Source organism: Bufo gargarizans, chromosome 6 (genome assembly GCF_014858855.1).
Source record: "Bufo gargarizans isolate SCDJY-AF-19 chromosome 6, ASM1485885v1, whole genome shotgun sequence".
Lineage (NCBI taxonomy): Eukaryota > Metazoa > Chordata > Amphibia > Anura > Bufonidae > Bufo > Bufo gargarizans.
In genome coordinates, this window is record NC_058085.1 from 377,992,678 (window position 1) to 378,267,936 (window position 275,259).

At 48.5% G+C, this 275,259-nt stretch overlaps 1 protein-coding gene across 1 annotated transcript; it reads left to right on the plus strand.

Annotated features, from left to right (window-relative positions):
- Nucleotides 1-56,652: 56,652 nt before the first annotated feature.
- GFRA1 (GDNF family receptor alpha 1) lies at nt 56,653-219,210 on the plus strand. Its single transcript, XM_044300273.1, has 9 exons — nt 56,653-56,875; nt 66,953-67,255; nt 85,153-85,236; nt 172,558-172,894; nt 194,754-194,863; nt 202,677-202,811; nt 205,467-205,654; nt 217,114-217,167; nt 218,781-219,210. The coding sequence occupies exons 1-9, from the start codon at nt 56,836-56,838 to the stop codon at nt 218,925-218,927; spliced, it is 1,398 nt and encodes a 465-aa protein (XP_044156208.1). The 5' UTR covers nt 56,653-56,835; the 3' UTR covers nt 218,928-219,210.
- Nucleotides 219,211-275,259: the final 56,049 nt, after the last annotated feature.

A 275,259-nucleotide genomic window follows, 5' to 3' on the forward strand; every position in this document is an offset into this window, starting at 1 on the left:
AACCCAATTTTTTAGGCACCAGTTCAGGTATGAAGTCACTTTCTGGGGCTTGCATATTAGAAACCCCCATAAATCACCATTTTAGAAACTACACCCCTCAAGCTATTCAAAACGGATCTTACAAACTTTGTTAACCCTTTAGGTGTCCCACGAGAATTAAAGAAAATTGGGAATGAAGTTCGAAAATTTAAAATTTTGATCTATTTTTTCTACAACACATCAAGGGTTAACAGCCAAACAAAACTCAAAATCTATTGCCCTGAATCTGGAGTTTACAGAAACACCCCATGTGTTCTCAAAAACTGATGTCTGGGCGCACAGCAGGCTTCAGAGTGGAAGGAGCGCCATATGGCGTTAGGAGAGCGGATTTAACTGGAATGGTAATTGTGAGCTATGTCGCATATGAAGACACCCTGAGGTGGCCCTATGTTACCCCATTTTGGAAAACACCCCTCAAGGAATCTGTCAAGGTGTGTAGTGAGAACTTGAACCTCAAAGGTGTTTCCTAGAATTAGGAAACACTTGGCAGTGAAAATGAAAAATAGCTTTTTTTTTCACACTTTCCCAAAGGGCGGAAAGAGCACCCCCGTACGGACATTTTAAGGGGTGGAAAAGGCACTTTTGACCTAACGGGTGTCTCACAGAAATGAATATGTAGTGGTTGGTGAGAAGTGGATCTGTAAGCGATGCGGACTAAATCGGAGATATAAGGTGGTAAAACTACGGGCACATCATGGATGAGATTAAGTGAATGCTCCATGGATGAGTGGCAGACTCCGAGACTCTCCTGCATGCACAGGCCAGGTTTTTCAGGGCAGGTTTCACAGTGGTAAATGGTGTCTTTCCTTAGCCCCCTTATGGAACATACCCTGCATCTTTTTTGGGTCCTTTTGGGGGACTTCAGCTGGGAAATGTTGCCCTGGTTCAACACGGGCCCCATGACTTCCTGAAGTACTGGGACCCTCCACGGCCTGGGTTTGAAAAATTAGGGCCTTGATAACCACCTCTTGGAACTGAAGGAAAGTTCCTCTGTGGCCTGCAGACTGAAATAGCACGTACGCATTGTACAGCGCCGTCTGTACGAGGAGCACGGCCAGCTTTTTGTACCACACTTTTGTTTTTTCGTGTGGCACTGTAGGGCTTCAGAAGTTGATAGATCCACCCTTCCAATGTGCCTGTTGTAGTCCAGGATACAAACTGGTTTGGGGTAGTGGTTGTGGTGCCACGTACAGGGGCAGGGGAGCTGGTGTTAGTGTTAATGGTGGTCAGTACAAGGACGTCCCTCTTGTCCATGTTCTCAGAGGATAGCCCTGCTTTCACCCATTCTCAGTGGTTGCCCTACCAGGGATCTAGGGAGGCCTCTCTGATTTTTGCGCACTGTGCTGCACACCACAGTACCTCTGGCAGTTAGGGACGTGAATAGGGGTATGCTGGTATAATAGTTATCCACATAGAGGTGGTAACCCTTATCCAGCAGTGGGTGCAGTAAGTCCCACACGGTCTTCCCACTAACTCCTAGGACGGAGGGGCGCTGCCGCCATTCTGGGGGTTCTATCCGGGAATCTTTCCCTCTATAAACGCGGAACTTGTGGGTGTACCCGGAGCTACTCTCACATAGTTTGTATATTTTTATGCCATACCTTGCCCGTTTGCTAGGCACGTACTGGCGGAATCTAATCCTCCCTATAGGGGCTCATCTGCACAGACATTTTTATCGGGGGTTTACACCTCAGCAAACCTGGTTTTAAAGTGGTCAATGACAGCCTAACTTTGAACAGAGGGTCAAATGTCAGGTCGTTTTGGGTTGGGCGCTGTGCATTGTCGTTGTAGTGTAGGAATTTCTGAATTGTCGCTTCCGGGTTGTGGTCTGACTGTAAATTGGAGTCTGGTAGAAAAAAGGGACAGGGATGGAGGGTGGTTTAGGGACTTGGAACAGATGCAAATAAAAAAAAAAATCAGTGCAGCAATTCCAGATGTTGTTCTTTCAGCAGGAAAATCTCAAATCGCAGTGGTGGTGCACCACAAGTCCCAGCAAGCCAACAAGCAGCACAGAGAAGCACAGAACCTCTCTGCACGCAGTCACCGGCTAGAATGGCTGTCTGCAGGGAGGTTCAGCCCTTTCCTGTGCAGCTATAGCGCTGCCATTGGCTGGAACAATGCTGGGGACCCAAAACACTGGTGCCCCCTGCCTCACCTCGGAGGAGACCGGTGCTGACTAGTTCAGCACTGGTCACCTCTCCGTGACCCCAGCCCCGCAGCTTGGCGGACCTTACATGTACGGTGTGGGTCCTTAAGGGGTTAATGTCTGTAAGTCACAGTAAGCAGTGGTAGATCGCCCTTGAGTTGTACGTTCTGTTCAGTAAAGTGACATGAGGGGCAGAGGGTCGGGCTCCGCTAGCTGTTATGCCGCTGTTTTATGGCCAGACTGGACAGGGCTCCTTTATTCTGAATTAGACGGGTGTCCTCTCCTTTCATACTGATGGCTTATCCTCAGGACAGCCAGCAGTCTGATCCGCTTGATCCCCACACCCCTTCTGATCAGCTCTCTGAGTCTAGGTCCTGTTCATTGAAGTGAATGGGAGCAAGGCTGCAGTTACAAGCTCCAGCCACTGCAGGATGGATGGCGCTGTAGTTCAGCACCAGAGACACTCCTTAATAGCAGAGCTGCAGGGTGTCACCCCCGGATTGGCCATCAGTATGAAAGGAGTCGACTACCCCTTTAATTTAAATTATTCTTCCAAAAAGTAATGTTGAAAGAGTATTGCCCCTCTGTGCCTGATCTCAGGGGGTCCATGATGCCTTTAATCCTCCATGGAAGTGGGAAAATGTAGGAGCAGTTTATGGGGTCATGGTCTCCACAGGAGGATGGACCTTCACTGATCAGACATTGGTCGGACATCTGATTCATATGCCGACACTCGGAAAGAATAGTGACAACCTTTGTCGGGGCTCTAATGCCAGCCATGTTGGTTGTCACAAGGGAAGAGGGGAATACGTTTTTATGGTGAAGGAAAGCCTTAGTTTCTGGTCCTCAATTCTGCTTCGATTTAGGGCTCATGCACATAAATGTATTTTCTTTCTGTGTCCGTTCCATTTTTTTGCGGACTGTATGTGGAACTATTTATTTCAATGGATCCGCAAAAAAACAAACTAAGTTACTCCATGTGCCTTCCGTTTCCGTATTTCCGTTCTGCAAAAAGATAGAACATGTCCTATTATTGTCCGCATCACAAACAAGGATAGTACTGTTCTATTAGGGGCCAGCTGTTCCGTTCTGCAAAATACGGTATGCACATGGACGTCCTCTGTATTTTTTGTGGACCGCAAAATACATACAGTCGTGCGCATGAGCCCTTAGGTGGACGCCATTACACAGTTGTCCTAGGCCCCAGAACAGATGGAAGGGATCAGGTTTTCCTCCTGCCCGGTGTCATGTCCTGATGTGTTTAACAGCAGGTTTTTTCGCCTTTCGTGTTTTGCTGGGGACATCAGCACAGGACTGGCACAGATGTTGCGTCGGACTACGGACGCCCGTTGCTGGCCTTCTTCTCGGGAGCCGGCTGCCAGCGTTGCTCTACGTGCTTCATGGAATCTTTCCTGATTCTGTCTATGAAATCACTGAGCGAAGATAGGAAATGGGAGATGGAGGCGGAAGGAGAACAGATGGGTGTAGTAAAGAGGAGATTAGAAATGTCTGTCTCGTACCGCACGCTGTTACCCTCTGCGCTGTGTCCTTGGCTGCCATCCAACAAGCGTGACGCCATGCGTTACACACCGCTATCGCAGTACTTCTAGCACCGGGCTCCTCTATGTCACCAGCACCATAATGTCTATACATTTCATTATTTACACCCCATATAAATATCCTTTGTGTTATTTGTCTTTTACCGCTCCTAAGTAACTTTGGGGTCATTTACTAAGACTTTGATGCAAGTTTTTGGACCCCGGTTTTGCAGCTTTCATGGATTGGAGCACAAACTGCACATGTCTCGTCATAGGTTAGGCACATGATCCATGAGCACAGGGGCAATTGAAGACCGGCGTAAAACGCTGGTCGTTAATAAATGACCCCCATTGTCTTATGGCGGATTTAGACGAGTAGATAGTCAGTGCATGTCTAACGCTATAGACTCAGGCGATAATCGTGTCGTGTAAATGTATGTAGCGGCTGAATGATTGCACCAGTGATCGCCGGAACAATCGCTTATGCAAACAAATAGTCGTTATTGAATTGTGGTAATGTAAATGTGCGTCGTGATCTGTCCGTGATGTGAACAATGTAAAAACAGACATGTTTTATGTAAATCATTGCCGTCTCCAGGGGTGTTGCTAGGTTAAAACATTTGGGACCTGGGCTTCTGATGCTTTGTCCCAGGCCCTATACTGCCTGCCAGCTAGATATAACTGTAAGTCCTCAGGACAGCGATACAATTGAATCTAATGCCCTGCAAGAGCTGAAGGACCTGTGATCAGTTCCAAATGCAGTAGCTGAAAAGGACCTGTGATGATGTCACCGTCATGTGACCAGTGCAGGAGAGGAGGGCTCAGCAGTGAAGAGAAGTCCTGAGAAGAAGCTGTGGTGAGGTCTGCTACATGAGGAGAGGGAAGTGAAGGGAAAGGCAGAGCAATGCTGGGAGTTGTGGTTATTTAACTGGGACTGTATGTTAGGGCTGATGGGAGGGATTTACATGGGACAGTGAAAGTTGAAGGAGTGATGTTATTTTCATGGGACTGAATGTTGAAGGCGGCTGTGGGAAGGAGTGATATTATTTACATGGGACTGAATGTTGAGGGGTAATGCTATTTACATGGGACTGCATATTGGAGGTGGCTGGGGAGGGGGTGATTTTATTTACATGGGACTGTATGTTGAAGGTGTCTGGGGGAGCGGGTGATGTTATTTACATGGGACTGTATATTGGAGGGGGCTGGAGAGATGGTGTGATGGTATTTACATGGGACTCTATGGCGGAGCAGGGAAATATTGTAATTTACATGGGACTGTATGGTGGAGGGGCTGAGGAATTATATTTCCGAGGACAGTAAACTGAGGAATATTGGTCGACCATATTTATTGGGGCTCGGGCCCCGGATCTTTTGAGACCCTGGCCGTCTCAGTACAGTAAATGAATTTGTACTCGGTGATCTGTGCATGTAACGGCTGCTCTGTCATCAGCAATCGCCTTAACAATTCACCACTCATATAAAGCCCCCGTTAGAGTCTAGTCACATCCAGAGCTGCGCTCACAATCCTGGTTCCAGAGTGCATTGTGGTTATACATAGGTCAAAGATTCCAGGTTATATTTTGGACGTGAAGTGTAGGGGATCTGCAGATGAATTGTGAATGCAGCTCTGAGTGTTACTGGAGTAAAACTAATGATTGACACATTTACATAACATTGCATTGAAACCGAAACCTTTGCCTAAAAACCGCACAGATTATCACTTAGTTCATAGTAATGCTCGTTAGCGATGATCGGGCTGTGTAAATATACCGCCAATTACCCAATGAATGAGCGAAACGCTCATTCATCGGGTAATCCGATCACTTGTGCACGCGGAAAAATGATAGTTTACCGGCAGCAGAAGGTACCATGTAAACACGCTCTCCGGCCGGCGATGGCATTACGATCGCTGCTCCCCATACTCTGGAGGAGATCGCTGCATGTAAATCCATCAGTCTCCTCCTGTCATGGTCTTACCTTCTTACTGTTCTCCTTCGTTTGACATGTGCTGGCGGCCATCTTGGTTTCTGGGTTTCTTGTAGCCTCCCACCCTGCGGCTTCTCCTTCCCACTGGGAGGAGCTGGATGCCTAGCTCATATATATAGGAGGTCTGTGGCTTCAGTTCCTTGCTTGGTCCTCCTGTGTTCACATGCTTCTAAGACTGCTGCTGCTTCTGGTTCCTGATCCTGGCCTCGTCTGACTACCCCGTTGGTTCCTGATCCTGGCTTCGTCTGACTACCCTGCTGGTTCCTGATCCAGGCTTCGTCTGACTACCCTTCTGGTTCCTGACCTCTGTCTACGCAAGACCCTGCTTCGGTTTAGCCATCCGTTTGGACTTTTGCTTACAGCTTGATTTTCAATAAAGCCTTCTTATTTCCACTTATCTCTTGTTGTACGTCTGGTTCATGGTTCCATGACATTAGGACCAAGCCATGAATTCTGACGGTACAGGGCCATCCTCGCTACCTACGCTGGTTGCCAGACTTGATCAGCAGGATCACCTGTTGGGTCGGTTCGCTGTGGCGTTGCAAACCCTGCTTGAACGCACGGCTCATTTCGCTTCCGTTGCCGATGGGTCGGTTGTCGCTCCTGGGCCCGCTCCTACTGCCGCTCCGGTTGTTGCGCCAGAGTCTACCCCGACACCTGTTGCTGCGCCTGCGGTGTCTCGGGGTATGACCGGTTCTGCCCCCCTTCCACAGCGCTTTGGGGGAGAGCCAACTCAGTGCCGAGGTTTCCTTAACCAGGTGGGCATTTATTTCGAGTTGCTGCCACATGCCTTTCCTACTGAGAGATCAAAGGTGGGCTTCTTGATCTCGCTGCTCTCGGACAAGGCCTTGGCCTGGCCAGCCCTTTATGGGAGAACAACAATCCGGTGGTTGCCGAGTTTTCCGGTTTTGTTGCTTCTCTTCGGAAGGTATTCGATGTGCCGGCTCGTGCTGCCTCTGCTGCGAAGCTCCTTATGTCCATCAGACAGGGTTCACGATCCGTAGCTGAATACGCCATTGAGTTTCGTACCCTGGCAGCAGAGGTGGGCTGGAATAATGAGGCTCTGGTCGCTGCTTTCTCTCATGGTCTCTCGGATGCCTTGAAGGATGAGGTTGCAGCTAAGGACCTACCAGTGGAGCTCGAGTCTCTTATTTCTTTCCTGATTTTGATTGACACCAGACTCAGGGAGAGACCTTCCTTTAAGGAGAGCCTGCGGAGGTCTTCTAACAGATTGGCGCCTACGTTTGCTGTCCCACCCGTGCCTCCCTCTCCTCCCACGCCTCCTGGGGATGACTTGTCTGGGGGTGAACCCATGCAGCTGGGGTTTGCTCGCCTGTCCGAGGGGGAGAGGGTACTCCGGAGACGCGAGGGCCGATGCATGTACTGTGGTCTCGGTGGGCATTTTCGGTTGGCATGTCCGAACCGTCCGGGAAACGCTCGCACCTGAGATCCTGTCGGGGGCAGATCTTGGGTGGAGTCTCCTCGTCCCCGGTTTCCCGTGTTGACAAACCACTGATCACTGTTGTCCTCTCCTGGGTCGGGGGCTCGGTGACGACCCAGGCGTTGGTGGACTCTGGTGCTGGTGGTTTGTTCATTGATAGTGTGTTCGCTGCCGCCAATTCCATTCCTCTGCAGCCTCGAGGTTCCCCACTGGCTCTTGAGGCGATAGACGGCAGACCCCTTCTGCCGCCACACGTGACTCATGAGACCCTTCCAGTGGGGATAGCCATTGGTGCCGTTCACAGAGAGTCGGTCTGTCTCCAGGTGATTTCGTCTCCACACTACTCGGTGGTCTTGGGGTACCCCTGGCTCCAGAAGCATAATCCGACTTTCGATTGGAGATCGGCCGAGATCCTCTCGTGGTCACCGCAGTGTGGGGCTAGTTGCATCCATGGGCCTGTCAAGTTGCTGTGTACTTCCTCGGACTCTCTGTTGCCTCCTGAATACGAAGAGTACCGGGATGTATTCGATAAGGTGCGCGCAGTTGCCCTACCTCCGCACCGCCCATACGATTGTGCCATAGAGTTACAATCTGGTGCCGTTCCTCCTCGTGGCAAAGTCTATCCACTGTCGGTAGCGGAGAATGAGGCCATGGAGGAGTACGTGAGGGAGGCGCTTTCACGCGGACACATTCGCAAATCCTCGTCCCCGGCAGGGGCTGGATTTTTCTTTGTGAAAAAGAAGGGCGGTGAGTTGAGGCCTTGCATCGATTACAGGGGTCTCAATCGCATCACGATCAAGAACGCTTACCCGATACCCTTGATTTCCGAGCTGTTCGAATCGCCTCAAAGGGGCCACGGTCTTTACCAAACTCGACCTGAGGGCGGCATATAACCTGGTAAGGATCAAGGCGGGCGATGAGTGGAAGACCGCGTTTAACACCAGGACCGGTCATTATGAATCCTTGGTTATGCCCTTTGGGTTGTGCAATGCGCCCGCAGTCTTCCAGGAATTCATCAACGATGTTTTCCGTGACCTGTTGCAGCAGTGTGTGGTGGTCTATTTGGATGACATCTTGGTATATTCTGAATCCATGGAGGCCCACATTATGGATGTCAGACGAGTGTTGCAACGGTTACGAGAGAACAGGCTGTTCGGTAAGCTTGAGAAATGCGAATTTCACCGATCCCAGGTAACCTTCTTAGGTTACATCATTTCCGCTGAGGGGTTCTCCATGGATCCTGAGAAGGTTTCGGCTGTCTTACAGTGGCCCCAGCCCAGTGGTCTCCGTGCCCTGCAGCGCTTTTTGGGCTTCGCCAATTATTATCGGAAGTTCATCAGGGACTTTTCTATGCTAGCCAAGCCTCTCACGGATCTGACCAGGAAGGGCAGTAATTTCCAGGTCTGGCCGCTCGAGGCCATCCGAGCTTTTGAGGCTCTAAAGTCCGCCTTTGTGTCGGCTCCGATTCTGTCGCATCCCAACCCTGGGTTGCCCTTTGTCCTCGAGGTGGACGCGTCTGAGACGGGAGTAGGCGCCCTTCTGTCTCAGCGTAGAACACCAGAGGGTCCTCTGCTTCCTTGTGGGTTTTACTCCCGGAAACTGTCTTCCGCGGAGTGCAACTATCAGATTGGTGACAGGGAGTTATTGGCCATCGTGCAGGCCCTTAAAGAATGGAGGCACTTGCTCGAGGGTTCGGTGGTTCCGGTTCTCATCCTGACGGACCACAAGAATCTGACCTACCTTTCTGAGGCCAAGAGATTGACACCACGTCAGGCCAGATGGGCTCTGTTCTTGTCACGTTTTAATTACGTGGTCTCCTACCTACCCGGTTCCAAGAACATCAGAGCGGATGCCTTATCACGGCAGTACTCCGAGCTGTCCGGGGAGGAGTCGATTCCGACTTCGGTCATACCTCCGAATCAGATCCTGGCCGCCATTCGCACCAGCCTGACCTCTCCCCTGGGTGAAGCAGATTTTGGCGGCTCAATCTGGTGCTCCCTCTGGGAGACCCAACGGCAGGTGTTTTGTGCCTGAGGAGTTGCGCACTCGGTTGTTGCGAACCTACCATAACTCCAAGGCCGCGGGGCATCCTGGAAAGAATCAGCTGTCCTGGGCTGTTTCACGTCTGTTCTGGTGGCCTTCTCTACGTTCCGACATCGCCGCATATGTAGCGGCATGCTCCGTTTGTGCCCAGAGTAAGTCCCCTCGGCACCTTCCGTTGGGCCTTTTGCAACCCATAGCCACCGGGGAGCGCCCATGGTCACACCTGGGGATGGATTTCATTGTGGACCTCCCTGCATCCCGAGGCCATACGGTCATTCTCATGATTGTGGATCGGTTTTCCAAAATGTGCCACTGTGTTCCTCTCAAGAAGTTACCCTCTGCACAAGAGTTGGCCACGATTTTCGCCAGGGAGGTCTTCCGGTTGCACGGTTTGCCCAAGGAGATTGTGTCGGATCGGGGGAGTCAGTTTGTGTCCAGGTTCTGGCGCGCCTTTTGCTCCCAGTTGGGGATTCATCTCTCTTTCTCCTCGGCCTACCACCCTCAGTCCAATGGGGCCGCAGAACGATCCAATCAGGCCTTGGAGCAATTCCTTCGTTGCTATGTCTCCGATCACCAAGACAATTGGGTTGACCTCCTGCCTTGGGCTGAGTTTGCCAGGAACACGGCGGTGAACTCTTCCTCTGGGACGTCTCCCTTCATGGCCAATTATGGGTTCCAACCTGCCGTGTTACCGGAGGTATTCTCTCCCCAGGATATTCCGGCTGTGGAGGATCACCTTTCCGTCCTACGTGCTTCTTGGGTACAGATCCAGAGGTCCCTTGAGGTCTCTGCGCAGCGCCAGAGACTCCAGGCTGATCGCAGACGAGCGCCCGCTCCTTCCTACCAGGTCGGAGACCGTGTATGGTTGTCCACCCGCAACCTCAACCTTCGAGTGCCCACTCCCAAGCTGGCGCCTCGCTTTGTTGGTCCCTTCCGAGTGCTTCGCAGGGTAAACCCGGTAGCCTATGCCCTTGCGCTTCCTCCTGGCATGCGGATCTCCAACGTGTTTCATGTCTCCCTGTTGAAGCCATTGGTGTGTAATCGTTTCACTTCCTCGGTTCCTCGGCCCCGTCCGGTCCAAGTGGGCAATCGTGAGGAATATGAGGTGAGCAATATCCTGGACTCACGCCTGGTCCGCGGTCGGTTGCAGTTTTTGGTCCATTGGCGTGGTTATGGTCCAGAGGAGCGTTCCTGGGTTCCCTCAGCAGATGTCCATGCTCCTGCTTTGCTCCGAGCCTTCCACGCACGCTTCCCTCAGAAACTGTTCCTTACTGCGCGGAGGAGGGGCCCTTGAGGGGGAGGTACTGTCATGGTCTTACCTTCTTACTGTTCTCCTTCGTTTGACATGTGCTGGCGGCCATCTTGGTTTCTGGGTTTCTTGTAGCCTCCCACCCTGCGGCTTCTCCTTCCCACTGGGAGGAGCTGGATGCCTAGCTCATATATATAGGAGGTCTGTGGCTTCAGTTCCTTGCTTGGTCCTCCTGTGTTCACATGCTTCTAAGACTGCTGCTGCTTCTGGTTCCTGATCCTGGCCTCGTCTGACTACCCCGTTGGTTCCTGATCCTGGCTTCGTCTGACTACCCTGCTGGTTCCTGATCCAGGCTTCGTCTGACTACCCTTCTGGTTCCTGACCTCTGTCTACGCAAGACCCTGCTTCGGTTTAGCCATCCGTTTGGACTTTTGCTTACAGCTTGATTTTCAATAAAGCCTTCTTATTTCCACTTATCTCTTGTTGTACGTCTGGTTCAAGGTTCCATGACACCTCCACTTCCTTCCCTGCTATCTGCTGTAATATCGTCCCATGTAAAAGGACCTTTAGAGGGGTATTCCCACAATAACCGTGAATGACCTATTCATAAAATATTCCTTAAAGGGGTTTTCTGAGATTTTTATACTGATGACTTATCCTGAGGACCAGCCATCAGTATCTGATCATGGGGGTCCAACTTTCCAGTGACTGGGGCTGAGCGCGATATCAAGCACGGTCAGTCTACAAGAGCTTTTAGGTTCATGCCTGCGCACCACAAAAGCTAGGACATGTCCAATCTTTTGCTGTATATTGTGTATCACTGACTCATTCAAGTCAGTGGGACCATGTCGCAATACGGGATTCATGCGGACCGCAGCACGAGCACTGAGCCAGTACTGTAGTGCAGCTGCGGACAAGAATTGGACATGCTCTATTTTTTTCCGGAGCCGCGGAACGGAAGTTCGGGGCCGCAGACCGGAAATGCAAGATGTAGACAGCACACTGTGTGCTGTCCGCATCTTTTCTGGCCCCATTAAAAATGAATGGGTACGCACCCGTTCTGCATAATTGTGCAACGAATCGGGACATAGTCTACGGATTTCTGAATGGACCCTTAGTCTGAGTTCACACTTCAGTTATTTGATCAGTTATTTCCATCAGTTTTTGGGAGCCAAAACCGGGTGCAGGTCAAAAACACAGAACAGGTGGGAAACTCCCATTATCTCTGTGGAGGCTCCCAATAACTGATGGATATAACTGACCAAATACCTGATGTGTGAGCTCAGCCTTATCCTGTACTGATCCTGGGTTACATCCTGTATTATACTCCAGAGCTGCACTCACTATTCTGCTGGTGCAGTCACTGTGTACATACATTACTTATCCTGTACTGATCCTGAGTTACATCCTGTATTATACTCCAGAGCTGCACTCACTATTCTGCTGGTGTAGTCACTGTGTACATACATTACTTATCCTGTACTGATCCTGAGTTACATCCTGTATTATACTCCAGAGCTGCACTCACTATTCTGCTGGTGCAGTCACTGTGTACATACATTACTTATCCTGTACTGATCCTGGGTTACATCCTGTATTATACTCCAGAGCTGCACTCACTATTCTGCTGGTGCAGTCACTGTGTACATACATTACCTATCCTGTACTGATTCTGAGTTACATCCTGTATTATACTCCAGAGCTGCACTCACTATTCTGCTGGTGCAGTCACTGTGTACATACATTACTTATCCTGTACTGATCCTGGGTTACATCCTGTATTATACTCCAGAGCTGCACTCACTATTCTGCTGGTGTAGTCACTGTGTACATACATTACTTATCCTGTACTGATCCTGAGTTACATCCTGTATTATACTCCAGAGCTGCACTCACTATTCTGCTGGTGCAGTCACTGTGTACATACATTACTTATCCTGTACTGATCCTGGGTTACATCCTGTATTATACTCCAGAGCTGCACTCACTATTCTGCTGGTGGAGTAACTGTGTACATACATTACTTATCCTGTACTGATCCTGAGTTACATCCTGTATTATACTCCAGAGCTGCACTCACTATTCTGCTGGTGCAGTCACTGTGTACATACATTACTTATCCTGTACTGATCCTGAGTTACATCTTGCATTATACTCCAGAGCTGCACTCACTATTCTGCTGGTGCAGTCACTGTGTACATACATTACTTATCCTGTACTGATCCTGAGTTACATCCTGTATTATACTCCAGAGCTGCACTCACTATTCTGCTGGTGCAGTCACTGTGTACATACATTACTTATCCTGTACTGATCCTGAGTTACATCCTGCATTATACTCCAGAGCTGCACTCACTATTCTGCTGGTGCAGTCACTGTGTACATACATTACTTATCCTGTACTGATCCTGAGTTACATCCTGTATTATACTCCAGAGCTGCACTCACTCTTCTGCTGGTGGAGTAACTGTGTACATACATTACATTACTTATCCTGTACTGATCCTGAGTTACATCCTGTATTATACTCCAGAGCTGCACTCACTATTCTGCTGGTGCAGTCACTGTGTACATACATTACTTATCCTGTACTGATCCTGGGTTACATCCTGTATTATACTCCAGAGCTGCACTCACTATTCTGCTGGTGTAGTCACTGTGTACATACATTACTTATCCTGTACTGATCCTGAGTTACATCCTGTATTATACTCCAGAGCTGCACTCACTATTCTGCTGGTGCAGTCACTGTGTACATACATTACTGATCCTGGGTTACATCCTGTATTATACGCCAGAGCTGCACTCACTATTCTGCTGGTGTAGTCACTGTGTACATACATTACTTATCCTGTACTGATCCTGAGTTACATCCTGTATTATACTCCAGAGCTGCACTCACTATTCTGCTGGTGCAGTCACTGTGTACATACATTACTTATCCTGTACTGATCCTGGGTTACATCCTGTATTATACTCCAGAGCTGCACTCACTATTCTGCTGGTGCAGTCACTGTGTACATACATTACTTATCCTGTACTGATCCTGGGTTACATCCTGTATTATACTCCAGAGCTGCACTCACTATTCTGCTGGTGCAGTCACTGTGCACATACATTACTTATCCTGTACTGATCCTGAGTTACATCCTGTATTATACTCCAGAGCTGCACTCACTATTCTGCTGGTGCAGTCACTGTGCACATACATTACTTATCCTGTACTGATCCTGAGTTACATCCTGTATCATACTCCAGAGCTGCACTCACTATTCTGCTGGTGCAGTCACTGTGTACATACATTACTTATCCTGTACTGATCCTGAGTAACATCCTGCATTATACTCCAGAGCTGCACTCACTATTCTGCTGGTGCTGTCACTGTGTACATACATTACTTATCCTGTACTGATCCTGAGTTACATCCTGTATTATACTCCAGAGCTGCACTCACTATTCTGCTGGTGCAGTCACTGTGCACATACATTACTTATCCTGTACTGATCCTGAGTTACATCCTGTATTATACTCCAGAGCTGCACTCACTATTCTGCTGGTGCAGTCACTGTGCACATACATTACTTATCCTGTACTGATCCTGAGTTACATCCTGTATTATACTCCAGAGCTGCACTCACTATTCTGCTGGTGCAGTCACTGTGCACATACATAACTTATCCTGTACTGATCCTGAGTTACATCCTGCATTTTACTCCAGAGCTGCGCTCACTATTCTGCTGGTGCAGTCACTGTGTACATACATTACTTATCCTGTACTGATCCTGAGTTACATCCTGTATTATACTCCAGAGCTGCACTCACTATTCTGCTGGTGCAGTCACTGTGTACATACATTACTTATCCTGTACTGATCCTGAGTTACATCCTGTATTATACTCCAGAGCTGCACTCACTATTCTGCTGGTTCAGTCACTGTGTACATACATTACTTATCCTGTACCGATCCTGAGTTACATCCTGCATTATACTCCAGAACTGCACTCACTATTCTGCTGGTGCAGTCACTGTGTACATACATTACTTATCCTGTACTGATCCTGAGTTACATCCTGTATTATACTCCAGAGCTGCACTCACTATTCTGCTGGTGCAGTCACTGTGTACATACATTACTTATCCTGTACTGATCCTGAGTTACATCCTGTATTATACTCCAGAGCTGCACTCACTATTCTGCTGGTGCAGTCACTGTGTACATACATTACAGACACGGAGGCTCATGTTGCTTTCTCCTTCTTTACTTTCCACCAATAGCAGCAAAGAAGAAATTTACATAATCATAACAGTAAAGGCCCCTCCCCTCTCAGATCCTATAATAAGCAGTGTCCTCTTCAGTGTCTTCCTCTTTCTTTGCTGCTCCACCAAGATAAGTAACAGCTATTTGCTTATTACTTGTTGGCTGTAGTTATAGGATTGATTTTTCTGGGCTTTAGTTCGCTCAGAATTCCATATTGTATGCGCTTTGCTTATTGGGATTCTTGTCCCATGGCCCTTATCTTATTTTATTTTATTTGTCTTGGGGCCTTGTATCCTTCTGGGCCCTCTTTGCCTCCTTGGGGGGTCCCCCCCCCTCCTTTTTACCCATCCTTTATTTCTCCCCTATCTTGGGGTGCCGGTTCCTCCGGCTGTGATTTGTGTCTGACGGTTCCCCCGTTTGTTGCTCCGCTTGCCTGTGGCCGGGTCCTGCGTTCGGAAGTGATCCCCAGGCCCTGGTATTTACCCCTCTTACCTTCGCTGCGCTCCACGGCTTCGCGTCGCTCGGCGCAAGTCCCGATTTGTTTTCCCGCGGCCGCGAGATCTCGGCAGCCATTTTGGGTGTGCTCCGTGCGTACTCTCGCGGGATTTCGGCTCTGCATCGGCTCCGGACGGCAGCGCTTCCTTCTCCCTGCGGCTCCTGGGGTGACTAACCCCTCGTCGATTAGTTGCGGTTTGTGAAGCATCCCCTTGCTCCAATTAGGTTCCCCCTAGTTTCGCAGGGTGCCTTATTGTCATTTTACAACTATCATGTCATCCGACCGTTCCCCATCTGGGCCTACCCCACCCCCATCTGGGGACCCTGGCAGGTCTGATACGAACATGCAGGCCCTAGAATTGCAGCGCTCTGTTTCCAGCGCAATCATTGAGGCCATGGGATCCATGTCATCCATGATTTCCCAAACAATTGCCCAGGCCTTATCTGCCCATGCTCCTGGCCCCTCTAGTCTGTCGCCTATGACCCATCCGCAGCCTGCCGCTGGTGAGACTCCTAATGTACGGGAGAAACAGACCGGTGTGATCTCAGCCACCATTGATAGCGCGCATAGATCGCGCAAAAGAGCCTTGCCGCGCCAGGCAGAAAGGGCGCGTACATGGAAAAGTGCTAGAGCACTAATCAGTGATATAGAATCAGAGTTGGATTCTGATGCGGAGGCTAACGCGGAGGCGAGCGGCCACTCTGGGGAGGAGATGGATTATGACATCCCTGGCACTACTGACCCTGTGCCTTCCACCTCTGGGTCTGCGGCTCCTGCCACCACCGCCCCTAGTGCGGCTCCTTCCCTGGTGGATCCCTCTGGCAACCCCTTGTTTGACCCTGATGCCCTTCACCACCCCAGGTCATCAGAATGGCTGCCAACGGCCCACGTGAGCTCCTATCTGGAGCACTGGGTGCGCCGTCCTCTCAGTAAAGAGGCGCGCAGTAAGCTTAGGTCCGAATGTCCCAGGCCCTTAGTGCCAAGCAAGGTCTGTGAGACGCCTTCGGTGGATCCGAAGATGACCCAGTTCCTGGCCAAAACCGGCTGGAATCCCCGTAAAGGGTTAGATTCGGCGCTGAGGAGTTGCCAGGACAAGCTCCTAGACATCTTTGGTCCTCTGGCCAAAATTTTTGAGATGGCCGAATCGGCCAGAATTGATGGCTCTCCAATAGACCCGGAGGAGCTTTCCGGGTGGATACAGAGAGCCATCTGTATCGCGGGCAGCTCTAACTCATCCCTGGCCATTGAACGGCGTAAAGCCATACTTTTTAAGTTCGACCCGAAACTGGCTAATCTGGCTCTTACCGAGGCAGGAAAGGACGCTAATGGTCTACTTTTTGGGGACTCCTTTATCAAGGACCTCGGTAGATATGTGGGGGCATTTACGGCGCTGGACAAGGCCCAATCCTCCATGCGTACGGTGTTCCGGGGTCGGGTCTCCACCAGGGCCAGCAGTGGTAGGGGCCGTCTGTCCGGCCGTTCAGCATTCCAAGCCCGCAGTTCGGGCAGAGTCTCCTATTCGCAAGGACGACCTTTCCAGGAGCAGAGAAGCCCTCCTCCTCCATTTTTCCCGGCCAGAGGCGGCCAATGGCGATCAAGGTCGTTTCGAGGAAACCAGAACCCTCGCAAATCCTTTGGTAAGTCTATCCCCAGTGGGGATTTCTTTGGATCCTTGTGTCGGGGGCAGACTCATTTTTCCCATGTTTGGTCCACGGTTACGTCAGACCCATGGGTGCTGACTACGGTGAGGTGGTTTCACATAGAGCTCACGGACTCCCCAGGGCTCATCCTTCCTCCCCCGCCACTGGGTCTGGCCCAACCACACAGAGAACTCGTAGACATCGAGCTCCGGTCCCTTTTCCAAAAGAGGGCAATAGAGAGGGCTCCCCCTACCTCCGGGGGTGTCCTCAGCAGCATTTTTCTGGTCCAGAAAAAGGGCGGCCAGATGCGTCCTGTGATAAATCTCCGCGCCCTGAACTCTGTGGTGCGATATCGCCATTTCAAAATGGAGGGGATCCACCTCCTGCGGGACTTATTAGTTCCAGGGGACTGGATGGTAAAATTGGACCTCAAGGATGCGTACCTGACGGTCCCGATTGCCGCGGCATCCAGAGATCTCCTGCGCTTCCGTTGGGGGGACGAAGTGTGGCGTTTCACGTGCCTCCCGTTCGGCCTGTCGTCAGCACCTTGGTGCTTTACCAAACTGTTGCGTCCGGTCATGGCCTGGCTGCGGTGTCGGGGTGTGCGTCTAATCGTCTATCTGGACGACATCCTCGTTATGCATCAATGTCAGTCGACGCTGCTGCAACACCTTCAGTGGACCTCACAACTCTTGACAGACCTGGGTTTCCTGCTGAACCCCGAGAAGTCGATCCTCACGCCATCTCGTCAGATGGAGTTCCTGGGCTTTACAGTGGACTCGGTTTCGGAGTCCCTCAGCCTCCCGATGGCGAAATTGCGGGCGATCCGCAAGGAGTTGAGACACGCTCTCGCGGCTACCTCCCTGTCGCTGCGCCATCTGGCCCGCATCATTGGCCTGTTGGCGTCTTCGATCCAAGCGGTGTTCCCGGCGCCTCTCTACTATCGGGCTCTACAACGACTGAAGATCGCCCATCTTCGAGCCGGTGCCACCTTTGCGGATCTGGTGGTCATAGATCAGGAGGCTCCCCTTCTGGGGGACTCAGGCCTGGTACCCGATGCTCCTGGAACTCCTGGTGGATGTACCTCTCCTCCTCCCGGTTCGGACGGATCTTCTCCAGGGCCCTCTGGGCGTGCCCCACCCCCTACTGGTCGACGGATCCCTTCAGCTTCTTGCGTGCCGGATCTCGGGACTCCCGGAGAGGTCGTGGGAGTTTCGGAGGCGACTAGACGCCTCCTGGATAACGCTTGGGCTCCCGGCACCCGAAAATCTTACCGGGCAGCTTGGCGATCTTGGGTTAACTGGTGCGTGGAACGGAACCTTGATCCCGTTTCGGCGCCTGTGACCCATTTATTGCAGTTCCTTACGTCTCTTTTTGAGGCGGGAAAGGCGTATCGGACCATTAATCTGTTCCGTTCGGCGATTTCTTCGACCCACTTGGGTTTTGATGGTGTTCCGGCGGGTCAGCACCCTTTGGTGTCGCGCTTGCTGCGTGGGTCTCGTTTGGCCCGGCCTCCTCGGCCGCGCTTCACTACCACTTGGGACGTTTCGCTGATCCTCTCTTTCCTCACTGCGTGGCCTGAGAACGCGTCTCTTTCCCTCCGTCAGCTTTCGGCCAAGTTGTTGACCCTCTTTTGCCTTATTTCCTGTAAGCGGGTTTCTGACGTCAGGGCTCTGGACCATGATGCTCGGTCCTTTTCTCCTGAGGGCGTCACCTTTAACATTACGCGGCGCACCAAGACCAATATTCGGTCTGTCTCTTATCCCTGTTTCCCGTCTTCCCCGGCGCTATGTCCTGTGGCTTGCTTGCGTGAATATGAGTTGCGCACTCGAGCTCACCGCTCTGTGGCCGTTCCACAGTTGTTCCTCTCTATTCGCCATCCTTTTGGCCCTGTGTCTAGCCCCACTTTGGCGCGCTGGATGAAGTGGGTCATGTCCCTTGCTGGGATTGATAGAACGGTCTTTACCGCTCATTCGGCCAGGGGCGCGGCTGCCACCGCCCTGGCGGTTTCGGGGGCTCGTTTGGAGGACATTTTGCGTTTGGCGGATTGGTCTAGGGCCTCCACATTTCGGGAATTTTATTTCCGACCATCTCCTCATGTGTTCTCCTCCATTATTGGTCAACTTTGAACTTTAAATATGAGCCTCCGTGTCTTGATGTAAAACTAAATGATTTTCCTATTTCATGACGTAAAGTCATAGTTTTATTAAAGACACGGAGTGAATACTTATTTCATTTGAGTGAAATAAGTATTTGAACCCCTACCAACCATTAAGAGTTCTGGCTCCCACAGAGTGGTTAGACACTTCTACTCAATTAGTCACCCTCATTAAGGACACCTGTCTTAACTAGTCACCTGTATAAAAGACACCTGTCCACAGAATCAATCAATCAAGCAGACTCCAAACTCTCCAACATGGGAAAGACCAAAGAGCTGTCCAAGGATGTCAGAGACAAAATTGTAGACCTGCACAAGGCTGGAATGGGCTACAAAACCATTAGCAAGAAGCTGGGAGAGAAGGTGACAACTGTTGGTGCGATTGTTCGAAAATGGAAGGAGCACAAAATGACCATCAATCGACCTCGCTCTGGGGCTCCACGCAAGATCTCACCTCGTGGGGTGTCAATGGTTCTGAGAAAGGTGAAAAAGCATCCTAGAACTACACGGGAGGAGTTAGTTAATGACCTCAAATTAGCAGGGACCACAGTCACCAAGAAAACCATTGGAAACACATTACACCGCAATGGATTAAAATCCTGCAGGGCTCGCAAGGTCCCCCTGCTCAGGAAGGCACATGTGCAGGCCCGTCTGAAGTTTGCCAATGAACACCTGAATGATTCAGAGAGTGACTGGGAGAAGGTGCTGTGGTCTGATGAGACCAAAATAGAGCTCTTTGGCATTAACTCAACTCGCTGTGTTTGGAGGAAGAAAAATGCTGCCTATGACCCCCAAAACACCGTCCCCACCGTCAAGCATGGGGGTGGAAACATTTTGCTTTGGGGGTGTTTTTCTGCTAAGGGCACAGGACAACTTATTCGCATAAACGGGAAAATGGACGGAGCCATGTATCGTGAAATCCTGAGCGACAACCTCCTTCCCTCTGCCAGGAAACTGAAAATGGGTCGTGGATGGGTGTTCCAGCACGACAATGACCCAAAACATACAGCAAAGGCAACAAAGGAGTGGCTCAAGAAGAAGCACATTAAGGTCATGGAGTGGCCTAGTCAGTCTCCGGACCTTAATCCAATCGAAAACCTATGGAGGGAGCTCAAGCTCACAGTTGCACAGAGACAGCCTCGAAACCTTAGGGATTTAGAGATGATCTGCAAAGAGGAGTGGACCAACATTCCTCCTAAAATGTGCGCAAACTTGGTCATCAATTACAAGAAACGTTTGACCTCTGTGCTTGCAAACAAGGGTTTTTCCACCAAGTATTAAGTCTTTTTTTGTTAGAGGGTTCAAATACTTATTTCACTCAATGAAATGCAAATCAGTTGCTATCTTTTATTTAAAGTTATTTTTTCGATTTTCCTTTTGATGTGCTATCTGCCACTGTTACAATAAACCTACCATTGAAATGATACTGTTCTGAGACTTTTCATTTCTTTGTCATTGGACAAACTTACAAAATCATATATATATTTGATGTATATCATGTTTTATTTATTGTCCTATGTTTTTCACCGACCTGGCTGTGTGCTTCTGTTTCCAGGGTCGTTTTTCGTTCATTACCTGACCCGTTTCTTACACTGGCTATATTGTTTGCTCTGTTTCAGGCTGAATTCTCCACGGTGTTTGGTCTGTTCCATGGTTCCAGGTTTCCTGAGGTGTTAGCCAGGTTGGCTTGATTCTGCTGTTCGTGGATCCCGTTGGTTGCAGTTCTCGGGTCCAGTTCCGGTTCCAGTTTCAGTTGCAGTTGGTGTCGCGGTTGTCAAGAAAGAGAAAGTTGATAAAGAGGACACTGCTTATTATAGGATCTATCAGGGGAGGGTCCTTTATTGTTATGATTATGTAAATTTCTTCTTTGCTGCTATTGGTGGAAAGTAAAGAAGGAGATAGCAATACTCGCCTCCGTGTCTTTAATAAAACTATGACTTTACGTCATGAAATAGGAAAATCATTTAGTTACATCCTGTATTATACTCCAGAGCTGCACTCACTATTCTGCTGGTGCAGTCACTGTGTATATACATTACTTATCCTGTACTGATCCTGAGTTACATCCTGTATTATACTCCAGAGCTGCACTCACTATTCTGCTGGTGCAGTCACTGTGTACATACATTACTTATCCTGTACTGACCCTGAGTTACATCCTGTATTATACTCCAGAGCTGCACTCACTCTTCTGCTGGTGCAGTCACTGTGTACATACATTACTTATCCTGTACTGATCCTGAGTTACATCCTGTATTATACTCCAGAGCTGCACTCACTATTCTGCTGGTGCAGTCACTGTGTACATACATTACTGATCCTGAGTTACATCCTGTATTATACTCCAGAGCTTCACTCACTATTCTGCTTTTGCAGTCACTGTGTACATACATTACTTATCCTGTACTGATCCTGAGTTACATCCTGTATTATACTCCAGAGCTGCACTCACTCTTCTGCTGGTGCAGTCACTGTGTACATACATTACTTATCCTGTACTGATCCTGAGTTACATCCTGTATTATACTCCAGAGCTGCACTCACTATTCTGCTGGTGCAGCCACTGTGTACATACATTACTTATCCTGTACTGATCCTGAGTTACATCCTGTATTATACTCCAGAGCTGCACTCACTCTTCTGCTGGTGCAGTCACTGTGTACATACATTACTTATCCTGTACTGATCCTGAGTTACATCCTGTATTATACTCCAGAGCTGCACTCACTATTCTGCTGGTGCAGTCACTGTGTACATACATCACTTATCCTGTACTGATCCTGAGTTACATCCTGTATTATACTCCAGAGCTGCACTCACTATTCTGCTGGTGCAGTCACTGTGTACATACATTACTTATCCTGTGCTGATCCTGAGTTACATCCTGTATTATACTCCAGAGCTGCACTCCCTATTCTGCTGGTGCAGTCACTGTGTACATACATTACTTATCCTGTACTGATCCTGAGTTACATCCTGTATTATACTCCAGAGCTGCACTCACTATTCTGCTGGTGCAGTCACTATGTACATACATTACTGATCCTGAGTTACATCCTGTATTATACTCCAGAGCTGCACTCACTATTCTGCTGGTGCAGTCACTGTGTACATCCATTACTGATCCTGAGTTACATCCTGTATTATACTCCAGAGCTGCACTCACTATTCTGCTGGTGCAGTCACTGTGTACATCCATTACTTATCCTATACTGATCCTGAGTTACATCCTGTATTATACTCCAGAGCTGCACTCACTATTCTGCTGGTGCAGTCACTGTGTACATCCATTACTGATCCTGAGTTACATCCTGTATTATACTCCAGAGCTGCACTCACTATTCTGCTGGTGCAGTCACTGTGTACATCCATTACTTATCCTGTACTGATCCTGAGTTACATCCTGTATTATACTCCAGAGCTGCACTCACTATTCTGCTGTTTCAGATGTTCTGTACACATGGTTTGTCTGATCTTTGGCTGCTCGTGAATGTTAATTACAGGTTCCACCTCTTTCCTGCCCTTCATAACGAGGCCTGTGTGTGGTCTGGGGGAACTACAAGTGTCAGCCGCCCCGGCGTGGTGTTCTGTCCTCCCAGTAGCGACACAGCTTCTCTCCTCTGTAATCTGAGAGTTTGTGGACTGGAGATTTCTCTTCAGCTGAAGTGATGGGATCGATTCCATGTGCATTAGTTTATCAAAAGGGAGCAAATAATTAGATTCCCCCTTCAGGTTCTGGTTTCACTTGTATTAGCAGAGTGCAGCAGAGTTTATCATGTTCTCGGGCTGCAGGAGACGCCGCTGTCCGCGCTGCGAGCACGTGCCGCTTAATAAACTGTTTTCAATCCCGGCTCTGTGTCGATGTCCTCGCGATGTAGATCTTAAAGCGGCAGCTAATTCTCCGAGATAAGGATCGCTTTCTGCTCCTGGAGCTGAAATGTGTTTGTGCGTCCATAACGAAGCGCAGTGATTTCATTACAACTTCGTCCGGCGGCCATTGTGTCCCCTGCAGAGCGCTCTGCGCCTCGACTGTCGCCTCCTACTTGTAAAATTAAGTAGAAATCAGTAGGTTGGTGAAAATCCTGTTTTAGAGCTGAGTGACAGCCAGTATTGGTGGGTGAGGGTCAGCTGACGATCCGTCACATACTGGTCACCCAGCTTTACCAGAAAACGTACAACTCAAAAAGAACGGAACGGAATTGTTTATCCCTCAAGGATTGATATTTCCCAGGGATTGGGTTTTTATTATTGGCAGAAAGTTTACAGAATGTCTGTGTTTGGCCGGGGTGTAATTAGAGTCCTCGTTAATGTTTTTAGATGGTCTCTTAAAAACGGGAAACATTTGGACCCTGTAATTTTCTGCGCTCGTGCGTGCACTTTGTTATATTTTTAGTTGACAGGATCTGTTTGGGGAGACGGGTAATTGGCAGGCTGCAGCCGAGGATAAAGGTTGAGTGCACAGAAGCTTTTGTGTGTTTTTTTGTTGCTCTTTTTGTCTCCTTATTTTCATTTTTCTAGTTATATAAGTATGGAGCGGGGGTGCGGTGAGATTGGTTTCCCTTAGTGGGCAATGTGTGACTACACCACGGGCTAATGCTATTGCAGGGATGCTACGTGTTAGTAAGGAGCCCTTCATTAACTTCCACACATTCGGAAATTCTATGGTGGAGAACCCCTTTAATGCTGTAAATGTAGTCAACCTAATACTTCTAAAAGTATATAGAAAATGATGTATAGGAATGAGGTGAGAACACTACTGCTGAGTACAGTTAGTGGAAGAAGGCCCAAGACTGAGTGCTGTAACTGCAGAGAAGCCATCACTTATTACCAGTACCGAACACAATGCTATGAGAGGTTTGAAAGCGCTGAGGCATGGGCTTACCAATTTACGTGTAACCATGGCTCACTGAAACTAAAATCAGAGCTAAAGAAACAGGAACAGTGCTGTAACTGTAGAGAACCCAGACCTGGTTGCAAGAAGTAAGTACATAGCTATAGTTATGAGATGATGTCTCAGTGCTATAACTATAGATAACCCACAGTACAGAGCTGTAGTAATAAGATGATGTCTCACTGCTGTAACTGTAGATAACCCACAGTACGGAGCTATAGTAATAAGATGCTGGCCCACTGCTGTAACTATAGATAACCCCTAGTGCAGAGCTATAGTAATAAGATGATGGCCCACTGCTGTCACTATAGATAACCCACAGTACAGAGCTGTAGTAATAAGATGATGGCCCACTGCTGTAACTATAGATAACCCACAGTACAGAGCTGTAGTAATAAGATGATGGCCCACTGCTGTCACTATAGATACAGTACGGAGCTATAGTAATAAGATGATGGCCCACTGCTGTAACTATAGATAACCCACAGTACATAGCTATAGTAATAAGATGATGGCCCACTGCTGTAACTATAGATAACCCACAGTACGGAGCTATAGTAATAAGATGATGGCCCACTGCTGTAACTATAGATAACCCACAGTACGGAGCTGTAGTAATAAGATGATGGCCCACTGCTGTAACTATAGATAACCCACAGTACGGAGCTGTAGTAATAAGATGATGGCCCACTGCTGTCACTATAGATAACCCACAGTACAGAGCTGTAGTAATAAGATGATGGCCCACTGCTGTAACTATAGATAACCCACAGTACGGAGCTGTAGTAATAAGATGATGGCCCACTGCTGTAACTATAGATAACCCACAGTACAGAGCTGTAGTAATAAGATGATGGCCCACTGCTGTAACTATAGATAACCCACAGTACAGAGCTGTAGTAATAAGATGATGGCCCACTGCTGTAACTATAGATAACCCACAGTACGGAGCTATAGTAATAAGATGATGGCCCACAGTACAGAGCTGTAGTAATAAGATGATGGCCCACAGTACAGAGCTGTAGTAATAAGATGATGGCCCACTGCTGTCACTATAGATAACCCACAGTACAGAGCTGTAGTAATAAGATGATGGCCCACTGCTGTAACTATAGATAACCCACAGTACGGAGCTATAGTAATAAGATGATGGCCCACTGCTGTAACTATAGATAACCCACAGTACAGAGCTGTAGTAATAAGATGATGGCCCACTGCTGTAACTATAGATAACCCACAGTACAGAGCTGTAGTAATAAGATGATGGCCCACTGCTGTCACTATAGATAACCCACAGTACAGAGCTGTAGTAATAAGATGATGGCCCACTGCTGTAACTATAGATAACCCACAGTACAGAGCTGTAGTAATAAGATGATGGCCCACAGTACAGAGCTGTAGTAATAAGATGATGGCCCACTGCTGTCACTATAGATAACCCACAGTACAGAGCTGTAGTAATAAGATGATGGCCCACTGCTGTAACTATAGATAACCCACAGTACAGAGCTGTAGTAATAAGATGATGGCCCACTGCTGTCACTATAGATAACCCACAGTACGGAGCTATAGTAATAAGATGATGGCCCACTGCTGTAACTATAGATAACCCACAGTACGGAGCTGTAGTAATAAGATGATGGCCCACTGCTGTAACTATAGATAACCCACAGTACAGAGCTGTAGTAATAAGATGATGGCCCACTGCTGTCACTATAGATAACCCACAGTACAGAGCTGTAGTAATAAGATGATGGCCCACTGCTAGAACTATAGATAACCCACAGCACAGAGCTGTAGTAATAAGATGATGGCCCACAGTACAGAGCTGTAGTAATAAGATGATGGCCCACAGTACAGAGCTGTAGTAATAAGATGATGGCCCACAGCACAGAGCTGTAGTAATAAGATGATGGCCCACAGTACAGAGCTGTAGTAATAAGATGATGGCCGTACAGAGCTGTAGTAATAAGATGATGGCCGTACAGAGCTGTAGTAATAAGATGATGGCCGTACAGAGCTGTAGTAATAAGATGATGGCCCACTGCTGTAACTATAGATAACCCATAGTACAGAGCTGTAGTAATAAGATGATGGCCCACAGTACAGAGCTGTAGTAATAAGATGATGGCCCACAGTACAGAGCTGTAGTAATAAGATGATGGCCGTACAGAGCTGTAGTAATAAGATGATGGCCGTACAGAGCTGTAGTAATAAGATGATAGCCGTACAGAGCTGTAGTAATAAGATGATGGCCGTACAGAGCTGTAGTAATAAGATGATGGCCCACAGCACAGAGCTGTAGTAATAAGATGATGGCCCACAGTACAGAGCTGTAGTAATAAGATGATGGCCGTACAGAGCTGTAGTAATAAGATGATAGCCGTACAGAGCTGTAGTAATAAGATGATGGCCGTACAGAGCTGTAGTAATAAGATGATGGCCCACTGCTGTAACTATAGATAACCCATAGTACAGAGCTGTAGTAATAAGATGATGGCCCACAGTACAGAGCTGTAGTAATAAGATGATGGCCCACAGTACAGAGCTGTAGTAATAAGATGATGGCCCACAGTACAGAGCTGTAGTAATAAGATGATGGCCCACAGTACAGAGCTGTAGTAATAAGATGATGGCCCACAGCACAGAGCTGTAGTAATAAGATGATGGCCCACAGTACAGAGCTGTAGTAATAAGATGATGGCCGTACAGAGCTGTAGTAATAAGATGATGGCCGTACAGAGCTGTAGTAATAAGATGATGGCCCACTGCTGTAACTATAGATAACCCACAGTACAGAGCTGTAGTAATAAGATGATGGCCCACAGTACAGAGCTGTAGTAATAAGATGATGGCCCACAGTACAGAGCTGTAGTAATAAGATGATGGCCCACAGTACAGAGCTGTAGTAATAAGATGATGGCCCACAGTACAGAGCTGTAGTAATAAGATGATGGCCGTACAGAGCTGTAGTAATAAGATGATGGCCGTACAGAGCTGTAGTAATAAGATGATGGCCGTACAGAGCTGTAGTAATAAGATGATGGCCGTACAGAGCTGTAGTAATAAGATGATGGCCGTACAGAGCTGTAGTAATAAGATGATGGCCGTACAGAGCTGTAGTAATAAGATGATGGCCCACTGCTGTAACTATAGATAACCCACAGTACAGAGCTGTAGTAATAAGATGATGGCCCACAGTACAGAGCTGTAGTAATAAGATGATGGCCCACAGTACAGAGCTGTAGTAATAAGATGATGGCCCACAGTACAGAGCTGTAGTAATAAGATGATGGCCCACAGTACAGAGCTGTAGTAATAAGATGATGGCCGTACAGAGCTGTAGTAATAAGATGATGGCCGTACAGAGCTGTAGTAATAAGATGATGGCCGTACAGAGCTGTAGTAATAAGATGATGGCCCACTGCTGTAACTATAGATAACCCACAGTACAGAGCTGTAGTAATAAGATGATGGCCCACAGTACAGAGCTGTAGTAATAAGATGATGGCCCACAGTACAGAGCTGTAGTAATAAGATGATGGCCCACTTCATTATCCTGGCGGTCCCTTGGTTTTCCTTCTTTAACCACTACACAAGGATCTGGACTTTGCTGCAGGGGAACCACCAGGGATCAGAGACACGGGTGCAAAGCACCTAGAGAACTGTCAATACTAGTAGTCAGGAAACGGGCTGAGGTAAGGGCAGGCGGCACAGGGTAAGGATCAGGAATCAGGTAGATACACAGGCAGACAGAGTAACCGCTCCAGACCTGGTAAGATCTGCAGAGCACAGTTTCTGAGTGAGGTCCGCGGCCCAGCGTCATAGGAGGCTGAGGAGCTCATTAGTCGAGGAGCTGAGCACAAAATTCATAAGGACATTAACCCTTGCAGTACTGCAGGGAAAAATCTCTCTCATACACAGGAAGAGCAGCCAGACTGCGACCGGCAGCGTGGGGAATGGGAGTGGCTGGACAGAGGCTGGGTGAGTGATGTGGCCCCTGGCTATATCAGTGCCTGCGTTAAACCATCGTACGTAGTCCCCATCTCTACAGACTGACCGGCTACCGTCTTGCAGTTATTACTCCACAGGAGACGCCCCCGTTATACGCAGTGTGTCCGGCCGGGGTGTCCAGCTCACAGGGTCCACATTAGATTACAATGCAGGCCCGATACATGGAGCAGCCACTAGAGGGCGCCCCCAGCCAACCAGTGGGTTATGGAAAATGAGTAAAAGACTCCGACTTCAGGGATTAACCAGATAAGCAGTTTCCTCCTCATAACTGAACGTGATGTCTCCTGATTGGGATGAGGATATATAACTGTAGGTGACTTTAGGGTCGGCGTATAGCGGGCGTATGGGGTCGGCTGCCTCCACTGGATATGTGGTGACCTCAGCTCAGGAATCTGGAGCAGAAATCCACATAAATCTACATCTAAGAGATTAGGCACAGAGCATGTTGGGCCTACAGCTACCTCCCCGATTTCGGGAATCTGTGCCCTCAATCAGGGAGGCCAGACCCCCCTGTCCCCTACGCAGGTACTGCACTAGCTGCAGCCTGTCCACTAAAACCAGAAGTTCTGGATCTCCTGCCCGCGGGCGGTTGGCCCCCGTACACATTAGATCGTCGCCTCATGTGTCTGGCCGTCTTTACCCATTGCATTACATGCAGATCTTGCTGTTAACTTCCCCCTTGGCCTAGCACGTTTGTGGATTCAGAGGCCCTCGGAGCTGCGCTCATTCTCTGCATTCTGGTTTACCGGCATTGCACTGTGTCCTTGTTACGGTCGTACAACACCTATTGTAGCCCGCCACCTCTGTGCCACGCAGAGACACATGGCGGGCGAGATACGTCTATTAGGTGGATTTCTAGCGCAGATTGCGGCACAAAAGTTCTGTGACTTTTCCACGCTCGCGCCAGGTCTAAAAAGGTGGATTTGGTGGGAAAGGGGGCGGCCGGGCCGTCTCATTCATCGTCTTTCACACCTGTTCTAAGTGTAGAAAATGGTCTAAATCTACAGCAGCAAGAGCGAGGATACCCCGAGGTTACGTAGAGGCCGGTGCTTGTACATGACTCCAGCGGATCCACCGCCGGGGCAGGGCCGTACTAAGACCGGCCTCTTAATAAATGACCCCTAATACAGCTGCCCCAGACGTCCAGTGACGGAGCAAGGACCGCTATGGGGCTGAAGACCCGGGGGTTGGGCCAGCGATACTGGGTGACTGCCTAAACTGATTGTGGCCAGCACATGGCCTGTGCCAGCATCAGCTGCCGACACACAGTGACACGGTATGGGGAGGAATGATCGTAGCAGAGTAGGGGGGTGATTGCTGCATGTACATAGGAGCTGTACTGCTGCACAATGGTTCACTCCCGATCACCGCCCTGTGCATACGCCCCGTAAAAGGGCCCTGACGCATGAACAAACAGCTCTGGATGTGACTGGAGTATAAGATAATGTAACAGCACGATTGTGAGTGCAGCTCTGTATGGGACTGGAGTATAAGACAATGTAACTGCTCAATTGTGAGTGCAGCTCTGGATGTGACTGCAGTCAGTGCTGGACTGGGGATCCTTGGGCCCACCAGAAACTATTTTTGGGACCCAACCCCTATATCGTCAATAAAGTCTAAAAGGTGTAGAATCAAAGAACTAGACCCCAGTGGCCAGTGATTATCTGGCAGCGCCAAATGGCATCTTTTCCCTGGACCTTTGGGGTCCACTACGGCTTCAGAGACTGGGCCCACCGGAGGATCCTATGGTGCTCTGATGAGCCAGTCCGACCCTGACTGCAGTAATGTAAGACACGTTCTAGCAGCGGAATTGTGAGTGCAGCTCTGGATGTGACTAGAGTGTAAGACAATGTAACGGCACAGTTGTAAGTGCAGCTCTGGATGTGACTGGCGTATAAGACAATGTAATGGCACAGTTGTGAGTGCAGCTCTGGGTGTGACCAGAGTGTAAGACAATGTAACGGCACAGTTGTAAGTGCAGCTCTGGATGTGACTGGCGTATAAGACAATGTAACGACACAGTAGTGAGTGCAGCTCTGGGTGTGACTGGAGTATAAGACAATGTAACGGCACAGTTGTGAGTGCAGCTCTGGGTGTGACTGGAGACATGATGTAACGCTTTATTTTGACCATGTCTGCGCCCCTCGGTCATTGCGCTCTGTATGAAGTGTATTGGGCGCCGTTCTGTCACATTGTCGGGGGTAAATCTCCGGGATCCAAGGGTAAGGTCAGAGAAGTGAAGCGCTCTGTCATTTGTGATCCGGTGATTAATTGATTATTATGTGAAGAGAACAGTAAAGTGCGGCCGCTCTGCGCTTCACTAACCCACCCTTGTGTCTCACTCACCTGCTCGCCCCATAAATCAGCCACCTGACGGGCGAGATTTATTAAAGAGATGTAGGGGGATGGGCGCGGATATGATCAGAGAGAGCAAGGTCTTAAGAAAAACGAGAAAACGAAAAAATTAGATTATCAGTAATAAAACTGTATAGATGCTGATATATCTGACCGTATAGATGTGTCCTGTATATAACTGACCGTATAGATGTGTCCTGTATATATCTGACCGTATAGATGTGTCCTGTATATATCTGACCGTATAGATGTGTACCGTATATAACTGACCGTATAGATGTGTCCTGTATATAACTGACCGTATAGATGTGTCCTGTATATAACTGACCGTATAGATGTGTCCTGTATATATCTGACCGTATAGATGTGTCCTGTATATAACTGACCGTATAGATGTGTCCTGTATATAACTGACCGTATAGATGTGTCCTGTATATAACTGACCGTATAGATGCTGATATATCTGACCGTATAGATGTGTCCTGTATATAACTGACCGTATAGATGTGTCCTGTATATATCTGACCGTATAGATGTGTCCTGTATATAACTGACCGTATAGATGTGTACTGTATATAACTGTATAGATGTGTCCTGTATATAACTAACCGTACAGATGTGTCCTGTATATATCTGACCGTATAGATGTGTCCTGTATATAACTGACAGTATAGATGCTGATATATCTGACCGTATAGATGTGTGCCTGTACCGTATATAACTGACCGTATAGATGTGTCCTGTATATAACTGACCGTATAGATGTGTCCTGTATATAACTGACCGTATAGATGTGTACCGTATATAACTGACCGTATAGATGTGTCCTGTATATAACTGACCGTATAGATGTGTCCTGTATATAACTGACCGTATAGATGCTGATATATCTGACCGTATAGATGTGTCCTGTATATAACTGACCGTATAGATGTGTCCTGTATATAACTGACCGTATAGATGTGTACTGTATATAACTGACCGTATAGATGTGTACTGTATATAACTGTATAGATGTGTCCTGTATATAACTAACCGTACAGATGTGTCCTGTATATATCTGACCGTATAGATGTGTCCTGTATATAACTGACAGTATAGATACTGATATATCTGACCGTATAGATGTGTGCCTGTACCGTATATAACTGACCGTATAGATGTGTCCTGTATATAACTGACCGTATAGATGTGTCCTGTATATAACTGACCGTATAGATGTGTACCGTATATAACTGACCGTATAGATGTGTCCTGTATATAACTGACCGTATAGATGTGTACCGTATATAACTGACCGTATAGATGTGTCCTGTATATAACTGACCGTATAGATGAGTGCCTGTACCGTATATAACTGACCGTATAGATGTGTCCTGTATATAACTGACCGTATAGATGTGTCCTGTATATATCTGACCGTATAGATGTGTCCTGTATATAACTGACCGTATAGATGAGTGCCTGTACCGTATATAACTGACCGTATAGATGTGTCCTGTATATAACTGACCGTATAGATGTGTCCTGTATATAACTGACCGTATAGATGTGTACTGTATATAACTGACCGTATAGATGTGTACCGTATATAACTGACCGTATAGATGTGTACCGTATATAACTGACCGTACAGATGTGTAGCGTATATAACTGACCGTATAGATGAGTGCCTGTACCGTATATAACTGACCGTATAGATGTGTCCTGTATATAACTGACCGTATAGATGTGTCCTGTATATAACTGACCGTATAGATGTGTACTGTATATAACTGACCGTATAGATGTGTACCGTATATAACTGACCGTATAGATGTGTACCGTATATAACTGACCGTACAGATGTGTAGCGTATATTACTGACTGTATAGATGTGTACCGTATATAACAGACCGTATAGATGTGTACTGTATATAACTGACCGTATAGATGTGTACTGTATATAACTGACAGTATAGATGTGTCCTGTATATAACTGACCGTATAGATGTGTCCTGTATATATCTGACCGTATAGATGTGTCCTGTATATAACTGACCGTATAGATGTGTCCTGTATATAACTGACCGTATAGATGAGTGCCTGTACCGTATATAACTGACCGTATAGATGTGTCCTGTATATAACTGACCATATAGATGTGTCCTGTATATAACTGACCGTATAGATGTGTACTGTATATAACTGACCGTATAGATGTGTACCGTATATAACTGACCGTATAGATGTGTACCGTATATATCTGACCGTACAGATGTGTACCGTATATAACTGACCGTATAGATGTGTACCGTATATAACAGACCGTATAGATGTGTACCGTATATAACTGACAGTATAGATGTGTACCGTATATAACTGACAGTATAGATGTGTACCGTATATAACTGACCGTATAGATGTGTACTGTATATAACTGACCGTATAGATGTGTACTGTATATAACTGACTGTATAGATGTGTACCGTATATAACTGACCGTATAGATGTGTCCTGTATATAACTGACCGTATAGATGTGTACCGTATATAACTGACCGTATAGATGTGTCCTGTATATAACTGACCGTATAGATGTGTACCGTATATAACTGACCGTATAGATGTGTCCTGTATATAACTGACCGTATAGATGTGTACTGTATATAACTGACCGTATAGATGTGTACTGTATATAACTGTATAGATGCTGATATAACTGACCATATAGATGTGTACTGTATATAACTGTATAGATGCTGATATAACTGACCATATAGATGTGTACCTGTACCGTATATAACTGACCGTATAGATGTGTACTGTATATAACTGACCGTATAGATGTGTACCGTATATAACTGACTGTATAGATGTGTACCGTATATAACAGACCGTATAGATGTGTACTGTATATAACTGACCGTATAGATGTGTCCTGTATATAACTGTATAGATGCTGATATAACTGACCGTATAGATGTGTACCGCATATAACTGACCGTATAGACGTGTACCGTATATAACTGTATAGATGTGCACTGTATATAACTGTATAGACGCTGATATACCTGACCGTATAGATGTGTCCTGTATATAACTGTATAGACGCTGATATAGCTGGCCGTATAGATGTGCACTGTATATAACTGTATAGACGCTGATATAGCTGGCCGTATAATGTGTACTGTATATAACTGTATAGACGCTGATATAGCTGGCCGTATAATGTGTACTGTATATAACTGTATAGACGCTGATATACCTGACCGTATAGATGTGCACTGTATATAACTGTATAGACGCTGATATAGCTGGCCGTATAGATGTGCACTGTATATAACTGTATAGACGCTGATATAGCTGGCCGTATAGATGTGCACTGTATATAACTGTATAGACGCTGATATAGCTGGCCGTATAGATGTGCACTGTATATAACTGTATAGACGCTGATATAGCTGGCTGTATAGATGTGTACTGTATATAACTGTATAGACGCTGATATAGCTGGCCGTATAGATGTGTACTGTATATAACTGTATAGACGCTGATATAGCTGGCTGTATAGATGTGTACTGTATATAACTGTATAGACGCTGATATAGCTGGCTGTATAGATGTGTACTGTATATAACTGTATAGACGCTGATATAGCTGGCTGTATAGATGTGCACTGTATATAACTATATAGACGCTGATATAGCTGGCCGTATAGATGTGCACTGTATATAACTGTATAGACGCTGATATAGCTGGCCGTATAGATGTGCACTGTATATAACTGTATAGATGTGCACTGTATATAACTGTATAGACGCTGATATAGCTGGCCGTATAGATGTGTACTGTATATAACTGTATAGACGCTGATATAGCTGGCCGTATAGATGTGCACGGTATATAACTGTATAGACGCTGATATAGCTGGCCGTATAGATGTGTCCTGTATATAACTGTATAGACGCTGATATAGCTGGCCGTATAGATGTGCACTGTATATAACTGTATAGACGCTGATATAGCTGGCCGTATAGATGTGTCCTGTATATAACTGTATAGACGCTGATATAGCTGGCCGTATAGATGTGCACTGTATATAACTGTATAGACGCTGATATAGCTGGCCGTATAGATGAGTACTGTATATAACTGTATAGACGCTGATATATCTGACCGTATAGATGTGTACTGTATATAACTGTATAGACGCTGATATAGCTGGCCGTATAGATGTGCACTGTATATAACTGTATAGACGCTGATATAGCTGGCCGTATAGATGTGCACTGTATATAACTGTATAGACGCTGATATAGCTGGCCGTATAGATGTGCACTGTATATAACTGTATAGACGCTGATATAGCTGGCCGTATAGACGTGCACTGTATATAACTGTATAGACGCTGATATAGCTGGCTGTATAGATGTGCACTGTATATAACTGTATAGACGCTGATATACCTGACCGTATAGATGTGCACTGTATATAACTGTATAGATGCTGATATAGCTGGCCGTATAATGTGTACTGTATATAACTGTATAGACGCTGATATAGCTGGCCGTATAGATGTGCACTGTATATAACTGTATAGACGCTGATATAGCTGGCCGTATAGATGTGCACTGTATATAACTGTATAGACGCTGATATAGCTGGCCGTATAGATGTGCACTGTATATAACTGTATAGACGCTGATATAGCTGGCCGTATAGATGTGTACTGTATATAACTGTATAGACGCTGATATAGCTGGCCGTATAGATGTGCACTGTATATAACTGTATAGACGCTGATATAGCTGGCCGTATAGATGTGCACTGTATATAACTGTATAGACGCTGATATAGCTGGCCGTATAGATGTGCACTGTATATAACTGTATAGACGCTGATATACCTGACCGTATAGATGTGTACTGTATATAACTGTATAGACGCTGATATAGCTGGCCGTATAATGTGTACTGTATATAACTGTATAGACGCTGATATAGCTGGCCGTATAATGTGTACTGTATATAACTGTATAGACGCTGATATAGCTGGCCGTATAGACGTGTACCGTATATAACTGTATAGATGTGCACTGTATATAACTGTATAGACGCTGATATAGCTGGCCGTATAGATGTGCACTGTATATAACTGTATAGACGCTGATATAGCTGGCCGTATAGATGTGCACTGTATATAACTGTATAGACGCTGATATAGCTGGCCGTATAGATGTGCACTGTATATAACTGTATAGACGCTGATATACCTGACCGTATAGATGTGCACTGTATATAACTGTATAGACGCTGATATAGCTGGCCGTATAGATGTGCACTGTATATAACTGTATAGACGCTGATATAGCTGGCCGTATAGATGTGCACTGTATATAACTGTATAGACGCTGATATAGCTGGCCGTATAGATGTGTACTGTATATAACTGTATAGACGCTGATATACCTGACCGTATAGATGTGCACTGTATATAACTGTATAGACGCTGATATAGCTGGCCGTATAGATGTGCACGGTATATAACTGTATAGACGCTGATATAGCTGGCCGTATAATGTGTACTGTATATAACTGTATAGACGCTGATATAGCTGGCCGTATAGACGTGTACCGTATATAACTGTATAGATGTGCACTGTATATAACTGTATAGACGCTGATATAGCTGGCCGTATAGATGTGCACGGTATATAACTGTATAGACGCTGAAATAGCTGACCGTATAGATGTGCACTGTATATAACTGTATAGACGCTGATATAGCTGGCCGTATAATGTGTACTGTATATAACTGTATAGACGCTGATATAGCTGGCCGTATAGATGTGTCCTGTATATAACTGTATAGACGCTGATATACCTGACCGTATAGATGTGCACGGTATATAACTGTATAGACGCTGATATAGCTGGCCGTATAATGTGTACTGTATATAACTGTATAGACGCTGATATAGCTGACCGTATAGATGTGCACTGTATATAACTGTATAGACGCTGATATAGCTGGCCGTATAATGTGTACTGTATATAACTGTATAGACGCTGATATAGCTGGCCGTATAGACGTGTACCGTATATAACTGTATAGATGTGCACGGTATATAACTGTATAGACGCTGATATAGCTGGCCGTATAGATGTGTACTGTATATAACTGTATAGACGCTGATATAGCTGGCCGTATAGATGTGCACTGTATATAACTGTATAGACGCTGATATAGCTGGCCGTATAGATGTGCACTGTATATAACTGTATAGACGCTGATATACCTGGCCGTATAGATGTGCACTGTATATACCTGACTGTATAGATGTGTCCTGTATATAGCTGGCCGTATAGATGTGCACGGTATATAACTGTATAGATGTGTACTGTATATAACTGTATAGACGCTGATATAGCTGGCCGTATAGATGTGCACTGTATATAACTGTATAGATGTGCACTGTATATAACTGTATAGATGTGTACTGTATATAACTGTATAGACGCTGATATAGCTGGCCGTATAATGTGTACTGTATATAACTGTATAGACGCTGATATAGCTGGCCGTATAGATGTGCACTGTATATAACTGTATAGATGTGCACTGTATATAACTGTATAGATGTGCACTGTATATAACTGTATAGACGCTGATATAGCTGGCCGTATAGATGTGCACTGTATATACCTGACTGTATAGATGTGTCCTGTATATAGCTGGCCGTATAGATGTGCACTGTATATAACTGTATAGACGTGTACTGTATATAGCTGTATAGATGTGTACTGTATATAACTGTATAGACGCTGATATACCTGACTGTATAGATGTGCACTGTATATACCTGACTGTATAGATGTGTCCTGTATATAGCTGGCCGTATAGATGTGCACTGTATATAACTGTATAGATGTGCACTGTATATAACTGTATAGATGTGTACTGTATATAACTGTATAGACGCTGATATAGCTGGCCGTATAGACGTGTACCGTATATAACTGTATAGATGTGCACTGTATATAACTGTATAGACGCTGATATAGCTGGCCGTATAGATGTGCACGGTATATAACTGTATAGACGCTGATATACCTGGCCGTATAGATGTGCACTGTATATACCTGACTGTATAGATGTGTCCTGTATATAGCTGGCCGTATAGATGTGCACTGTATATAACTGTATAGACGTGTACTGTATATAGCTGTATAGATGTGTACTGTATATAACTGTATAGACGCTGATATACCTGACTGTATAGATGTGCACTGTATATAACTGTATAGACGTGTCCTGTATATAGCTGTATAGATGTGCACTGTATATACCTGACTGTATAGATGTGTCCTGTATATAGCTGGCCGTATAGATGTGCACGGTATATAACTGTATAGACGTGTCCTGTATATAGCTGGCCGTATACATCAGGTCACAGACCCCTCCGTATCTCCGCCTATATAAATGCTCACATACACTTTTCGATAAGAATCCTACTGCAGTAAATGTCGGTGATGTTCGGCCTCAGGGTTTTCGTCTCCTCCATGTCCTGGTTATTCTGGACTCGGGCTTGTAGTTGGTGCTTTTCTTCTGACTCAGACCCCACAGTCCCGCTATCATGTGCGATACTGTATCTAATCTTTTTGTGTGCAATACTACCCCAGACGCGGTGCTGTAATTGCTCTTTTACCTGCTGGTCTCGCTCCCGGGGGGTTTCCGTCTCTATTGCAGCTTGTTTGTTCTCCTTATTAAGCTGCTTTTACACGGACTCAGCGATTCGCTCCGTTGTTCTGCTGCGTTTTCTCGCCAATTACAGTTTATTTTGGCAGGAGAGGAGCTGTGAGGCGGCGTGTGTGAACCAGAGTATTTCGGGAAGGGTTGTGACAATGCAGATTCCTGCCTCTGTGAGTAATTGGGCCCCGGTGCTACAATATGGAGTCAGATGTCCATATGTGATGGGAATCGGGCCCCGGATCCGGAGTCTGCTCCTCCCTCTATGGCACTCAGATGGGATCTCCCCTCAGGGGGTCTACGCACCTACCGTTGTGTTCAAAATAATAGCAGTGCGTTTAAAAAAAAAAGTGAATAAAGCTCAAAATCCGTCTAAGGCTACTTTCACACTTGCGTTCAGAACGGATCCATCTGCATTATAATGTTAAAAAATTTCTAAGTGTGAAAGTAGCCTCAGACGGATCCGTCCAGACTTTACATTGAAAGTCAATGGGGGACGGATCCGTTTGAAGATTGAGCCATAGTGTGTCATCTTCAAACGGATCCGTCCCTATTGACTTACATTGTAAGTCTGGACGGATCCGCACGCCTCCGCACGGCCAGGCTGCAAGCAGCGTTCGGGTGTCCGCCTGCTGAGCGGAGCGGAGGCTGAACGCTGCCAGACTGATGCAGTCTGAGCGGATCCGCATCCACTCAGAATGCATTAGGGCAGTATGGATGCGTTTGGGTCGCTTGTGAGCCCCTTCAAACGGAGCTCACGAGCGGACAGCCGAACGCTAGTGTGAAAGTAGCCTAATCGCTTCTATCCCCATCCACACCGATGCATCGGGGACACGACACCTTCTATTCCAAATCAAAACATGAAGAAAAATGTATCACATTTGTGTTGTTGAAGAAAAGTGAATGAATATTAGACTGTTCAAAAAAACGGCAGTGTTTGTCTTCTTCTTTACAAACCTTCACTCTATAAACGGAGAAATGTCTGAGGACTTTCTCTCCTCTGAATCCCGTCACTAATACTCAGTTGTGTAACCGCTGTCTCTGAGACCTGCTGGACGTCTGTGCCGCTCGGAGTCACCACCTTCTGCCCCTGTGACCAGGTTCTCCAGCCCCGGAGGATTGGACCACATTCCAAAGTTCTTCTCTATTTCTTGGTTTTGCCCCAGAAACTGCATTTTTTATGTCACCCAGAAGTTTCCTATTGGATTAAGATCCGGGGATTGGGCCGGCGGCTCCATAACGTCAGTCTTGTTGGTCTGGAGCCGAGATGTTGCCCGTTTACTGGTGTGTTTGGGGTCGTTGTCTTGTTGGAACACCCATGTCAAGGGCATTTCCTCTCCAGCATAAGGCAGCAGGACCTCTTCCAGGATTCTGATGGATTCAGACTGATCCATGATCCCTGGTCTGCGATAAATAGGCCGAACACCGTAGTCTGAGACACATCCCCGTATCATGATGCTTGTCCACCATGCTTCACTGTCTTCACAGTGTACGGGGGCTGAATTCAGTGTTTGGGGGTCATCTGACAAACTGTCTCCGGCCACTAGACCCAAAAAGAACCATCTCACTTCCATCAGTCCACAGAATGTCTCTTCAGGCCGGTCAATGGGCTCTTTGGCAGATCGTAAGCTCTTCAGTCCATGTCTTGTGTCCAGCAGTGGGACTTTGCGGGGGCTTCTTGCAGATCGCTCGGCCTCACATCGGCGTCTTCTCATTGTAACAGGACTCACAGGGAACTTCACACCTTCTTTCATCTTCCTGGAGCTGATTGTTGGCCGAGTCCTCGCCCTTTTGGCTATTCTTCTATCCATTCGAATGGTAGTTTTTCGCTTTCTTCCACATCTTTCAGGTTTTGGTTGCCATTGTAAAGCATTTGCGATCATTTTAGCCGAGCAGCCGATCATTTTCTGCACTTTATGTTTTCCCCTCTCCAATCAACGTTTTAATCAAGGTACGCCGTTCTTCTGAACAATGTCTGGAACGACCCATTTTCCTTAGAATTTCTGAGAGAAATGCACTGTAACCAGCAGGTACAGCATGTGCTGCCTTCCTGTTTTTCAAAGAATGAATGACCTCACTCATTGAACGCCACACTTGAGTGTTACACAGAATCCGCAGCAGCAGGTCCTGACTGTTGGGTTTCTATTACTCTACTACACCTGCTAGGAAATTATTTGCCATGTAGAAGTATAATTTCTACCAAAAACAGTGATTGATCAGGTTAGTGATGTCGGACTGCTATTATTTTGAACACAACTGTATATATTTGATGTTGCAGTTCTTCCAAACCTCTGCTTGCTGTCAGTGGATGAAAACTTTATTTATATCTAAGAGCTGTATACCCATCTTGACCTGATATTTTTCACAGATTAGGGTTTGTTACAGTGTAGCAGTGTAGAACACAGCTATCAGCCTGAAGCTCAGGACAGGGCTACTGCTTTGTGTAGCACTCAAGGGAGTTACTGCACTGCTGCAATGTGACAAACCCTCAGCTGCATAATTAGGCCTAGGATGTGATGTGCTCCAAGTACAAGAAGCACTAGGTATGTACACATTTCCAACCTCTGTATATAACCAGTGTTTCCATTTACAGCCAGCAACCAGAGATCTTAGGGTACATTCGCACCTTTTTTACAGCTATCACGCCATCATTTTCAGAATCATTGCAGTCTGTGGGTCTCTTCACACCACCATTTTTTAATAGCCGATGAGATGTCCTATTTTATCCATTGTCACACACAGCCCCCTACGATGCAAGCATCTGGGTAAAAACGGCCTCTACAAATGGACCGTTTTGCTGCTTTTAATGGCCACTTTTCACGGGCGAATTAATGTATCCTTAAAGGGAGTTTCCATGATTTTAATATTGATGACCTAGAGGGTCTGTCAGCCGGGACCCCCGCCATTCAGCTGATTGAAACGAATGCCAGGCTTCGTGCAAGTGCAGCCTTCCCTAGTATACTCCTCTACTATCTGTTATCCTCTAGTATACTCCTCTGGTACCCGTTATCCTCCAGTATACTCCTCTGGTACCCGTTATCCTCCAGTATACTCCTCTGGTACCCGTTATCCTCCAGTATACTCCTCTGGTACCCGTTATCCTCCAGTATACTCCTCTGGTACCCGTTATCCTCCAGTATACTCCTCTGGTACCCGTTATCCTCCAGTATACTCCTCTGGTGCCCGTTATCCTTCAGTATACACCTCTGGTACCCGTTATCCTCCAGTATACTCCTCTGGTACCCGTTATCCTCCAGTATACTCCTCTGGTACCCATTATCCTCCAGTGTACTCCTCTGGTACCCGTTATCCTCCAGTGTACTCCTCTGGTACCCGTTATGCTCTAGTATACTCCTCTGGTACCCATTATCCTCCAGTGTACTCCTCTGGTACCCATTATCCTCCAGTATACTCCTCTGGTACCCATTATCCTCCAGTGTACTCCTCTGGTACCCGTTATCCTCCAGTATACACCTCTGGTACCCGTTATCCTCCAGTATACTCCTCTGGTGCCCGTTATCCTTCAGTATACACCTCTGGTACCCGTTATCCTCCAGTATACTCCTCTGGTACCCGTTATCCTCCAGTATACTCCTCTGGTGCCCGTTATCCTTCAGTATACACCTCTGGTACCCGTTATCCTCCAGTATACTCCTCTGGTACCCGTTATCCTCCAGTATACTCCTCTGGTACCCATTATCCTCCAGTGTACTCCTCTGGTACCCGTTATCCTCCAGTGTACTCCTCTGGTACCCGTTATGCTCTAGTCCTCTATGATATATGGTAGCTTTTTCCGCAGCTGCCTTTTCGCGCTCAGTATCAGGCAGTCCAGCCTTATTAGTCTCCTGGTTCTGCTGTAGAGGGGCCCCTGAGGCTGTAGATCCGGGGCCGGGGTTCTGCAGCTCTTGGCTGACGGCTAGAAGTGGAGTAACGCAGATGAAATTCGCATCGGCCTCTTATTAGACTCATATATCTTCTGCTGGTAACACAAGAGCAATTCCGACGATATCTTGGTTATTTCAGTGGATGGGAAAATGACATTACAAATCAAACATGGCTCCCCCTGGATCCGGCTGCAGAAGTCAGGAAATAAATGGGAGGGATTAGCCCCTCTCCGATTTTCAGGATCTCACGTCTTAACCCTTTATCACCAGCGCTGAACCTCATAAAGCTTAATCCATGTAGAATACAAAGTTCTGCAACTAATAGATGTTGCTTCAACTCCTCACCTTTTTCTGCTTGCTGTCAGTGAATGCTGATATTCCTGTATACATCCTGAGCCCGAAAATCTCTGCAAGCCTAATACTTATTCAATCATGGCTGGTGATGGAAGCTCCTCCTGAGCTAACCCTTCCCTGCTTGCTGTCAGTAAAAGTCTGCTTCCACAGCTGAGGGTTTGTTTAGGTGCATCAGTGCACATGTTCTGAAGCACCGAAGAATGGGACGATCCCTTTAAACTGAGGCCCTGGGCCGGCTGCACCCTGTCCTAATTAATAAGCTTGTTTGCCCATTGATCCTTTCATTGTGACAGGTCCCCCGGTGCCGGATCATTGTCTGGAGTGGACAGAGATGAATGATCGCCATTGATCGGTCGGAGCGATTCACACCGCGTCCTGCACCGGCAGCATCACAGATAAATCAATATCAGTATCCTCTTATTTCTGCTGACCAGTCCAGTGTCTATCCTGCAAACCCATGGGGACAGGAGTGGTGGAGATGCTGTCAGGGATAGAGTCTCGGCAGGGATCACCCCCTTCCTCTATTCTTCAGCACTCCGGTCACAGGATAACTGGGAATCATCGGGAATAGGACTGTTAACCCTTTCATGCATTGGGGTTTGTAGCCACACCTTACTTTTCAGATACATGGGCTTTTGTTACTGTGCCAGGTGGAAACCGATAAAGCGAGGGAGACGTATTAAGAAGGAGGCCAGGCCCATCATGGTGACGCACGCTCCAGGATCATTTGGCTCCTCTTGCCATCTCCTCTGCCTTACACTATTTTGCACCAAAACAAAACTGTTGAGTGAAGGGTTAAAAGCACCTAGAACGTAGAATAAACCTGGCCCCAGAAATCTTGGTCCCATCAGAGTATCCTGTGGTGGACCTGAGGACCAGCAGAAGACCTCCCCATCTGGGGTGGCTGGCCGCTGGGATCAGTGTTCTTGGCTTATTTGGAAATTGACCCTTGGGGTCCGGCCGTACGGTCAGGCTTCCTTGTGCAGTTTTGGAAGCCAGAATCAGGGGAGAATCATAAAGGTAGGGAAAGTATAAAGGACGGACACGGCCATAGAACTTCATTCTTTCCTGGTTTTGGCTTCCAAATGTGCATCAGGAAACCTGACAGTGTGGCCATGCGCGTAGTCCTTTGTGTGATCTGTGTGCGGATAAATGTGGACGTGTTGATTACGGGTGGAATCATCTGGTGAACCCCGGAGCCCCTGTCTCTCCCCCTTCCCGAGCCCCTCATGTCCTCGGTGGTGATGGATATAGGGCTTTGTTTATAGCTCGTCAGTGCTTAACGCTGGGACAATGGGATTCCCCGCTCCCCGTCCAGAGCCTCGCGCTGCTCTCTGGTTCCTTCCCCGCTTTTTTTTTTTTTGTCCTGTGCAGATGACCTTCCATGGACACCACCATCTGCCGCCCCAGACACTCCAGGGATCAGAGCTGCATATGGTTTATGCCAAAAAAAATTGTCCTCACAGTTGTTTTGAAGAAAATAAGTTCTCAGCTCATCCCATAATTGGGTGGAACGCCCTGCATCTGTTTACTCGCGCCCAGCGCTCCTGCCGCCTCCTGCACCATATTGCTGCCATACATCTCACCGTATGAAATAAAAGAATGACCTCGGAGTCGCGGCAGAGCAACAGACATAAGTCAAAGAACCATCTGGAGGTCGTGTGTCCTGGGTGGAAGGAGGACAACTCCATTCCAGGCAGCCGCAGGCTCGAAATGAAGAGCGCGCAGGATAGAATCCGCAAATGTCCCTTGTGCTGGATAACACAGTGCGGATGTAGTGGAAGAGCATACGAGCCGCCATCCTCTTCATCACACCTCATGATTCAGTTAGAAATCAGTCTGTTAGACTAGCATCTATTACCCCCGCCTGGTGCCCCGGCTTGGGTGTGCCCATGGCCCCCGTCTGGTGCCCCGGCTTGGGTGTGCCCATGGCTCCTGCCTGGTGACCCGGCCTTGGCGTGCCCATGGCTCCTGCCTGGTGACCCGGCCTTGGCGTGCCCATGGCTCCTGCCTGCTGACCCGGCCTTGGCGTGCCCATGGCTCCTGCCTGCTGACCCGGCCTTGGCGTGCCCATGGCTCCTGCCTGCTGACTCGGCCTTGGCGTGCCCATGGCTCCTGCCTGCTGACCCGGCCTTGGCGTGCCCATGGCTCCTGCCTGGTGACCCGGCTTGCACGTGCCCATGGCTCCTGCCTGGTGACCCGGCCTTGGCGTGCCCATGGCTCCTGCCTGGTGACCCGGCCTTGGCGTGCCCATGGCTCCTGCCTGGTGACCCGGCTTGGACGTGCCCATGGCTCCTGCCTGCTGACCCGGCCTTGGCGTGCCCATGGCTCCTGCCTGCTGACCCGGCCTTGGCATGCACATGGCTCCTGCCTGCTGACCCGGCCTTGGCGTGCCCATGGCTCCTGCCTGGTGACCCGGCCTTGGCGTGCCCATGGCTCCTGCCTGCTGACCCGGCCTTGGCGTGCCCATGGCTCCTGCCTGCTGACCCGGCCTTGGCGTGCCCATGGCTCCTGCCTGCTGACCCGGCCTTGGCGTGCCCATGGCTCCTGCCTGGTGACCCGGCTTGGACGTGCCCTGGCTCCTGCCTTCCTGCTGCGGATTATGGCTGCACAGTGCAGCAGGGATTCTTCTTCTCCGTCACGTGAGCTTTGTCTCGTTGAAACTTTGTTAGAGAGGGAATATTTTCGTAATTGAGAGCGCAATCTCTGTATAATTTCAGCATAATGAATCCTGCTTGAATTCATTACAAATTACATATCGCATTTTACCAACTTTAAAGACAGATTAGAATAATTCCGGCTTTGTCTTCCTTGCCTCGTGTCCAGACGCCGCGCTTCGCTTTGATTGTGAATAAAGCTGATGATTTGGATGCAGAGACTTTGCTTGTTTTGGCGATGGGCAGCGAGGAGGGGACGGGGGAATAGATGGCGGCGGATGATCACACACTCTGGTAGCGCTGCACACCCTTCTCTTCGTGTGGACCCCAGAGAAGCGGATTGCTCGGTAGCCGCCAGCAGTATCGACTCTGTGGGGGAGGATCAAACTCGGGATCAGTCCCAATCCTTGGACTTTCACGTTTGTTGTATTTCAGCGTCACTTTCAGTCTCAGGAATAGTCGCTTCTGTTTGTGAGACATTTGGTTGTAATTAGGGGGGGCTCTAGCAGCCCTGGCCGCACAATATAGATGGTGGGGAGAATGTTCCTAGGATCACGGCCATGCAGGTTGCACAACTGAAAAGCGTCCAATCAGAAGACAAAGGCGTACGGGAGGGGGTGGACTTTAGGGTGAAGGCCCTGAGATTTAGCATTGAGCCCAGTATCCCGCATACATGCCGCCAATGTCGGGATGAGCGTCAGGATCTCAGTCCCTCCATTCCTACAAGAACTGTGTGCAATGAAAGTACATTCTGGTGATGAGTGAGGGTCCAGCAAGGTGGGCTCCTACTAATCACACATTGAGAGTGTATGCAAATCTCAGAGCGCCCCTTTAACTAAAGGGGATTACTGGGAGTAGGATGTCGATGACCTGTCCTCAGGATAGATCATCAATATCTGACTGGTGGGGTTCCGACTCCCAGCACGGCCACCGATCAGCTGTTTTGAGAGGTGCTTCGCTGACCAGCACAGCGCCATACATGGTATAGTGGCTGTGTTTGGTATAGCAGTCAAGACCATTCACTTGAATAGGACTGAGCTGCATGTAGGCCATGGACTATGAAGAAGACGCAGGGTTAGACCCCCACCAATCCTGAGGACATGCCAGCAATATTCTACTCCCTGGAAACCCCTTTAACAATGCAGTACCACATATGACCACAGAGTGGCAGCATGCCCTCTGTTCTCGGGCTCCTCACTACCGTGCAGGCCACACAATAGCTGTGCACAATGAGCACATTCACACCCGGTCACTGCAGCCCAGAATTCCGGATCCCTCTTTACGCCGCTCTGATTAGCGGGGGAGGCGTGTTTCTTCTAGGAATTGAACTGTGTGTCGGTCACTTTAAGATCGAAGCCCAATATAGAGGAAGGAACAAAGCATAAGTGTGAGAAAGAAGCACAATGGCCATTTCTTCCGCCATCTGTGCCACATATGTTTTGTGTGTTTATTCAGCAGCAATTGTAAATTGATGCAAAAATCAATAAGAGACGGGTCCCAGAGCGGACACCGCTGCTCCCAGCACCCTGCCTGTCATGGGGGCCCCTGTCACATCGAGCGTGTAATGGTGAGGATAAGGCCTGCAGATCCTGGGTCGGACTCCACCACCGTCGCCGATCAGCCGTTGGAAGGGGCCGCAGCATTCGAGCCGCTTGGCCTCACATCCGTCTGTCTGTCTGATGCTCACTCCCATTCAAGTAAATGGGGTCGAGCTGCAATACCAAGCACAGCCACTACACAGTGTATGGCGCTCATCTCAGCAGCTGACCGGCAGTCGGGCCCCAGCGGTCCGATACTGATTACCTCCGCTAAGGCTCGTAATACTCCTATAATAACTTCTACATTTCAGTTCCTCCTCATTTCCAAGTTCTCGCCTTGCTGTGAATGGGAGAGCTCATTGTTTACAGCCTCTGGCTGAAGTCCCAGCCTGACCTTAAATTCCTCACAGCTGAGGGTTTGTCACAATTGTATCCAGACAATACTTCAAACTGAACTGCATTGATACATTGTAACAAAATCTTCTGGACAGGAAGGAGATTTGTGTCTCTCATGTAATCGCTCACCTCAGTGACCCTACTCCTGCATCGAGCCCACCAGACTGACCCTCAGTGACCCTACTCCTGCATCGAGCCCACCAGACTGACCCTCAGTGACCCTACTCCTGCATCGAGACCACCAGACTGACCCTCAGTGACCCTACTCCTGCATCGAGACCACCAGACTGACCGTCAGTGACCCTACTCCTGCATCGAGACCACCAGACTGACCCTCAGTGACCCTACTCCTGCATCGAGACCACCAGACTGACCCTCAGTGACCCTACTCCTGCATCGAGCCCACCAGACTGACCCTCAGTGACCCTACTCCTGCATCGAGCCCACCAGACTGACCCTCAGTGACCCTACTCCTGCGCCGAGACCACCAGACTGACCCTCAGTGACCCTACTCCTGCATCGAGACCACCAGACTGACCCTCAGTGACCCTACTCCTGCATCGAGACCACCAGACTGACCCTCAGTGACCCTACTTCTGCATCGAGACCACCAGACTGACCCTCAGTGACCCTACTGCATCGAGACCACCAGACTGACCCTCAGTGACCCTACTCCTGCATTGAGACCACCAGACTGACCGTCAGTGACCCTACTCCTGCATCGAGACCACCAGACTGACCCTCAGTGACCCTACTCCTGCATCGAGACCACCAGACTGACCCTCAGTGACCCTACTCCTGCATCGAGACCACCAGACTGACCCTCAGTGACCCTACTCCTGCATCGAGACCACCAGACTGACCCTCAGTGACCCTACTCCTGCATCGAGCCCACCAGACTGACCCTCAGTGACCCTACTCCTGCGCCGAGACCACCAGACTGACCCTCAGTGACCCTACTCCTGCGCCGAGACCACCAGACTGACCCTACTCCTGCGCCGAGACCACCAGACTGACCCTCAGTGACCCTACATCGAGACCACCAGACTGACCCGCACCTGCTTTATGCAGTCTACTACCGTCTTTACTACAGAAATTTCCCCGGTTTTGGAGGCATTTGTGACTCTTTTCTTACCTATTTATGTAGGTGCACCTTTTTTTGGACCTGAATTTGTCGCAAAAACAGTCTAATTTCTTCTCCACCCCAGGGCTGGCGGACTTTTCTTCGTCTATTTTTGGTGGTGAAGTGCGACTTCCCGGAGACATGAGACTTTCTCCATGCACAAATTAGATCCAGTCTAAGTGAATGTGAACCTGTCATACTGAAAAGCAACCACCAGAGGTCAGACTAATAACAATGCGCCTCGTCCAATTCATCAATGGCGGTGCGACTTTTAATAAATACTCAGCAAAAGAAAGACAAGAGCTAAATAGGCCTAATTTTACGGCTAGAAACAAGCGAGCTTGATGGATGTGCCCCACTGATTGGACGTGGAGTAAAGCTGGGCCGGGATCGCTGGGATCTCTATGGGGGCAGCTGTGGCCTCGGGCTCCGTTCACTCTTTATTAGGATTCAGTAATTCCTCACAAAAGGGACAAGGAGATCACAACATGGGAGGCATCGGGCAGGCTCGACCTCCGCACAGCAGCACTCACAGCCTTCTATTCATCCTGTTCCATGAGAGGGACATTCTCAGCCGATCCAGGACGGGATGATGATCAGCAAATTAACCATCGTACGAGCGTTCAATCCCGCGTGTGAACATGACCAGCGATCAGCCAACAAAAATGCCAGCGTTCGTTTCTCGTCTGATTGCATCTTTTATGGGAGCATGCAAATTATCGGTTGTCGGCAGCACAACGCCTCTGGCCGACAACCATTGAGTCCCATACAATCCCGGCGACTGCACCTTGTAAATAGAGATAAACCAGCACCAAGAGCTCGCGCTCGGTACAGACAGGAAATCTGCCCGTGTAAAAGGATGTGAGGGCGATAAGAGCAGAAGACCTCTCGGTGTGGCGGCTGGTGGAAATGAGCGCAGACATCCACCCGGTCATCAGTACGCCGCTCTGACGATTTACTGACACATAGAAAACAATGTAACAGCAGCTCACTGATGACTTATTCACAAACCCCCGATTCCCTGATTAAAAACTGTATAAATGATGGACAGGGCACGGATGCTGAGAGCAGTAGTGACTAACTCCCTGTAACTACCTAGATCATCATTCATACAATGTAGATAGAATATAGTGACAGAACAGGGTTTACATCAGGAAGGACAAAAAACTGCAGTGAATAGTATTAATCTCCATAAACAGAAAAGCTACTGTGTACATGTATTATTCTCCAGAGCTGCACTCACTATTCTGCTGGTGCAGTCACTGTGTACATACATTACTTATCCTGTACTGATCCTGAGTTACATCCTGTATTATACTCCAGAGCTGCACTCACTATTCTGCTGGTGCAGTCACTGTGTACATACATGACTTATCCTGTACCGATCCTGAGTAACATCCTGTATTCTACTCCAGAGCTGCACTCACTATTCTGCTGGTGCAGTCACTGTGTACATACATTACTTATCCTGTACTGATCCTGAGTTACATCCTGTATTATACCCCAGAGCTGCACTCACTATTCTGCTGGTGCAGTCACTGTGTACATACATTACTTATCCTGTACTGATCCTGAGTTACATCCTGTATTATACTCCAGAGCTGCACTCACTATTCTGCTGGTGCAGTCACTGTGTACATACATTACTTATCCTGTACTGATCCTGAGTTACATCCTGTATTATACTCCAGAGCTGCACTCACTATTCTGCTGGTGCAGTCACTGTGTACATACATTACTTATCCTGTACCGATCCTGAGTAACATCCTGTATTATACTCCAGAGCTGCACTCACTATTCTGCTGGTGCAGTCACTGTGTACATACATTACTTATCCTGTACTGATCCTGAGTTACATCCTGTATTATACTCCAGAGCTGCACTCACTATTCTGCTGGTGCAGTCACTGTGTACATACATTACGTATCCTGTACTGATCCTGAGTTACATCCTGTATTATACTCCAGAGCTGCACTCACTATTCTGCTGGTGCAGTCACTGTGTGCACACATCACTTATCCTGTACTGATCCTGAGTTACATCCTGTATTATACCCCAGAGCAGCACTCACTATTCTGCTGGTGCAGTCACTGTGTACATACATTACTTATCCTGTACTGATCCTGAGTTACCTCCTGTATTATACTCCAGAGCTGCACTCACTATTCTGCTGGTGCAGTCACTGTGTACATACATTACTTATCCTGTACTGATCCTGAGTTACATCCTGTATTATACTCCAGAGCTGCACTCACTATTCTGCTGGTTCAGTCACTGTGTACATACATTACTTATCCTGTACTGATCCTGAGTTACATCCTGTATTATACTCCAGAGCTGCACTCACTATTCTGCTGGTGAAGTCACTGTGTACATACATTACTTATCCTGTACTGATCCTGAGTTACATCTGTATTATACTCCAGAGCTGCACTCACTATTCTGCTGGTGGAGTCACTGTGTACATACATTACTTATCCTGTACTGATCCTGAGTTACATCCTGTATTATACTCCAGAGCTGCACTCACTATTCTGCTGGTGCAGTCACTGTGTACATACATTACTTATCCTGTACTGATCCTGAGTTACATCTGTATTATACCCCAGAGCAGCACTCACTATTCTGCTAGTGCAGTCACTGTGTACATACATTACTTATCCTGTGCTGATCCTGAGTTACATCCTGTATTATACTCCAGAGCTGCACTCACTATTCTGCTGGTGCAGTCACTGTGTACATACATTACTTATCCTGTACTGATCCTGAGTTAAATCCTGTATTATACTCCAGAGCTGCACTCACTATTCTGCTGGTGCAGTCACTGTGTACATACATTACTTATCCTGTACTGATCCTGAGTTACATCCTGTATTATACTCCAGAGCTGCACTCACTATTCTGCTGGTGCAGTCACTGTGTACATACATTACTTATCCTGTACTGATCCTGAGTTACATCCTGTATTATACTCCAGAGCTGCACTCACTATTCTGCTGGTGCAGTCACTGTGTACATACATTACTTATCCTGTACTGATCCTGAGTTACATCCTGTATTATACTCCAGAGCTGCACTCACTATTCTGCTGGTGCAGTCACTGTGTACATACATTAGTTATCCTGTACTGATCCTGAGTTACATCCTGTATTATACTCCAGAGCTGCACTCACTATTCTGCTGGTGCAGTCACTGTGTACATACATTACTTATCCTGTACTGATCCTGAGTTACATCCTGTATTATCCCCCAGAGCTGCACTCACTATTCTGCTGGTGCAGTCACTGTGTACATACATTACTTATCCTGTACTGATCCCGAGTTGCATCCTGTATTATACTCCAGAGCTGCACTCACTATTCTGCTGGTGCAGTCACTGTGTACATATATTACTTATCCTGTACTGATCCTGAGTTACATCCTGTATTATACTCCAGAGCTGCACTCACTATTCTGCTGGTGCAGTCACTGTGTACATACATTACTTATCCTGTACTGATCCTCAGTTACATCCTGTATTATACTCCAGAGCTGCACTCACTATTCTGCTGGTGCAGTCACTGTGTACATACATTACTTATCCTGTACTGATCCTGAGTTACATCCTGTATTATACTCCAGAGCTGCACTCACTATTCTGCTGGTGCAGTCACTGTGTACATACATTACTTATACTGTACTGATCCTGAGTTACATCCTGTATTATACTGCAGAGCTGCACTCACTATTCTGCTGGTGCAGTCACTGTGTACACACATTACTTATCCTGTACTAATCCTGAGTTACATCCTGTATTATACTCCAGAGCTGCACTCACTATTCTGCTGGTGCAGTCACTGTGTACATACATTACTTATCCTGTACTGATCCTGGGTTACATCCTGTATTATACTCCAGAGCTGCACTCACTATTCTGCTGGTGCAGTCACTGTGTACATACATTACTTATCCTGTACTGATCCTGAGTTACATCCTGTATTATACTCCAGAGCTGCACTCACTATTCTGCTGGTGCAGTCACTGTGTACATACATTACTTATACTGTACTGATCCTGAGTTACATCCTGTATTATACTGCAGCGCTGCACTCACTATTCTGCTGGTGCAGTCACTGTGTACACACATTACTTATCCTGTACTAATCCTGAGTTACATCCTGTATTATACTCCAGAGCTGCACTCACTATTCTGCTGGTGCAGTCACTGTGTACATACATTACTTATCCTGTACTGATCCTGGGTTACATCCTGTATTATACTCCAGAGCTGCACTCACTATTCTGCTGGTGCAGTCACTGTGTACATACATTACTTATCCTGTACTGATCCTGAGTTGCATCCTGTATTATACTCCAGAGCTGAAATCTGAAATCCAGCTTATTGAGGATCTGCACACAGGCTGCCCGTACACTGTTAGAGTGTTGGAGATGACAGGTATGTCTGCGCTCTCAGAGGAGACCGTTGGTGTCACTTCCTGCTGCTCCTTGGATCAGTGAGTCCGCTGCTTTATCTGACAACCAGATCTGAATGATTTACTGAGATCGGGATCTTTCTCATTGAGCCGGGGTCTCCCTGTGGAGCAGCGAGCGATTAGTCAGGACTGTAACCAGCATTGTGCCGGATCAATGGCGTCTTGTAGTGACCCCTTAACCTTTGGACTGGAGGGAATAGAGTGTCCATTGTGTGGGACATCGGCCTCCCCAGTATACAGGGGGTTATTGTCGGGCAGGGGCGGCAATCTCTACCTGATCATTACATCATATAACATGGGCTTTAATGGTTGCAGGCCTCTTACTCATTTGTCCACCTGACACACATCTACGTGACACCTTTAGGCGACTTTATTTAATATTTTCCGGCATTGCGTTCCTTCATAGGGTCTGAATACCGGAAAAAAACGCCTCCGTGTTGTCCTCAGTCATTGTCAATGGGGACAAAACGTAACTGGTGACAGCGGAGCGCTGCAGAATGCATTCCGTCCTCATACCGGAGAGCAGCGTGCCGCGGTTTGCTTTCTGGGATCCGTTCCCAGCCACCGCTTTCCATGTGCTCGGGGGTCTCCATACTTTTATATCCCCTGCGCAGTCCCTCTGAGACGCGGCTGTGGGTCCCTGAGTTCACTGGGCAGAGATCTCTTACTCACCAGTCCTGGTGGTGCACGGCAGAATGAGAGGTCGGAGCACCCCTGTCATTCCTCTCATTAGTGGTCCAGCACCCCTCATTAACCAGTGCAGCACCCAGTATAACCAGTGCTTACTCTGTCCAGCACCCAGTATAACCAGTGCTTACTCTGTCCAGCACCCCTCATTAACCAGTGCAGCACCCAGTATAACCAGTGCTTACTCTGTCCAGCACCCCTCATTAACCAGTGCTTACTCTGTCCAGCACCCCTCATTAACCAGTGCAGCACCCAGTATAACCAGTGCTTACTCTGTCCAATATCCAGTATAATCAGTGCTTACTCTGTCCAGCACCCCTCATTAACCAGTGCAGCACCCAGTATAACAAGTGCTTACTCTGTGCAGCACCCCTCATTAACCAGTGTTTACTCTGTGCAGCTCCCAGTATAACCAGTGCTTGCTCTGTGCATCCTCCAGTATAACCAGTGCTTGCTTTCTGCGGCCCCCAATATAACCAGGATTGTGCAACTCTTCGAAGTGCTGTTTGTGCGCCCCCCTCACCCCAGTATAACCAGTTTGTGGTGAGTAGAGCCCACCCCTCCTCATAGGTTAGCCCCCCTATTGGGGGTGAGGGGCTTTGTGCAGCCCTGCGTTTAACCTCTTCCTGCGGTTATTGCCGGTGGATCAGGAAGCAGAGCACACGGGAAATCGGCAGGATCTCTGCCCTCAGGTCAGGGCAGTTACTGGTGCAGAAGAGGGACTCTGACCACTGACCCGCGTCTGCTGCACAGCTCCAGTCTCTGTACACACAGCAGAGCTCCTCTGCCCCCCACTATCCCGGGTCCAGTCTCTGCACACACAGCAGAGCTCCTCTGCCCCCCACTATCCGGGGTCCAGTCTCTGCACACACAGCAGAGCTCCTCTGCCCCCCACTATCCCGGGTCCAGTCTCTGCACACACAGCAGAGCTCCTCTGCCCCCCACTATCCGGGGTCCAGTCTCTGCACACACACAGCAGAGGTCCTCTGCCCCCCACTATCCGGGGTCCAGTCTCTGCACACACAGCAGAGCTCCTCTGCCCCCCACTATCCGGGGTCCAGTCTCTGCACACACACAGCAGAGCTCCTCTGCCCCCCACTATCCGGGGTCCAGTCTCTGCACACACACAGCAGAGCTCCTCTGCCCCCCACTATCCGGGGTCCAGTCTCTGCACACACAGCAGAGCTCCTCTGCCCCCCACTATCCGGGGTCCAGTCTCTGCACACACAGCAGAGCTCCTCTGCCCCCCACTATCCGGGGTCCAGTCTCTGCACACACACAGCAGAGCTCCTCTGCCCCCCACTATCCGGGGTCCAGTCTCTGCACACACACAGCAGAGCTCCTCTGCCCCCCACTATCCGGGGTCCAGTCTCTGCACACACAGCAGAGCTCCTCTGCCCCCCACTATCCGGGGTCCAGTCTCTGCACACACAGCAGAGCTCCTCTGCCCCCCACTATCCCGGGTCCAGTCTCTGCACACACACAGCAGAGCTCCTCTGCCCCCCACTATCCGGGGTCCAGTCTCTGCACACACACAGCAGAGCTCCTCTGCCCCCCACTATCCGGGGTCCAGTCTCTGCACACACACAGCAGAGCTCCTCTGCCCCCCACTATCCGGGGTCCAGTCTCTGCACACACACAGCAGAGCTCCTCTGCCCCCCACTATCCGGGGTCCAGTCTCTGCACACACAGCAGAGCTCCTCTGCCCCCCACTATCCGGGGTCCAGTCTCTGCACACACACAGCAGAGCTCCTCTGCCCCCCACTATCCGGGGTCCAGTCTCTGCACACACACAGCAGAGCTCCTCTGCCCCCCACTATCCGGGGTCCAGTCTCTGCACACACACAGCAGAGCTCCTCTGCCCCCCACTATCCGGGGTCCAGTCTCTGCACACACACAGCAGAGCTCCTCTGCCCCCCACTATCCGGGGTCCAGTCTCTGCACACACACAGCAGAGCTCCTCTGCCCCCCACTATCCGGGGTCCAGTCTCTGCACACACAGCAGAGCTCCTCTGCCCCCCACTATCCGGGGTCCAGTCTCTGCACACACAGCAGAGCTCCTCTGCCCCCCACTATCCGGGGTCCAGTCTCTGCACACACACAGCAGAGCTCCTCTGCCCCCCACTATCCGGGGTCCAGTCTCTGCACACACACAGCAGAGCTCCTCTGCCCCCCACTATCCGGGGTCCAGTCTCTGCACACACACAGCAGAGCTCCTCTGCCCCCCACTATCCGGGGTCCAGTCTCTGCACACACAGCAGAGCTCCTCTGCCCCCCACTATCCGGGGTCCAGTCTCTGCACACACAGCAGAGCTCCTCTGCCCCCCACTATCCGGGGTCCAGTCTCTGCACACACACAGCAGAGCTCCTCTGCCCCCCACTATCCGGGGTCCAGTCTCTGCACACACACAGCAGAGCTCCTCTGCCCCCCACTATCCGGGGTCCAGTCTCTGCACACACAGCAGAGCTCCTCTGCCCCCCACTATCCGGGGTCCAGTCTCTGCACACACAGCAGAGCTCCTCTGCCCCCCACTATCCCGGGTCCAGTCTCTGCACACACACAGCAGAGCTCCTCTGCCCCCCACTATCCCGGGTCCAGTCTCTGCACACACACAGCAGAGCTCCTCTGCCCCCCACTATCCGGGGTCCAGTCTCTGCACACACACAGCAGAGCTCCTCTGCCCCCCACTATCCGGGGTCCAGTCTCTGCACACACACAGCAGAGCTCCTCTGCCCCCCACTATCCGGGGTCCAGTCTCTGCACACACACAGCAGAGCTCCTCTGCCCCCCACTATCCGGGGTCCAGTCTCTGCACACACAGCAGAGCTCCTCTGCCCCCCACTATCCGGGGTCCAGTCTCTGCACACACACAGCAGAGCTCCTCTGCCCCCCACTATCCCGGGTCCAGTCTCTGCACACACAGCAGAGCTCCTCTGCCCCCCACTATCCCGGGTCCAGTCTCTGCACACACACAGCAGAGCTCCTCTGCCCCCCACTATCCCGGGTCCAGTCTCTGCACACACAGCAGAGCTCCTCTGCCCCCCACTATCCCGGGTCCAGTCTCTGCACACACACAGCAGAGCTCCTCTGCCCCCCACTATCCGGGGTCCAGTCTCTGCACACACACAGCAGAGCTCCTCTGCCCCCCACTATCCGGGGTCCAGTCTCTGCACACACAGCAGAGCTCCTCTGCCCCCCACTATCCGGGGTCCAGTCTCTGCACACACAGCAGAGCTCCTCTGCCCCCCACTATCCGGGGTCCAGTCTCTGCACACACACAGCAGAGCTCCTCTGCCCCCCACTATCCGGGGTCCAGTCTCTGCACACACACAGCAGAGCTCCTCTGCCCCCCACTATCCGGGGTCCAGTCTCTGCACACACAGCAGAGCTCCTCTGCCCCCCACTATCCGGGGTCCAGTCTCTGCACACACAGCAGAGCTCCTTTGCCCCCCACTATCCCGGGCTCTGTCTGTAGACCCGCCCATGACCCCGCCCCTCCCGCGCTGTCCCCGCCCCCGGTCCTGGCCGCTCCGCTCACTCCTCGGCTGCGCTCTCTGTGCTGTTGCAGCTCCGGCTTCTGCTCCTGGATTTGCAGGTTGGATTGTATCGGGGGTCGCACTGTGAGTGCTGCCTGGACCCTCCGGGCTCTTCCTTCTCTTTCTGAGGATAGGAACTTGTGGGATGTGGATGTTGTTACCTGCTGAGCCCGTCTGGGATCTGTGACCGAGCGGGGACCATGCTGGGTGTCACCCTGTACCTGCTGCTGCCTCTGATGGGTGAGTGTCAGTCTCTGTACCATGCATGTGTGTGGGCATCACCAGGGCAGGGACTGGGTGCAGGGGTCCTAGAATAAAGTCATCAGGGACTGGGTGCAGGGGTCCCAGAATGAAGTGATCAGGGCAGGGACTGGGTGCAGGGGGTCCCAGAATAAAGTCATCAGGGACTGGGTGCAGGGGTCCTAGAATGAAGTGATTAGGGCAGGGACTGGGTGCAGGGGGTCCTAGAATGAAGTGATCAGGGCAGGGACTGGGTGCAGGGGGTCCTAGAATAAAGTGATCAGGGCAGGGGTCCCAGAATGAAGTGATCAGGGCAGGGACTGGGTGCAGGGGGTCCCAGAATGAAGTGATCAGGGCAGGGACTGGGTGCAGGGGGTCCCAGAATGAAGTGATCAGGGCAGGGACTGGGTGCAGGGGGTCCCAGAATGAAGTGATCAGGGCAAGGACTGAGTGCAGGGGTCCTAGAATGAAGTGATCAGGGCAGGGACTGGGTGCAAGGGATCCTAGAATAAAGTCATCAGGGCAGGGACTGGGTGCAGGGGTCCCAGAATGAAGTGATCAGGGCAAGGACTGGGTGCAGGGGTCCTAGAATGAAGTGATCAGGGCAGGGACTGGGTGCAAGGGGTCCTAGAATAAAGTCATCAGGGCAGGGACTGGGTGCAGGGGGTCCCTGCAAAGGAGATGGTTTCACAAAGTCATCCCAGGTAGAGACTGGATGCGGAAAACCCAGGGATGAAGCTAAGGACTGGAGATCAGTGATCAGTACAGGGATCCTTATATAAAGTGATCAGGGGGAAGGGTTACAGGAGAACTATATATAAAGTGATCAGGGACTGTTTTAAGGGGATCCCTATATAATTGAATCAGCCCAGGGACTTGGAGCAGGAGATTGGATCGGACGAGGACTGGAGACCTGTGTGTAAAGTAATAGGCGCTGGAGACAGGAGATTCTTATATTGTCATAAGGGCGGCAACTGGGTGCAGGAGATCTGTGTATAAGTGATCGGCTCAAGGACCTGGTGCATGAGGTTCCTGTATAATGTTATTGGGACAAAGACTGGGTGCAGGAGATCCCTCCATGGGTTGATCAGGACTGGGTGCAGGAGATCCCTCCATGGGTTGATCAGGACTGGGTGCAGGAGATCCCTCCATGGGGTGATCAGGACTGGGTGCAGGAGATCCCTCCATGGGGTGATCAGGACTGGGTGCAGGAGATCCCTCCATGGGGTGATCAGGACTGGGTGCAGGAGATCCCTCCATGGGGTGATCAGGACTGGGTGCAGGAGATCCCTCCATGGGGTGATCAGGACTGGGTGCAGGAGATCCCTCCATGGGGTGATCAGGACTGGGTGCAGGAGATCCCTCCATGGGGTGATCAGGACTGGGTGCAGGAGATCCATCCATGGGGTGATCAGGAATGGGTGCAGGAGATCCCTCCATGGGGTGATCAGGACTGGGTGCAGGAGATCCCTCCATGGGGTGATCAGGACTGGGTGCAGGAGATCCCTCCATGGGGTGATCAGGACTGGGTGCAGGAGATCCCTCCATGGGGTGATAAGGACTGGGGGGGAGGGATCCCAGTGTATTGGTGGGGCACTGGGGGGATATGTTATTCTCCTCCTCTGGTCCTCAATATATGATGCAGGTTGTCGGGGGCCCAGGATCTTGGGCCCCTCGTCTCTTTATAACCCTTAATTCCGGCTGTATATTATCAAAGTCTGTTACTGGGGGCCCTTCCTGGGGTTCACTGTGGCCCCTGTGTATAATATGTACCCCGGATTAGTTGGATTCTTCCTGCAGGAGATTTTGCCGGTCAATTAGAAGTGATTCCAGTGCAGAATAAAACAACTGGTGGAAACTAAAGGCACAGATGATTCAGATTATATGCAGACTTGTCTCATCTCCAGATTATACGCAGACTTGTCTCATCTCCAAATTATACGCAGACTTGTCTCATCTCCAGATTATGCGCAGACTTGTCTCATCTCCAAATTATACGCAGACTTGTCTCATCTCCAGATTATACGCAGACTTGTCTCATCTCCAGATTATGCGCAGACTTGTCTCATCTCCAGATTATACGCAGACTTGTCTCCTCTTCAGATTATACGCAGACTTGTCTGGACTCCAGATTATACGCAGACTTGTCTCATCTCCAGATTATACGCAGACTTGTCTCGACTCCAGATTATACGCAGACTTGTCTCGACTCCAGATTATACGCAGACTTGTCTCATCTCCAGATTATACGCAGACTTGTCTCATCTCCAGATTATACGCAGACTTGTCTCCTCTTCAGATTATACGCAGACTTGTCTCGACTCCAGATTATACGCAGACTTGTCTCATCTCCAGATTATACGCAGACTTGTCTCAACTCCAGATTATACGCAGACTTGTCTCGACTCCAGATTATACGCAGACTTGTCTCATCTCCAGATTATACGCAGACTTGTCTCATCTCCAGATTATACGCAGACTTGTCTCGACTCCAGATTATACGCAGACTTGTCTCGACTCCAGATTATACGCAGACTTGTCTCATCTCCAGATTATATGCAGACTTGTCTCCTCTACAGATTATACGCAGACTTGTCTCCTCTACAGTTTATACGCAGACTTGTCTCATCTCCAGATTATACGCAGACTTGTCTCATCTCCAGATTATACGCAGACTTGTCTCCTCTACAGTTTATACGCAGACTTGTCTCATCTCCAGATTATACGCAGACTTGTCTCATCTCCAGATTATACGCAGACTTGTCTCCTCTACAGATTATATGCAGACTTGTCTCCTCTACAGATTATACGCAGACTTGTCTCGATTCCAGATTATACGCAGACTTGTCTCCACTCCAGATTATACACAGATTTGTCTCAACTCCAGATTATACGCAGACTTGTCTCATCTCCAGATTATACGCAGACTTGTCTCGACTCCAGATTATACGCAGACTCGTCTCAACTCCAGATTATACGCAGACTTGTCTCTACTCCAGATTATACGCAGACTTGTCTCATCTCCAGATTATACGCAGACTCGTCTCCTCTCCAGATTATACGCAGACTTGTCTCATCTCCAGATTATACGCAGACTTGTCTCCTCTACAGATTATATGCAGACTTGTCTCCTCTACAGATTATACGCAGACTTGTCTCGATTCCAGATTATACGCAGACTTGTCTCCACTCCAGATTATACACAGATTTGTCTCAACTCCAGATTATACGCAGACTTGTCTCATCTCCAGATTATACGCAGACTTGTCTCGACTCCAGATTATACGCAGACTCGTCTCAACTCCAGATTATACGCAGACTTGTCTCTACTCCAGATTATACGCAGACTTGTCTCATCTCCAGATTATACGCAGACTCGTCTCCTCTCCAGATTATACGCAGACTTGTCTCATCTCCAGATTATACGCAGACTTGTCTCATCTCCAGATTATACGCAGACTTGTCTCAACTCCAGATTATACGCAGACTCGTCTCATCTCCAAATTATACGCAGAATTGTCTCATCTCCAGATTATACGCAGACTCATCTCAACCCCAGATTATACTCAGACTTGTCTCATCTCCAGATTATACGCAGACTCGTCTCAACTCCAGATAATACGCAGACGTGTCTCATCTCCAGATTATACGCAGACTTGTCTCATCTCCAGATTATACGCAGACTTGTCTCGACTCCAGATTATACGCAGACTTGTCTCATCTCCAGATTATACGCAGACTCGTCTCAACTCCAGATAATACGCAGACGTGTCTCATCTCCAGATTATACGCAGACTTGTCTCATCTCCAGATTATACGCAGACTTGTCTCATCTCCAGATTATACGCAGACTCGTCTCAACTCCAGATTATACGCAGACTCGTCTCAACTCCAGATTATACGCAGACTCGTCTCAACTCCAGATAATACGCAGACTCGTCTCAACTCCAGATAATACGCAGACTCGTCTCATCTCCAGATTATACGCAGACTCGTCTCCTCTCCAGATTATACTCAGACTTGTCGCATCTACTGACTGTTCACATTCACACTAATGTGGATTACTCCAGGATAATAGACACGCATAGATTTGTCTCTGTATTGTGGATGCAACGGGACAAATTATGCAATGTTCTGCAGGGAGTCTACAAATTCCTGCAGCTGTGGCCCCTAGATCTGGCTCCAATGTGGGAGGTTTTCTGGATCTGCTGAGGTTAGGGCCCTGTTCAGTCATGCTACATTGTAACCGCGGCGGCTTTATTTTGATGTCCATACAAGATATCCCAGAGGCCCCCCACCCCACCCCCCTCCAGCAGAGGAGGTGGAGGGTGACCCCAGTCCCGCGGCAGAGGAGGTGCAGGGTGACCCCAGCAGAGGAGGTGAAGGTGACGCCAGCCCCCCATATTCATGCTGCAGACAGGGAGACCTTGTGGAGCTTGGTGTATTTACCCAGCGCCATCTGCTCCTTTCTGCTCCGCACTGTGGGGACTGCACACTGATTAATGGGGCTTCTCTGCTGGACTTGGCAGGGTTCGGGCAGTGTCTGGGTTACAAGTATGGCTTCTTGTACTGAGAAAAGTCACTGGCTTCCTTCCTGGCTTCTGTGCAGCTTTCTGTGGGGGTGGGGGGCTTAATTGGCTAATTGTGGGGCAGTGCCCTCCACATGTACAGGGGAGATGACAGCATGCTCTGCAATGTGTATGGTAGGTGCAGTGAGTAGAGGGTCCTGCAAGGGTCCTTCTACTGTCTCTGCCTGCCACTAGTGACTCTGTGGCCCCTGCCCATCGTCTTTTCCTTTATCGAGGGTTATTTATTGGGTTCCCTCTGCACTGTGCCCTGCTCCTCAGCTCCTGTAGCCTCCTGGTTCTTGTGGTGGACATGGTGTCTTGAGTAATATCCTCTTACTTTGGGTCACAGAGGAAACATTTAAGTAAAACATGTTTTCTCTGATCACAACGTCATTTCCATATTGATATCTGCCAATGTCTGAAAAAGGCGAATGTTCTTGTGTTATGAGCCGGTGGTGTCCTGCCATCTGAAAGGAACTGGAGTTACACGTCAAAGTCTAAAATGTGGGGATGGGGCTCTAAAAAGAGGGCATAAAGCCTTGTGAGAGAGGCCCACAACACATCACTGGAGAATTATCCTCTGGAGATGGAGGCGTCCACTGGTAATGAAGTGTCTAGAGACTGGAGACGTCCACTATATCGCTGAAAAATGGAGAAGACTGATGATGGAGGCCAAGGAGCAAATGGTTCTTAGAGTATAGAGGCAGCATCTTAGAAGTGAGTATATAGAAGATTGGAGGCTCTATTATAAAATGTGTCTCTAGGGCAATGGATACCATGCCGCTAATGGAGGAATGGAGGCCACCAGTCTTGGAGGCTCAGGACAGTGAAGCAGATCACTGGGAAATGTCTTTGGGGATGTGGAGGATACCTCAGGACTATGAAGGAGATCACTGAAAAATGTCTCTGAGACCATGGAATACTGTGATCAGGGGCGAATGTGGAGGCCATCATGGGTGACTTATGTCTTTGAAGGACACCACACGTCTCTGGAAACGTGGAGAGCAGTGGGAATATGGTCAGCATCACTGGTGAATGGGGTCCTGGCAAAGGGAGGACTTCACTTTGAAATGAAGCTCTGCAGTATGGAGGACCCGCACAGATATAACAATGTTCGGGAGGATGGACGGGTAGAGAGGTCAGGCCACTAGTTAGTACTGTAGGGATATGGTCTCTGCCAATATGGAAGAATAAATGTCTGGGCAGATGGAGGACACCGCTGGAAATGTCTGATGGAGGACACTTCTGGAAATTTCTCTCGTCACATGGAGGACACCACTGGACATGTCTCTCAGCAAATGGAGGACACCCCTGGACATGCCTCTAACAGATGGAGGGAACCCCTGGACATGCCTTTAGCAGATGGAGGGAACCCCTGGACATGCCTCTAGCAGATGGAGGACACTACTGGACATGTCTCTCAGCAAATGGAGGACACCCCTGGACATGCCTCTAGCAGATCGAGGGCACCCCTGGACATGCCTCTAGCAGATGGAGGGCACCCCTGGACATGCCTTTAGCAGATGGAGGGCACCCTGGACATGCCTCTAGCAGATGGAGGGCACCCCTGGACATGCCTCTAGCAGATGGAGGGCACCCCTGGACATGCCTCTAGCAGATGGAGGGCACCCCTGGACATGCCTCTAGCAGATGGAGGGCACCCCTGGACATGCCTCTAGCAGATGGAGGGCACCCCTGGACATGCCTCTAGCAGATGGAGGACACCACTGGACATGCCTCTAGCAGATGGAGGGCACCCCTGGACATGCCTCTAGCAGATGGAGGGCACCCCTGGACATGCCTCTAACAGATAGAGGGAACCCTTGGACATGCCTTTAGCAGATGGATGGAACCCCTGGACATGCCTCTAGCAGATGGAGGACACCACTGGACATGTCTCTCAGCAAATGGAGGACACCCCTGGACATGCCTCTAGCAGATGGAGGACACCCCTGGACATGCCTCTAGCAGATGGAGGGCACCCCTGGACATGCCTCTAGCAGATGGAGGGCACCCCTGGACATGCCTCTAGCAGATGGAGGGCACCCCTGGACATGCCTCTAGCAGATGGAGGGCACCCCTGGACATGCCTCTAGCAGATGGAGGGCACCCCTGGACATGCCTCTAGCAGATGGAGGGCACCCCTGGACATGCCTCTAGCAGATGGAGGGCACCCCTGGACATGCCTCTAGCAGATGGAGGGCACCCCTGGACATGCCTCTAGCAGATGGAGGGCACCCCTGGACATGCCTCTAGCAGATGGAGGGCACCCCTGGACATGCCTCTAGCAGATGGAGGGCACCCCTGGACATGCCTCTAGCAGATGGAGGGCACCCCTGGACATGCCTCTAGCAGATGGAGGGCACCCCTGGACATGCCTCTAGCAGATGGAGGGCACCCCTGGACATGCCTCTAGCAGATGGAGGGCACCCCTGGAAATGTCTGACCACTGATGGTGAAGGTTCCTGGGAAGAAGTCTTTGAAAGTTAGTGGTTGGCCATTGTCTCCTGGAATCCATCCCTCACCCGACAGATCAGTCTCTGAGCAGATGGGGGATATAACTGATTTGGGGGACTCTTCCAAGATTTTTCTGCCGTCTTTATCTCGGCAGCACGTGTCCATGGGGTTTTAGGTGTTGTAGTTCTATGTCAGGAGACCCCCTTCCTGGGTCAGTCTCCATTTCTGTGAGGTCCCCGATATATGTGATACAGCTGGACTCTGGTTAGATGTTGTCCTCTCATCCTGTCTTAGACGTTCTGCAGCTGCTCCCATCATAGACAGGGGAACATGCGCCCCCCCCCCCCCCCCCCAATCCCAGATGTCGCCTCCATGTACAGGATCTCAGGCTGAATGTCTTCTCCTTTCTGATTATTTAATTTCTTGCAGCCAGAGGGCGCTGTAGACCAGGGGGAGGCCATCAGGTCCGATTAGCAGATGTTATTTGGGGTCTTTTTATTCTTTTTGGAAATGACCTCTATTGTATTATTGGCAGTGGGAGGATTATTTACCGCAAAGTTACAGAGGGGGCAACCCCAGTATACAAACACGTACGTGGCATCCAGGATGATGGGAGTGATAGACTGTGGGATAGGGATATTAAATGTAACCTCTGGGGACACAGATAATGAGAGTGATACATTGTATATGTGCTAGGCAGGGTGGATTGTGAGCTTATGGTGTCTGGGATGATGGGAAAGATACATTGTGTGTGAGGCAGAGGTTTTAGATGATGTGCTCTGTCAGACAGGGAGGATGGGAGTGATACATTGGGTGTGAGGCAGGGGTTTTGGATTATGAGCTCCGTCAGACAGGGATGATGGGAGTGATACATTGGGTGTGAGGCAGAGGTTTTAGATGATGTGCTCTGTCAGACAGGGAGGATGGGAGTGATACATTGGGTGTGAGGCAAGGGTTTTGGATTTTGAGCTCCGTCAGACAGGGATGATGGGAGTGATAGATTGTGATTTGGATTATGAGGATGGGGCTCCTCCTGTGACTGATTTCTGGGGCCTGAATGAGATGAGGTTGTGTTGAGTCTTCTCAGGTTAACGTCCCGAAGGACCCGACTACTTTAGAACAATAGGGACTTGTGTGGGGTCCTCCACAAATCCCAGCGTACATCCCCTCGGATCCCTGACTGCCAGTCTTCTGTCCTCACCTCTGAGGTCATGACCAGTGGAGAATGGTTAATAGTCCTGATGAGGGTTGTAGTCCTTACTGCTCATTCTACATGATAAGGCTGTGACTCAGCAGAGTCCCTGGAATCTATGAGGTTCTTGGCAGGTGGACGCTGGAGATGACGCCATCATACACGGTGAGCTCATCAGATGGCCGTACACAGGGTCCTGTCATCTGATGACTTTGTGCCGTGTACACGGTGGTGACAGTGTTTGATGTGGTCACGTCTTGTGACTCGTGTGCCAAACAGGAAAGCACCGAAATCTGTGACGTGCGACATAACGCCCCTCACATGCATCTCCTGATCGAGAGGATAGAGCCCGGCGTTCCGACAGGTCACCAGTAAAGTGCCGTCCCTGTGTAATGGAAAACATGGAAACCTTCCAGTAGACTTCATTGTTACATTCTTCACTGTTTGAGATCTGTCACGGATGAGGTATAGGGGGAACCACCAAACTGACAACGCTAGGGAAAGGAAAAGGTCACCTCCTAGTAACCCTACTTCTGGCCCTGACTGGTAGAAATGCCCATACCCTGGAACCTGAGACCCTAGAGAGCTCTAAGAATATTGTCAGGGGCTGAGGCAACCTGGTCCTTCCCCGATGAAGGAACGGGTGTTTCCTTGAGGCCTAGTAACAGCAAGCAAGGAAGGGAAAACAAAACACAAATAAACGGGACACTTGACTTCTGTAGTGATGGATGAGGAGGAACACCAGTGACGACCTCGCGCCAGCTCTGCCAAACCCAAATGAAGCTACTTACCGTGCAGTCAGAAGGGTGGGGCAACACTAAGTAGGGTCGAGTAATGAGTACTAGGCTACACCTGAAACAGGGGATGAGGTCACAAACAAACACTGAATAAAGAGTAATCATAGAGGCTGTTAGATTCCTCCACGTTCCGCCAGTCTCCTTGATCTCCTGACATCTGTCACAGAAGGGACCGAGACAAGATCTCTGCTTACTGTCAGTGAATGGGGTCATTCTTGTTTACGAGTTTGTATCCAGTGTAGACAATCCTCTGAAGGGTAAACAAAGCAGTGCAAACCTCTCTCCTGCTGTGATAGTTTGTTACAATGTATCAGTGCAGCCTGGAAGTGATAGTACTTGTATGTCACCGTGAGAGCCATGGCCGCTGCCCCAGTGACATACTGGTCCCCGTTCCCAGGAAGTTTTGAAGTTGAGATGAGGTGGTATCTGAGATGATGGGAGTTGCAGTAAGTGTAATGTTCATCATATTGATAGATTTGGCGTCTATCGATGTAATTAGGGCTGGAGTCGTTACCGGAGTAAGAAACCGGCAATGCTTGGAGGAATAGCGAAATGCTTTTTGGGGTGAAGTGACCCTGGTGTATTAGTATCACTGCTGGTACCCCTGAAGAAGGAGGAATATCCAGCTTTAAGCAAATTTCTGTCTGTGAACACAATTTTTTTTATTTTTATCTTTTCTTAATTATCTTTATAACGGACAGAGCTGCTGTATTCTGATACACAGCTCCAAACTCCCTGCTTAGACACATTCTACCACCATTCTGATAGCATTCTGCCACCACTAGAGGGAGCTCATCAGCGCGCTGCAGACTACCCACGGCACTCAGTATACATTGAGCTCCCTCTAGTGGTGGTTGCACACAGAATTTGATAGTTCCAAAGATTGGCTTTTAACCTGGCAGGCGTTTTCTTCACACGCCGCGGTTCAGCCGCTCCAGTGTCCCCTGCAGTCCTCTTAATGTCCTTCTGTATGTGTGTCCTGCTGTTGCTGCTGAGTCTGCAGATGCTGGGACTCTCCCTACGACGGTAATAACGCTCTTTGTGTCTCTCTTTGCTGCCGTAGATGCCGTTCTGTCTGCTGAGTTGAGGCGACTGCCATCTGGGGACCGACTGGACTGTGTAAAAGCCAACGAGCAGTGCCTGAAAGAGGCTGAATGCAGCGCCAAATACAGGACTCTGCGCCAGTGCGTGGCCGGAAAAGAGACCAACTTCAGCAAAGTCACCGGCCTGGAGGCCAAAGACGAGTGCAAAAACGCCACCGAGGCGCTGAAACAAAAGTCCCTGTACAACTGCCGCTGTAAACGAGGAATGAAGAAGGAAAAGAACTGTCTGCGGATATACTGGAGCATGTACCAGATCCTGCAGGGTAGGTAGCCACCATGTCCTGCCCGCTGTGCCAATATATCATCAGCTAGGCAAGGGTGGGCCATAGCGTGGACTAGAGGGGGGCCTATCCACTAAGAACAAGGTACGAGGCGAGGGGCGCCTCATGCCTCAATGTCGTTAGCAGTTCCTAGTAAATTGCTAGGCCCTCGTGTGGCAGTGCAGTGCCTCATGCTGACCAGTAGGGGCTCTGTTATTGTTCCTATTTGGCTTCATTCTGCTTCAAAATTAACAACTGAAGTGGCCTTCAAAGGGTTAATTGTTCTACAGGAAGCTGCACGAGGGAGAAGAACTAGAAGCGGTTTATTTCAGGCGTTAGTATAGCATACCGCACGGGAGGGGTCAGCTGCTAGAGGATCCTCCCCTGAGGTTCGTGATGTCATGTGAACTGTGTGCAGGGACACACCCCCAATTACATATACTGCTCTGTGAGGGCCCCAGAGGCCAGTCCACCCCCGGCCCTGCGCTGTTACACCCTGAGGCTAGCCTATTCTGTGCCCATGACCTGCCGTTATATACTGCTTATATCATGCACACTGCTTGTAAAGTATGATATATGTTATGTTGGTGTATTAGTCTCCTTATATGTGGTGTTATACTGGTTGTACGCTGTGGTACATATAGTGTGCATTACATACTGGACCAGCGTGACTTTATTATATAATGTGTACTGATCTGACCACGAGCTGGTGATTATATCATATAGCTGATTATAATATACTGCTCACATATAACAACTGGTCGCTGATACCTTATTATATACTGGATCTATGTGGTATTACTGGTCGCTGATACCTTATTATATACTGGATCTATGTGGTATAACTGATCGCTGATACCTTATTATATACTGGATCTATGTGGTATAACTGGTCGCTGATACCTTATTATATACTGGATCTATGTGGTATTACTGGTCGCTGATACCTTATTATATACTGGATCTATGTGGTATTATAACTGATCGCTGATACCTTATTATATGCTGGATCTATGTGGTATAACTGGTCGCTGATACCTTATTATATACTGGATCTATGTGGTATTACTGGTCGCTGATACCTTATTATATACTGGATCTATGTGGTATTATAACTGATCGCTGATACCTTATTATATGCTGGATCTATGTGGTATAACTGGTCGCTGATACCTTATTATATACTGGATCTATGTGGTATTACTGGTCGCTGATACCTTATTATATACTGGATCTATGTGGTATAACTGATCGCTGATACCTTATTATATACTGGATCTATGTGGTATAACTGGTCGCTGATACCTTATTATATACTGGATCTATGTGGTATAACTGGTCGCTGATACCTTATTATATACTGGATCTATGTGGTATAACTGGTCGCTGATACCTTATTATATACTGGATCTATGTGGTATAACTGGTCGCTGATACCTTATTATATACTGGATCTATGTGGTATAACTGGTCGCTGATACCTTATTATATACTGGATCTATGTGGTATAACTGGTCGCTGATACCTTATTATATACTGGATCTATGTGGTATAACTGGTCGCTGATACCTTATTATATACTGGATCTATGTGGTATAACTGGTCGCTGATACCTTATATACTGGATCTATGTGGTATAACTGGTCGCTGATACCTTATATATTGGATCTATGTGGTATAACTGATCGCTGATACCTTATTATATACTGGATCTATGTGGTATAACTGATCGCTGATACCTTATTATATACTGGATCTATGTGGTATAACTGGTCGCTGATACCTTATTATATACTGGATCTATGTGGTATAACTGGTCGCTGATACCTTATTATATACTGGATCTATGTGGTATAACTGGTCGCTGATACCTTATTATATACTGGATCTATGTGGTATAACTGGTCGCTGATACCTTATTATATACTGGATCTATGTGGTATAACTGGTCGCTGATACCTTATTATATACTGGATCTATGTGGTATAACTGGTCGCTGATACCTTATATATTGGATCTATGTGGTATAACTGGTCGCTGATACCTTATATACTGGATCTATGTGGTATAACTGATCGCTGATACCTTATATACTGGATCTATGTGGTATAACTGATCGCTGATACCTTATTATATACTGGATCTATGTGGTATAACTGATCGCTGATACCTTATTTTTTACTGCTTTTATGAAGGATTTGAGGTTTTCAGAGGAAACAGGAGCAGTATAGTGATCAAGTGCTGCCCCCGATCAGTGCGCTCACCGGGTGCTGGGTGTCTGCCTCAGAGGGGTCACCCATCGGGGGCTCAGTAACAGACCGGCTTCATTCATTGTCAATTAAGACGGATTGAAATGTTGAAGTCTGCGACGCTGATCCTGACCTCTGACCCTGCAGGCGGCTGCTGAATGTCAGGAGCATTGGGGCCCCCAGTGAATGCGCCTCACACATCACTGACATCAAGATGCCTATTCACCAAGCAGGGCCGAGGCCTCATGATTCAATTTGCCATGTGCTGCACGTGTAAGGTCTGGCCGTCCTGAGGAACAGATGGCTTTTACCCACCAGCACCCCAAAGACGACCCGTCCACCCCGATGTCACCCCGCAGCCAGGTCTCCCAGGAGTGAGTGCAGCTCTGGAGTATACTGCAGGATGTAACTCAGGATCAGTACAGGATAAGTAATGTATGTACACAGTGACTGCACCAGCAGAATAGTGAGTGCAGCTCTGGAGTATAATACAGGATGTAACCCAGGATCAGTACAGGATAAGTAATGTATGTACACAGTGACTGCACCAGCAGAATAGTGAGTGCAGCTCTGGAGTATAATACAGGATGTAACTCAGAATCAGTACAGGATAAGTAATGTATGTACACAGTGACTGCACCAGCAGAATAATGAGTGCAGCTCTGGAGTATAATACAGGATGTAACTCAGGATCAGTACAGGATAAGTAATGTATGTACACAGTGACTGCACCAGCAGAATAGTGAGTGCAGCTCTGGAGTATAATACACGATGTAACTCAGGATCAGTACAGGATAAGTAATGTATGTACACAGTGACTGCACCGGCAGAATAGTGAGTGCAGCTCTGGATTATAATACAGGATGGAACTCAGGATCAGTACAGGATAAGTAATGTATGTACACAGTGACTGCACCAGCAGAATAGTGAGTGCAGCTCTGGAGTATAATACAAGATGTAACTCAGGATCAGTACAGGATAAGTTATGTATGTACACAGTGACTGCACCAGCAGAATAGTGAGTGCAGCTCTGGAGTATAATACAGGATGTAACTCAGGATCAGTACAGGATAAGTAATGTATGTACACAGTGACTGTACCAGCAGAATAGTGAGTGCAGCTCTGGAGTATAATACAGGATGTAACTCAGGATCAGTACAGGATAAGTAATGTATGTACACAGTGACTGCACCAGCAGAATAGTGAGTGCAGCTCTGGAGTATAATACAGGATGTAACTCAGGATCAGTACAGGATAAGTAATGTATGTACACAGTGACTGCACCAGCAGAATAGTGAGTGCAGCTCTGGAGTATAATACAGGATGTAACTCAGGATCAGTACAGGATAAGTAATGTATGTACACAGTGACTGCACCAGCAGAATAATGAGTGCAGCTCTGGAGTATAATACAGGATGTAACTCAGGATCAGTACAGGATAAGTAATGTATGTACACAGTGACTGCACCAGCAGAATAGTGAGTGCAGCTCTGGAGTATAATACAGGATGTAACTCAGGATCAGTACAGGATAAGTAATGTATGTACACAGTGACTGAACCAGCAGAATAGTGAGTGCAGCTCTGGAGTATAATACAGGATGTAACTCAGGATCAGTACAGGATAAATAATGTATGTACACAGGGACTGCACCAGCAGAATAGTGAGTGCAGCTCTGGAGTATAATACAGGATGTAACTCAGGATCAGTACAGGATAAGTAATGTATGTACACAGTGACTGCACCAGCAGAATAGTGAGTGCAGCTCTGGAGTATAATACAGGATGTAACTCAGGATCAGTACAGGATAAGTAATGTATGTACACAGTGACTGCACCAGCAGAATAGTGAGTGCAGCTCTGGAGTATAATGCAGGATGTAACTCAGGATCAGTACAGGATAAGTAATGTATGTACACAGTGACTGCACCAGCAGAATAGTGAGTGCAGCTCTGGAGTATGATATGTGGTGTGAATATGCACTATTTTAGAGGATTGCAGGTGTCATCTTTTGTGAGGAATCGGTAATGATGACTAAAAGAAGCAGTTTTGCATCTGTGATTTTTCTAATAATTCCGTTGTGTATTAAGCTCCATTCACCTTGTTCCTGTTGGTGCTTGTGGTTCATCAGCAATGAAAGGAACAAGGTAAGTGTAGCCTCTGGGTTGGATGATGGCTGCCTTGTGGCCTGAGTTCTAGGCAAGTGGAGCTTTCTGCAACTTGTAGTTCTACAGCAGCTGAAGAATAGATGTTTGTCCTGAAACGCAGTGAGGGCGCGTGGCCCCATCGGGCTCCGTCAGGTGTAAATGTAATTTAGTGCTGGTTTTCGGTTGGTGCTGGCCGGGGGCGGCAGCAGTGCATTAAGATGGCTGCATCCTCTGCGGTCGGTGCATTAAGAGGACCATAAAGAGCAGACGTGCGCTCCATCTCTCCGTTCTGTGGCTCCGAGTAAGTAATGTTTCCCCAGCTATACAAACCGCACTTAACCCCTTCAGGGCTGCGGCTCAGCCGTCTGGAGTGACCATGGATTTTGTGAGTGCGCGGCCACAGAACGCGTCAGGCCATTACTTCAGGTGTCTGTTCTATTCATGGGGAAACTCCATCGTATTGAGTAATGTCGGTCTGTGGAAGGAGGACTGTGTTCATTAGAAACCTTCCCCGGATCCCTCAGGGACCTGCAACCAAAAGTGTCTGGAGCTGGAGCAACCAGGGGCCCGGCACAGGGCCCACAAGATGCTGCAGTGTCAGTCCCCACTGTCCAGAGCTCATCCTTAGGGGAGGAGGAAGATAACTCCCATTCTCCTAGATGATGTCCGGTGGGGCTGAGAACTTCCATAGTCACAGTATAGAGGGGGGAGTATGGAGGACGGACCCCGAGCGTGTATATGCTGAGCACAGGATATCATAGCAGATGTCACTGCAGTCCTATGTAACACCACAGGTCACACAGTGATAACTCTGAGTACAGATAATGTAGTAGATGTCACCTGCAGTCCTATGTAACACCACAGATAACACAGTGATAGCTCTCTGAGTACAGATAATGTAGTAGATGTCACCTGCAGTCCTATGTAACACCACAGATAACACAGTGATAACTTTCCTAGTACAGATAATGTAGTAGATGTCACCTGCAGTCCTATGTAACACCTCAGACAACACAGTGATAGCTCTCTGAGTACAGATAATGTAGTAGATGTCACCTGCAGTCCTATGTAACACCACAGATAACACAGTGATAACTTTCCTAGTACAGATAATGTAGTAGATGTCACCTGCAGTCCTATGTAACACCTCAGACAACACAGTGATAGCTCTCTGAGTACAGATAATGTAGTAGATGTCACCTGCAGTCCTATGTAACAGCACATATAACAGTGATAACTCTCTGAGTACAGATAATGTAGTAGATGTCACCTGCAGTCCTATGTAACAGCACATATAACAGTGATAACTCTCTGAGTACAGATAATGTAGTAGATGTCACCTGCAGTCCTATGTAACATCACAGATAACACAGCATAACTCTCTGAGTACAGATAATGTAGTAGATGTCACCTGCAGTCCTATGTAATACCACAGATAACACAGTGATATTTCTCTGAGTACAGATAATGTAGTAGCTGTCACCTGCAGTCCTATGTAACACCACAGATAACACAGTGATAGCTCTCTGAGTACAGATAATGTAGTAGATGTCACCTGCAGTCCTATGTAACACCACAGATAACACAGTGATAGCTCTCTGAGTACAGATAATGTAGTAGATGTCACCTGCAGTCCTATGTAACACCACAGGTAACACAGTGATAACTCTCTGAGTACAGATAATGTAGTAGATGTCACCTGCAGTCCTATGTAACAGCACATATAACAGTGATAACTCTCTGAGTACAGATAATGTAGTAGATGTCACCTGCAGTCCTATGTAACAGCACATATAACAGTGATAATTCTCTGAGTACAGATAATGTAGTAGATGTCACCTGCAGTCCTATGTAACACCACAGATAACACAGTGATAGCTCTCTGAGTACAGATAATGTAGTAGATGTCACCTGCAGTCCTATGTAACACCACAGATAACACAGTGATAACTCTCTGAGTACAGATAATGTAGTAGATGTCACCTGCAGTCCTATGTAACACCACAGATAACACAGTGATAGCTCTCTGAGTACAGATAATGTAGTAGATGTCACCTGCAGTCCTATGTAACACCACAGATGCATTGTATGATTTTTATCTCTGTTGTACTGGCTCTGCTACATCTGTGTGTAGTGTTTGGCTCTTCTGTCTATGGGGTCACCCCGCGGGGCTCTGCTGCCGCCACCTCCCCCCGTTTCCACGGTGACGTCCGTCGCTTCTGCTCTGGGAAAAGTCAACTTTTTTGTCAGATTTTTTCTTTATAAAAGGACCGTTGAAGTCCGTTCTCCTTGGGGTGGCCAGAGGTCCGGTTTTAGGCCGGACGGTACAGTTTTCTGGCTCCCTGTCCGGTTTTAGGGCCTGGACGGGATGTCCTCGCGCTCAGGCAGCAGCACCGCGCTATCTGACTGAGGGGGAGAGAATCTCCCCGCCCTTTTTTTCGGCCGGTGATGGGGGCGTGACTTCACGGAGCTGGGCGTGGCTTATCAGTATGGGGGCGTGGCCCGGCTTTCTGGGGTGAAGCCAGTGGCCACCCTAGTTCTCCCGCCACGGCCGCTGGAGGCCGTCAGTCGTGTGACGCCCCCTGTGGGCTCCGCCACAGGCTCCTCAGTCTCTGTTCTCTTTCAGATTGAGCTGGGCTCTAATCATTCCCGGGGCCACATGTGCTGTGTGCGGGCACCTAGTTAACCATTTCTGCTCCATGACCTGACATTAGCATCGCCATGTACTCTGGGGGGTGTTACTCCCTCAGCGGGCGCGGCGCTAGGCGCTGAATACAACCTGGCATAGCTCCAGCTTGACCATTGGGGTGTCACACGCTGGTCACTCCTGCCATGGAATGGGAAAATTCCCAGGATAGAAGTATTAAAGGACCCCGTCAGCAGGATTAACCCCATTATACCGCACATACTGCCCACTAGGGCTGTTCAGTGAAATCCGTGTTAGCTAATGAGGCGCTCAGTGATGGATGGACGTGGCCCCTGCTAATTAATCCCCCCCTCACGGAGTGAGCGCCACCTACAGGATGAGGGAATCTGCCCCGTGTCCGATAAAACCGCCCAGAACCTGAAAAACGGAGTAAACAGCCGGGCCGGTTACAGCCGTTAAAGGGGCCACGATATGTGCTCAGTGTCAGAAAGGTGCGGGCCCCACCTCTGGGATCTGCGCCCCCAGGGTCCCCAGAAGTGAACAGGGAGCGACCAACCTCTGTTCACCCCTGAAGATAGCCGAGCGTACTCCCATAGCTGAGAGTGGAGCGCACGCTGCGCATGTGTTCGGGGTCGCTCTCCTGCAGTTCGGGGGCCCCTTCTCTAGATTGGAGCCGGTCTCAAGGACCCGCACCTATCTGACATTGATGGCTCTCCTAGCGATATCTCGTCGGTGCCCCTTTCACATGGAAGAAATGTCAGTGTTACTTGTGCAGATTTAAGCAGCAGAATACGGGTCGTCCCCAAATCCAGGGGTAACGGAGAATATGGGCCTGTATGGGCGGGGTTATGCCACAGTATAACCTCTGGCTCCCGCCGCGACATCACGGAAATGACCTTTATTTGGTGGGAGATTTCCAATAATATGATGAGATGAAAAAATCCCCCCAAGAGCAAGTCTGAAGCTGCCCAGGTGGGGTCCTCCTTTATTGTCAGACTTCCAAGTAGATGGAAGACCGCCACGTGGGTGGTCCAGGTCATACCGTGGCTAGACCCGTGGCCCGGACTGTGTGTTTCCTTAACTGTAAGGAGCCGGACGGAGTGGAGGAGATGGGAGAGGTGAGCGCTTCCTGCGGTGCGCACTCAACAAGGGGTGTGGCTTTTCAGAAAGAGGGCGGGGCCTGATTCGCACCACAGTGTGCCACAAAGTAAACCAGCTAACTGGTGGCGTACCCACTAGACGATGTCACGCCGCGCCAGACATATCAGCTCTGGGGCGAGCCTGAGGGGTAATGTGTGAAGATGCGACTGGTTGCGCTGTGTTTTGCGGTATTTCCTTGATTTTAAGCTATTTTTCTTATAACTAATTTTACAAAATGTTGCACAAGTTACATGGTGGGGGTCATTCACTAAAGACTGGCGTTTCACAAAGGAAACATAGTAGAAAGCTCGCCGGCATAGCATGCGACCAATTTAATAAAAGTCCCGGGGCCGCGATGTCCGTGCGCCAGAAACTGCGCCATAGTAGATGTCGCCTATAATTCACTACAGTTTTCAGAGGTAATTTACAATAAACGTGTCGGGCCGCGGTAACAGCTCTGTAAAACATAAAAGGGTGGCGAATCTTTACGGCAAAAGCCTGGTGTAAAGTCTTTGTAATTGACCCCGAGGTCTGATCGCATTTCTTACTGCGCCTCCGTCACTTTGTCGCCACCAGCTATAAATGTAGGTCGGATGGATCCAGGGCAGGTCCCACCTTCCCACGTTTTGCAGTTATCTCCTGTGGCCGAGGTGTTTCTTCTACCGCCTTCGATACGTGTTTCATCTCTCCGACCCCGGATTGATCAAGATATGACCTACGGAAATGCCAAGCTGCAGACAACATGAGCGATCGATCAGCCTGACGAGTCTGCACGTATTACAGCGAGCTAAGCAGCAGGACGGCCGCCTCGTAGATGTATCCGCGGCCCCGATTTACTTGGCGGAAGCCTTTTGTCTCTGTCCAGTATCCCTCAGTGCCTGGTTTACGCTGTATGGGACAGCGCTACAGACGCCTGTACGGAAAATAAAACGTATTCCTGTCCTTCCTCAGCCACCGGCTAACGAGGCTCAAACCCTGGACTGTCCGAAAGAGTGGGGGACACGATCCTCACCAAGACTGATCATATGTATGCCATTCTGGGGGTCATTTACTGCAGACTCGGGGTTCCCATGCCGTTCGCAGATCTGACCAAATCTGCTGCACCGCGGAGCTGGAGTAGATGTCTGGTGTAATGGGAGCTGGTTTTCTGGCGCACATGTTGGTATAGGGTCGAGGGTGTCAGAAATGGCTAAAAAGTTGCAACTTAGTTGCCAAATGGCACTTACAGCAAAATGTGCAACTTTTTTTTATACAAAATAATTGGGGTAGTGTGTTAGTACATACCTAAGCCCCTCTTTAACAGTGTTAGGCTACTTTCACACTAGCGTTCGAGGCTCCGCTTGTGAGTTCCGTTTGAAGGCTCTCACAAGCGGCCCCGAACGCATCCGTCCAGCCCTAATGCATCAATATGGCTCCGCTCAGCAGGCGGACACCTGAACGCTGCTTGCAGCCTGGCCGTGCAGAGGCAAACGGATCTGTCCAGAGTTACAATGGAAGTCAATGGGGACGGATCTGTTTGAAGGTGACTCAATATGGTGCAATTTTAAAGCGGATCCGCCCCCCATTGACTTTCAATGTAAAGTCTGGACGGATCCGTCTGAATACAAATTGTACTTAGACTTTTTTCTGAAATATAATGCAAACGGTTCCGTCTGAACAGATCCCATCGTTTGCATTATAGGAGCGGATCCGTCTGTACAGATACCAGACGGATCTGCTCCGAACGCAAGTGTGAAAGTAGCCTTAGGCTACTTTCACACTTGCGGCAGTGTGATCCGGCGGGCAGTTCCGTCGTCGGAACTGGCTGCCGGATCTACCGATCTGCCGCTGACTGAAAGCATTTGTGAGACGGATGTGGATGCAGATCCGTCTCACAAATACATTGCAAGGACGGATCCGTCTCTCCGTTTGTCATGCGGACCGACGGATCCGTCTTGTACATTTTTTCAAATTTTTACCGATCTGCGCATGCGCATGCCGGAACGACGGATCCGTCTTGTAGATTTTTTTCACATTTTTACCGATCTGCGCATGCCGGCGTTCAGGCAAGTCTTCAGTTTTTTGTCGCCGGAGAGAAAACCATAGCATGCTGCGGTTTTCTCTTTTGCCTGATCAGTCAAAACGACTGAACTGAAGACGTCCTGATGCCTCCTGAACGGATTAGGGCTCTTTCACACTTGCGTTCTTGTCTTCCGGCATAGAGTTCCATCGTCGGGGCTCTATGCCGGAAGAATCCTGATCAGTTTTATCCTAATGCATTCTGAATGGAGTGAAATCCGTTCAGGATGCATCAGGATGTCTCCAGTTCCGGAACGGAACGTTTTTTGGCCGGAGAAAATACCGCAGCATGCTGCGCTTTTTGCTCCGGCCAAAAATCCTGAAGACTTGCCGCAAGGCCGGATCCGGAATGAATGCCCATTGAAAGGCATTGATCCGGATCCGGCCTTAAGCTAAACATCATTTCGGCGCATTGCCGGATCCGACGTTTAGCTTTTTCTGAATGGTTACCATGGCTGCCAGGACGCTAAAGTCCTGGCAGCCATGGTAAAGTGTAGTGGGGAGCGGGGGAGCAGTATACTTACCGTCCGTGCGGCTCCCCGGGCGCTCCAGAGTGACGTCAGGGCGCCCCAGGCGCATGGATCACGTGATCACATGGCACGTCATCCATGCGCATGGGGCGCTCTGACGTCACTCTGGAGCGCCCCGGGAGCCGCACGGATGGTAAGTATGCCGCTCCCCCGCTCCCCACTACTACTATGGCAACCAGGACTTTAATAGCGTCCTGGGTGCCATAGTAACACTGAAAGCATTTTGAAGACGGATCCGTCTTCAAATGCTTTCAGTTCACTTGCGTTTTTCCGGATCCGGCGTGTAATTCCGGCAAGTGGAGTACACGCCGGATCCAGACAACGCAAGTGTGAAAGAGAACCGAAAAAAGAAAAAGGGCCTCACTATGATACCGTAAATAAGGGCAAACAGAGAACCAATCATATAAACCTAAAAATGTTGCTAAAAAACAACCATTGAATGCCCAATAAAAATATAAATACTTTATTATGTCATCAATTGATCAAAAATTCATAAGACATTTTCACAGAATTACTATGGAGAACAGTCAGCAAAACAACCTGGATGCCGTATCCCCCCCGCCGGTGCCTCAAAAACCCGCCAAACAGATGGAATACATGTCTGTGCAATATGCAGTGAGGTGATTCACAAGTAGAAAGTATCTGGTACATACCCGCTACAAGTGACTGTGATGTTCACCTCACTGCACAGTCAGTGGAGAGTCAGTGTGTAATAATGGGGCCCTAAATGATAATACTCCAGAGCAGATAATCACACAGCATCCATCTGCCATATTCAGGTGGATATACCCCTATACATCAGGTCATGAATAACAGGCTGCAAAAAAACCAGACTCTCACACCAAAGTACCCACTGGGAACGTGAACATACCCACAGACATGATGGAGGGCTGAGACACCGGACACAGGGCAGGCTGGAACCCTGACGCGCGTTTCGCCTCAGCTTCGTCAGGAGGTTAATGAGAATGCGTGAAAGAGGCCTTACTCTCCATTCAGAATGCATGGGGATAAAACTGATCAGTTCTTTTCCGAGATAGAGCCCCTGTGACGGAACTCAGCGCCGGAAAAGAAAAACGGAAGTGTGAAAGTACCCTTACTATAACACCACTATCCTGTGCCATGCTGATACATTGTAGTACTATAGCTATATATACTATAACCCCGCTATCCTTCACCACTATTACTGTAGCTATATAATATATATATATATGAGTTTCCTGCTCCATACAGATATATTTTACACAAATATATATAAATATATTGTGGGGACTTGCTCTGGTAGACAGGATCAGCGGACGCAGTATAGAAGCAACAACAAGTTCTTTGGATCAAACAGTTCAGTGTTTTATTCACACTTTAGGCAAGTGACAAAACAAGCCGTCATAATAAAACAAAAAGCCACCTTGCGGTGTCGGTGGTAAGTCACACCATGCGGCAATTCTGCCTCAGAGTCCTTGCTGACAGCAGCACCAACCTGTTTTCACACCAAACAGGTAGCAAGCCTTCATCCAGACACAAGGCTCCCAGATCCCAACGCAGCGACCTGGCTTCTGAGCCCAGCTGCCTATTTAAGGACAGCCAGGTGCTGCCAAAACCCAGTGCGGCATTTAAAATCCGGTCCGGTATTTGACCTCACCTGGCTGTAAATCAGCCCAGTAGCTCATGCTGGGAGGAAAATACCTGTTTTCCCAGACAAAACCTCTCACTGTGTCACAATACATATATATATATATATATATATATACTATAACACCGCTATCCTGCACTGTGCTGATACATTGTAGTACTATAGCAATATATACTACAGGTGAAACTCGAAAAATTAGAATATTGTGCAAAAGTTAATTTATTTCAGTAATGCAAATTAAAATTTGAATTTTGTGAAAAGGTTCAATATTCTCGCCTGAAAGTGTCACACTCTAGTCAGCTAATTACTCCGTACCCCCTGAGCAAAGGACCTGAGATTGTGACTTTGAGGTTTTATAAGCTGTAAGCCATAATCATCCAAATCATAACAAATAAAGGTATTACTGTAGCTGTATATGTTACTTTCCTGCACCGTGCTGATACATTTTATTATTACTTTTTCTTTCAATTGTAAAGTATGTGACCCCTTTGGAATGATCTGGATTTCTGCACAAATCGGTCATAAAATGTGATCTGATCTTCATCTAAGTCACAACAATAGACAATCACCGTCTGCTTAACTAATAACACACAAAGAGTTAAATGTTACCATGTTTTATTGAACACACCCTGTAACCATTCACAGTGCAGGTGGGAAAAGTATGTGAACCCCTAGACTAATGACATCTCCAAGAGCTAATTGGAGTGAGGTGTCAGCCAACTGGAGTCCAGTCAATGAGATGAGATTGGAGGTGTTGGTTACAGCTGCCCTATAAAACACACACCAGTTCTGGGTTTGCTTTTCACAAGAAGCATTGCCTGATGTGAATGATGCCTCGCACAAAAGAGCTCTCAGAAGACCTACGACTAAGAATTGTTGACTTGGGTTATAAAAGTATCTCTAAAAGCCTTGCTCTTCATCAGTCCACGGTAAGACAAACTGTCTATAAATGGAGGACGTTCAGCACTGCTGCTACTCTCCCTAGGAGCGGCCGTCCTGTAAAGATGGCTGCAAGAGCACAGCGCAGACTGCTCAATGAGGGGAAGAAGAGTCCTAGAGTGTCAGCTAAAGACTTACAGAAGTCTCCGGCATATGCTAACATCCCTGTTAGTGAATCTACGATACGTAAAACACTAAACAAGAATGGATTTCATGGGAGGACACCACAGAGGAAGCCACTGCTGACCAAAAAACACATTGCTGCACGTTTACAGTTTGCACAAGAGCACCTGGATGTTCCACAGCAGTACTGGCAAAATATTCTGTGGACAGATGAAACCAAAGTGGAGTTGTTTGGAAGAAACACACAGCACTATGTTTGGAGGAAAAGAGGCACAGCACACAACCTCAAAACCTCATCCCAGCTGTGAGGTATGGTGGTGGGGGCATCATGGTTTGGGGCTGCTTTGCTGCGTCAGGGCCTGGACGGATTACTATCATCGAAGAAAAAGTGAATTCCCAAGTTTATCAAGACATTTTGCAGGAGAACTTAAGGCCATCTGTCCACCAGCTAAAGCTCAACAGAAGATGGGTGCTGCAACAGGACAACGACCCAAAGCATAGAAGTAAATCAACAACAGAACGGCTTAAACAGAAGAGAATCCGCCTTCTGGAGCGGCCCAGTCAGAGTCCTGACCTCAACCCGATGGAGATGCTGTGGCCTGACCTCAAGAAAGCGATTCACACCAGACATCCCGAGAATATCGCTGAACTGAACCAGTTCTGTAAAGAGGAATGGTGAAGAATTACTCCTGACCGTTGTGCCGTCTGATCTGCAACTACAGGGAACGTTTGGTGGAAGTTATTGCTGCCAAAGGAGGTTCAACCAGTTATTAAATCCAAGGGTTCACATACTTTTTCCACCTGTACTGTGAGTGTTTACATGGTGCGTTCAATAACAACATGGTAACATTTAACTCTTTGTGTGTTATTAGGTTAAGCAGACGGTGATTGTCTATTGTTGTGACTTAGGCTACTTTCACACCTGCGTTTAGGTGCGGATCCGTCTGGTGTCTGCACAGACGGATCCGCACCTATAATGCAAACGCTTAGATCCGTTCAGAACGGATCCGTTTGCATTACCATGAACAAAAAAAAAAAAAAAAAACATTATTTTTTTTGGGGTTCATAATAATGCAAACGGATCTGTTTTGACTTTACATTGAAAGTCAATGGGGGACGGATCCGTTTGAAAATTGAGCCATATTGTGTCAACTTTAAACAGATCCGTCCACATTGACTTACATTGTAAGTCTGGACGGATCCGTTTGCCTCCGCACGGCCAGGCTGCAAGCAGCGTTCAGGTGTCCGCCTGCTGAGCGGAGGACAAACGGTGCCAGACTGATGCATTCTGAGCGGATCCGCATCCACTCAGAATGCATTAGGGCAGTACGGATCCGTTCGGGGCCGCTTGTGAGAGCCTTCAAATGGAACTCACAAGCGGAGCCCCGAACGCTAGTGTGAAAGTAGCCTCACATTTTATGACCGATTTGTGCAGAAATCCAGATCATTCCAAAGATTCACATACTTTTTCTTGCAACTGTATATATACTATTACACCGTATTACTGTAGCTGTGTATGTTACTTTCCTGCGCCGTGCCGATACATTGTATTATTACTATATATATATATATATATATATATACTATTACACCGTATTACTGTAGCTGTGTATGTTACTTTCCTGCACCGTGCCGATACATTGTATTATTACTATATATATATATATATATTATTACACCGTATTACTGTAGCTGTGTATGTTACTTTCCTGCACCGTGCCGATACATTGTATTATTACTATATATATATATATATATATATACTATTACACCGTATTACTGTAGCTGTGTATGTTACTTTCCTGCACCGTGCCGATACATTGTATTATTACTATATATATATATATATATATATATACTATTACACCGTATTACTGTAGCTGTGTATGTTACTTTCCTGCACCGTGCCGATACATTGTATTATTACTATATATATATATATATATATATATATATATATACTATTACACCGTATTACTGTAGCTGTGTATGTTACTTTCCTGCACCGTGCCGATACATTGTATTATTACTATATATATATATATATATATATATATATACTATTACACCGTATTACTGTAGCTGTGTATGTTACTTTCCTGCACCGTGCCGATACATTGTATTATTACTATATATACTATTACACCGTATTACTGTAGCTGTGTATGTTACTTTCCTGCACCGTGCCGATACATTGTATTATTACTATATATATATATATATATATATACAGACGTGGACAAAATTGTTGGTACCCTTTGGTCAATGAAAGAAAAAGTCACAATGGTCACAGAAATAACTTTAATCTGACAAAAGTAATAATAAATTAAAATTCTATAAATGTTAACCAATGAAAGTCAGACATTGTTTTTCAACCATGCTTCAACAGAATTATGTAAAAAAATAAACTCATGAAACAGGCATGGACAAAAATGATGGTACCCCTAACTTAATATTTTGTTGCGCAACCTTTTGAGGCAATCACTGCAATCAAACGCTTCCTGTAACTGTCAATGAGACATCTGCACCTCTCAGCAGGTATTTTGGCCCACTCCTCATGAGCAAACTGCTCCAGTTGTGTCCGGTTTGAAGGGTGCCTTTTCCAGACTGCATGTTTCAGCTCCTTCCAAAGATGCTCAATAGGATTGAGGTCAGGGCTCATAGAAGGCCACTTTAGAATAGTCCAATTTTTTCCTCTTAGCCATTCTTGGGTGTTTTTAGCGGTGTGTTTTGGGTCATTGTCCTGTTGCAAGACCCATGACCTGCGACTGAGACCAAGCTTTCTGACACTGGCTAGTACATTTCTCTCTAGAATTCCTTGATAGTCTTGAGATTTCATTGTACCCTGCACAGATTCAAGACACCCTGTGCCAGACGCAGCAAAGCAGCCCCAGAACATAACAGAGCCTCCTCCATGTTTCACAGTAGGGACAGTGTTCTTTTCTTGATATGCTTCATTTTTTCGTCTGTGAACATACAGCTGATGTGCCTTGGCAAAAACTTCGATTTTTGTCTCATCTGTCCACAGGACATTCTCCCAGAAGCTTTGTGGCTTGTCAACATGTAGTTTGGCATATTCCAGTCTTGCTTTTTTATGATTCGTTTTCAACAATGGTGTCCTCCTTGGTCGTCTCCCATGTAGTCCACTTTGGCTCAAACAACGACGGATGGTGCGATCTGACACTGATGTTCCTTGAGCATGAAGTTCACCTTGAATCTCTTTAGAAGTCTTTCTAGGCTCTTTTGTTACCATTCGGATTATCCGTCTCTTAGATTTGTCATCAATTTTCCTCCTGCGGCCACGTCCAGGGAGGTTGGCTACAGTCCCATGGATCTTAAACTTATGAATAATATGTGCAACTGTACTCACAGGAACATCTAGTTGCTTGGAGATGGTCTTATAGCCTTTACCTTTAACATGCTTGTCTATAATTTTCTTTCTGATCTCTTGAGACAGCTCTTTCCTTTGCTTCCTCTGGTCCATGTCGAGTGTGGTACACACCATATCACCAAACAACACAGTGATTACCTGGAGCCATATATATAGGCCCAATGGCTGATTACAAGGTTGTAGACACCTGTGATGCTAATTAGTGGACACACCTTGAATTAACATGTCCCTTTGGTCACATTATGTTCTGTGTTTTCTAGGGGTACCATCATTTTTGTCCATGCCTGTTTCATGAGTTTATTTTTTTACATAATTCTGTTGAAGCATGGTTGAAAAACAATGTCTGACTTTCATTGGTTAACATTTATAGAATTTTAATTTATTATTACTTTTGTCAGATTAAAGTTATTTCTGTGACCATTGTGACTTTTTCTTTCATTGACCAAAGGGTACCAACAATTTTGTCCACGTCTGTATATATATACTATTACACCGTATTACTGTAGCTGTGTATGTTACTTTCCTGCGCCGTGCCGATACATTGTATTATTACTATATATACTATTACACCGTATTACTGTAGCTGTGTATGTTACTTTCCTGCGCCGTGCCGATACATTGTATTATTACTATATATACTATTACACCCTTACTGTAGCTGTGTATGTTACTTTCCTGCGCCGTGCCGATACATTGTATTATTACTATATATACTATTACACCGTATTACTGTAGCTGTGTATGTTACTTTCCTGCGCCGTGCCGATACATTGTATTATTACTATATATACTATTACACCGTATTACTGTAGCTGTGTATGTTACTTTCCTGCGCCGTGCCGATACATTGTATTATTACTATATATACTATTACACCGTATTACTGTAGCTGTGTATGTTACTTTCCTGCGCCGTGCCGATACATTGTATTATTACTATATATACTATTACACCGTATTACTGTAGCTGTGTATGTTACTTTCCTGCGCTGTTACATGGTGTCACTGATAACTAATAGCAGTATAATATTCATTTTTTCTGTCTCCTGTAGGAAATGAGCTGCTGGAGGATTCGCCCTATGAGCCCGTTAATAACCGTCTCTCCGACATCTTTAAAATGGATTCCAGTTTATCAGGTAAGAAACCGCAGCTTTGATTAATGTGTCGCAGAGCGAGATTCTCCGAGGCTTCCATCTGGATGATAACATTTCTTGTGGTCTCGTCTGTGGAGCCGCAGTGGGCGTCCGCCTGAGGGGCACTGCATGGCTACGATGCTATACTGTTCCATCCAGGGGCCACATGCTCCTCCTGCAGTATTTATTACAGATCACTTCCTGCTGATCGGCACAGGAAGGGGCGGTGATAGGAGGCAGGCTGCTGATTGGCTGCCCTCATGTCTCTTCCTGTTAGAGAAGTAACGGTCAGGACCAGGGAGGAAATCGATGTGTGGTGTCATAGAGGTCCTGCTGCAACCGTCTGTGGCACTGCGGTGTGGGGGGCTGTGGTAACGTGTCCATCCACCTGTAAGCGTGAGTTCTACTAAGGACTTGACCTTAAAGGGCTTCTGTCCCCCCACTAAAGTCATTTTTTTGGGGGGGCTAGTTAAATTCCTTATACTGCGATATATGAAAATATAATGGTGTTACTTACTTTCCTTCAGCCGTTTCTTATAAAAATGAACTTTTATAATATGTAAATTAGGTCTCTACCAGCAAGTAGGGCGTCTACTTGCTGGTAGCCGCCGCAAAAAAACGCCCCCCTCGTCGTGTTGATTGACAGGGCCAGCCGCGATCTCCTCCTCCGGCCGGCCTTGTCAGCATTTCAAAAATCGTGCGTCTGTGTTCATTCGGCGCAGGCGCTCTGAGATGAGGAGGCTCGCCTCCTCAGCACTCCCTCAGTGCGCCGATGACATCACCGAAAGAGAAGGCGTCATCGCCGCAGGCGTACTGAGGGAGTGCTGAGGAGGCGAGCCTCCTCATCTCAGAGCGCCTGCGCCGAATGAACACAGACGCACGATTTTTGAAATGCTGACAAGGCCGGCCGGAGGAGGAGATCGCGGCTGGCCCTGTCAATCAACACGACGAGGGGGGCGTTTTTTTGCGGCGGCTACCAGCAAGTAGACGCCCTACTTGCTGGTAGAGACCTAATTTACATATTATAAAAGTTCATTTTTATAAGAAACGGCTGAAGGAAAGTAAGTAACACCATTATATTTTCATATATCGCAGTATAAGGAATTTAACTAGCCCCCCCAAAAAAATGACTTTAGTGGGGGGACAGAAGCCCTTTAAGGAGTTCATTCATGTCAGCTGTGGGGGTGCGAATATCCGCTCCTGTTATTTCATCTTTATAGCGTTAATATTAGAAATGCGCCTCAGTTCACACAGCGGGATATCCCCTGATGGCCCCGAGACCGCTGATCATGGAGGGGGAGCAGCTATACAGGGACTCATAGAGAAGGGCCCCAGAGACCACCCCTCCCCCTCTAGGAGCTAAACATGGCCTTATAGGGCATAGAAGAAAGGGTCTCTGAAGCAGACCACCCTGTAATGTGTCATAATGAGCGTCTGTGAAATGTCTGCCAAGCGCCAGAGCCCCGGGAAAAGATGTCACAGGACGGCTTCCTTCTGCTCTTCATCTTGTAGGGGTGAAGGGTCGATCTTTTCCTTCCCCAATCGAGGCTGAAATTGTGGCACAAAGTATTTTAGAAAGTTGCAAAACTTTATACAATGATTAATCTTCAAACCAGGCTGCCCTGTGGTGGCTCTGCTTTTCCTGTTGGCCTGTAGGTGGTGCTGCCATTTCCCGTTAGCCTCACTGTGGCGCTGCCATTTCCCGTTGGCCTGTAGGTGGCGCTAATGTTTCCTGTTGGCCTGTAGGTGGTGCTGCCATTTCCCGTTAGCCTCTCTGTGGCGCTGCCATTTCCCGTTGGCCTGTAGGTGGCGCTAATGTTTCCTGTTGGCCTGTAGGTGGTGCTGCCATTTCCCGTTAGCCTCTCTGTGGCGCTGCCATTTCTCGTTGGCCTATAAGTGACGCTGCTGTTTCCTGTTGCCCTGTAGGTGGCTCTGCCGTTTCCTGTTGCCCTGTAGGTGGCGCTAATGTTTCCTGTTGGCCTGTAGGTGGCGCTAATGTTTCCTGTTGGTCTGTAGGTGGCGCTTCCATTTCCTTTTGGCCTATAGGTGGCGCTGCCATTTCCCGTTGGCCTATAAGTGACACTGCCGTTTCCTGTTGGCCTGTAGGTGGCGCTGACGTTTCCCGCTGGCCTGTAGGTAGCGCTGACGTTTCCCGCTGGCCTGTAGGTGGCGCTGCCCTTTCCTGTTGGCCTGTAGGTGGCACTCCTGTTGGCCTGTAGGTGGCACTCCTGTTGGCCTGTAGGTGGCACTCCTGTTGGCCTGTAGGTGGCTCTGTCGTTTCCCACTGGCCTGTAGGTGGCGCTGCCCTTTGCCGTTGGCCTGTAGGTGGCGCTGCCATTTCCTGTTGGCCTGTAGGTGGCGCTGCACATTTCCTCTTCTTTTATCCTTTGCTAATAAGGACACATCTGCTGAAATCCGTCCTTGACCCCTCGTGTAGGGTCCTGTTCTTGCAGGACTTTCGCAATCTCCTGGGAGCTGGATTATTGGAGGATTTCACCCCTTTTGTTGCCACTATGAGAAAAGCGGACGGCGATGGCGAGAGGTGAGCGAGCGATTCTCCTCGCAATCATTTCTTTTCACATTGGGTGGCAGAAGAGAAGTCTTTGAACTTAGTTCGGAGCTGCGGTTCGTCTCTCCGTTATCCTCAGGGATCCCACCACACAGTCGGCTCCATGAAAACCAATTAAATTAAAAGCCTTGCGTTTCCATGTAAATGGGATATTGGTCGCCTTGATGAAAAGCTCCGTGTGGTCGGCATTGTGTGGCAGACGCTAATACCGAACGCTGTGCTAAAGTAGAGGCGGCGCAGCGATGAGGCGGCTGGAGCGGCAGTAAATCAGCTTTACCTGTCATCAGATAATAAACTAATCATCCGTTATTTATACCGCGCCACAGACGTCACCCTCTCACTAATCTCATCTGCATAATGAGAGGAACGACGACCAATTCAACGTGTATTAAACACCTGCAACCGTCAGGATATGAAGGGTCGGGGCCCCGGGCAGATCGTGTCTGCTTCACTCAGAGGAGACAATGGCGCTCACGTATCCCTCTGTATATGCGGAAAAGTATTCTGCAAACGCATAAACATACAAAACGTCTATTCTCCTGATAGTAATGGCTGGCACAGTTTGTTTCTTAGGGGGAGCAGTCAATTGCAGAAAAAATTGTTGCACAGATATAGCGGTCATACAGCCCGAGGCGGACTAACACCCCAATGTGTCAGACATGAAATCTGATGGGCTTAGTGTACTGATCATGTCCCTTCATATGAATGACTGCTCTAAATTCAGTGTGGGGCGTGGCTAGAGAGCATCAGGGTGTGGCTAGATTGCAGTGGGGTGTGGCTAGAGAACACCAGGGCGTGGCTAGATTGCAATGGGGGTGGCTAGAGAGCATCAGGGTGTGGCTAGATTGCAGTGGGGTGTGGCTAGAGAACACCAGGGCGTGGCTAGATTGCAATGGGGGGTGGCTAGAGAGCATCAGAGTGTGGCTAGATTGCAGTGGGGTGTGGCTAGAGAGCATCAGGGCGTGGCTAGATTGCAGTGGGGTGTGGCTAGAGAGCATCAGGGTGTGGCTAGAGAGCATCAGGGTGTGGCTAGATTGCAGTGGAGTGTGGCTAGAGAGCATCAGGGTGTGGCTAGATTGCAGTGGGGTGTGGCTAGAGAGCATCAGGGCGTGGCTAGATTGCAGTGGGGTGTGGCTATAGCATCAAGGCATTGCTAGATTGCAGTGGAGGTGTGGCTAGAGATCATCAGGGTGTGACCAGATTACAATGGGGCGTGGCTAGAGAGCAGCAGGGTGGGGATTAGAGATTATGAAGAAAATCAGAGCCTATTTATCACAGGGATGCTGCGTCCTTTACTCTAAACATGGCCGCACAATTGACGGGCTCAGATGGTTGTAGTCCGTCCATAGACTCCGTGGCGTGCACCATCTCCTGTAAGTTGTGGGGCACAGTGAGAAATACCATTCACACCATGTCTCAGGACGCTGCAGTCATGTAGTCCCTTCACAGGAATCAAGGCCTGGTTGTGACCCCCATTGCAGTGCCTCAGTCCGCACTTTAAAGAGCTTCTCCCAGGAGCCACGGTAATTGATAAGGTAATGGATCCGTCATGGATCAGCAGAAACGCTTCCGTTCTGATAATGCAACCACCTGCATCCGTTATGGGCGGATCAGGTTGTATTATGTCTTATATAGCCAAGACGGATCCGTCATGAACTCCATTGAAAGTAAAGGGGGACGGATCCGTTTTCTATTGTGTCAGAGAAAACGGATCTGTCCCCGTTGGCTGTGTGCAGGACGGATCCGCCTTGCTCTGCTTGCAGCGTTATTCTGTCCACGATGGGAACGCAACCAAACGGAACGTAATGCATTCTGGTGACTCCGTTCCCTTCAGTTCAGTTTTGTCCCCATTGACAACGAATGAAGCGTTTTCTCCCGCTATTTGACCCTATGACAGATCTCAGTAGCGGAAAGGGAAAACGCTAAGCGAAAAGCCTTACTTGCGTACCTTACTTATTAAGGGGATTTTCCACAAATTGAACATTTTTACTCTCATATCTGGGGGACTTTCTCTCCTTTCTGTGGGTGGACAATAGCTCTTCAAGCCCCTGCATCTCGCAGAAAGCATTAACCCCTTTTCCCCTGGATAGTCCCCCCCAGAGATGCATGTGGTATATAATGCCCCCACAGTTTCTTCTGCACCGTCTAGAGGGAGATCTATATATTTCTATGGATTTAGGGGGAATGAATGAAAAGATGTCTGTCCCGTGTCACCTGCCTCTCTATAAGATCACTATGCCGAGAGGGGGGGGGGGGCAGAAGCTACTGACCATGTCCGCCCACCTCGAGTGCAGGAGCAGGTGGACCAGAAGAAGGACCAGCAGAGGGCGCCACCAGCAGAGATATCTCCTCTATATTGCAGTAATACTTCATTTGCACAGGACTCCTTTTTGTGAGTTCCCATTTAATGGTTTTTCAGCCTCTCCGATCCCTTAGGTTCTGCTGATTTCTGGGGCAGGCAGTGAGCACAGGATGCTCTGCGGGTGAGGTCTGCCAGACGGCCTGTGTCTGCAGAGCATTGCAGGAAAACGATGGTGCAGGATCTAAAATGAGGTACGACGGTGGTGTAAAGGTCACTTCATAGTGAGGCCCGCCATTCCTCAGTTCTGTCGGCAGATTGGTGCCGCGCTGAGTGCAGACCACCTTGCTACAGCTTGTCGCCTGCTGCGCGTGTGTGCGCCGGCCACTAGAGGAGAATCCTTCCCACCGGAGACTCCTCAGTCTGCGAATAGAAACGCTTCACTTCTATATTGTTATCGCAGCAGGCGGATAAATTCTAATGATTGTACCCGCCATCAATTAGGATCCCTTGTAAGAACCGCTCGCTGCCATCGTGGAGTGTGAGACGTTCACCTGTGGGTGTAATGTAATCATCAGCGCCGAAGACGCCATTCTTAATCCCACCAATCAATGCTGAGAAGGACTTATCAGAAGCTGTTATTCACCTCAGTATATTAATCCACATCAAACTTTGTGCCGAAACCTGAGAGAGAGCGCGGTACGGAGATCCACGCCAGCCTCCCGTATGGCGGACAGCTCCCCAGCGCACAGCTTCTCTCAGCCTCCGCCGATGTCAAGTTCTTGTAATGGAATTTGTATGGAGCGTGATGACTTAATATTTCATATGAAAGATACATTTCTAAAAATAATAAAATCAGATCTCGGGACAGGAGCCGGCGACGCTTTAATCACATTTCACTTTGCAGCTTGAACGGCAGATTTGCTCCAGAAGAATCAGAAAAACAATATTTTTTTTCCTTCTTGTAGATTTTATGACAGTTGTGCATTATTAAAAACTCCAAGTATCGAGAATTCATAGCGCAGATCTGAGCGACGCAGCAGTGATACATTGTATCGCTGCATTAACTCTTACAGTAAGAAAGTGATCTTCATGATAGATGCAATGTATCTGTCTGCATCACAGACATAAAGCAAGCGGAGTCCTCCTGTAAGATTAGGGCTGTACGAGCATCGATGGGCGTTGTCGGGACTATGGAGATTTCAGGCAGAATCATCATGTCATACTAATATGCCTGACCTGATAATTGTGAAAATACAGTCATCCTCCCCCGGCCTGAAATGGCTGATAACAGGGAGCAATAGACTGTATTCTCCTGTCCTACAGTCGTCCTCTCCCCTGAAATGGCTGATAACAGGGAGCAATAGACTGTATTCTCCTGTCCTACAGTCATCCTCTCCCCTGAAATGGCTGATAACAGGGAGCAATAGACTGTATTCTCCTGTCCTACAGTCATCCTCTCCCCTGAAATGGCTGATAACAGGGGGAAATAGATTGTATTCTCCTGTCCTACAGCCATCCTCTCTCCTGAAATGGCTGATAACAGGAGGCAATAGACTGTATTCTCCTGTCCTACAGTCATCCTCTCCCCTGAAATGGCTGATAACAGGGGCAATAGACTGTATTCTCCTGTCCTACAGTCATCCTCTCCCCTGAAATGGCTGATAACAGGGGGCAATAGACTGTATTCTCCTGTCCTACAGTCATCCTCTCCCCTGAAATGGCTGATAACAGGGGGCAATAGACTGTATTCTCCTGTCCTACAGTCATCCTCTCCCCTGAAATGGCTGATAACAGGGGGCAATAGACTGTATTCTCCTGTCCTACAGTCATCCTCTCTCCCTGAAATGGCTGATAACAGGGGGCAATAGACTGTATTCTCCTGTCCTACAGTCATCCTCTCCCCTGAAATGGCTGATAACAGGGGGCAATAGACTGTATTCTCCTGTCCTACAGTCATCCTCTCCCTGAAATGGCTGATAACAGGGGGCAATAGACTGTATTCTCCTGTCCTACAGTCATCCTCTCCCCTGAAATGGCTGATAACAGGGGGCAATAGACTGTATTCTCCTGTCCTACAGTCATCCTCTCCCCTGAAATGGCTGATAACAGGGGGCAATAGACTGTATTCTCCTGTCCTACAGTCATCCTCTCCCCTGAAATGGCTGATAACAGGGGCAATAGACTGTATTCTCCTGTCCTACAGTCATCCTCTCCCCTGAAATGGCTGATAACAGGAGGCAATAGACTGTATTCTCCTGTCCTACAGTCATCCTCTCCCCTGAAATGGCTGATAACAGGGGGCAATAGACTGTATTCTCCTGTCCTACAGTCATCCTCTCCCCTGAAATGGCTGATAACAGGGGGCAGTAGACTGTATTCTCCTGTCCTACAGTCATCCTCTCCCCTGAAATGGCTGATAACAGGGGGCAATAGACTGGTATTCTCCTGTCCTACAGTCATCCTCTCCCCTGAAATGGCTGAGAACAGGGGCAATAGACTGTATTCTCCTGTCCTACAGTCAGTCCTCTCCCCTGAAATGGCTGATAACAGGGAGCAATAGACTGTATTCTCCTGTCCTACAGTCATCCTCTCCCTGAAATGGCTGATAACAGGGAGCAATAGATTGTATTCTCCTGTCCTACAGTCATCCTCTCCCCTGAAATGGCTGATAACAGGGAGCAATAGACTGTATTCTCCTGTCCTACAGTCATCCTCTCCCCTGACATGGCTGATAACAGGGAGCAATAGACTGTATTCTCCTGTCCTACAGTCATCCTCTCCCCTGAAATGGCTGATAACAGGGAGCAATAGATTGTATTCTCCTGTCCTACAGTCATCCTCTCCCCTGAAATGGCTGATAACAGGGGGCAGTAGACTGTATTCTCCTGTCCTACAGTCATCCTCTCCCCTGAAATGGCTGATAACAGGGGGCAGTAGACTGTATTCTCCTGTCCTACAGTCATCCTCTCCCCTGAAATGGCTGATAACAGGGGGCAGTAGACTGTATTCTCCTGTCCTACAGTCATCCTCTCCCTGAAATGGCTGATAACAGGGGGCAAGTAGACTGTATTCTCCTGTCCTACAGTCATCCTCTCCCCTGAAATGGCTGATAACAGGGGGCAGTAGACCATATTCTCCTGTCCTACAGTCATCCTCTCCCCTGAAATGGCTGATAACAGGGGGCAATAGATTGTATTCTACTGTCCTACAGTCATCTCCCCCTGAAATGGCTGATAACAGGGAGCAATAGACTGTATTCTCCTGTCCTACAGTCATCCTCTCCCCTGAAATGGCTGATAACAGGCGGCAATAGATTGTATTCTCCTGTCCTACAGTCATCCTCTCCCCTGAAATGGCTGATAACAGGGAGCAATAGACTGTATTCTCCTGTCCTACAGTCATCCTCTCCCCTGAAATGGCTGATAACAGGAGGCAATAGACTGTATTCTCCTGTCCTACAGTCATCCTCTCCCCTGACATGGCTGATAACAGGGGGCAATAGACTGTATTCTCCTGTCCTACAGTCATCCTCTCCCCTGAAATGGCTGATAACAGGAGGCAATAGACTGTATTCTCCTGTCCTACAGTCATCCTCTCCCCTGAAATGGCTGATAACAGGGGGCAATAGACTGTATTCTCCTGTCCTACTGTCATCCTCTCCCCTGAAATGGCTGATAACAGGAGGCAATAGACTGTATTCTCCTGCCCTACAGTCATCCTCTCTCCTGAAATGGCTGATAACAGGGGGCAATAGACTGTATTCTCCTGTCCTACAGTCATCCTCTCCCCTGACATGGCTGATAACAGGGGGCAATAGACTGTATTCTCCTGTCCTACAGTCATCCTCTCCCCTGAAATGGCTGATAACAGGGGGCAATAGATTGTATTCTCCTGTCCTACAGTCATTCTCCCCCTGAAATGGCTGATAACAGGAGCAATAGACTGTATTCTCCTGTCCTACAGTCATCCTCTCCCCTGAATGGCTGATAACAGGCGGCAATAGACTGTATTCTCCTGTCCTACAGTCATCCTCTCCCCTGAAATGGCTGATAACAGGGGGCAATAGACTGTATTCTCCTGTCCTACAGTCATCCTCTCCCCTGACATGGCTGATAACAGGGGGCAATAGACTGTATTCTCCTGTCCTACAGTCATCCTCTCCCCTGACATGGCTGATAACAGGGGGCAATAGACTGTATTCTCCTGTCCTACATGTCATCCTCTCCCCTGAAATGGCTGATAATAGGAGGCAATAGACTGTATTCTCCTGTCCTACAGTCATTCTCTCCCTGAAATGGCCGATAACAGGAGGCAATAGACTGTATTCTCCTGTCCTACAGTCATCCTCTCCCCTGAAATGGCTGATAACAGGGGCAATAGACTGTATTCTCCTGTCCTACAGTCATCCTCTCCCCTGAATGGCTGATAACAGGAGGCAATAGACTGTATTCTCCTGTCCTACAGTCATCCTCTCCCCTGACATGGCTGATAACAGGGAGCAATAGATTGTATTCTCCTGTCCTACAGTCATCCTCTCCCCTGAAATGGCTGATAACAGGGGCAGTAGACTGTATTCTCCTGTCCTACAGTCATCCTCTCCCCTGAAATGGCTGATAACAGGGGGCAGTAGACTGTATTCCTCCTGTCCTACAGTCATCCTCTCCCCTGAAATGGCTGATAACAGGAGGCAATAGACTGTATTCTCCTGTCCTACAGTCATCCTCTCCCCTGAAATGGCTGATAACAGGGGGCAATAGACTGTATTCTCCTGTCCTACAGTCATCCTCTCCCCTGAAATGGCTGATAACAGGGCGGCAATAGACTGTATTCTCCTGTCCTACAGTCATCCTCTCCCCTGAAATGGCTGATAACAGGCGGCAATAGACTGTATTCTCCTGTCCTACAGTCATCCTCTCCCCTGAAATGGCTGATAACAGGGGGCAATAGACTGTATTCTCCTGTCCTACAGTCATCCTCTCCCCTGAAATGGCTGATAACAGGGGGCAATAGACTGTATTCTCCTGTCCTACAGTCATCCTCTCCCCTGAAATGGCTGATAACAGGGGGCAATAGACTGTATTCTCCTGTCCTACAGTCATCCTCTCCCCTGACATGGCTGATAACAGGGGGCAATAGACTGTATTCTCCTGTCCTACAGTCATCCTCTCCCCTGAAATGGCTGATAACAGGGGGCAATAGACTGTATTCTCCTGTCCTACAGTCATCCTCTCCCCTGAAATGGCTGATAACAGGAGGCAAGTAGACTGTATTCTCCTGTCCTACAGTCATCCTCTCCCCTGTAAATGGCTGATAACAGGAGGCAATAGACTGTATTCTCCTGTCCTACAGTCATCCTCTCCCCTGAAATGGCTGATAACAGGGGAGCAATAGACTGTATTCTCCTGTCCTACAGTCATCCCTTCCTCTGAAATGGCTGATAACAGGGGGCAATAGACTGTATTCTCCTGTCCTACAGTCATCCTCTCTCCTGAAATGGCTGATAACAGGGGGCAATAGACTGTATTCTCCTGTCCTACAGTCATCCTCTCTCCCTGAAATGGCTGATAACAGGGGGCAATAGACTGTATTCTCCTGTCCTACAGTCATCCTCTCCCCTGAAATGGCTGATAACAGGGGGCAATAGACTGTATCCTCCTGTCCTACAGTCGTCCTCTCCCCTGACATGGCTGATAACAGGGGGCAATAGACTGTATTCTCCTGTCCTACAGTCATCCTCTCCCCTGAAATGGCTGATAACAGGGGGCAATAGACTGTATTCTCCTGTCCTACAGTCATCCTCTCCCCTGAAATGGCTGATAACAGGGGGCAATAGACTGTATTCTCCTGTCCTACAGTCGTCCTCTCCCCTGACATGGCTGATAACAGGGGGCAGTAGACTGTATTCCCCTGCACAGTACATGAAGTGAAGCGTACCAGCAGCTGTCCTGCATGAATCGCTCCTCCTGTGGGCTGCAGATGTAGTCCCAGCCTCAGCCAGAGAGGGCGCTGTTTATCAGCGGAGCCCGTGGTGATATCTGGGGGTGGAGGCGCTCGGGGGGACGCGCTGAGCGGGGGATAAACATCCTTTCTGTATTAATTATGCAGAAATTCTCCCCCATTCAGTGTATGAAGTAGGACAGATAAGCATTAAAAATGGATCACACCACAGAGCTGAGGCGCTGCTGTCATTGTGCGATCCGGGAACGTCTTTAGGCTGCATTCACACAACAGCGAAAAATGGCCGACTGATGTCCGTGTTTTTAATGGCCGTCACATAACTTTTTTAAGAACCTTTGAAGTCTATGGGGTTATACACACGGCCTTTTGTTTGATGGCCGTCAAAACAGCCCCCCCCCCCTACAATTAAGGGGCCTTTTCCACATCCTTTTCTCAGATGTTTATCAGTGAAAAAACGCTCTTAGTTTTTAATGGCCGTTTTGCATCAATTTTTAACACCATGAAAAAGAGCAAAATTTTGTAGGCGCTTTTTATAAAAAAAAATATTTATTTTATTTTATTTAAACCCATGCAGTGCCTTCAGTATATATTATGTCCCTCTGTAGTAACCCCTCAACATATCATGGCCCCCATAGTGCCCCTAGTATCTATAATAGTCTACATAGTGCCCCCTGTATACATGTCCTCACAGTGCCTCCTGTATACATGTCCTCACAGTGCCCCCTGTATACATGTCCTCATAGTGCCCCCTGTATACATGTCCTCACAGTGCCCCCTGTATACATGTCCTCACAGTGCCCCCTGTATACATGTCCTCACAGTGCCCCCTGTATACATGTCCTCACAGTGCCCCCTGTATACATGTCCTCATAGTGCCCCCTGTATACATGTCCTCATAGTGCCCCCTGTATACATGTCCTCACAGTGCCCCCTGTATACATGTCCTCACAGTGCCCCCTGTATACATGTCCTCACAGTGCCCCCTGTATACATGTCCTCACAGTGCCCCCTGTATACATGTCCTCACAGTGCCCCCTGTATACATGTCCTCACAGTGCCCCCTGTATACATGTCCTCACAGTGCCCCCTGTATACATGTCCTCATAGTGCCCCCTGTATACATGTCCTCACAGTGCCCCCTGTATACATGTCCTCACAGTGCCCCCTGTATACATGTCCTCATAGTGCCCCCTGTACACATGTCCTCATAGTGCCCCCTGTATACATGTCCTCATAGTGCCCCCTGTATACATGTCCTCATAGTGCCCCCTGTATACATGTCCTCATAGTGCCCCCTGTATACATGTCCTCATAGTGCCCCCTGTATACATGTCCTCATAGTGCCCCCTGTATACATGTCCTATGGCTGTAAAGGAACGCGGCGGCCGGATGTCACGTCTGACTGATCGGAAAGTATAAGCTGCCCACAAACACTGCCGTTTTCTGATGTTTAAGACCGTTTCCTTGTGTTTTTCACTTGCCATTTTTGACATTGTGGCAATTTTTCAGACGTTTTTCCCCTTAGGGTACATTCATATGACCGTATGTAATCCTTTCTGATTTGCGGTCCGAAAATAACGGAACTGTGTGTACGCGTTTTGCGGACAAATTACCTTGGTATGTCTTCCGGTTTTTTACAGTCCGCTAAAAATGGAAGGAAAAATAAATACATTATTAAGGCCTTAAAAAATATGGAAACGGATCCGCAAAAAACGCACGACATACAGAAACCATTCTGTATGTCATCCGCACTTTGCGGATCCATTCTCTTGAATGCTGCGGACCGATCTGTACGGACAATAGTAGGGCATGCTTCATATTTTTGCGGAATAGAAAGGCGGACAATTATGAAGTGGCCGATCCGGGGCAGGTCGCTCACTAGACGATCCGGGGCAGGTCGCTCACTGGCCGATCCGGGGCAGGTCTCTCACTAGACGATTCGGGGCAGGTCGCTCACTGGACGATCCGGGGCAGGTCGCTCACTAGACGATCCGGGGCAGGTCTCTCACTAGACGATCTGGGGCAGGTCTCTCACTAGACGATCCGGGGCAGGTCTCTCACTAGACGATCCGGGGCAGGTCTCTCACTAGACGATCCGGGGCAGGTCTCTCACTAGACGATCCGGGGCAGGTCGCTCACTGGCCGATCCGGGGCAGGTCTCTCACTAGACGATCCGGGGCAGGTCTCTCACTAGACGATCCGGGGCAGGTCTCTCACTGGCCGATCCGGGGCAGGTCTCTCACTAGACGATCCGGGGCAGGTCTCTCACTGGCCGATCCGGGGCAGGTCGCTCACTGGCCGATCCGGGGCAGGTCTCTCACTGGACGATTCGGGGCAGGTGGCGCAGTAGCCGATCCGGGGCAGGTGGCTCACTGGACGATCCGGGGCAGGTCTCTCACTGGACGATCCGGGGCAGGTCTCTCACTGACCGATCCGGGGCAGGTCTCTCACTGGCCGATCCGGGGCAGGTCTCTCACTGGCCGATCCGGGGCAGGTCTCTCACTGGCCGATCCGGGGCAGGTCTCTCACTGGCCGATCCGGGGCAGGTCTCTCACTGGCCGATCCGGGGCAGGTCTCTCACTGGCCGATCCGGGGCAGGTCTCTCACTGGCCAATCCGGGGCAGGTCTCTCACTGGCCGATCCGGGGCAGGTGGCTCACTGGCCGATCCGGGGCAGGTGGCTCACTGGCCTATCCGGGGCAGGTGGCGCAGTGGACGATCCGGGGCAGGTCTCTCACTGGCCGATCCGGGGCAGGTCTCTCACTGGCCGATCCGGGGCAGGTCTCTCACTAGACGATCCGGGGCAGGTCTCTCACTAGACGATCCGGGGCAGGTCTCTCACTAGACGATCCGGGGCAGGTGGCTCACTGGCCGATCCGGGGCAGGTGGCTCACTGGCCGATCCGGGGCAGGTGGCTCACTGGCTGATCCGGGGCAGGTGGCGCAGTGGCCGATCCGGGGCAGGTGGCGCAGTGGCCGATCCGGGGCAGGTCACGTACTAGATAATCCTCATGGGGTAATGATGAGATCACAGGGGTTACTGGGGGTCCGGAGGGGGGGCTCTGCTCCTCTCCTGCTGCAGTGTGATGATTTCATCGCCTTCATGTGACCAGAAGTTATTTAATCGTTGCTGTGCGCTGGGATTGGTTTTGGCGAGGCTCAGCGAGGCTCGGAGCCAGGGAACGTATTCTTTGGGTGACAGTTATAAATTCATGGAGTCTACGATACAACTGTCAACCAGAGGATTTGGCACAGGCTTGAAAGGCGGCGGGCACTGCCAGGCTGGGAGAAGATAAAGAGGCTGCTGGAGGGGCGCGTTTCATATCCTTCCAGATCGTGTCAGCGGTTTTATTCTCAGCGGATCCGGGCGGCGCCTTTACAATTGTATAATTAGGTTTTATTGGCGATCGTTACGCACAGATAAAATACGCTTTTATAACAGAGGTGCGACCGATACACTGTAACGAGTCACTACACTTCCTGCGAGGTGGCGTTAAATGATCCAGGCACTGTGTGTGGCCCACAACACCCCAGCAAATGTCAACTCCAACTGCGCGGACGTCACCAGATGCTGCACCGAGGGGTGATAATAGGAGACACCCCAAAAGTCAGGACCTTGATGCTCTGCAGCAAGATTGTTAGCGCCGGTCTTCAGTTCTGCAGGGGCGGTGCTATGTATGAGTCCACAAATAGAGGGGGAGGGGCGTCTGATCCTCAATACATAATTATATGTTGTTTCCTCATCATTTTCAAGATCTCTAATTGCTGCCAGTGAATACAAATTTCCTCATTCCCATCTAGAGGCCAGAAAACCTAATCCTCACCTAATACAACTGTGCTGTTACAATGTATCAGTGCAGACAAACCTCTATGAGCTAAACAACACCGCTATCCTGGACTCCACTGGCTGCAAGCAGAGATCTTGAAACTAAGAAATTTAAAAGAGAAAACTTTCAGAGCTGTTCCTGCCGTGGCTGCAGATGGTGCTCCATGGTGTAGGGTCCGCAGTGCAGCCTCGGGGCCCCGGGCACCGCTCACAGCCAGGACGATGCAGAGGACACACTGACCTTCCCCTTGCAAATATTGATCAATTTTCTGCAGCCGCCTTGCGCTCGTACTCGTCTTGTGTTACTGGATATGATATGAGCAGCAGACATCTGGATGCAGAAATTAATGGAGGAGGAAACCAGAGAAAGTGGTGTAAAGTTCACCAGATATTACGTTACCGGACGGCGCGCCTCAGGAGCATCGCTCTCACTTCATAATGATCCGTGTCAGGACTCTCCCTCCATCTTCTCCACACACAACCGTCATTACTGGATTTGTGGCCCCTCTGAGGGCGATCATAACCCTGAGAAGAATGAGGCAAACCACAGATCCAGGAAAGACCGAGAAGACTCCAGAGAACCGGAGAGACCCCCACATAACATCCCTGTGTATGGGACCACCATCTGTATACTGTAGAGTAGTAGTAGTTATATTCCTGTACATAGGAGCAGTATTATAGTAGTTATATTCTTGTACATAGGAGCAGTATTATAGTAGTTATATTCTTGTACATAGAAGGCAGTATTATAGTAGTTATATTCTTGTACATAGGAGCAGTATTATAGTAGTTATATTCTTGTACATAGGAGGTAGTATTATAGTAGTTATATCTTGTACATAGGAGCAGTATTATAGTAGTTATTCTTGTACATAGGAGCAGTATTATAGTAGTTATATTCTTGTACATAGGAGCAGTATTATAGTAGTTATATTCTTGTACATAGAAGGCAGTATTATAGTAGTTATATTCTTGTACATAGGAGCAGTATTATAGTAGTTATATTCTTGTACATAGGAGCAGTATTATAGTAGTTATATTCTTGTACAGAGGAGCAGTATTATAGTAGTTATATTCTTGTACATAGGAGCAGTATTATAGTAGTTATATTCCTGTACATAGGAGCAGTATTATAGTAGTTATATTCTTGTACATAGGAGGCAGTATTATAGTAGTTATATTCTTGTACATAGGAGCAGTATTATAGTAGTTATATTCTTGTACATAGGAGCAGTATTATAGTAGTTATATTCCTGTACATAGGAGCAGTATTATAGTAGTTATATTCTTGTACATAGGAGCAGTATTATAGTAGTTATATTCTGTACATAGGAGCAGTATTATAGTAGTTATATTCTTGTACATAGGAGCAGTATTATAGTAGTTATATTCTTGTACATAGGAGGCAGTATTATAGTAGTTATATTCTGTACATAGGAACAGTATTATAGTAGTTATATTCTTGTACATAGGAGCAGTATTATAGTAGTTATATTCTTGTACATAGGAGGCAGTATTATAGTAGTTATATTCCTGTACATAGGAGCAGTATTATAGTAGTTATATTCTTGTACATAGGAGCAGTATTATAGTAGTTATATTCTTGTACATAGAAGGCAGTATTATAGTAGTTATATTGTACATAGGAGCAGTATTATAGTAGTTATATTCTTGTACATAGGAGCAGTATTATAGTAGTTATATTCTTGTACATAGGAGCAGTATTATAGTAGTTATATTCCTGTACATAGGAGCAGTATTATAGTAGTTATATTCTTGTACACAGGAGCAGTATTATAGTAGTTATACTCTTGTACATAGGAGGCAGTATTATAGTAGTTATATTCTTGTACATAGGAGCAGTATTATAGTAGTTATATTCTTGTACATAGGAGCAGCATTATAGTAGTTATATTCCTGTACATAGGAGCAGTATTATAGCAGTTATATTCTTGTACATAGGAGCAGTATTATAGTAGATATATTCTTGTACATAAGAGCAGTATTATAGTAGTTATATTCTTGTACATAGGAGCAGTATTATAGTAGTTATATTCTTGTACATAGGAGGCAGTATTATAGTAGTTATATTCTTGTACATAGGAGCAGTATTATAGTAGTTATATTCTTGTACATAGGAGCAGTATTATAGTAGTTGTATTCTTGTACATAGGAGGCAGTATTATAGTAGTTATATTCTTGTACATAGGACGCAGTATTATAGTAGTTATATTCTTGTACATAGGAGGCAGTATTATAGTATAGTATAGTATATTATTCTGTATTTGGGCAGGATTAGAATATATTATTTTGTATTGGAGCAGTATTATAGTATAGTGTATTATTCTGTATTGGGGTAGTATTATAGTATAGTATATTCTTCTGTATTGTGGCAGTATTATAGTATATTCTTCTGTATTGGGGCAGTATTATAGCATAATCTTCTGTATTGGGGCAGTGTTATAGCATATTCTTCTGTATTGGGGCAGTATTATAGTATAGTATAGTATATTCTTCTGTATTGGGGCAGTATTATAGCATATTCTTCTGTATTGGGGCAGTATTATAGTATATATTCTTCTGTAATGGGGCAGTATTATAGTACATTCTTCTGTATTGGGGCAGTGTTATAGCATATTCTTCTGTATTGGGGCAGTATTATAGCATACTCTTCTGTATTGGGGCGGTATTATAGCATATTCTTCTGTATTGGGGCAGTATTATAGTATATTCTTCTGTATTGGGGTAGTATTATAGCATATTCTTCTGTATTGGGGCAGTTTTATAGTATATTATTCTGTATTGGGGCAGTATTATAGTATATTCTTCTGTATTGGGGTAGTATTATAGCATATTCTTCTGTATTGGGGCAGTATTATAGCATATTCTTCTGTATTGGGGCAGTATTATAGCATATTCTTCTGTATTGGGGCAGTTTTATAGTATATTCTTCTGTATTGGGGCAGTATTATAGCATATTCTTCTGTATTGGGGCAGTATTATAGCATATTCTGTATTGGGGCAGTGTTATAGTATATTCTTCTGTATTGGGGCAGTATTATAGTATATTCTTCTGTATTGGGGCAGTATTGTAGTATAGTATATTCTTCTGTACTGGGACAGTATTATAGCATATTCTTCTGTATTGGGGCAGTATTATAGCATATTCTTCTGTATTGGGGCAGTATTATACCATATTCTTCTGTATTGGGGCAGTATTATAGCATATTCTTCTGTATTGGGGCAGTATTATACCATATTCTTCTGTATTGGGGCGGTATTATAGCATATTCTTCTGTATTGAGGCGGTATTATAGCATATTCTTCTGTATTGGGGCAGTATTATAGCATATCCTTCTGTATTGGGGCAGTATTATAGCATATTCTTCTGTATTAGGGCAGTATTATAGCATATTCTTCTGTATTGGGGCGGTATTATAGTATATTTTTCTGTATTGGGCCGGTATTATAGCATATTCTTCTGTATTGGGGCGGTATTATAGCATACTCTTCTGTATTGGGGCGGTATTATAGCATATTCTTCTGTATTGGGGCAGTATTATAGTATATTCTTCTGTATTGGGGTAGTATTATAGCATATTCTTCTGTATTGGGGCAGTATTATAGCATATTCTTCTGTATTGGGGCAGTATTATAGCATATTCTTCTGTTTTGGGGCAGTATTATAGTATATTGTTCTGTATTGGGGCAGTATTATAGCATATTCTTCTGTATTGGGGCAGTATTATAGCATATTTTTCTGTATTGGGGCAGTATTATAGTATATTCTTCTGTATTGGGGCGGTATTATAGCATATTCTTCTGTATTGGGGCAGTATTATAGCATACTCTTCTGTATTGGGGCAGTATTATAGCATACTCTTCTGTATTGGGGCGGTATTATAGCATATTCTTCTGTATTGGGGCAGTATTATAGTATATTCTTCTGTATTGGTGTAGTATTATAGCATATTCTTCTGTATTGGGGCAGTATTATAGCATATTCTTCTGTATTGGGGCAGTGTTATAGCATATTCTTCTGTATTGGGGCAGTATTGTAGTATAGTATATTCTTCTGTATTGGGGCAGTATTATAGCATATTCTTCTGTATTGGGGCAGTTTTATTTCATATTCTTCTGTATTGGGGCAGTATTATAACATAGCATATTCTTCTGTATTGGGGCAGTATTATAGTATAGTATATTCTTCTGTATTGGGGCGGTATTATAGCATATTCTTCTGTATTGGGCCAGTGCTATAGCATATTCTTCTGTATTGGGGCAGTATTATAGCATATTCTTCTGTATTGGGGCAGTATTATAGCATATTCTTCTGTATTGGGGCAGTTTTATAGTATATTCTTCTGTATTGGGGCAGTTTTATAGTATATTCTTCTGTATTGGGGCAGTATTATAGCATATTCTTCTGTATTGGGGCAGTATTATAGCATATTCTTCTGTATTAGGGCAGTATTATAGTATAGTATATTCTTCTGTATTGGGGCAGTATTATAGCATATTCTTCTGTATTGGGGGCAGTATTATAGCATATTCTGTATTGGGGCAGTATTATAGCATATTCTTCTGTATTGGGGCAGTATTATAGTATATTCTTCTGTATTGGGGCAGTATTCTAGCATATTCTTCTGTATTGGGGCAGTATTATAGCATATTCTTCTGTATTGGGGCAGTATTATAGTATATTCTTCTGTATTGGGGCAGTATTCTAGCATATTCTTCTGTATTGGGGCAGTATTATAGTATATTCTTCTGTATTGGGGCAGTATTATAGCATATTCTTCTGTATTGGGGCAGTATTCTAGCATATTCTTCTGTATTGGGGCAGTATTATAGTATATTCTTCTGTATTGGGGCAGTATTATAGCATATTCTTCTGTATTGGGGCAGTATTCTGGCATACTCTTCTGTATTGGGGCGGTATTATAGCATATTCTTCTGTATTGGGGCAGTATTATAGCATATTCTTCTGTATTGGGGCAGTATTATAGCATATTCTTCTGTATTGGGGCGGTATTATAGCATATTCTTCTGTATTGGGGCAGTATTATAGTATAGTATATTCTTCTGTATTGGGGCAGTATTATAGTATATTCTTCTGTATTGGGGCAGTATTATAGCATATTCTTCTGTATTGGGGCAGTATTCTAGCATATTCTTCTGTATTGGGGCGGTATTATAGTATACTCTTCTGTATTGGGGCGGTATTATAGCATATTCTTCTGTATTGGGGCAGTATTATAGTATATTCTTCTGTATTGGGGCAGTATTATAGCATATTCTTCTGTATTGGGGCGGTATTATAGCATATTCTTCTGTATTGGGGCGGTATTATAGCATATTCTTCTGTATTGGGGCAGTATTATAGCATACTCTTCTGTATTGGGGCGGTATTATAGCATATTCTTCTGTATTGGGGCAGTATTGTAGTATAGTATATTCTTCTGTATTGGGGCGGTATTATAGCATATTCTTCTGTATTGGGCCAGTGCTATAGCATATTCTTCTGTATTGGGGCAGTATTATAGCATATTCTTCTGTATTGGGGCAGTATTATAGCATATTCTTCTGTATTGGGGCAGTATTATAGTATATTCTTCTGTATTGGGGCAGTATTATAGTATAGTATATTCTTCTGTATTGGGGCGGTATTATAGCATATTCTTCTGTATTGGGCCAGTGCTATAGCATATTCTTCTGTATTGGGGCGGTATTATAGCATATTCTTCTGTATTGGGGCAGTATTATAGCATATTCTTCTGTATTGGGGCAGTATTATAGTATATTCTTCTGTATTGGGGCAGTATTATAGTATATTCTTCTGTATTGGGGCAGTATTATAGCATATTCTTCTGTATTGGGGCAGTATTATAGCATATTCTTCTGTATTGGGGCGGTATTATAGCATATTCTTCTGTATTGGGGCAGTATTATAGCATATTCTTCTGTATTGGGGCAGTATTATAGTATATTCTTCTGTATTGGGGCAGTATTATAGTATATTCTTCTGTATTGGGGCAGTATTATAGCATATTCTTCTGTATTGGGGCAGTATTATAGCATATTCTTCTGTATTGGGGCGGTATTATAGCATATTCTTCTGTATTGGGGCAGTATTATAGCATATTCTTCTGTATTGGGGCAGTATTATAGCATATTCTTCTGTATTGGGGCGGTATTATAGCATACTCTTCTGTATTGGGGCGGTATTATAGCATATTCTTCTGTATTGGGGCGGTATTATAGCATATTCTTCTGTATTGGGGCGGTATTATAGCATATTCTTCTGTATTGGGGCAGTATTATAGCATATTCTTCTGTATTGGGGCAGCCTTACCCCTTCCCGTCCTCTGTTCCTGAAATGTGACATTAATCACAAGGGAAAGGTTTGCCCAGGGTTATAAGAATATGAAGTCTTTGCTCCATCCTGAGACGTGATGGGATGGACTGAAAATAAAGGGTTTGAGTAAAATCTGTTGTAAAATGTCTTTATTCTGTGTCTCAGGGATACTTTGTGCCTCCTTCTTGTCTCTTTCGGCAGTGACTGGAGTTGCCCTTTAACTGTTCTTTTTCTTCACATGAGATGATGATTGTGTAGGACAATACAACGTTGGACCCCGGGGGTCTCGCTGCTAATTAGCCCCTGACTATGACGTACGACACAGAACTGTGGAGAGCAGCAGCGCCATGTTGAATCCTTATTTCTGATATGTAGGGCCATGAAATGGACGACTTCTGAACCGCGCAGACATTACGGATATTAATGCCGCACGTTTTTAATATCATCCCCTTCAAGGGGCTGAAAACATACAACATAATTAGTGGTGAAGGAGGGGGCTGGGGGCATCACTCACACTAATGGTCCAGGGACATGAATTAATAAGGAGCTTTGTGTCTCTTCTCCGCCTATCGCCATCCTGCGCCGCTGCGGTCTTACGCTCTGCGCTCCGGCGGAGCTGCTCAGGCTTGATGAATGGAGGGAGCCCAGGTTTTATCTCAGGGTTTAAATAATGTTAATAATTGATAGTTCTCATTTAAATACAAGACTCAATTACAGAAGTGCAGGGATGGCGCATGTAGCCCGCGCCGCCACTTCATTAATCTGCTGCCAAGACATGGAGCGGAGGCGCTGGGATCTGCCTCCGGGGGGCACATCGGGGCATCAGCACAACAAATACTCCATGATGAATATTCATTGTACCCTCAGTCCTGTCCATGTGAACAAGCGCGTAACAGCAACTGTTATCCTGCATGGAAGCCGATGATGATGGATTAGCAGGGCTGCACCTTTCTGTTCAACATCACCATGTCAGCTTGCCATATGTGAACTGGAATACTCTCACAGCTGAGGGTTTGCTGCATTGTATCCCTCTGTCGGACTTTAGACTGATACATTATAGGCTCTGTTCATACACCAGTCTGTTCCTGCAAATGCCGGTGTGTGCGCTTCTAGCGGCCTGCGTATGATACCAGGCGGTACCTGTTTTATTGTTGCACTTTTCTGTCCACAGAGACGAGTAAATGTGGACCTGTGTGCATAGCTGAATGCACAGTGTGAATGTCGTCCTGCATCTCAGCGCTATCACCGGGACCCTTATCTGCCTCCATTATGTGGGCGCCCCCTCTACGTCCTTCATGGTGCCACCGCCTGAGAAGACTTGCCCTCTCCGTTCACTTCTATGGCACCTCTGCCTGCTGTAGTGTGAAGCTCACTATATAAAGGATGGTAATAATAAGTCCACCTCAATGTGTTTTTGGGTCAGCAGCACGGTCATGGTATGATGCTTTTTTTTTAGGACTTAAAAAATACTAGGAAAACATGAAACATGAACCTAAATAACAAAAGTTACCAACAACGCCTCTAAAACCTTCTAAATCAGTTTAGGGACAGACTGTAAAATCCTAGACCGCTGGTCATCGACCTGTGTCCTATCGCTATCCTATCTCCACCCACCACCTATCTCCATAGACCTGTGTCCTATCGCTATCCTATCTCCACCCACCACCTATCTCCATAGACCTGTGTCCTATCGCTATCCTGTCTTCATCCACCACCTATCTCCATAGACCTGTGTCCTATCGCTATCCTGTCTTCATCCACCACCTATCTTCATCGAACCTGTGTCCTATCGCTATCCTATCTCCACCCACCACCTATCTCCATAGACCTGTGTCCTATCGCTATCCTATCTCCACCCACCACCTAGCTACATAGACCTGTGTCCTATCGCTATCCTATCTCCACCCTCCACCTATCTCCATAGACCTGTGTCCTATCGCTATCCTATCGCCACCCTCCACCTATCTCCATAGACCTGTGTCCTATCGCTATCCTATCTCCACCCACCACCTATCTCCATAGACCTGTGTCCTATCGCTATCCTATCTCTACCCACCACCTATCTCCATAGACCTGTGTCCTATCACTATCCTGTCTTTATCCACCACCTATCTCCATAGACCTGTGTCCTATCGCTATCCTATCTCCACCCACCACCTATCTCCATAGACCTGTGTCCTATCGCTATCCTATCTCCACCCACCACCTATCTCCATAGACCTGTGTCCTATCACTATCCTATCTCTACCCACCACCTATCTCCATAGACCTGTGTCCTATCGCTATCCTATCTCTACCCACCACCTATCTCCATAGACCTGTGTCCTATCACTATCCTGTCTTTATCCACCACCTATCTCCATAGACCTGTGTCCTATCGCTATCCTATCGCCACCCTCCACCTATCTCCATAGACCTGTGTCCTATCGCTATCCTATCTCCACCCACCACCTATCTCCATAGACCTGTGTCCTATCGCTATCCTATCTCCACCCACCACCTATCTCCATAGACCTGTGTCCTATCGCTATCCTATCTCTACCCACCACCTATCTCCATAGACCTGTGTCCTATCACTATCCTGTCTTTATCCACCACCTATCTCCATAGACCTGTGTCTTATCGCTATCCTATCGCCACCCTCCACCTATCTCCATAGACCTGTGTCCTATCGCTATCCTATCTCCACCCTCCACCTATCTCCATAGACCTGTGTCCTATCGCTATCCTATCTCTACCCACCACCTATCTCCATAGACCTGTGTCCTATCACTATCCTGTCTTTATCCACCACCTATCTCCATAGACCTGTGTCCTATCGCTATCCTATCTCCACCCTCCACCTATCTCCATAGACCTGTGTCCTATCGCTATCCTATCTCTACCCACCACCTATCTCCATAGACCTGTGTCCTATCACTATCCTGTCTTTATCCACCACCTATCTCCATAGACCTGTGTCCTATCGCTATCCTATCTCCACCCACCACCTATCTTCATCGAACCTGTGTCCTATCGCTATCTCCACCCTCCACCTATCTCCATAGACCTGTGTCCTATCGCTATCCTATCTCTACCCACCACCTATCTCCATAGACCTGTGTCCTATCACTATCCTGTCTTTATCCACCACCTATCTCCATAGACCTGTGTCCTATCGCTATCCTATCTCCACCCACCACCTATCTTCATCGAACCTGTGTCCTATCGCTATCCTATCTCCACCCACCACCTATCTCCATAGACCTGTGTCCTATCGCTATCCTATCTCCACCCACCACCTAGCTACATAGACCTGTGTCCTATCGCTATCCTATCTCCACCCACCACCTAGCTACATAGACCTGTGTCCTATCGCTATCCTGTGCTCTCTTCTTCACCCACTTAAAAAATGTAAAAATGGTAAAATGTCTCAATGTTTTTGCACACACGGCTTGGGAGTCTTTGATACCAGTTTTTGCACACAAACGGAATGACGACCCCCCCCCCCCCGTTGTGTCTTTGACGATTAAAGGGCACAGTATACTGTCATTTTAGCTATTACCTCCTCATATTTGTGGGTGAGTCTGCGAGACGATGGTCTCACCGCTCCTATAGTCAGGCCCCGAAATGACTGGGACGTCTGCTGAGCTCCACTTCAATCTTTCTCCAGGGAGAGATTTGTTGTTCTACTTCTGACTTCGGCTTCTAAAACTGTCAAAAAAACAAACGAACCCGGAGACTTTGTATTTAACCCCTTCAGTTACCACTCATTGCATCCCAATAGTATCTGGGATCAATAACGAGGGTTGTCCTCCCTAATCGACACCATGCAGTGAGGTTGGAGATTTCTAGCCTCATGGTCAGTCAGAGGCCGGACGCTTCTCTCTGCTGGCCATATGCTATTGAGGTGTGAGCCGCAGCCTGACCGGAGGAGATGAGGACAGGTGTGAGGTGCCGAGCCGCAGGATGACTGGAGGAGACGAGGACGGGTGTGAGGTGCGGAGCCGCAGGATTACCGGATGAAATGAGGACAGGTGTGAGTTGCGGAGCCACAGGATGACCGGAGGAGACGAGGACAGGTGTGAGTTGCGAAGCCGCAGGATTACCGGATGAAATGAGGACAGGTGTGAGTTGCGGAGCCACAGGATGACCGGAGGAGACGAGGACAGGTGTGAGGTGCCGAGCCACAGGATGACTGGATGAGATGAGGACAGGTGTGAGGTGCGGAGCCACAGGATGACCGGAGGAGACGAGGACAGGTGTGAGTTGCGGAGCCACAGGATGACCAGAGGAGATGAGGGCAGGTGTGAGGTGCGGAGCCACAGGATGACCGGAGGAGATGAGGACAGGTGTGAGGTGCGGAGCCGCAGGATGACCGGATGAGATGAGGACAGGTGTGAGGTGAGGAGCCGCAGGATGACCGGATGAGATGAGGACAGGTGTGAGGTGCGGAACCACAGGATGACCGGAGGAGATGAGGGCAGGTGTGAGGTGCGGAACCACAGGATGACCGGATGAGATGAGGACAGGTGTGAGGTGCGGAACCACAGGATGACCGGAGGAGATGAGGGCAGGTGTGAGGTGCGGAACCACAGGATGACCAAAGGAGATGAGGACAGGTGTGAGGTGCGGAGCCTCAGGATGACCAGAGGAGATGAGGACAGGTGTGAGGTGCAGAACCACAGGATGACCGGAGGAGATGAGGACAGGTGTGAGGTGCGGAGCCACAGGATGACCGGAGGAGATGAGGACAGGTGTGAGGTGCGGAGCCACAGGATGACCGGAGGAGATGAGGACAGGTGTGAGGTGCGGAGTTGCAGCCTGACCTTGGGAGACGAGGACAGGTGTGAGGTGCGGAGCTGCAGTTTACCCGTCACATCCAGGGGCAGGAATAGGGCCACATGAACCTCGCAGCTTGAGTCCGTCCCCCCCCCCCCCCCCCACACACACACACACACTCCGTCGATGCTCAATGTGAATGATCCCCACATGTGTTTTCTGTTACTGATCCCTCGGCCATTAGCTGTCAGTGTGTGGCCCCGGCAGCAGCTGCCATGTAATGGATCCTGTTGTTTGACTTCTTTAGCATTTCTTTTAATGAGGTTTTTCCTGCGCAGGAGTCGGGGTTAGATAAAGTCTAAACATCTGTGTCCCCGGGAGAGGCGGGCGCCCTAACGAGGTAACGTAATCCACAGGAAACGGTGCGGCCCGGACACTTGTCATGTGCTGACAGACCTGCCACTCCGGGGATGTCACTTTACTGATTAGCCACAGACAAGACACGATCGGCCTGTTAAATCCTTCACGCCGCGCTGGTCTCAGACGGGATTATTCTCCCAGGAGGAGAAGGAACATCATTAAATCAGAAGGAAGGGACGCTTCATCGCGGCCATGCTTCTCCGCTGTAGAGTCTCCCCTGAGAGTCCCAGAAATCCCTGGTAAATAGGAGCTGGTCTTGATTGGCTGCTCAGGAGCCTGGGAAAGCTGGGTGACCAGCAGCAGAGCCGCCAGCATACAGGTCCATACATGGAACGGTGCGCTGAGCTGTGATTTCACTTTGTGCAGCTGAGTGTAAATTTTCGTTCACGGTCGGATCGGCAGTTTCCTGCTCGAGGTCATCTGTGAAAGCTTCACGTAACGGAGGCCACGTCCCGACATGTGATAGTGTCATCGTAGGTAATTATGATCATGATCAGCCGCTGCGTCTAAAGGCCGGGGTTAATTCAGCAATGGATATTTATAGAGGCGCACGTACATTTACGTTTATTGTGTGCTGCCGCTCGATGTCATTCTGGGCAGCAGTGGACAACATGCCAGAGATATCACTTTAACCCCTTCAAGACCAGGTGATTTTCAGTGTTTTTTAATTTTTTTTGTTTCGTTTTTTTTTTTTTTTACTTCCAGCCTACCCAAAGACACATTTATTTTTACATTCACATAGCAATCTCAGTTTTTTTTTGCGGGACAAATAGTATCTTCTAATGGTGCCATTTATGGTTGCATAGTGGGAAAAAATTTCAATTAGGGTTGAATTATTAAAACAAACAGGATGCCGCCACAGTTTTATGGGCTTTGTTTTTACAGCGTTCCCTATGAGATTAAACGGACTTGTTCCCGTCATTCTCCTGGTCAGTACGATTACAGTGATACCACATTTATATAGTGTAGGGATTCGCTCTGGTAGACCGGACAAGCGGACCCAGTATAGAGGCAAAGACCAGTTTATAACTCAAAAACTTCAGTGTTTTATTCACACTTATGGCATCAAAACAGAACGACGGTAAAAGCCGTCCCGGATCAGCTATACAGCCATACTAAATAGCAAGGTGTCAAACAGCAACTGCCGCTGACGCATGAAAACCGGCTCTTACTCCACCGAGGCCAAGAACCTCAGTGTCAACGACGGTCCCTTGCGCCTTCCTACATACCTCCCCCTTATGTTCAACCCTGAGAGGGTGAACACTCGCCAGACAGTGTACCCGGGACAGGGCATCTGCGTTTTCCTGTAACCGGCCTGCCCTATGTTTCACTTGAAGTTCTGTAATGACAAGAACCACCTGGTGACCCAGGCATTTCTCTCTTTGGCCTGGCTCATCCACTTGAGCGGGGAGTGGTCGGTCACCAGACAGAACTTTCTCCCCAACAGGTAATAGCAGAGAGATTCTAGTGCCAATTTGATGGCCAGGCACACTCTCTCCACTATACTGTACCGGGTCTCGGCTGGGGTGAGCTTACGGGTGAGGAAGACAACGGGATGTTCCTTCCCGTTGACTTCCTGAGACAGTACAGCACCGAGGCCTACTTCGGAGGCAACAGTCTGTACCACAAATTCCCTCTTGAAGTCAGGCGTCGCCAAAACTGGGGACCCGCACAGGGCCGACTTCAAAGCGGAGAAAGCCTTTTCCTCCTGGTCATTCCAGCGAATCATCACGGACTTCTGTCCCTTCAAGAGCCCTGTCAACGGAGTCGCTAAAGTGGAAAAATAGCCCACCATTCCCAGGAATGACTTTAATTGTCTAGTGGTGACAGGTCGGGGCCAATTCCGTATCGCCTCTATTTTGTTCACTTTGGGTTTGATCACTCCGCGCCCAATGACATACCCATGGTATTTAGTCTCCTCTAACCCTATCACGCATTTCTTTGGGTTAGCGGTCAGTCCAGCAATCCGAAGGGAGTCCACTACAGCCTGTACTTTGGGTAGGTGACTTTCCCAGTCGGTACTGTGGATGACAATATCGTCCAGGTAAGCCAAAGCGTACCGACGATGTGGACGCAGCACAATGTCTATTAGTCGCTGAAAAGTGTCGGAGGCGCCATGCAGACCAAAGGGTAAGACCTTATACTGGTACAGCCCCTCAGGCATGATGAAGGCAGTTTTCTCTTTGGCACCTGCCAGTACCCTTTCGTCAGATCCAAAACTGAAAAATACCGTGCTTGTCCTAACCTCTCAATGAGCTGATCCACCCAGGGCATGGGATATGCATCGAATTTGGAAATCTCGTTCAGTTTACAAAAATCGTTACAAAACTGCAATGTCCCGTCCGGCTTGGGTATCAATACTATAGGACTGGCCCACTCACTTTTTGACTCCTCAATGATGTCTAGCTGCAACAACAGATATGGCTTGTTGCCGAGCCTCAGGCACCCGGTATGGTTTTAGCCTGACTTTTGCCTGAGGCTCAGTGACAATGTCATGCCGAATTGTGGAAGTGCGTCCAGGGAGCTCAGATAACACATCCATGTTCCAACTAACGAACTCCCTGGCCTCCTGAGCCTGTTTAGAGGAGAGGCTGTCAGCAATTCTTACTGTGGCAGCCGCCTCTCTTGCATCAAACAGAGGAGCCGGTACATCTTCTCCAAGAAAACCCGTCCGCGGGCTGTTTTCTGTACGGGTTTCCCTATCTTTCCACGGTTTGAGTAAATTCACATGGTAAACCTGCTCCATCTTTCGCTGCCCTGGCTGGTGTAACTTGTAGTTTACATCACCAGTTTTTTTCAAGTACCTTGTAGGGCCCCTGCCATCTAGCGAGGAACTTACTGTCCACAGTCGGCACCAGAACTAAAACCCGATCACCCGGGTTAAATATCCGGACCCGAGCCTGCCGATTATAGACCCGACTCTGGGCTCGCTGAGCGGCCTCCGTATGCTCCTTAACAAGAGGCAAAACGGTCTCTATTTGCTGTTGCATCTTGGTAACGTACTCAATGACACTTTTCTGTGGAGTGGGTTGCTGTTCCCACGTGTCTTTGGCTATGTCCAACAAACCACGAGGATGTCTGCCATATCGAAGGGCAAGAACCCAGTAGAGGCCTGGGGCACCTCTCGCACTGCGAACATGAGACAGGGCAGAGGGAGGTCCCAGTCCTTCCCATCTTTAGACACCACCATTTTTAACATGGCTTTCAATGTTTTATTAAACCTTTCAACCAGACCGGTTGTGGATGGTACACGGACATCCGTAACTGTTTGATATGCAGCAACTTACAGAGCTCCCTCATGACCTTAGACATAAAAGGGGTCCCCTGGTCGGTCGGAACATCCTTAGGTAGCCCCACTCGGGAGAACATTTCCATTAGCTCCTTAGCTATCAGTTTAGCCGATGTATGTCGCAGTGGCACCACCTCCGGGTACCGAGTAGTGTAATCTAGGACGACCAGGATGTGTTGCTGTCCTCTAGCGGACTTCGGTACAAGGCCTACGAGATCCATCGCGATTCGCTCAAACTGTACCTCGATGATCGGGAGAGGTACCAAGGGACTGCGGAAAAGGTGCTGGGGGTTAGTTGCCTGGCAGGTCGGGCAAGACTTCCACCTCTCTGAACACACTGGGCCAGTAAAACCATTGTAATATCTGGTCCTGTGTTTTCTGCAGTCCCAGGTGACCCCGAGAACATGTTGGTGGGCTAACTCTAACACGAGTTTGCGATAAGCCTGGGGCACCACCAACTGTTCAATGGGTTCACCCCGTAGTTGGTTTACTCGATACAACATATCCTAATGAACCACAAAACGGGGGAACACTGACTCTGCCCCAGGTTGTTGTGGTTCACCATCTACTATTAATACATTTTCCCAGGCTCGGGACAAGGTTGGATCCCGGTGTTGTGCAGTACCAAAATTATCCCCGGAGACAGCCAGCTCAGGCCCAGGCGGCAAGTCCTCTACATCTCCCACCATTACACTCAGTGGGGTTGTCTCCCCCTCTTCCACCGAAGTGGCGGTCACCCCTACCGCTGGCCTTTCGGCCTCGGGTTCCCAGGGTTCTGGTCTCCCCCTGGAGCAAGGCCACTCTGCTAGGGTTACCCCTGTCTCATGGGTATCAGTCACTCTCATAGCAGGCCACAGTCCCGGGAAGTCTCTCCCTATTATTAGTTCATAATGTAGATTGGTGGCAACTGCCACTTCGTGAGTCCACTGCCAGCCCCTGTGGTTAGAGACACCAGGGCGGTGGCGTAGTCTTTTAAGTGCCCATGAATGCACATGACCCAACTTTCCGGCCATTATATTCCGCGGACTGTACCAGAGCAACTGCTGGAGTGTCTCCCACTTCCACCTGGCACAAGTGGTTTAGAGTTTCTGGGGTACCTGCTGCACACAGCTTCCTGGTATATAACGACTGACGGAAGCCATAGTTCGTGTCCATGGATTCCACCTAATGTGAACAGTCAGCTCGTACATGGCCAGGCTCCCGACACCGCCAGTAGACTATCGGAGCTGGGTCCACAGGGGGTACATCCTGGGCGGGTTTGGTTGGCACAAGTCGCCGGGTCTGGGGTGAAGATTTACGGGATTTGACTGCCCACCTCCCAAAAGAACCCCCCTGTAGATTTCGGGTAGCCTCATAGCATTCCACCAGGTCAATAATCTCAAGGGCATTACCTGAAAAGACCTGGCTGATCCATTGCTGGAGAGGGGGTGTCAAAGCCCTCCAGAACATATCAGCCAATAGTCTATCCAGTATAGCCATGGGACTCAGCACCTCAGGCTGTAGCCACTTTTGTAAAAGGTGGAACAAGTCATAATACTGGGGTCTCAAAGGCTCAGCCGGCTTAAACCCCCACTGATGTACCTGCTGGGCCCGGACCAGCACATTCACCCACAGTCTTGCCAAAATCTCACCCTTTACCTTCGGGTAGTCAGCCACTTGATCGTCCGGCAATTCGAAATACACCCGCTGGGAATGGGATGCCAGGAATGGAGCACAACCTCAGCTCACTGGTCTCGGAGTAGTTTCTCCCTTGTGGCCACTTTCTCGTACATCGCCAGGTAAGTTTCAATGTCGTCTGCAGGGTCATCTTAGGAATTGCGGCACAGACTGCTTTCTGGGCATTGTCAACGCTCGGGGTTGCTCCTGCTGTCCGCAAAGCCATCACGTGTTGTAGCAGCAACTGGTTGGTCTCCTGCTACTGCTTGTTAGCCTCGCGTTGCTGCAGGTTTGTCTCTCGCTGCTGCAGATTAGCCTCCATGAGGGTCTTCACAACAGCCTCCATTTTGTCATGGGACACTGGTTGTAATACCACTGGTTTGATGTATGACATACCACCGTAGCTAAAAATGCAAACCAAAAAATATTTCGGCATTCACGCCAGCCTCGCTGCTCTTGCCCAATTGTGGGGATTCGCTCTAGTAGATGGGACAAGCTGACGCAGTACAGAGGCAAAGACCAGTTTGTAACTTGAGTGTTTTATTCACACTTTAGGGCTCATTCACATGAACTTTTTTGCGTTCAGTATACCAGCCGTTTGTTGCGCCCTATATGCTGTCCGTTTATGGAACCATTTATTTTATTTTTTTGTTTCAAAAATGATATTATTGTGTAAAACTTACATAAAAAATAAATAAAAGTATACATATTAGGTATACCCGCGTCCGTATCGACCGGCTCTATAAAAATATCACATGACCTAACCCCTCAGATGAACACCGTAAAACATTTAAAATAAAAACTGTGCTAAATTAAAAAAAATTGTCACCTTACATCACAAAAAGTGTAATAGCAAGCGATCAAAAAGTCACACGCACCCCAAAATAGTGCCAATAAAACCGTCATCTCATCCCGCAAAAATCATACTCTAGCCAAGGTAATCGCCCAAAAACTGAAACAATTATGGCTCTCAGACAATGGAAACACTAAAACATTATTTTTTTTTTTGCTTCTAAAATGAAATCCTTGTGTAAAACTTACATAAATAAAAAAAAGTATACATATTAGGTATCGCCTCATCCGTGACAACCTGCTCTATAAAAATATCACAAACCTGTCAGATCTAACCTGTCAGATTAATGTTGTAAATAACAAAAAATAAAAACGGTACCAACAATACTGGCACCCTATCCCGTAGTTTCTAAAATGGGGCCGCCTTTTTGGGGTTTCTACTCTAGAGATGCAGCAGGGGGGCTTCAAATGGGACATGGTGTAAAAAAAAACAGTCCAGCAAAATCTGCCTTCCAAAAACCGTATGGCGTTCCTTTCCTTCTGCGCCCTGCCGTGTGCCCGTACAGTGGTTTACGACCACATATGGGGTGTTTCTGTAAACTACAGAATCAGGGCCATAAATATTGAGTTTGGTTTGGCTGTTAACCCTTGCTTTGTAACTGGAAAAAATAGATTAAAATGGAAAATTTGCCCAAAAAATTAAATTCTGAAATTTCATCTCCATTTGCTAATAACTCTTGTGGAACACCTAAAGGGTTAACAACGTTTGTAAAATCTGTTTTGAATACCTTGAGGGTTGTAGTTTCTTAGATGGGGTCACTTTTATGGAGTTTATACTCTAGGGGTGCATCAGGGGGGCTTTAAATGGGACATGGTGTAAAAAAAAACAGTCCAGCAAAATCTGCCTTCCAAAAACCTTATGGCGTTCCTTTCCTTCTGCGCCCTGCCGTGTGCCCGTACAGCGGTTTACCACCACATATGGGGTGTTTCTGTAAACTACAGAATCAGGGCCATAAATATTGAGTTTGGTTTAGCTGTTAACCCTTGCTTTGTAACTGGAAAAAAATTATTAAAATGGGAAAAAAAGTGAAATTTTGAAATTGTATGTCTATTTTCCATAAATTCTTGTGGAACACCTAAAGGGTTAACAAAGTTTGTAAAATCAGTTTTGAATACCTTGAGGGGTGTAGTTTATAGAATGGGGTCATTTTTGGGTGGTTTCTATTATGTAAGCCTCGCAAAGTGACTTCAGACCTGAACTGGTCCCTAAAAATTGGGTTTTTGAAAATTTCTGAAAAATTTCAAGATTTGCTTCTAAATTCTAAGCCTTGTAACATCCCCCAAAAAGTAAAATGTCATTCCCAAAATGATCCAAACATGAAGTAGACATATGGGGAATGTAAAATAATAACTATTTTTGCAGGTATTACTATGTATTATAGAAGTAGAGAAATTGAAACGTGGAAATTTCCAATTTTTTACAAATTTATGGTAAATTTGGTATTTTTTGTATAAATAAAAATTTTTTTACTTCATTTTACCAGTGTCATGAAGTACAATATGTGACGAAAAAACATTCTCAGAACGGCCTGGAGAAGTCAAAGCGTTTTAAAGTTAGCAGCACTTAAAATGACACCGGTCAGATTTGCAAAAAATGGCCAAGTCCTTAAGGTGAAATAGGGCCTAAGGGGTTAAGACAAAAATAAAAACTTTGGAAAAAACTAATTTTTTCTTTGAATCTCCATTTTCTGGCCTCCATAACTTCTTTTTCTTATGTGTACGGAGCTGTATGAGTTTTTAGTGGAGCGACCTGTACATTCTGGGGTGTGTAGGACTGTGGGAGGTGAAGGTGTCTATTCTGTCTGCACGCAGATGGGAAAGGAGAGAAAAGTCCATGTTCAGACGCTGCGGAGCCTGTGTAGATGTACACGGTGAATTCCATAGCCATATACAATACAACATATTCATCTGCGCCAAACTGCAAAGAGAGGAAGGGGAGGGGCTATGTCCTCGCAGAACCGGCGCCCCCCGCTTGCTCGCCCCCGCGGGTCCCGTATTAATATGAATATCTCTAGGATCTGTACTTCAAACATTCACATTCAGCTTCTATTATAATTTAAAACTCAGAGAAAAGAACAGTCAGCGACAGCGCCAATTCAGAATTAACCCTCGCCATTGTTCTCAACGGTGCCCAGCGGGCTGAGGAGCTTACAATCTGCAGCTCGATAACAAGGCAGAGGCGGACAATGCAAACAGCATGCAAATAAAAGGCGAACGATGAGTCCATTTGTGTAATACGGTAACGTCCGCTCCTCCGAGAAATTACCCCAAATCGTTTGCGAGGCGGAAGGCAGCGAGTGCGGCGTCCCTGCTTTCAGCGTGATTGCAGCTGTAGGGGGGCTTTCTGTCTTCCTGCAATTTGAATCGTTTAAAGACCCTTTCTGGATGGAGGTCAGCAGAAATAGAAGCCGCTTCCCCCTCTTATCCTTTTGCGGAATTAATGATTGCAAAGCAATCTCCAACAAAACGCTTCCCATCGCGCTGTCAGCAAAGACGGATTGTGATATCGCTGCCTGACTCTGCCCGCCGTCCAGAGATGACTGTAATGGCGGAGTAGTCTGCAGAGGGAGGATCTAGTGCTAGACCCCCTGTCACACCCCACCCCAAAACCAGTGACACAGGGCACTGGTCACATACTGATCCACCTGGAGGATAATGGACTCCGCATGACAAGTTGTTGAAATAAAGTGTGGCCTACGTGTGCTACATAATCCCAGTATAAAGTGCGGCCTACGTGTGCCGGATAATCCCAGTATAAAGTGTGACCTACGTGTGCCGCATAATCCCAGTATAAAGTGTGGCCTACGTGTGCCGCATAATCCCAGTATACAGTGTGGCCTACGTCTGCTGGATAATCCCAGTATAAAGTGTGGTTTACGTGTGCCGGATAATCCCAGTATACAGTGTGGCCTACGTGTGCCGGATAATCCCAGTATAAAGTGTGACCTACGTGTGCCGCATAATCCCAGTATAAAGTGTGGTTTACGTGTGCCGGATAATCCCAGTATACAGTGTGGCCTACGTGTGCTACATAATCCCAGTATAAAGTGCGGCCTACGTGTGCCGGATAATCCCAGTATAAAGTGTGACCTACGTGTGCCGCATAATCCCAGTATAAAGTGTGGCCTACGTGTGCCGCATAATCCCAGTATACAGTGTGGCCTACGTCTGCTGGATAATCCCAGTATAAAGTGTGGTTTACGTGTGCCGGATAATCCCAGTATACAGTGTGGCCTACGTGTGTCGGATAATCCCAGTATAAAGTGTGGCCTACATGTGCCGGATAATCCCAGTATACAGTGTGGCCTACGTGTGTCGGATAATCCCAGTATAAAGTGTGGCCTACGTGTGTCGGATAATCCCAGTATACAGTGTGGCCTACGTGTGTCGGATAATCCCAGTATACAGTGTGGCCTACGTGTGCTGGATAATCCCAGTATAAAGTGTGGCCTACGTGTGCCGGATAATCCCAGTATAAAGTGTGGTCTACGTGTGCTGGATAATCCCAGTATACAGTGTGGCCTACGTGTGTCGGATAATCCTAGTATAAAGTGTGGCCTACGTGTGTCGGATAATCCCAGTATACAGTGTGGCCTACGTGTGTCGGATAATCCCAGTATACAGTGTGGCCTACGTGTGTCGGATAATCCCAGTATACAGTGTGGCCTACGTGTGTCGGATAATCCCAGTATAAGGCTACATTCACACGACCGTATGTGTTTTGCAGTCCACAAATTGCGGATTGGCAAAAAAATATGGATGACGTCCATATGTCATCTGTTTTTCTTTTGTGGGTCCATTGTAACAATGCCTATCCTTGTCCGCAAAACGCACAAGAATAGGACATGCTCTATTTTATTTGCGGGGCTACGGAACAGACATACGGATGCGGATAGCACATGTTCATGTGCATAAAAGTGTAACCATGCTACCGGTAAAACATTTTAAATATTCCAAACCCCAGTCACTGCCACCAGCCATGACAGACTAGCATTATGGAGGCCTGGTCTACAAACCCGAGGACAAAACATCTCTCATCTCTCTCTCCTACATTTCTTTCCCCTATGTCTTTTTCACTGCCTTCCATCTCTCCCCTTTCCAAGTCTCTTTCTCTCCCCTATCTCTCTCTTCCTTCCCTCTCCAGGACTATCCCCTTCATCTCTCACTTCCCTCTCCCCCATTTCTCTACCTCATCTCTGCCCCTCACCTCTCTCTCTTCCTTTCCTCTTCTCCATCTCTGCCCCTCACCTCTCTCTTCCTTCACACTCCTCTCTCTCTCCCTCCCTCTATTGCTGCCCCCCACCTCTCTATTGCTTCCCTCTCCCCTCATCTCTCTCACCTTCCATCGCTCACTCCCCCGTTTCTGCCTCACCTCTCTTTTTTCCTTCCCTCGCCCCCATCCCTCTCCTTTCATCGCCCTCTCCCTCATCTCTTTCCTCTACCTTCATCTCTCAATCTCCCCATCTCTCTCTCCCTTCATCACTCTCTCTCTCTTCTCTCTCCATCCATTACTCTCTCCTCCATCCCTGCCCCGCACCTCTTTCTTCCTTCCCTCTCCATCTTTTTTTTCCTTCCCTCTCCTCTATTTCTCTCCCTCCATCACTCTCTTACTCATCTCTTTTCCCTCTCCCTCGTCTCAGTCCCCACCTGACTCTTCCTTCCCTCATCTCTCTCCCTCCCTCCCCTATCCCTCTCTCCCAACCTCTTTTTTCCTTCTCTCTCCCTCGATCGCTCTCTCCCACACCCCTCTTTTTCCTTCTCTCTCCCTCGTCTCTGCCCCACTCCTGCCTCTCCCCATCACTCTCCCTCCATCGTCCTCTCCCTTACCCCTCTTTTTCTTTCCCTCATTTCTGTCCCCCACCTATCTTTTTCCCTCTCTCATCTCTCTTCCCACCTCTTTTTCCTTCCCTCTCCCTCATCTTTCTCCATCTATCGCTCTCTCCCCACCTCTTTTTCCTTCCATCTCCCCATCTCTCTCCCCCCTCTCTTTTTTTCTTCCATCTCTCTCTCTCTCCCTACCTCTTTTTTCCTGCCTTCTCTCTATCGCTCTCTCCCCCACCTCTTTTTCCTTCCCTCTCCCTCATCTTTCTCCCTCTATCGCTCTCTCCTCACCTCTCTTTTTCTTCCATCTCCCTCATCTCTCTACCTCCATCGCTCTCTCCGCACCTCTCTTATACCTGCTCTCTCCCCACCTCTCATATTCCTTCCCTGTCCCTCCATCGTTCTCTACCCACCTCTCTTTTCCTTCCCTCTCCCCCATCTTTCTCCCTCCATCACTCTCTTCTTTATCTCTCTTTTCCCTCGTCTCTGTCCCAACCTGACTCTTACATTCCCTCACCTCTCTCCCCACCTCTTTTTTCCTTCTCTCTCCCTTCATCGCTCTCTGCAATCCCCCTCTATTTCCTTGCTTCTCTCCCTCGTCTCTGTCCCCACCTGACTCTTCCTTCCCTCACCTCTCTCCCCTCATCACTCTCCCCACCTCTCTTTTCTTTCTTTCTCTCTCCCTCCAGCTCTCTCCCCCCCCCACCTTTTTCCTTTCCTCTTCCTCCATCTCTCTCCCTCAATCACTTTTTCCCCTCCTTTTTTCTTCCTTCTCCCCATCGCTCTCTCCCCCACCTCTCTTTTTTCCTTCCCTCTTCCCCATCTCTCTCTCTCTCCCCCACCTCTCTTTTTACTTCCCTCTCCCTCATCTCTTCCCCACCTCTTTTTCCTTTCTTCTACCCATCTCTCTCTCCCCACCTCTTTTTACTTCCCTCTCCCCCACCTCTTTTTCCTTCCTTCTACCCATCTCTCTCTCCCCACCTCTCTTTTTACTTCCCTCTCCCTCATCTCTCCCCCACCTCTTTTTCCTTCCTTCTCCCCATCTCTCTCCCCCACCTCTCTTTTTTCTTCCCTCATCTCTCCCCACCTCTCTTTTTTCTTCCCTCTCCCTCATCTCTCCCCCACCTCTCTTTTTTCTTCCCTCTCCCTCATCTCTCCCCCACCTCTTTTTCCTTCCTTCTCCCCCATCTCTCTCCATCGCTCTCTCCCCCACCTCTTTTTTTCCTTCTCTATCTCTCTCTCCCCACCTCTCTTTTTTCCCTCCCTCTTCCCCATCTCTCTCTCCACCACCTCTTTTTTTCCCCTATCCCTCCATCGGTTTCTTTCCACCTTTCCTTTTTCCTGCCTTCTCCCCATCTCTCTCCCTCCATCGCTCTCTCCCCACCTCTCTTTTTTTCCTTCCTTCTTCCCCATCTCTCTCTCCCCATCTCTCTTTTTTCCTGATTTCTCCCCACCTCTCTTTTTCCTTCCCTCTCCCCCATCTCTCTCTCCCCACCTCTTTTTTCCTGATTTCTCCCCACCTCTCTTTTTCCCTCTCTCTCCCCACCTCTTTTTTCCTTCCTTCTCCCCACCTCTCTTTTTACTTCCCTATCCCCCACCTCTCTCCCTCCATCTCTCTCCACCTCTTTTTCCTTCCCTCTCTCCCTCCATCTCTCCACACCTCTCTTTTTTTTCTTCCTTCTATCTCTCCCCACCTCTCTTTTTTTTACTTCCCTCTATCTCTCTCTCCCCACCTCTCTTTTTTCCTTCCCTCTCCCTCCATCTCTCTTTTTTTCCTTCCTTCTCCCTCCATCTCTCTCTCCCCACCTCTCTTTTTTCCTTCCTTATCCCTCCATCTCTCTCCACATCTTTTTCCTTCCCTCTCCCAACCTCTCTTTTTTTCCTTCCTTCTCCCTCCATCTCTCTCTCCCCACCTCTCTTTTTTCCTTCCCTCTCCCTCCATCTCTCTCCCGACCTCTCTTTTTCCTTCCCTCTCCCCCATCTCTCTACCTCAATCGCTCTCTCCCCACCTCTTTTTTCCTGCCTTCTCCCCACCTCTCTTTTTACTTCCCTATCCCCCACCTCTCTCCCTCCATCTCTCTCCACCTCTTTTTCCTTCCCTCTCTCCCTCCATCTCTCCACACCTCTCTTTTTTTTCTTCCTTCTATCTCTCCCCACCTCTCTTTTTTTTACTTCCCTCTATCTCTCTCTCCCCACCTCTCTTTTTTCCTTCCCTCTCCCTCCATCTCTCTTTTTTTTCCTTCCTTCTCCCTCCATCTCTCTCTCTCCCCACCTCTCTTTTTTCCTTCCTTATCCCTCCATCTCTCTCCACATCTTTTTCCTTCCCTCTCCCAACCTCTCTTTTTTTCCTTCCTTCTCCCTCCATCTCTCTCTCCCCACCTCTCTTTTTTCCTTCCCTCTCCCTCCATCTCTCTCCCGACCTCTCTTTTTCCTTCCCTCTCCCTCCATCTCTCTCCCCACCTCTCTTTTTTCCTTCCTTATCCCTCCATTTCTCTCCACATCTTTTTTCTTCTCTCTCCTTCCATCTCTCTCCACATCTTTTTCCTTCCCTCTCCCAACCTCTCTTTTTTCCTTTCTTCTCCCTCCATCTCTCTCCCCACCTCTCTTTTTTCCTTCCCTCTCCCTCCATCTCTCTCCCGACCTCTCTTTTTCCTTCCCTCTCCCTCCATCTCTCTCTCCCCACCTCTCTTTTTCCTTCCCTCTCCCTCCATCTCTCTCTCCCCGCCTCTCTTTTTCCTTCCCTCTCTCACCCATCTCTCTCCCTCCTCCCCGTTCTCACTTTCCCTCTCTGTTGTGTCCCTTTGTTTCAAGGAGAAACATTATTTAAATTCATCTCTAAAAGTTGATATAAAGACGTTTTGCAAATCATTGATATTCAATAGAGGGATAGAATGTATTCTGCATAAGAAGAGAGGCGTCTGCGAGAATATCGGTGACACCGCGTCATTGTCTGCAGGATCGGAGGTCCGCGTGCACCAACCCACCTATTATAACACATCTGGCCAATGTGACCTCTGCCGAGCTCTGGGGAGGTTCCTGCTCTTTACAGATTTCCATCACTTGGACTCCTGGAATATTACAGGCTCGGTGTCACACATTCCATCACCCGACATTCAAGGCTAATGTTCTTTTTGGGGTGTGAAATAATATCAGGTGGAGTTCTCCTTTAAGTGTCATTCGTATTGGGGACTTTGAGTCTGTTTACATTAGGATGAGGGACAGTGAACATTATGGTATAATACATTATCACTATCTACTTAGAAAACAACATTTTATCTTGTGGAGTTCCCCTTTAAATGACTGCTCTCCTGGGAGGGGGGACACCATGTTCCACATTACACAGGCCAGGTGCACCTGTATCACGGTAAGCACACGTGAGCCGCCAGCGCCTGCATCGTATCATGGACCCGGACACTTGCACTGTGTCCAGAGGGGTCAGGTTCTAGAACGTGTACAAGGCCATGTGATCGGTCCAAAAACCTCAGCTCCATACAAAGAAAGCCCCCTGTAACCCGGAATATAATCTAGAGGAGAATCTGCAGCTTTCTAATAGACTTTTGTCTAGATTCCTGCTTGTTGTCAGTGAATGAGGCTGAATATAATATATAATTAGAATTAGTATTAAACAGTCCTCCTCATCCTGCTGTTCAAAATGTGACATCATGAGACCAAGACGACACCTAACAATTGATGAACAGTACGTCACCATGCAAGGCTTCAAGCAGGATGTTCTCAGATGGAAGTGATCACTGAGCTTAGAGAGTCATCAGCAGGTTGTATCAGAGATACAGAGACTGGAAGAGTCACAAAAAGACAGAGAAGTGGACATCTTTTGGCCACATCCCTCACTGATGACCGCTTCATTGTGAACAAACTCCAGGCATATTTAAGGGAGGTGAGAGGCACCCAAGTGTCATGTCAGACCACTGGAAACTGTTTACATCAGTGCGGTCTGCGTTATGGATGACCTGGAAGGGTACCTGACCGTACCACCGGCTCAGGTGTCATCGTCTTCCATGGCCCAGGGAGGATCTACTCTGACGAGGGATCGGTGGGCCTCAGTGCTGTTCCCTGATGAAAGTCGATTCACGCTGAGCAGGAATGATGGCCGCCAACAACATTGGAGACATGAAAGAGAGCGCTGTGCATCAGCCTCTGCGGTCACCAGACGAGCCTGTGGCGGTGTCACAGTGTGGGCCGGTGTGTCTAGTCCGTACAGAACATGTCCTACATTGTGTGACTGGTCCAGTGACAGCCCAGACCACCTGAAGGACATCATTACTCCAGTCATTGTGCCTCTGTACCTCAGAACCTCAATCACCTGAGGGCTGCCCTTCAAGAAGAATGCGATGCCTCAGCGGACAAGAAGTCGCCTTGTGAACAGCAGGAAACATTGTCGTTGTCAAGCTGGAATTGATGCTCAAGGCTACAGGACAAGTTACTGAGACACTGACATTTTGTGGCGGTGTACCCAGCACGGGGGTCGGCTTCCCAGATGAGGAGATCATTATTACTGCTTCTACTCAATGCCCGACTATCATGATACAATATCACTGGAGCCGGAACTTTTTACATTTTCCAGAAATTTCACCCGAAAGCCAAATATCCCTAACTTTTTTGTGAGTGGTGTATAGTTTAATCTCTTTAGTGGAATAATCTCCTCTTATAACGCTCCAGCACTGATATAACCTCCAGACATTACATCCTATGTGACTGATATCAGCCGCTCCTCTTATAACGCTCCAGCACTGATATAACCTCCAGACATTACATCATATGTGACTGATATCAGCCGCTCCTCTTATAACGCTCCAGCACTGATATAACCTCCAGAGACATTACATCCTATGTGACTGATATCAGCCGCTCCTCTTATAACGCTCCAGCACTGATATAACCTCCAGACATTACATCCTATGTGACTGATATCAGCCGCTCCTCTTATAACGCTCCAGCACTGATATAACCTCCAGACATTACATCACATGTGACTGATATCAGCCGCTCCTCTTATAACGCTCCAGCACTGATATAACCTCCAGACATTACATCACATGTGACTGATATCAGCCGCTCCTCCTATAACGCTCCAGCGCTGATATAACCTCCAGAGACATTACATCATATGTGACTGATATCAGCCGCTCCTCTTATAACGCTCCAGCGCTGATATAACCTCCAGAGACATTACATCACATGTGACTGATATCAGCCGCTCCTCTTATAACGCTCCAGCACTGATATAACCTCCAGAGACATTACATCCCATGTGACTGATATCAGCCGCTCCTCTTATAACGCTCCAGCACTGATATAACCTCCAGAGACATGACATCCTATGTGACTGATATCAGCCGCTCCTCTTATAACGCTCCAGCGCTGATATAACCTCCAGAGACATGACATCCTATGTGACTGATATCAGCCGCTCCTCTTATAACGCTCCAGCGCTGATATAACCTCCAGAGACATGACATCATATGTGACTGATATCAGACGCTCCTCTTATAACGCTCCAGCGCTGATATAACCTCCAGACATTACATCACATGTGACTGATATCGGCCGCTCCTCTTATAACGCTCCAGCGCTGATATAACCTCCAGACATTACATCATATGTGACTGATATCAGCCGCTCCTCTTATAACGCTCCAGCGCTGATATAACCTCCAGACATTACATCACATGTGACTGATATCAGACGCTCCTCTTATAACGCTCCAGCGCTGATATAACCTCCAGACATTACATCCTATGTGACTGATATCGGCCGCTCCTCCTATAACGCTCCAGCACTGATATAACCTCCAGACATTACATCCTATGTGACTGATATCAGCCGCTCCTCTTATAACGCTCCAGCACTGATATAACCTCCAGACATTACATCACATGTGACTGATATCAGCCGCTCCTCTTATAACGCTCCAGCGCTGATATAACCTCCAGAGACATTACATCACATGTGACTGATATCGGCCGCTCCTCTTATAACGCTCCAGTACTGATATAACCTCCAGACATTACATCACATGTGACTGATATCAGCCGCTCCTCTTATAACGCTCCAGCACTGATATAACCTCCAGACATTACATCATATGTGACTGATATCAGCCGCTCCTCTTATAACGCTCCAGCGCTGATATAACCTCCAGACATTACATCACATGTGACTGATATCGGCCGCTCCTCTTATAACGCTCCAGCACTGATATAACCTCCAGAGACATTACATCACATGTGACTGATATCAGCCGCTCCTCTTATAACGCTCCAGCACTGATATAACCTCCAGAGACATTACATCACATGTGACTGATATCAGCCGCTCCTCTTATAACGCTCCAGCACTGATATAACCTCCAGAGACATTACATCCTATGTGACTGATATCAGCCGCTCCTCTTATAACGCTCCAGCGCTGATATAACCTCCAGAGACATTACATCACATGTGACTGATATCAGCCGCTCCTCTTATAACGCTCCAGCGCTGATATAACCTCCAGAGACATTACATCACATGTGACTGATATCAGACGCTCCTCTTATAACGCTCTAGAGCTGATATAACCTCCAGAGACATTACATCACATGTGACTGATATCGGCCGCTCCTCTTATAACGCTCCAGCACTGATATAACCTCCAGACATTACATCACATGTGACTGATATCAGCCGCTCCTCTTATAACGCTCCAGCGCTGATATAACCTCCAGAGACATTACATCACATGTGACTGATATCAGCCGCTCCTCTTATAACGCTCCAGCGCTGATATAACCTCCAGAGACATTACATCACATGTGACTGATATCAGCCGCTCCTCTTATAACGCTCCAGCACTGATATAACCTCCAGACATTACATCACATGTGACTGATATCAGCCGCTCCTCTTATAACGCTCCAGCGCTGATACACCCTCCAGAGACATTACATCATGTGACTGATATCAGCCGCTCCTCTTATAACGCTCCAGCGCTGATATAACCTCCAGAGACATTACATCACATGTGACTGATATCAGCCGCTCCTCTTATAACGCTCCAGCGCTGATATAACCTCCAGAGACATTACATCCTATGTGACTGATATCAGCCGCTCCTCTTATAACGCTCCAGCACTGATATAACCTCCAGACATTACATCACATGTGACTGATATCAGCCGCTCCTCTTATAACGCTCCAGCGCTGATATAACCTCCAGACATTACATCACATGTGACTGATATCAGCCGCTCCTCTTATAACGCTCCAGCACTGATATAACCTCCAGAGACATTACATCCTATGTGACTGATATCAGCCGCTCCTCTTATAACGCTCCAGCACTGATATAACCTCCAGAGACATTACATCCTATGTGACTGATATCAGCCGCTCCTCTTATAACGCTCCAGCACTGATATAACCTCCAGAGACATTACATCACATGTGACTGATATCAGCCGCTCCTCTTATAACGCTCCAGCACTGATATAACCTCCAGAGACATTACATCCTATGTGACTGATATCAGCCGCTCCTCTTATAACGCTCCAGTACTGATATAACCTCCAGAGACATTACATCCTATGTGACTGATATCAGCCGCTCCTCTTATAACGCTCCAGCACTGATATAACCTCCAGAGACATTACATCCTATGTGACTGATATCAGCCGCTCCTCTTATAACGCTCCAGTGCTGATATAACCTCCTTTCTTTATTGCTGCTCCTTTAAACATGTGAAGGCTAAACGCCGTATTTAGTGCTCGCAGTGACGGACCTGATGCCGATTACGATGTCTCTGGCGTCTGATCCGTGTTTGTCCTCAGTGGACTGCCGACCAGTTAATGCTCTGCGGTTCCTCGGGGCTTTTCTAACCTTTCAGAAGTGACATGGGGGTCGGCGCGGCGCAGCGACCGCCGTATGATGTGCAGACCATGGATCTGGTCATGAGACGCAGGACTATTGATGGGGAGGGCTGGTGGACTGACATGACCCCGGGTGCGGAGGGTTAAATACTGGCGTATGGATAATGAAAAGGCAACTGATATACGGAGGTTAAAGTAAGATGATGGGCGAAATGGTCATGTGACCGCAAATTAGAACCTCGGCCGCAGTTACCCCCCCAGAAAACGGTGCACTGAAGGGCGACACGCGTAGGTTAGGGAGTTACATTATTAGCAATTTCCTAATATTAATAACGTGTAATAATAGAATCCTGCCCTGCGTGACCGCCCGCCATCCAGCGAGTAACCCACCGCAGCCACATTGTACCAAAGCATCAGCTGTAAAGCATTAGGCCAGGCAGGACAGTTTACCAGTCTTTGGATGTGACCAAGAATGCTCCCATTCACTGACAGCAAGCAGAGGGTTAGGGATTGACCCAGCGTCCGGTCCGTCCTATTGAATCCACACATTCTCCATGAAATTGCAGTTCTGGGAAATCTGGTCTCGTGAGTTTGAAATGTCCCTCTGTTATTCTTCCTGTCAATGATACGTGTTTCACAGCCAGCCGCGATCGGGCGATCCGGTAACACGCAGAGGCTAATTACATCACAATCAGCGTCTAGAAGGGCCGGTTCACGTTTTCCCCATCGTTTTAACGTATAGGATAAACGGATGCTCCGTGGTGTGATCGCTCCTCCTTCATACACTGAATGGGGGAGAATTTCTGCATGATTAATACTGAATGGATGTTTATCCCCCGCTCAGCGCGCCCCCAATATCAGCGCCGCCAAGGGCACGACGCTGATGAACGAGGCCGGGACCCAGAGCCCCCCAGGAGTCGCATCCTCCTCTGAATATCTCACTGATCGACCCCAGAGCTGCATTCATACTTCTGCAGTCTCCCTGTTAGGACACGTCCCTGTAGAGTCTGTTTCTGATGTCCTCCGGCAGAATTGTGATTGCAGCTCTGAAGCAGAAGTGAGATGAGTAAAGGAACGGACGTGCAGGAAAAGGGCTGACGTTTTGGTACAAACTTGAGTCTTACCGCGCGCCGGACTCGCCATGCACCCGCCGTGTCGCCTGCGTTCATTCGGCACTGCGATATCTCCGGCTGAGTACGTGCGACAGGTAATGCGTATTAGTTATGTGCGATAAACTCCGTGTAAGAGGGAGTAATAAATAACGGCGATTAGATAATTATTGTGAGTGCGGCGGTTAACGATCGCGTAATAACCGCACATATTTCTCCGCTCGCCGCTGTTTGTATTTCTAGTTGTAAAAGATTAAAAGTGCAAATTATGGGAAATAATCTTTTTACTCTTCTCATTAATTCTCGCGCTCGTCCGTGACGGGGGACACCACAGACCTGTCGTCATTACACAAATACATAGGCGGCCGGGGGAAACCTCTGACAACTCTTCCTGTCACTGGAGAGGTGACCGATCCCGTGTAATGTCACCTAATGACCCCGCAGCCGCCTGAGCGTTCCAGGCTACAGTGGGGTGCAGTGAAGGGGCCCCGACTTCAGACGAGGACAGGCTGGTGATGGGTGCCGGGCCCAGGCGTTAGCTGTGATGTAGCAGAGCTGTGTGCGCTCAGACGGAGCCGCTGCCTTCACTTCACTCTTGTCACTTTGATTTATTTGCTTTGGTGAAACAGTTTCTCGGTGACATCCAGATAACGAGCGCCGTGTCAGCCGGCTAAGTGCCCCGAGACAGGTGATAACCATCTATCGCAGGTGGTGAAATCAATGACCTGTTCAAGATGGCGGACAGTGATTGACACTCGGACGCGGCCGTCTGATGACATAAGAGGGTGTCATAGTAATAATCGTAGAGATAATAATCCGATTAGATATATAATAATGATGATCAGTGATATTACGGATTGGGCCGCGCGGACGGTCGATTATGGATCTGCCGCCATAGACTTATACGACTGACCCCACGTCCAGTGACGGTTTGAACCTTCCCTATGTGTTTCGCCTATGATGGCCGCGGACGTTCTTTTAAAGGGCCAGTACACTTTATTTCCTCTCCTTTCTGTCGGATTGCAGATTAGGTGGCGCTGACTCCTTCTTTATTTCACGGTCTGGACCCGTTTTGAGGTCATTGATGCCCCCATTTCACCAGCCCTCTGTGCCCATACACCGTCATACCCCCTTGTTGTCCACCATAGAGTAGACGCGACTTTTTGCCCCATAATCTAATCCCAAACACAACAGTGAGAGAGGTCGCGGGGACGGCGTGCTGACGATGATGTGTTCGGGAGCGATGGCCAAGGGGAGGGGGGCCAGATGATCAACCTCACGACTGAAAAGCATGGCGCGGCCTGTCCCTTTAAGACCCGTTAACACAGCGCCGCTATCGTTACAGTGTGACGGACTGTTATCATTCATAGCGATAAACCTCGGAGGATATGAATAAAGCGATCAATAGTAGACATGCGATCCGCTGGATTATGGCGACTTCCTGCTGGTCCAGTCGTGTGACCGCTCAGTGTTATCATAGGGACACGGCTTTCATTTCCTGTGGTTGCTCTGAGACAAATGATAATGGTGGCGTGCACTTGGCCGGGATCCGTGTTTTTAGGATCCGTGATTTTCAGATTTGTGAAACCCTTACGGATACAGTCGGTGTTGTCATGGGCACGACCCCTCCCCCCAGGACTGATGCAAGATGGCCCAGGAGGGTTTGTCATGGGGTCACTTCCCCTCCTCTTCACGCGGTGCAGACATTAGAGTCGTCTCTTAATGACACCATTAAGACATTACATTTGCGGAGGCCTCGGGACGCCCCGCCGCCCCGGATTCCTGGACATGGCTGATTCCGCCACAGTCCGTTAACCTCACATCATGGCGCAGTCACAACATGAATACACATTGAGCCGCTCGTCTCTGAAGGTCGTCGAGACTTTCACATTAACGGACTGGAAATAAAGCGTCTCTCTGACGTTAATTGGATAAAAACGTAAAACAGCAGCTAATTAGTGGCCGCGAGTCCTGTGTGGAAATGGAGAGATAACGTCCCCGACCGCCCACAAATCACGTCTCCAGCCGGGCGTGCAGATGTGTGAGCCAGCCGCGTGTACGCAGGACCGGTGCACCGCTTATAGTCTGCGACGCCTGCGGTCCAGCAGATCCCGGGACAGCCGCGTGTACGCAGGACCGGTGCACCGCTTATAGTCTGCGACGCCTGCGGTCTAGCAGATCCCGGGACAGCCGCGTGTACGCAGGACCGGTGCACCGCTTATAGTCTGCGACGCCTGCGGTCCAGCAGATCCCGGGACAGCCGCGTGTACGCAGGACCGGTGCACCGCTTATAGTCTGCGACGCCTGCGGTCTAGCAGATCCCGGGACAGCCGCGTGTACGCAGGACCGGTGCACCGCTTATGGTCTGCGACGCCTGCGGTCCAGCAGATCCCGGGACAGCCGCGTGTACGCAGGACCGGTGCACCGCTTATGGTCCGCGACGCCTGCGGTCTAGCAGATCCCGGGACAGCCGCGTGTACGCAGGACCGGTGCACCGCTTATGGTCTGCAACGCCTGCGGTCCAGCAGATCCCGGGACAGCCGCGTGTACGCAGGACCGGTGCACCGCTTATAGTCTGCGACGCCTGCGGTCCAGCAGATCCCGGGACAGCCGCGTGTACGCAGGACCGGTGCACCGCTTATGGTCTACGACGCCTGTGGTCCAGCAGATCCCGGGACAGCCGCGTGTACGCAGGATCGGTGCACTGCTTATAGTCTGCGACGCCTGCGGTCCAGCAGATCCCGGGACAGCCGCGTGTACGCAGGACCGGTGCACCGCTTATAGTCTGCGACGCCTGCGGTCCAGCAGATCCCGGGACAGCCGCGTGTACGCAGGACCGGTGCACCTCTTATGGTCTGCGACACCTGCGGTCCAGCAGATCCCGGGAAAGCTGTGTGTACGCAGGACCGGTGCACCGCATATGGTCTGCGACGCCTGCGGTCTAGCAGATCCCGGGACAGCCGCGTGTACGCAGGACCGGTGCACCGCTTATAGTCTGCGACGCCTGCGGTCCAGCAGATCCCGGGACAGCCGCGTGTACGCAGGACCGGTGCACCGCTTATGGTCTGCGACGCCTGTGGTCCAGCAGATCCCGGGACAGCCGCGTGTACGCAGGACCGGTGCACCGCTTATAGTCTGCGACGCCTGCGGTCTAGCAGATCCCGGGACAGCCGCGTGTACGCAGGACCGGTGCACCGCTTATAGTCTGCGACGCCTGCGGTCCAGCAGATCCCGGGACAGCCGCGTGTACGCAGGACCGGTGCACCGCTTATGGTCTACGACGCCTGTGGTCCAGCAGATCCCGGGACAGCCGCGTGTACGCAGGACCGGTGCACCGCATATGGTCTGCGACGCCTGCGGTCCAGCAGATCCCGGGACAGCCGCGTGTACGCAGGACCGGTGCACCGCTTATGGTCTGCAACGCCTGCGGTCCAGCAGATCCCGGGACAGCCGCGTGTACGCAGGACCGGTGCACCGCTTATAGTCTGCGACGCCTGCGGTCTAGCAGATCCCGGGACAGCCGCGTGTACGCAGGACCGGTGCACCGCTTATAGTCTGCGACGCCTGCGGTCCAGCAGATCCCGGGACAGCCGCGTGTACGCAGGACCGGTGCACCGCTTATGGTCTACGACGCCTGTGGTCCAGCAGATCCCGGGACAGCCGCGTGTACGCAGGACCGGTGCACCGCATATGGTCTGCGACGCCTGCGGTCCAGCAGATCCCGGGACAGCCGCGTGTACGCAGGACCGGTGCACCGCTTATGGTCTGCAACGCCTGCGGTCCAGCAGATCCCGGGACAGCCGCGTGTACGCAGGACCGGTGCACCGCTTATAGTCTGCGACGCCTGCGGTCCAGCAGATCCCGGGACAGCCGCGTGTATGCAGGACCGGTGCACCGCTTATAGTCTGCGACGCCTGCGGTCCAGCAGATCCCGGGACAGCCGCGTGTACGCAGGACCGGTGCAACGCTTATAGTCTGCAACGCCTGCGGTCCAGCAGATCCCGGGACAGCCGCGTGTACGCAGGACCGGTGCACCGCTTATGGTCTACGACGCCTGTGGTCCAGCAGATCCCGGGACAGCCGCGTGTACGCAGGACCGGTGCACCGCATATGGTCTGCGACGCCTGCGGTCCAGCAGATCCCGGGACAGCCGCGTGTACGCAGGACCGGTGCACCGCTTATGGTCCGCGACGCCTGCGGTCTAGCAGATCCCGGGACAGCCGCGTGTACGCAGGACCGGTGCACCGCATATGGTCTGCGACGCCTGCGGTCCAGCAGATCCCGGGACAGCCGCGTGTACGCAGGACCGGTGCACCGCTTATGGTCTACGACGCCTGTGGTCCAGCAGATCCCGGGACAGCCGCGTGTACGCAGGACCGGTGCACCGCATATGGTCTGCGACGCCTGCGGTCCAGCAGATCCCGGGACAGCCGCGTGTACGCAGGACCGGTGCACCGCTTATGGTCCGCGACGCCTGCGGTCTAGCAGATCCCGGGACAGCCGCGTGTACGCAGGACCGGTGCACCGCTTATGGTCTGCGACGCCTGCGGTCCAGCAGATCCCGGGACAGCCGCGTGTACGCAGGACCGGTGCACCGCTTATAGTCTGCGACGCCTGCGGTCCAGCAGATCCCGGGACAGCCGCGTGTACGCAGGACCGGTGCACCGCTTATGGTCTGCGACGCCTGCGGTCTAGCAGATCCCGGGAAAGCTGTGTGTACGCAGGACCGGTGCACCGCTTATGGTCTGCAACGCCTGCGGTCTAGCAGATCCCGGGACAGCCGCGTGTACGCAGGACCAGTGCACCGCTTATAGTCTGCGACGCCTGCGGTCCAGCAGATCCCGGGACAGCCGCGTGTACGCAGGACCGGTGCACCGCTTATGGTCTACAACGCCTGCAGTCCAGCAGATCCCGGGACAGCCGCGTGTACGCAGGACCGGTGCACCGCTTATGGTCTACAACGCCTGCGGTCCAGCAGATCCCGGGACAGCCGCGTGTACGCAGGACCAGTGCACCGCTTATGGTCTGCAACGCCTGCGGTCCAGCAGATCCCGGGACAGCCGCGTGTACGCAGGACCGGTGCACCGCTTATGGTCTGCAACACCTGCGGTCCAGCAGATCCCGGGACAGCCGCGTGTACACAGGACCGGTGCACCGCTTATGGTCTGCGACGCCTGCGGTCTAGCAGATCCCGGGACAGCCGCGTGTACGCAGGACCGGTGCACCGCTTATGGTCTACAACGCCTGCAGTCCAGCAGATCCCGGGACAGCCGCGTGTACGCAGGACCAGTGCACCGCTTATGGTCTGCAACGCCTGCGGTCCAGCAGATCCCGGGACAGCCGCGTGTACGCAGGACCGGTGCACCGCTTATGGTCTGCAACACCTGCGGTCCAGCAGATCCCGGGACAGCCGCGTGTACACAGGACCGGTGCACCGCTTATGGTCTGCGACGCCTGCGGTCTAGCAGATCCCGGGACAGCCGCGTGTACGCAGGACCGGTGCACCGCTTATGGTCTACAACGCCTGCAGTCCAGCAGATCCCGGGACAGCCGCGTGTACGCAGGACCGGTGCACCGCTTATGGTCTACAACGCCTGCGATCCAGCAGATCCCGGGACAGCCGCGTGTACGCAGGACCGGTGCACTGCTTGTGGTCTGCGATGCCTGCGGTCCAGCAGATCCCGGGAAAGCTGTGTGTACGCAGGACCGGAGCACTGCTTATGGTCTACAACGCCTGCGGTCCAGCAGATCCCGGGACAGCCGCGTGTACGCAGGACTGGTGCACCGCTTATGGTCTGCAGCGCCTGCGGTCCAGCAGATCCCGGGACAGCCACGTGTACGCAGGACCGGTGCACCGCTTATGGTCTGCGACACCTGCGGTCCAGCAGATCCCGGGACAGCCGCGTGTACGCAGGACCGGTGCACCTCTTATGGTCTACAACGCCTGCGGTCCAGCAGATCCCGGAACAGCCGCGTGTACGCAGGACCGGTGCACCGCTTATGGTCTGCGACACCTGCGGTCCAGCAGATCCCGGGACAGCCGCGTGTACGCAGGACCGGTGCACCTCTTATGGTCTACAACGCCTGCGGTCCAGCAGATCCCGGAACAGCCGCGTGTACGCAGGACCGGTGCACTGCTTATGGTCTGCGACACCTGCGGTCCACCAGATCCCAGGACAGCCGCGTGTACGCAGGACCGGTGCACCCCTTATAGTCTGCAACGCCTGCAGTCCAGCAGATCCCGGGACAGCCGCGTGTACGCAGGACCGGTGCACCGCTTATGGTCTGCAGCGCTTGCGGTCCAGCAGATCCCGGGACAGCCACGTGTACGCAGGACCGGTGCACCGCTTATGGTCTGCGACACCTGCGGTCCAGCAGATCCCGGGACAGCTGTGTGTACGCAGGACCGGAGCACTGCTTATGGTCTACAACGCCTGCGGTCCAGCAGATCCCGGGACAGCCGCGTGTACGCAGGACTGGTGCACCGCTTATGGTCTGCAGCGCCTGCGGTCCAGCAGATCCCGGGACAGCCACGTGTACGCAGGACCGGTGCACCGCTTATGGTCTGCGACACCTGCGGTCCAGCAGATCCCGGGACAGCCGCGTGTACGCAGGACCGGTGCACCGCTTATGGTCTACAACGCCTGCGGTCCAGCAGATCCCGGAACAGCCGCGTGTACGCAGGACCGGTGCACCGCTTATGGTCTGCAGCGCCTGCGGTCCAGCAGATCCCGGGACAGCCGGACGACAACAACATCCTATGGTCAGTGGTGACTGCGGCGCCGCAGTGATAGAAAATCCATCATAGACCACAAAGCTACTGCCTTCTACTAGCCACTTACCTGCCACCTGCCGGCCACTTACCTACAACTTACCTGCCACATACCGGCCACTTACCTGCCACTTTTTGGGCCAGATTACTGCTGTAATTTAGATGCGCCGCACACGTTTTATATCGTGTGCTTTTTCTTACTCTTGTCTTGAAGCTCCGGCGCAGACTGAAGGGTTCGGCCTGTGATGAATATGGAAATACTGATCCTCCAGCTGCTTCCAGGGGATGTTGGGAGTTGTAGTTTTACAACAGCTGGAGACCACTGAGGTGGGAATAAAATTTCTAATTGCGGCTAATATCAGGCTCTGAGCTGTCGTCTCCTAGCAGACCCTGATTTGTGGTTGGTTCTCTTTCTCTACGTCTCCTGTGTTCTCTGTCATCCACCATGTAGCCCCCTCCCCCACTGACGCGCACTCACTGCCCTGAGCTGCTGGAAGTAAATGGCATGTCCAGGAGGTGATGCAGCGGCGGCGGGCGCCCCTTCTCTTTACATGAAGCGCAGGGAGCACTTCTCTCATAAGGACAAGAATAGAAAACTCTCTGAGGCTCGTTTTAATTGGCGCAGAAAGAACTGCGATCTTATCCGATCCGTCTGAAGAGCAGAATAAAGATGTGTGAGGAGGGTGGTCCTGAGCGCGGGGCTCCTGCTGTGTGCCCCCCGAATCCTACATACCCCCCGCCTGATACAGAACAGTAATGAGCCGCCCGACAAAGGAAGACCCTCATCATCCAACTGGTACTCTAGAGATTAGCAGTGACATCAATGACAGTGCCACCTATCCATTCACTAGAGATCAGCGGTGACATCAATGACAGTGCCACCTATCCATTCACTAGAGATCAGCGGTGACATCAATGCCAGTGCCACCTATCCATTCACTAGAGATCAGCGGTGACATCAATGACAGTGCCACCTATCCATTCACTAGAGATCAGCAGTAACATCAATGACAGTGCCACCTATCCATTCACTAGAGATCAGCGGTGACATCAATGACAGTGCCACCTATCCATTCACTACAGATCAGCAGTAACATCAATGCCAGTGCCACCTATCCATTCACTAGAGATCAGCGGTGACATCAATGACAGTGCCACCTATCCATTCACTACAGATCAGCGGTGACATCAATGACAGTGCCACCTATCCATTCACTACAGATCAGCGGTGACATCAATGACAGTGCCACCTATCCATTCACTACAGATCAGCGGTGACATCAATGACAGTGCCACCTATCCATTCACTAGAGATCAGCGGTGACAGCCGCGCTCAGTACTTATCCTGTGTATAGCGGTGCAGTGCCGCGCTCAGTACTTATCCTATGTATAGCGGTGCAGTGCCGCGCTCAGTACTTATCCTATGTATAGCGGTGCAGTGCCGCGCTCAGTACTTATGCTGTGTATAACGGTGCAGTGTCGCGCTCAGTACTTATCCTGTGTATAGCAGTGCAGTGCCGCGCTCAGTACTTATCCTATGTATAGCGGTGCAGTGCCGCGCTCAGTACTTATGCTGTGTATAACGGTGCAGTGCCGCGCTCAGTACTTATCCTGTGTATAGCGGTGCAGTGCCGCGCTCAGTACTTATCCTATGTATAGCGGTGCAGTGCCTCGCTCAGTACTTATGCTGTGTATAACGGTGCAGTGCCGCGCTCAGTACTTATGCTGTGTATAACGGTGCAGTGCCGCGCTCAGTACTTATGCTGTGTATAGCGGTGCAGTGCCACGCTCAGTACTTATGCTGTGTATAACGGTGCAGTGCCGCGCTCAGTACTTATGCTGTGTATAACGGTGCAGTGCCGCGCTCAGTACTTATGCTGTGTATAGCGGTGCAGTGCCACGCTCAGTACTTATGCTGTGTATAGCGGTGCAGTGCCGTGCTCAGTACTTATCCTGTGTATAGCGGTGCAGTGCCGCGCTCAGTACTTATCCTATGTATAGTGGTGCAGTGCCACGCTCAGTACTTATGCTGTGTATAGCGGTGCAGTGCCGTGCTCAGTACTTATCCTATGTATAGCGGTGCAGTGCCGTGCTCAGTACTTATCCTGTGTATAGCGGTGCAGTGCCGCGCTCAGTACTTATCCTATGTATAGTGGTGCAGTGCCACGCTCAGTACTTATCCTATGTATAGCGGTGCAGTGCCGCGCTCAGTACTTATGCTGTGTATAGCGGTGCAGTGCCGTGCTCAGTACTTATCCTGTGTATAGCGGTGCAGTGCCGCGCTCAGTACTTATCCTATGTATAGTGGTGCAGTGCCACGCTCAGTACTTATGCTGTGTATAGCGGTGCAGTGCCGCGCTCAGTACTTATGCTGTGTATAGCGGTGCAGTGCCGCGCTCAGTACTTATCCTGTGTATAGCGGTGCAGTGCCGCGCTCAGTACTTATCCTATGTATAACGGTGCAGTGCCGCGCTCAGTACTTATGCTGTGTATAGCGGTGCAGTGCCGTGCTCAGTACTTATGCTGTGTATAGCGGTGCAGTGCCTCGCTCAGTACTTATGCTGTGTATAACGGTGCAGTGCCGTGCTCAGTACTTATCCTGTGTATAGCGGTGCAGTGCCGCGCTCAGTACTTATCCTATGTATAGTGGTGCAGTGCCACGCTCAGTACTTATCCTATGTATAGCGGTGCAGTGCCACGCTCAGTACTTATGCTGTGTATAGCGGTGCAGTGTCGCGCTCAGTACTTATGCTGTGTATAGCGGTGCAGCGCCGTGCTCAGTACTTATGCTGTGTATAGCGGTGCAGTGCCGCGCTCAGTACTTATGCTGTGTATAACGGTGCAGTGCCGCGCTCAGTACTTATGCTGTGTATAGCGGTGCAGTGCCGTGCTCAGTACTTATGCTGTGTATAGCGGTGCAGTGCCGCGCTCAGTACTTATGCTGTGTATAGCGGTGCAGTGCCGCGCTCAGTACTTATGCTGTGTATAGCGGTGCAGTGCCGCGCTCAGTACTTATCCTATGTATAGTGGTGCAGTGCCACGCTCAGTACTTATGCTGTGTATAGCGGTGCAGTGCCGAGCTCAGTACTTATCCTGTGTATAGCGGTGCAGTGCCGCGCTCAGTACTTATCCTATGTATAGTGGTGCAGTGCCACGCTCAGTACTTATCCTATGTATAGCGGTGCAGTGCCACGCTCAGTACTTATGCTGTGTATAGCGGTGCAGTGCCGTGCTCAGTACTTATGCTGTGTATAGCGGTGCAGTGCCGCGCTCAGTACTTATGCTGTGTATAACGGTGCAGTGCCGCGCTCAGTACTTATGCTGTGTATAGCGGTGCAGTGCCGCGCTCAGTACTTATGCTGTGTATAGCGGTGCAGTGCCGCGCTCAGTGCTTATGCTGTGTATAGCGGTGCAGTGCCGCGCTCAGTACTTATGCTGTGTATAGCGGTGCAGTGCCGCGCTCAGTACGTATGCTGTGTATAGCGGTGCAGTGCCGCGCTCAGTACTTATCCTGTGTATAGCGGTGCAGTGCCGCGCTCAGTACTTATGCTGTGTATAGCGGTGCAGTGCCGCGCTCAGTACTTATCCTGTGTATAGCGGTGCAGTGCCGCGCTCAGTACTTATCCTATGTATAGTGGTGCAGTGCCACGCTCAGTACTTATCCTATGTATAGCGGTGCAGTGCCGCGCTCAGTACTTATGCTGTGTATAGCGGTGCAGTGCCGCGCTCAGTACTTATGCTGTGTATAGCGGTGCAGTGCCACGCTCAGTACTTATGCTGTGTATAGCGGTGCAGTGCCGCGCTCAGTACTTATGCTGTGTATAGCGGTGCAGTGCCGCGCTCAGTACTTATCCTATGTATAGCGGTGCAGTGCCGCGCTCAGTACTTATACTGTGTATAGCGGTGCAGTGCCGCGCTCAGTACTTATGCTGTGTATAGCGGTGCAGTGCCGCGCTCAGTACGTATCCTATGTATAGCGGTGCAGTGCCTCGCTCAGTACTTATGCTGTGTATAGCGGTGCAGTGCCTCGCTCAGTACTTATGCTGTGTATAGCGGTGCAGTGCCGCGCTCAGTACTTATGCTGTGTATAGCGGTGCAGTGCCGCGCTCAGTACTTATGCTGTGTATAGCGGTGCAGTGCCGCGCTCAGTACTTATGCTGTGTATAGCGGTGCAGTGCCGCGCTCAGTACTTATGCTGTGTATAGCGGGCAGTGCCTCGCTCAGTACTTATGCTGTGTATAGCGGTGCAGTGCCGCGCTCAGTACTTATGCTGTGTATAGCGGTGCAGTGCCTCGCTCAGTACTTATGCTGTGTATAGCGGTGCAGTGCCTCGCTCAGTACTTATGCTGTGTATAGCGGTTGGCAGTGCCGCGCTCAGTAATTATGCTGTGTATAGCGGTGCAGTGCCGCGCTCAGTACTTATGCTGTGTATAGCGGTGCAGTGCCTCGCTCAGTACTTATGCTGTGTATAGCGGTGCAGTGCCTCGCTCAGTTCTTATGCTGTGTATAGCAGTGCAGCGCTGCGCTCAGTACTTATGCTGTGTATAGCGGTGCAGTGCCTCGCTCAGTACTTATGCTGTGTATAGCGGTGCAGTGCCACGCTCAGTACTTATGCTGTGTATAGCGGTGCAGTGCCGCGCTCAGTACTTATGCTGTGTATAGCGGTGCAGTGCCGCGCTCAGTACTTATGCTGTGTATAGCGGTGCAGTGCCTCGCTCAGTACTTATGCTGTGTATAGCGGTGCAGTGCCACGCTCAGTACTTATGCTGTGTATAGCGGTGCAGTGCCACGCTCAGTACTTATGCTGTGTATAGCGGTGCAGTGCCGCGCTCAGTACTTATGCTGTGTATAGCGGTGCAGTGCCGCGCTCAGTACTTATGCTGTGTATAGCGGTGCAGTGCCTCGCTCAGTACTTATGCTGTGTATAGCGGTGCAGTGCCGCGCTCAGTACTTATCCTGTGTATAGCGGTGCAGTGTCGCGCTCAGTACTTATGCTGTGTATAGCGGTGCAGTGCCGCGCTCAGTACTTATGCTGTGTATAGCGGTGCAGTGTCGCGCTCAGTACTTATGCTGTGTATAGCGGTGCAGTGCCTCGCTCAGTACTTATGCTGTGTATAGCGGTGCAGTGCCGCGCTCAGTACTTATGCTGTGTATAGCGGTGCAGTGCCGCGCTCAGTACTTATGCTGTGTATAGCGGTGCAGTGCCTCGCTCAGTACTTATGCTGTGTATAACGGTGCAGTGCCGCGCTCAGTACTTATCCTGTGTATAGCGGTGCAGTGTCGCGCTCAGTACTTATGCTGTGTATAGCGGTGCAGTGCCGCGCTCAGTACTTATGCTGTGTATAGCGGTGCAGTGTCGCGCTCAGTACTTATGCTGTGTATAGCGGTGCAGTGCCTCGCTCAGTACTTATGCTGTGTATAGCGGTGCAGTGCCGCGCTCAGTACTTATGCTGTGTATAGCGGTGCAGTGCCTCGCTCAGTACTTATGCTGTGTATAGCGGTGCAGTGCCGCGCTCAGTACTTATCCTGTGTATAGCGGTGCAGTGTCGCGCTCAGTACTTATGCTGTGTATAGCGGTGCAGTGCCGCGCTCAGTACTTATGCTGTGTTATAGCGGTGCAGTGTCGCGCTCAGTACTTATGCTGTGTATAGCGGTGCAGTGCCGCGCTCAGTACTTATGCTGTGTATAGCGGTGCAGTGCCTCGCTCAGTAATTATGCTGTGTATAGCGGTGCAGTGCCGCGCTCAGTACTTATCCTGTGTATAGCGGTGCAGTGTCGCGCTCAGTACTTATGCTGTGTATAGCGGTGCAGTGCCGCGCTCAGTACTTATTGCTGTGTATAGCGGTGCAGTGTCGCGCTCAGTACTTATGCTGTGTATAGCGGTGCAGTGCCTCGCTCAGTACTTATGCTGTGTATAGCGGTGCAGTGCCGCGCTCAGTACTTATGCTGTGTATAGCGGTGCAGTGCCTCGCTCAGTACTTATGCTGGGTATAGCGGTGCAGTGCCTCGCTCAGTACTTATGCTGTGTATAGCGGTGCAGTGCCGCGCTCAGTACTTATCCTGTGTATAACGGTGCAGTGCCGCGCTCAGTACTTATGCTGTGTATAGCGGTGCAGTGCCGCGCTCAGTACTTATGCTGTGTATAGCGGTGCAGTGCCGCGCTCAGTACTTATGCTGTGTATAGCGGTGCAGCGCTGCGCTCCACCCAGTGACTCCATACACAGATAATGTGTTGTGGTGAGCCAGAGCTGAAAGGCCGGAGACGAGCGGCGCTGAGCTTCTAACGAGGCGCAAATCAATAGAAACATCTTCAGAAACCCATCAATAACAGCAGCCATCAGCGTCTGAGAGGCGCGGTCGGCGGCGGCGGCACTCCGGCTTCATTTGTGGTTGGAGAGGTTTCTAATATTTAACTGAACTTAAATTTACTAAAGGGAAATGAAATGAATGATTCAGACTGTTAATTTTACAGCAACTCGAGGCCGCCGCTCTCAGCGCACGCGCCCACTCCTGCGACTGCGGTTCTAGTGCGCAGCGCAGTGCATTCCCCTCAGATACTGTAACCCTGCAAAATGCGATTGATACATTGATTGACGCGGTCGCTGTGACAAGTGCAAGACGAGAATAAATACAAGAAGCACAGCGGGCGGTGCCACACTGCCACGTGGACCGCGTGACGTCCGTATACCAATTATCTGCCACATTCCCGCGCTCATCACTACCAGCGCTGTAATGTAGTTTGGAGGTTCAGCGCTGGCGATCTGGAGGCTGATCCGGTGTCTCGTGCCTAATAAGCGGCGCCCAGGTCCTCATTATAATGAAGATCACTGGAGTGTTTCTTCCAATTACCCATCTCGCATCTTCTCTATGACTGGTGACACCAGGTTAATCAGCTGCCAGGAGAGGAGTGGCGCGGTCCTCATGGGTGAGCGCCAGGCACCGATCCACAGGCAGCGCCGGCTGTCACTTCTGTTCATGAGGATTAATATTGGCACAAGACAAAAAATCAAGTCTGTTCCTTAGGAAGTGGAAACAGTGCCCCCGTAACAGTGACATCCACAGTGCCCCCATAACAGTTACATCCACAGTGCCCCCGTAACAGTGACGCCCACAGTGCCCCCGTAACAGTGACGTCCACAGTGCCCCCATAACAATTACATCCACAGTGCCCCCGTAACAGTGACCTCCACAGTGCCCCCATAACAGTGACATCCACAGTGCCCCCATAACAGTGACATCCACAGTGCTCCCGTAACAGTGACATCCACAGTGCCCCCATAACAGTGACATCCACAGTGCCCCCATAACAGTGACATCCACAGTGCCCCCATAACAGTGACCTCCACAGCGCCCCCATAACAGTGACATCCACAGTGCTCCCATAACAGTGACCTCCACAGTGCCCCCGTAACAGTGACCTCCACAGTGCCCCCATAACAGTGACATCCACAGTGCCCCCATAACAGTGACATCCACAGTGCTCCCGTAACAGTGACATCCACAGTGCCCCCATAACAGTGACATCCACAGTGCCCCCGTAACAGTGACATCCACAGTGCCCCCATAACAATTACATCCACAGTGCTCCCGTAACAGTGACCTCCACAGTGCCCCCATAACAGTGACATCCACAGTGCCCCCATAACAGTGACATCCACAGTGCCCCCGTAACAGTGACATGCACAGTGCCCCCGTAACAGTGACCTCCACAGTGCCCCCGTAACAGTGACATCCACAGTGCCCCCGTAACAGTGCCCCCGTAACAGTGACCTGCACAGTGCCCCCGTAACAGTGCCCCCGTAACAGTGACCTGCACAGTGCCCCCGTAACAGTGACCTGCACAGTGCCCCCGTAACAGTGACATGCACAGTGCCCCCGTAACAGTGACATGCACAGTGCCCCCGTAACAGTGACATCCACAGTGCCCCCGTAACAGTGACGTCCACAGTGCCCCCGTAACAGTGACGTCCACAGTGCCCCCATAACAGTGACATCCACAGTGCCCCCGTAACAGTGACCTCCACAGTGCCCCCATAACAGTGACGCCCACAGTGCTCCCGTAGCAGTGCCCTCCACAGTGCCCCTGTAACAGTGCCCTCCACAGTGCCCCATACAGTGACATCCACAGTGCCCCCATAACAGTGCCATCCACAGTGCCCCCATAACAGTGACATCCACAGTGCCCCCATAACAGTGCCCTCCACAGTGCCCCCATAACAGAGACATCCACAGTGCTCCCATAACAGTGCCCTCCACAGTGCCCCCATAACAGTGCCCTCCACAGTGCCCCCATAACAGTGCCCTCCACAGTGCCCCCATAACGGTGACCTCCACAGTGCCCCCATAACAGTGCCCTCCACAGTGCCCCCATAACAGTGCCCTCCACAGTGCCCCCCATAACAGTGCCCTCCACAGTGCCCCCCATAACAGTGCCCTCCACAGTGCCCCCATAACAGTGCCCTCCACAGCGCCCCCCATAACGGTGACCTCCACAGTGCCCCCATAACAGTGCCATATATAACAGCCCAGTTACAGAAGGGGCGCCGGGAGGTTATCCGCTGTGAGTGGTCAGCGCTCTTGTTTTGGGGTCCTGGGGCTGATTTGTGGACGCTCTGTCCAGCGCGGTGGAATGTGTTGGCGCTGACAGCAGTAAATAAGCGGAGCGCTCCGCATCCTTCTGTCCGGGGCTCTACCTCCTTCAGTCTTCCTTCTGCTCGGAGGTTGTTTTTTGCTCGGCGCTCGGCCAACACAAGCAATGTGCGGAGATCATCCTGCGCACGAACGTACTGTGCTCCAGCGGCAGAGAGCATTCCGGTCAGCAGCATTGCCGTGTGAAGCCGTCAATTACCGGGCGCAGCTTTTATGCCTATATTATTACCCACTACTGGGCTTTCAGCGCCGGCGCTCCGTCGGATGGATCCGCGTCGCGGCCATGATGCATCACCTTGTTCTTCACGTGTCAAGAACCTGCACCTTGAAACGTGATCCTGCCTGCGGGTGACACGGATCCCGTCATCGCTGCCTCCCTCGGGCTGTGTGCGGCAGGCGGCAGGTCTGTTGTGATGCTGATTGCATGTTTGTGACGTGTCTGGCCTGTGGCACATGTAACGCGTCTCCGCAGCCAGGATCACGGTGATAAGTATGGCGGCGGTTTGATCCTGTATCTTTGCCGCTTTCTGTCTATCACTGTTGCGTTTTTTTCCCACTTTGGCCACAGCTGGAAAGTCTCTTCAGATGAGAAGTCTGCGACCACAGCAGAAAACCGCAGCCGCCTGCAGTCGTGTCCTCGCGGCACGGTAGAGATGCGGCCGGCAGCTGTGCGTAATGTCGTCCTGCGTTCTTCTTACCAGTAAAATGAAAAATAACCGTCTTCGGGGTTGTTTTCTCTTTGACATTAATCTTTATGGGCCAGGAAATGGCGCAGTCTGTGTCCGCGTGAGAACGGGCCGAGACCTACAAGGAGCTCTCCGGGCGGACCCTATGCACAACTGATTATTAGGGACTAAGGGGCCTTTACTTTCTGCCATGACTGTTCTGGGCCTTGGACGGCATCCACACTTCCATAAATCATGTCGCGCTCAGGTCCCAGCTGTCTCCCTGACTATTGATTTATGCAGCAGCGGCTGAAAATAAAAGGAATGTGTGCACCGCGCCAACGCCGCGCTCAGCGAGATTGCTATCGCTGTAATTGGTTAATTAAGGGGCTATGTTCACACTGCGCAGCTCCGCTGACTGCAGGTAACAGAAGGGGAACCATGTAAAACCATGCCCAGAAGGGTGTCAGGAGGAATAAAGGGCAGCTGTCTACACGTCTGGCCGTCAGCTCTCTATACCTCTGGCCGTCAGCTCTCTATACCTCTGGCCGTCAGCTTTCTATACGTCTGGCCGTCAGCTGTCTATACCTCTGGCCGTCAGCTGTCTACACCTCTGGCCGTCAGCTGTCTACACCTCTGGCCGTCAGCTGTCTACACCTCTGACCGTCAGCTGTCTACACCTCTGGCCGTCAGCTGTCTACACCTCTGGCCGTCAGCTGTCTACACCTCTGACCGTCAGCTCTCTATACCTCTGGCCGTCAGCTTTCTATATGTCTGGCCGTCAGCTGTCTATACCTCTGGCCGTCAGCTGTCTACACGTCTGGCGTAAGCTATCTATAAGTCTGGCCGTCCGCTCTCTATACGTCTGTCCATCGGCTGTCTACACGTCTGGCCGTCAGCTGTCTACACGTCTGGCCGTCAGCTGTCTACACCTCTGACCGTCAGCTCTCTATACCTCTGGCCGTCAGCTTTCTATACGTCTGTCCGTCAGCTCTCTATACGTCTGTCCGTCAGCTCTCCATACGTCTGCCCGTCAGCTCTCTATGCGTCTGCCCGTCAGCTCTCTATACCTCTGCCCGTCAGCTCTCCATACGTCTGCCCGTCAGCTCTCTATGCGTCTGCCCGTCAGCTGTCTATACGTCTGCCCGTCAGCTCTCTATGCGTCTGCCCGTCAGCTCTCCATACGTCTGCCCGCCAGCTCTCCATACGTCTGCCCGTCAGCTGTCTATACGTCTGCCCGTCAGCTCTCTATGCATCTGCCCGTCAGCTCTCCATACGTCTGCCCGTCAGCTCTCTATGCATCTGCCCGTCAGCTCTCCATACGTCTGCCCGTCAGCCGTCTATACCTCTGCCCGTCAGCTCTCCATACGTCTTTCCGTCAGCTCTCTATACGTCTGTCCGTCAGCTCTCTATACGTCTGTCCGTCAGCTCTCCATACGTCTGCCCGTCAGCTCTCTATGCGTCTGCCCGTCAGCTCTCTATACCTCTGCCCGTCAGCTCTCCATACGTCTGCCCGTCAGCTCTCTATGCGTCTGCCCGTCAGCTGTCTATACGTCTGCCCGTAAGCTCTCTATGCGTCTGCCCGTCAGCTCTCTATACGTCTGTCCGTCAGCTCTCCATACGTCTGCCCGCCAGCTCTCCATACGTCTGCCCGTCAGCTGTCTATACGTCTGCCCGTCAGCTCTCTATGCATCTGCCCGTCAGCTGTCTATACGTCTGCCCGTCAGCTCTCTATGCGTCTGCCCGTCAGCTCTCCATACGTCTGCCCGTCAGCTGTCTATACGTCTGCCCGTCAGCTCTCTATGCGTCTGCCCGTCAGCTGTCTATACGTCTGCCCGTCATCTCTCTATGCGTCTGCCCGTCAGCTCTCCATACGTCTGCCCGTCAGCTGTCTATACGTTTGCCCGTCAGCTGTCTATACGTCTGCCCGTCAGCTGTCTATACGTTTGCCCGTCAGCTCTCTATGCGTCTGCCCGTCAGCTATCCATACGTCTGCCCATCTGCTCTCTATGCGTCTGCCCGTCAGCTGTCTATACGTCTGCCCGTCAGCTCTCCATACGTCTGCCTGTCAGCTGTCTATACGTCTGCCGTCAGCTCTCTATGCGTCTGGCCGTCAGCTCTCCATACGTCTGTCCGTCAGCTGTCTATACGTCTGTCCGTCAGCTGTCTATACGTCTGCCCGTCAGCTGTCTATATACGTCTGGCCGTCAGCTCTCCATACGTCTGTCCGTCAGCTGTCTATACTTCTGTCCGTCAGCTCTCCATACGTCTGCCCGTCAGCTGTCTATATACGTCTGGCCGTCAGCTCTCCATACGTCTGTCCGTCAGCTCTCCATACGTCTGCCCGTCAGCTCTCCATACGTCTGCCCGTCAGCTGTCTATATACGTCTGGCCGTCAGCTCTCCATACGTCTGCCCGTCAGCTCTCCATACGTCTGCCCGTCAGCTGTCTATATACGTCTGCCCGTCAGCTGTCTATATACGTCTGCCCGTCAGCTGTCTATATACGTCTGGCCCGCTTTACCCCTCCATTCGGACAGGTTCCACACTGACTCCCTGCACTCTGCTCACTGGCAGAGGTCTCGGTGATGCTACATTTTTGCAGTCTTACTCTCCACTCACTCTGTAGCTCTCGCTCTCACTCGCTCACTCTGTCTCTTGCTCTCTCTCTCGTTTACTCTCTTGACATCTCTTGCACTCTCGCTTGCTCTCTCTTGCTTACCTGCACTCTCCTTTTTCTATCTTACTCTCTCAATTACTCCCTCTCCTGCTTGCTCTGTCATGTTCTCTCTCCCATGCCTCTGCTCTCTCGATTGCTCTCTCGTGCTCGCTCTCTCATGTTCTCTCTCTCCTGCCTTCGCTCTCTCGTGTTCTCTCCCCCATGCCTTCGCTCTCATGTTCTCTCTCTCCTGCCTTTGCTCTCATGTTCTCTCTCCTGCTCGCTCTGTCATGTTCTCTCTCCTGCTCGCTCTGTCATGTTCTCTCTCCTGCTCGCTCTGTCATGTTCTCTCTCCTGCTCGCTCTCTCATGCTCTCTCTCCTGCTCGCTCGCTCTCATGCTCTCTCTCCTGCTCGCTCTCTCATGCTCTCTCTCCTGCTCTCTCTCTCCTGCTCTCTCTCTCCTGCTCTCTCTCTCTGCTCTCTCATGCTCTCTCTCCTGCTCTCTCTCTCCTGCTCTCTCTCTCCTGCTCGCTCTCTCATGCTCTCTCTCCTGCTCGCACTCTCATGTTCTCTCTCCCATGCCTTTGCTCTCTCCTGCTCGCTCTCTCATGTTCTCTCTCTCCTGCTCGCTCTCTCATATTCTCTCTCTCCTGCTCGCTCTCTCATGTTCTCTCTCTCCTGCTCGCTCTCTCATGCTCTCTCTCTCTCCTGCTCGCTCTCTTATGTTCTCTCGCTCCTGCCTTTGCTCTCTAATGTTCTCTCGCTCCTGCTCGCTCTCTCATGCTCTCTCTCCTGCTCGCTCTCTTATGTTCTCTCGCTCCTGCCTTTGCTCTCTCATGTTCTCTCTCTCCTGCTCGCTCTCTCATGTTCTCTCTCTCCTGCTCGCTCTCTCATGCTCTCTCTCCTGCTTGCTCTCTCATGTTCTCTCGCTCCTGCCTTTGCTCTCTACTGCTCTCGCTCCTGCTCGCTCTCATGTTCTCTTGCTCCTGCTCGCTCTCTCATGTTCTCTCGCTCCTGCTCGCTCTCTCATGTTCTCTCGCTCCTGCTCTCTCTCTCATGTTCTCTCGCTCCTGCTCTCTCTCTCCTGCTCTCTCTCTCCTGCTCTCTCTCTCCTGCTCTCTCTCTCCTGCTCGCTCTCTCATGTTCTCTCGCTCCTGCTCTCTCTCTCATGTTCTCTCGCTCCTGCTCGCTCTCTCATGTTCTCTCTCTCCTGCTCGCTCTATCTCATGTTCTCTCGCTCCTGCTCGCTCTCTCATGTTCTCTCGCTCCTGCTCGCTCTCTCATTTTCTCTCGCTCCTGCTCGCTCTCTCATGTTCTCTCGCTCCTGCTCGCTCTCTCATGTTCTCTCTCTCCTGCTTGCTCTCTCATGCTCTCGCTCCTGCTCTCTCTCTCATGTTCTCTCGCTCCTGCTCGCTCTCTCATGTTCTCTCGCTCCTGCCTTTGCTCTCTCATGTTCTCTTGCTCCTGCTCGCTCTCTCATGTTCTCTCGCTCCTGCTCGCTCTCTCATGTTCTCTCACTCCTGCTCTCTCTCTCATGTTCTCTCGCTCCTGCTCTCTCTCTCCTGCTCTCTCTCTCATGTTCTCTCGCTCCTGCTCTCTCTCTCTCATGTTCTCTCGCTCCTGCTCACTCTCTCATGTTCTCTCTCTCCTGCTCGCTCTATCTCATGTTCTCTCGCTCCTGCTCGCTCTCTCATGTTCTCTCGCTCCTCCTCGCTCTCTCATTTTCTCTCGCTCCTGCTCGCTCTCTCATGTTCTCTCGCTCCTGCTCGCTGTCTCATGTTCTCTCTCTCCTGCTTGCTCTCTCATGCTCTCGCTCCTGCTCTCTCTCATGTTCTCTCGCTCCTGCTCGCTCTCTCATGTTCTCTCGCTCCTGCCTTTGCTCTCTCATGTTCTCTCGCTCCTGCTCGCTCTCTCATGTTCTCTCTCTCCTGCTCGCTCTCTCATGTTCTCTCGCTCCTGCTCGCTCTCTCATGTTCTCTCGCTCCTGCTCGCTCTCTCATGTTCTCTCGCTCCTGCTCGCTCTCTCATGTTCTCTCGCTCCTGCCTTTGCTCTCTCATGTTCTCTCGCTCCTGCTCGCTCTCTCATGTTCTCTCTCTCCTGCTCGCTCTCTCATGTTCTCTCTCTCCTGCTCGCTCTCTCATGCTCTCGCTCCTGCTCTCTCTCTCATGTTCTCTCGCTCCTGCTCGCTCTCTCATGTTCTCTCGCTCCTGCTCGCTCTCTCATGTTCTCTCTCTCCTGCTCGCTCTCTCATGTTCTCTCGCTCCTGCTCGCTCTCTCATGTTCTCTCGCTCCTGCCTTTGCTCTCTCATGTTCTCTCGCTCCTGCTCGCTCTCTCATGTTCTCTCTCTCCTGCTCGCTCTCTCATGTTCTCTCTCTCCTGCTCGCTCTCTCATGCTCTCGCTCCTGCTCTCTCTCTCATGTTCTCTCGCTCCTGCTCGCTCTCTCATGTTCTCTCGCTCCTGCTCGCTCTCTCATGTTCTCTCTCTCCTGCTCGCTCTCTCATGTTCTCTCGCTCCTGCTCGCTCTCTCATGTTCTCTCTCTCCTGCTCGCTCTCTCATGTTCTCTCGCTCCTGCTCACTCTCTCATGTTCTCTCTCTCCTGCTCGCTCTCTCATGCTCTCGCTCCTGCTCTCTCTCTCATGTTCTCTCGCTCCTGCTCTCTCTCTCATGTTCTCTCGCTCCTGCCTTCGCTCTCTCATGTTCTCTCGCTCCTGCTCGCTCTCTCATGTTCTCTCTCTCCTGCTCGCTCTCTCATGTTCTCTCGCTCCTGCTCGCTCTCTCATGTTCTCTCTCTCCTGCTCGCTCTCTCATGTTCTCTCTCTCCTGCTCGCTCTCTCATGTTCTCTCGCTCCTGCCTTTGCTCTCTCATGTTCTCTCGCTCCTGCTCGCTCTCTCATGTTCTCTCTCTCATGTTCTCTCGCTCCTGCTCGCTCTCTCATGTTCTCTCGCTCCTGCTCGCTCTCTCATGTTCTCTCGCTCCTGCTCGCTCTCTCATGTTCTCTCGCTCCTGCTCGCTCTCTCATGTTCTCTCTCTCCTGCTCGCTCTCTCATGCTCTCGCTCCTGCTCTCTCTCTCATGTTCTCTCGCTCCTGCTCGCTCTCTCATGTTCTCTCGCTCCTGCCTTTGCTCTCTCATGTTCTCTCTCTCCTGCTCGCTCTCTCATGTTCTCTCGCTCCTGCCTTTGCTCTCTCATGTTCTCTCGCTCCTGCTCGCTCTCTCATGTTCTCTCTCTCATGTTCTCTCGCTCCTGCTCGCTCTCTCATGTTCTCTCGCTCCTGCTCGCTCTCTCATGTTCTCTCGCTCCTGCTCGCTCTCTCATGTTCTCTCGCTCCTGCTCACTCTCTCATGTTCTCTCTCTCCTGCTCGCTCTCTCATGCTCTCGCTCCTGCTCTCTCTCTCATGTTCTCTCGCTCCTGCTCGCTCTCTCATGTTCTCTCGCTCCTGCCTTTGCTCTCTCATGTTCTCTCGCTCCTGCTCGCTCTCTCATGTTCTCCGGTGGTGACTCTACTGTAAGTTTCTCCTTTGCTGGGAGACATTTGTAGCAGTTTCTCCTCAGTATCTCACATCACTCCCTAATCATTGTGTTCGATGGTCTTTAGCTTTTTCACACGTGGTAGATCATGTTAAACACGTACCGCACGCGGCTACTCGCCTGTATACCCCGTGCGGTGAGCAGCAGGGCAGGTCTGTCTCAGAAGCGATTCCTGACCACATAAGACCCGCACAGTGTGGTCGTACCCTGACACTTCTGCTTCCTGCCGGACCCACGCCTGGCTGTGCCGGAAAAAAAACGCGTCAAGACTACATGTGTGTATCCCGTCTTAGGCTATTTTCACATCTGCGGCACAGAGATCCGGCAGAGGATGCCAGGAATCGGTTGGACACAAACCGCAGCGTGGCCAGTTCTTGGCCAGATCTCCGCCAGAGCCAGTTATACTTAGCGGGGACGGTGGGCAGTGCGTTTGCATCAGGCAGTGTCGGATCCGGCTGTTCTCTGCCGCAGATATGAAGTGGCCTTAGACTGACGATGAGGCGGGATGCGGATGTGCAGTGTGACTATGGCTGAAAACCGCCAGCTCTCTGCACCAGGCGGGACCCCCAGCGGCAGATACGTGCCCCCCATCGCCCTCTTGTGTAAACCCCGGCGATTAATGGTTCCGGATCTGCTTTATTAAACATTTGTTACCGCAGTGTCGGCGCCGTCTCTGCCAAGAGAAATAAAACACATTTCAAATAGAAACCACACGATGAAGACGATTCAACTACTAACCCACAGCAGACGGCGCGGCAGCTGCGGATTAACCCCCGCCACGCCAGACCCCACTGCAGGGCAGTGCATTAACGGCGTCGGGCCAGATCCCCGGTTCTGTTCAATAATACATAAAGCCTCCATTCTTGTAATTGATCAGTGAGAGATTTATACCCCGTAATTGTCATCAGGTGGGAGAGACGATCGGAGGAGGCCGCATACTGTAGTCACAACCATTAAGGCCTCCTCTGCTGCCAAAACATAAATGAGCTGGGAACGCCGCCACGCCATTTAGAGCGCCCGTTCTATCGGAGTGATGTATCGTCCTTGGTAGGAGCCCAGCATGAAGCTCCTGCTCTCCCCATCCCCTTAACCAGAGCAGTCCTGGAGACGCTGCATGCTCGCCATCAGAACCAATCTTCTCATCTGTCAGTCATCGTGGCAGATATTGATTGATCAATCGTCTGATTGGGTGGAGGACGAGGTGAAACCTCGCGACTCGGGGGGATGCAGCCGCAGCAAACGTGCCATTGTTCAGATCTTGTCTGCGGTTGCTGCCGGGGTCCGGGGGGCCCAGCACTGACCTCCGCTGCAGCACTTCAGTAAAATCCACCATTTCCAGGAGCATAACCTGCATAGCAGATGATGGGGGTTATAGTGAATATTACTGAGAAATAATGTTGGTGGGGAGGAGGCACTGGATAGGTGGACTAGTACTGAGAACAGATGCCTGGCATTGGTCGGGATGTACAAAATGGGGGGCGAGTAGCTCCTGGGGCCCCAATACAAGAGCTAGCAGCCTCCGTCCATCCTTACAGCTATACCACGAGGTACAGTTATGGAAGAGTTGCTGGTTGTAATAGTACACTGCGAGAACGACAAGGCATGTGGAAGTCGAGGGAGGAAAGATTCAGAGGAGATAGAGGGAATATATCTGCCCCCCGAAAAGGGAAGGCCACAGAAAGGATGGTGAGGTACTGGGTGAGAGACGAGGGGGGAGGGCTGGACCTGAAGAAGTGATATTGGACCCAGGGTGGGGGTGCTGGACCTGGGGAGGTGATATTGAACCTGGGGAGGAAGTGCCGGACCTGGGTAGGTGATTTTGAACCTGGGGAGGGGGTGCCGGACCTGGGGAGGAAGTGCCGGACCTGGGGAGGAAGTGCCGAACCTGGGGAGGGGTGCTGGACCTGTGGAGGTGATATTCAACCTGGGTAGGGGGTGCTGGACCTGGGGAGGGGTTGCCGGACCTGGGGAGAAAGTGCCGGACCTGGGGAGGTGATATTGGACTTGAGGGGGTGCTGAATCTGCGGAGGAAGTGCTGGAACTGTGGAGGTGATATTGAACCTGGGGAGGGGATGCCGGACCTGGGATGGAAGTGCCGGACCTGTGGAGGTGGTGCTGGACCTTTTGGAGGTGATATTGGACCTGGGGAGGGGGTGCTGGATCTGTGGAGGAAGTGCCGGACCTGGGGAGGTGATATTGGACCTGGGGAGGGGGTGCTGGATCTGTGGAGGGGGTGCTGGATCTGTGGAGGAAGTGCTGGACCTGGGGAGGTGATATTGAACCTGGGGAGGGGGTGCTGGACCTGGGGAGGGGGTGCCGGACCTTTTGGAGGTGATATTGGACCTGGGGAGAGGGTGCTGGATCTAGGAAGGAAGTGCCCGACCTGGGGAGGGGGTGCTGCACGTATGGAAGAGATCTCAACTGTAGGACAGAAAAGTGCTGTTTAGTGCACGTTGGAACGCAGGGCACGGATGCGGACCCATTCACTTGAATGGGTCCGCAATCACGGAGATACAGAACGGAAGCACGTATCGGAACACGACAGAAGCACTACGGAGTGGCCGTGCCTCCGCACCGAAAAAATATAGAACTTGTTCTATCTTTTTGCGGAACGGACGGATCACGGACCCATTCAAGTTGCAGAATGGATGCGCAATGTTCGTGTGCAAGAGGCCTGGGCGCGTTTTTTTTAATTTTTTTTGGCCTTAGGCTATTTGGTCAGTTATTGGGAGCCAAAACCGGGTGCGGGTCAAAAACACAGAACAGGTGGGAACCTCCCATTATCTCTGTGGAGGCTTAGGGCTCTTTCACACTACCGTATGGCTATTTCAGTGTTTTGCAGTCCGTTTTTCACGGATCCGTTGTTTAGTTTTTTTTTTCTGTTCTGTTTTTTCATATGGCATATACATTAAGGGTCCATTCACATGTCCGTGGTGTGTTGTGGATCCGCAATACACCCGCCCGGCACCCGCTATAGAAATGCCTATTCTTTTCCGCAGCTGCGTACAAGAATAGGATATGTTCTATCTTTTGCGGAGCTGCGTACCGGAAGTTCGGGGCCGAAAAACCCAGAATTTCGGGGCCGCGCTCCGCAAATGCGGAAGCGGAGAGCACATGGTGTGCTCTCCGCTTCACGTCCGGGCCCATAGAGAATGAATGGGTCCGCACCCGTTCCGCAAAATTGCGGAACGGGTGCGGACCCTTTTGCCGACGTGTGAATGGACCCTAAGTAATTGCATAAAACAAATTGGGCTGGGCATAACGTTTTCAATAGATTATTCCGCAAAAAACGGAACGGATACAGAAGACATATGGATGCATTTCCGTATGCATTCAGGTTTTTTTGCGGACCCATTGACTTTAATGGAGCCACGGAACGTGATTTGCGGCCAAATATAGGACATGTTCTATCTTTGCACCGAACGGAGATACGGAAACGGAATGGATACGGAGTGCATTCAGTTTTTTTTGCGGACCCATTGAAATGAATGGTTCCGTATACGGAACACAAAAAAACGGCTGCAAAATGGGAAAAATAAACGGTAGTGTGAAAGAGGCCTTATGGCTCATGCACACGACCGTATGTATTTTGCGGTCTGCAAAAATACGGATGACGTCCGTGTGCATTCTGTCTTTTGCGGAACGAAACAGCGGACCCCTAAAAGACCAGTCATATCCTTGTCCGTAATGCGGACAATAATAGGCCAAGTATTTTTCTGCGGAACGGAAATATGGACATACAGAAACTTGAGTTTTTTTTTGTTGACCCATTGAAATGAATGGTTTCGCATACAGTCAGCAAAAAAACGGAACAGACAAGGAAAGAAAACGCGTTTGTGTGCATGAGCCCTTAGAGAAACCTTGTGTCTGTGGAAAAATAAATGATGTAAAAAAAAGCCAACAAACTCCACTTAGAGCGGGGGGGGGGGGGGGGGGGCTCTGGCACAGCTCTTGGAGGGGGTTCTGAGGCATGGCTTTTGGGGGTGCTCAGACGAGGCTCTTAGAATGGGGGGTTCTCAGGCGCAGCTCTTGGAGGGGGTTCTGAGGCATGGCTTTTGGGGGTGCTCAGACGAGCCTCTTAGAATGGGGGGTTCTCAGGCGCAGCTCTTGGAGGGGGTTCTGAGGCATGGCTTTTGGGGGGGCTCAGACGAGACTCTTAGAATGGGGGGTTCTCAGGCGCAGCTCTTGGAGGGGGTTCTGAGGCATGGCTTTTGGGGGGTGCTCAGACGAGCCTCTTAGAATGGGGGGTTCTCAGGCACAGCTCTTGGAGGGGGTTCTGAGGCCTGGCTTTTGGGGGTGCTCAGACGAGCCTCTTAGAATGGGGGGTTCTCAGGCGCAGCTCTTGGAGGGGGTTCTGAGGCATGGCTTTTGGGGGGGCTCAGACGAGGCTCTTAGAATGGGGGGTTCTCAGGCGCAGCTCTTGGAGGGGGTTCTGAGGCATGGCTTTTGGGGGTGCTCAGACGAGGCTCTTAGAATGGGGGGTTCTCAGGCGCAGCTCTTGGAGGGGGTTCTGAGGCATGGCTTTTGGGGGGGCTCAGACGAGACTCTTAGAATGGGGGGTTCTCAGGCGCAGCTCTTGGAGGGGGTTCTGAGGCATGGCTTTTGGGGGGGCTCAGACGAGACTCTTAGAATGGGGGGTTCTCAGGCGCAGCTCTTGGAGGGGGTTCTGAGGCATGGCTTTTGGGGGGTGCTCAGACGAGCCTCTTAGAATGGGGGGTTCTCAGGCACAGCTCTTGGAGGGGGTTCTGAGGCCTGGCTTTTGGGGGTGCTCAGACGAGCCTCTTAGAATGGGGGGTTCTCAGGCGCAGCTCTTGGAGGGGGTTCTGAGGCATGGCTTTTGGGGGGGCTCAGACGAGCCTCTTAGAATGGGGGGTTCTCAGGCGCAGCTCTCCTGAGCGTGCAGCAAGCAGAGGGTAATTGGAAATGTAATGATTGCACCTGCTCAAACAGCTCAATTAACCACGCTGCTCGGAGAACGCTGCGTTCTGACTGAGAGCGACCGGAACGTCACAAGATTAACACCGAGCTGTCACCATGCATTAGTGGAAGCGCAGCGCTTCATCTGCCGTACGCCCCCCACTCACACGGGGACCATGAAATGCAGGATGAAACATGGCCGTGCCGTTTTCTTCATGCTCATATAAATGTAAACGACAAATTCTAGTCGCGCCGCCGCCTCCGTGTAATTGCAGGCTTTTTTTGTTTTTTTTTAAACTTGAAGGAAATTAAAAAAGAAACCCCAGCGGAGCCCCGAGTGAGGCGCGTGTTGGGAGTGTGGAACTCGGGGCCCGTTCACACAGAGCGGATGGTGGTGCAGCGCGTCTGATTGTTACTGCAGTTATGAGGCTGAACGTGTCTCCCATCCTGATGGAGTCCTCATCAAACAGCTGAGGGTTTGCTATAGTGTGTCAGTATGGTCTGCAGCAGAAGTATCAGTGCAGGTAAGAGCTGGGAGAGCAGAGCATTCACTGACAGCAAGCAGAGATCTTGACAAAGGGGAGGAGTTGGAATGTTTCATTATCAAATGAATGATTTTAATTGATAACAGACAGGATGAGCCGATGTGTGAGCACCCCGACCCCGAGCACCATGAAGAATAGATCCTGACAACACATTATGGGTGCTATTACCCGCTCTGAGCCTCCGTGACCGCTAATTCCTGGACCATACCCAGACTGAAGCGCAGTCCAGATGTGGCCCCGGCCGCAGCTGTAACCGCAATGTCCTAATAAATAGTTTTATAAGGTGGAGTTACCCTTTAATTGCACACCTTATACAAGGAGAAGGCCTGTGACTGGGGGCAGGACGATTAGTGATCTATTAGTGATGCACAGGAAAACGAGGGGTTAAATCCCAAAGAGGAATTCTCTCTAATTACCCCAATGTCGAATCCCCTACGTTCCCCCACCACCACCACAGTTCCTTCCTGAACTGTCATTTATATGATGCCCTCGGTGCTGACACTTATCATGTTCATTGCATCTTGATGCTTAACAAGACGAGTCCATCTGCTCCGAGCAGGAATTATAACCAGAGGGGTCGGAGCAAAGACGAATGCATCAGTAATGGGTCAGAGGTGTCATATTATAACAGGACGTTCTCAAGATATCCGCTGAGCTCTGCCCCATCGGCAACCAGATCCCCAGCAGTGTTATCACTGCACAGTACCACTTCTCCTGTATATATGGACACTGCACAGTACCACTTCTCCTGTATATATGGACACTGCACAGTACCACTTCTCCTGTCCTGTATACCGGGTGTAATCCTCAGTATCTGCTCTTATTCTGTATATATATACACTGCACAGTACCACTTCTCCTGTCCTGTATACCGGGTGTAATCCTCAGTATCTGCTCTTATTCTGTATATATACACTGCACAGTACCACTTCTCCTGTCCTGTATATATATATATATACACACTGCACAGTACCACTTCTCCTGTCCTGTATACCGGGTGTAATCCTCAGTATCTGCTCTTATTCTGTATATATATACACTGCACAGTACCACTTCTCCTGTCCTGTATATATATATATATACACACTGCACAGTACCACTTCTCCTGTCCTGTATACCGGGTGTAATCCTCAGTATCTGCTCTTATTCTGTATATATACACTGCACAGTACCACTTCTCCTGTATATATATACACTGCACAGTACCACTTCTCCTGTCCTGTATACCGGGTGTAATCCTCAGTATCTGCTCTTATTCTGTATATATATACACTGCACAGTACCACTTCTCCTGTCCTGTATACCGGGTGTAATCCTCAGTATCTGCTCTTATTCTGTATATATACACTGCACAGTACCACTTCTCCTGTCCTGTATATATATATATATACACACTGCACAGTACCACTTCTCCTGTCCTGTATACCGGGTGTAATCCTCAGTATCTGCTCTTATTCTGTATATATACACTGCACAGTACCACTTCTCCTGTATATATATACACTGCACAGTACCACTTCTCCTGTCCTGTATACCGGGTGTAATCCTCAGTATCTGCTCTTATTCTGTATATATATACACTGCACAGTACCACTTCTCCTGTCCTGTATACCGGGTGTAATCCTCAGTATCTGCTCTTATTCTGTATATATATACACTGCACAGTACCACTTCTCCTGTCCTGTATACTGGGTGTAATCCTCAGTATCTGCTCTTATTCTGTATATATACACTGCACAGTACCACTTCTCCTGTCCTGTATACTGGGTGTAATCCTCAGTATCTGCTCTTATTCTGTGTATATACACTGCACAGTACCACTTCTCCTGTCCTGTATACCGGGTGTAATCCTCAGTATCTGCTCTTATTCTGTATATATACACTGCACAGTACCACTTCTCCTGTCCTGTATACTGGGTGTAATCCTCAGTATCTGCTCTTATTCTATATATATGGACACTACACAGTACCACTTCTCCTGACCTGTACAGAGATGTTATGGTAAAATATTCATGCAGATGGCTGATTATGGCTGCTATAGCTGTGGACCATGATAATGAGATCTTTCCTCTCATCTGTGCTCTTCCCGTGTCTCTCTGCTGAGCACACACTGCTCTTCCCGTGTCTCTCTGCTGAGCACACTCTGCTCTTCTAGTATCCCTCTGCTTAGCACACACTGCTCTTCTAGTGTCCCTCTGCTTAGCACACACTGCTCTTCCCGTGTCTCTCTGCTGAGCACACTCTGCTCTTCCCGTGTCTCTCTGCTGAGCACACTCTGTTCTTCCTGTGTCTCTGATGAGCACACTCTGCTCTTCCCGTGTCTCTCTGCTGAGCACACTCTGCTCTTCTAGTGTCTCTCTGCTTAGCACACTCTGCTCTTCCCGTGTCTCTCTGCTGAGCACACTCTGCTCTTCCCGTGTCTCTCTGCTGAGCACAGTCTGCTCTTCCCGTGTCTCTGCTGAGCACACTCTGCTCTTCTAGTGTCTCTCTGCTGAGCACACTCTGCTCTTCCCGTGTCTCTCTGCTTAGCACAGTCTGCTCTTCCCGTGTCTCTCTGCTGAGCACACTCTGCTCTTCCCGTGTCTCTCTGCTGAGCACACTCTGTTCTTCCTGTGTCTCTGATGAGCACACTCTGCTCTTCCCGTGTCTCTCTGCTGAGCACACTCTGCTCTTCTAGTGTCTCTCTGCTTAGCACACTCTGCTCTTCCCGTGTCTCTCTGCTGAGCACACTCTGCTCTTCCCGTGTCTCTCTGCTGAGCACAGTCTGCTCTTCCCGTGTCTCTGCTGAGCACACTCTGCTCTTCTAGTGTCTCTCTGCTGAGCACACTCTGCTCTTCCCGTGTCTCTCTGCTGAGCAAACTCTGCTCTTCTAGTGTCTCTCTGCTGAGCACACTCTGCTCTTCTAGTGTCTCTCTGCTGAGCACACTCTGCTCTTCCCGTGTCTCTCTGCTGAGCACACTCTGCTCTTCTAGTGTCTCTCTGCTGAGCACAGTCTGCTCTTCCCGTGTCTCTCTGCTGAGCACACTCTGCTCTTCCCGTGTCTCTCTGCTGAGCACACTCTGCTCTTCCCGTGTCTCTCTGCTGAGCACACTCTGCTCTTCTAGTGTCTCTCTGCTGAGCACACTCTGCTCTTCCCGTGTCTCTCTGCTGAGCACACTCTGCTCTTCTAGTGTCTCTCTGCTGAGCACAGTCTGCTCTTCCCGTGTCTCTCTCCTGAGCACAGTCTGCTCTTCCCGTGTCTCTCTGCTGAACACACTCTGCTCTTCCCGTGTCTCTCTGCTGAGCACACTCTGCTCTTCCAGTGTCTCTCTGCTGAGCACACTCTGCTCTTCCTGTTTCCCTCTGCTGAGCACACTCTGCTCTTCCTGTTTCTCTCTGCTGAGCACACTCTGCTCTTCCCGTGTCTCTCTGCTGAGCACACTCTGCTCTTCCTGTGTCTCTCTGCTGAGCACACTCTGTTCTTCCTGTGTCTCTGATGAGCACACTCTGCTCTTCCCGTGTCTCTGTTGAGCATACTCTGCTCTTCCTGTGTCTCTGCTGAGCACACTCTGCTCTTCCTGTGTCTCTGCTGAGCACACTCTGCTCTTCCTGTGTCTCTGCTGAGCACACTCTGCTCTTCCTGTGTCTCTGCTGAGCACACTCTGCTCTTCCTGTGTCTCTGCTGAGCACACTCTGCTCTTCCTGTGTCTCTGCTGAGCACACTCTGCTCTTCCTGTGTCTCTGCTGAGCACACTCTGCTCTTCCTGTGTCTCTGCTGAGCACACTCTGCTCTTCCTGTGTCTCTGCTGAGCACACTCTGCTCTTCCTCTGTCTCTGCTGAGCACACTCTGCTCTTCCTGTGTCTCTGCTGAGCACACTCTGCTCTTCCTGTGTCTCTGCTGAGCACACTCTGCTCTTCCTGTGTGCCTGCTGAGCACACTCTGCTCTTCCTGTGTCTCTGCTGAGCACACTTTGCTCTTCCTGTGTCTCTGCTGAGCACACTCTGCTCTTCCTGTGTGCCTGCTGAGCACACTCTGCTCTTCCTGTGTCTCTGCTGAGCACACTCTGCTCTCACTCCTTCAGTCAAGGCTGAACACATCGCTGCGCTCCCGGATCCACGCGTGTGTTCAATGTGTGAACAGTTTTTTTCCAGTTCTTTCTCGGGTCCTCTGTGGCCATCACTGGGCTGCAGTCTTGGCCTCCTGGTCCTCCTCTCTGCCTATAAGCCATTGTAATAGCATGATCGTGTCTGGGGATGTCGGCAAGGTCCTGGCAGGGCTGTACAAAGAAATGTTTTGTTACTTTGGCCCTATTTTATTATTGGGCTGGGTAGACCTGTATATTTAGTATCATTTATTTTCCTGCTCCTGTTACAATGTTTCCATCTGCTGCCCCTCCCCCATTATTTTTCGGATGGGACTTGGCTCTTTACAGACTGGGAACGATAGAGATATTCTATGTGGCTTCCAGTATTTGTGTCTGAAGAGATTGGATAAAGCCAAGTAGGAGCAAACAAGCGGCGCAGCTGTGATGAGGACCATCCGACACCGTCCATATTCACAGACCCCCGAAGAAAAGTCCTCTATAAATAAAGCTTTATCCTTGTGCAATGTTGTGCGGTCTCTGTCTGGGCGCGATGCAGAACGGTTCATTCCCTGGTACTTTGGTCTTAATGTAACAGCAGAAGTGTGACTACAGCTCAGTAGTTGATGCTTTCGATACATCTGATGGTGATGGTACAGGTGGTGATAGTAGTAGAGATGATAAGGATGATACAGGTGATGCTGATAGTAGAGATGATGATGATACAGGTGATGCTGATAGTAGAGGTGATGGTGATGATGATACAGGTGATGCTGATAGTAGAGGTGATGGTGATGATGATACAGGTGATGCTGATAGTAGAGGTGATGGTGATGATGATACAGGTGATGATGATGATACAGGTGATGATTTGCAGAAGGCTCATTCTCTGAGGTGTATATGTATGAACGGTGCTATAATACACTGATATTAGATCCCGTGTCACTTTGACACTGTATTCCTGGGAGCAGTGGCTTAGATACATCATCAGCGCAGACGTCATTTATCAGGTGTCGCATTTCAGGGAAGAGCATTACTGTGTCAGCGCCTGATAGATGATGACCGCGGCCTGAGCTCACCGCGTCAGGTGAAGATACACGAATCCATGATGAATGAACTTCTCTGTACTGATGTCACCGCTTCATCTCATGGCCCCAACAGGCAGCATTTACACATACAGTGTAGTGGTGTTTGTAAGTGAACTTAAGAGGAGTAGCACCAGTCCTTCCTGTATAATTACCATTTCCCATTTACTTCTGCCTGCATATCTCTCCTTCCTTCATAATTACCTCTTCCTATTTACTTTTTCCTGTATACCTCTCCTTTCTTCATGTCACCTCTTTGCATTTACTTCTTCTTGGATACCTCTCCTTCTTTCATAATTTCCTTTTTACTTTTTCCTGTATACAAACCGGATTCCCAAAAAGTTGGGACACTAAACAAATTGTGAATACAAACTGAATGCAATGCTGTGGAGATGGCAAATGTCAATATGTTATCTGTAATAGAACGTAGATGACGGATCAAACGTTTAATCCGAGTAAATGTATCATTTTAAAGGAAAAATACGTTGATTCAAATTTTCACGGTGTCAACAAATCCCAAAAAAGTTGGGCCAAGTAGCAATAAGAGGCTGGAAAAAGTAAATTTGAGCATAACGAAGAGCTGGAAGACCAATTAATAGTAATTAGGTCAATTGGCAACATGATTGGGTATAAAAAGAGCTTCTCAGAGCGGCAGTGTCTCTCAGAAGCCAAGATGGGTAGAGGATCACCAATTCCCACAATGTTGCGCAGAAAGATAGTGGAGCAATATCAGAAAGGTGTTACCCAGCGAAAAATTGCAAAGACTTTGCATCTATCATCATCAACTGTGCATCACATCATCCGAAGATTCAGAGAATCCGGAACAATCTCTGTGCGTAAGGGTCAAGGCCGTAAAGCCATACTGGATGCCCGTGATCTCCGGGCCCTTACACGACACTGCACCACAAACAGGAATGCTACTGTAAAGGAAATCACAGAATGGGCTCAGGAATACTTCCAGAAACCATTGTCAGTGAGCACAATCCACCGTGCCATCCGCCGTTGCCAGCTGGAACTCTACAGTGCAAAGAAGAAGCCATTTCTAAGCAAGATCCACAAGCTCAGGCGTTTTCACTGGGCCAGGGATCATTTACAATGGAGTGTGGCAAAATGGAAGACTGTTCTGTGGTCAGACGAGTCACGATTCCAAGTTCTTTTTGGAAATCTGGGACGCCATGTCATCCGGACCAAAGAGGACAAGGACAACCCAAGTTGTTATCAACGCTCAGTTCAGAAGCCTGCATCTCTGATGGTATGGGGCTGCATGAGTGCGTGTGGCATGGGCAGCTTGCATGTCTGGAAAGGCACCATCAATGCAGAAAAATATCTTCAGGTTCTAGAACAACATCTGCTCCATCCAGACGTCATCTCTTTCAGGGAAGACCCTGCATTTCTCACCAAGATAATGCCAGACCACATTCTGCATCAATCACAACATCATGGCTGCGTAGGAGAAGGATCCGGTGACTGAAATGGCCGGTCTGCAGTCCAGATCTTTCACCTATAGAGAACATTTGGCGCATCATAAAGAGGAAGGTGCAACAAAGAAGGCCCAAAACGATGGAACAGTTAGAGGCCTGTATTAGACAAGAATGGGAGAGCATTCCTACTTCTAAACTGGAGAAACTGGTCTCCTCGGTCCCCAGACGTCTGTTGAGTGTTGTAAGAAGAAGGGGAGATGCCACACAGCGGGGAAAATGGCCTTGTCCCAACTTTTTGGGGATTTGTTGACACCATGAAATTCTGATTCAACATATTTTCCCTTAAAATGGTACATTTCCTCAGTTTAAAATTTTGTTCCGTGATTTATGTTCTATTCTGAATAAAATATTAGAAGTTGGCACCTCCACATCATTGCATTCAGTATTTATTCACGATTTGTATAGTGTCCCAACTTTTTGGGAATCCGGTTTGTACCTCTCCTTCCTTCATAATTGCCTCTTCCCATTTACTTCTTCCTGTATACCTGTCCTTACTTCATAATTACCTCTTCCTTTTACTTCTTCCTGTACATATCCTTCCTTCATAATTACCTCTTCCCTTTCTTCTTGTATACCTCTCCTTCGTTTATACCTCTCCTTTCTTTATAATTTCCTTTTCCTTCTTCCTGTATACCTCTCCTTTCTGCATAATTACGTCTTCCCTTTTACTTCTGCCTGTATACCTCTCCTTCCTTAATAATTTTCTTTTTACTTTTTCCTGTATACCTCTTCTTCCTTCATAATTACCTTCTCCTTTTACTCCTTCTTTTATACCTCTCCTTTCTTTATAATTTCCTTTTACTTCTTACTGTATTATTTTCATTTCTTCATAAATACCTCTTCCTTTTTTCCTTCTTCCTGTATACCTTCCCTTCCTTCATAATTACCTCTTCCTTTTACTTCTTCCTGTATACCTCTCTGGCCTTCATAATTACCTTTTCCTTTCACTTCTTCCTGTATACCTCTCTGGCCTTCATAATTACCTTTTCATTCTTCCTTTATACCTTTCCTTTCTTCATATTTGCCTCTTCCCTTTTACTTCTCCCTGTATACCTTTCCTTTCTTCATAATTACCTCTTCCTTTTACTTCTTCCTGTATACCTCTCCTTCCTTCATAATTACCTCTTTCCATTTACTTCTTCCTGGGTATCTCTCCTTTGTTCATAATTACCTCTTCCTTTTACTCCTTCCTGTATACATCTCCTTTCTTCATACTACCTCTTCCCTTTTACCTCTTTCTTTATAGCCCTCCCTCATAATTACCTCCTCCTTTTAATTCTTCCTGTATACCTCTCCTTCCTTCATAATTACCTCCTTCTTTTACTTCTTCTTGTATACCTCTCCTTCCTTTATCATTACCTCTTCCTTTTACTTCTTCCTATATACCTCTCCTAACTTAATAATTACCTCTTCCTTTTACTTCTTCCTATACTTATCCTTCCTTCATAATTACCTCTTCCTTTTCTTCTTGTATACCTCTCCTTCCTTCATAATTACATTTTCCTTTTACTTCTTCCTTTATACCTCCCCTTTCTTTATAATTTCCTTTTCCTTCTTCCTGTATTATTTTTCTCTCTTCATAAATACCTCTTCCTTTTTCCTTCTTCCTGTATACCTCTCCTTTATTCATAATTACCTCTTCCCTTTTACTTCTTCCTGTATACCTCTCATTCCTTCATAATTACCTCTTCCTTTTACTTCTTCCTGTACACCTCTCCTTCCTTCATTATTACCTCTTCTTTTTAATTCTTCCTGTATTACTCTCTGGCCTTCATAATTACATTTTCCTTCTTCCTTTATACCTATCCTTTCTTCATATTTGCCTCTTCCCTTTTACTTCTCCCTGTATACCTCTCCTTCCTTCATAATTACCTCTTCCTTTTACTTCTTCCTGTATACCTCTCCTTCCTTCATAATTACCTCTTCCTATTTACTTCTTCCTGTATACCTTTCCTTTCTTCATACTACCTCTTCCCTTTTACTTCTTCTTGGATACCTCTCCTTTTTTCATTATAACCTCTTGCCATTTACTTCTTCCTGGACACCTTTCCTTCCTTCATAATCACCTCTTCTCTTTTACTTCTTCCTGTATACCTCCCCTTCCTTCATAATTACCTCTTCCCATTTACTTCTTTCTGTATAGCTTTCTTTTCTTCATACTACCTCTTCCCTTTTACTTCTTCCTGTATACATCTCCTTCCTTCATAATTGCCTCTTATTTTTACTTATTCCTGTATTCATCTCCTTTCTTCATATTTACCTCTTCCTTTTACTTTCTGTATACCTCTCCTTCTTTCATAATCACATATTCCCTTTCACTTCTTCCTTTATACCTCTCCATCCTTCCTAATTTCATTTTTACTTATTCCTGTATACCTCTCCTTCCTTCATAATTACCTCTTCCCGTTTGCTTCTTCCTTAATACCTCTGCTTCCTTCATAATTACCTCTTCCTGTTTGCTTCTGCCTGTATACCTCTCCTTCCTTCATAATTTCCCTTTTACTTCTTCCTGTATACAACTCCTTCCTTCATAATTACCACTTCCTTTTACGTCTTCCTGTATACCATTCCTTCCTTCATAATTACCTCTTCCTTTTACTTCTTCCTGTATACCATTCCTTTCTTTATAATTACCTCTTCCTTTTACTTTTTCTTGTATACCTCTCCTTCCTTTAAAATTACCTCTTCCTATTTACTTCTTCCTGTATACATCTCTTTCCTTCATAATTACCTCTTTCTAGTACTTCTTCCTGCATACCTCCTAACTTAATAATCACCTCTTCCTTTTACTTCTTCCTGTACATATCCTTCCTTTATAATTACCTCTTCTCTTTCTTCTTGTATACCTCTCCTTCCTTCAAAATTACATTTTCCTTTTACTTCTTCCTTTATACCCCTCCTTTCTTTATAATTTCCTTTTCCTTCTTCCTGTATATCTCTCCTTATTTCATGAAACCTCTTACTTTTTACGTCTTCCTGTATATCTCTCCTTCCTTCATAATTACCTCTTCCTTTTACTTCTTCCTGTATACCTCTCCTTTCTTCATAATTACCTCTCCCCTTTTCCTTTATACCTCTCCTTTCTTCATATTTGCCTCTTCCCTTTTACTTTTCCCTGTATACCTCTCCTTCCTTCATAATTACCTCTTCCTTTTACTTCTTCCTGTATACCTCTCCTTCCTTCATAATTACCTCTTGCTTTTTACTTCTTCCTGTATACCTCTCCTTATTTCATAATACCTCTTACTTTTTACTTCTTCCTGTATATCTCTCCTTATTTCATGAAACCTCTTACTTTTTACGTCTTCCTGTATATCTCTCCTTCCTTCATAATTACCTCTTCCTTTTACTTCTTCCTGTATACCTCTCCTTCATAACTACTTCTTCCTTTATACATCTCCTTCCTTCATAATTACCTCTTCCTATTACTTCTTCCTGTATACAATTCCTTCCTTCATATTTACCTCTTCCTTTTACTTCTTCTTGTATACCTCTCCTTCCTTTATAATTACCTCTTCCTTTTACTTCTCCCTGTATATATTTCTTTCCTTCATGGTTACCTCTTTCTATTACTTCTCCCTGTATACCTCTCCTTCCTTAATAATTACCACTTCCTTTTACTTCTTGTATATATCTCCTTCCTTCATAATTACATTTTCCTTCTTCCTGTATTCATTTCCTTTCTTCATAATTACCTCTTCCTTTTTACTTCTTCCCGTATACCTCTCCTTTCTTCATAATTACCTCTTCCTTGTACTTCTTCCTGTATACCTCTCCGGCCTTCATAATTACCTTTTCCTTTCACTTCTTACCGTATGCCTCTCTTTTTCCTTCATAATTACCTCTTCCTTTTACTTCTCCCTGATACCCCTCCATCCTTTATAATTACCTCTACCCTTTTACTTCTTCCTGCATACCTGTCCTTTCTTCATACAACCTATTCTTTTATCTTCTTCCTTTGTAACTCTCCTTTCCTCATACAATTTTTTTTCTTTTACTTCTTCCTGTTTACTTCATGCTGTACTTCTCCTTCCTTCATTCATCTCCCCCCTTTGTAACTCTCCTTCTAACTTACTTTTGCTTCCTTTATACCTCTCCTTTCTTCATACAACTTCTTCCTTTTTACGTCTTTATTTATACATCTCCTTTAAATATACTTCTTACTTTTTAATTCTCCTTCCTTTTATACAGTACTTCTCTATGTTTTCATACATCTGCTTTCTTTGTAAGCGTGCTTCCTTCATTCTTCTCCTTCCTTTTTACTTCTCCCTTTCCTCTCTGTCCTTTATACTTTTACCTCATTCTCTATTTCTCCTTCCTTTATACTACTTATTGCTTTTTACCTCTCCTTTTATCATACTTTTTCTTGCACCATAATTCTCCTTTCTTTATACTTTTCCACTTTTCCTTCATATTCTCCTTCCTTAATACTTTCCTTCATATTCTTCTTTTATACTTGTCCTTCTCTTTCCTTAGTAATTCTCCTTCCTCAATACTACTTCTTGCATTTTACTTTTGCCTTCATCTTACTTGTTCTTGCATCATAATTCTTCTTCCTTTACACTTCTCCTTCCTGTAAGCTTCTCCTGTCTTTATACTTGTCCTTCTCATTCCATCATTAGTCTCCTTTCTTCATACTACTTGCGTTTTACTTCTCCTTTCTTCATACTTTTTCTTTCTCTTACTTCACCTTCCTTTATACTTATCCTTTCTTTATACTTCTTCCTTTATGCTTCTCCTTCCTTTATACTTCACCTTCCTTTAAATTTCTCCTTCCTTCAGATTCTCCTTCTTATTTACTTGCACTATTGCTAAAATAAACTGCATTGACAACTGAATGTGTGAATCCTGCCTTATTATAATGCAGCGGCCGGATCATTAGGCTCTTTACTTACCTTCCAGAAGTAATCCAGTAATTAATGCAATTATCCAGAGCGCCCGGTGCACCTCCTGCACATTCCCCCATCATTACAGCACTCTCTGGGTAATGTGTGCAGGGCGGCCGCGGTATACCAGACCTGGAATAGAGACAGTCACAGTGCCCCCGCAATAGAGACGGTCACAGTGCCCCGCAATAGAGACGGTCACAGTGCCCCGCAATAGAGACGGTCACAGTGCCCCGCAATAGAGATGGTCACAGTGCCTTGTAATAGAGACGGTCACAGTGCCCCGCAATAGAGACAGTCACAGTGCCTTGTAATAGAGACGGTCACAGTGCCCCGCAATAGAGACGGTCACAGTGCCCCCGCAATAGAGACGGTCACAGTGCCCCGCAATAGAGACGGTCACAGTGCCCCCGCAATAGAGACGGTCACAGTGCCCCGCAATAGAGACGGTCACAGTGCCCCGCAATAGAGACGGTCACAGTGCCCCCGCAATAGAGACGGTCACAGTGCCCCCGCAATAGAGACGGTCACAGTGCCCCCGCAAGAGAGACGGTCACAGTGCCCCGCAATAGAGACGGTCACAGTGCCCCCGCAATAGAGATGGTCACAGTGCCCCCGCAATAGAGACGGTCACAGTGCCCCGTAATAGAGACGGTCACAGTGCCCCGTAATAGAGACAGTCACAGTGCCCCCGCAATAGAGACGGTCACAGTGCCCCGCAATAGAGACGGTCACAGTGCCTCGCAATAGAGACAGTCACAGTGCCCCTCAAAAGAGACAGTCACAGTGCCCCCGCAATAGAGACAGTCACAGTGCCCCCGCAATAGAGACGGTCACAGTTCCCCCCGCAATAGAGACGGTCACAGTGCCCCCGCAATAGAGACGGTCACAGTGCCCCGCAATAGAGACGGTCACAGTGCCCCCCGCAATAGAGACGGTCACAGTGCCCCCCGCAATAGAGACGGTCACAGTGCCCCCCGCAATAGAGACGGTCACAGTGCCCCCCCCGCAATAGAGACGGTCACAGTGCCCCGCAATAGAGACGGTCACAGTGCCCCCCGCAATAGAGAGGGTCACAGTGCCCCGCAATAGAGACGGTCACAGTGCCCCGCAATAGAGACGGTCACAGTGCCCCGCAATAGAGATGGTCACAGTGCCTTGTAATAGAGACGGTCACAGTGCCCCGCAATAGAGACGGTCACAGTGCCTTGTAATAGAGACGGTCACAGTGCCCCGCAATAGAGACGGTCACAGTGCCCCCGCAATAGAGACGGTCACAGTGCCCCGCAATAGAGACGGTCACAGTGCCCCCGCAATAGAGACGGTCACAGTGCCCCCCGCAATAGAGACGGTCACAGTGCCCCGCAATAGAGACGGTCACAGTGCCCCCGCAATAGAGACGGTCACAGTGCCCCCGCAATAGAGACGGTCACAGTGCCCCCGCAAGAGAGACGGTCACAGTGCCCCGCAATAGAGACGGTCACAGTGCCCCCGCAATAGAGACGGTCACAGTGCCCCCGCAATAGAGAAGGTCACAGTGCCCCCGCAATAGAGACGGTCACAGTGCCCCGCAATAGAGACGGTCACAGTGCCCCGCAATAGAGACGGTCACAGTGCCTTGTAATAGAGACAGTCACAGTGCCCCGTAATAGAGACGGTCACAGTGCCCCGTAATAGAGACGGTCACAGTGCCCCCGCAATAGAGACAGTCACAGTGCCCCCGCAATAGAGACGGTCACAGTGCCCCCGCAATAGAGACGGTCACAGTGCCCCCGCAATAGAGACGGTCACAGTGCCCCCCGCAATAGAGACGGTCACAGTGCCCCGCAATAGAGACGGTCACAGTGCCCCGCAATAGAGACGGTCACAGTGCCCCGTAATAGAGACGGCCACAGTGCCCCGTAATAGAGACGGCCACAGTGCCCCGTAATAGAGACGGCCACAGTGCCCCGTAATAGAGACGGCCACAGTGCCCCGTAATAGAGACGGCCACAGTGCCCCGTAATAGAGACGGCCACAGTGCCCCGTAATAGAGACGGCCACAGTGCCCCGTAATAGAGACGGCCACAGTGCCCCGTAATAGAGACGGCCACAGTGCCCCCCGCAATAGAGACGGTCACAGTGCCCCCCGTAATAGAGACGGCCACAGTGCCCCGTAATAGAGACGGCCACAGTGCCCCCGCAATAGAGACGGCCACAGTGCCCCGTAATAGAGAGGGCACCCCAGCAGCTCCTGCACGTTGTTTTCCCATAATGCCCTGATTAATCCTGTTCTTTATCTTCTCAGAACCGATCATCTCGAAGGGTAACGATTGCTTGGACGCAGCGAAGGCGTGTAACCTGGACGACACGTGTAAGAAATATCGCTCGGCCTACATAACGCCCTGCACTCACAGCATATCCAACGAGATCTGCAACCGCCGCAAGTGCCACAAAGCCCTGCGCCAGTTCTTCGACAAGGTCCCGGCCAAGCACAGCTACGGCATGCTGTTCTGCTCCTGCAAGGACACGGCCTGCTCCGAGCGGAGGCGCCAGACCATCGTCCCCGCCTGTTCATACGAGGAGCGGGAGAAGCAGAACTGCCTGAACCTGCAGGAGGCCTGCAAGACCAACTACATCTGCAGGTCAGACACCAGGCCTGCTCACAGCTGAAGATCTGTAACTGTGTATTTCAGGCACAATTTTTAGCATTTTCTTCTTGCACAGTTGTGCAAACGTGGCAACATTGCGCTAATCTCTTGTGAGCAGGAAGTTTTACCTGCAGTGTTGTGTATATTGTACCAGAAAAGAAACCACAAAAACAGGACGTAGTACCAGGCAGCGTCCCCCACTGTGATGACGTAGTACCAGGCAGCGTCCCCCACTGTGATGACGTAGTACCAGGCGGTGTCCCCCACTGTGAGGACGTATTACCAGGCGGTGTCCCCCGCTGTGAGGACGTAGTACCAGGCGGTGTCCCCCGCTGTGAGGACGTATTACCAGGCGGTGTCCCCCGCTGTGAGGACGTAGTACCAGGCGGTGTCCCCCGCTGTGAGGACGTAGTACCAGGCGGTGTCCCCCGCTGTGATGACGTAGTACCAGGCGGTGTCCCCCGCTGTGATGACGTAGTACCAGGCGGTGTCTCCCACTGTGATGACGTAGTACCAGGCGGTGTCCCCCGCTGTGAGGACGTAGTACCAGGCGGTGTCCCCCGCTGTGAGGACGTAGTACCAGGCGGTGTCCCCCGCTGTGAGGACGTAGTACCAGGCGGTGTCCCCCGCTGTGAGGACGTAGTACCAGGCGGTGTCCCCCGCTGTGAGGACGTAGTACCAGGCGGTGTCCCCCCGCTGTGAGGACGTAGTACCAGGCGGTGTCCCTCCGCTGTGAGGACGTAGTACCAGGCGGTGTCCCCCGCTGTGAGGACGTAGTACCAGGCGGTGTCCCCCGCTGTGAGGACGTAGTACTAGGCGGTGTCGCCCGCTGTGAGGACGTAGTACCAGGCGGTGTCCCCCACTGTGAGGACGTAGTACCAGGCGGTGTCGCCCGCTGTGAGGACGTAGTACCAGGCTGTGTCCCCCGCTGTGAGGACGTAGTACTAGGCGGTGTCCCCCGCTGTGAGGACGTAGTACCAGGCGGTGTCCCCCGCTGTGAGGACGTAGTACCAGGCTGTGTCCCCCGCTGTGAGGACGTAGTACTAGGCGGTGTCGCCCGCTGTGAGGACGTAGTACCAGGCGGTGTCCCCCACTGTGAGGACGTAGTACCAGGCGGTGTCGCCCGCTGTGAGGACGTAGTACCAGGCAGTGTCCCCCGCTGTGAGGACGTAGTACCAGGCTGTGTACATCACTGGGAGGATGTAGTACCAGGCTGTGTACATCGCTGTGAGGTCACTGTACTGCAGAGCGTACCCCGCTGTTAGGACACTGTATGGCAGGGCGTAACCCACAATGAGGACACTGTACGGCAGGGCGTAACCCACTATGAGGACACTGTACGGCAGGGTGTACCCCGCTATAAGGACACTGTACCGCAGGGTGTACCCCGCTATAAGGACACTAGGAGTGCAGTCTGTGGTCACACTGTGCGTGTCCTGAGGGAGAGCAGGGAAAGCGCCATCAGCTAATAGAGTCACAGAGTTCATCACAATGAGAACCAGATCCCGGAACAGCAGAGCAATTAATCTCATTATCTCCTGATTCATTAAGTAGCACACGCTGCACGCAGCTCCGGAGGAAGGAAGCGCCCGAATTAGGCCACAAAGTTCTGCTGCAAAATGAGGTGAAGTGTCACAGTGTAGCACAGTCTTGATCCCAGGGGCTACAGTGATACTCCTGCTGAGATACCTGAGCACAGAGATGCACCTGCTGAGATACCTGTGATGTTATTTATATGGGACTATGTGTTGGAAGAGGGTGAAGGAGGGGATTTAAGTTATTTACATAGGATTGTATGCTATAGAGAACTGTAAGGAAGATAAGTTATTTACATGGGGCTGGAGGGAGAGGACTGGTGTTATTTACATGGGACTGCATGGTATAGAAGACTGACTGGAGAGGAGTGAAGTTATTTACATGGGACTACATGGTATAGAAGACTGTAAGGAAGATAGGTTATTTACATGGGACTGTATCATAGAAGACTGGTGGGAGACGACTGGTGTTATTTACATGGGACTGCATGGTTTAGAAGACTGGAGGGAGAGGACGGGCATTATCATTTATGGGGGCACTACAGAGATGATTATAACTCTGGGGGGTATGGCAGGAGGTATTATAATTACAGGGGGCACTGCCGGGGGCATTATAAATACTGTGGGCAGTGGTGGAGGGCATTACTACTACTGAGGGCTCTATAGAGGTGCCTTATAGGGAGTCCTTATTAGTACTGGGGGCACTGTAGGGAGCCTTATTACTGGGGATACTATTTGGGGGAGGCTTCCGCCTGGCAGTGAGCCCGGTGATGTCACTGTAAATTGGCTAGAAAAGAAGAAATGGCTCCGGCAGCATTCCGCAACATCCAATATTCTTTTATTGTAACCTCAAGACACAATACAGCAACGTTTCGACTGCCAACGTTTCGACTGCCAAGCAGTCTTTGTCAGGCTTGACAAAGACTGCTTGGCAGTCGAAACGTTGCTGTATTGTGTCTTGAGGTTACAATAAAAGAATATTGGATGTTGCGGAATGCTGCCGGAGCCATTTCTTCTTTTCTATGCATACTACATGGCCTGATGGATCAAGGGCCTATGGTGAGGCTGTTGCATTGAACACATGCACCATCGAGAGACCGCACACTGCTGCTTCTAAATCACTATTTGTATGTAAATTGGCTAGGGCAGCGCTAAAGCCCCCCATCAGTGCCGGTCTGTGTTGGGACCATGTTCATATATGCCTGCATTATTGAGGGGGGGAAAAAATATTTCAATATATGCAAATGATCCTCTAGGAGCAACGGGGGCGTTACTATTACACCTAGAGGCTCTGCTGTCTCTACTGTGACAGGGCCTGGCAGTTACAATGTCATCCCACCGGGCCACGTTAAAGTGCAGTGGGCGTGGCAGTTACAGATAGGGCGGAGCCTCTATGAGTAATGGTAACGCCCCCGTTTGTATAAAATAAAGCATCACTTTTCTCAGCAATGCAGCACATAAGAACATGGGACCAACACAGACGCCTTCAGCTGCCGAGCGCACACAGAACAGGTCAGTGCTTTAATTGTCCAAGTGTATGAGGGAGTCCTGAGGGATAGCTGAAGGCCTAGGGAGCATTTTACCATCAGCTATAGACTTCATTTGGGGGAGAAAGCTGGCACTAAAGTGCCTCGGGCAGCATCAAATCTAAACATGGCCCTGGCTCCACAGCAGTAGCGGGATGTAGTGTCACCCATCACACTGCTGGTCTGTGTATGAGGAGGAGCGGCCGGGAATCTGCTGTGCTGCTCCTCCTATGTGTGACACTACATCCTGCTACTGCTGCGGAGCGCCAGCGGCTGAACTGTCATCATCAGTAACTAGGTGAGTATAGTTTTTTAACTTCCTGTGAAGGGGGCACATATCTGACCATTACTACTGTGAGGGGCACCTATCTGACCATTACTACTGTGAGGGGGCACATATCTGACCATTACTACTCTGAGGGGGCACATATCTGACCATTACTACTGTGAGAGGGCACATATCTGACCATTACTACTGTGAGGGGGCACATATCTGACCATTACTACTGTGAGGGGGGCACATATCTGACCATTACTACTGTGACTGGGCACATATCTGACCATTACTACTGTGAAGGGGCACATATCTGACCATTACTACTGTGAAGGGGCACATATCTGACCATTACTACTGTGAGGGGGGCACATATCTGACCATTACTACTGTGAGAGGCACATATCTGACCATTACTACTGTGAAGGGGCACATATCTGACCATTACTACTGTGAAGGGGCACATATCTGACCATTACTACTGTGAGGGGGGCACATATCTGACCATTACTACTGTGAGGGGGGCACATATCTGACCATTACTACTGTGAGGGGGACACAGATCTGACCATTACTACTGTGAGGGGCACATATCTGACCATTACTACTGTGAGAGGCACATATCTGACCATTACTACTGTGAAGGGGCACATATCTGACCATTACTACTGTGAAGGGGCACATATCTGACCATTACTACTGTGAGGGGGGCACATATCTGACCATTACTACTGTGAAGGGGCACATATCTGAACATCACTACTGTGAGGGAGCACATATCTGACCATTACTACTGTGACTGGGCACATATCTGACCATTACTACTGTGAGGAGGCACATAGCTGACCATTACTACTCTGAGGGGGCACATATCTGACCATTACTACTGTGAGGGGGGCACATATCTGACCATTACTACTGTGAAGGGGCACATATCTGACCAGTACTACTGTGAAGGGGGCACATATCTGACCATTACTACTGTGAGAGGCACATATCTGACCATTACTACTGTGAAGGGGCACATATCTGACCATTACTACTGTGAAGGGGCACATATCTGACCATTACTACTGTGAGGGGGGCACATATCTGACCATTACTACTGTGAGGGGGGCACATATCTGACCATTACTACTGTGAGGGGGACACAGATCTGACCATTACTACTGTGAGGGGCACATATCTGACCATTACTACTGTGAGAGGCACATATCTGACCATTACTACTGTGAAGGGGCACATATCTGACCATTACTACTGTGAGGGGGGCACATATCTGACCATTACTACTGTGAAGGGGCACATATCTGATCATCACTACTGTGAGGGAGCACATATCTGACCATTACTACTGTGACTGGGCACATATCTGACCATTACTACTGTGAGGAGGCACATAGCTGACCATTACTACTCTGAGGGGGCACATATCTGACCATTACTACTGTGAGGGGGGCACATATCTGACCATTACTACTGTGAGGGGGACACATATCTGACCATTACTTCTGTGAGGAGGCGCATATCTGACCATTACTACTTTGAGGGGGCACATATCTGACCATTACTACTGTGAGGGGGCACATATCTGACCATTACTTCTGTGAGGGGGCACATATCTGACAATTACTACTGTGAGGGGGGCATATATCTGACCATTACTACTGTGAGGGGGGCACATATCTGACCATTACTACTGTGAGGGGGCACATATCTGACAGTTACTACTGTGAGGGGGGCATATATCTGACCATTACTACTGTGAGGGGGCACATATCTGACCATTACTACTGTGAGGGGGCACATATCTGACCATTACTACTCTGAGGGGGCACATATCTGACCATTACTACTGTGACTGGGCACATATCTGACCATCACTACTCTGAGGGGGCACATATCTGACCATTACTACCATGAGGGGGACACATATCTGACCATTACTACCGTGAGGGGGGCACATATCTGACCATTACTACTGTGAGGGGGCACATATCTGTCCATTACTACTGTGAGGGGGCAAATATCTGACCAATACTACTCTGAGGGGGCACAAATCTGACCATTACTACTGTGAGGGGGGCACATATCTGACCATTACTACTGTGACTGGGCACATATCTGACCATTACTACTGTGAGGGGGCACATATCTGACCATTACTACTCTGAGGGGGCACATATCTGACCATTACTACTGTGAGGGGGGCACATATCTGACCATTACTACTGTGAGGGGGGCACATATCTGACCATTACTACTGTGAGGGGGCACATATCTGACCATTACTACTCTGAGGGGGCACATATCTGACCATTACTACTGTGAGGGGGCACATATCTGACCATTACTACTCTGAGGGGGGCACATATCTGACCATTACTACTGTGAGGAGGCACATATCTGACCATTACTACTCTGAGGGGGGCACATATCTGACCATTACTACTGTGAGGAGGCACATATCTGACCATTACTACCATGAGGGGGACACATATCTGACCATTACTACCGTGAGGGGGGCACATATCTGACCATTACTACTGTGAGGGGGGCACATATCTGACCATTACTACTGTGAGGGGGCACATATCTGACCATTACTACTGTGAGGGGGGCACATATCTGACCATTACTACTCTGAGGGGGGCACATATCTGACCATTACTACTGTGAGGGGGGCACATATCTGACCATTACTACTCTGAGGAGGCACATATCTGACCATTACTACTGTGAGGGGGGCACATATCTGACCATTACTACTCTGAGGAGGCACATATCTGACCATTACTACTGTGAGGGGGGCACATATCTAACCATTACTACTCTGAGGAGGCACATATCTGACCATTACTACTGTGAGGGGGCACATATCTGACCATTACTACTGTGAGGGGCACATATCTGGACATAACTACTGTGAGGGGGCACATATCTGACCATTACTACTGTGAGGGGGCACATATCTGACCATTACTACTGTGAGGGGGGGCACATATCTGGACATAACTACTATGTACTGGCACAAAGGGGGAATAATTACTATGTGGGGGCATTATGGGGACTGTTATGCTTTGGCCTAGTATGAAATGAATATATATACATATTGTAAACATATTTACAAGATGTTTTTTATTTGCGCATATATGTTTATATTTGTAGGTGTGATTGGGGGGGGGGGGGGGGGCAGGTACATCCTTTGCACAGGGGCCCTTTGCACCTGCTAGGATACCTGTGCACTGAGATACCGACACACTGGGTAGTGCTCATATCAGTGCAGCGGGCATCAGGTCACTCTCTGCATCCAGATACTATCCCCGTCCAACACAGTCACTTCTCCTGATTCTGCCGCAGTATGCCTTAATCTCCAGTCGCCTCCAGAGCTGCACTCACAATGCTTCACTAATTGTTTTTAGGAAAGAGGATTGTATAACTTTCACCTTCTGCTGGTTCAGTGTCAGTGCATTGTGGGAGACGTGTATATACCAGGTAGTACACACTGCTTTTCCCAGAATGCAGTTCTCCGTGCAGCTTGTGGCACAGAAGATGGCGATATCGACCCATTTGGGTGCTGCACTCAGACATTATTCATTAAGGAGTCTGAAGGAATTTTATGATGAATTATTATTTCTGTGTAAACGGATCAGCACCGGAGAAATAATGGAAAAGGCCGAGAGTCTCGTGTCCAGTGTGTAAAGGGTCTATGTTCCTCGATGCCAGTCTGCGGCTTATAAAGCTCACAGGATATTCTTGTGTATTAGAGAATGGCTATACGAAAGCATCTGGCCCTCTCCATCAGACTTAGTGCAGGGTCACTAAATGGCAGTATTTGCCTCTTTTGTCTCTCCTGGGCTCTGGTGCACTTCGGCCGCAGCGTCTGCACAATCTCTTACTTCCCGAGATGGTGAGGAAGGAGATGATAAAGCCTCACATGGTACACAGATGGTGACAGATGGTCAGTGTCACCTGCAGCGCCACGTCCGGACGGCTCATGTGGGGGGGTTAATAGATGGTAGTTACCTGAGCCACAGCTTCACATGGAGGAGCGATCCGTTCCTTCCATGCAGGATTGTCATTATCTCTACTGAGACCTGACACATTGTCACAAAGTGATTTATCTCCAGAAGGAAAAACTATTGCCGGGAAGTCATGTTTTATTCCAAACAATTCAGAAAAAACAGCTCAAAATCTCAAAGTCAATTATTAATGAATATAATGACGGACAGAGCGAGGGGCGGGACAACGAGCACAGATCCCACCAGCACTGGACTTTATGTACAGCACACAGAAAGACCTGAGGGGACACAGAAAGTAGATTATATTTATTTACTCACTTATATATCACTGACTTATTCCACAGCGCTGTACAGACATTCCCATCACTTATATATCACTGACATATTCCACAGCGCTGTACAGACATTTTCATCCCTTATATATCGCTGACATATTCCACAGCGCTGTACAGACATTCTCATCACCTATATATCACTGACATATTCCACAGCACTGTACAGACATTCTCATCACTTATAGATCACTGACATATTCCACAGAGCTGTACAGACATTCTCATCACTTATATATCACTGACATATTCCACAGCGCTGTACAGACATTCTCATCACTTATATATCACTGACATATTCCACAGCGCTGTACAGACATTCTCATCCCTTATATATCGCTGACATATTCCACAGCGCTGTACAGACATTCTCATCACCTATATATCACTGACATATTCCACAGCGCTGTACAGACATTCTCATCACTTATAGATCACTGACATATTCCACAGAGCTGTACAGACATTCTCATCACTTATATATCACTGACATATTCCACAGCGCTGTACAGACATTCTCATCACTTCTATATCACTAACATATTCCACAGCGCTGTACAGACATTCTCATCACTTCTATATCACTGACATAGTACACAGCGCTGTACAGACATTCTCATCACTTCTATATCACTGACATATTCCACAGCGCTGTACAGACATTCTCATCACTTATATATCACTGACATAGTACACAGCGCCATACAGACATTCTCATCACTTATAGATCACTGACATATTACACAGCGCCGTACAGACATTCTCATCACTTATAGATCACTGACATATTCCACAGAGCTGTACAGACATTCTCATCACTGATATATCACTGACATATTCCACAGCGCTGTACAGACATTCTCATCACAGATATATCACTGACATATTCCACAGTGCTGTACAGACATTCTCATCACTTCTATATCACTGACATAGTACACAGCGCTGTACAGACATTCTCATCACTTCTATATCACTGACATATTCCACAGCGCTGTACAGACATTCTCATCACTTATATATCACTGACATATTCCATAGCGGTGTACAGACATTCTCATTACTTATATATCACTGACATATTCCATAGCAGTGTACAGACATTCTCATTACTTATATATCACTGACATATTCTACAGCACTGTACAGACATTCTCATCACTGATATATCACTGACATATTCTACAGCGCTGTACAGACATTCTCATCACTGATATATCACTGACATATTCCATAGCGGTGTACAGACATTCTCATCACTGATATATCACTGACACATATTCCACAGCGCTGTACAGACATTCTCATCACTTATATATCACTGACACATATTCCACAGCGCTGTACAGACATTCTCATCACTGATATATCACTGACATATTCCACAGCGCTGTACAGATATTCTCATCACTTATATATCACTGACATATTCCACAGAGCTGTACAGACATTCTCATCTCTGATATATCACTGACAAAGTACACAGCGCTGTACAGATATTCTCATCACTTATATATCACTGACACATATTCCACAGCACTGTACAGACATTCTCATCACTTATATATCACTGACACATATTCCACAGCGCTGTACAGACATTCTCATCACTTATATATCACTGACACATATTCCACAGCGCTGTACAGACATTCTCATCACTTATATATCACTGATATATTCCACAGCGCTGTACAGACATTCTCATCACTTATATATCACTGACACATATTCCACAGCACTGTACAGACATTCTCATCACTCGCTGTCTCCAGTGAAATTCACAATTGACGTAAAGTCATGATTTTATGAAAGACACGGAGGCGAGTATTGCTTAACCTTTTCTTTACTGAACCACACGGCAGCAATGAAAAAACAAGAATACAACCACCAATGGGCTGATAGCCCCGCCTCCCCAGTCCCCTATAAAGGACGCTCCAACTCAGCATATCTTCCTCTTTCTTTGTCGACTTGACACCTTTCAAGAAACACAACGAAACTGCATCCGAAGAACAAAAAGACAATGACCTGGAACCAGCCATCCGACTTGAAACAAACGAAACTGAGATGACAGCGAAGCGCTGTCAATCAACGAAGATGATCAACCTCTTATCCGACGTACTCCAGGATCAACCTAAGGAGAAAAAATAAATAGATAATCAAGCGCAATAAAAATACATACACATATCATAATATTCACAAAACCCCAACGTCAAAGCAGGGAGGGAGAAGGGTGGGGCAATACTCGCCTCCATGTCTTTCATAAAATCATGACTTTACGTCATAAAATAGGAAAATCATGCAATTTTATTTCAAGACACGGAGGCTCCTATTGCTAGTTTAAAGCCGGTTGACAATAGAGGCGAACACGTGTGGATCCGGCCTAAAATAAAATTCTCTAAATGTGGATGTCCGAGACCAATGTGCCAGCCTCATAACATCCTCCAGGCGTGCTCCCGCCACGGCCCCATGAACCGAATGTGCTGTAAAGATCACAATGTCTATTCCAGCCAGGGACAGAACCCATTTCACCCACCGAGCCAGAGTGACCATGGAAACTGGTGTGAAAGATCTCCAGAAGGAAATGAACAACTGTGGCGATGACGAGGACCGAAGTGACAGAGTTCTGGATTCGTATTCCCTCAAACATGCCACAGGGCAAAGTGCCAAAGACGAAGGAAAACTAGGATAGGATACTGACCTGATACTAGTCTTAGTACGTCTAGAGATGTTAAAGGTCAGCCCCTCCGGAGTGAAAGACCGGGCGTCATAATCCAAAGCCCGTACATCTGATACTCTCTTACATGAAACAAGACAAAAGAGAGTTACCAACTTGGCAGATAACTGTCGAAGTGATAAGTCCTCATTATCAGGCCAACCCGAAAGGAAGGCCAACACCGTGGACACGTCCCACGAACTAGTAAATCGAGGATGAGGGGGCCGAGTGAGGCGGGAGCCCCTCAGTAACCGACATAACAAAGGATGGCGACCCGCAGGACAGCCTTCAAACCGCTATGGCCGGAAGAAATAGCCGATCTGAACACATTCAAGGTGCGATAAGCCTTGCCTTCCTCGTAGAGGGAGGAGAGGAACTGGATAATCTCACTCACAGATGCAGTAGTGGGATCCAGGTTCCGAAGGAAGCACCAATTAGCCCAGGACTGCCAGGCTGCCCTATAGGCCTTTCTGGTTCCAGGGGCCCATGCACTTTCCAAAAGAAATCTAGCCGTCTACGAAACCTCTTGGGATTGCCAGGATTCCCCGATACTCTGCAAGCCAGCAGACGCAAGGAGCCCTCCAAAAGCAAAGGATGCGGCTGGTTCATCGGACCTACCAACAGAGACAGCTGGCTGGGAAGCAAGAGGGGACTGTCCACCAGCAGTTCCAGCAGTTGAGGGTACCAAGACTGGGTCCCCCAACGGGGAAGTATTAGAACAAGCTCCGATGCTTGGTGACGCATGGTGGCCAAGACCCGAGGAATCAGGAAAAACGAGGAATCAGGAAAAGCCGTCCAACCAAGGTTGAAAAAAGGCGTCTACCGCCTCTGCGGCCGGATCTGGTCTCCAGCTGAAATATCTGGGCAGTTGGGCGTTCCATCGAGACGCAAAGAGGTCGATAGAAAATGGACCCTAACCTCCAATCGCTGGCATCCGAGATGTAGCGAGAGTTCCAATCGGCCAACGTATTGTGGAGACCGGGAAGATATTCCGACACATTGTTGGTCAGACAATAGTCCCAAAAGTCCTTCGCCAAGTGCATCAACATGGTGGAGCAGGTCCCCCCCATCGAGTTGATGTACCGAACTGCGGAGATATTGACATACGGAGACGGATCCCACTGGTAAAGCTGCGGATCGCAAAGGACCCCACCAGAAGTTCCAGCGCGTTGATGTGCAGGTGAGACTCGACAGCTGACCACGGACCTCCGGTAGATATTCCCTCGCAGTGGGCTCCCCAACCGTTGGAGACTGGCATCCGACTCCACCACTATATCCGGTTGAGGGACGAAGATTGTCCTGCCGTTCCAAGCGGAAAGGTTGCCTAGCCACCATTTCAGTTCTTCTTGTGTCTCTTGATCCAAGGAAATCAGATCCGCATATGCCGCACCCGCCTGCAGATGTGCGATCTTGAGCCATTGGAGGGCACGATAATGCAGTGGTGCAGGAAAGATGGCTTGAATCGAGGATGACAGGAGACCGATGACCCGAGCCAGTTGCCTGAGAGAAATCTGTGACAAAACCAGAGTGCGGAACAATTCCTTGCGAATCGTCCGAACCTTTTCCAACGGGAGGCTGAGTGTCAATGAGGTAGAACTCACCAGAAACCCGAGAAACTCCATGGTCTGGGAAGGAGAAAGACATGACTTCCCGTGATTGATTATGAACCCCAAGCTGGAGAAGGAGGTTCATAGCCATGCGAAGATGGACCTGAAGTATAGCACAATCCCTGGCCATGATCAGGATGTCGTCCAGGTAAATTATAAGTCTCACCCCCCGGCTGCGGAGGTAAGCCATCACCGACCGCATGAGCTTGGTAAAACACCAGGGGGCAGAAGACAGCCCAAACGGGAGGCACGTGAAGCGCCAAATGTTCCCTTGCCAGCGAAACTGGAGAAGATCCCTGGAGGAGGGAGCAACCGGGACCATTAAATACGCATCCTTGAGGTCCAGCTTTGCCATCCAATCGCCTGGCAATAGCATGTCCCTCAGAAGGTGAATGCCCTCCATCTTGAAGTGTCGATACCTGACGAAGGTATTCAGAGCCTTCAGGTTGATGACAGGGCGATGCTGGCCCCCTTTCTTTTTGACTACGAAAATACTGCTTATTACTCCACCGTGAGTGTGAGGAGCTGGCTCCACGGCTGCCTTTAGGAACAGAGCTTGTAATTCTGCGTCTATGAGGGCCTAAAGCGTCAGAGACCGGGTCATGGACAGTGGGGGAGGGGGAACCAGAGGGGGCCCCACGAGGTCTATGTGAAACCCCCGAATCATGGTTAACACCCAAGGGTCGCTGGTAATGGAAGCCCAAACATGCGAACATTTTTGGAGTCTGCCCCCTACATAACTGTCAGAAAAAAAGGAGATGAGGTGGAAGACTTACCAAAGGGTAGCCTGAGGTTAGGGTTTCCTCTATACACTAGCCCTCTTCCTGGTACTCCACGAGACGGGAAAAAGGTGGGTTGGTGTCTCGGGTCCTGTCCTGGAGTTCGGTAGGATTGGAAGGAGCCTCGACCCACGCCACGGGTCTGAAAGGAGGAACGACCGGACAGACGGCCCCTTGTACTGCCGACCCTGGAGGAAACCCTACCACTAAAGACTCTGCGCATGGAAGACTGTGCTTTATCCAGGGCGGTAAAGGTACCCACAAACTTCCCTAGGTCCTTAATAAACGGGTCTCCGAAGAGGAACCCCTGGGCCTCCTTTCCTGACTCTGTTAGGGCCATGTTGGTGAGTTTAGGTTCAATTTTCATCAAAATGGCCTTGCGTCTCTCAAGTGCCAAGGACGTATTTGCATTTCCTGCCATGCAAATGGCTCTCTGGACCCAACCTTGGAGGTCCTCCCGGTCGACTTGTCGTCCCTCAGCTTTGGCAGCTTCTGCCAGATAAAATATCTTAACCAGTGGCCCCATTATATCCAACAACTTGTCCTGGCAGGCTTGCAGAGCCGAATCTAAGCCTCTACGGGGGTTAAACCCTGATTTAGATAAAAATTGGACCATCTTAGGGTCCACTACTGGCGTCTCACAAACCTTATTGGGAATGGTCGGACGCGGGCACTTGGCCCGAAGCTTATGCCGCGTCTTTTTACTAAGAGGTCTGCGGATCATAGACTCTAAGGAACTGGCCACATGAGAGGCTGGAAGCCACTCCGAGGACCTAGGGTGGTGGAGGGAGTCCGGATCAAATAACGGCTCGCCCGCAGGGTCCGTAAGGGGAACGGGTGAATCAGAGGTTGTAGCGGACTTACTAAGTGTAGGCTGAAGTGGCCGAAGCGAGAAAGTAACTGATGCCCCTTGGTCCTCTACCATTTCTACACCCTCCTCCTCGGAATCGTGAGGGGATTCCAGTAACGCCTCCTCCTCAGACTCTCTGCAGGAGTCAGTATCAGACTCAGGATGGGACCGGGCTATTTTCCATTGCCGTGCACGTTCTGCCTGGCGCGGACAGGCTCGTTTGCACGACTTAGGCGCGCCGTCATGGGATGGTACCAGGCCATCGTTACTAATGATTCTGGAGGCACTTGGTGTTGCCACAGGAGGAGGGTTAAGGGCCAGACTAGTGGACGGATTAGCAATCAGGACTTGGGAAATGGAATGGGTCAGTACAGACGACTTGGACCCCATAGCAGTCATAATGTCATTGGGAATAGATTGTTGCAGGGCCAGAGCCTGCGCCTCAGAGGAAATAGGAACCAATCCACCTGCTGCAGGCATGGATCCCTGTAAGGCAGCAGGGGGAGGGTTATCCTCCTGACCAGAGCTACCTCGGGCTGGTGTAGGGGCCCTATGAGCAGACATTTTATTCAGGATGTTGAGGAGCAACACAACAGACTAAAAGCAGAAAATGTATTCCTATCCTTTCTAAATAATCTCTTCAGGCAGTGAACACTAAACCTGACCCCGGGAAGGAAGCAGCCTAAGAATCTTACTATTGTACAGAGAAAGGTGGGTTTAGTCACCCACGCCTCAGAGAGAAAACGCCGCCGCCGACCTGTAGCAATGAGGAGCCGCCCGCCGAATACACCGAGCGGAGCGGTGTTCCCAGATAAGATAGCGTCCAAAATCTCGCGAGATTTCGGACGCCGCAACAGCCAGGACACAGCGTTGAAGAAATTAAGATGGCGCCCGAGATCCCGCACAACGTCGCGACATCTTTGGTCGGTTAGGATTACCAGAATTATTATTATTTGCCAAATGCCAGAATAATGAAAGAGAATGTTTTAAGGCATTTTTATTACTTTCCGCAAAGTCAAAAGTTTCCATACATTTCATTAATATTTGGTACCGTTGCCCTTAGACTGTATGACTTGGGTCAAACGTTTTGGACATCCTTCCACAAGCTTCTCACAATAGTTGGTCGGCATTTGGGCCCATTCCTCCTGACAGAACTGGTGTAACGGAGCCATGTCTGTTGGTCGTTGCCTTTTCAGCTTTGCCCATAAATTACCAATAGGATTGAGATCAGGGCTTTGTGATGGCCCCTTCAGAACATTGACTTTGTTATCCTTAAGCCACTCTGTAACCAGTCTGGCAGTATGCTTCCGTCATTGTCCATTTGCAAGACCCATTTCCACACAACCCATTTCCCTCGTTTCACTGTGGATACTGACACCATCTTACCAGCTTCCACCATCATCTTCACAAGGTCTTTTGCTTTTGTTCTTGGGTTGATCACATGTCGGACCAAAGCACATTAATCTCTGGGACACAGAAGCCGTCTCCTTTCTGAGCGGTATGATGGCCGGACATTCCCATCTTGTTTGTACTTGTGTATAATTGTTTGTACAGATGAACGAGGCGCCTTAAGGTATCTTGGAATTGCACCCAAGGGTGAGCCAGACTTGTTCAGGTCCACAATTCTCCTCCTGATCTCTTGGCTGATTTCTCTAGACTTTCCCAAGATGCTACATGAAGAAGCCGTGTGTTTCAGGTGTGCATTTAAATGCATCCACAGGTGTGTCTGTAATCACCAATCAGAAGCTTCCAAACACATGACATCATCAGAGGGGCGGTCCAGGATTGTTTAAAGGCATAGTAATCTCAGTGTATGGAAACTTTTGACATTGCAGAAAGTCATAAAAATGCCTTAAAACATTTTCTCTCTCATTATTCTGGCTACAGATGAGCGAATTTCATGTTATGAAATTCGTTCACGCTTCGTTTGGTGGTAAAAGCAGAATTGCGTTATGGATTCCGTTACAACGGATGTATTATTCATTCCTTCATAATAGAAGTCTATGGCCTGCATAACGGAAATGGGACAAATCCGTTTTGTATCTCATAGACTTCTATTATGACGAAATGAATAACGGAATGTCTCTAAAGGCATAGAATTGCGTTATGGTCCGTGGTAATGGAATCCATAACGCAATTCTGCTTTTACCACCAAACAAAGTGAAAATGAATTTCAAAATATGACATTCGTTCATCTCTAATTCTGGCATTTGGCAAATAATAATAATTCTGGTAATCCTAACTGACCGAAAACAGGAAAGGTTTATTCGGATTTCATGTCAGATATTGAGAAAAACATTCAAATGTGTCTTTCTATACAATGTATGTGAACTTCTGGTTTAAACTGTAGATAGATCCGTGTATACAGCGCTGTGGTATAAGCTGGCGCTATACGGTATTATATTCAGGCAGATGCTGTAGATTATCCTCCTCTATATGGATAGATCCATGTATACAGCGCTGTGGTATAAGCTGGCGCTATACGGTATTATATTCAGGCAGATGCTGTAGATTATCCTCTATATGGATAGATATGTATATACAGCGCTGTGGTATAAGCTGGCGCTATACGGTATTATATTCAGGCAGATGCTGTAGATTATCCTCCTCTATATGGATAGATCCATGTATACAGCGCTGTGGTATAAGATGGCGTTAGACGGTATTATATTCAGGCGGATGCTGTAGATTATCCTCTATATGGATAGATATGTATACAGCGCTGTGGTATAAGCTGGCACTATACGGTATTATATTCAGGCAGATGCTGTAGATTATCCTCTATATGGATAGATATGTATATACAGCGCTGTGGTATAAGCTGGCGCTATACGGTATTATATTCAGGCGGATGCTGTAGATTATCCTCCTCTATATGGATAAGTATGTATATACAGCGCTGTGGTATAAGCTGGCGCTATACGGTATTATATTCAGGCGGATGCTGTAGTTTATCCTCCTCTATATGGATAGGTATGTATAAACTGCGCTGTGGTATAAGCTGGCGCTATACGGTATTATATTCAGGTGGATGCTGTAGATTATCCTCCTCTATACGAATAGATACGTATATACAGCGCTGTGGTATAAGATGTCCTCCTCTCTTGATGCTCCTCGCTGCGGCACTCTACGGCCATGTCTCTGATAAATGCCGCCATATCCAGACTGAGTCGGTGGCTGGGAGCCAGATCTGATCTCTGTGTGACCCTCAGTCACAGACATGGGGCCAGCTCCATTGTGGAGGAAATTGTCATCCTCCTCCTGCCGTTGCGAGCGGCTCCTTGACAGCAGCAAATGAAGTCGTCTTCCCAGCAGATGGTGGACGCTTCATCAAAAGTTACATTACAGAATTGGATTGTGGAGAGCGTGCCAACAAAGCAAGGGCAAAGTGGTGCTCGACCTCTCAGCCGTGGAGGCGGCCAGCAGCACTGCTGTACATCAGGGGACGCAAAGGAATCCTCCGCCAAGACCTGATGTCTGCACTCACGTATTTAAGGGGCACCCACCCCACACTCCAGCTGACTGCATCTGCAGGGGCCACATATGGACATTCTCATCTGGGTGGTGCAGTCTGATATTACTCATGTGGTCTGCTCACCTCTCATTGTCTAGGAGTGCCTGTCCCTTTAAGTGTGACATTCAGGCCTGGTCTACACAGAGACCAACATGTGCCATGTGCAGACACTGGCCTCATAATGAGAACCGTGGAACACCTGGGCTGGTTGGAGGCTGGAGGGGTTAATCATGATGAACTGGATCGGGAGACATTTTAGGAAGAAGCCTACAACGTTCCGACCATTCTCCTGCTCAGGGACAAGACACTTAAGAAGAAACCATACAGTTTGATCTGCCTGACAGCAGAAGGCTGCATGTGCAGCTGTCCAGGTTTTCCTAGGTGTGCAGTTGTCAGAGTTCTTCAGGATGTTCTGGTGTCAGAGTTCTCTCTGTTGTCACTGTTCTCCTGGATTATTGGTCCTCTTGGTAGTTTGGTTGTCACAGTTCTCCTGGTTGTATGATTGTCATGGGTCTCCTGAGTGTTTGGTTGTCACCGTTGTCCTGTGTGTTTGGTTGTCCTGGTTTTCCTAGGTCTGAAGTTGCCACAGTTCTCCAGATTGTGTGGTTCTCCTAGGTGTGCAGTTGTCGCAGTTCTCGTGATTTGGTGGTTGTCACAGTTCTCATGGTTTGGTGGTTGTCACAGTTCTCCTGGTTGTGTGTTTCTCATGGTTCTCCTAGGTGTGCAGTCGTCACAGTTCTCGTGGTTTGGTGGTTGTCACAGTTCTCATGGTTTGGTGGTTGTCACAGTTCTCCTGGTTGTGTGTTTCTCATGGTTCTCCTAGGTGTGCAGTTTCATAGAGGAGCTGTGGTTTTCTGGATGTACTGTGTGATCTATGGTGGGTTCTGGAGGATGAGGGGAGCTGGGATCTTTCATACATGTTCAGAACCATGGCCTTTGTGCTTTTCCTGCAGAATACAGACTCCACCACTTCCACCTCATGAATGGGACACACCTGGGCTTCACAATGTGGCTGATTGTGCTGTTTTCCCAGGTCCCTTGTCCTCGCAGCCGACCTTTCTGGGATATTCCAGGTGCTGCCTCCCCCCTCCTTGGGTACCTCGGACCTCCTCAATGTGGGGGGGGGGGGGTTGCCAGATTTTTGCCTCCTCTGGTAAGTAACTAATGGCCCCAGAAGTCGGACTGGTAATCTCCAGCTTTGATCATTAATGCCTTTCATGTTCTCACTGATCAATGCCGGGATATAACCACTGCGTCTCCCGTGGCCCCCTCCCCATTAATGGACATGAAAGCTTTTACAGCCATTTAGAACCATTGATTGTTAATGTGAAGAAACTTTACACTCCAGCGTGTATGTGCCCCCTTGCCAATCCCAGATATTCCAGGCCCATTACTAATCTGTTATCCCAGATTTAACCCCATCAGCTCCTTCCATCTCATTTGCTGCGCCACTTATTTAATGTTATATAGACAGGATATTCTGGCCCTGATGAGAATGCTGACCACAGCACGGTGACTCTGACCACAGCACGGACTATAACACTGACCACAGCACGGACTATAACACTGACCACAGCACGGACGGTGACTCTGACCACAGCACGGACGGTGACTCTGACCACAGCACAGCACTGCCTATCATAAAGACCAGAACACTGACTCTTTTGGGTTGGAGGAGTAGAGACTCAGTTCCTGGCTTATAAGACCAATTGGGGAGGAGGGCTGTGATCTGTGATGGAGGAAGAGGGCTATGATTTGTGATGGGGAGGAGGGCTGTGATTTGTGATGGGGAGGAGGGCTGTGATGGGGGAGGAGGGCTGTGATCTAGGATTGGGAGGAGGTGGTTTGTGATCCATGATAGGGGAGTGCTGTGATCTATGATGGGGAGGCCTCTGATCTATTATGCGCAGCTCTGTGATCTAGGATGAGGAGGAGGCCTGTGATCTATGATAGGGAGAAAGGCTGTGATGATGTATGGTGGAGGAAGAGGGCTGTGATCTGTGATGGGGAGTAGGGCTCTTATCTATGATGAGGAAGATGGCTGTAATTTATGATGAACAGGAGGACTGTGTTCTATGATGAGGAGGAAGGCTGTGATCTATGATGAGGAGCACTGTGATCTATGATGAGAAGGAGGGCTGTGATCTATGATGAGGAGAAAGGCTGTGATGTATGGTGGAGGAAGAGGACTGTAATCTATGATGGGGAGTAAGGCTCTTATCTATGATGAGGAAGGTGGCTGTAATCTATGATGAGGAGGAGGACTGTGTTCTATGATGAGGAGGACTGTGTTCTATGATGAGGAGGAGGACTGTGTTCTATGATGAGGAGGAGGACTGTGTTATATGATGATGAGGAGGACTGTGTTCTATGATGAGGAGGAGGACTGTGATCTATGATGAGGAGGAATACTGTGATATATGATGAGGAGGAGGGCTGTGATATATGATGAGGAGAAGGGCTGTGATATATGATGAGGAGGAGGGCTGTGATCTATGATGAGGAGGAGGGCTGTGATCTATGATGAGGAGGAGGGCTGTGATCTATGATGAGGAGGAGGGCTATAATCTATGATGAGGAGGAGGGCTGTGATCTATGATGAGGAGGAGGGCTGTGATCTATGATGAGGAGGAGGGCTGTGATCTATGAGGAGGAGGGCTGTGATCTATGAGGAGGAGGAGGGCTGTGATCTATGAGGAGGAGGAGGGCTGTGATCTATGATGAGATGGAGGGCTGTGATCTATAATGAGGAGGAGGGCTGTGATCTATGATGATGAGGAGGGCTGTGATCTATGAGGAGGAGGAGGGCTGTGATCTATGAGGAGGAGGAGGGCTGTGATGTATGAGGAGGAGGAGGAGGGCTGTGATCTCTGATGAGGGGGAGTACTGTGATCTATGCTGAGAAGGGCTCTGATCTAGGATGAGGAGGGCTGTGATGTATGATGAGGACGAATACTGTGATCTATGAGGAGGAGGAGGGCTGTGATCTATGAGGAGGAGGAGGGCTGTGATCTACGAGGAGGAGGAGGGCTGTGATCTATGATGAGATGGAGGACTGTGATCTATGATGAGGAGGAAGGCTGTGATCTATGATGAGGAGGAGGACTGTGATCTATGAGGAGGAGGAGGGCTGTGATCTATGAGGAGGAGGAGGGCTGTGATGTATGATGAGGAGAAAGGCTGTGATGTATGGTGGAGGAAGAGGGCTGTGATGTATGATGGGGAATAGGGCTCGTATCTATGATGAGGAAGATGGCTGTAATTTATGATGAGGAGGGTGACTGTGTTCTATGATGACGAGTAAGGCTGTGATCTATGATGAGCATGGCTGTGATCTATGATGAGGAGGAGGGCTGTCATCTATGATGAGAGGAAGGCTTTGATCTATGATGGAGGAGGAGGGCTATGATCTGTGATGGGGTGGATATCTGTGATCTATGATGAGAAGGGCTGTGATCTATGATGATGAGGAGGGCTCTGATCTATGAGGAGGAGGGCTGTGATCTATGATGATGAGGAGGGCTCTGATCTATGAGGAGGAGGAGGGCGGCGATCTATGATGAGAAGGGCTCTGATCTAGGATGAGGAGGGCTGTGATGTATGAGGAGGAGGAGTACTAGGATCTATGATGAGGAGGAGGACTGTGATCTATGATGAGGAGGAGGACTGTGATCTATGATGAGGAGGAGGACTGTGATCTATGATGAGGAGGAGGACTGTGATCTATGATGAGGAGGAGGACTGTGATCTATGATGAGGAGGAGGACTGTGATCTATGATGAGGAGGAGGACTGTGATCTATGATGAGGAAAAGGTCTGTGATCTATGATGAGAAGGACTCATCTATGATGAGGAGGGCTGTGATGTATGAGGAGGAGGAGCGCTGTGATCTATGATGGAGGAGGAGCAACATGATTTGTTATAAGGAGGAGCGCTGGGATCTCTAATGGAGTGCTGGGATCTAGGTTGGAGAGGAGGGCTATGATCTTGGATGGAGGAGGAGAGTGGTGGTTGTCCATGACACTGGAGAGCTGTGATCTTTGAGGAGATCTCCAGTCTGTGACTAATGAGCGCGCTCTATACCTGTTGTTGTTGTTTTATCTTTTGTAGTTAAGTTATTTTTTGGCACGGAGTAAATGAGGGTAAATTCCGCTCAATTTCCTTTCATGACAAGGAATCTCATTGAAATTCCGGTGGAGCGTTTGTGGATAAATGTAATTACTTCAGGACTGAATGGAAATAAATATGACTTGTGTTTCTTCACAATATCAGGGCTTCAGATTTTAAAATAAAGATACGGAAAATAGACGGAATGCCAAATTAATCTTTTTTTCCGATATACGTGTTGCAGGAACGCTGGGCAGACAGCAGCAGGGGAGGGGGCTATTATCACAGGAACATTCCATTAATCCAGCATTTGAGGTGGATCATCCAATAATCCAGCTCCTTACAGAACTGCAACATAATCTGAAATCAGGAGACAAAAACTGAAATCTGAGCCGAGAGACTCCATTGTGAGGCTTCTGAAGTGACGGCAGCTGATGTCTTATTCCTTTCCAAATCTGTGTCTTCTGATAATCCAGAATCATCTCATTCTTAGGTCCTGTTAGCGTCAGATTAAAGGTTGTTTACTGCTTGTAGTAACGTTACAGATGCTCTGTAACCCATGTACTCAGACACATCCGTTTTCTGCCACAGATCTCGTCTTGCACATTTTATGGCCGACTGTCAGCCGGACCCGCGATCGGTGAGCGGATGCCTGAAGGAGAACTACGCCGAGTGTCTGCTGGCCTACTCCGGCCTCATCGGTAGGAACCCACAGTGACACACATGCAGCAGATACATTGTTGCACATTAAATGCTTACATTGTTTCTCAGACTCTGTGCAGGCAGCGTGTTATAGTGCAGGAGGAGCTGAGCAGATTATATATACAGAGAACCTGTCACCATGTAATCTGCAGGCAGCGTGTTATAGAGCAGGAGGAGCTGAGCAGATTATATATACAGAGAACCTGTCACCATGTAATCTGCAGGCAGCGTGTTATAGAGCAGGAGGAGCTGAGCAGATTATATATACAGAGAACCTGTCACCATGTAATCTGCAGGCAGCGTGTTATAGTGCAGGAGGAGCTGAGCAGATTATATATATAGAGACCTGTCACCGTGTAATCTGCAGGCAGCGTGTTATAGAGCAGGAGGAGCTGAGCAGATTATATATAGAGAGAACCTGTCACCATGTAATCTGCAGGCAGCGTGTTATAGAGCAGGAGGAGCTGAGCAGATTATATATACAGAGAACCTGTCACCGTGTAATCTGCAGGCAGCGTGTTATAGAGCAGGAGGAGCTGAGCAGATTATATATACAGAGAACCTGTTACCATGTAATCTGCAGGCAGCGTGTTATAGTGCAGGAGGAGCTGAGCAGATTATATATAAAGAGAACCTGTCACCATGTAATCTGCAGGCAGCGTGTTATAGAGCAGGAGGAGCTGAGCAGATTATATATACAGAGAACCTGTCACCATGTAATCTGCAGGCAGAGTGTTATAGAGCAGGAGGAGCTGAGCAGATTATATATACAGAGAACCTGTCACCATGTAATCTGCAGGCAGCGTGTTATAGAGCCGGAGGAGCTGAGCAGATTATATATACAGAGGAACCTGTCACCATGTAATCTGCAGGCAGCGTGTTATAGAGCAGGAGGAGCTGAGCAGATTATATATACAGAGAACCTGTCACCGTGTAATCTGCAGGCAGCGTGTTATAGAGCAGGAGGAGCTGAGCAGATTATATATACAGAGAACCTGTCACCATGTAATCTGCAGGCAGCGTGTTATAGAGCAGGAGGAGCTGAGCAGATTATATATACAGAGAACCTGTCACCATGTAATCTGCAGGCAGCGTGTTATAGAGCAGGAGGAGCTGAGCAGATTATATATAAAGAGAACCTGTCACCATGTAATCTGCAGGCAGCGTGTTATAGAGCAGGAGGAGCTGAGCAGATTATATATAAAGAGAACCTGTCACCATGTAATCTGCAGGCAGTGTGTTATAGAGCAGGAGGAGCTGAGCAGATTATATATACAGAGAACCTGTCACCATGTAATCTGCAGGCAGTGTGTTATAGAGCAGGAGGAGCTGAGCAGATTATATATAAAGAGAACCTGTCACCAGTGTAATCTGCAGGCAGCGTGTTATAGAGCAGGAGGAGCTGAGCAGATTATATATACAGAGAACCTGTCACCAGTGTAATCTGCAGGCAGCGTGTTATAGAGCAGGAGGAGCTGAGCAGATTATATATACAGAGAACCTGTCACCTGTGTAATCTGCAGGCAGTGTGTTATAGAGCAGGAGGAGCTGAGCAGATTATATATACAGAGAACCTGTCACCGTGTAATCTGCAGGCAGCGTGTTATAGAGCAGGAGGAGCTGAGCAGATTATATATACAGAGAACCTGTCACCGTGTAATCTGCAGGCAGCGTGTTATAGAGCAGGAGGAGCTGAGCAGATTATATATACAGAGAACCTGTCACCATGTAATCTGCAGGCAGCGTGTTATAGAGCAGGAGGAGCTGAGCAGATTATATATACAGAGAACCTGTCACCGTGTAATCTGCAGGCAGCGTGTTATAGAGCAGGAGGAGCTGAGCAGATTATATATACAGAGAACCTGTCACCGTGTAATCTGCAGGCAGCGTGTTATAGAGCAGGAGGAGCTGAGCAGATTATATATACAGAGAACCTGTCACCGTGTAATCTGCAGGCAGCGTGTTATAGAGCAGGAGGAGCTGAGCAGATTATATATACAGAGAACCTGTCACCATGTAATCTGCAGGCAGTGTGTTATAGAGCAGGAGGAGCTGAGCAGATTATATATAAAGAGAACCTGTCACCATGTAATCTGCAGGCAGCGTGTTATAGAGCAGGAGGAGCTGAGCAGATTATATATACAGAGAACCTGTCACCGTGTAATCTGCAGGCAGCGTGTTATAGAGCAGGAGGAGCTGAGCAGATTATATATACAGAGAACCTGTCACCATGTAATCTGCAGGCAGCGTGTTATAGAGCAGGAGGAGCTGAGCAGATTATATATACAGAGAACCTGTCACCGTGTAATCTGCAGGCAGCGTGTTATAGAGCAGGAGGAGCTGAGCAGATTATATATAAAGAGAACCTGTCACCATGTAATCTGCAGGCAGCGTGTTATAGAGCAGGAGGAGCTGAGCAGATTATATATAAAGAGAACCTGTCACCATGTAATCTGCAGGCAGCGTGTTATAGAGCAGGAGGAGCTGAGCAGATTATATATACAGAGAACCTGTCACCATGTAATCTGCAGGCAGCGTGTTATAGAGCAGGAGGAGCTGAGCAGATTATATATACAGAGAACCTGTCACCGTGTAATCTGCAGGCAGCGTGTTATAGAGCAGGAGGAGCTGAGCAGATTATATATACAGAGAACCTGTCACCATGTAATCTGCAGGCAGCGTGTTATAGAGCAGGAGGAGCTGAGCAGATTATATATAAGAGAACCTGTCACCATGTAATCTGCAGGCAGCGTGTTATAGAGCAGGAGGAGCTGAGCAGATTATATATACAGAGAACCTGTCACCGTGTAATCTGCAGGCAGCGTGTTATAGAGCAGGAGGAGCTGAGCAGATTATATATACAGAGAACCTGTCACCATGTAATCTGCAGGCAGCGTGTTATAGAGCAGGAGGAGCTGAGCAGATTATATATACAGAGAACCTGTCACCGTGTAATCTGCAGGCAGCGTGTTATAGAGCAGGAGGAGCTGAGCAGATTATATATACAGAGAACCTGTCACCATGTAATCTGCAGGCAGCGTGTTATAGAGCAGGAGGAGCTGAGCAGATTATATATAAGAGAACCTGTCACCAGTGTAATCTGCAGGCAGCGTGTTATAGAGCAGGAGGAGCTGAGCAGATTATATATACAGAGAACCTGTCACCGTGTAATCTGCAGGCAGCGTGTTATAGAGCAGGAGGAGCTGAGCAGATTATATATACAGAGAACCTGTCACCATGTAATCTGCAGGCAGCGTGTTATAGAGCAGGAGGAGCTGAGCAGATTATATATACAGAGAACCTGTCACCATGTAATCTGCAGGCAGCGTGTTATAGAGCAGGAGGAGCTGAGCAGATTATATATAAAGAGAACCTGTCACCATGTAATCTGCAGGCAGCGTGTTATAGAGCAGGAGGAGCTGAGCAGATTATATATACAGAGAACCTGTCACCATGTAATCTGCAGGCAGCGTGTTATAGAGCAGGAGGAGCTGAGCAGATTATATATAAAGAGAACCTGTCACCATGTAATCTGCAGGCAGTGTGTTATAGAGCAGGAGGAGCTGAGCAGATTATATATACAGAGAACCTGTCACCATGTAATCTGCAGGCAGTGTGTTATAGAGCAGGAGGAGCTGAGCAGATTATATATACAGAGAACCTGTCACCATGTAATCTGCAGGCAGCGTGTTATAGAGCAGGAGGAGCTGAGCAGATTATATATACAGAGAACCTGTCACCGTGTAATCTGCAGGCAGCGTGTTATAGAGCAGGAGGAGCTGAGCAGATTATATATACAGAGAACCTGTCACCGTGTAATCTGCAGGCAGCGTGTTATAGAGCAGGAGGAGCTGAGCAGATTATATATACAGAGAACCTGTCACCATGTAATCTGCAGGCAGTGTGTTATAGAGCAGGAGGAGCTGAGCAGATTATATATACAGAGAACCTGTCACCGTGTAATCTGCAGGCAGCGTGTTATAGAGCAGGAGGAGCTGAGCAGATTATATATACAGAGAACCTGTCACCGTGTAATCTGCAGGCAGGTGTTATAGAGCAGGAGGAGCTGAGCAGATTATATATACAGAGAACCTGTCACCATGTAATCTGCAGGCAGCGTGTTATAGAGCAGGAGGAGCTGAGCAGATTATATATACAGAGAACCTGTCACCGTGTAATCTGCAGGCAGCGTGTTATAGAGCAGGAGGAGCTGAGCAGATTATATATACAGAGAACCTGTCACCGTGTAATCTGCAGGCAGCGTGTTATAGAGCAGGAGGAGCTGAGCAGATTATATATACAGAGAACCTGTCACCGTGTAATCTGCAGGCAGCGTGTTATAGAGCAGGAGGAGCTGAGCAGATTATATATACAGAGAACCTGTCACCGTGTAATCTGCAGGCAGCGTGTTATAGAGCAGGAGGAGCTGAGCAGATTATATATAAAGAGAACCTGTCACCATGTAATCTGCAGGCAGTGTGTTATAGAGCAGGAGGAGCTGAGCAGATTATATATACAGAGAACCTGTCACCGTGTAATCTGCAGGCAGCGTGTTATAGAGCAGGAGGAGCTGAGCAGATTATATATACAGAGAACCTGTCACCATGTAATCTGCAGGCAGCGTGTTATAGAGCAGGAGGAGCTGAGCAGATTATATATACAGAGAACCTGTCACCGTGTAATCTGCAGGCAGCGTGTTATAGAGCAGGAGGAGCTGAGCAGATTATATATACAGAGAACCTGTCACCATGTAATCTGCAGGCAGCGTGTTATAGAGCAGGAGGAGCTGAGCAGATTATATATACAGAGAACCTGTCACCGTGTAATCTGCAGGCAGCGTGTTATAGAGCAGGAGGAGCTGAGCAGATTATATATAAAGAGAACCTGTCACCGTGTAATCTGCAGGCAGTGTGTTATAGAGCAGGAGGAGCTGAGCAGATTATATATACAGAGAACCTGTCACCGTGTAATCTGCAGGCAGCGTGTTATAGAGCAGGAGGAGCTGAGCAGATTATATATACAGAGAACCTGTCACCTATGTAATCTGCAGGCAGCGTGTTATAGAGCAGGAGGAGCTGAGCAGATTATATATACAGAGAACCTGTCACCATGTAATCTGCAGGCAGTGTGTTATAGAGCAGGAGGAGCTGAGCAGATTATATATACAGAGAACCTGTCACCATGTAATCTGCAGGCAGTGTGTTATAGAGCAGGAGGAGCTGAGCAGATTATATATACTAGAGAACCTGTCACCGTGTAATCTGCAGGCAGCGTGTTATAGAGCAGGAGGAGCTGAGCAGATTATATATACAGAGAACCTGTCACCATGTAATCTGCAGGCAGCGTGTTATAGAGCAGGAGGAGCTGAGCAGATTATATATACAGAGAACCTGTCACCGTGTAATCTGCAGGCAGCGTGTTATAGAGCAGGAGGAGCTGAGCAGATTATATATACAGAGAACCTGTCACCATGTAATCTGCAGGCAGTGTGTTATAGAGCAGGAGGAGCTGAGCAGATTATATATATAGAGAACCTGTCACAGTGTAATCTGCAGGCAGCGTGTTATAGAGCAGGAGGAGCTGAGCAGATTATATATACAGAGAACCTGTCACCGTGTAATCTGCAGGCAGCGTGTTATAGAGCAGGAGGAGCTGAGCAGATTATATATACAGAGAACCTGTCACCATGTAATCTGCAGGCAGTGTGTTATAGAGCAGGAGGAGCTGAGCAGATTATATATACAGAGAACCTGTCACCGTGTAATCTGCAGGCAGCGTGTTATAGAGGAGGAGGAGCTGAGCAGATTATATATACAGAGAACCTGTCACCATGTAATCTGCAGGCAGTGTGTTATAGAGCAGGAGGAGCTGAGCAGATTATATATACAGAGAACCTGTCACCATGTAATCTGCAGGCAGCGTGATATAGAGCAGGAGGAGCTGAGCAGATTATATATACAGAGAACCTGTCACCGTGTAATCTGCAGACAGTGTGTTATAGAGCAGGAGGAGCTGAGCAGATTATATATACAGAGAACCTGTCACCATGTAATCTGCAGGCAGCGTGTTATAGAACAGGAGGAGCTGAGCAGATTATATATACAGAGGACCTGTCACCATGTAATCTGCAGGCAGCGTGTTATAGAGCGGGAGGAGCTGAGCAGATTATATATACAGAGGACCTGTCACCATGTAATCTGCAGGCAGCGTGTTATAGAGCGGGAGGAGCTGAGCAGATTATATATACAGAGGACCTGTCACCATGTAATCTGCAGGCAGCGTGTTATAGAGCAGGAGGAGCTGAGCAGATTATATATAAAGAGAACCTGTCACCATGTAATCTGCAGGCAGCGTGTTATAGAGCAGGAGGAGCTGAGCAGATTATATATAAAGAGAACCTGTCACCATGTAATCTGCAGGCAGCATGTTATAGAGCAGGAGGAGCTGAGCAGATTATATATAAGAGAACCCTGTCACCGTGTAATCTGCAGGCAGCGTGTTATAGAGCAGGAGGAGCTGAGCAGATTATATATACAGAGAACCTGTCACCATGTAATCTGCAGGCAGCGTGTTATAGAGCAGGAGGAGCTGAGCAGATTATATATACAGAGAACCTGTCACCATGTAATCTGCAGGCAGCGTGTTATAGAGCAGGAGGAGCTGAGCAGATTATATATACAGAGAACCTGTCACCATGTAATCTGCAGGCAGCGTGTTATAGAGCAGGAGGAGCTGAGCAGATTATATATACAGAGAACCTGTCACCATGTAATCTGCAGGCAGCGTGTTATAGAGCAGGAGGAGCTGAGCAGATTATATATACAGAGAACCTGTCACCATGTAATCTGCAGGCAGCGTGTTATAGAGCAGGAGGAGCTGAGCAGATTATATATACAGAGAACCTGTCACCATGTAATCTGCAGGCAGCGTGTTATAGAGCAGGAGGAGCTGAGCAGATTATATATACAGAGAACCTGTCACCATGTAATCTGCAGGCAGCGTGTTATAGAGCAGGAGGAGCTGAGCAGATTATATATACAGAGAACCTGTCACCGTGTAATCTGCAGGCAGCGTGTTATAGAGCAGGAGGAGCTGAGCAGATTATATATACAGAGAACCTGTCACCATGTAATCTGCAGGCAGCGTGTTATAGAGCAGGAGGAGCTGAGCAGATTATATATACAGAGAACCTGTCACCATGTAATCTGCAGGCAGCGTGTTATAGAGCAGGAGGAGCTGAGCAGATTATATATACAGAGAACCTGTTACCATGTAATCTGCAGGCAGCGTGTTATAGAGCAGGAGGAGCTGAGCAGATTATATATACAGAGGACCTGTCACCATGTAATCTGCAGGCAGTGTGTTATAGAGCAGGAGGAGCTGAGCAGATTATATATACAGAGAACCTGTCACCGTGTAATCTGCAGGCAGTGTGTTATAGAGCAGGAGGAGCTGAGCAGATTATATATACAGAGGACCTGTCACCATGTAATCTGCAGGCAGTGTGTTATAGAGCAGGAGGAGCTGAGCAGATTATATATACAGAGAACCTGTCACCATGTAATCTGCAGGCAGCGTGTTATAGAGCAGGAGGAGCTGAGCAGATTATATATACAGAGAACCTGTCACCGTGTAATCTGCAGGCAGCGTGTTATAGAGCAGGAGGAGCTGAGCAGATTATATATACAGAGAACCTGTCACTGTGTAATCTGCATTAGAGTATTGTCTGGACGGTGGACGTTGCAGGGACAGACAGACATTAGTCTCCCAGGTCCAGGGGATGAGGCTCATTTGCGGTTTGTGTGGTTACAGGCACCGGAATCACCCCGAATTACCTAGAGTCCAGCAGCCTCCGCGTGTCCCCCTGGTGCGACTGCAGCAACAGTGGAAACTACCTTGACGACTGCTTGAAATTCTTAAACTTCTTCAAGGATAACATCTGCCTCAGTAAGTAGCAGCGAGCGGATCTACCTGCAGCCGTTACTGCAGTACTAATTAATAGCTAATAATACCGCCAGCCCCCGGCGCTCGTTACTCAGCCGCTCCTTTACAGTTAAGACACATTTTACCTAATGGAAATCAATTCAGACGACTCAAAGCCTCACCGAGGAAAACGATCGCTCTGATGCGCTCCACTAAATCCACTACGACTTGATTTGGTTTCGCTTTTTCTTGCAGGGACCGTAATCTCTGCAGTTTAGTTTTATAACCAGTTAAATAATGGGATTATAGATATGGAGAGTCAGAGAATCCGCTACGTCCCAGGACTGCGCAGCCCCTTAGGGACCCTCCCATTAGTGACTCCTGCAATACCTGGAGGTATTGGGGCAGCACCAGTCAAATGTCATGTGGCCATGGGTAGAGTGACACTGCCCGGACCCTCAGGTTGGGACCAGTGACTCACAGCTCCCTTCGGGGGGGACACAGTGGGCCGTCCTCTTCGCCACATCCATTACATTAGAGCTGGCAGTAATGTGAAAAGCAATGGCTGCCTTACAGTGCCAGCTTCCCCACACCTGCTCTTCCTGGTGGTGACTTTTCAGCTCTGCCAGCATGAAGGGCACAGACAGACTGCACTACCCCTGTCTTATGCTCAGCTCCAGTTGGTCCAGCATCTGCCCAACCAGATGCCAATGTCTGCCTTGCCCAACTTCACAAGATGCCAATGTCTGCCTCGCCCAACTTCACCAGATGCCGATGTCTCCCTCGGCCCAACTTCACCAGATGCCAATGTCTGCCTCGCCCAACTTCACCAGATGCCGATGTCTGCCTCGCCCCAACTTCACCAGATGCCGATGTCTGCCTCGCCCCAACTTCACCAGATGCCGATGTCTTCCTCGCCCCAACTTGACCAGATGCCGATGTCTGCCTTGACCAGATGCCAATGTCTGCCTCGCCCAACTTCACCAGATGCCGATGTCTGCCTCGCCCCAACTTCACCAGATGCCAATGTCTGCCTCGCCCAACTTCACCAGATGTCGATGTCTGCCTCGCCCCAACTTCACCAGATGCCGATGTCTTCCTCGCCCCAACTTGACCAGATGCCGATGTCTGCCTCGCCCAACTTCACCAGATGTCGATGTCTTCCTCGCCCCAACTTGACCAGATGCCGATGTCTGCCTCGCCCCAACTGGACCAGATGCCGATGTCTGCCTCGCCCCAACTTGACCAGATGCCAATGTCTCCCTCGCCCCAACTTGACCAGATGCCAATGTCTCCCTCGCCCCAACTTGACCAGATGCCGATGTCTGCCTCGCCCCAACTGGACCAGATGCCGATGTCTGCCTCGCCCCAACTGGACCAGATGCCGATGTCTGCCTCGCCCCAACTGGACCAGATGCCGATGTCTGCCTCGCCCCAACTGGACCAGATGCCGATGTCTGCCTCGCCCCAACTGGACCAGATGCCGATGTCTGCCTCGCCCCAACTGGACCAGATGCCGATGTCTGCCTCGCCCCAACTGGACCAGATGCCGATGTCTGCCTCGCCCCAACTTCACTAGATGCTGGCCCTTTAATTGCGCTCACTGCTTACACCATGCCTTGTTTTTATCTTGGGCAGACAATAAACAAGACTCTCCTACAGTCTGTGCCATCGCTCCGCATTCCTCCCCGCCCCCGCATTAACCCCTCCATACAAACCAAATTACTCTGAGTGACGTTCGGATCCCTCTTGGATAGGAGTGAAGCAAATCACAGAAATGAAGGGGAAAATAAAACCAGCAAATGAATTGCCGCATGGCAGGCGCCAGATATCGGATTTATGCAATCTCCAGTATTCCTTTCATTATGTATCGAGCAGGAAAATGCACTCGAAAGTAAAAGCTCAATATCCGCCGTCCTTTGTGTCCGCACCCTGAGCGCTGCCGACGACAATTGCATGTTTGAGGCTGATTTGTTTGGATTACAGCGCATGGGTCCATTAACACCGCGCAAAGCGCAGGAACAAATGAGACGCCATTTATCAGGAGAAAGAAATCAATTGTTTGGAAAAGCGCTGAGGTGATTATAAACGAGGCGTGGATTTAGCGGAGGATGGAGAAGGGCCTGATGGACACAAGATGGCGGTCAGGACGGGTCCCGGATAACATGGTGCCAGCATGGCCTTCCCCCACTACTAGATAGAAGTCTCTTCAGCCAACACTTCGTTCTATCTGAGCGGGGTCGCTCCTAGTATAGCGGCCATCACAGCGTCATCACAGGGATTGCAGGAGCCTCGGTGGGAACGCTAACGCAGCCATCATCCGGCCCTTACCTATGCAGGTAGTTAGAGCCCCAACTCAGGGGCCCACAGCCTGCAGAGTCCCTGTAGAACACATGCATAACTGAGGAGGTGTCCCTGCCAGTGACCACGGATCAGGGGCCACAGTTGAGGGCCCCAACAGTTGATAATTTGGCCACTATGGGGTTAAGTGGCTTCGCTCCATGTAGCAGAGAGAAAACATTTGCACGGAGCGAATTCCGTTCAGATTTCTGCGGATTCCCGGAAGAGCTGCTTACAATGTCCCAGACACGGCAGGGCCCCGCGCTCCGCGCTGTGTCTTTTGTCTGCACAGAGATTTCATTTTTCTGAAAAGTTTTTCTTGTTTTTTTATGTGTTTAGGAAATGCCATTCAGGCTTTTGGGAACGGAACAGACGTAAAGCTGCAGCCGGACCCCCCGGTCCACACCACAGCCTCCTCCGTCCTCTCCAAACCCAAGCCGAAGGATCCCGCCTTCCCAGACAACGTGCACTTCACCAACGAGATCCCAACACACAACGGGCTGCCCGCGTGCGCCAGCCTCATACAGGTGAGCGCGGTGTATGTAACATGTATGTGACGGGGGGCAGCCGGACACCCTCCACAGGATAGCCTGCCTCATACAGGTGAGCGCGGTGTATGTAGCAGGTATGTGACGGGGTGCAGCCGGACACCCCACACTGGATAGCCTGCCTCATACAGGTGAGCGCGGTGTATGTAGCAGGTATGTGACGGGGTGCAGCCGGACACCCCGCACAGGATAGCCAGCCTCATACAGGTGAGCGCGGTGTATGTAACATGTATGTGGCGGGGGGCAGCCGGACACCCCGCACAGGATAGCCTGCCTCATACAGGTGAGCGCGGTGTATGTAGCAGGTATGTGACGGGGTGCAGCCGGACACCCCGCACAGGATAGCCTGCCTCATACAGGTGAGCGCGGTGTATGTAGCAGGTATGTGACGGGGTGCAGCCGGACACCCCGCACAGGATAGCCTGCCTCATACAGGTGAGCGCGGTGTATGTAGCAGGTATGTGACGGGGTGCAGCCGGACACCCCGCACAGGATAGCCTGCCTCATACAGGTGAGCGCGGTGTATGTAGCAGGTATGTGACGGGGTGCAGCCGGACACCCCGCACAGGATAGCCTGCCTCATACAGGTGAGCGCGGTGTATGTAGCATGTATGTGACGGGGGGCAGCCGGACACCCCGCACTGGATAGCCTGCCTCATACAGGTGAGCGCGGTGTATGTAGCAGGTATGTGACGGGGTGCAGCCGGACACCCCGCACAGGATAGCCTGCCTCATACAGGTGAGCGCGGTGTATGTAACATGTATGTGACGGGGGGCAGCCGGACACCCCGCACTGGATAGCCAGCCTCATACAGGTGAGCGCGGTGTATGTAGCAGGTATGTGACGGGGTGCAGCCGGACACCCCGCACAGGATAGCCTGCCTCATACAGGTGAGCGCGGTGTATGTAGCATGTATGTGACGGGGTGCAGCCGGACACCCCGCACAGGATAGCCTGCCTCATACAGGTGAGCGCGGTGTATGTAGCAGGTATGTGACGGGGTGCAGCCGGACACCCCGCACAGGATAGCCTGCCTCATACAGGTGAGCGCGGTGTATGTAGCATGTATGTGACGGGGTGCAGCCGGACACCCCACACTGGATAGCCTGCCTCATACAGGTGAGCGCGGTGTATGTAGCATGTATGTGACGGGGTGCAGCCGGACACCCCGCACAGGATAGCCTGCCTCATACAGGTGAGCGCGGTGTATGTAGCATGTATGTGACGGGGTGCAGCCGGACACCCCGCACTGGATAGCCTGCCTCATACAGGTGAGCGCGGTGTATGTAACATGTATGTGACGGGGTGCAGCCGGACACCCCGCACAGGATAGCCTGCCTCATACAGGTGAGCGCGGTGTATGTAGCAGGTATGTGACGGGGTGCAGCCGGACACCCCGCACAGGATAGCCTGCCTCATACAGGTGAGCGCGGTGTATGTAGCATGTATGTGACGGGGGGCAGCCGGACACCCCGCACTGGATAGCCAGCCTCATACAGGTGAGCGCGGTGTATGTAGCATGTATGTGACGGGGTGCAGCCGAACACCCCGCACAGGATAGCCTGCCTCATACAGGTGAGCGCGGTGCATGTAACATGTATGTGACGGGGTGCAGCCGGACACCCCGCACTGGATAGCCAGCCTCATACAGGTGAGCGCGGTGCATGTAACATGTATGTGACGGGGTGCAGCCGGACACCCCGCACTGGATAGCCTGCCTCATACAGGAGAGCGCGGTGTATGTAGCATGTATGTGACGGGGTGCAGCCGGACACCCCGCACAGGATAGCCTGCCTCATACAGGTGAGCGCGGTGTATGTAGCATGTATGTGACGGGGGGCAGCCGGACACCCCGCACTGGATAGCCTGCCTCATACAGGTGAGCGCGGTGTATGTAGCATGTATGTGACGGGGGGCAGCCGGACACCCCGCACTGGATAGCCAGCCTCATACAGGTGAGCGCGGTGTATGTAGCATGTATGTGACGGGGGGCAGCCGGACACCCCGCACAGGATAGCCTGCCTCATACAGGTGAGCGCGGTGTATGTAGCAGGTATGTGACGGGGTGCAGCCGGACACCCCGCACTGGATAGCCTGCCTCATACAGGTGAGCGCGGTGTATGTAGCAGGTATGTGACGGGGTGCAGCCGGACACCCCGCACTGGATAGCCTGCCTCATACAGGTGAGCGCGGTGTATGTAGCATGTATGTGACGGGGTGCAGCCGGACACCCCGCACTGGATAGCCTGCCTCATACAGGTGAGCGCGGTGTATGTAGCATGTATGTGACGGGGTGCAGCCGGACACCCTGCACAGGATAGCCTGCCTCATACAGGTGAGCGCGGTGTATGTAGCATGTATGTGACGGGGTGCAGCCGGACACCCCGCACTGGATAGCCTGCCTCATACAGGTGAGCGCGGTGTATGTAACATGTATGTGACGGGGGGCAGCCGGACACCCCGCACTGGATAGCCTGCCTCATACAGGTGAGCGCGGTGTATGTAGCATGTATGTGACGGGGTGCAGCCGGACACCCCGCACTGGATAGCCTGCCTCATACAGGTGAGCGCGGTGCATGTAGCATGTATGTGACGGGGGGCAGCCGGACACCCCGCACTGGATAGCCTGCCTCATACAGGTGAGCGCGGTGTATGTAGCAGGTATGTGACGGGGTGCAGCCGGACACCCCGCACAGGATAGCCTGCCTCATACAGGTGAGCGCGGTGTATGTAGCATGTATGTGACGGGGTGCAGCCGGACACCCCGCACTGGATAGCCTGCCTCATACAGGTGAGCGCGGTGTATGTAGCATGTATGTGACGGGGTGCAGCCGGACACCCCGCACTGGATAGCCTGCCTCATACAGGTGAGCGCGGTGTATGTAGCATGTATGTAACTGGGTGCAGCCGGACACCCCACACTGGATAGCCTGCCTCATACAGGTGAGCGCGGTGTATGTAGCATGTATGTGACGGGGTGCAGCCGGACACCCCGCACTGGATAGCCTGCCTCATACAGGTGAGCGCGGTGTATGTAGCATGTATGTGACGGGGTGCAGCCGGACACCCCACACTGGATAGCCTGCCTCATACAGGTGAGCGCGGTGTATGTAGCAGGTATGTGACGGGGTGCAGCCGGACACCCCGCACAGGATAGCCAGCCTCATACAGGTGAGCGCGGTGTATGTAGCATGTATGTGACGGGGTGCAGCCGGACACCCCGCACGGGATAGCCTGCCTCATACAGGTGAGCGCGGTGTATGTAGCATGTATGTGACGGGGGGCAGCCGGACACCCCGCACTGGATAGCCAGCCTCATACAGGTGAGCGCGGTGTATGTAGCATGTATGTGACGGGGTGCAGCCGGACACCCCGCACTGGATAGCCTGCCTCATACAGGTGAGCGCGGTGTATGTAACATGTATGTGACGGGGGGCAGCCGGACACCCCGCACTGGATAGCCTGCCTCATACAGGTGAGCGCGGTGTATGTAGCATGTATGTAACTGGGTGCAGCCGGACACCCCGCACTGGATAGCCAGCCTCATACAGGTGAGCGCGGTGTATGTAGCATGTATGTGACGGGGTGCAGCCGGACACCCCGCACTGGATAGCCAGCCTCATACAGGTGAGCGCGGTGTATGTAGCAGGTATGTGACGGGGTGCAGCCGGACACCCCGCACAGGATAGCCTGCCTCATACAGGTGAGCGCGGTGTATGTAGCATGTATGTGACGGGGTGCAGCCGGACACCCCGCACTGGATAGCCTGCCTCATACAGGTGAGCGCGGTGTATGTAGCATGTATGTGACGGGGTGCAGCCGGACACCCCGCACTGGATAGCCTGCCTCATACAGGTGAGCGCGGTGTATGTAGCATGTATGTAACTGGGTGCAGCCGGACACCCCACACTGGATAGCCTGCCTCATACAGGTGAGCGCAGTGTATGTAGCATGTATGTGACGGGGTGCAGCCGGACACCCCGCACTGGATAGCCTGCCTCATACAGGTGAGCGCGGTGTATGTAGCATGTATGTGACGGGGTGCAGCCGGACACCCCACACTGGATAGCCTGCCTCATACAGGTGAGCGCGGTGTATGTAGCAGGTATGTGACGGGGTGCAGCCGGACACCCCGCACAGGATAGCCAGCCTCATACAGGTGAGCGCGGTGTATGTAGCATGTATGTGACGGGGTGCAGCCGGACACCCCGCACGGGATAGCCTGCCTCATACAGGTGAGCGCGGTGTATGTAGCATGTATGTGACGGGGGGCAGCCGGACACCCCGCACTGGATAGCCAGCCTCATACAGGTGAGCGCGGTGTATGTAGCATGTATGTGACGGGGTGCAGCCGGACACCCCGCACTGGATAGCCTGCCTCATACAGGTGAGCGCGGTGCATGTAACATGTATGTGACGGGGGGCAGCCGGACACCCCGCACTGGATAGCCTGCCTCATACAGGTGAGCGCGGTGTATGTAGCATGTATGTGACGGGGTGCAGCCGGACACCCCGCACTGGATAGCCTGCCTCATACAGGTGAGCGCGGTGTATGTAACATGTATGTGACGGGGGGCAGCCGGACACCCCGCACTGGATAGCCTGCCTCATACAGGTGAGCGCGGTGTATGTAGCATGTATGTGACGGGGGGCAGCCGGACACCCCGCACTGGATAGCCTGCCTCATACAGGTGAGCGCGGTGTATGTAGCATGTATGTGACGGGGTGCAGCCGGACACCCCGCACAGGATAGCCTGCCTCAGTACAGTGAAGAAAGCAGCGATTTCTCCAGCACGTCCTAAAATATCAATCCTTTATTATAAATGTATTAAAAACATCCAGTACAAAAGGACAAAAAACCCAGACACAGTAAGTGAGTGCAGCTCTGGAGTATAATACAGATGTATCTCAGGATAAGTAATGTATGTACACAGTGACTGCACCAGAAGAATAGTGAGTGCAGCTCTGGAGTATAATACAGATGTATCTCAGGATAAGTAATGTATGTACACAGTGACTGCACCAGAAGAATAGTGAGTGCAGCTCTGGAGTATAATACAGGATGTAACTCAGGATCAGTACAGGATAAGTAATGTATGTACACAGTGACTGCACCAGAAGAATAGTGAGTGCAGCTCTGGAGTATAATACAGGATGTAACTCAGGATCAGTACAGGATAAGTAATGTATGTACACAGTGACTGCACCAGAAGAATAGTGAGTGCAGCTCTGGAGTATAATACAGGATGTAACTCAGGATCAGTACAGGATAAGTAATGTATGTACACAGTGACTGCACCAGAAGAATAGTGAGTGCAGCTCTGGAGTATAATACAGATGTATCTCAGGATAAGTAATGTATGTACACAGTGACTGCACCAGCAGAATAGTGAGTGCAGCTCTGGAGTATAATACAGGATGTAACTCAGGATCAGTACAGGATAAGTAATGTATGTACACAGTGACTGCACCAGCAGAATAGGGAGTGTAGCTCTGGAGTATAATACAGGATGTAACTCAGGATCAGTACAGGATAAGTAATGTATGTACACAGTGACTGCACCAGCAGAATAGTGAGTGCAGCTCTGGAGTATAATACAGGATGTAACTCAGGATCAGTACAGGATAAGTAATGTATGTACACAGTGACTGCACCAGCAGAACAGTGAGTGCAGCTCTGGAGTATAATACAGGATGTAACTCAGGATCAGTACAGGATAAGTAATGTATGTACACAGTGACTCCGCCAGCAGAATAGTGAGTGCAGCTCTGGAGTATAATACAGGATGTAACTCAGGATTAGTACAGGATAAGTAATGTATGTACACAGTGACTGCACCAGCAGAATAGTGAGTGCAGCTCTGGAGTATAATACAGGATGTAACTCAGGATCAGTATAGGATAAGTAATGTATGTACACAGTGACTGCACCAGCAGAATAGTGAATGCAGCTCTGGAGTATTATACAGGATGTAACTCAGGATCAGTACAGGATAAGTAATGTATGTACACAGTGACTGCACCAGCAGAATAGTGAGTGCAGCTCTTGAGTATAATACAGGATGTAACTCAGGATCAGTACAGGATAAGTAATGTATGTACACAGTGACTGCACCAGCAGAATAGTGAATGCAGCTCTGGAGTATAATACAGGATGTCACTCAGGATCAGTACAGGATAAGTAATGTATGTACACAGTGACTGCACCAGCAGAATAGTGAGTGCAGCTCTGGAGTATAATACAGGATGTAACTCAGGATCAGTACAGGATAAGTAATGTATGTACACAGTGACTGCACCAGCAGAATAGTGAGTGCAGCTCTGGAGTATAATACAGGATGTAACTCAGGATCAGTACAGGATAAGTAATGTATGTACACAGTGACTGCACCAGCAGAATAGTGAGTGCAGCTCTGGGGTATAATACAGGATGTAACTCGGGATCAGTACAGGATAAGTAATGTATGTACACAGTGACTGCACCAGCAGAATAGTGAGTGCAGCTCTGGAGTATAATACAGGATGTAACTCAGGATCAGTACAGGATAAGTAATGTATGTACACAGTGACTGCACCAGCAGAATAGTGAGTGCAGCTCTGGAGTATAATACAGGATGTGACTCAGGATCAGTACAGGATAAGTAATGTATGTACACAGTGACTGCACCAGCAGAATAGTGAGTGCAGCTCTGGAGTATAATACAGAATATAATATGATATATGTGCATGTTGGATATAACTTGTAATATGGGGTACATTACCCACAGTGCCCCTCGCTGTACTCGTTGTCAGGCGTCCCCATCGTTATCTGATCTCGGGGGGCTCGCGCTCCCCCTCCCTCTGTACATTAGAGGACGTTTCCTGCGCTCGATGAGACAATTAGTCGGTGACTGTGGGGTGTAAGAGCCTCATTAATCTCTGTGATTAGGATCTTCCATTACCACTAACACCTTTATAAATAGAAGGAAGGAGTCCGGGGCTGGGGGGGTCCTTTAATGCTGAGATTAAATGGGTGCGGGGGAGGGGCGGTGTACGATCTGATAAGGGGGGAATATGTGATGGTGATAAAAATGCACATGGTTGGCGCAGTATTAAAGGGAATCTGTCCCCAGGATCCTGGACTATTATCGGCGGTATTACATGAGTTGTGTCACAGAGTCCTCGATGGCGGTTTTTCACTTTACTCCTGCTCCCGCTGTCAGGGCCGCAGTGCACGCGCACAGGAGTCCTCTCCATTGTGTCTGCACAGCAGTGAGGACTGTGTATTCTAGCGCAGCTTTGCAGCGGCAGAAGGAAAATGCGGTGATCAGGACTCGTGCATCGCCTCGTGTGATACCGCGGGGACGGATTCTGCGTCATTTCTGTTAATCGTTAACCAGTAACGGAGGAACAATGGAGTCGATGGCGGCAGATCGCAGTGTGTTTAACCGCACCGCGAGCACACAGCGCCTCCATCTATCATCTCCCCAGGGAAACAGGACGGGTGTCGATGTGATGTGTCTGGGTAACGGGTGTGTCGTCTAGTGGCGCTCAGTATGGCGAGGACTCAAACTGAAAAGATTTTATAATTTTATCAGAAACTGTCCCCGCATCCCCCGCAACCACTGTTAATTATCCACAGCAGCACAGAGCATTCCTGGAGAGCAGTGTGCTGATCCCGTGGGGGGTCACAAGATGAGAGTTACATAGTGTAAGGAGCAGGGTCCCCAGTACTGATATAACCTCCAGAGACATTACATCACATGTGACTGATATCAGCCGCTCCTCTTATAACGCTCCAGCACTGATATAACCTCCAGAGACATTACATCCTATGTGACTGATATCAGTCGCTCCTCTTATAACGCTCCAGCGCTGATATAACCTCCAGACATTACATCACATGTGACTGATATCAGCCTCTCCTCTTATAACACTCCAGCGCTGATATAACCTCCAGAGACATTACATCATATGTGACTGATATCAGCCGCTCCTCTTATAACGCTCCAGCGCTGATATAACCTCCAGACATTACATCACATGTGACTGGTATCAGCCGCTCCTCTTATAACGCTCCAGCGCTGATATAACCTCCAGACATTACATCACATGTGACTGATATCAGCCGCTCCTCTTATAACGCTCCAGCACTGATATAACCTCCAGAGACATTACATCCTATGTGACTGATATCAGCCGCTCCTCCTATAACGCTCCAGCGCTGATATAACCTCCAGAGACATTACATCCTATGTGACTGATATCAGCCGCTCCTCTTATAACGCTCCAGCGCTGATATAACCTCCAGACATTACATCACATGTGACTGATATCAGCCGCTCCTCTTATAACGCTCCAGCGCTGATATAACCTCCAGAGACATTACATCCTATGTGACTGATATCAGCCGCTCCTCTTATAACGCTCCAGCGCTGATATAACCTCCAGACATTACATCACATGTGACTGATATCAGCCGCTCCTCTTATAACGCTCCAGTCCTGATATAACCTCCAGACATTACATCACATGTGACTGATATCAGCCTCTCCTCTTATAACGCTCCAGCGCTGATATAACCTCCAGACATTACATCACATGTGACTGATATCAGCCGCTCCTCTTATAACGCTCCAGCACTGATATAACCTCCAGAGACATTACATCCTATGTGACTGATATCAGCCGCTCCTCCTATAACGCTCCAGCGCTGATATAACCTCCAGACATTACATCACATGTGACTGATATCAGCCGCTCCTCTTATAACGCTCCAGCGCTGATATCACCTCCAGACATTACATCACATGTGACTGATATCAGCCGCTCCTCTTATAACGCTCCAGCGCTGATATAACCTCCAGAGACATTACATCATATGTCACTGATATCAGCCGCTCCTCTTATAACGCTCCAGCACTGATATAACCTCCAGAGACATTACATCACATGTGACTGATATCAGCCGCTCCTCTTATAACGCTCCAGCGCTGATATAACCTCCAGAGACATTACATCCTATGTGACTGATATCAGCCGCTCCTCTTATAACGCTCCAGCGCTGATATAACCTCCAGACATTACATCACATGTGACTGATATCAGCCGCTCCTCTTATAACGCTCCAGCACTGATATAACCTCCAGAGACATTACATCACATGTGACTGATATCAGCCACTTCTCTTATAACGCTCCAGTACTGATATAACCTCCAGAGACATTACATCACATGTGACTGATATCAGCCACTTCTCTTATAACGCTCCAGCGCTGATATAACCTCCAGAGACATTACATCACATGTGACTGATATCAGCCGCTCCTCTTATAACGCTCCAGCACTGATATAACCTCCAGAGACATTACATCCTATGTGACTGATATCAGCCGCTCCTCTTATAACGCTCCAGTGCTGATATAACCTCCAGACATTACATCACATGTGACTGATATCAGCCGCTCCTCTTATAACGCTCCAGCGCTGATATAACCTCCAGAGACATTACATCACATGTGACTGATATCAGCCGCTCCTCTTATAACGCTCCAGCGCTGATATAACCTCCAGAGACATTACATCCTATGTGACTGATATCAGCCGCTCCTCTTATAACGCTCCAGCGCTGATATAACCTCCAGAGACATTACATCCTATGTGACTGATATCAGCCGCTCCTCTTATAACGCTCCAGCGCTGATATAACCTCCAGAGACATTACATCATATGTGACTGATATTAGCCGCTCCTCTTATAACGCTCCAGCGCTGATATAACCACCAGACATTACATCACATGTGACTGATATCAGCCTCTCCTCTTATAACGCTCCAGCGCTGATATAACCTCCAAAGACATTACATCATATGTGACTGATATTAGCCGCTCCTCTTATAACGCTCCAGCACTGATATAACCTCCAGAGACATTACATCCTATGTGACTGATATCAGCCGCTCCTCTTATAACGCTCCAGCGCTGATATAACCTCCAGACATTACATCATATGTGACTGATATCAGCAGCTCCTCTTATAACGCTCCAGCGCTGATATAACCTCCAGACATTACATCACATGTGACTGGTATCAGCCGCTCCTCTTATAACGCTCCAGCGCTGATATAACCTCCAGAGACATTACATCACATGTGACTGATATCAGACGCTCCTCTTATAACGCTCCAGCGCTGATATAAGCTCCAGAGACATTACATCCTATGTGACTGATATCAGCCGCTCCTCTTATAACGCTCCAGCGCTGATATAACCTCCAGAGACATTACATCCTATGTGACTGATATCAGCCGCTCCTCTTATAACGCTCCAGCGCTGATATAACCTCCAGAGACATTACATCCTATGTGACTGATATCAGCCGCTCCTCTTATAACGCTCCAGCGCTGATATAACCTCCAGACATTACATCACATGTGACTGATATCAGCCGCTCCTCTTATAACGCTCCAGTGCTGATATAACCTCCAGACATTACATCACATGTGACTGATATCACCCGCTCCTCTTATAACGCTCCAGCGCTGATATAACCTCCAGAGACATTACATCCTATGTGACTGATATCAGCCGCTCCTCTTATAACGCTCCAGCACTGATATAACCTCCAGAGACATTACATCCTATGTGACTGATATCAGCCGCTCCTCTTATAACGCTCCAGCGCTGATATAACCTCCAGAGACATTACATCATATGTGACTGATATCAGCCGCTCCTCTTATAACGCTCCAGCGCTGATATAACCTCCAGAGACATTACATCCTATGTGACTGATATCAGCCGCTCCTCTTATAACGCTCCAGCGCTGATATAACCTCCAGAGACATTACATCCTATGTGACTGATATCAGCCGCTCCTCTTATAACGCTCCAGCACTGATATAACCTGCAGAGACATTACATCACATGTGACTGATATCAGACGCTCCTCTTATAACGCTCCAGCGCTGATATAACCTCCAGACATTACATCACATGTGACTGATATCAGCCACTCCTCTTATAACGCTCCAGCGCTGATATAACCTCCAGAGACATTACATCATATGTGACTGATATCAGCCGCTCCTCTTATAACGCTCCAGCGCTGATATAAGCTGGGGGTGGTGGCTGGCAGTGGTGCGCGCTGCTTCTGTATTTTCTTCTCGGATAGTCAATAATGATTGTACAGTTTGTCAGTCGCCATCGGTATACGATCCGGTCGCTATAATGAGCTGTCGGGTGCCGGGAGCCGCTAATTAGTAGCCGATGACGATGCTGCTGCTGTCGATCTCATTCATTTCACCACCTAAAGTCCTGTAACTAAGGGCAGCTTTGTGCCATTTATTCGCTGTAAGCAATTGGCGCTGTTTCATGTTTTCCGCTAATCAAAGTCCTCAAACACCTAAATTTTTTAAATTTTCTGTTTCTTTTATTTGTTTATCTTCTTATTTTTTTAGGCGCAGAAGCTAAAATCAAACAACTCCGTGGACTCGCAGCTGTGCCTGGCGGAGGTAAGAGCGGCGAGCGCCTCACGTCCTCACGTGTCTCAAATCCCCATCAATGGACAGAACGGGGGTCACTTACTTAGGCCTCATGCACATGACCGTATGTATTTTGCGGTTCGCAAAACATAAGGATGACGTCCATGTGCATTCCATATTTTGCGGAACGGAACAGCTGGCCCTTCATAGAACAGTCCTATCCTTGTCCGTAATGCGGACAATAATAGGATATGTTCTATTTTTTTGCGGAACGGACGTACGGAAACGGAATGCAAACTGAGTACCTTCCGTTTTTTTTTTTTTTGTGACCCATTGAAATAAATGGTTCCATATACAGTCTGCTAAAAAAAACGGAACGGACAGGTAAAGAAAATACACTCGTGTGAATGAGCCCTTACAGTGCTAAGTTAGTCTCCAGACCCCGTAGAAGACTTTTTTTGCTTGTGCAACAATATTTTGTCACCCGTGATGTCTTACTGACGTCTTCGCCACTTGGGAGCGTCGGGGACAGGGGCTGCACCATCGGCCCCCACATGTGCATCCTCGGGGGGGGGGAATTGGAGACAGCGTAACCAGTCTTTGTAAATGACCCCCAATGTCCTCACCATGCAGCAGAGCAAAAAGCAGATAGAGATGCAGCAGAGCTGTGGAACTGTGGTAGACGAGCACAAGACTCGAGTAGCGCTCTGAAACCGCGCAGATATATGCAGACTCTGAATATGTGGCTTATGTTAAACCGGGCACATTTGACGTTCTCAGGGCATATTGGGGGTCATTTACGAATATTCTTTCGCCAGCTTTTGGCATGAAAATAGTTGCAAGCCCCGTTTTCGTGCAGCAATATTTGGTTGCAAGGGTGTTTTTGCTACCACTTGGGATTCGCAGCCCCAACACATTTATTTTTTACACCTGGAAAGAGGCATGAAAAGTGAAAATTACTGAAGGCGCACGTTCTGCTGGTGGTGCACATGAGCCTGAGCCTCGTCGTAATTTGGCACTTTCTCCGCAAGCGCAGGGGGGGGGAAGCGAAGACCGGCGTAAAATGGCGTTTTTTGTAAATGATCAGCCTGAGGCAGTTCTCCAAAAGAATCCGTTATACCTGCACTGATACATTGTGACTAGGCATGAGCGGATCCGTCCGGTTTACGTTACGATGGAGTCCTCTCCTGCATGACGTAAACCGGACAGATCCGTTATACAGCCCATAGACTTCTGTTATGATGGAATGAATAACGGAATGTCTCTAAAGGATTGCGTTATGGTCCGTATTAGGTCTGTACAGGATTCCAGCCCCTAGATCAGGGATCGGCAACCGTCGGCACTCCAACTGCTCCGAGACTACAGCTCCCAGCATGCACCTTACTTATGTGGTTTTGTAACGCCCATAGAAGTGAAAGGGGGATTCTAGGAGTTGTAGTTTCAGAACGGCTGGAGTGACCCCTGCTCTAGATGTAAGTAGGAATGTGTCCATTCACTGACAGCAATCATAGATATTGCATGTGGCAAGGAATGAAATCAGAAATTCTATTTTTAGACCTGTATGTCGTCCAGGGATTCGGCTTTATTACCAGCCCGCGCAGCGGGGGCTCCGGCGCTGACGCACGTGTCCTTGTCTCTTACAGCAGTCGCTTGGAAAAGACATAGTGGAACGATCCTCCAGCGGCCACATCTCCGGCAGCGATGCGCCTGGCGTCTGGTCCGGCACGGCCCTCCTCCTGCTGAGCACGACGCACTCTCTGCTCCTCGCCTGCGCCCTCCTGACGTTATAGCTGCCGCGCTCCTCATGGACCTCTTCAAATCTCTATATAAATCTATATTCCATATGAAGAATATTACTCACTTTCCTACCTTCTCCTTCATCTGAATTTGCCGCTCCAGAACAAGAATGAATGAAGCAGAAGAAAACCAAACGCTTTTTTGTGGGGTCCTCGGGGGAGGGGCTGTGTGATTCCTGTTGCGATCTGATAAACCCCCCTGGTTCTGGGCATGTCTTGTGTTCTAAAGAGAGTTTGTACATTTGGTTGTCGATAAAGTTTTTTTTTTGCTACTTTATTTTTTATTCTGTGTATATTTATAGCTTTTTGTTCATTATTTTTTTATTTTGAATATGGTTCTCTGGCGAAGCCAAATGTAAATACCTCGTTGTGCGCGGCACAGGGATCCGGGCGACGGGGAGGCTTGTATTAGGGTACGTTTCCTTCCGCCGTCTGTTTTCTGTCATTCCCGCGTGCGCTCGGTATGCCCGTTCGTCCTGTAGATAGGCCCCAAAACTCCCAGATGCTGGAATGTACGTTCCTTAGTTTTACGAGATTAGATTGGGGGAAGGTAGAGATTTGGGGTGCGAGGAGCCCAGGGTTGGTAGCGGCAGGATGAGCGTCTTCTTCTGGCGCCATAGATCTGGAGATCACGAGGCGTCCGCCGGGCCGGAGACATCAGAGTCCAACCGTTTAATACAGAGATTTTTGCCTGGGTGTCTGTAATTGTGGCTCATGAATATTCATGTCCTGGCCGCCGTATAACTGGACTCGCGGTGCTGGAAGAACGCGCCGGCAGCTTAATTGCTGTTACAGTTAATTGAAAACAACTTGTGTACACATGAAACGGAAACAAGCGGCGCGCTCGCCTTAATGAAGCGCCGGCGCCTAATCCTGCGAGGACGAGATTAATCCCGGGCAGGGTAGAAAGGAGGAATCTTGGCACCGGAGACGCTGGACCCGGCCTGAACATAATGCAGTTGGTTTGCGGCATCTGTTCCTGTAGTGCGGCAGCCACTGACGGCGCTCTCGCGGGGAGAGGGGGGGGGGACAGACGGAGAAGGATCGGGGGGTCCTGCGTAATCGCTTTCATGTCAGATAAGACTGTGAATTGATAAACCCAAGTCTGAAAAAAGAAAGTATCTGCCCCCGTGCCGCACTCGGAGGAGACGCAACAGACCTGAGCGCAGGACCGCGCGGTATTTAATGCGGCTTATGTCTCTTCTCGCTGTTCATGCCAACAAATGGCGCACAGGTCGCTAATGGCTGGAGCCGTCGTATCCGATATTGGTGGATAAACTGCAAAAAGTGGTGCAAACGCAACAACCAACAGCGCTATTGACTGGCAATTTTGAACGGGTTGACGGCTCCGTTCACCATGACGTGTACATAGTTTGGCGCCGGCTAACGGTCCATCCGATAGTGCAAGCGGAGGAGGCGGAGCTTGTCATACATACATGTAAATAAGAGGGGACGAGGTGGCGGCCGTCTGGCCACACCCCCTTATCTGGAGAAGAAGCAGGAGAAAGTTGTATCAGATAAGAATGGCGCCATAGGGTGATATATGCGGTGCGCACATTGAGCGCCAATGCCGGTGGGCACGTGCGGTCAGTAAGGAGCATGTGACCTTGTCTGTAGGGGGAGGGGCTCTCCGCTTGTATCCCGTCCCCATATGTGAGATCATAGAACAGGTGTGTCATGTCCTCCACCTTGTATGTGACTTAACCCTTCATGTGGATCAGACACGGCACGGCGCTGCTGGGAGGAGGTGGAGATATAATGGGGGCACTCCGCTCCTTCTCCACAATCGTCACTTATTTTTTCTTATTAGTGATTATTATGATGATGATGTTACTTTTAATAAAAGTGAATAAAATTCATGACTTTGCGACTCCAAAGATTTATTTCACAGAACTAACGACTAGAACCGCAGCGACTGCTCGTTGTAGGGACTGCCGTTCCCCTCACGCCCCTTTTTGGCAGAGAAAAGTCGCAAATCCATCTGATTTAAGACTTTTCAATGCATTGAGATTTTTTTTTGTCGCAATTTGCATTTTACGCTTCCCTCGCCAAGTCTACAAAAAGGTGTCATCGCACATCGGCTCCGGGTAATTCATCGCCAGACTGAGATGTCACGTCTCTGAAGTCTACGCAGCTCCAGTAGATCCCGCGGGTCGTGCCCCTCCTGCTAAGCCCTGGTCTGGCCACTTCAGAAACGTCGAGAGGCTCAGAAAGTCGCAGATTATGGGGCAGATATGGCGTGTGCCACAATTGGAGACTTTTTTTACGCCACGATAGTTAAAACCCTTAGTAATTGCCCCTCGATGACTGAAATCTACGTTAGCTCCGAGCTGCCAAAGGAGAACCGGAGGAGGCAGGTGATTTATGATGAGGCCAGAGTACTACATCCCCCATCATGCACTGGTGTAATGGTCAAGCAGTGTAAACATAGGCCAGCAAATGCGCCAAAGTTATCACAGTGGTGCAGACGGGGTTTAGACACTTTATACCAACTAACTGCTTGGCCTATTTTGGAATATTTGCCAAATTTGTGGCGCCCCTTTCCTGCTAAGCCGCGGTCGAGCAAGACGCAATAAATGTGCTCAGCAGGTACATCGATTTCTGGCACATTTAGCTTAGGGCCCATAGACAGGAAAGTACCAAACAGAGGGTTAATAGCAAAAGGACTGCAGACAGGGACACTGTATGGGTGTGCAGCATAGAACGGAGATTACATACCGCAGAAGCATAGACATGAACGTGGCACAATGTGTCGTAAAAATAATTACTTCCTCACAGGTGCTGCTGCTACCCCCATCAGCCGCTGACTACCACCACCCACAGGAGTACCTCCTCATATTCCACACATACTTCACCAGGAATATGTCACCTGTATCCGCTGAGTGACAGACATCTGCACTTTGTTCTTGATAAACACCAGCCGGGTATATATAGCCGACTAATTACCATTCATATCACTCTCATAATTAGAGGCAGATAATAGTTCGGCACCAAAATAATTGCATTGAAACATAATTAAAAAAAAACTGCAAATGAGTATTTGCTGAAAACAGAAGTTCGCTGAGGATTCACTGTTCATCTTCTGGCTGTTCTGAATCTGTGTGATTGGTCTACATCATGGGAAAAGACCAGAGAAAAACATGAATTAATTGTTATTCTATGTCATGTCTGCCGCCGGAATAAGCTGGGAAGATTGTAACCGGCGGGCGGTTAATCGCGTCGCAGGCACTATAAACTCCTGTAAAGCACATGGACCCCCTGTATACAAGAGTATAATTTATATAATAACTGCTATAATACTGCCATCTATATACAAGACTATAACTACTATAATACTGCTCCTATGTACAAGAATATAACTACTATAATACTGCTCCTATGTACAAGAGTATAACTACTATAATACTGCTCCTATGTACAAGAGTATAACTACTATAATACTGCTCCTATGTACAAGAATATAACTACTATAATACTGCTCCTATGTACAGGAAATAATAACTACTATAATACTTGCTCCTATGTACAAGAATATAACTACTATAAGACTGCTCCTATGTACAAGAATATAACTACTATAATACTGCTCCTATGATACAAGATATAACTACTATAATACTGCTCCTATGTACAAGAATATAACTACTATAATACTGCTCCTAGTACAAATATAACTACTATAATACTGCTCCTATGTACAAGATATAACTACTATAATACTGCCTCCTATTACAAGAATATAACTACTATAATACTGCTCCTATGTAAAGAATATAACTACTATAATACTGCCTCCTAGGTACAAGAATATAACTACTATAATACTGCTCCTATGTACAAGAATATAACACTATAATACTGCCGCCTATGTACAAGAATATAACTACTATAATACTGCTCCTATGTACAAGAATATAACTACTATAATACTGCCTCCTATGTACAAGAATATAACTACTATAATACTGCTCCTATGTACAAGAACTATAACTACTATATACTGCTCCTATGTACAAGAATTAACTACTATAATACTGCTCCTATGTACAAGAATATAACTACTATAATACTGCTCCTATGTACAAGAATATAACTACTATAATACTGCTCCTATGTACAAGAATATAACTACTATAATACTGCTCCTATGTACAAGAAATATAACTACTATAATACTGCCTCCTATGTACAAGAATATAACTACTATAATACTGCATCCTATGTACAAGAATATAACTACTATAATACTGCCTCCTATGTACAAGACTATAACTACTATAATACTGCCTCCTATGTACAAGACTATAACTACTTATAATACTGCCTCCTATGTACAAGAATATAACTACTATAATACTGCTCCTATGTACAAGAATATAACTACTATAATACTGCTCCTATGTACAAGACTATAACTACTATAATACTGCTCCTATGTACAAGAATATAACTACTATAATACTGCTCCTATGTACAAGAATATAACTACTATAATACTGCCTCCTATGTACAAGAATATAACTACTATAATACTGCCTCCTATGTACAAGAATATAACTACTATAATACTGCTCCTATGTACAAGAATATAACTACTATAATACTGCTCCTATGTACAAGAATATAACTATAATACTGCCTCCTATGTACAAGAATATAACTACTATAATACTGCTCCTATGTACAAGAATATAACTACTATAATACTGCTCCTATGTACAAGAATATAACTACTATAATACTGCTCCTATGTACAAGAATATAACTACTATAATACTGCTCCTATGTACAAGAATATAACTACTATAATACTGCTCCTATGTACAAGAATATAACTACTATAATACTGCTCCTATGTACAAGAATATAACTACTATAATACTGCTCCTATGTACAAGAATATAACTACTATAATACTGCTCCTATGTACAAGAATATAACTACTATAATACTGCTCCTATGTACAAGAATATAACTACTATAATACTGCTCCTATGTACAAGAATACTATAACTACTATAATACTGCTCCTATGTACAAGAATATAACTACTATAATACTGCTCCTATGTACAAGATATAACTACTATAATACTGCTCCTATGTACAAGAATATAACTACTATAATACTGCTCCTATGTACAAGAATATAACTACTATAATACTGCTCCTATGTACAAGAATATAACTACTATATACTACTGCTCCTATGTACAAGAATATAACTACTATAATACTGCTCCTATGTACAAGAATATAACTACTATAATACTGCCTCCTATGTACAAGAATATAACTACTATAATACTGCTCCTATGTACAAGAATATAACTACTATAATACTGCTCCTATGTACAAGAATATAACTACTATAATACTGCTCCTATGTACAAGAATATAACTACTATAATACTGCTCCTATGTACAAGAATATAACTACTATAATACTGCTCCTATGTACAAGAATATACTACTATAATACTGCTCCTATGTACAAGAATATAACTACTATAATACTGCTCCTATGTACAAGAATATAACTACTATAATACTGCTCCTATGTACAAGAATATAACTACTATAATACTGCTCCTATGTACAAGAATATAACTACTATAATACTGCTCCTATGTACAAGAATATAACTACTATAATACTGCTCCTATGTACAAGAATAAACTACTATAATACTGCTCCTATGTACAAGAATATAACTACTATAATACTGCTCCTATGTACAAGAATATAACTACTATAATACTGCCCTATGTACAAGAATATAACTACTATAATACTGCTCCTATGTACAAGAATATAACTACTATAATACTGCTCCTATGTACAAGATATAACTACTATAATACTGCTCCTATGTACAAGAATATAACTACTATAATACTGCTCCTATGTACAAGATATAACTACTATAATACTGCTCCTATGTACAAAATATAACTATATACTATATACTGCTCCTATGTACAAGAATATAACTACTATAATACTGCTCCTATGTACAAGAATATAACTACTATAATACTGCTCCTATGTACAAGAATATAACTACTATAACTGCTCCTATGTACAAGAATATAACTACTATAATACTGCTCCTATGTACAAGAATATAACTACTATAATACTGCTCCTATGTACAAGATACTACTATAATACTGCTCCTATGTACAAGAATATAACTACTATAATACTGCTCCTATGTACAAGAATATAACTACTATAATACTGCTCCTATGTACAAAATATATACTATAATACTGCTCCTATGTACAAGAATATAACTACTATAATACTGCTCCTATGTACAAGAATATAACTACTATAATACTGCTCCTATGTACAAGAATATAACTACTATAATACTGCCCTATGTACAAGAATATAACTACTATAATACTGCTCCTATGTACAAGAATATAACTACTATAATACTGCTCCTATGTACAAGAATATAACTACTATAATACTGCTCCTATGTACAAGAATATAACTATAATACTGCTCCTATGTACAAGAATATAACTACTATAATACTGCTCCTATGTACAAGATATACTACTATAATACTGCTCCTATGTACAAGAATATAACTACTATAATACTGCTCCTATGTACAAGAATATAACTACTATAATACTGCTCCTATGTACAAGAATATAACTACTATAATACTGCTCCTATGTACAAGAATATAACTACTATAATACTGCTCCTATGTACAAGAATAACTACTATAATACTGCTCCTATGTACAAGAATATAACTACTATAATACTGCTCCTATGTACAAGAATATAACTACTATAATACTGCTCCTATGTACAGAATATAACTACTATAATACTGCTCCTATGTACAAGAATATAACTACTATAATACTGCTCCTATGTACAAGATATAACTACTATAATACTGCTCCTATGTACAAGAATATAACTACTATAATACTGCTCCTATGTACAGGAATAGAACTACTATAATACTGCTCTTATGTACAAGAATAGAACCACTATAATACCGCTCCCATGTACAAGAATAGAACTACTATAATACTGCTTCCTATGTACAAGAATATTACTACTATAATACTGCTCCTATGTACAAGAATATAACTACTATAATACTGCTCCCATGTACAAGAATAGAACTACTATAATACCGCTCCCATGTACAAGAATAGAACTACTATAATACTGCTCTTACGTAAAAGAATAGAACTACTATAATACTGCCTCCTACGTACAAGAATAGAACTGCTGTAATACTGCCTCCTACGTACAAGAATAGAACTGCTGTAATACTGCCTCCTACGTACAAGAATAGAACTGCTGTAATACTGCCTCCTATGTACTAGAACAGGGATGCTCAACCTGCAGCCCTCCAGCTGTTGTAAAACTACAACTCCCACCATGCCCTTCTGTAGGCTGATAGCTATAGGCTGTATAATACTGTTTCTATGTACAAGAATATAATTACTATATACACTATCTATCAATACAGTTGTGCAGTCTACCATTACCACAAATGTATAACATCCAGCCTATAGCCATGCAGTCTACCATTACCACAAATGTATAACATCCAGCCTCTAGTCATGCAGTCTACCATTGCCACAGTGTATAACATCCAGCCTCTAGCCATGCAGTCTACCATTACCACAGTGTATAATATCCAGCCTCTAGCCATGCAGTCTACCATTACCACAGTGTATAACATCCAGCCTCTAGCCATGCAGTCTACCATTACCACAGTGTATAACATCCAGCCTCTAGCCATGCAGTCTACCATTACCACAGTGTATAATATCCAGCCTCTAGCCATGCAGTCTACCATTACCACAGTGTATAACATCCAGCCTCTAGCCATGCAGTCTACCATTACCACAGTGTATAACATCCAGCCTCTAGCCATGCAGTCTACCATTACCACAGTATATAACAACCAGCCTCTAGCCATGCAGTCTACCATTACCACAGTGTATAACATCCAGCCTCTAGCCATGCAGTCTGCCATTACCACAGTGTATAACATCCAGCCTCTAGCCATGCAGTCTACCATTACCACAGTGTATAACATCCAGCCTCTAGCCATGCAGTCTACCATTACCACAGTGTATAACATCCAGCCTCTAGCCATGCAGTCTACCATTACCACAGTGTATAACATCCAGCCTCTAGCCATGCAGTCTACCATTACCACAGTGTATAACATCCAGTCTCTAGCCATGCAGTCTGCCATTACCACAGTGTATAACATCCAGCCTCTAGTCATGCAGTCTACCATTACCACAGTGTATAACATCCAGCCTCTAGCCATGCAGTCTACCATTACCACAGTGTATAACATCCAGCCTCTAGCCATGCAGTCTACCATTACCACAGTGTATAACATCCAGCCTCTAGCCATGCAGTCTACCATTACCACAGTGTATAACATCCAGCCTCTAGCCATGCAGTCTACCATTACCACAGTGTATAACATCCAGTCTCTAGCCATGCAGTCTACCATTACCACAGGTGTATAACAGCCAGCCTCTAGCCATGCAGTCTTCCATCACCAAGCATAATGCCAGGCGTGGGATGGAGGGTGTAAAGCACATGGCCACTGGAGTCTGGAGCAATGGAGACATCTCCTGTGCAGTGACCAATCACACTTCTCTATTTTGGGGTCTGCGGACGAGTGTGGTGAATGCCAGGAGAACGTTACCTGCCTGACGGCATTGTGCCAGCTGTACAGGTTGGTGGAGGAGAGGTGATGCTGTGGGATGTCTTTAGAGGTTGGTGGAGGAGAGGTGATGCTGTGGGATGTCTATAGAGATTGGTGGAGGAGAGGTGATGCTGTGGGATGTCTTTAGAGGTTGGTGGAGGAGAGGTGATGCTGTGGGATGTCTTTAGAGGTTGGTGGAGGAGAGGTGATGCTGTGGGATGTCTTTAGAGGTTGGTGGAGGAGAGGTGATGCTGTGGGATGTCTATAGAGATTGGTGGAGGAGAGGTGATGCTGTGGGATGTCTATAGAGATTGGTGGAGGAGAGGTGATGCTGTGGGATGTCTATAGAGATTGGTGGAGGAGAGGTGATGCTGTGGGATGTCTTTAGAGGTTGGTGGAGGAGAGGTGATGCTGTGGGGATTTCAGGGGTCGGCCCTGGCACCTTATTTCTAGTGAAGTGAAATCTTAATGCTTCAGCAGACAAGACATTGTGGACAATTGTATGGTGACAACTTTGTGGGAACAGTTTTAGGAAGGCCTTTTTCTGCTCCTCCATGACTGAACCCAGTGCACAGAGCTCGTTAGAGACTTGGGTATAGAAGAACTTGGCTGACCACACAGAGCCCTCAACCTCGTTAGAGACTTGGGTATAGAAGAACTTGGCTGACCACACAGAGCCCTCAACCTCGTTAGAGACTTGGGTATAGAAGAACTTGGCTGACCACACAGAGCCCTCAACCTCATCCAACGCCAGAACACACACTGCCAGCTTGTCCCACTCCTCCAAAATCAGGGTTTGAAGCCTTCCCAGAAGAGCAAAGGGACCAACTCCTTATTCATGGAGAATGTATGTAGACATAGAAGGTCAGAGAAGCTCGTGGAGGGGTCAAATACTTTCCCCCATATAGTGTATGTCTCAGCAGAGCATTGTGGGAGCCCACCCCCCTGTAGTGATTGCTGATGGCGGGGGAGGGGACGGCCCTTGTTTCGTGCAGGTCTTGGGGCGCTGCTGACTCATCTTCTGTCCTCATTAAATCCTCCTCAGCGCGCCCGCCTCCCGGGTTCACAGAATGGACTCAGCAGTTTTTGGTTGGAGCGGTTTTCAGTTTTTCATTCTCCCTAAAGATTTATTTCAGCTTTAATATTTAACGGGGAAAAATTCAAAAACCAACAATTCTCAGAGGCGAATTCTGCTCAGATTTATTTAACCCTTTCACAGTCTCCGTCTGTTCTACTGATTCATAATAACGTCTTTTAAGCACAAATTAACCTGAATCTCGCATACGGCGATGTGAATAAGCCTCCTGTAGGAAACCCCTTTTCGAGACGGAAAATTCCAGAAGCTTCTAAATTACTCGTCTTTTTTGACTGCACTTAACTCCCTGGATGCATCATTTCCAATATTATAAATCCTCCCCACAGTGGGTGGAGCTAACTTGTCACATGACACCTGACGATGGGGGGGACCTGCAAGGCTGTAAATTGGCAACAATGAAATGCATATGTAAATTAGCTCTTGTAAAAGTATATGTAAATGAGTTACTATGTGTTAATTAGTAATCAGCCAACCCAGAATCTTCTTCATATGGATGGAAAGGAGAAACCACATAAGTGGGTGTGGTCTGACAATGATTTGCTGGGGCGGGAAAATCCATGACATGGATAGCCGAAGAACGCAACAATGTATCAAGCAGACTAATGTGTGGGGGAAGGGTCACACCCAGTAAGGAAGAGTTACAGGAATACCAAATTTATGGGGGGGGGGAGTTTGTTTTGAATTTTTTCATTTTGAAAATTGTCTTTAGTCTTTTCTGTGCCTTAAGGGGGTGATCCCATGATTAATCAGACATCTAGAACATGACAATCTCTTTCTAACAAAGCTGGAACCAGCCCTGCACCTCACATGGATCCAGAGATCTCCCCATTCATTGCTCTGCTAAGTTTATATAAAGTGGACAGCTCAAGGGGCGTGTCTTTTCTGCTGCAGCTAAGGGGGTGTGTCTCAGCTCTCCCTATCACAGCTCAGGAGGCGTGTCTGTGCTCTCCCTATCACAGCGGCCTTCTCAGTGAGCAGGACAAAGAAATAAGAAAACAAACAGCAGGTGGCGCTGTACAGATACATTTTATTGAATAACTCAATGGCTATGCTATATTGTTAATTACATGCAATTACAAGAGTATTCAGATCCAGGGGCTGGTTTGAAAACTGTAGAATATTTCTTGTGGGACAACCCCTATAAGGGGACATGGCCCTGTGATAATGTCACCGTGCTCTACTTCTGTATGACAGGGCATTATGTCTATGGGAAGGCCAGGGTCGCCAACCGTCCACCAATTCCTGGACAGTCACTAAAAATAAGGGACTTTTTCCAGTGTCCTTGAAATTTTTTTTGATGTGTCCGTGATTTTTTTTAGGCTGTTGGTTCCCGAGCAGGACTTTGTAATGCTCACGTGTTAGAGCTCACTGTAAATGCTCTTAGTATCTGACCTATAGACATGGATATCCTCTAATCTTCATAGTTTTTCAGTCTGTCCATGATTTTGGGATAAATTGTTCAGAAAAAAATTAAAAATTTAGGTTGGCAACCCTGGGGAGGGCCTAATAACCTTATACACTTGGCGACCTGGGGGCCCTGGGAAGCCATCTGCATATATTGGGGGGGTTGACTAACCATTTAGATGCCATGGTTGCTTTTGACGGCAGCATGGAAGGAGTTAAATGCCCAGGATGAGAGTTGTCTCTGATGTCAGCCACTTCTGTGATATAAAGCTGCCCCGTACAGCTCCCCTGCTTACCTGACACCCGCACCATACGTATATAACACAGGGCTATGTCCGGCACATGTCACCAGGGGGTGGAGGGGCACGCACAGTCTTCTGTAAGTAAAGATTGGAACTGATACATGACAGCCCTGTGACACGCCAGAAAAAGGGGCGTGCCCTTCCGATTGTATGACGTGCAACCGAGTTGGCCATCAGATTCTGACCCAGTTCTTTCTAAATCTACTCCGAGTCCAACATCCGAACGTAGATGTGTCGCCAATGTCCCAAAATAAAAGAACTGAAACATTTGCGTCATTTTGCTTCATAAAGCCACGCCCCAAAACTGTCAGCCATGAGGAGGACCTGATTGGTTGAAAGGACACTATATAACCTGGGCACCAGTTTGTGTTCTGTGAAACAGATTGGCGCCAATGTCTATAAATGTGCCCCTCTGTCCTGGATGAGGGGCCCCTGCTGTCTGGCCCTGATGTTAACCCTTCATCCAACTTGAAATTGTCTGCCTCTTAGATGGCGCCTCCTTCGGAGAGATTGCGGCGGCTCAGATCACTGCACAAAGCCTGAAGAAGAGAGACGCAGGGACGCTTTGAATTGTGAAGAGCGCATTGTACATCTGAGCTGCAGATAAGGAGCCGTCTCATTCACAACATTCTCAATGTGTTCCTTTCTCCTGCGCGTGGTAGCGGCGGCGGCAGCGCGGGGACCCTTGCAGCGCACATTGAAGCTGGTGCATTGCATTGATTCCTGGGCTCGGAGTCTCTGTTCGTGAGCTGGCACTGGTCAGAGGGCATTAAAATAAAGCAGCTCTGTTCTCCAGATGGGGAGAATATAATGGCACTATCTGTGGCGGGGAGGGGGAGGGGATAAGCTCTTAGGACCCAAAGCCGACAAAAGCTTCTGGTAACAGGAACAAAAAGCAGAAATGAATTCCTGCATGGAGGCCGCATAAAACCATCCGGAATCCTGCTGCTTGTCAAGCTGCTATAATAGGACATCGGATGGGATTTGGGCACCGCTGGTTTTCGTGCACACGCTGCTGACCCTCACCGCTTATTTGCAGGCCGCCCCCTGCTTTGTAACATTATCATACTGCGCTCGTGTAAGCTGAAGATCTGGACATAATTGAGAAATCCTCCGGCTTCTTCCTTCATTGTCCTAACTGAATGTGAGGTCGTTCCGGCCGTACAAATACATCCAAAGGTTCTGCTGGCATCAAAGGGACCATGGTGGGGCCCGGGAGAACCTCACCGGCCAATCAGAGCTGAGGATGAGGCTACAAAAGAGAAGTCAGATCACTGAAATGCCATACTACCATATGATGCCTACACATATAGAACACTGCTACATGGTGCTTCCATTATACTGCAGGGGTCGGCAACCTCCGGCGCTCTACAACTCCCAGCATGCATACTCTTCTCGAGACTCTTAAATGAATGGAGAATGCTGGGAATTGTAGTTTTACAACAGCTAGAGAGCTAAAATAACCGTGCTATAGAGTACTCAAATAATACTACCAAACAGTACTGACTAATAGTGCCATATAGGGGCCACATAACACTGCCATACCCTGCATAATATGGCCATATAGTCCCACTACAGTTTACACAGCATCCTTATAACACTGCCTTATCAGTACCAAATAGTGTCTACAGTGCTGACATGTCAGTACCCTAGAGCACTGACATAATCCTGCCAACCCTATAGTATCTACATAGTACTGCTATAATACCGTACGTGGAAGCCTCTGTCTGTTCTGGCCACGCTCTTGTGAGATTTCTTCCTTACATTATCTGTAATTCTACAGCTGAAGCCAGGACCAAAAACAAGTCTTCTGAGTAAGGGCTCATGCCCACGAACGGCAAATTGCCGTCCACAATGCACGGGCACCGACCGCGGGGCAGCTGCATGCGGATCACGGACACATTCTCTTGCATGCACTACTTTTTTGCAGGGCGGAGGCACCGCCAGAAACACCACGGAAGCACACCATAGTGATTCCGTGGGGTTCTGATCCGTGCTTCCGCACCACCAGGTTTGCGGACTCATACAAGTGAATGGGTCCGCATTCGTGATGTGGAGTGCATACGGCTGGTAACCCATGTATTGCGGAATTGCCATATGCCGTCCGCAGCACAGGTATGGAGCCCTTACTTTCGTGGGCATGAGCTCAAAGTCCTTGTTCACATTTCCATGTCCGTGATTACTTCCTCAGCCGTAAGCTCACCCCAGCCAAGATCCGGTACAGTATAGCGGAGAGAGAGTGCCTGGCCATCAAGTGGGCACTCGAGTCTCTCCGTTATTATTTGTTGGGGAGAAAACTCCACTTGGTGACCGACCACTGCCATCTCAAGTGGATGAGCCAGGCCAAAGACAGAAATGCCTGGGTCACCAGGTGGTTCCTTTCCCTACAGAACTTTAAATTTACAGTGGAACACAGGGCAGGCCGGTTGCATGGAAACGCGGATGCCCTGTCCCTAGTACATTGACTGGCGAGTGTTCACCCCCTCAGGGTTTAACAAAGGGGGGAGGGGGGTGGTATGTGACACAGCGAGAGATTTGGTCTGGGAAAACAGGTATTTTCCTCCCAGCATGTGCTGCTGGGCTGATTTGCAGCCAGGTGAGGTCAAATACCAGACTGGATTTTAATTGCCGGTCCGGGGTTTTGGCAGCACCTGACTGTCCTTAAATAGGCAGCTGGGCTCAACAGAAGGATCTCTGTGTTGGGATCCGAGGCTTGGTGCCAGGTTGGAGGCCTGGGCCGAGGAAACAGGCCCCCTAAAGCCTGCCATGGACTGCTGGAGGCAGAACTGACATCAAGGTGACTTGTCTTATAGGAACTTTCCAATTTGTGTGAAGTAAACACCAAGACTGCAAAGTAACGCATTGTTTTGTGCATTTGCCTCAAGTGTGAATAAACACTGAAGTTTTGCATTAAGAACTTGTCTTTTGCCTCTGTACTTCGTCTGCTTACCCTATCTACCAGAACGAAACCCCACAATACCCAGTCTGATAGAGAGAGAAGCTAGCTTCCATATACCCAGTCTGATAGAGAGAGAAGCTAGCTTCCATATACCCAGTCTGATAGAGAGAGGAGCTAGCCTCCATATACCCAGTCTGATAGAGAGAGGAGCTAGCCTCCATATACCCAGTCTGATAGAGAGATAGAAGCTAGCCTCCATATACCCAGTCTGATAGAGAGATAGAAGCTAGCCATTATATACCCAGTCTGATAGAGAGAGGAGCTAGCCTCCATATACCCAGTCTGATAGAGAGAGAGAAGCTAGCCATTATATACCCAGTCTATTAGAGAGTGGAGCTAGAATACATATAACCAGTCTGATAGAGAGAGAAGCTAACCTCCATATACCCAATCTGATAGAGAGAGGAGCTAGCCTCCATATGCCCAGTCTGCTAGAGAGAGGAGCTATCCTCCATATAACAAGTCTGATAGAGAGAGAGAAGCTAGCCTCCATATACCCAGTCTCATAGAGAGAGAAGCTAGCCATATACCCAGTCTCATAGAGAGAGAAGCTAGCCATATACCCAGTCTGATAGGGAGACAAGCTAGCCTCCATATACCCAGTCTGATAGAAAGACAAGCTAGCCTCCATATACCCAGTCTGATAGATACCCAGCTGTGGATCTGTTATACCAACACCGGTCTCATCATTATACCGAACTACAATTACACCGCAAGGTTATGGCATCAACAGGCACCCTGCCTCACACTGTAAGACAGCAATATCAATGGCACCTCAACCGCCATCAGGCAGGAGACCCCAGAACCAGAGTGTGCCCCGAAGGGAAGAACCGGTGCGTCCTCTCACTGCACGCCGGATCAGGGAGCTTCAGGAGATCGTGAGTACAAGTACTGCACCCATCCGGCCACCCACACTCACATGCGCCCCCTGCGGCCCGGTCGCTGCTTATTTTTTGGCGTCATGTATAGGATCAAATCCTCCGTGCCTTACAAGAGACTGTAAATCATCCATCTTTATTGTACATTTGCAAGATAATTTGTCTTTTATAAGAAAACCGCTTGCTGTGGCCTATCGCCGTCTTTATCGCCTTGTGAGAACGTTTGTGTGGCACAAGAACTGTATGCTGATCACAGGCGTTCAGCATCAAAAATTTAAAATTCTAACTTTTTATGTCGCTATCACCACTGAATTGACTGTTCTATGCAAAGTTCTGCTAACCAGTCCACAAGGGGTAACTTTCAATTTCTGGCTGCGCCATTAATCCTGGCACTGCCCCACTCAGCGAGCCAAAATTTTGGTTCCCTTCTGATCTTAAATAGACTTATCACAAGAGCTCTGGCAGACGGTCCTCTGATGATCAAAAGAGATCTATCTGCAGGTACCACCACAAACTAGGCCGTACAGAGAAGCTATGCCGGCCGTTAATAAGGGCAGCGCCCGAGGTACAGTAGGTCCAGAAGATCCCAGCTGGATGCCCAGGTATGTAGGACGCCGTCCTGAAGCAGTTCTCTGAATTAATGGGGCTCTTTTTGTGGCTCTGCTGGACTCCAGATTTCAAGTTACCATCATGCAGCAACTTGAGAAATCCTGGGACAGCCACCTGCTGATGGAGCCACCAGAATCCTGGCTGAGCTTTATAAACAGTAATGGCAAACCAGTGCCAGTGCATGGGTACTGGGAACCAAACCTTCAAGAAGGAGGAACAACTCTACCTCAGCAAGGCATTATTGTAGTAGAAGTCAGAAAAGACAACAATCCTCCAGTAGTACTTAGAAGTCTATGCCTAAAGCATCATCTGCCACTAAAAAGGCGATTGAACAGACCATCCATATACTAAGGGCTCAGAAGAAATTTGCCAATAAAAAAGGGGAGATCTGCTGGTCTGGCATCGGAGATAACCAACCAGTGATCCTAAAACCCGGTACCGAAACACTCTTGTGGTGTCGAGCCTGTCCAGGTATGCAAGGCCAAAACTACTAGACCCTGATAGATCCCATCCACCTGGAAGACCATCCTCTGGTCCGAGCAGCATGAAGCATAGTCTCTCATGGCAAGGTACCAATTCGTCTCTAGAACTTAAGCAATAACTGCGTGACATTAAGAAAGCACTACCCGGTTACTCAGCTGTTTCTAGTTATTTTCCAAGACATTGTAAATGTACCAGAAGCCACTGCCAAACAGTCTACTCAGAACCTGACCACCCAAGAATATACTCCAACTACACCGTAGTGGACAGAACTCCATGTGGGAGACACTTCAACACCGGCGGATCAACTTGATGGAGTCCTCAGTTGTAAAAGAACATCATCAAACGTTCAACAAACATCCTTCAGACTTTGGAGAAGTCAGCGTGATCATTGACACCATGCCTACTGGTTCTCACCAGCCTATACCACCAGCTATGTACTAACCTGTCAAAAAGATGACCCAGGAGATGAAGGATGCCAAAATCATCAAATACAGCCATAGTCCATGGGCTGCACCTCTAGTTCTTGTCCAAAAGAAATAAGATAACATCAGATTCTGTGGATTACAGAATAATTAACGTCATAACCCACAAGGATGCCTGTCCTTTGCCACATATAGAAAAGTCCTTAAAGGGAGTCTGTCACCACATTTTAGCATGTTAGACCGATCAAATAGGGTTATGTGATCCACCCAGAACATAAAAACGGTACCTTTGTTGTAGAAAACTGACTTTTCTTTTTGCCGAAAATGAATTTATAAGATTATCTTCTGAGCCCTCTCAAGTGCCCAGGGCGGTCTCTCAATCCTCGGAGCCCCAGGCAGCACCTCCTAAACGGCTCATAACCCCGCCTTCCGTGCGCCTCTGCCCGCCCGTTTACTCCCCTCCCCTGTCCTTTTCCACTGCTGCTGTGCGGTCCAAATCGTAGCGGGCGAATGCGCAATGCGATGCCCGCTCCTGGCAGGGCATCGCAATACCTACTGCGCATGCGCCCGCTACGCCACACAGCAGCAGTGGAAAAGGACAGGGGAGGGGAGTAAACGGGCGGGCAGAGGCGCACGGAAGGCGGGGTTATGAGCCGTTTAGGAGGTGCTGCCTGGGGCTCCGAGGATTGAGAGACCACCCTGGGCACTTGAGAGGGCTCAGAACATAATCTTATAAATTCATTTTCGGCAAAAAGAAAAGTCAGTTTTCTACAACAAAGGTACAGTTTTTATGTTCTGGGTGGATCACATAACCCTATTTGATCGGTCTAACATGCTAAAATGTGGTGACAGACTCCCTTTAAAGAGGACCTTTCATCTCTCCTGACATGTCTGTTTTAATAGCTTCATGCATTCCCCATGAAATAACAATTCTAGAGCATCTATTCTTATGGCTCTATGTTCTGCCGTTCCTTTATTATTTCTACTAGAAGTTATGAATGAATTGCTAGCAGTCTGCAGTAAGGGTACAGAGGGGGTAACCACTTGGGGGGAGGGGTGTCCCTGCACTGACTCACTCTATCCAATCAGTGCTGAAATTGTCAGACTGTGAAGGGACACCCCCAACTGGCCATCACTGAACCACCTGTCCTAGGCTATCCTGATTACAATCAGCCATTCCGTCTCTACAGACGGAAGCTGGAAAGGTCTATTTGCTGTCCATGATGGTAAGGAAAGTGCAATTGCCTATGCCAGCCAATCTCTTGGAGGAGCTAAAAGAAATGACCAGAAGTACAGTTTCTTCAAGTTAGAATTCCTTGCACTCATATGAGTGGAGAAATTCGAACACTACCTTTAAGCAACAACATTTGTGGCCTATACTGATAACAACCCTCAGGTGCACCTGACCACATACAGATTAGGAGCTCTAGAACATGGATGGCCTTGTGGTCAAGTACAGGACAGGCAAGTCAAATGAGAATGCAGATGCCTTAGCCCATCTGCCTACTAGAGAAGACCCTACTGAGCAGGAAGAAGTAGATATGCCTGCTTTCTACAAGCAATTTGCCCAGCAGGATGCCATAACCATCAAAGGTAAAGAAGCTTCCGACTCCCAACAGCAGAAACATCCAGAACCACAAGTTGAGAAAGAAAGGTGCTTTAAGCTGAAAGTCAAGTGTTAGGAGAACTACTTCTTCACCAGTGGAAGAATGCTAGAGAGAATCCGCAGAAGAAATGTAGACCCAGAGCTACTCAAGCTATGGAGACAGAGCAACAGCTCTTCATGCAACGAGGACTGATGTTGAGAAGAACCCTAGATCCCACTACCCTAAATCCCATGATAGACTACATCAAATTGTGGTACCTTCTCAGAGATGCCAGAATTGTCCTAGAGATGTACCACAACTGATCTGGACACTTTGGTGTACAAGAAACCAACATTCACCGAAGAGTCTATTGAATTGGAATAAAAGGAGACATTGAAAAGTGGTGTTGAGAATGTTCTACTTGTGCCATTGGAAGAGGTTAGAAACATGATCAGAGAGCTCCTCTACATCCTATTGTGTGCCATACACCTCCGGAGAACCAAGCCACCCAGGAAATACCTATGCCATGACCATAATTGATCATTACACCAAATTTGTAGTCGCTGTATCTGTGAAAGATCTAACAGCCAAAACAGCTGCATTTGCTTTTTGGAAGAACTTTTTGTTGACTTATGGATGCCCTGGAAGATCTTAACAGACCAGGGATCTGCCTTTGAGTCCCAACTCTTCCAAGAACTCTGCTCACTCCACAACTGTGAAAAGCTCAGAACAAAAGCTCATCATCCTCAATGTAATGGAGTTTGTGAAAAGATGAATCAAATTCTCATCGAGAGGCTGAGAGCTTTACCACGTGACCAAAGAACGGATTGTCACTATGTTCAACCCACACCTTCACCTGACAGGAATACTCGATCCTACTACTAAACCAACAACACATGAGTAATACCCTGTGCCTTTAAAATTCACTTTTATTAAATATGATAAAAAAAATACTAAATTACCATTTCATAATTAAAGTAGGGATTCAAACATATAGCGCCATAGTACATATGTAATCAGAGAACCATAACTGCGTGATAGTATGAAGGTGCCAGAAATCTTTTAATGCACCGCATCTCAGTAAAGTAGGGTATGGCCGACTACCTCTTTTTAGTTGATTACTACCAGTAATAATATATGGGGCCAGCGTGACACACCCTAGGCAGTTCGATACCGCCTCTGAACTAACCCCTGAGTCTTTCCATACTCTACAATGGATGATAAAGATATAATATCATGTAGTTAGACTACAAATGGACCTTACTATCTGTAACTTACTTTAGGTCGGGTGTAAAATGGCAACTTCCCCTGAAAAGAGGCAGTCGGCCATATCCCACTTTAATGAGATAGACGCGGTGCATTATATGTTTGAATCCCTACTTTAATTATGAAATGGTAATTAGTAATTAGCATGTATAATAAAAGTGAATTTTAAAGGAAGGGAATATTACTCACATGTTGTTGGTTCTAAGAGCGGATTGGCAGACTTTGCTACCTGAGCTGGGGCACCTCTATAGCAACCCCATCCATTGTTCCACTGGGTACACTCCATACTACCTTATGTTTGGCCGTCAAGGTAAACTACCGGCAGACCTCACCTTAGACGTATCAGTTCCAGATCCTATCAACCCTTCACCACAAACAGACGCCTAGCTGATGCTCAAGAGATTGTTCAAATCCGCATGGCACAAGCACAACAGAAACAACAAAGAGACTATGTTACCAATCTGCCAAAGCAGAGCCTTTCAAAATTGGTGACACTGGATAGCAAATGGGACAGAGAGACATATATGAGCAACGCCATCCCCTATCCTGGGACAGATACCTATGAAATGACAGATGTAGTGCATCACAGCCGTCTGAAATAATGCCTAAAAGAGACTGTTCAGGAAGAAATTCCAATCACGGAGCAACCATCTGGGGAACCAAAGTTGTCTGCTCCAGTGCAACCACTGAAACTATTTCTGGACTCAGATCCTCTTCATTGGTTTCTTACATTATTGCTTAACTTCCTCGTTTTTGTTGGAAATACTCCAATACACCAAACAGAAGTGCCATCCTATCAGGTGTCCTCTGCGGATCAAGAGAAACAAAGCTGCCCAGAGTCAACACCTAAAGATGAGGAAGAGCAGCAGCCACTCCAAAGATCTGAAACTACCTGCCCAGTACCTGGATTCATCTGTGACTATCCTTACTGCCACTTCTGAGCTAAAGAGCCAGAGTATGCGACTTCTGCTATTCTAATTGTTTGCCTTTGCCTCTCTAAAGACTCCTTTACCTTGTTTGCAAGGTTCAAGTCATGTGCTCGGAGATGGACTTTAATGCATCTAAGGCTACTTTCACACCTGCGTTCGGTGCGGATCCGTCTTGTATTTGCACAGACTGATCCGCACTGATAATGCAAACGCTTGTATCCGTTCAGAACGGATCCATTTGCATTATTCTTACAAAGAAAAGTCTAAGTCAAAACGGATCCGTCCGGACTTACATTGTAAGTCAGGACGGATCCGTTTGGCTCCGCATCGTCAGGCGGACACCAAAATGCTGCAAGCTGCGTTTTGGTGTCCGTCTCAAAAGCGGAATGGAGCCCTGAAACAGATCTCACAAGCGGACCCAGAAACACCAGTGTGCAAGTAGCCTAAGCTCTCCATGATGTTCTGCAACCACCAAGCTTTGTGCCCAGGGAACGGACTCATGCCTTTGAGCCGCCTGAGATGTTCCAGGTTGCCTTTGTTTACATTACAATGGACTGTCCTGGACTTCACTGTGGCTGTACCAGGCCAGTGCCACCGGGTCTCCATATGAGAGACAACTATGGCCCTTGTCACCCATGCTGCTACATATATTCATGCTAGCTTTGACTGCTCCTGGTATATTTGTACCGAACCCAATTATTTTGCAGCAAGGAAAAAGACAGAAGTATACAAGAATAAAATATGGCACCATATATAAGCATGCATGCTTTCTCTGTCTTCCAGGTGACCCATCTTTGTGGCAAGAGTGTCTTGCCTTAGAGTAGAGGGATGCAGTGTCCTCAAATACACTGCAAAGCAGTGTATTACATAGTATTTTATGTATTATGTGCATATACTACAAATTCCAGAAGGTTGTATAGGGAGGCGGAGGGCCCATAAAGCTAGACAGAGCCAGGTCCATCCGTCCTCTCTAGGAGGAAGATTCTGGAGTTAATGGCTGACTGCTGAGGAGTGAAGACCTCAGAGTGGTGAGGAGCAGCTCCTGGAGGGAGACTCCATGGCGGTTAATCTGGCTACAGCCTCCTCTGCATGTGGTGGGAACATTGTAAGCTACAAGTTGTCCACCATAACCAAAGGACAGGAGGGTCCCCTGTTCAGAGACTCCTCTGAGGATCCTGTGGACATAATACACTTATATATCTGATGATCGAAAAAGTGCATCCATGTAGGCCGGGAAAAGGAGAGATTGTTTGGTCTGATAGAGAGAGGAGCCAGCCTTCATATACCCAGTCTGATAGAGAGAGGAGCTAGCCTCCATATACCCAGTCAGAGAGAGGAGCTAGCCTTCATAAACCCAGTCTGATAGAGAGAGGAGCTAGCCTCCATATACCCAGTCAGAGAGAGGAGCTAGCCTTCATAAACCCAGTCTGATAGAGAGAGGAGCTAGCCTCCATATACCCAGTCTGATAGAGAGAGGAGCTAGCCTCCATATACCCAGTCTGATAGAGAAGCTAGACTCAAAATATCTAGTCTGATAGAGAGAGAGAGGAGCTAGCCTCCATATACCCAGTCTGATAGAAAGAAAGAGAGAGGAGCTAGCCTCCACATAGCCAGTCTGATAGAAACAGAGAAGCTAGCCTCCATATACCTAGTTTGATAGAGAGAGAAGCTAGCCTCCATATGCAGGAATCGGACTTGGAGCAGGATGATATTAGCAACAGTGGATGAATGTTATAGTAAAGTCAGAGCAACAGTGTAGCGATTTTAGGCTCCCTGCCACCCAGATCCCAGTCCAACTGTCCTCCCGATAAGCCTGTCTGAATGCCGGCCAAACTCCACTTATTATGGAGGCCCGTAGTGTCAGCGCGGTGATCCCTCGGCGAGTCAGATAGTTCACAATCCTCTACCTTCCTCGGGATATAACTGCAGAGATATACCACTCAGTATCATACCAACCACAGAGTTAAATTCTTAAAAGCACATCGATTTAAAAACAATTGGATGCAGCACTTGAGAAAGCCGAAGTAGGCAAAACCAGTCGGGCAGAAGAACTGCATCCAATTGTATTTTTATCGATATACTTGAATTTGAACTCTGTGAATATAATAAAAGAAAGACCTTTTCTTACCGTTACGCCCTGCACAATGTCTTTGTTTCTTCTCTCCCCCTGAGTCATCACACTATCTGGAGGTCCGTATGATACCGAGTGGTATCTCTCTGCAGATTTATCCCAAGGAAGGAAGAGGATTGTGAGTGATCTGACTCACGAGGGATCACCACGCTGACACTACGGGGCCTCACCACCAGGCACAGGCGTCATCGTCTTACATTGGACGAGGGACCAGTGGACTTTAGCGCTGTTCACTGATAAAAGTCGATTCACACTGAGCAGAAATGATGGCCGCCAACGATGCTGGAAATGTCAAGGAGAGCGCTGTGCATCAGCCACTGTCGTCACCAGACGAGCCTTTGGTGGTGGTGGTGTCACAGTGTGGGCCGGTGTGTCTACTCAGTACAGAACTGCCCTACACTGTGTGACTGGTCCAGTGACAGCCCAGACCACCTGAAGAACATCATTAATCCAGACATTGTGCCTCTGCAGGAACAACACCGGCCTAATGTAATCTTCATGGAGGACAATGCTCCGGCTCATCGAGGTCACATCATTAGGGAACGGCTGCTGGAGACTGGGGGACCTCAAATGGAGCGGCCTCCACACCTGAATCACAATAATTAGAACAAGAGGAACGAGGACAAGTGCTTACAGGGAAAGGGGTGACACAAAAGGTAAAAGTGATTATTTTGTACAATGATCCAGTCATCTTGGGAAATAGGGGAGTAGATATAATGCTGCATGAGCCAGTCACGAGCAGATATATGTATTGCTTCTGGGTGTATGGGTGCGGTTATACGTAAATGGGCTATATATGGAGTAGGGTTAGATCAGGGGATGTGATAGGCCTCCCTAAAAGATGCATTTTAGGGAGCACCTTAAACCGTGTATATTGTGATTTAACCTAATTGTTGGGGTAGGGCATTCCAGAGAAGTGGTGCAGCTCGGGAGAAGTCTTGGAGCTGGGAGTGAGAGGTTCAAATTATGGTGGATGTCAGTGGTAAATCATTTACAGAACTAGGAGCACGGGTAGGGTGGTAGACAGAGATGAGGAAGGAAAAGCACTGTGGAGAGCATGGGTAGGATGGTAGAAAGAGATTAGAAAGGAGATATAAGGAGGTGCAGCATTGTGGAGAGCATGGGTAGGGTGGTAGAAAGAGATTAGAAAGGAGATATAAGGAGGTACAGCATTGTGGAGAGCATGGGTAGGGTGGTAGACAGAGATGAGGAAGGAAAAGCACTGTGGAGAGCATGGGTAGGATGGTAGACAGAGATGAGGGATGAGAAGCACTGTGGAGAACATGGGTAGGATGGTAGAAAGAGATGAGAAAGGACATGTAAGGAGGTGCAGCACTGTGGAGACCACGGGTAGGGTGGTAGACAGATGAGGAGGAGATGTAGGAGGTGCAGCACTGTGGAGAGCACGGGTAGGATGGTAGACAGAGATGAGGAGGAGATGTAGGGGGTGCATCACTGTGGAGGGCATGGGTAGTATGGTAGACAGAGATGAGGAGGAGATGTAGGGTGTGCAGCACTGTGGAGAGTACAGGTAGGATGGTAGACAGAGATGAGGAGGAGATGTAGGGGGTGCAGCACTGTGGAGAGCACGGGTAGGATGGTAGACAGATGAGGAGGAGATGTAGGGGGTGCAGCACTGTGGAGAGCACGGGTAGTATGGTAGACAGAGATGAGGAGGAGATGTAAGGGGTGCAGCACTGTGGAGAGTACAGGTAGGATGGTAGACCGAGATGAGGAGGAGATGTAGGGGGTGCAGCACTGTGGAGACCACGAGTAGGGTGGTAGACAGAGATGAGGAGGAGATGTAGGGGGTGCAACACTGAGGATAGCATGGCTAGGATGATAGACAGAGATGAGGAGGAGATGTAGGGGGTGCAGCACTGTGGAGAGCATGGGTAGTATGGTAGACAGAGATGAGGAGGAGATGTAGGGGGTGCAGCACTGTGGAGAGCATGGGTAGTATGGTAGACAGAGATGAGGAGGAGATTTAGGGGGTGCAGCACTGTGGAGAGCATGGCTAGGATGATAGACAGAGATGAGGGAAGAGAGGTAGGTTGTGCACTGTGGAGAGCACAGGTAGGGTGGTAGACATGAGGAGGAGATGCAGCACTGTGGTGAGCATGGGTAGAATAGTAGAATGAGGGAAGAGATGTAGGGGGTGCAGCACTGTGGAGAGCACTGGGAGAGTGGTAGACAGAGATGAGGGAAGAGATGTTGGAGGTGCAGCACTGTGGAGAGCACTGGTAGGATGGTAGACGGAGATGAGGGAAGAGATGTGCAGCACTGTGGAAAGCTTTGAGAGTGAGGACAAGCAGTTTATATTGAATCCTGTACTGTATAGGCAACCAGTGCAATGACTGGCACAGAGTAGAGGCCTCAGAGTAGTGGTTGGACAGATAGGTGACCCTGGCTGCTGCACTAAGGATAGACTGGAGAGGGGAAAGTCTGGTGAGGGAGAGGCCAATTAATAGTGAGTTACAGTAATCGAGGAGGGAGTGGATCAGGACAGCAATGAGAGTTTTTGTTGTTTCCATAGTGAGAAAGGAGCAGATTCTAGAGATGTTTTTGAGGTGCAGGCAACATAAGTGGGCAAAAGACTGAATATAGGGGGTGAGGGAATGATGAGTGTCAAACATAATGCCGAGGCAGCAGGCACACGGCCTAGATGTGATGATAATGCCACACACTGAGATGGAGATATCTGATTTAGATAGGTTGGTGGAAGGAGAAAACATCAGTAGTTCAGTTTTTGAAAGATCCAGTTTCAAACAGAGAGGACATGTGTGTTAGAGACAGACAGACAGTCACTGGTGTTCTGTAATACAGTAGGGGTGATGTCAGGGGGTGAAGTGTATAGTTGGGTGTCATCAGCATAGAGATGGTTCTGGAAACCAAATCTGATGATGGTCTGTCCAATTGGGGCTTTGTAGAGAGAGCAGAGGAGAGGGCCTAGGATTGAACCCTGAGGAACCCTAACAGCAAGAGGGAGAGGATGTGGAGCCAGCGAACAATACACTGAAAGAGCAGTCAGAGACATATGAAGAAAACCAAAAGAGGGCAGTGTCCTTTAGGCTGATAGATTGGAACATGGGGAGTAGGAGATGGTGGTCTACAGTGTCAAAAGCTGCAGAGACGTCAAGGAGAATGAGCAGAGAGTAGCCACCATTGGGTTTTGCTGTCAGGAATTCATTTGTCACTTTGGTGAGGGCAGTTTGTGTCGAATGTAGGGTGTGAAAACCAGATTGTAGTGGATAAACGAGAGAAAGTGAGCAGAGAGATAGTGGATGAGGCGAGAGTAGACCAGACGCTCCAGGAGACGGGGTTGTTTATGGGGATATTGAAGTCTCCCAAGATAAGGTTTGGTATTTCTGAAGACAGGAAGTGTGGCAGCCATCCAGGAGCTGGGTGGGTGAGCCAGGGGACTGGTATACAACCGCTACTCTGAGGGTGTGGACCTCAAAAGAAGTGAATGAGAGTGATGGGACTGGGGGGAATGACCTGGAACGTGCATTCTGGGGACAGGAGTATGCTGATTCCACCACCATGTCTGTTCTCAGGTCTGGGGGTATGGGAGAAGTGTAGGCCACCGTCGGAAAGAGCAGCAGGGGAAGCTGTGTCAGATTCCTTAATCCAGGTTTCAGAGAGGGCCAGTAGGTTAAAAGAGTTAGTAAGAAAGAAGTTGTGAATGTAGGGGAGCTTGTTACACACAGACCGTGCATTCCAGCGCACAATTAAAAGAGGGAAGAGAAGGCGGACAACAAATGTTCACACTTGCGCTTTCCCTTTCCGCTATTGAGATCTGTCATAGGATCTCAATAGCGGGGGGGGGGGGGGGGGAAACACTTCCATTTTGTCCCCATTCATTGTCAATGGGGACAAAACTGAACTGAACGAAATGCATTCCGATCCGTTTGGTTGTGTCCCCATTGCGGACAGAATAAAGCTGCAAGCAGTGTTTTTCTGTCCACGATGTGGTGCAAAGCAAGATGCATCTGTCCTGACACACAATGTAAGTCAATGGGGACGGATCCGTTTTCTCTGACACAACAGAAAACGGATCTGTCCACCATTGACTTTCAGCGGTGTTCATGATGGATCCGCCTTGGCTATGTTAAAGATAATACAACGGATCCGTAGCCATAATGAGATTAGCAGAGTTTCTATGTGAAGTGAAATAAGAAGTAAAGAGAGAAAGAACAGATGTCTGTTGGATTTGTGAGCGAGCTCATTGCGCTTCTTCCAGGGATTTGATGGGATGAGATGATTCAGGAAGGTGAATAAAGTATCTGCGCTGTACAAGGGGGGGGGGGGGGGGGAATTCGGATCTGGAGGCAAAAAGCGCATGAGAAAATGGACGTAGAGACAAGGCACATAGTTGAGGAAGAGTATGAAAATGTGTGGTACTGATGACTTACCTGTCTCCTGCCACGTTTAACTGCATGACACTGTGCAAGCCCCCCTCACCGTGCACCTCGTCTGCTGAGTCCCGATAGGACTGTGTATGAAGGGGACTACGGCTAGTCATCTGGTTTAGGCTAATTAACCGATCTGCAGACCAGAAGAGGAGGAACTAATCAAAGAAAAACAAACAAATCTAACCTGATGGCCGAGGGACATAGACAGCCAGAAAGATAGCATCAGCAAGTGTGTACAGGAGATGATATACAGCAAGCAGAGTTATTATACCATGACAGTGTTTGAAGATTGTGCAGTACATATACTGTGTAGTAGATACAGTATATATCACACATAGATACAGTATATATCACACACACACATAGATACAGTATATATTACACATAGATACAGTATATATCACACGCGCATAGATACAGTATATATTACACACACATAGATACAGTATATATATCACACACACATAGATACAGTATATATATCACACACACACAGATACAGTATATATCACACATATACAGTATATATTACACACACAGATACAGTATATATCACACACACATAGATCCAGTATATATCACACACACACAGATACAGTATATATATCACACAGATACAGTATATATCACACAGACACATAGATCCAGTATATATTACACACATAGATACAGTATATATCACACACACACAGATACAGTATATATATCACACAGATACAGTATATATCACACACACACAGATACAGTATATATCACACAGATACAGTATATATTACACACATAGATACAGTATATATTACACACACACAGATACAGTATATATTACACACACACACAGATACAGTATATATATCACACAGATACAGTATATATCACACACACACATAGATCCAGTATATATCACACACACACAGTATATATTACACACACACAGGTACAGTATATATTACACACACATAGATACAGTATATATTAGGCTACTTTCACACTAGCGTTCGGGCGGATCCGTTCTGAACGGATCCGCTCATATTAATGCAGACGGAGGCTCCGTTCAGTACGGATCCGTCTGCATTAATAACTTTAAAAAAATTCGCAAGTGCGCAAGTGCGAAAGTAGCCTGCGCGGATCCGTTCAGACTTTCAATGTAAAGTCAATGGGGGACGGATCCGCTTGAAGATTGAGCCACATTGTGGCATCTTCAAACGGATCCGTCCCCATTGACTTACATTGAAAGTCTGGACGGATCCGCACGGATCCGCACGCCTCCGAACGGCCAGGCGGACACCCGAACGCTGCAAGCAGCGTTCAGCTGTCCGCCTGTCCGTGCGGAGGCGAGCGGAGCGGAGGCTGAACGCCACCAGACTGATGCAGTCTGAGCGGATCCGCGTCCATTCAGACTGCATCAGGGCTGGACGGCTGCGTTCGGGTCCGCTCGTGAGCCCCTTCAAACGGAGCTCACGAACGGAAACCCGAACGCTAGTGTGAAAGTAGCCTTACACGCACATAGATACAGTATATATTACACACATAGATACAGTATATATCACACATAGATACAGTATATATTACACACATAGATACAGTATATATCACACATAGATACAGTATATATTACACACATAGATACAGTATATATTACACACACATAGATACAGTATATATTACACACACAGATACAGTATATATCACACAGATACAGTATATATCACACAGATACAGTATATATCACACGCACACAGATACAGTATATATTACACGCACATAGATACAGTATATATTACACAGATACAGTATATATTACACACACATAGATACAGTATATATCACACAGATACAGTATATATTACACGCACATAGATACAGTATATATCACACGCACATAGATACAGTATATATTACACGCACATAGATACAGTATATATTACACGCACATAGATACAGTATATATTACACAGATACAGTATATATTACACACACATAGATACAGTATATATCACACAGATACAGTATATATTACACGCACATAGATACAGTATATATTACACGCACATACAGTATATATTACACAGATACAGTATATATTACACACACATAGATACAGTATATATCACACAGATACAGTATATATTACACGCACATAGATACAGTATATATTACACACACATAGATACAGTATATATCACACAGATACAGTATATATTACACGCACATAGATACAGTATATATTACACGCACATAGATACAGTATATATTACACAGATACAGTATATATTACACACATAGATACAGTATATATCACACAGATACAGTATATATTACACGCACATAGATACAGTATATATTACACACACATGGATACAGTTTGGCAGTGAAAGGGTATAAAGCGGCTGCACAGAAGCCTAATGCACATTGGCAGGTTTGCGCTGACGTGCCGCCGTCCCTGAGGCCAGCCACCGGCTCTATTTGTTTGCAGCCACATCAAGGCTTTTATTCGCAGCCTCTGCGCCTCGCTGGGAACGCATTTCCATATTAGCGGAACATAACATAATTATATGCTGCCGATACCCGCTATTAATTAGGAGTTTCTGAACTCATTTAAAAGCTGTCAATGGCTCGTCAAGGAGTTCATTAAGTGGCGTTAACAAGCCTCAGCTGGAAGATCCGCCATGTCAACACACAACACTTCGCTCCACGCCATTGTTCTGGAGAGAACGGCTGAAAAGAGATTCTAGCACCTAGAGCCGGTAGAAGATGGCTGGGGCCCGGGCTCCAGGCCTACACGAGCTGGCGGTACGGGCAGCAATAATACTAATGACGCCATACAGCGGCCGTATAATACCACCGCACCATGCCCACCACATAATACCTCCATAACATGAAAGAATTCGTACACCACCACACATCTCTGAGAGAACCTGTCACCGTGTAATCTGCAGGCAGCGTGTTATAGAGCAGGAGGAGCTGAGCAGATTATATATACAGAGAACCTGTCACCATGTAATCTGCAGGCAGCGTGTTATAGAGCAGGAGGAGCTGAGCAGATTATATATACAGAGAACCTGTCACCATGTAATCTGCAGGCAGCGTGTTATAGAGCAGGAGGAGCTGAGCAGATTATATATACAGAGAACCTGTCACCGTGTAATCTGCAGGCAGCGTGTTATAGAGCAGGAGGAGCTGAGCAGATTATATATACAGAGAACCTGTCACCGTGTAATCTGCAGGCAGCGTGTTATAGAGCAGGAGGAGCTGAGCAGATTATATATATAGAGAACCTGTCACCATGTAATCTGCAGGCAGCGTGTTATAGAGCAGGAGGAGCTGAGCAGATTATATATACAGAGAACCTGTCACCGTGTAATCTGCAGGCAGCGTGTTATAGAGCAGGAGGAGCTGAGCAGATTATATATAAAGAGAACCTGTCACCGTGTAATCTGCAGGCAGCGTGTTATAGAGCAGGAGGAGCTGAGCAGATTATATATAGAGAACCTGTCACCATGTAATCTGCAGGCAGCGTGTTATAGAGCAGGAGGAGATGAGCAGATCATATATAGAGAACCTGTCACTGTGTAATCTGCAGGCAGTGTGTTATAGAGCAGGAGGAGCTGAGCAGATTATATATAAAGAGAACCTGTCACCGTGTAATCTGCAGGCAGCGTGTTATAGAGCAGGAGGAGCGGAGCAGATTATATATACAGAGAACCTGTCACCCTGTAATCTGCAGGCAGCGTGTTATAGAGCAGGAGGAGCGGAGCAGATTATATATACAGAGAACCTGTCACCCTGTAATCTGCAGGCAGCGTGTTATAGAGCAGGAGGAGCTGAGCAGATTATATATAGAGAACCTGTCACCGTGTAATCTGCAGGCAGCGTGTTATAGAGCAGGAGGAGCTGAGCAGATTATATATAGAGAACCTGTCACCGTGTAATCTGCAGGCAGCATGTTATAGAGCAGGAGGAGCTGAGCAGATTATATATACAGAGAACCTGTCACCGTGTAATCTGCAGGCAGCGTGTTATAGAGCAGGAGGAGCTGAGCAGATTATATATAAAGAGAACCTGTCACCGTGTAATCTGCAGGCAGCGTGTTATAGAGCAGGAGGAGCTGAGCAGATTATATATACAGAGAACCTGTCACCATGTAATCTGCAGGCAGCGTGTTATAGAGCAGGAGGAGCTGAGCAGATTATATATAAAGAGAACCTGTCACCATGTAATCTGCAGGCAGCGTGTTATAGAGCAGGAGGAGCTGAGCAGATTATATATATATAGAGAACCTGTCACAGTGTAATCTGCAGGCAGCGTGTTATAGAGCAGGAGGAGCTATCCACGATACTATATATCAATCTGCTCAGCGCCTCCTGGTGACATTTTCTCTTTCTATATTGTGGGTATTCACTCTGGCAGTTAGGACTAGCGCATGCAGTATGGAGGCAGAGTACACAGTGCGGTGCGGTGTTTATTCACACATTGGTGTATCACAAAACGCAGGCGGCTTGGTGTCTGTTCACACACAAGGAAAGTCCATAAACAATAAAAGTCACCTTTTCTCCTGGGTGTTAATTCACACCCTGTTAGCCGTTCAGCCTCATCAAGTCCATAGGCGACCTGTTCGCCTTTAGAGGGGCCCGAGTCCTCCAGCCCGGCTCAAACCTCAAATCCCAGCACAGTCCTCAGTCCACAGCACACAGACCCCTGAGCTCCACTGTCAGAGGGAGGTAAATCCACCACACCTGGCAGTGCTGGCTGGTTTTTGTGTCTGGCAAAACCCGGCCTGGAACATGGAAAATAGTCACCCACCCAGCACTTTGACTACTCCCAGTAAGCGTTGTCCCGGATCAGCTATGACAGCCATCCTAAATCTCAAGGTGTCAATTAGCAATAGCTGCTGCTGACACAAAATACCGGCTCTTACTTCACAGAGGTCAGGAACCTCAGTGACACATACCTTCCATCCATGATGATGATTCCAGGTACCTTCTTAACCCCCCCCCCCCCCCTGAGGGGGTGAACACCTGCCATACAGTATACCTGGGATAGGGCATCCGCGTTTCCCTGTAACTGGCCTGCCCTGTATTCCACAGAGAACTTAAAGTTCTGTAAGGACAGGAACCACCTGGTGACTCGAGCATTCCTATCTTTGGCCTGGTTCGGTCACCAGGAGGAACTTTCTCCCCAACAAATAGTAGCGGAGAGACTCGAGTGCCCACTTAATAGCCAGGCACTCTCTCTCCACTATACTGTACCTGGTCTCGGCTGCGGTGAGATTGCAGCTTAAGAAGACAATGGGATGCTCCTCCCAGTTGATTTCCTGAGATAGTACAGCACCAAGGCCTACTTCAGAGGCATCTGTCTGTACCACAAACTCCCTATTGAAGTCGGGCATCACAACACTGGGGACCCACACAGGGCCGACTTCAAAGTGGAAAAAGCCTCTTCCGCCCGCTTATGCCAGTGAACCATCACTGATTTTCGTCCCTTCAAGAGCCCTGTCAAGGGTCGTGGCTAAGTGGGGAACAAACCTCATGTAATAGCCTATCATTCCCAGGAATGACTTTACTTGTTTAGTGGTGACAGGTCAGGGCCAATTTCTTATCGCCTCTATTTTGTTTATTTGGGGATTGATCACTCCGTGCCAATGACATACCCCAGGAATTTTGTCTCCTCTAACCCTATCGTGCATTTTTTTGGGTCAGCGGTAAGTCCATCTTTTCGAAGGGGACTCCACTACAGCAGGCACTTTGGGCAGGGGACTTTTCCAGTCGGTGTTGTGGATGACAATATCGTCCAGGTAAGCCGAAGCTTTGAAAATCGTTACAAAACCCCAACATCCCGTCCGGTTTGGGTATCAGTACTATAGGACTGGCCCACTCACTTCTAGACTCCTCGATGACGTTGCAGCATTAGGTGTACTTCCTCAAAGATGGCCTGTCGCCGAGCCTCGGGTACCCAGTATGGTTTCAACCGGATTTTGGCCTGAGGCTCAATGTCATGCTGGATTATGGAAGTGCGTCCAGGGAGATCTGAGAACACATCCGTGTTCCTGCTGACAAACTCCCTGGCCTCCTGAGCCTCTCCCCTTAGAAAACTCAGCCACGGGCTATCGTCAGTATTGGTCTCCCTATCATTCCATGGTTTGAGTAAATTCACATTGACATGGTACACCTGCTACGGCTTTTGCCGCCCTGGCTGGTGTACCTTGTAGTTTACTTCTCCAACCTTTTTGAGTACCTCGTAGGGCCCCTGCCACCTAGCCAGTAACGTAGTGTCCACTGTACCAGAACCAAAACCCAATCTCCCGGGTTAAAGATCCAGACCCGAGCCTGACGATTATACACCCGACTTTGAGCATGCTCAGCTGCCTCCATATGTTCCTTTACCAGCGGCAACATGGTTTTCATATGTTCCTGCATCTGGGTGACGTATTCAACAACACTTTTATATGGTGTGGGTTGTTGCTCCCACGCTTCTTTGGCTATGTCCAACAGACCACGTGGATGTCTGCCATATAGTAGTTCTAAGGGCGAAAACCCAGTAGAGGCCTGGGGCACTTCTCGCACTGCGAACATGAGATAGGGCAGAAGAACGTCCAAGTCCTTCCCATCCTTAGACACTACACGTTTTAACATAGTTTTTAACGTTTGATTAAACCTTTCTACTAGTCCGTCATTTTGCAGGTGATAGACGGATGTCCGTATCTGTTTGGTATTCAGCAACTTGCAGAGCTCCCGCATGACCTTGGACATAAAAAAAGTCCCCTGCTCAACCAGAACCTCTTTGGGTAGCCCCACTCGGGAAAACATCTCCATTAACTCTTTTACTATGAGTTTGGCCGATGTATGTCGCAGTGGCACCGCCTCCAGGTACCGAGTGGCGTAGTCCAGGATGACCAAGATGTGTTGGTGCCCCCGAGTGAACTTTGCTACTGGGCCTAAGAGATCCATAGTGATTCTCTCAAATGGTACCTCGATAATCGGGAGGAGCACTAAGGGACTGCGGAATAGGTGCTGGGGGCTAGTGGTTTGGCAGGTCTGGCAAGATTTAGAAAAGTCATCCACCTCTCTAAAGACACTGGGCCAGTAAAACCATTGTAGTATCCGGTCCTGTGTCTTCTGAAGTCCTAGATCTCCCCCGAGAACATTTTGGTGGGCTAACTCTAACATGAGTTTTCTATAGGCCCCGGGCACCACCAACTGTTCAACAAGTTCACCCCGCAGCTGGTTTACCTGATATAGCATATTCTGGTGAACCACAAAACGGGGAAACATCGACTTGGCCCCAGGTTGTTGGGGTACACCAGAAAGTATTACCACATTCCCCTGGCCCAGGATAGGGTTGGGTCTCGGCGTTGGGCTGTACCGAAATTCTCCCCGGAGACATTGAGGTCTGCCAACCCAGGACCTGGTGGTAACTCATCCACGTCTCCCACCATTACCCTATGCGGGGTTGTCTCCCAGGTTCCCAGGGTTCTGGCCGTCCCCCTGAACAAGGTCAATCTCCTGGGCTTATTCCTGTCTCAGGGGTATCCTTAACTCTCACAACCGGCCATAGGGCAGGGAAACCTGGAAAGTCTCTCCCTATTATGAGTTCATAGTGGAGATTTGTGGCGACTGCCACTTTGTGGGTCCACCTGCTGGCTACCGTAGTTAGAGACACCAGCGCGGTGGGGTAGTCTTTCAAGTCTCTATGAATGCACATCACCCCAACTTTCCAGCCAGTATACTCAGCGGACCGCACCAGGGTAACCCTTACCAGGGTCACCAAGCTCCCTGAGTCTAGCAGCACCTCCACTTGAGTGTCTCCCATTTCCACCTGGCACAAGTGGTCTAGAGCCTCTGGGGTACGTGTGGCACACAGTTTCCTAGAATGTAGCGATTGTCGGTAACCACAATTAGTGTCCATGGGCTCAACCCGATGAGGACACTCAGCCCTGGTGTGGCCAGGTTCCTGACACCGCCAGCAGATTAACTGGGTCCGGCCCATAGGGGAAACCTCCGGTGGGGTTTTATAGACTCATACCGGTTGGCCTGGGGTGGGGAGTTCTTAAGTTTGCCTGCCCTCCTCCCAAAAGAACCCTCCTTGAGATCTGGCCTGGAACATGGGGAGTAGTCACCCACCCAGCACTTTGACTACTCCTAGTAAGAGCCGTCCCAGATCAGCTATGATAGCCCTCTGTGGGGTCCAGGTGTATATAAGGCCTGGTGCAGGCACTGTTAATAAAATCCTTCTGATTCACTCTTAACTAAGGTTCGGCTAGTTATTGGGTGGGCTATCGTATGCTGGAGGGTTTCAAGGCGCCGGAAGGAACTGTACGAAGGGTACTCAGCAGGAGTACCAGCGGCTTCGTAACATTGATTGGCAGCAGCGGGATTCACTCCTTCATGCCATAAAAACCCTGGAACCACTACAAGACTGGTGGATGGAGCAAAATTACTAGCTGCTTAAGAGAACAACGCTGAAGGACTTGCTGGAGGCTCTAGGGAGAACGGCGAGCAACAAGTCAAAAGGCGCCATCATAGCAGAGATCATGGAGAACGACGGGATCGGCAGTCCCTCGTCCAGGGGATTCGAGGACTCGGAATTCCAGAGAGAAGTTAATAGGCGGCTAGCTTTCTTCGGGCTGAACCCTGGGACTTAGGTCATCCTGCAGATAATGAATCAAGTACAGGAGGAAAGGAATGCGGAGTGGCAGCGCCAACTGCAGATGGCAAGGATCAGAATTCGGGTGTCACCAAACCCGACACAGAACAGCGAGCCCTCAGGTCAAAGGAAGATCAATTATGCTGCGTTTAAAGCTTTCGATGACCCGGAGGGTGACATAGACGGATACATGGGTAGATAGAATAGGTCCTCGTGCTGGCCAGCAAACTCACGGGCCAAGCAGCAGAGACATATTGGGAGGTACCAGACAAGGACAGCACCAGCTGCGCTCGGATCAAAGAAAAACTCCTCGCCAGGTATGCTATGACATTAGAAGCATACCAGCAGAGGTTCAGGGCTCTGAAAAAGGGGCCCAAAGACTCTTATGCAGATTGGGCCTACCAAGCACCTAGATACAGGGCATTAGAGCCTCTACCCTGGAGGACAAGGTGGAGCTCATACTCCTGAAATAGTTTTACGAGGTCACAGTGCCCGAGGTGAGAGACTGGGTAAGGGATAAACAGCCCCTTACCATGGATGAAGCCGGCCATCTTGTGGATGAGCACCAGGACGCAAGACAGTGGGAAAAAACCAGAGGCTCGGGCCCCAGCTAAACTGGCAACCCCAACACCGACCCTGGCACTGCGACCAAGCTCCACCACCCCACAGGCACCAACTTCCTCGGTACAGCGATCCCAAGCCTGCTGCTTTAAGTGCAATCAGCGGGGGGACAAGCAGTGGGACTGCCCGCATCCGGGACAAAAACCCTTGTCGTCTCGACCGGGGTACGACCAACCTCGAGAGAATGCCCACTGCCTGAACTGGGAACCATACGCCCGAGACCGGAGAATAATACCTTGGCGGCAGAAGAAAGCTGGAGAGTCCTGCACAAGGCAGATCCGGTGCAAGCCAGCAACCCAGACAACAGGCGGCATCACCGACAAGTGGTTCGAGTGAATAGACAAGCCACGGAAGGACTTCGGGACATCGGGGCCACCCTCACCCTGATCCAACCCTACAGAGTACCCCAAGTAGAGAGAACGGGTCACAAGGTGGCAGTCAGGGTAGCGGACAGCATCATCTACCGGTTGCCAACGGCCAAAGTTCACTTGGATTGGGGTGTTGATGCCCACATAGTAGAGGTCGGAGTAATGCAGAACTTACCTGCTAGGGAACGATTTGGGTCAGTTGACCTCTGCGTTTACCGCTGCCATCACTGAAACGGCCTGCCCCGTTACCACCTGGTCCCAAATCCGGCAAGTGCAAGGACACCCACACTCCAGGGAGGCCCAGGTAAACCCATTGACCCTGAACCTCCCCCGACTATACCTGACCCCCCCTTTGTCCCGACGAGTCAGGAACATGACAACTCCCCGACAGTACCTCTAGTAGCTTGGGACACACCGGCCGAGTTCCAGGAAGAGACCAGGCAGGACCTTTCTCTGGCCAAGTACAGTGCCCAAGTGGACCAGGACCAGGGAGGGCTAGACGGGGACCCCCAAAAGTACCGTCCCGAACTGTTGTGGATCAGCCATGATATCCCCCTGGCAGGGCATATGGGGATCCGCTGTACGTTACATAGGCTGACCCAAAGCTTCTTCTGGCTGTGAATTTCGGGGCACGTCAAAGAATACTGTAAAACGTGCGATGCCTACCAGCTGACATGGAAGAGAGGGGATCACCCGCAGTCCAGTCTCCACACGATGCCCATAGTCAGCGAGCCCTTTGGCCGCATCGCTGTGGACATCGCGGGACCCCTGGCCAAGCCTAGTCTATCAGGGAAGAGATTCATTCTCACCGTGGTGGACTACGCTACGAGATACCCCGAAGCAGTAGCGCTGCCTAATATCCATGCAGAGACGGTGGCATAGGCGCTGATAAAGGTGTTTTCCAGAGTTGGGTTCCCTCGAGAGATACTTACCGATCAGGGGACCTAATTCACAGAAGCCCTCACCCACCAGCTCTGGAGGATTGTGGAATTAGGCCTCTACAGAGCTCCCCATACCACCCCCAGACTAACAGCCTCTGTGAGCGGTTCAATGGGACCCTGAAGCAGATGCTCAGGACCTTTGCCACCGCTTACAGAGATTGGGAGCGATTCATGCCACATCTGCTCTTTGCGTATCAAGAAGTGCACACAGGAATCTACTGGGTTCTCGCCGTTTAAGTTACTGTATGGGAGGTGGGTATGGGGACCCCTAGACCTCATCAGAGAGCATTGGGAGAGGGCCACTAGTGAGAAAGGGACCCCTGTTTTCCCATACGTTGGGGAACTACGAGACCGTCTGGAGCAGCTGGCTCAGTTGGTCCGAGAGAACCTCCAGACGGCCCAGAAGTGCCAGAAGGTATGGTACGACAGGAGGGCCAGGGACCGTAGCTTTTGGGTCGGCCAGAAGGTACTAGTCCTTCAACCGACCAAGCACAACAGGCTGCAGGCCTCCTGACAGGGACCGTACCAGGTGGTGGAGCAGATCCATGACACCACCTATGTCATATCCCAATGCTCTGATGCGAGGGTACGTCGGACCTTCCACGTCAACATGCTGAAGGCATACGAGGAGCAGACAAAGGAAGTCACAGCGGTTTGTGCCCCAGCCGCTGATGATAGTGAAAACCTTCCTTTGCCTGACCTCTTAGAAGAGCAGAAGCGAGGAGGGACAATCGAGGGGTCCAGCTCGGAGAGGGGTTGAGCCCGGGGGAGTGGACCTCCGCATTCTACTCCACAAAATGTGGAAGATGTTTTCTGCCAAACCGGGTTATACTTACCTAGCCACTCACCCCGTAGAAACCCCTGGTCAGACACCGGCGCATCAGCCAGCCTATCGCATCCGTGAAGCAGTCAGGGAAGGGATGCGAGCCGAGATCCAGGATATGCTGGACCTAGGAGTAATTGAAGACTCCAAAAGTCCTTGGGCCTTCCCTGTAGTCTTGGTGCCCAAAAAGGACGGATCCACACGCTTCTGCGTGGACTACCGTCGGTTAAACGACAAGACTGTGACTGACGCCTACCCTATCCCCTGAGTAGACGAACTGCTGAACCGCTTGTCCAAGGGTAACTACCTGACTAAGATTTATGCAAGGGATACTAGCAGATCCCACTGGCGCCGGAGGCCATGCCAAAGTCGGCCTTCCTCACCCCGTTTGGCTTTTACCAGCTGGGCACTCACTAATACTTGGAACCAGACAATATGATTTAATGTACAATAGACAAATAGCTAATAAAAACTCCATACAATAAAATCCAAAATTCGCATATGGACCAATTACAGTGTGTAAATCTAATATAAAATAGATATAAAATAGTCCTGTGCAAAAATTAATTCTCCATATAGTCTCTTAAGAGGGGAGCTAAAATCCAACTGATCTCTTAGTTTGAAAGCAAAATCTCATGGCAAGTGTGCGGCGTCCCGCTAAACAGGCCCAGTTCTTATGCACTTTAGTTGTATCCAAAGTCAGTTCACACAGCTATGCTCTTACAGGGGTATTATATTCATATGCCGTCAGTCCTGAGACACTAGTGCTATAATTGTGATACACTTACTTGTCCGCGATCTCACCCTTCGTCTATACCGCGCTGGTTCGAATCACGCGCTGACCTGCAGACGTGTATCGATGCCGGTTTCCGTGACTGATGACGTTCTTACGTGGCTGCAACTAATTTAAGTAGATAAGAACTGGGCCTGTTTAGCGGGACGCCGCACACTTGGCATGAGATTTTGCTTTCAAACTACAAGATCTAAGACTATATGGAGAATTAATTTTTGTACAGGACTATTTTATATCTATTTTTATATTAGATTTATAGACTGTAATTGGCCCAAATGCTATTTTTTGTGTGCAGCCTTGCAATATCCTTTTACTCTTTACCAGATTAAGGTGATGCCATTCGGGATAAACGCCCCTGCTACACTTCAGAGGATGGTCGACTGACTCCTAGAGGGACTTCAGGAGTTCTCTTGCGCGTACATAGACGACATAGCGGTCTACAGTGACACCTGGGAGGAGCACTTGGAACATCTAGGGGTAGTCTTGGATAGGGTCCAAACCACAGGACTGACCTTCCAACAACTGAAGACAACCCTAGTTAATGCCCCATCTAACCGCTTTCTTGTTTATGCAGACGCTTATATGGCTGGGTGCGGTGTTGAGCCAGGTCGGAGAGGATGGAGGAGAACACCCCGTGGCGTACATCAGCCGCAAACTACTACCCAGAGAAGTGAGCTACGTCACGGTGGAGAAAGAGTGCCTGGTGCTGGTCTGGGAACTCAAAAAGTTGCAGCCAAATCTCTACGGCCATAAGTTCTCCCTCCTTACTGACCACAATCCTCTGGTCTGGCTCAACAGGGTGGCCGGGGACAACACCAGGCTGTTTAGATGGAGCCTGGCACTGCAACCTTAGAACTTTACTATTCACTATCAGCCAGATAAACAGAACAGGAATCCTGATGGGCTGTCCCGCCAGATGGAATTGGTGTCTACTTCCTGAGTACCTTCTTCCCCGGACACCCCCAAGTCGACCTGATTGGGGCCGAGCCGGGTCTGCCGGGACTGTCGGTCATGGGAGAGCACTGTGACAGTTAGGGACAGCCCCCCCCCTCGTGTTTGCCCTGTTCTGTTTATTTGTCCCATCTCAGAAGGGTGCTCTATGGCCCAGTTGTACTTTTCCCCCTTTGTTTTCCACCCTGGGAAAAGCGCTCGGACGTTTTGTCGCAGTTTAATGGAGCCATGGGCGGGCTACAAGTTTCCACCTAACCCGTTGGTACGCCAGAGGAGAGTGCCAGCCAATCAGCAGGAGAGCTACAGTTGTTTACTTTCTAACTGTCCAATCCCCAAGACGCCGCTCTCCAGGACTAAGCTGATTGGCCGGCCACGCACAGCTCGAGTTCAAGCGCCATATTAGAATCCGGCGGACTAACATGATTAAGCCCAGGGAACTGCTCCTTGGATCGGAGACAAGCCACACACCAGAGTATATCGCTCAAAGATTGCACCGTCGCCCAAGCCCAGATCCGAGCGCTATTTTCCCCAAGTGTTCCCCATCTATTGTGTCAAAGGATAAGGTGTGCAACCATGTAAGGTTTGTATGGACACCCTGTAGTCTGGGAGACAAGGTAAGACTTATCCCTATTTCCCAGACACAGCGGTGCCAGGGCTGTGTCCCTTTGTTCTGTCCCTGGACCCCCTGTCGGGTCCAGGTGTATATAAGGCCTGGTGCAGGCACTGTTAATAAAAATCTGTCTGATTCTCTCTTAACTAAGGTTCGACTAGTTATTGGGTGGGCTATCGTATCCTGGAGGGTTTCAAGGCGCAGGAAGGAGCTGTACAAAGGGTACTCAGCCAGAGAGCCAGCGGCTTCGCAACATTTAAAAAATTGCAGAACATTATAGAAAGGGAACTCTCAGTAACAGAGTACACTAGGTGATATAGTGAGGAAGCTCTGAGGAGACTGAGGCTCAGTGCAGAGTACACTAGGTGATATAGTGAGGAAGCTCTGAGGAGACTGAGGCTCAGTACAGAGTACACTAGGTGACATAGTGAGGAAGCTCTGAGGAGACTGAGGCTCAGTACAGAGTACACTAGGGGATATAGTGAGGAAGCTCTGAGGAGACTGAGGCTCAGTACAGAGTACACTAGGGGATATAGTGAGGAAGCTCTGAGGAGACTGAGGCTCAGTACAGAGTACACTAGGGGATATAGTGAGGAAGCTCTGAGGAGACTGAGGCTCAGTGCAGAGTACACTAGGTGATATAGTGAGGAAGCTCTGAGGAGACTGAGGCTCAGTGCAGAGTACACTAGGTGACATAGTGAGGAAGCTCTGAGGAGACTGAGGCTCAGTACAGAGTACACTAGGGGATATAGTGAGGAAGCTCTGAGGAGACTGAGGCTCAGTACAGAGTACACTAGGGGATATAGTGAGGAAGCTCTGAGGAGACTGAGGCTCAGTACAGAGTACACTAGGTGATATAGTGAGGAAGCTCTGAGGAGGCTGAGGCTCAGTACAGAGTACACTAGGGGATATAGTGAGGAAGCTCTGAGGAGACTGAGGCTCAGTACAGAGTACACTAGGGGATATAGTGAGGAAGCTCTGAGGAGACTGAGGCTCAGTACAGAGTACACTAGGTGATATAGTTAGGAGGCTCTGAGGAGACTGGGGCTCAGTAACAGAGTACACTAGGTGATATAGTGAGGAAGCTCTGAGGAGACTGAGGCTCAGTAACAGAGTACACTAGGTGATATAGTGAGGAAGCTCTGAGGAGACTGAGGCTCAGTAACAGAGTACACTAGGTGATATAGTGAGGAAGCTCTGAGGAGACTGAGGCTCAGTACAGAGTACACTAGGTGATATAGTGAGGAAGCTCTGAGGAGACTGAGGCTCAGTACAGAGTACACTAGGTGATATAGTGAGGAAGCTCTGAGGAGACTGAGGCTCAGTACAGAGTACACTAGGTGATATAGTGAGGAGGCTCTGAGGAGACCAGGGCTCAGTACAGAGTACACTAGGTGATATAGTGAGGAAGCTCTGAGGAGACTGAGGCTCAGTACAGAGTACACTAGGTGATATAGTGAGGAAGCTCTGAGGAGGCTGAGGCTCAGTACAGAGTACACTAGGTGATATAGTTAGGAGGCTCTGAGGAGACTGAGGCTCAGTACAGAGTACACTAGGTGATATAGTGAGGAGGCTCTGAGGAGACTGAGGCTCAGTACAGAGTACACTAGGTGATATAGTGAGGAAGCTCTGAGGAGACTGAGGCTCAGTACAGAGTACACTGGGTGATATAGTGAGGAAGCTCTGAGGAGACTGAGGCTCAGTACAGAGTACACTAGGGGATATAGTGAGGAGGCTCTGAGGAGGCTGAGGCTCAGTACAGAGTACACTAGGTGATATAGTGAGGAGGCTCTGAGGAGGCTGAGGCTCAGTACAGAGTACACTAGGTGATATAGTGAGGAAGCTCTGAGGAGACTGGGGCTCAGTAACAGAGTACACTAGGTGATATAGTGAGGAAGCTCTGAGGAGACTGGGGCTCAGTACAGAGTACTCTAGTGAGGAAGCTCTGAGGAGACTGGGGCTCAGTACAGAGTACACTAGGTGATATAGTGAGGAAGCTCTGAGGAGACTGAGGCTCAGTAACAGAGTACACTAGGTGACATAGTGAGGAAGCTCTGAGGAGACCTAGGCTCAGTACAGAGTACACTAGGTGATATAGTGAGGAAGCTCTGAGGAGACTGAGGCTCAGTACAGAGTACACTAGGTGACATAGTGAGGAAGCTCTGAGGAGACTGAGGCTCAGTACAGAGCACACTAGGTGATATAGTGAGGAAGCTCTGAGGGGACTGAGGCTCAGTACAGAGTACTCTAGTGAGGAAGCTCTGAGGAGACTGGGGCTCAGTACAGAGTACACTAGGTGATATAGCGAGGAAGCTCTGAGGGGACTGAGGCTCAGTAACAGAGTACACTAGGTGATATAGTGAGGAAGCTCTGAGGGGACTGAGGCTCAGTACAGAGTACTCTAGTGAGGAAGCTCTGAGGAGACTGGGGCTCAGTACAGAGTACACTAGGTGATATAGTGAGGAAGCTCTGAGGAGACTGGGGCTCAGTAACAGAGTACACTAGGTGATATAGAGGGGAAGCTCTGAGGAGACTGAGGCTCAGTAACAGAGTACACTAGGTGATATAGTGAGGAAGCTCTGAGGGGACTGAGGCTCAGTACAGAGTACTCTAGTGAGGAAGCTCTGAGGAGACTGAGGCTCAGTACAGAGTACACTTGGTGATATAGTGAGGAAGCTCTGAGGAGACTGAGGCTCAGTACAGATTACACTAGGTGATATAGTGAGGAAGCTCTGAGGAGACTGAGGCTCAGTACAGAGTACACTAGGTGATATAGTGAGGAGGCTCTGAGGAGACTGAGGCTCAGTACAGAGTACACTAGGTGATATAGTGAGGAAGCTCTGAGGAGACTGAGGCTCAGTTCAGAGTACAGTAGGTGATATAGTGAGGAAGCTATGAGGAAACTGAGGCTCAGTACAGAGTACACTAGGTGATATAGTGAGGAAGCTCTGAGGAAACTGAAACTTATTAACAGTACACTAGGTCATTGTAACGGTCACGTACACACACACACACACATGGGGGGAGGATAGTGACCAATGCGCTCCACCCTCACCCCTGGCCCTGCCTACTTGCCTCACGAGTCCTCATGACAGGGGACAACTGGACGGCAGTCCCTAACTTAGCATACGTGCAGGAAGGACAGACAAGACAAATAACGGATAGTGAACGGACCGGGTCAAAACCAAGAGGACAACGCAGTACAGAGGGATAAGCAAAGAAAGGTCAGGAGAAGCCGGGGTCATAAATACCAGGAGAGTCGAGAAGTACCAAAGGAGTCCGCCCAGAATAGTCAGGTCGAAGCCGAAGTCAATATACCAGGAAGGATGCGCAGTACAGGAGGAGCAGGCAAAGGATCGTCAGGGAACAGGATCAGGTAAGTACACAGGTATCCAACAACTGCCAGGAACCTAAATTAACAGGCAACCTGTGGCCAGCAGGCTGCCTGTATTTATAGTGGAGAGTGAGGGTCATGTGACGTGGCCAGCGTCACATGACCGACAGACCGACCAGTCGAGCACCAAGTGATCAGCTTGCCGCTCAAGGCAGACCTAGAAGCAGGGAGCTTCCAAGCTAACAGAGCCGCCCTGGGAACGAGGTCAAACACAGATCCTCGCTCTTGAAGCTAAGCAGCAGGTCTGCGGCTGATGGGAGACCGAGTGCGCCTTCGGCACCCCGTTACAGTACCCGCCCTTTTACGAGGGGCCACCGGACCCAAGACTTCAGGCGATGGCCTTTCAGGGTGTTCTTAATGAAATTTTCGAACAAGTCTAGGAGCATGAACCTCCCTGGCAGGTACCCAAGATCTCTCTTCAGGTCCATACCCCTTCCAGTGAATCAGGTACTGCAAGGAATTACGCACCTTCCTGACATCTACTATTTTAGACACCACATACTCGACAGCATCATTAACAAGAACCGGCATAGGCGAGGCTTTCGATCTTTCGATGGTACTACCGGTTCAAAATATTTTTTAAGTTGAGATTTATGGAACACATTATGAATGTGGAATGACTCGGGCAGCTCCAACCTAAATGATACCGGGTTAATCACCTCCGTAATCTTGTATGGTCCAATAAAACGAGAAGCAAACTTTTTAGAATCTACCTTAAGAGAGAGATTCTTGGAGGACAACCATACCTTATCCCCAACCTGAAAATTCACCCCCCTTGAACGTCTCCTATCGGCCATGAGTTTCTGAGAACTTTGAGCCTTTCTAAGTTCGATTGAACCCGGGCCCAAACTGTGCACAGTTCAGAGGAGAGCCTATCCGCCTCAGGGTTAGAGGAGGAGACGGATGACCCAGAATGAAAACGGGGATGGAAACCATGGTTACAAAAGAAAGGTAAAACCCCAGCAGAAGAATTGACACGGTTAGTCAAAGCAAATTCAGCCAATGGAAGAAATTTCACCCATAATTGCTGGTCATCAGCAACATACAACCTCAAGAATTGTTCCACAGACTGATTAAGGCGTTCAGTCCGCCCATTACCCTCAGGGTGGTAGGCAGAGGCAAAAGACAATGAAATTTGACATTTTTGACAGAAGGCCCTCCTTCTGCACACCTCTGTCAGAAACAATATTTTCCGGGATACCATGCAATCAAACAATTTCTTTCACAAAAATAGACGCCAGGGTTTTGGCATTCGGGAGTTTAGACAGGGGAATGAAATGGACAATCTTGCTAAACCTACCCACTACCCAAACTACAGTCTTACCCTCCGCCAGCGGTAGGTCAGTTATAAAGTCCATCAAGATATGGGACCAGGGTCTACTGGGAATGGGTAGGGGTCGTAGGTTACCAGCAGGGCGAGTCCTCGGTGTCTTGGACCTGGCACAAACCTCACAGGCTGACACGTAGGACTTGACATCCCCAGTTAGAGTGGGCCACCAATAAGATCTAGAAACCATATCCTTAGTGCCCTCAACACCCGGATGTCCACAAAAGGCAGAATCGTGACACTCACCCAACAGCTGGAGACGAAATTGTACAGGAACAAACAAATCTGTTGGAGTGCATACCAGTGCCAGATGTTGTTCAGACCTAATGCGAGCCGAGCTATCCTGGGTTAGAGCTGCTATGAAGATTTTTTGCTGGTAGGATGGATTCAGGTGGTACCTCAGTAGGTTGAAAAGCATGGAAGCTCTGAGATAATGCGTCCACCTTCACATTTTTACTTCCCGGCCTGAACGTAATGGAAAAATCAAAACAAATAAAAAACAGAGCCCATCTGGCTTGACGGGGATTCAACCTCTTAGCAGACTTGAGAAACATAAGGTTTTTATGGTCAGTGACAACAGTTAAACAATGCCTTGTCCCCTCTAGAAAATGCCTCCGATCCTCAAATGCCCATTTAATGGCCAGCAGCTCCCTATTCCCTATGTTGTAGTTTCTCTCCGTGGGAGAGAATTTCCTGGAGAAGAAGGCACACGGTCTCAGGTTAGTGAGGCTAGCAGGACTTTGTGAAAGGACTCCACCTCCACAATAAAAGGTCTCTCCTGATCAGGCTGGATCAGAATGGGAGCGCTACTGAATGCCTTTTTTAATTTTTCAAATGAAGAAATGGCCTCAGTAGACCAATTTTCCAAATCCGCCCCTTTTTTAGTAAGGTCGGTCAACGGTTTAGCAATTATGGAAAAAGTCATAATAAATTTGCGATAGTAATTGGCGAAACCTAAGAACCGTTGTAAGGCCTTTAAGGATGAAGGTCTTACCCATTCCTTAATTGCTAGTACCTTACCAGGATCCATCTTGAAGGTGTGAGGAGTCAGAACATGCCCTAGAAACAGAATCTCCTGTACACCAAAGACACATTTCTCTTGCTTAGCGTATAGCTGATTCTCCCTCAACACCTCTAATACTTGTTTAACATGAGACACATGGGATTCGAAGTCAGGAGAGAATATCAAAATGTCGTCAAGATAGACGATAACAAATTTACCTAAGAACTCCCTAAGAATGTCATTCATGAAGTTTTGTAACACAACTGGGGCATTGCTGAGTCCAAAAGGCATCACCTAATATTCAAAGGGTCCTGCCGGAGTATTGAACGCCGTCTTCCATTCGTCTCCCTCCTTGATTCGGATTAGATTGTATGCCCCTTTCAGGTCAATCTTGGAAAACCAGGTTGCCCCCAGAACCTGGTTAAATAAATCCAGAATCAATGGGAGGAAGTATCTATTCTGGACAGTGATTTTATTTAATCTCTGGTAATCGATACATGGCCTAAGACCACCATCTTTTTTCTTAACAAAGAAAACCCCCGCCCCCATAGGAGAGACAGAAGGTCTAATATGCCCTTTACCAAGGCTCTCCTTAATATAATCTTCCATGGCCTTGCGTTCAGGCTTAGAAAGATTATAAATTCGCCCCTTAGGAAACTTGGCCCCCTCTACTAGCTCTATAGTACAATCATAAGGTCTATGGGGGGGTAGAACCTCCGGGGTTGGTGATGAGAATACATCAGAATATTCCCTAACAACAGTTGGTAAAGTATCAGACTTTACTGAGACCCCAGCCTGTACCACGGACAAGCACGAGTCACACTTAGGCCCCCATCTCACCAACTCCCCCTTGGACCAATCTATAGTGGGGTTATGTAGTCGGAGCCAAGGCAACCCTAGTACCACCTCAGCCGGTAGGTTCTCCAGGACTAAAAGGGAACATCTCTCTGAGTGGCACACACCCACGGTTAGAGAAATCTCTGAGGTACATGAGCTCACCGTGCCACCAATAAGAGGAGTAGCATCAATAGCCATGACATGGATAGGAGTTGGTAAAGCAAACATTGGAATACCCAATCTTACAGCGTACTCAGAGTCAATAAAGCTGGCCACTGAGCCAGAATCAGTAAAGGCCTTACCCGGCCATTTATCTACCCCCAGAGAAATCATAATGGGTACCAAAAGCTTAAATTTAGAAAAATCAGGGTGTACCTGGGCTTTAGGTTGCCATGCCTTAGGAGACTTGACAGAGAGGACCTTCTTAGGACACTGGTTGATCCAATGGTCAGGATCTCCACAGTAAAAGCATTCTCCACGTCTGCGGCGAAGATTCCCTAGGGTCATGCCAACCTGCATGGGTTCCTCGGTGGAGACCTCAGCATTGTCTCTGGGATAGGCCTCCGGCTGGACCACCATCTGGGAAGAGAACTGTTGTTCCTGTCGTCTCTCTCTAACCCGTCGGTCAAGTCGGACAACAAGGGTCATCATCTCCTCTAAGGTCTCTGGAAGTTGATAACTGACCAAAGATCCTTTAAATTATCAGACAGACCTGACCTGAACTGACTCTTCAGGGCTGGTTCGTTCCATCCTGAGGGGACACACCACCTTTGGAATTGGGTGAAATAATCCTCCGCAGGTAGTTTGCCCTGAACCAGTGCCTATAGAGCTGTCTCAGCTACTAGAGCCCTGTCTGGTTCATCATAGAGGGTACCCGGGGCCTGAAAGAACCCCACCCCACAGAAGTTAAACAAATGGCGCCAGAAGGTAGAGAGAACGCCCAGTCCTGGGGATCACCCTGTAGTCGGGAAATTATAATGCCCACATGTTGACTCTCGGGGCCAGAGGACACGGGGCGCAAACAGAAGTAAAGTCTGCAACTCTCCTTAAAACAGAGAAACTTTTTTGGGGTGTGGCCAACTGCCGGCATGAGAGCACGCGTTTGAGAGACGCTCCGATAACCCTCTCTAATCCTGCTCCATCCTGACAAACTGCCGACCCCAGGAACTGACTGGACGGTGTGCAGACGAAAGAGAAGACCCCGCACTCCGACGATGGGGCCCAGCAAGGCCCAGAATGCGGCCGAGAGGCTAAAAGAGTTCGCCAGGTCTGAGGCCCAGAGTGGCGCCGCGATCGCATCACCATCGCGCGCGGCGGTCACAAGGGGACAGGCTGCACAACAAGCCGAGGCGGATGAACCAACTGAGCCGGAGTTTACCCTCAAGGCGGCATATGACCAGCTATTAGTGGCGATCTCCTCGTGCCAATCCTCGCTGACCGGGAAGCTGGAGGAGGTGAGAGTGGATGTCAGCCTACTCCGCCATGACATGCAGCAGCTGCGCGATCGGGTCAAAACCACTGAGGATCGCGTCTCGGCCCTAGAAGACCTGACAAGACCGATCGAGGGGAGAGTGCAAGACCTGGAGAGAGCGGTGGGTCAGTGGCAGCAGAAATGCGACGACTTAGAAAACAGGTCGCGCCGCAATAATGTGAGAATCCTGGGCCTACCTGAAAAGGCTGAGGGAAGGGATCCGGCAGCGTTCCTTGAGGCCTGGTTCAAGGAGCAGTTTCCGGAAGCGCCGTTCACGTCGGCATATGCTGTGGAGAGGGCTCATCGTGTCCCTGCTAGGCCGTCGCCACCAGGAGCTCCTCCGAGGCCACTTCTGGCGCGTCTCCTGAACTGGAGGGACCGCGACCTACTCCTCAGCCAAGCCAGACACAAGCAGGACATCAGGCACGAAAACGTGAGGATATCTCTATTCCCGGATTTCTCGGCGGATCTCCAGAAGAGAAGGGCCACATTTGTGGCGGTCAAGCGTCGTCTCCGGGAGCTGAACCTGCAATATTCTATGGCCTACCCTGCCCGCCTTAGAGTGATAGACGGTGAGAAAACCGTTTTTTTTCAACGATCCCAAAGAGGCTGAGGACTGGGTCTCGAGAGCGGCTGCCCGCCCGCCCTTGCGTTGAGAGGACTCCCTGGGACACAGCAAGTATTCTCTGTTCCCCAAGTTGAGAGTGGTGATTTGGAGCTTACTGATGTTATTGTGAATATTCCTGCAATAGTGACGTGTTATGCGGACAATGGCGTCCTGGACGTTATCTGCTAGCATCCCTCCTGGTGGGGGGGATTTATGACCGCATGACGGGTCATTGCGTTACTGAGCTCTGCTCCTTTAATTCAATGGCGGCGGTTTTTCATGATTATGTTGTAATGAGGGTTGGAGCGACACCTGTGTGGTATTACCAACTATATACACCATGCAGGTCCCCGAGTTTAGGACCACACTGTTCATTGGTCCTGTACCTGACACACTCAGGTCTTTCATGTTAATGTTATTTGTTCTTTTATTGCACGCTCTTGTACACTTGTTTCAAGCATGGCCTAATGTTTATCACCCTCCGGCAGTGAGGATGTTACACTGTCGTAAGCAGATACGCACTGAGTTGAGGCGCGGAGAGTTTGAGGGGTTTATTGTCCTGGTTATAGCTACAGCGCCCTTATGGCCCCCTTGAGAATTATGTCGTGGAATGTCAGGGGACTGGGGGACCCAAAGAAGAGGATTGCTGTGTTCTCTCAGATACGGTCTTTTAGTCCCCACATTCTAGGACTTCAGGAGACGCATCTCACCCCGGAAACGGGTCATAGGCTTAAAAAACCCTGGGCCCAGCATCTACTTAATGCATATGGTAGCACGCATTCTAGGGGAGTAGCGCTCTTGTTTCATAGGAGTTTGAGATGTGAGATTCACCACTCCATGATTGACCCGGGAGGTCAATATATTTTCTTATTTGCTCATGTCGACTGTGCCCCATATGTGATCGTCAACCTGTATAACTCACCCCCTGCCTCTGTCTCTCTATTGCAGTCAGTTGTGGGCTTTGTAACTCGCTACCCCAATGCTCGACTGATATGTATGGGGGACTTTAATCAGGTCATGAGTGAGGATATGGACAGATTTAGAAGCAGGGCTGAAAGCTTGGGTACGGGAAGTGGAGATACGCCCCTGGCTAGGATTTCTCAGGAGATGGGATGGATAGATTTGTGGAGGGTCAGGAATCCGTATCTCAGAGAATACTCCTGTTTTACGCCCTCTCGTGGTGCCCTCTCTAGAATAGATTACATGTTCGGCAGTCCAGCAGCCTACACTGACCTGGTGGATATCAGGTATGGACCGCAAGGCCCCTCTGATCACGCTCCGGTATTGGCGGAGTTGGATCCCTCTGACTCTCCTGGAATAGGAAGTAAGATGCGCATCCACCCTTTCTGGCTCACTCTATTTGGCCCTTCAGACAGGGTTCCTGATCAGCTAAAGGTGTTTTTTGAAGCCCAGGATGCCTCTACTGATCACTTGCTACTTTGGGAGACGCTGAAGGCGTATCTTAGAGGTTGCCTTAAGTCTTCCATTTCATATGTAAAGAGGGAAGCGCAGCGTAAAGAGGAGGAATTGCTTGCGAGCTGTAAGGAAGCAGAGAGGAGATTTATTGAGTCCCCCACGGAAGAACACAGAGGGGAGTGGATGACCAAGGGTAGACAATACACCATGCATCTGGAGGAGAAGAGCAGTAGGAAACTCTTTTTCCTTAAGCAGCAGGCGTTTGAGGTGGGTAATAAGGCGGGGAAGTTGCTGGCCCATATAGCGCGGGCTAACACTATGGCCCCACCAATACTCCGTCTTAGGGAGACTTATAGAAACATAGAAACATAGAATGTGTCGGCAGATAAGAACCATTTGGCCCATCTAGTCTGCCCAATATATCTGAATCCTATGAATAGCCCCGGCCCTATCTTATATGAAGGATGGCCTTATGCCTATCCCATGCATGCTTAAACTCCTTCACTGTATTTGCAGCTACCACTTCTGCAGGAAGGCTATTCCATGCATCCACTACCCTCTCAGTAAAGTAATACTTCCTTATATTACTTTTAAACCTTTGCCCCTCTAATTTAAAACTGTGTCCTCTTGTGGTAGTTTTTCTTCTTTTAAATATGCTCTCCTCCTTTACCGAGTTGATTCCCTTTATGTATTTAAAAGTTTCTATCATATCCCCTCGGTCTCTTCTTTCTTCCAAGCTATACATATTAAGGTCTTTTAACCTTTCCTGGTAAGTTTTATCCTGCAATCCATGGACCAGTTTAGTAGCTCTTCTCTGAACTCTCTCTAGAGTATCTATATCCTTCTGGAGATATGGCCTCCAGTACTGCGCACAATACTCCAAGTGAGGTCTCACCAGTGTTCTGTACAGCGGCATAAGCACTTCACTCTTTCTACTGCTTATACCTCTCCCTATACATCCAAGCATTCTGCTGGCATTTCGTGCTGCTCTATTACATTGTCTTCCCACCTTTAAGTCTTCTGAAATAATTACTCCTAAATCCCTTTCCTCAGATACTGAGGTCAGGACTGTGTCGAATATTCTATATTCTGCCCTTGGGTTTTTACGCCCCAGGTGCATTATCTTGCACTTATCCACATTAAATTTCAGTTGCCAGAGTTCTGACCATTCTTCTAGTTTTCCTAAGTCCTTTTCCATTTGGCGTTTCCCTCCAGGAACATCAACCCTGTTACATATCTTTGTGTCATCAGCAAAAAGACAAACCTTACCATCGAGGCCTTTTGCAATATCACTTATGAAGATATTATTTATGAAGACTAATGGTCGCATTGTGGAAACGGTCCGTGACATCTTGCAATGCCTTCATGTTTTCTATGCGGACCTATATGAGTCTGCGGCACACTACACCGAGCAGGACTTAGAGGCGTACCTCACTGAGGTCACCTATCCCCGACTTAGCGACTTGGATAGGGGTATTATGGAGGAGGACATCACCTTGGAGGAAGTGGAGAGAGCCATTTCGGATCTTCCCTCGGGGAAGGCTCCGGGTCCTGATGGCATCCCGGTGGAGGTGTATGCTAGGTATAAAGAGGTGCTGGCGCCACGGTTGGTTAGGTTATATGAGGCGGTACACTCCGGCGGGTCGTTGCCAGATTCTATGTATGACGCTTCTATTGTTTTGATCTTGAAGCCTGGCAAGGATCCGTTGGACTGTGGATCTTATCGTCCAATCTCGCTACTGAACCTGGATTATAAAATCCTGACTAGGATATTAGCCAATAGACTCAACAAAGCGATAACCTCAGTGATCCACGCTGATCAATCGGGGTTCATGCCGGGAAGGTCCACTTCGGATAACATCAGGAGGACCCAGGTGGTTGCGCAAATAGGCTCTGTCGGGAAGGAAAGATGGGCCCTGGCCTCTCTGGACATGGCCAAAGCTTTTGACTCCCTGGAATGGCCCTTCTTGATAGCTGTGCTGAGGTGTTTCGGATTTGGCCCCAAGTTTATTAAGTGGATCACTATACTCTATAATAATCCCTCTGCAAGTATTCAGCTCAATGGCTCTTATTCTGAAAATATATCTCTGCGCAGGGGTACCAGGCAGGGTTGACCGCTCTTGTCTCTTTTGTTTGCCATTGCGATAGAACATCTAGCAATCAGAATTAGGCAGGACCCAGTGTACGCAGGGGTATCAATGGGCTGTAGGGAGGAGAGAATAGGATTGTACGCGGATGACCTGATCCTGTTTATGTCTAGTCCGGAGGTGTCCCTGCCAAGGGCGATCAAGGTAATTGCGCTGTTTGGACGTTATTCCGGGCTACACATAAACTGGGGTAAGTCTGCCATCATGCCCTTGTGGGATCACGACTGGGTGAATTACCATCATAATCTCCCGGTAGTTGATAGATTCAAATATCTTGGGGTGATGATCACTAGAGCTCCGCAGCTTTCCTATGATCTGAATGTTGAGCCCCTGGAATCGCTTTTTCAGGATAAAATGAAAACATGGGAGTCCCTCCCGCTGTCCGTTATGGGCAGGCTGAACCTGGTGAAAATGGTCCTGTTACCTAAAGGTTTATATGTACTGTCACATGCATGTACGCCGATCCCTCAGAGCTTCTTTAAACGCATACATTCCTTGGTCACCGCTTTTGTCTGGGGGAAGGCTAGAAGGAAGCTCTCACTCTCGGCCCTTCAGAGGTCGAAATTGCAGGGTGGCGCTGCCCTGCCTGATTTCTTTCTCTATTTTATCGCCAGTCAGCTCAGATTCCTGAGGAGCTGGGTTACTGAGATCTCAAGGCCCAATGCGGAATATTATCTGCATGAATATCTGCAGGTCACCACTTTATGGCCCGTACTGGAAGGGATGGGACGCCTACAAAAAGCTACTCTCCCGCTGCATAAGCTAGCCCATCAGACATGGCAGGCTTCCAAGCTGAATGTATATAAAGATCTCTCTTGCGACATCCCCATCTGGGATAACTGTATGTTTCCTCACATATTAAGATTAGAAGGGGTAGGGGAGTGGAGAAGACATGGGATTCGAGCGTTGGGGGACATATATGAGGATAACAAGTTACTCGCATTCGCGCAAATTCAGGACAGGTTCGTAGTACCAAGCACCATGTTTTATAGGTACCTTCAGTTACGCCATGCGCTTCAGACCCAGTTCAGAGGCATTGGCAGGAGTATATCCAAGTATCCCATTATCGGAATCCTGAGGTCTCAAGGCCCAAGGGGGATTGTGTCGGCCCTCTATACTCACTTGCTTGATTGCCGTATGCTGGTGACCCCGCTGGCTGTAGAGGATAGGTGGAAGGGGCTTATACCCTCCTTGACTACCGAGGAGTGGGAGGAGGCTTTACTGGCACCTACCAGAGTGTCTCCTTCTATCAATAATAGGATGACGCAGCTCTTCATCTTGCATTACAGCTATTTGACCCCTACCAGGCTTAACAAGATGGGTAGGATGGACAGCTCCAGATGTCACAGGTGTGGTGTGGAGGGGGCAGAATTTTGGCACCTGATGTGGGACTGTTCACACGTCAGGCAGTATTGGGTATCTGTACTGGAGACTCTCAGGACCCTGGTGCCTCCTACACTGCAGCTGTGTCCCAAAATGTGTATCCTAGGTATAATTGACGAGGAATCTTGGTCACACTATCATAAGATCTTCCTGGAGAGAACGCTGTTTATGGCCAGGAAGGCAGTCGCCCTGCGCTGGATGGGGGACACTCCCCCCTCCAGGGGTCAATGGCTCTCCCTAGTGAATACCGCAGTGTCTATGGAGAATATAGTTTACAAGCATAGGGGTTGCCCACAGAAGTTTGACAGGGTGTGGGGAGCCTGGTGCTCGTCTTCACTCACCATGCATGACTCGAGCCGGTACATGGTGGCCGACGGTTCCTGATAACCCCTCTTTGGGCACGCAAAGGGGCTTGTGAGAGTTGGCCCGACCGACCTTCTTGGGCCCATAGTGTTGGACTATATTCGATGTATGCCTGCATGTTTTGTACTCTGATAATACAGTCTATGTTATCATCCTGTATGCTGTGCCCAGATGAGTACAATCAATCAATATGTCCGTAGTCTTTTCTGTGCAATGTATTTGCTATGTGAAAGGCCCCTGCGAGGGTCACTTTGATTTCTATGTGCCATGCTTGTCATATTACCGTGCAATAAAACGAGTAAAAAAAAAAAAAGAGATAAACTTCTTCCGGTCTCCAGAAAAGCGTTCTGGGAGCTTAATCTGGGGCTCAAAATGCGGACTGGAGGCCTGAGGAGTGGAAGAACCTTGTCCTAACTCAAAAGAACCAGTTTTTCCCCTAGCTCCTGCACCATCTGCATCAGATTAGAGACATGGTCAGTCAGGGTCACCAGAATATTCATTATACAGTGGTTATTGGGCCTGTTAATCTGTAACGGTCACGTACACACACACACAGGGGGGAGGATAGTGACCACTGCGCTCCACCCTCACCCCTGGCCCTGCCTACTTGCCTCACGAGTCCTGATGACAGGGGACAACTGGACGGCGGTCCCTAACTTAGGAGGATACGTGCGGGAAGGACAGACAAGACAAATAACGGATAGTGAACGGACCGGGTCAAAACCAAGAGGACAACGCAGTACAGAGGGATAAACAAAGAAAGGTCAAGAGAAGCCGGGGTCATAAATACCAGGAGAGTCGAGAAGTACCAAAGGAGTCCACCCAGAATAGTCAGATGGAAGCCGAGGTCAATATACCAGGAAGGATGCGCAGTACAGGAGGAGCAGGCAAAGGATCGTCAGGGAACAGGATCAGGTAAGTACACAGGTACCCAACAACTGCCAGGAACCTAAATTAACAGGCAACCTGTGGCCAGCAGGCTGCCTGTATTTATAGTGGGGAGTGAGGGTCACATGACCGACAGACCGACCAGTCGAGCACCGAGTGATCAGCTCGGCGCTCAAGGCAGACCTAGGAGCAGGGAGCCTGCCAGCTAGCAAAGCTGGGACCGAGGCCAAACACAGATCCTCGCTCCCGAACCTAAGCAGCAGATCTGCGGCTGATGGGAGACCGAGTGCGCCTTCGGCACCCCGTTACAGTGATATAGTGGGGAAGCTCTGAGGAAACTGAGGCTCAGTACAGAGTACACTAGGTGATATAGTGAGGAAGCTCTGAGGAGACTGAGGCTCAGTACAGAGTACACTAGGTGATATAGTGAGGAAGCTCTGAGGAGACTGAGGCTCAGTACAGAGTACACTAGATGATATAGTGAGGAGGCTCTGAGGAGACTGAGGCTCAATACACTGGGTGATATAGTGAGGAAGCTCT

Bases quoted from the DNA above. Each gene is read 5' to 3' on its own strand.
- GFRA1 (XM_044300273.1), top strand. From the start codon at position 56,836: ATGCTGGGTGTCACCCTGTACCTGCTGCTGCCTCTGATGG. The intron at 67,256-85,152 runs GTAGGTAGCCAC...TGTCTCCTGTAG, and splicing joins CATGTACCAGATCCTGCAGG to GAAATGAGCTGCTGGAGGAT. The intron at 217,168-218,780 runs GTAAGAGCGGCG...TGTCTCTTACAG, and splicing joins CGCAGCTGTGCCTGGCGGAG to CAGTCGCTTGGAAAAGACAT.